Source organism: Aquarana catesbeiana, linkage group LG06 (assembly GCF_042186555.1).
Source record: "Aquarana catesbeiana isolate 2022-GZ linkage group LG06, ASM4218655v1, whole genome shotgun sequence".
NCBI lineage: Eukaryota > Metazoa > Chordata > Amphibia > Anura > Ranidae > Aquarana > Aquarana catesbeiana.
Window position 1 is genome coordinate 145,662,376 of NC_133329.1, and position 288,358 is coordinate 145,950,733.

Consider the following 288,358-nt stretch of genomic DNA (forward strand, 5'->3'; position numbering starts at 1 on the left):
TGTATGGTGGAAAACTAACACTGCACATCACCCTGAATACACCATCTCCACTGTGAAACATGGTGCAGCATCATGTTGTGGGGTTGCTTTTCTTCGACAGGGAAGCTGGTCAGAGTTGATGGGAAGATGAATGGAGCCAAATACAGGACAATCTTGAAAGAAAATCTGTTCTAGTATGCAAAATACTTGAGACTGGGGCGGAGGTTCACCTTCCAGCAGGAAAATAACCCTAAACATATAGCCAGAGCTACAATGGAATGGTTTAGATCAGGGGTAGGCAACCTTTTGAGCACAGTGTGCCGAAAAATGTTTTCAAAGAAATTAAGCGTGATGATTTTATAACAAAAAAATGTCAACATCACACTCTCAATCACGAAAAGGATTTTTAAAGATCTGAATAGGAGTTTTTTTGGGATTTTAAAGGTGCACATTTACAACAAGAATTCATAGAAAAATTATACATTTATTGAAAGACTTTTAAAAAACAAACATCCAAGAATTAATATCTGATCATACAGTACATTAACAGGTGCAGACTGATTCGATCTCTACATGCTTCGCCATAATTAGTGGCTTCCTCAGGAGAATTTATTATCAGGCACTGTACACGCTGAAAATAGAAAACGTTTTTTTTTTGTTTTTTTTTAGAAAAATAACAAAATTTACAGTAATAACACAAAACAATTATTTAAGCATATACAAAATTTTGATTTCCTGGACTGGAAAATAAAAAGTGGCAGATTACACCATGGTCATATAGATTACCTGTATATTCAAAAAGTGTCTAATAAAATGTTTTGAGGCTCCAGAGTCATAGGGATGCAGTGATTTGGGTCATCTGGTGCAACCATAGAAGGAATGTATCTATATGCACACACAATACCCGCTTAATAGTCCAACAGGGGGGAGGAACAAGAACCAATCGACATAGAAATAAAAAACGGTTACCTCAACCATTTCGCTGGTAAAACATAAAAAAAGTCTACCTGTAATCAGATATCCTAGATGATATATTCCGAAAATTCAGATTAATCCCATCACTTCCATTCCAAAAGTATGTAGAAAAACCAAAAGGAATGGAAAGGAGAATTGAACAGAATTTTCTCTAGGATTCCAAAAGTCACAAATGACCCCTAAATCAAGAGACAAATAATCCAGTCAATAAAGATTAAATTGAAAATTAAGAACAAATACCCAAATAATTCAATATGATTGATTACCTTGAACAAGAGGTTCCACAGTATAATTCTCCCCCTCTTCCTGACCTGTGCCTGTGATAGACAAAACGGTGGTCCAATGCAGGAATGCGTTCTGTCTATCCCAGACCCAGGGTCAGGAGGAGGCGGGGCTGTGTCGAGCAAAGCGGAGACAATTGTAATGTAAGCTGTAACAGCGTGCTATCCTGCTTTGTGATCCCGCGGCTCTCCTCTTCCTCCAGTTATGCATTCCTCTGCCCAGGCGAGGCTGCAATAGTGGGCACAGTGTGGCTGCAATGGTGGGCACAGGTGAGGCCGCATTGATAAAGTTGTTAATATTTATTTTTGTAACTTAATTCGGCATAAAACATTTAAGTGTCATTTCATGAGATAATTTATGAGGGCGTGTTTACTGTTTAGCACTGGTGGCGAGTAATCCTTGAGGCCTGGCTAGTAGCTCAGGACTTTTGAGCTGAGCTACTAGCCTAAATTTTGAGCCCTGTGTACAGTATCTCATAAAAGTGAGTACACCCCTCACATTTTTGTAAATATTTTATTATAACTTTTCATGTGACAACACTGAAGAAATGACACTTTGCTACAATGTAAAGTAGTGAGTGTACAGCTTGTATAACAGTGTAAATTTTCTGTCCCCTCAAAATAATTCAACACACAGCCATTAATGTCTAAACCACTGGAAACAAAAGTGAGTACACAGCTAAGTGAAAATGTCCAAATTGAGCCCAATTAGCCATTTTCCCTCCCCGGTGTCATGTCATTCATTAGTATTACAAGGTCTCAGGTGTGAATGGAAAAGAATTGTTGCTCTATAGAAAGATGGCCTAGGCTATAAGAGGATTGCCAAGACCATACAGCGGTTTAACAGGACAGGTTCCACTCCAAATAGGCCTCGCCATGGTCGACCAAAGAAGTTGAGTGCACATGCTCAGCGTAATATCCAGAGGTTGTCTTTGGGAAATAGACGTATGAGTGCTGCCAGCATTGCTGCAGAGGTTGAAGGGGTGGGGGGTCAGCCTGTCAGTTTGCTGAAGACAAGCAGACTAAGGACAGGGATTACTGGAACCATGTCCTGTGGTCTGATGAGACCAAGATAAACTTATTTGGTTCAAAGGGTGTCAAGCGTGTGGCAGCAACCAGGTGAGGAGTACAAAGACAAGTGTGTCTTGCCTACAGTCAAGCATGGTGGTGGGAGTGTCATGGTCTGGGGCTGCATGAGTGCTGCCGGCACTGGGGAGATACAGTTTACTGAGGGAACCATGAATGCCAACATGTACTGTGACATACTGAAGCAGAGCTTGATCCCCTTCGGAGACTGGGCCGCTGGGCAGTATTCCAACATAACGACCCCAAACACACCTCCAAGACAACCACTGCCTTTCTAAAGAAGCTGAAGGTAAAGGTGATGGCCTGGCCAAGCATGTCTCCAGACCTAAACCCTATTGAGCATCTGTGGGGCATCCTCAAATGGAAGGTGGAGGAGTGCAAAGTCTCTAACATCCACCAGCTTTGTGATGTTACCATGGAGCAGTGGAAGCAGACTCCAGTGGCAACCTGTGAAGCTCTGGTGAACTCCATGCCCAAGAGGGTTAGGGCAGTGCTGGAAAATGATGGCCACACAAAATATTGACACTTTGGGCCCAATTTGGACATTTTCACTTAGGGGGGTACTCACTTTTGTTGCCAGCGATTTAAACATTAATGGTTGCGTGTTGAGTTATTTTGAGAGGACAGCAAATTTACACTGTTATACAAGCTGTACACTCACTACTTTGTAGCAAAGTGTAATTTCTTCAGTGTTGTCACATGAAAAGATATAATAAAATTTTACAAAACTGTGAGGGATGTACTCACTTTTGTGAGATACTGTATGTGTGTGTATGTATATGTGTGTATATACACACACACACATGATTCTGTGCAGCGCGGCTGCCCTGTAGCAGTAAATGTGGCAGTCGGCAAGTGGATAAGCAACCTCATTGGGGGTTCAGGACAGTAAGGGCTAATTTACATTTGCGGTTTGGGAGGTGGGTAAAACCCCAATAATTAATTGCGGCCTGTGACCAGTTCCCAATTACTTAAGTGATCTTCTAAAGGTTGAGCACCCCTGTTTTATAAGGTTGTTACTAAATACAAGCTATTCGTTGATGACTGTTTAGTGCTGCAAATGTATCACTGCAGAGCCATCTAGTGTCATTTATCTGGTATGGCTGATTGTTACTGTTCCCTTCAAGGAAACTTGTACAGCAAGTACTTTCATTGCTGCCATCTCTGTGGAAGTTCTAATTGCCTGTGTTTTTGCTGATCCTGTTACTGTACTTTAAGCATGCAGCAACTCAAGAGGCAAATCAGAACTCCTGGTCTGCATTCTTGGTCAGAAACTCAGAAAATAGTTAAAATAAGCATAATAGCCAGGTAACAAGCCTTTTCACAAGGCGTAAGCAATGGCCTACTTTTTTTTTTTTTTTGTATAACCTTCCTTTCCTAAGCACTCACATGTTTTACCACAGACATTGACAACATGCTGTACCCCCAAATGGGCTTAGTTTAATAGCCCTAACAGGAAGATATATACATACATACATTAGGGTCAATTTTGGATGAGGCTGATTAACCTACCAATATGGTTTTGGATTGTGACATTGAAATTAAGCATGCAGAGGAAACCAAGGAGAGCATAAACTATCAAAGCAGATAGTGTTCCCTTTTGATCCAAACACTTGTTCATGCTCCTCACTGAGACTGAGGAAAATCTCTGAACCAACAGATACCCTGTTTCCCCGAAAATAAGACCTAGCGTGATTGTCGGTGATGGCTGCAATATAAGCTCTGCCCCCCAAAATATCCCTAGTTAAAGTCCTTGTAGGTCTTTTTTTCAGGGTAGGGCTTATTTTCGGGGAAACAGGGTAGGGCTTATTTGGGGGGTAAGGCTTATATTGCAGCCATCACTGACACTCACGCTAGGTCTTATTTTCGGGGAAACAGGGTAAGAGGGAAGACCATAGGGTGCAATCTAAGTGTAGCATAAAAAGTACATTTATTAATAAAAAAGACAAATGGCAACTCGCATATATAAAAACAAGAAGCACTTGTCATCTAACCTGAGTCGGGTATAGCTGTCATCCCAGAGATGGTGGTACTAATCCAGACCAGGAAGCAGGAAACACCCACAAAGGACGGGTCTGCCAGAGGGATGCAGAAGGCTCTTCACAGCGTGGGAAAATTGAGTGAATTATGTCACACGCTGGAAGGAGTGAGGGGGTGTGGCTATGCGTTTTGAGATCGTTCAGCCTTTTAGTCAAGCCTGTCTAAAGACTGATCTTTTATGGCTGCTGGGACTACAAGGTTCAGCTCAGGCTGAGACTGCACTAAAAACTACAAAGCTGCCTTAACCTGGCACAGAGGGTATTTTACATGTATTAAAAGGATAAATTACAAACTAAAAAGCTAAAATCACATAATATCTGCAATCACCAACGATTATGTTATTTTAGCTTTCTAGTTTGGACAGGAGGGGCAGGCTTGACAATGAGGCTTGTAGGCCTCAAAATCCTTAGCCACACCCCTCGTTCCTCCCAGTGTGTGATGTCATTCACTTGAATTTCCAATGTTGTCAAGAGCCTTCCACATCCTTGGCAGACCTGGCTTGTGAGAGTTTCCTGCTTCCTGGTCTGGATTATTACTACCTTCTTTGGCATGACAGCTATGCATGATTGAGGTTAGATACCATTTGTCTTTTTTTTATTAAAAAAATTAGCTTTTTATGTTACTTCTAGATCCCCCACCCCCCGTGTTCCCACTTACCGTATTAAGGCTTTCTATAGAGCAGCCTTTTTCAACAAAGGTACCTTCTGGAATCTTTGAAGGTGCCTTGGCAAACTGCCTAAAAATTGCCCAAAAATTGTCAAAAAGCAGATGAGTGGATCAAGCCTGCCTTTTTTGTTACACAAAACCAAAGGTTTTTATTGTGCAACTTTAAAACCTTTGAGCACCGTGCACGCCAGCCACTGGCTTCCTTACAACTGATGTTATCATAGATTGATAAGGAGGATGTCAGGTGCCTGAGGACATCCTTGTTTGCCCCCTTCCCTGCCTTTCTCTGTCACTACCGGGGTCATGTTAGCTAAATGAGGAAGAGAAACACTGGAATACTAGTCAGTACCAGTATGAAAAGGTATATTGCTTTCCATAAATCATCTCAAACTCTAATGTTGTAGAGGCTGCTGCATTATGTAAAACTATTGGTTAAGTTTTTAGGCCCCGAGATATGAATGAATATAGTCCCTTTAGGCCTAAGAATAGATGAACAGTCAGAGGTGATGCTGGTTTAATTCTTGTCATGATCAGCAAAGAAAGGGATTAAAAAAAAAAAAAAAAAAAAAAAACATGCCTTAAGGTGTAACTAAAGGCAAAACTTTTTTTCCCCATTTTAGATAAAGGAAGGGTTATAACCCCTGTCAGTTTTTATTCGGTATATGTGTCCCACATGCGATATTTCCCTTCACTTCCTGCCCTTTTGCAATGAAAGAAAATGAGAGGAAATCCCTGCAAAGTGAGGGAATCCCAGGGTATCACTAAAACTAGTGTACCCATTGGAAGATTTCCCCTCTAATACTATTACTGGTGTCAACCCAAATTTTGGGATTTTCTTTTACTCTCACTGTCGATAACAGTAAACGTGCAAAAACCTCAGCGGGGCTTCCCAGTGATTAGCTGCGGGAGGCAGCCCCATTGAAAGCAATGGGAGGTTGCTGGCTCCCCCAGCTAATGCAGCAATTATCTGCGAGTGATTGGCCCTGGACCCAGATGCAGTGTGCCCCTATTGTCTCTTTGGCATTTCCCTTTTCTTCTGCAGGTTTGATTTAACATATTTTTTGCCTGTTGATCCACTCCTCCCTGTAGTTTCTGCTTCTAGGGTGACAACACTTACATGTGAGTCTATACAGCAGCAGTGTTGTCACACTAATACGTATACTCTCACTGCAGAGTTCCTCCACAGCTTCCTGGCTGGCTATTCTGCAGCTGCCACAATGCTATTTACAGATGTTCACTGAACCCAAGGCTATGAACCAAATTTCCGTCTTTTGACTGTGCTTGTCTTGGATTCCTTTATTATTCATTAAATAATAATAAATTCATTTGTTATTATGCTATGAAATTCATCCAGAAAGACTCAATAACTTTAGTTTATACAGTTGTAAGAATATATAGACCCAAAACATACCCACATCTCAATAAGTGCAAATGTAAATATAGTACGTGTAGATAGGATTGTTAAGGTACCAACAAACATCTTTAGTCATGAATTACATAAAAACAGACAGTTAAAGTATAAAAACTTTGGTACACCCCTGTTCATATCTTATTTAATGCCATGTTGTGGTATAGGTATAATGTGTGAGTCATACTACCTGTGACGGAAGAAGCAGTAAGGACTGTATTGAAGTGAAAAAGCTAGAAGAACTTGACCCTGCTCTATATCTGGATACCCTACTGTCAGTATCTACTATAAGGATCTGGTTATACATTGTGTTTCCACATGAGCTGCAACATATTATTCTAGTAATGCCCCTTTCTTAATCTTAATATAACTGGGATCCCGATCGGATTGAAATGCTTCTTCCTGTATTCCATTCTAGTCTCCTTTCTGCTAATCTCGGGATGGTCCACAGACGGTGGTTACAAATAGGTTATGTTATATCAGTTTTACTGGTCACCAACCATCACTCCTGATGAAGTTGAAATTTTCTCAACGAAACATGTAAAGTTATTGCTCAGTTAGTCGTCCTCCATTGTTGCTATTGTAACATGAATGTATTTTTAACAATATTGTAAGAAGATACCCTAAGCTCTATCTCTACTAATATATGGTATTAAATAGAACATGAGCAGGGTATGCCAAAGTTTTTATACTTTGAAATGTCTGTTTTTATGTATTACATGAATAAAGACATTTTATTTTATGTATAGTATGTATTGACACAACTTTTAGGTACCTCAAAAGCCCCATCTACTATACTTAAATTTATACAGCTAGCAAACTTTTCCAGGTCCACGTGTTTCCTTCATGACAGAAGGGTAGAGTTTCAGTTTTCATGTTTGTTTGTAGCTCTGTAATGCAGGTTGGTGTTAAATATTTTGAGGCTCTGTACAATCAGCAGAACACATTTTTTCAGTCCCATAGGTGGTAATTTAATCATTACTTCACTGTATCTATAGATGGCTGCAAATAAAGCTGACACGTCTATTGCAACAGTCAGTATTTACCATAGTCATACTTGTGACATGTTTAGAATGTGGTCCCCCCTCCCTTAGTAAATGGCGATAATGTGTAAAATAGCTCGGCGGTGCATTTTGTGTAAATTCTTGCTTGTCAGATTCATTTGAGGACAGCTGAAGCTCTTCAGTTGGCAGCTGTTCCCTGAGTGGCATTCCAAGTTCTGTGGTGAAAATCTTCTATGGTCAGGACCTTCCACCCAGACGCTTTCAGCTATTGCCTATTTTGTTCTTTCACTCTGTCACTTTATTTGCAGAAGCTCAAGATAAGAAAATATCAGACTTACAATTTAACTTTTAATAATATGTTTTTAAGGATAATTATGACACTCAACAAGGGCAGCCCATATATTTAGATTTATTTTTAGGGCAATATTCATACTTTTTTAATTTCCAGATTTGTGGTGGTCAGGAGTGGAAGCAACCTTCTGGCTTTTATCTGTCAGGTATTCTAAAAGATACTCTATACCGGCTCCCGCCATTTATATTTGGTTCAGTGTCATGCTGGACTTAAAATGTATCCATTTTCTTTTATAATAGCGTGGCCATGGGCTATTTTTGTGTCCAGGAGAGAGGGTCATTTTTTTCCTCTTGTGCCTCTTCCCCATTCCTTCAATATCCTTTCCTGCAGTAATTTTGGGTTCTGGTTTAAACAAGCTAAAAGGGGAAAAAGAACACCACAGATTTTATAAGCAGATGAGTTTCCTGATTTGGGGGGTATTCCAACTATACAGCAGGGATGAAGGAATGAATCTGGCCCTATTAGTATGGAAGGAGAAGGGTTAATGAGAGGATAGCCTGTGTATATCTTACAAGCATGAGCTTGTGGCCTGTTTTGGCCTTCAGGGGGATTTCCTTCCTTCCATGTCCCTGCACTCGCCCTGGGATATTTTTAGTAGCAGTGCCTCCTGGAACTTGAAAAGATCTAAAATTGTCATCAACTACCCTCCCGAGGAAGTTCATCCAAGAAACGCTGCGTCAGCTACAGATCCCTAGTCCACCACCTAACTAGCCAGCAGCATAAGTAACTTTCAGCTATATAAGTATATAATTCTTTGGAATATAAAGCTTCAGGATACTAGGGGGTGGATGGGATATAGATAACTGAGGCATTATAACAATTGTACTAAGAAGCACAATAATATATATATATACTTAAACTGTGTTATTTTATTTTTTTTAAATTCTACTAATAAAAAATGTTTATTTTTTTCCAACGATGGCTGTAATCTTTGGATACTTGAAAAGCCCGCTAACCTTGCTTTTTTGTTTTGTTGCTATGATTGTGGAATCATTTGGCATGAAGTATCCTCAAATGCTTGGTCTATAACTCATTATTCCTTAGACTGTGATTTTTTTTTTTTTATAGTATGACAATGAAGATATGAAAAAATACCTTGCCTGGTTGAAAAATAACGGCTGGCTTCACATTGCTGAAAAGCAGCTTGTGTGCTGCTAGGATCACCAGACACACACTTCTAGGTATCCTCACCTTTTTGTCCTACTTTGATCTCTAGCCATGCCTTCCTGGCGTCACAAAGTGCAAAGGAACACTTTTACCCAAATGTAACCTAGATGTTTACTCCTAAGTTTAGGGGGTACTAAGTGCAACTCTGCAAAACTCTGAAAATTTGGAGTGAGGTACTTTAGGGTGTCTGCTGTGAAGGGCTGCAGTTAGTTAATGTAAGATTTCACACGGTTACCAAAAATTAGGAACTGTGATATGATTCCATATAAGAAGAATGGATACATTAGATCCCATCTACATCATTGATCTGAGGTTTCAAAAGTCAAAATAATATATTTAGAAGGAGGGTGTGTGGAATCCCATGTCCTCAGTTTACCAAGTGTGCACCAGTCCATAAGGTGAAAAAGCCCAAGAAGATTTTGTGAATTCATAATTCAACCATTTAAAACAGCCAACTTTCTTATGTTTGAACTGTGAATTTTTAAAATCTTCTTGAACTCCTAAAGGTCAGGTGCCCATTTCTGTATGTTTATGTTCAGAAGCATTCTCTGGCACCCATAGAGGGGGGCATTATTGCTTTGGGAATTGCCTCCCCAAATCAGTGAATTTATCTGAAAATATCCTACATTTGATTGTTTGAATAAACATACTGTACGAATCCCATCACCTTTCTTCATGGAGTTTCCCAAATGATGACAAGTTTACAGTATGTCCAGCAATCTAAAGTAAGCCAATAGGATAGAAATATGAAGGCAGTCATTGCGAACTTATTTCTTAAAATGGATGTTCCAGGCCTGTCTTCTTTATGATTCCTTTACTAGAGAGCCACTGATCTCAAATATGCAAACACATATGGGGACATATAAAAGATGGAACAAAAGTGTAGCTTTTGCCTGTACTCCATTACACTCCATATTTTTTTTTTCAGTGAAAGAAAGATTAAAGGCCTCTGTCAGTTGCATCTGACCTTCAGTTGATCTCCATCTTACCTGCATTTGACCTGCAATTCAGCCGCAACCAAAGCATATCAACACAGGCCCTAAACCAGAATGGCTATTAAAGTCAACAGCACCTATATTGCCCCATGCAGGTTCCAACAATCACCTCCTCTAGAAAAGCATTGCCAATTCTCGAACGGCTGTAGGCTCAATGTAGAACCATTCACTAGAATGGAGGCAAAAAGTCAAGATACCTAATGCCCATCTCAGTGCATAATTTACCCTATGTCATTCTTCAATCATTTTACCACACACTATGATGCTCGTAGTCATTCATATTTTTAACATATAAAATTTATATGAATTTCTTAAACAGGGATACAAATATTGCCATAAAACAATCTTATTTTTTCTTCTTTTTGCCTGCTGCGGCAGTCTTTTTTGTACTAGCAGTAGATGGAGGGATGGAAGTGTCATCTTTATTTGTGATTAGGTCTTGTCCACTTTTGTTGTCATCCGTCTGGTCTTTGGAAGTCTGCATATCTTCATTTAAAACACTAGCTCTCTCTATCTCCATCTGCTCAATCTTTTTGGCTTCCTCTTCTGCCTTCAGTGCTTTAAGTCTAAATTAAAAAGACATCCAGCAAAAGAATTTTTATTAGGTTTTGTGTTATTCAGCAAAATTCAGGGAATCCAAATCATCCCTATAGATTTATGATGTTACCTTGCTTCTTCTTCTTCCTTGATCTGCTGCAGTCGTGCCTGTTCTGCTTGTCTCATTTTGTTTTTTGGGATTTCCGCCTTCAGTTTTTCTAAATGTTCGTAGGCCGGGAAGAATACGTTCAAAAAAAATATGTTGATCTGGTGGAACCACTTATCAGTAGCACCTTTCTTCTGCAGTTTTTCTGCAAAAATAATGAATGTTAACAGAGCAGTTAATTCTTGTGTGATTTCTTTTAGCCATCTGTGTCTCATTGGGGAGATTTCTCTTCACTTTCTGACCTGTATATTCTCTAGAGAGAGGATATCTTTACAATATGAAGGATATCCCCTCTTAAACAGTTGTCATGGGATCAAGTATCCCCGTTGGAAGATTTCACCTCTATCTCTGTTCTGGTGACTACCTTTGCTTTTATTCCTACCGACGTCGGTGATTAGGACAATTAGAGAGTAAATCTCTGTAACAAGACACAGAAAGCAAAAAATCTTCACAGTTGTTCTAACCCCTCACCACCCTATCCAAATCAAAAAAGAAGAGGTTTTGCCTTTAGTTATACTATAACCACTTCCCCATGGTGTAACTCATATATGTGTCAGCTTGCTCCACTGTTCTCCACTGTACTCATGACTGCGCTGTCATCGACAGCTCTAAGCCAATAAATTATGATTGGGAGCCGGTGGGATAGGCTCTTGATCATGTAACCCCTATGACACATAATCAGGATTGGAGGTCCCAGCATTCAGAGCTTATGGGGCAGGAAAATATGATGTAAGGCCTGGTTCACACCTATGCAGGTTGCAGTTTTCATAGCCCAGGTGCATTTTGCGGTTTTCAATACACGTTTTTGATCCATTCAAGTCTATGGAAGCAAAAACCAGAAAAAAGTTCCTGGCCCCTTCCATAGATTGCATAGATGTGAACTACGTCCATAGTAAACCATGTTAAATGGACTGTAGTGTGTTTCTGCAAAACTGAAAACGCACTAAAAAAAATGCATAGGTGTGAACCAGGCCTTAGAGTGGAGAATGAAACCAGCAAACCAAGAGCTGTGTTCATGGTTACACAATGGCAACAAGTCTGATCTTGTAATGATCAAAGTGTTCAAATTAAAAGCTTGTGCATGATGGCTATACATAATAGGGAATACTTCTGAAATTGATAATTGGGTGTCATTTCCTACCATACCATATTTGTTACAAAGTTAAAATAAAGTTTTAAAACATAAACTGTAACACAGAGTATAACATTTCAGGGGCCCTGGATTTTTGTGACCTGTGGCACGTAATACAGCAACTTTTACAAGGATTGTTCTAAATACAAAAAAGGAGGCATATGTCCATAGCTCCCAAATGTTCCTGATTTCAAGGGATTGTCCCTGATTTGGAGCAAAGTTCCTCTGTCCCTCTTTCCTCCCTATTTGTCCCTCATTTCGGTCTAATCCAGTGTTTCTCAACTCCAGTCCTCAAGGCGCCCCAACAGGTCATGTTTTCAGGATTTCCCTTAGATGAAACAGCTGTAGTAATTACTAAGGTAGTGAAATTGATCAAATCACCTGTGCAAAATAATGGAAAGCCTGAAAACATGACCTGTTGGGGCGCCTTGAGGCTGGAGTTGAGAAACACTGGTCTAATCAATATAGATGATCTTTCAAAAAGTGTTTCCCAGTGCTACACCTTGCATCCAATTTCTAAATTTCAAAAGCAAGTCAGTATAAAGGAATAATAGTGGTAAAAAAAAGCACATGTGGGTTTAACTAATCATTTTTTTGTATAGTTCTCTTTTAAGGGGGTGTGGCAGGGTGTGTGTCCTATGCCTACATACTTTTACTAATAGGTGCCCCTTGTTCCTATCTCAAAAAGTTGGGAGATATGTATGTCATACTGTGCACCTGGTAGGCTGCTAAAATTCATTAGCATGTATTGTATACATTCATTTTGTGCTATTTATATATGAGCTTAAACACAAAATGTAATATATAGCAGCTTACCAAACCTTAGATATGGTGGCTGCATCAGTTTTCCTTTCTTAAGCTTTTTCCCCTTTGTTTTCACCTGTTGAGCTAGCCTGCAACACAATTTCTGTATTAGAGAGTGTACCCACTCTGGATGAAGGAGCACAGGGGTACCTTTGGACAGCAGCATCGTCAGGCTAGGGGACGGGGAATGAAGTACTAGTAGATTTAAATACGCTAACAAATTGCTGAACTCCAACAAATACTTTATAATCCGTTAAAGCAGTTTTTTTCCTTTTGGGATAAAGGTTGTACATTAATTAAAACTGCTAATTTTAAGCACCCCTGCCAGTGTTAAATGATTTGTCACATATAACTGTAAGAGAGAAAAACAACAGACTTACTGACTGAAATTACCAGATGAAAATAGAAGAAAGAAATCCTAGAAAAAGAAAACTAATACAGCTATCACTAATATAGCTATCGCATCTAAGAGTTGGTAAGCTGCGATATAATAAATGTATGCTTTGGGGTTTAATACTGCTTTCAAGCAATCTTTTCTACTTGTTATGTTTAGTAAAATATAAACCATTCAGTGTATAAACAGCTCACTGGTACATAAGAGAATGAATACTGACATCTGTCCCCTTTCCCCCTCTTGTGACACCTCACCCTTGTCTTGTCCTTAAAGTGGAGTTCTACCCACTTTTACAACTCTTCAGCATCCCTCACTAAACTGTGCACTGTAAACGAATTGGATATATTTTTTTTTTCTCAGCACCTACTGTATATCTGCTGTATGCATTCTTCACTTCCTCCTCCCTGGCCGCGGCCCATCGCATCATTTCCTGTTTGCAATGCCTTCTGGGAAGGGGGGGGCAACTTCCTCTGACACTGCCATTGCTATGAAAACCTGACCTGAAACCTATTACACTGCTTGTGCTGCACTGAGCAGGTGTGAGATCTGCAAGGATGAGATCCAAGGAGAAATACAGTCTGGCTTCAGATGCCCACACTTAAGATGGCCACGACCTGCTGTAAGTTTATAAAATAACAAACTACTGCTATAAACTAACAAAACAGACCTTAGTTTACAGACTAACTTTACTAGAATACATTAAGCTTGTGTATTATAGGGGTGTTTTTATTTAAAAAGTATAATTTCGGCTGGAACACCACTTTAACACAGCATAGCGAAGGTGAAGCCAGTCTGTGATCCACAACGTACATCCTAAAGAGGATCTGAATTGTGGAAGCTGTGCCCCCCCCCCCCAAAAAAAAAAGCAGGCAGAAGGCAAAGACCTGGTCACCAGTATTTCCTGTGGTGTCCCTGCGGCTGATTATCCACCATTATTGACTTACTATTACTTGTTCTGCATTGTTTTGTGTAGAGGTGGCCATCTTGGTAGAGGCAGGGCTTTTGCGTCCCAAAGTCAGAGCCTCCAGCAAGGAGAACAGTGAGCAGCACGGTGGTGACATCACCAAATCTCACTCCAAATATCCTGAGACTAGCAACCAGAGGCAGAAGTACCTTATGTCTCACACTGGCTGTAGTGGGCAGAGGCAGGGCTGGGACAAAGAGGGGGGTGCAGGAGGGGTAGTTGCCCCCAGGTGCTGGTATCATGTAAGATGGGGGTTGCTGCAAGGAGAGTTCCTGCTGCTACAAGCTGACAGGAGTAGTGACAGTAGCATCACTACATCTGTCAGCTTAGCCCTGCCTGGAAAAGACAAGTCACATCTGGAAAGGAAGAAAGAGCCAAGAGGAGGTGCAGGCTGTGCTCTCTCTCCCCTCCAGTTTCACACTCCTGCCACTGCAGTGCTTCTTGATCGGGACTTGTCAGATCAGGACTGGGTAGGGTTTGCTTACCTGCCCCGTCACTTCCCAGCAAAAAGTGTGGGTGGGGGGTGGGTATGCAAACCCTATAAAATTGTGACCTGACTGCCAGTGGTGTTCCCGAGCCATGATCCCATACCCATAAAGAGGCGGCATCTCTCCCCCCTAGCAGCTTGTCAAAAGTGTTAAAAGTCACCTTCCCCTGGGCTCTTCTCCAAATCTTATGTGTCAAGATGAGGAGGAGCCTAGGAGGAAGGACATCCCACAGCCTTCTGCCACATTTCATCTGAGGTTTGTGTGTTGTGGCAAGTAGAGGACTGCACTGGACACATTGGGGTGGAGGAGGGGGTTCACAGTAACAAACATTTGTACTGGGGATGGGAGTATTTGTGCTAGGAGGGGGAGGGAGAAGAGGATTTGTGCTGAAAGAGGGGAAGGGCGGATTTTTGCTGGGAAGGAGAATTTGGGAGGTAACAGGGGTAAGATTTGTTCTAGGAGGGAAAGGGGGGGGGGGGTGCTAGGAGGGATTTGTGCTGGAAATGGGGAAAGGGGGGGGGGGTTGAACTGGGAGGGGAAAATGGATATTTTGGTGGGATTTGTGCTGGAAGAGGGTATTTGGGGGAGCGGATTCGTGCTGTGAGGGGGAATATTGGGGGAATGTGCTAGGAGGAGTGATTTGGGGGATTTGTGCTGGGAGAGGGATAGGGGGAGGGATCTGTACTAGGAGGGGAGATTGGGGGGGATTTGTGATGGGAGAAGGGATCTATGCTGGGGGGGGTAAGATTTGTTCTAGGAGGGGAAATTTGGGGGAGACAAAGGATTTGAGCTGGGAGGGGGATGGTGGGAAAGGGTAGAGATTTGTGCTGGGAGGGGGGATTTGAGAAGGGGGAATTTTTGGCTTGCAAAGGGAATTCATTTTTAGGGGTAAGTGTGCAGATGAGTGCTTGATTTTTTTTTTTTTTTTTTTTTAGGAGGGGAAGGAAGTGATTTTGCTGACACATAATGCTCATACATCTGGTGACCTTGTCATGAAGTGCCACACATACCAGGGAGTGTATTATTTTTCAGGAAGAATTCCATGCAAAAGGTACTTTTTCAGGGTACTGCTTGGTTACAAATAACATTTATAAATGTACCCTAAAACACAACAAATCTTCACTGTGTGTTCAGTTCCATTTTAAAAGTGCCTTTGTCTTTCAATTGGCTGTCCTGTGTCCTCTATATATGTCAGTGACACAGGTGAAGAGGTTAGAGACAGCGAAAAAAAGTCAAAATATACATAACAGCAAAAGTTCTGTGTTGTCTAGTTAGGTTGCATGTTTCTGGGGAAACAAGCAATGTATTTGAAATAGCTGATTCTGAAGGTACTAGTAAGTTTTCATACTTAGGGAATGGATTTTTTTTTTAATTTAAAGTGGGTTAAATCGCTTGCATCAACTGCTTCATAACTTATTTTATTTTACTCCTTGGCATATCTACTACTTGCTGCTTTACATTCAAATGTGGAATTATACTGCCATCTTGTGTTTATAATGATATTGCATGATCTTTAAAGCAATCCTGTACTAAGCATAAAGTAAAGTAATCAAAGTATGCTGAACAGTAGATACCATAACCAACAGGTTGAACGAAAAAAAAAAGAAAAAAAGACCCGATTCCCCCATCCACACATTTGAGGTGGGTGGGGGAAATCACCCCCCCTATGCTAAGTTGAAAGATTCGATTTGTGTACAATCAGGGTGCCCATACATGAAAATGAACCAGCCGAGTTTCAATTCATGTAAGGCTGGCTTAATAGGAGAAATCCCCCACTTTGTAGAGTCCTCCACCCACTTTCTGTTGTGTCTATGGGGCAGGATGTGAAGAGAAATCGCCCTGACACAATGGTGTAAAAAAAAAAAAAAACACACACACATACACAAAAGGATTTTTGATCATTCTCTGCTCTATCCAAAATGAGAAAAGATCTTGATTTTATACTTTATGACCAAGAAGCAGGTTAATGTGGTTAGGGAAACCATAGGTATACATCAAAGGGATTCTTTTGTTTTTTTTTAACTTATGAAAATGATTTTTTTTATTTTTCTAGTTGTACAAAGGGGTAGCCATATTCGTTTTTATAAGCAGAAGGGGCTTCTTTATGTAGTGCTCTGTGCGATAATGTAGTTTTCATCTATTGTAGTAGACATCTATTAGTCTATAATGTTTCTTTACTGCTAGACTGTTATCTCAACAACTCAGCAGGGATGCTGTGTCACCTGTCTAATATGCTATTAGCCACTACAGGAAGACTACAAATTTGTACATGTAATACAAAAATGAACTGGAACAGATAACAAGAACAAACTTCAATGAAACATCAACATGGTTTTAAATGAAAAGTTACACTAAAGATGCATTGATGATATGCTAGTATTGTTTTCATTATACTGATTCACACAAGCAAATCATTTTTCTTGGATTCCGCATTGTAAAAATAGAACCTCACTCTCTCATTACATTTCCGAATGCCAATACTAACTTGTGGACTGGAAAGGAAGAGGGGGGCTCCGTTTCTCCTTTGTTTTTAAGGCATTAATCAGATCCTGCTCTAGCATCACATAATCACTCTTATTCTGTAAATTAAGCATAAAGGAGAATTAGGATTGTAATACACATCATTTATGCTTGTGAAAACAACAAAAATCACAATGTTCCTTATTTACACTAATGGTACAATATTAAAGCTTGTATTAAAGCTCTGTAGTTCTTGTATAGCATTTTTATGTCCGCCTAATGCTGTCATCTTGTCAGACTATGTGAACAGCTTATATATTGGTATGGAGCATATTTCAGATAATTTTGGTTGACACTGGAGACATTTTCCAGTACCAGTCTATCAACATAATTCGTTCTGACATTGAGGTCCAGTTCACACCATAGAAAAGCAGTCCGGATGCGTTCCAGATGCTTTTCTGCATGCCTGTTTTTGATGCGTTTTTGGTGCGTTTTTGTTGCAGTTCAGTGCATTTTTCCCCCCTCTTTTTTTCTTAACTTTAAATAAGAACATGTGTGTTCCAGTGCGTTTTTGGTGAATTTAGGTGTGTTCCTGTGCACTCCAGTGCGTTTTTGATGCTTTTTACAGCGTTCCAGTACAGTCCAGTGCAGGAAAAATGCAGCATGTTCTACTTTTTTTTCTGGAACTGGAACACATGGGAACTGCAAGCTCCGGTGTGAAGTATGCCATTTGAAAACCATATAACCTACTTTCCATGCAGAAAAAACGCCCTGGACTGCATGTGGTGTGAACCAGCCCTAATTCTTTCAAATTTGTCATTTTGTTTTCAACTTTTCCAGTACTGATGTATTATGCCTCTCTATAAAAATAACCCTGAAGAAGTCAGACCCATAAAGAAGCTTATAATGTCCCACTCGCACAAAGGACCAGTTTAACTAAGAGCCAATTTGAGAACTACAGTCTATTTTTAGTAAACACATATTTTAAAATAGTATCGCAATGTTTTACTTTATAGTAGAACTAAAGGCAAAACAGGTAAAGGGAGGGTTATAACCCATGTTCAATAACCCACCTCAATTTTTTTTTTTGCCATCTGTGACCCGTTGGTTGGAGATTTCCCTTTGCTTGCCACAACAGGAAGTGAGGGGAAATCCCTCCAAAGCGAGGGAATCCCTGGTTGTCACCAGGGTCACCAGAACTAATGTTCCCATTTGAAACTCCCCGTCTCTATTTCTGTCCTAAAATGTGGGATGTGGAGTTTTATTTTGCTTTTTACTCAGTGATAATGGTAAACATTACAATTAGGTTGGGTAAATGTCCCTAACGGGGGGGGCACTGACAACAATAAAAACTGGACAGGTGTTCTAATGCTATCTACTCTATCCAAAACTAAAAAAAAAAAAAAAGTTTTGCATTTAGGTATGCTTTAAGTCCCTTTCACACAGATGGTCAGATCATATCTGCCTGTAAGTTTTTCAGGCTGATCTGAACTGAATCTTTATGTTAGGTCTATAGGCAGGCAGACGGCAGGCAGATGTAAATGGACATGCATCTGTTCACATCTGATTATCTCTGAGACCATCTAGGTCCAAAATGAAAAAACAGAAGAGTTCTGTGTCCTTTTCCATTTTTTTTGGGACATAAATGTGATGCATCTGATGTAGTCTGATGTAACTGGTTGCACGTCCGTTCACATCCTGCCTGCCCAGAGACCTAACCTGGGTCCAAGAAGCCCAGATTCCTGCCAGCAGCTGCCCATATAAATCAGCCCGTACTCCCTTGGTACATCATCCTCCATGATGAATGAGCCCAGGGCCATGGTACCGAAAAAAGAGAACTTCACTAACTGGTGAAATTCGGGTCCGTGGTGCAGCAACTTCCAAGAAATTTAATACACAGAGGAGGCAGAATTTTACAGATGTAATTACCATATTTATCGGCATATAACACACACCTTCATTTTAGGGGGGGAAATTTCAAGAAAAAAACTTACATTTTAAATAAAGAACTTTGAAGCAAAATAAGGGTCAGTTTCCATCAATGCAGCCTCACCATTGCCCATCTGCTCCATCCTGATCAATGCCATCTGCAGCCTGATTAATGCCATCTGCAGCCTCACAATTGCCCATCAATGCAGCTTGATCAATACCCATCTGCAGCCTGATAAATGCCCATATGCAGCCTCACCATTGCCATGAATGCAGTCTGATCAATGCTCATTCGCAGCCTCACCTCAGATTACTGCTGCCTCGGAGGGGACAGGGAGGGGTGCTGGACGAGTGCCGTCAGATTACATACAGCGAGAATCTCCTGTTTACTCGGCGGCCTCTTTAATACAAAGTAACGCCTCCTGGACCGGCTTCTATGATAGACAGAACACTGGTCCAATGCCAGCCCAGGAGACGGGACTTCCTATAACAGAGGCCACTGAGTAAACAGGAGATTCTCGCTGTATGTAATCTGACGGCGCTCATCCCGCCCCCTCCCCGTTCCCTCCTAGGCAGCCCATATAGCAGTATTGGCATATAACACGCACACACTATTTCTACCCGATTTTCAGGGTGAAAAAGCACATGTTATACGCCAATAAATACAGTATTCAAGGAATGTGTATGGAAGTGTGTATCTATGCAATGTAATTCAGATTTTAAGTGGGATGTAGTTTTCAGGGCAATTCTGAAACATACACATTTAATATAGTGGATCAGACCTCAAAAGCAAACATACATTCAAATATTCAAGTTTTCCAGGTAGTTTATAATGAGGTAGGCCAAAAAGAATAAGAAAGCCCTCCACTGAATCTGTGTGTGAAGCACAATATTATCTTGTAAAAACAAAACATAACTTCCAACACAAATCCCACAAACAACGGGTTTTATTTCTTATGTTTGCATAGTGGGCAGAGTCATACAAATCATTCCTTTATGTCACTTGCTCATCCAGTACAGTTGGTCAAACAGCATTAAGGAATGAAGAATAAAAGAGCAATGAGGAATGAACCACTGGTCTCTAAAATTGGTGATGGAGGTTACATGGGACATGTAAATACCTTCTGATTAAAGAATTAAAGTGGTTGTAAAGCCTTGGGTTTTTTACTTTAATGCATTCTATGCATGTGTACCCCCTTACCCTCCTTATACTTACCTGAGTCTGATCCTAATCCAGCAAGGTGCATGAGAGCAGCAGCTCTCCCAGCTATGTCTCCCCTCAGTGCACAGATTGCTTGCAGTGGGAGCTGTTGGAACAGGGGCAGGGCCGAGCCATTGGCTCCCACTGCTGTGAATCACTGAGGTAATGACTGAAGTCATGACGAAGTGCTAACATTTGCGCGAAACGCGTCTACCGCTTTGTCCTCTGCTCCATCTGTTAACCACTTGTCATATGAAGCTTCCATAAAAGGATTTTTGGAGGTGCAGCCATCCGGAATTATTTCTTCATGTTACACAGCATGCGAATTGGGCTATCACCTGACTAGTGTGTGTGGGGATTAACCAGAGACTCACTCACCTGGAGTGGATTTTCTTGTTTCATTGCTGTCAATCACTGACAGTGAGCCAATCAGAAGAGGGAGGGGGCAGATACGAGTCACGGCTCTGTGTGTGAATGGGCACGCAGAGCCGCGGCTCAGGAGCAAGCCTGCTTAGGTGCCCCCATAGGCACTTGGCAGGAGGGAGGGGCCAAGAGCGCTGGGGGGGCGAGAAGAGGAGGATCCGGGCTGCTCTGTGCAAAACAACTGCACAGAGCAGGTAAGTATAACATATTTGTTATTTTTGAGAAAAAAAAAAACAAGACTTTAAAATCACTTTAAGTATTATATATCAATAGAGAGATTGAGAGAACAAAAATGTTAAATTTAATACTAACCAGCTGTGGATGATCTAGCACATGATCTGTTACATCTTCTGGGATCTCATCTGTAACAGACAGTTGACTTTGTTCACTTTGAGGAAGTTCACTGAGTGATTGACTTAATAGCTCATCCGTGACATAGGTGATAGCACAGCCAAACAGCGCCTCAAAGAACTCAAGGAATGTAAGCTGGCAAGGAAAAAAACTGGTTAACTATATATATATAAAATACCTTTTAAAATAAATAATATCTCAGAGCTTCTCCTATCAATATAAATTCTGCATTATACTGTTGTGCTAATAGGTTTACATACCCTGGCAGAATTTATGCTTTCTTGGCCATTTTTCAGAGAATATGAATGATAACACAAAAGCTTTTCTTTCACTCATGGTTAGTGTTTGGCTGAAGCAATTTATTATCAATCAACTGCGTTTACTCTTTTTAAATCATAATGGCAACAGAAACTACCCAAATGACCCTGATCAAAAGTTTACATACCCTGGTGATTCGGCCTGATAACATGCACACAAGTTAACACAAAAGGGGTTTGAATGGCTATTAAAGGTAACCATCATCACCTGTGATCTGTTTGCTTGTAATTAATGTATGTGTGTATAAAAGGTCAATGAGTTTCTGGACTCCTGACAGACCCTTGCTGCACTGACATTTCTGGATTCTGAGTCATGGGGAAAGCAGTTGAACTGTATAAAACAGAAAAGGGATATAAAAAGATATCCAAGGAATTGAAAATGCCAATCAGCGGTGTTCAAACTCTAATCAAGAAGACCAACCAAACCACGGTCAGGTAGACCAACTAAATTTCAGCCACAACTGCCAGGAAAATTGTTTGGGATGCAAAGAAAAACCCACAAATAACTTCAGGTGAAATTCAGGACTCTCTGAAAACATGTGGTGTGGCTGTTTCAAGATGCACAATAAGGAGGCACTTGAAGAGAGATGGGCTGCATGGCCGAGTCGCCAGAAGAAAGCCATTACTACGCAAATGACACAAAGTACCCCACTTACAATACGCCAAACAGCACAGAGACAAGCCTCAAACCTTCTGGCACAAAGTCATTTGGAGTGATGAGACCAAAATTGAGCTTTTTGGCCACAAGCATAAACGCTACATTTGGAGAGGAGTCAACAAGGCCTATGATGAAAGGTACACCCTTCCTACTGTGAAACACGGAGGTGGATCGCTGTTGTTTTGGGGATGTGTGAGCTACAAAGGCACAGGAAATTTGGTCAAAATTGATGGCAAGATGAATGCAGTATGTTATCAAAAAATACTGGAGGAACATTTGCAATCATCAGCCAGGAAGCTGCGCATGGGACGTACTTGGACATTCCAACATGACAATGATCCAAAACACAATGCCAAGTTGACCTGTCACTGACTACAGCAGAATAAAGTGAAGGTTCTTGAGTGACCATCTCAGTCTCCTGACCTCAATATCATTGAGCCACTCTGGGGGAGATCTCAACTGTACAGTTTGTGCAAGACAGCCCAAGAATTTACAGGAACTGGAGGCTTTTTGCCAAGAGGAATGGGCAGCTTTACCATCTGAGAAGATAAAGAGCCTCATCCACAAATACCACAAAAGACTTCAAGCTGTCATTGATGTTAAAGGGGGCAATACACAGTATTAAGAATTGGGGTATGTAAACTTTTGATCAGGGTCATTTGGGTAGTTTCTTTTGTAATTATGATTTAAAAAGAGTAAACACAGTTGATTGATAATAAATGGCTTCAGCCAAACACTAACCATTAGTGAAAGGTATGTTTTTGGGTTATTATTCATATTCTCTGAAAAATGGCCAAGAAATCATAAATGCTGCCAGGGTATGTAAACTTATGAGCACAACTGTATACAATTATAGAGAGGCTAACACCTACTGTATGTGAAATCACCAAATACAAAAGATAAGAATATCTATTATATATTGTGCAGTTCTGCGTTAAGAAAATATTTTCCATTTCAAGTGCAAAAATCAAATATTATATTATACTCAAATATTCACTGTAATACAAGTGTCATCATACAAATTCACACCATGCTGTCACTGATACGCGACAAGGCCACTCTCAGCCTCATCCTGCACAAAGACTTTCCAGCTTGCAGACTGAGAGCGATCATCGATGGGTTTGATTAACTACCCCAAATCAATCACTGCCACCAGATACTGTATTTGTCAGAAATATCAATGCTCACAATATTAGTGATAATACTTATGACATAAAATAAAGGTCTGTAGCACACTCTCACCACAGACAGGTACTGTATATCCAGAGAGATCATCATGTATGTTTTGATTTTTTATTAAATTCAAAATAAATGCATTTGATGTTATTTGAAGTTTTGAATATTAATTACACTGTTGGCCTTGTGCTGTTTTCTTTATTATAAGTGTTAATTCAATCTAATCTATAAATCACTGTAGAAAGTGTAGCAACTGTATAGTAAAGCCCACAGCACCATCTACAATCTGCAGGAAAGATCTGCATCTGAAGTATTTCAAAGAAAACCTATCATTAACAACCATTGCTGAACTTTGAGCATGCTTTTTTTCTTGCTGTAACTGGCAACTGGCTTCAGTACTTTCTAAATATTTCAAAACTTGACCTGAAACAAGCATGTGATACAGGGCCGTCTTTAATATTGATTGGACCCTGGGCAAAACTTTTCTTGGGCCCCCCCCATGAAGTTTCGCTCTCCACCTGCTCTGAGACATACAATAAATAGCAGCTAGACTCAAAATCAGTTTACTGAATCAGATCAGGCAGCTATTGCGATTGGTTGCCAGAGGTTACAGTGTATCATTACCGCTCACTGACTGGTTGCTAGAGGTTACAACACACATTACGGCTCACTGATTAGTTGCTAAAGGTTACAGCACACGATTTCTGCTTGTTGATTGGCTGCTAGAGATTACTGTGGATATGACCTCAGGGGGGCATGATATACATATTAATGGTGCCGGCCGCTGCTATTTACATATGAATGCAGCTGCTATTTACATAAGCATGTAAACACAGGGTCTGCAGGTGAGTCATCTTTACACAACAAAAGGGCAGAACTGGGCAGCATTAGTAGCAGCACTTCACACTGAGATATTGGAACACAGCACCGGACTAAAACCTCAAGGGATGAGGGAATTTAAACCAGGATAGTTGGCAAATATGAGGCAGCTGCTTTGGCCCCCACAACAATGACAGGGCCCAGGGCAGCTGCCCCTTTTGCCCTGCCTTAAAAACGGCCCTGATGTGATATCTGTAGTCTGAGTGAAGTCAGAATCTCTGATCTGGGTACTGACAGCAAGGCAACTAGCATTTTCTAAAGGAGAAGTCAGCAATGGCAGTCTTCATATGTTGGCCACATACTCAGATTTGTTTTAGAAGTGTCATGTCAATACACTTTGTCAGCTACTGTTATCTGAAACCATAACCATTCATATTGTGTCCAGTCAGGTAGGCCAAAATGCTAGCCAAACACACATACATTTCTCTTGTTTAGCCCCCAACAAATTGTTGTAGTTGTTTTTTTTTGTCCATCTCTTAATGGCAGTTCCGCATAAAGAAATGAAAGAACCCGAATAATTTGTTGGGAGCAACTTATGGCACTGTAATAATAGCTGGTTTGTGGGCTAGGGGTACAAATAAACTATGGAGGTCTTACAGTATATGAATTGATGAATGTTGACTTGAGAGACCGTTTTATCTATTTAGGTATAATAAAAAGAAGTTTTAATACAAACTGTGTGGTACCAGTGGTACCTCAAAATACAGATTTTCTAATCCGTAGATATATTTGTGGTTTTGCGGATATAGCACCAAATAAGAATGCCTTCATTTATACTATAAATCTGATCTGAATCTAACAGGATGCAGTCATTTTTAGGCCAACAATTTTTCACCTTGTTCCTTCAATTTTTCAGGCAAATTTTAAAGAGCCGCGTGGCACCTATAGGGCCACTGCCAGCTTAAATTAAAGCCAACTCAGCGGAAATTGGACAAAATTCTATGTGTGTGTGTGTGTGTATGGCTAGCATTATACTGTACAGCTGTTCATAAATTGGGGCAAGATCTGATTGTACACGTTACGATCTGACTGTACAATCTTTTTTCGATCTCTAGACCTTTTTCAGATCTATTAACATCTATGTAGAGTAAGAGCCCATCTGATTGGATGCAGACTCAATAAATGGTAGGAGCTCTCACATTACATACATTTGATAAATCTAAAATCTGACTGTCATGTGTGTAGCAAGCATTACATGGAAAAGGAACAATTCATTTATGACTTATATTCACAAGATGAAAGAACAAGAAGAAAGTCTCACCTCTAGTTCAAGATTGATTTCTTTGCCATTATGTACAGCGGGGTCGTCCGCAGCTAAGATTTCCACAATCTTCGTAACAGTAAGATCTTGGTTTTTGATTTTGAAGTCCTGTATACACAGCATAAAATATTTCTCATTGTAATCATTGGGTACACATATAAAGTGTTACTATGATAGGATCATTGTCATATTAAAGTGGACCAATTACAAAAATGACACTTTGCATGAATCAGTACAGCATGTCATTACTACCAAATAACATTACATTTTTAATATAAGTACCTCCTTCTTGCCCTTAATAAAAATGCTTCCCTGACCCCTTATAGCCTAGCATAACAGCGTAACAACATTACCTCTGTCTATCTAGATGCATTGTGGTCATTTAACATAAATAGTGATTGAGGGTAGTCCATTCTTTTCATTAAAGAGCCATACACACGGGCTGAATATCGGACAGTTCAATAGAAACCAGTCGAAAATTTGGCCCCTGTGCATGGCAGCCATTCTGCCAGAAGCCGCCCTAACGTTGGGCTTCTGTCAAAGGAGCATGACCGAAAAAGGTCTGCCAATCGGCATCCGACTTGCCACTGGCTGAAAGCGCTGGCCCGTGTGTTCTGGTAGGGGGTCCATCCCCCTGTCAGGACACAATTGCTCAGCGGGAGAGATCACTGTACTATCATTGGATAGTTAATACAGGATCTCCTCCCGAGCTCTTCAGTTTTCTTTTTTTCGTCCAGCCTGAAAATGATAGTGTGTGCCAGGCTTAAAGCAGACCTTATCAATGATATGAGAATGAACAGAGCCCATATGGTAACAAGCACATGTGGCTGCCCCCTTGTAAGTACCGTATACAACTACAATCTATAGATAAAAACAAGGTTTTTTTTAAAATGGGCACACTTTGATTTAAAGATTTATTTTTATATCTAAATCATTAAAACTGATCTCCAGGCAAACAGCTAAATACACAGATGAGATCAAAATAGGGGAGCTGTGTTACCTGGCAAATGATTTGTATAGCTGCCCTGTCAGTCCTCAGATTTACATAGCTCTGCCACACAGGACAGCTCTATCTAACAGGGCAGGAGACCTGATTTTTATCTGCTGCAGTTAAAGAGGTTCTTCACTCTGGAAAAAAAAAGATTAAAAGTCACCAGCTACAAATCCTGTAACTGCTGACTTTTAATAACAGGACACATACCTGTCCTGGGATCCAGCACTGTCCTCGCCTGGGCTAGTTCTTCATTGGCCTTCGGGTTCCTGGCACTGGCTGTGCTGCTTGTGGCTTCACAACCAGGTGCCCATTGCACATGCACAAGCCACACTGCACTTTGTGAATGGTCTCACAGTCTTCTGGGACTTGACGTGTCCCAGAAAATTGCAGGGAGGGAGGGAGAGAGGAGAACTTTCGCTTGGATCGCCTAGGCTATCCGAGTGGAAGTGGGAGCGGGTACCTGTCAAAACTAGGTACCCGCTCCTGCCCACCAAAAAAAATTGCATGCCCATCAGTGTGTCAGCAAACAAAAGGGTGTTAGTTTAACCACTTAAGGACTAGGATTTGTCCCCTTAATGACCAGGCCATGTTTTGCAATACAGCACTGCGTTGCTTTAACTGACAATTACACGGTCGTGCGACGTTGCACCCAAAAAAAATTGATGTCCTTTTTTCCCCGCAAATAGAGCTTTCTTTTGGTGGTATTTGATCACCTCTGCAGTTTTTATATTTTGTGCTGTAAACAAAAAAAGAGCAACAATTTTGAAAAAAAAAAAATATATATATTTTTTTAATTTTTGCGATAATAAATATCCCAAAATTAAACAAAACAAAACAAATTTCTTCATCAGTTTAGGCCAATATGTATTCTTCTTTATATTTTTGGTAAAAAAATTGCAATAAGCGTATATTGATTGGTTTGCTCAAAAGTTATAGCGTCAACAAAATAGGGGATAGATTTATGGCATTTTCATTATTATTTTTTTTTTTTACTAGTAATGGCGTCGATCTGCAATTTTTAATGGTACTGTGACATTGCGGACAGATCGGACACTTTTGACATATTTTTGGGACCATTGACATTTATACATGAATCGTTGCTATAAAAATGCACTGCTTACTGAGTAAATGTCACTGGCAGGGAAGGGGTTAACACTAGGGGAGATTAAGGGGTTAAATGTGTTCCCTGGGAGGTGTTTCTAACTGGGGAGTTGGGACTGACCGGAGGAGGAGAGAAATCTCTGTTTCTAATCACTAGAAACCGCAGATCTGTCTCTCCTCCCCTGTCAGAACGGGGATCTGTCTGTTTACACTGACAGATCCCCATTCTGGCTCTCTGTGGAGCGATCACAGGTGGCCGGCGGACATTGTGGCGGCCGGTGGGTGCGCACCCCCTATCGCTTTTAAAGCACCCGACGTACGCCTACGCCAATTTGCCCAAGAGAGCCAACCTGCCGCAGTATGACGCCGGCTTGTCCTTAAGCAGTTAAAATCATGAGCTTTTCTTGCTGTAGGTCTTGGAGAACTCTCATCCTGGTATTACCACGTCTTTACCAACTTTTTCTTCTCTTTATTCTAACAATGCTTTTTTTCTGCTATCTTTTCACGTTGCTGTTCTTCTGTCTTCATGAGCCTCAATTTTATGAGCCTCAATAACATTTTTCTCACGATGAGAGCCATGTAAGGACACTTTTTACATTTAGATGAAATTGTTGTGTTTGAGGCAATCAGGAGTGTTGCCTAAAATGTTTGTAAATGTTTTTTTTTTTTTAAAGAACAAACATGCCTTTACTTATCTGTTCTGTGAAAAGGTTTTGCACAGAGCAGCCCCAATCCTCTTCTTCTGGGGCCCTCCGCCACAGCTCCAGGCCCCTCCTCTTAATCGGGTGCCCCCACGAAAAGCCGATTTCCATGGGGGCACCCATGGAGGCTCGCTCCTGAGTCCCGCTGCTACATCTATTGACATAGACATCGGAACTCGGCCCCGGCCTCGCCCTCATGTCACAGCTTTTAATTGACAGCAGTGGGTGTAAACCTGATTCATGAAATCTGACCTGACACATATATATGTAGTGTTTACTTATCTCTCTCCAAAGCCCTGAGTCCTGTGTCTTTCTGCGGTTTCGTTCTTCTGTTATCAGCATGACAAACTTCTGACAAGTTCTCCGAGACGGGAGATAAAACCAGCCTTAAATTTGTGTTGGGATGGGTGCTATAAGTAGATTAGCAGAGAGCTTGTCTTGTCACAGCACAGCTCTGAATATATTTTCATTCTTCTGCCTATGTGGAATGGGGGGGGGGTGTGCCTTTCCTCCAAACAGCTGTCAGACAGTGTAAGCCAAGACTACACTCCTACTGCAGAATGAGGAAGTCCAAATTCTAACATGATGTAAGAATTCTAAAGAATATAGCAAGCTGAAGACAGCAAATATACATGTAAAACTTATGTAGGGAGATTTGTTTCATCTCTGTGTATCATCTGCGGCTGTTCACTTCACTGGGTATAGGAGAGGGTTTACATCCACTTTAAGGCTTTACAACCACTTTAAGCACAGTGCATTTACCTCTGTCAATGCGATGCACTGAAGGGCTGTATCTTCTCTGGGTACCTTTCAGAGTGAATGAAAACACATTGCAATGCATATATGGTGTACTGTGCTTCATGCACATAACAACAAGGGTTAACAACCGAATAAGTGTAAAAGGGAGCCTAAAACACTGGTAAATACAAATTTTAACTAGACAGAGAGTCGATGTTCTGAAAGTGTTCAGGGAAAAGTTATGGATATTTCATACGCTAAAGGACAACTTGGAAACTTTTCAATAAAAAGAGGAATAATTTAGTTACATTCATCATCCAGATGAAACGCCTCATGGTCATAGTGGGTTCATAAGGTGGGGATGTATTTTTCTGGCAGCAACTTTTGTAAATGTCCCAACACTTGTCAATGTAAGACATTGCATACTCAATCTTCTGGGCTTCATGGAATAAAAGCCCTGTAAATGACAAAAGAGACTCAGATTAATGAAACTAAAGCTAAATTTCAGGCAAGTACCTAAATACATAAATTTAATTGTCTACATGTGATCAGTTTTACTTGCCAAGAGATTTGTTACTATATACAGCCAATTTTATAATCCTGGCACTAGATAGCACAGCCAGATCCTTAACAAAAATCCTGTTCCTAGAACTCTACACTGGTAAGAGAAATGCTTATTTAAATCAGTGGTTATTCAACCCTTTCAAGGACAAGACATATTGTATATACTGTATATATAATGCTGTACCTTCACCAACTTTATGTACACAAAATGAATGTTGCTCCTCAAACTTCCCATTTAAAAATTGTACACAAAAAATAATACTGGTCTTCAAACTACTCACTTTATGTATGTGTACATAAAATAATTTTTTTGTTTCTGGTTTTAGATGCATTTTATGAAACCTATAATGTTTCTATTGTGTCCCCGTGGTTAAGATCTGCAAAAAAGTTTACTACATTACTTACATTATATATACTGTATATATATAGCACTGACCTTTCACATTACATGAATTAGGTAATATATTTTGTGCCATAATTTTAGAAAAGCAGTCCACAAGGGAAACCTTCTTCCCTCTGCAAGAAAAAGAAAATATGATGCTTATTAAACAGATACATAAAGTATTAAAGGTATTACTACTGACATGATTCTTAGAACTACTATTACATTGTCAATAAAGGTTAAAAATTAACAGTGTCCAAGTTCAACCTCTAATAACTATTGTCCTCAAAACAGCGACACACAAGAACAGTCCAAGTAGATTTGACCTGCATTTATTTCAGCAAGGCAGCAAACAGATTCATGGCATGCAAGCCTTGTATAGCAAGTCCATAGCATAAAACAAAAAAATGGGCAGACTCGATGGACTACTCTGTCTTTTTCTGCCGTCACTTTTCAGTTTCTAAAACAAAACATCTCCTCTAAGCTACTAACTAAATAACAGGGTGCTCCATAATAGGTTCGCCATCCAACTTTTTAGTGTTCAGCAACGGGCTCTCACAGCAGAGAGAATGAGAGAGCCACAGGCATTAGTCAGCATTAGGCAGCTCACATATACAGTATAAAGCCTGTGCACAGATGAAATAAAATACCAAGGCCTGTCTACCAGGTGTGATGTGGACCTAGAAATGGAGGCTTGATCCCGCACACAGTTCTTTAAAGTCTCCAGACTCCAGAAGCCAGAACAGAACAGAGTTTGTTTTCTTCATGTTTGTCATAAACCCTGTAGCCCCTTTATCATGTATAGGTGAGAAGCCTAAGTGACACATATACATAGTCCACAAACCTGACAATCAGTGCCTCACATACCCTCACCCTCTGGTCAGACCTGTGGGAAGGAACACATCTTGCTAAAATACACATGGACACATTATAGTCCATCAGCTTTTCTTTGTTGGGCAGCTGTCCTATGTTCTACATAAAATAGAGTCTTGCATTGTTCCCCTTATTCTGAGCCATCCACTGTAGTGGAGAATAGTCTGTAATCAAATGGAACTGTCCTCCCAAAAGTCCTCCCTCAATGGCTCCAGTGCCCTTGTTATGGTCAGGCACTCCCTTTCCACTGCTAAATAATTCATCAGTGCAGGGATTAGTTTCCAGCTGAAGTATGCTACTGGATGCTCTTCTCCATTAATTTCCTGGAATATGACTGCACCAAGGCCAACACCAGAGGCATTTGTTTGTACAAGAAATTCTTAACTGAAGTTGGTGATGGTTAACTTTGGTACCTTACACAATTCTGCCTTCAACTCTTGAAAAGCTCTGCCTCTTTGTTTCATTTCACCTTGGTGGACTTGTTCCCTTTGGTAAGCTCAGTAAGTGGAGCTGCTATAGTTGGAAACTTAAGCAAAAACCTCCAGTGGTTTTCTACAATCCCTAGAAAAGCTATAACTTTTTTATACACTGGCTTCGAACAGCTTTTAATTGCTTCCATCTTTGCTTCAATCAATTAGAGGCTTTATGGCCTCCAAGCCCAATGCTGAAGCTCAGATAGTGGGCTTCTTTCATGCTTATTGAGCATTTTTTGTATAGGCTGTTAACCAGACCTTACAAATACAATCTACAACTGCCTGGACCTTCTGTAGATGGGAATTGGTATGAGGCTGTAAGCCCAGCCGGAGATGCAAATGCTGTCTTTTTCTTTGCTCTGCGGCATAGGATAAGCTTGAAATACAAATATTTCATTTAGTTTCCTGAAGGCACTGCAGAACCTCAGGCTGCCATCCATCTTAGGCACGAGCACTATGGGACTTTACTACTCGCTGTTAGATTCCACTACAACCCCAAGAGCTAACTTTTTCTATACCTCTTCTGTAATGGCTTTCCAGTGCCCAAACAAGGTTTAACTTTACTTTAACATGAGGCTCAGTCTGTACAATATTATAGTAAATTATGTTTGTTTAGCATAAAACATCTTCTATCTTTTTTCAAAGAAGGTATTCTCTGATTGAACGAAGTGGAGAGGAGGGACAGTGATGTCATGATCTTCATTTTGTCCAATAAGGTGTTCTGTGAATGACAATGGTTTCCCAGAAGCCCACCAGGTATGAGCTATGGTGGCAAGCTGGACCAATGTAAATATGCAATGCAAATAATACCTTCATGTTCAACAACCATACCCATGGCATTAAACCTTATGGTAGCAAGATGTCTCACATCGGGCACATAATACAGACTAAGCATAATTAAAATGGTTAGCAGTAAAGAATATTTTGTATGCAAAGCATCAGGCCTTTTTAAATGTAATTATATATAAATATTTTAGAGTATATCACAACCATTTTTTGGATTTATTTTTATCCAGGGTTATCATATAATATAATGCTCTGTCCTCCACCCAAGCTGGAAACTTTTTAAATATTTTACAATTTATACATGACATGATTTACTTACGGATTCTCTTCAAGGGTGATGTGATAGCTCAAATAGACAATATATGTCAGGAATGTACGAAGCAGTATTGTAGCATAGGGGGAGTGTACCTCCTCAGGATCATCATTTCCTGATGAATAAGTCAAATCTAAAATAAACTTATACTGCAATATCACAAAGAATGTTACATAAATCAATGATGTGGAATACAGCGGGTATAGAAAAGAATCCCCCCCCTTAAAATAATCACGTTATTGCTTTGCAGCCTGAAATGAAGACGAACACCGTTTTTGTTTTACCCAGCTGTTGTATTTACTAGTGCAACTTCTATCATCCAAATGAAAGATAGAACACCAACATTTTAGAAAAAAAAAAGCAAAAATTCAAAAACAGATACGCTGAGTTGGAAAAAGGATCCCCCCCCCCCCCCCCTTATGTCAGTATTTTGTTGGGCCACCTTTTGCTTTAATTACAGCCTTTAGTCTTTTGGGATATGTGTCTAATAACTTTGCATATCTAGACTTTTGCCCAACATTTGCCCACTCTTCTTTGCAGATCTGCTCAAGTTCTGTTAAATTTGATGGTGACCATTTGTGAACTGCAGTCTTCAAGCCATACTATTAATGGAGTTTAATGGAAGCCATTAATGGAGTTTAAAGAGGAAGTAAACCCTGATGGGTTTTACTCCCTCTTTTTGTTCCCCTGCAAAGTAAAAGCATAATGATATGTGCCACTTACCTGCAATCGAAGCCTGCGCTGTCCCCGCAGGTGGCCGCATCCATCTTCACCCCTCTTCCTTCCAGGGCCGCGGACTCCATCTCTGTGACTTTCCGGAGTCATGTGAAGTCACTCCTGCACATACGCGCGGGAGCCGTCAGTCACGGCTCTTGCTAGTGAAGAAACTGCACAGAGGTCCGTTTCTTCACAGCACATGTGCACTACAAGGTAAACCTCTCCTAAACGGCACACGTTTAGGAGATATTTACAGTACCTATAGGTAAGCCTTATTATAGGCTTACTTATAGGTACAACTTCCGCATGGGGGGTATACAACCACTTTAAAGTGTTACTAAACCCACAACAGTAAAATCAGTTTTGTATATGCAGTAAAACATGGTTGTTATACTCACTGTGAAACCTAAGGGGTTAATCCTCTGCATTGTGTAAAAAGGCTGTTCGATCCTGTCTCCTCTGATCAACGCCTTCTTCCACTGTCTCCGAAAAATAACCTGATAGGTACAGAGCCAGTGGACAGGTTGCATATGCTCAGTTTGGTGTGCTAGTGTGCTTTGGTGTGTTGGGAGAGTGCATGTGATCAGTACAGGGCCAATCTGCACTATCCAGACAGAGGGTCAGGGGCCCTGCATTCTTATTGGGCAATCATGGGAGAATGAAAACTCCTCCTACAAGCTTTAACCAGTCACAAGACTGCTCTAACTGCTGATGAAAAAAGGTATTTAGCAGTTTATATTTACTAATTTCCATGTTTTGTCTACTGTGGGAGATATAATGAATGACAGGGTCCTGAGTTTATTAACACTTAAAGTCTGGGCTCTGACTAGGCCATGCAAGGACATTCACCTTTTTCTCCTTCAACCACTGTGTGGTAATTTTTGCTGTTTGTTTTTGGTCATTGTCATGTTGGAAGGTAAACCTTCTTTTCATTGACAACTTTCTGGGAGAGGGCAGCAGATTTTCCTCAAGATGGTATTTTGCCTCATTCATTTTTCTTCTATCCTGACAAGTGATCCAGTCCCTGCTGCAGAGAAACACCCCATAACAGGATATTACCACCGCCATGCTTTACTGTAGGAATGGTGTTATTTGGTTGGTGAGCTGTATTGGGTTTCCGCCAGAAATATCGTTTGGTGTTGAGGCCAAATAATTCAATTTTTAGTCTCATCTATTAGTGAATTTAAATCAGCTAGTGGATCGCCAGGTGAAGACAGAGTGAAAAAATACCTAAAAAAGAAAACCTAATGCAGCCACTACATCTAATGATTGGTAAGCTACAATATATTACATTTTTAGTTTTGGTTTTGGTTTTAATATCGCTTTAACCTTGACACATTAGTTTAGTAATACACTGAAGGACAAATGTATTATAATGACATTATCGTTAAAATAAAAGGTATTCTTACTCACCAGCCAGGATGCGATCCATTCCAGAAAGTGTAAGGTCATGATGGTGGAACTTGCAGTCTTTTAGAAATCTCCAAAATTGTAATTTTGTCATTAGGAAAGCATTATCAAAGCAGTTCTCATTCCCCAGACTGCTGTAATACCTGTATGTCTTCTTCAGCCATGTAAGGTTCCGCAGGATACCATATTCAACCTACATATAGACCAGAGCAGAATTATTCTAAATGTTCTTAAAGTTAAATTCCCCCATCCCTGACGACAGTCTGCCTTGTGAAATATTCCTTTCCTGCACACAATCTTTACTGTGCGAATCTACCCGGAACACAGCCTTTGCAAATAAATGCCCCTCCATCCTCTTGCTGATTACAGCTGAACTCCAAGATCAACAAATATTGTCTGAATTTCAATTGTTACCTGAATCTTGGTGTACTTTGATTAAATGGAAATGGGATGTAGGTGTGGCGCTGTTCTAATTTGGGATAAGACACGTGTTGTAGTGAACCCATTGTGTTACACCCTCTGCGGTTTTCCGGAACTTGGAGTGGGTGTATAAGGAATTTAATCAGCACAGTACAAAAAAGATATCTAAATACGTTTTCAGCAAAAAGTACCAATATCCATGTGTTACACCCTCTGCAGAGTGTAATACCTTGTGAGGTGTTATTTAAATATATTAGCCTCTAATAGAAGAGGAATTCATGTATAAACTAGTATATGAATTTGAATAGGAGAATACAAAAATGGGTGAAGGCAAACAGCAATAATTTTCCTATTGTTTATTGGTGCTACACCCTCTGCATGTACTCAGTACAGGTACTGTGAACTAGTGTGCATATGTGACTCTATATAATAAAATTATAAAAATAATGTGCTGAAGGCTAACTGCATCAAGATATTAAAAATTCCAGAATGTGTTAACCCTGTAACCTCTGTAACCCGCTGCTCAAAAAAGTGTTAGCAAGCCGGTGTGTAAAGAAAACAAAGTGTATGAATAAAATAGACTAGAAGTGTTCTAGTACAGATAGTGTAATGGGACCAAATGAGTGATGGTACAAAACGGTGTAATTGAAATCTTTGTAGTGTGTTAAACCCTCTGGTAAGTTATAAACAAAATTGGTTATGTGCAATGTATGATAAATAACATATTATAGTAGATAATACATATTCCAATAAAAATGGCTCGAAATTAAATATGCACAAAAAAAATGCACAAAAAAAGTGAAGTGTCCAGTGCTTGTTATAAAACAAAGTGACTTGTGCTCATAAAACGTCCAGTGCTTAAAAGAAGATGATGTTTTTGAAAAACTTCTTATTTAGTTGACAGCTGGTGATCTTTATTCGTGCTCTTATTATGAATGCACTCACCAAAAAGCCTCACCCCCCCCCAGGGGTACTGCGCGGTCACAGTATCTGCCACTGTGTAGCAATCCTTGGTAACCCTGGTCTTTACTTTTAATGTTGTTGGAGACATTTTATTTGTTCACCAGTTCGTGGATGGGTCTTTATCCCAAGGTTTTAACAGTCCTTGATGATTATTTTAGCAGCCCCAGCAAACTCACAGCTCTCCAAGACAGGTGTTCACTCCCTATATAACCCCTCCTCCTACCAGGAGTACCTCAGTTTTTTCGCCAGTGTCTAAGGTGTTGGTCACGAGTGAAGATGTACTCTGAGGAGCTCCACTGGAGGGATCCTTGCTGGATTTAAATAGCCTCCACAGACCGGATCCATCCAAAGTGCCACTAAGGCCAAAGTGGATGGTACCCGGGCCTCGTATAGGAAGAACAAGGTTTTGCCTTTAACACCTCTCCTTGCAAGGCTAGACCCCGGGACCCAGGGCTTTGGTCATGCTCACGTTACCTAAAGTTTTTCCTGGCGGGGTGCTATACAGGTCCAAGGGAGTGGAACCCCGATTAAAAAGGGACCCAGTCCTTGAAGGTTTGCTAACACAGCCCACCGCGATGGGTGAAATTTGGATCTGTCTGTCACAGCAGTATCCTGCAGCGTGGATAAGGTAAGGGAATAAGCCTAGGAACTGTAAAAAGTCCACCTATGGCTTTTCTTCCTTAAGTAAAATGTTGTCATGCCTTAAGTCTCCACTAGAGGGAGTAAATGCACATACCTTGGTACGTTGCCTCTCAGTTCAGCTCAGTGTCCCAGCTAACAGCATATGTGTGGTCTCAGCCAGCAGCATATATCAGGGGGTCCTCATCCAGGAAAAGATTTGCTAAATACAGCATTTTTTCCACTCTGGGGGAACTAAGGGGCTGGGAGGTACAACAGCAGTTTGTACTCCCCCCCTACCCCCCCTGGGGGGTGCGGCTGCTTCCCTATGCTTGATTTTATGTTTCCCCACAGAAAGACCTGAATGCCGTCCGTGCGCATGGACTGCTGGAAGTTTAAACAAAAGGGGGGACATGGCTCAGGCGTGGCGCTGTGTGCGGGATGTAGCGTCCACGAGTACACAAGGCGCAGGACTGGGGACGCCGAGCACAGAAGACAGACTCTCCTCAGCTAATAGCTGGAGAGTAAAGCAGTCTGGTCACACAGAACACAGGAGCGGTGGGGGCACGTAAGGCGCTGCATACAGACATTTCCCAGTAAAAGGAAATACATTTTACTCAGCACCCAGCTGAACTTTATTAGCGGCATTGTATTGCTAGACTATTGCTCAACAAGTAGCGCATTTACTTAGTGCCTCTGCTCTTGTGCTTAGGACTATGTCTGCCAAAATGGACACCACAAAGACCTCAAAAAAGGTACCAAAAAGTTCACCCCCAGGTGCTGGGAACTCCAGTCGTGCCTCCACACTGTCATCTTCTCCTAAAATACCAGGTGTGGCAAGCCAGGGTGAGTCATTGGAACCAATTGGTGGTGCAGCTGCTTCTCTCATCTGTATACGTGACTGTATACGTGACTGAAGATGCCTTTTTCTCCGCCCTGTTGGGGCTAGAGGGAAGATTAGCGGCTTTAATTGCATCCTCCATCCAAAGGGATAGGAAGCGTGGTAGATACCCCTCCCCCACCTTAGACCCTTTACCAAGGGAACAGTGGCTAGAGGATGAGGTGTTACCCTCAGGCGATCAGGAGGAAAGACAAACCGATTACTCCTCTACAGAGGAAACAACAGTGGATGAACCCTTTTCAGCCTCGCAATCTGAGAAATTTCTGGTACAATCTCTTACGGAGATGGTTCGTTCCACTTTCAAGCTACCCGTAACGGAGTCAGCTGAAAGTTCAGTTTCTTCCTTGGGTTCCTTGAAACCTTCACAGCCTTTGCATGCGTTTACTGTCCATGCATTACTAGAACAGCTTATTTATGCTGAATGGGATCACCCGGATAAGCATTTTCTCCCTCCAAAGAGATTCACAGTACTCTATCCCATGGAGGAGAAATTCACCAAAAGATGGAATGTAGCAGCAGTTGATGCTGCTATATCCAGTGTGAATAAAAGTCTAACTTGTCCAGTAGACAATGCACAAATACTTAAGGATCCAACAGATAAAAGGTTGGAATTCCTGTTAAAATCCTCCTTTTCTGTGGCAGGTGCGGTTACTCAGCCTGCAGTTGCTGCAATAGGCATCTGTCAATCCCTAAAGGACCAGTTTAGACAGACCCTTAAGGAGGTTCCTGTACAGCAAGCTCGGGATTTGGCCAAACTACCAAGAGCATTATGTTTTGCCATAGACGCCATTAAAGATTCTATTCACTAGGCGTCCTGCATTGTGCTTGTGCTAGTACACATGCGTAGGATCCTGTGGATAAAAAAATGGTCAGCCAAAGCACCATGCAAAAGGCTCCTGACCGGTTTTCCTTTTTATGGGGATCGGCTATTTGGGGATGATTTGGACAAATACATCCAAAAGATTTCAAGTGGGAAAAGTCCTCTTTTGCCAGTTAAGAGAAGGAATAAACGCCCTTCATTTAAGCTGACTTTTTCTCCTGCGCTAGGGGCATCCGCCTCTAGGCAGTGGCGACGGCCTCCGCCGTCAGAGTCTAGAGGAAAGCCTCAGGGTCAGGCCCAGATACAAAAAAAGTCCGGGGGTGGAAACCTGAAAAACAGAATTCTAAAGCCACATTATGAAGGGGCGCCCCCACTCGCCAGGGTGGGGGAAGACTTCTGCAGTTCTCAGAAGTCTGGCAAGAGAACATTCAGGACAGATGGGTCATCTCCATGGTAACTCTAGGGTACAAACTAGAATTTCGGGAGTTTCCACCATCTCGTTTTCTGAGGTCAAACATTCCCAAAGATCCAGGGAAAAGGCAACCTCTGTTTCGGGCATTAGACTGATTACTGGCTTAGGGGGTGGTCATACAAATCCCCACAGAAGAGCAAGGCTTGGGGTTTTGGTCAAACCTCTTTACGGTGCCAAAACGGAATGGAGATGTCAGACCCATTCTAGAGCTAAAGAATCTAAATCAGTTCCTGAAGATCCGCTCTTTTTGGAGTCGATCAGGTTGTTCTATCCTACAAGGAGGAGAATGTCTGGCGTCTATTGACATCAGGGATGCATATCTGCATGTCCCTATATTTCCTGCTCATCAAAGGTTTCTGCGATTCGAGGTAGAACAGCATCATTTTCAGTCTGTAACCTTGCCCTACAGGCTAGCTACAGCACCCCGGGTGTTTACAAAAGTTCTGGCTCCACCTCTAGCCAGGTTAAGGGCACAGGGCATAACAATCTTGGCGTACCTAGACAATCTATTGCTAATAGACCAGTCGGTGGACCGTTTGGAGCAAAGCGTGCGCATTACAACCAAATACCTGAAGAATCTGAGTTGGATTCTCAACCTCGAAAAATCTTCCTTAAAACTGCTAAAAAGGCTGGAGTACTTGGGTCTGATCATAGACACAGCCTAGAAAAAGGTGTTCTTGCCTCAGGCAAAGATCAACGCCATAAGAGAGCTGGTACACATGGTCAGGTTGGAAAGAGATCCCTCCATTCGCCTTTGCATGAGGTTGTTAGGAAAGATGGTGGCTTCATTTGAAGCGGTTCCCTATGCCCATGTTTACTCAAGACTGTTGCAAAACAGTATCCTGTCTGCTTGGAACAAAACAATTCAAGCTTTAGACTTGCCAATGCGGCTGTCCCCAAGGGTCCCCAGTTGGTGGTTGGTAACCAAAGCCTCAGTTGGTGGTTGGTAACCCAGAATCTGCTGAAAGGAAAATCCTTCAGACCTGTTTTCTGGAAGGTGGTAATGACAGATGCCAGCCTTTCAGGTTGGGGAGCAGTGCTAAAAAAGAGAACTGTCCAGGGACAGTGGTCAAGAACCAAAAAGGACCTTGCTTGCCCATCAACATTCTAGCGATTCGGGCAGTGGTTCTGGCTCTGAAGGCCTGGACATTCAGGTTACGGGGTTGTCCTGTCAGGATCCAATTCGACAATGCCACAGCTGTGGCTTACATTAATCAAGGGGGCACCAAGAGTCTCGCAGCACAGAAGGAGGTGAACCATATCCTAACTTGGGCAGAAAGGAATTTTCCCTGCCTATCAGCAGTTTTCATTCCGGGAGTAGAGAATTGGCAGGCAGACTTCTTGAGCCGCCAGCAGTTGCTCCCGGGGGGAATGGTCTCTTCACCCACACAATTTTCAGGCTGTTTGCCAGAAATGGGGGACTCCGGACGTAGATCTTCTGGTGTCCAGGTTCAACATGAAGTTGGTCAACTTTATGTCCAGGACAAGGGATCCACTCGCATGTGGAACAGATGCGTTGGTGACCCCGTGGGATCAGTTCTCACAGATTTATGCATTCCCCCCTATTCAGTTGCTGCCACAACTTCTTTGCAGGATCAAGCTGGAAAGAAAGCCGGTAATTCTGGTAGCCCCAGCATGGCCCAGAAGGTCCTGGTATGCAGAAATTGTAAAGATGGCGGTGGAGGATCCATGGTCCCTTCCACTACAGCCAGACCTACTCTCACAGGGGCTGATATTCCATCCTACCTTAAAAACTCTAAATTTAACAGCTTGGCTATTGAAACCCACATTCTGAAGAAACATGGGCTATCCGGGTCAGTTATCTCTACCTTGATTAATACAAGGAAGCCAGCTTCCAGACCTATATATTATAGAGCCTGGAGGGTTTATGTTTCCTGGTGTGAGTCCAAGGGTTGGCACCCTCAGAAGTATAAAGGCAGAATTCATGCCTTTCTACAATTAGGGGTAGAGATGAAGCTGGCCTTGAGTTCTATTAAGGGCCAAGTCTCAGCTTTATCGGTCTTATTTCAAAGACCACTTGCTTCGCATTCTTTGGTCCGGGTTTTTATGCAGGGGGTGATGCGGCTTAATCCACCAGTCAGATCACCTTTGAACCCTTGGGAGTTGAACTTATGCCGCGTACACACGATCGGACTTTACGGCATACTTGGTCCGGCATACCAGATTTCGTCGGACAATTCGATCGTGTGTGGGCTCCAGCGGACTTTGTTTTCTCAAAAGTTTGATGGACTTAGATTTGAAACATGTTTAATTTAACTTAGTTTAGTTTAAACAGGTGTAATCCTCGACTCTGACTTGTCATTTCAGCCTCAAATCCAATCGTTGTCAAAAGTTTGTAGAATTCAGCACCATAACATCTCTAAAATTCGCCCCTTTTTAACAAATGAAACCACTCCCTTGTTATCTCTCGCCTTGACTATTGCAACTCCCTTCTCATTGGCTTACCTCTCCATAGGCTATACCCTCTTCAGTCTATCATGAATGCTGCTGCCAGACTTATCCACCTTACCAACCGCTCAGTGTCTGCCAACCCTCTACTCCAATCCCTACACTGGCTCCCAATCACCCAGCGAATTAAATTCAAAAAAATAACCACAACATACAAAGACATACACAACTCTGCCCCAAGCTACATCACTAATCTTGTTTCCAAATATCACCCAAATCGACCTCCCCGCTGTTCTCAAGACCTCCTGCTTTCAAGCCCTCTCATCTCCTCCTCCCATGCTCGTCTCCAGGATTTCTCCAAAGCCTCTCCCATCCTCTGGAACTTGCTACCTCCATCTATCCGGCTATCCCCTACTCTTGCTACCTTCAGGCGATCCCTGAAAACTCATCTCTTCAGGAAAGCCCATCACGTCTCCAACTAATCTCCTACCACTTCCACCAGCTCATTCCCCACAGTTACAAGCTTTTGTACCACCTGCCCCACCCTATTAGATTGTAAGCTCTTCTGAGCAGGGCCCTCTTAATCCTCTTGTATTTTATTGTATTATAACTGTATTGTCTCCCTTTTATATTGTAAAGCGATGCGTAAACTGTTGGCGCTATATAAATCCTGTATAATAATAATAATAAATCTATCCGACGGACTTGAGTCCGGTCGAAAAGTCCGCTCGTCTGTATGCTAGTCCGACAGACAAAAACCGACGCTAGGGCAGCTATTGGCTACTGGCTATGACCTTCCTTGTTTTAGTCCGGTCGTACGTCATCACGTATGAATCCGTCGGACTTTGCTTGATGGTGTGTAGGCAAGTCGGTTTATTCGGAAAGTCTGTCGTAAAGTCCGTCGAAAAGTCCACCAGGCAAAGTATGCCATAAAGTCCGGTTGTGTGTACGCGGCATTAGTTTTGTCAGTGTTACAAAAACAACCATTTGAACCGATACAGCATACTCCCTTAGTCCTTCTGACAAGGAAGTTAGTGTTCTTGGTTGCTAGATCCTCAGCAAAAAGGGTTTTGGAATTGGCTGCTCTTTCTTGTAAAGAGCTTTAATTTGATTATTCACAAGGACAGGGTCATGTTGCGTCCTCATTGAAGTTTTCTGCCTAAAGTGGTCTCTGGTTTTCACCTGAACCAAGATATTGTCCTGCCATCGTTTTTTCCAAAACCATGTTCTAGGGAAGAGAAGTCACTACATTGTCTTGATATGGTGAGAGTGGTCAAAGTCTATTTAAAGACGACTGCTCAGATCCGGAAGACTGATGTCTTATTTGTGTTGCCAGAAAGTCCTAGGAAAGGACAGGCAGTGTCGAAATCCACTGTCGCTAAGTGGATTCAGCAAGTTATAATTCAGGCTTATGGTTTAAAAAGGTAAGATTCCACCTTTTCAAGTCAAAGCACACTCAACCAGAGCAGTTAGTGCTTCTTGGGCAGTGCATCACCAGGCCTCCATGGCTCAGATCTGTAAGACCGCAACTTGGTCTTCAGTACAATCACCAGGTTTTATCAGGTGGATGTAAGAAGGCATGAGGATATCGCCTTTGGGCGTAGTGTGCTGTAGGCAGGAGTATAGGTCCTCAAGTATGGGGGTGCCCTACGGGTTGTGTCTCCCTCCCCTCAAATAGCATTGCTATGGGACATCCCATATAGCTAATAACTATGGCTCTGTGTCCCGTGATGTACGATAAAGAAAATAGGTTTTTTATAACAGCTTACCTGTAAAATCCTTTTCTTGGAATACATCACGGGACACAGAGGTCCCTCCCCTCTTTCTGGGGTTTAGGTATGTTGCTTTGCTACAAAAACTGAGGTACTCCTGGCAGGAGGAGGGGTTATATAGGGAATGAACTTCCTGTACTGGCTATGCCAGTGTCCATCACCTGAAGGTGCCTATATACCCATATAGTTAATAACTATGGCTCTGTGTCCCGTGATGTACTCCAAGAAAAGGATATTACAGGTAAGAGGTTATAAAAATCCTATTTTTTCAATAAAAAGTACAGCAAAAAACTATAGTACCTAAATTATTAGCAGGTGACACTTTAAATGCCTTTACATTTCATTAGTTTAACTGTAACCATAACTAAGCGACCTAGAATTATTTCTCTCTCTCCCTGGTGCATGCGGCAGTACTCAATATGTGTTCTGCAATTGTCGTTTACATACACGTGTGCCCTGCACGTGTGTTCGTGGTCATATTTGTGTGCACAGGGTGGTAGAGTTGCTTTTAAAGCGGAGTTCCACCCAAATTTTGAACAATATCTGTATGTATTCTCTTCCTTGCCTAGATGCTTACATGCATTTAAAAAAAAAAATTTAAATCGCCGTAATCACCTTTTATTTTTCTATTCTTCTTTGCACTTCCTGGTTCTCCTGCCATGGGAGTAGGCATGTTTCTAGCCTCTCCCAGACTCCTGGTAGCTAGTCTCAGGCTTCCCAGGATGCCACTGAGCATGTGCGGGAACGAGCGGTGAATGCTGGGAGCACAGCATTCACCACATCCAGGAAATAAATGCTTCTGGGCTTCAAATGCCCACAATGAAGATGGAAACTGCCTGCAGTGAATAATAGAAGTTATTCTTTCCGACGAAATCTGACACAGGCGGACATATTACACACAATATGTGAGTATGTAATGCTGAGAAGAAAAGTTTGTGAATGAACTAAAAAAACCCCAAAAAAACGATAGATAGGTGGACCCCCCGCTTTAAATGTTGTTTTTATTTATTTTATTATATTTTCGTTTTTTAACACTTTTTTTTTTTACTTAACTTTTTGCTATCACAAGGGGTTAACATGCACAGAAGTTAGATAAAGGTAAGGTAACTGAACTTTCTAATTTTCGCAGTTATGGTGTTCATTGGTAGCTTTAGCACTTTGAAATGTTAGAGCAGCTACTATGCTGTCTACTACTATGCTGTCTACTAGCTCCAGCCCTAACAAACTTACCCTTACTATGCTGTCTACTACTATGCTGTCTACTAGCTCCAGCCCTAACAAACTTACCCTTATTCTCCTGATTGAACATGAAGTGCCTTGAAAAATTATTCATACCCCTTGAAATTTTCCTACATTTTGGCATGCTACAATTAATTGTGAAGTGGAAGGAAAATGATAAATGGTTTTTCAATTTTTTTTACAAATAAAATATCTGAAAAGTGTGGCGTGTATTTGTATTGAGTCCCCTTTACTCTGATACCCCTAACTAAAATCTAGTGGAACCAATTACCTTCAGAAGTCACCTAATTAGTAAATAGAGTCCACCTATGTATAATTAAATCTCAGTATGAATACATCTGTTCTGTGAAGCCCTCAGAGGTTTGTTAGAGAACATTAGTAAACAAACAGCATCACGAAGGCCAAGGAACACACCAGACAGGACAGGGATAAAGTTGTGGAGAATTTTAAAGCAGGGCTAGGTTTCAAAAAATATCCCAAGCTTTGAACATCTCATTAAGCACTGTTCAATCCATCATCCAAAAATGGAAAGATTAAGCCAGCCGTGAGTCAGCCTGATAACTTTTGATAAGCTCTCAGAGGCCCAGAGATGGACCTATGTGTCAGAGGAGGTTGCTATAAATAGATTAGCAGACTGCTGCACAATTCAGAGGCAAGCTCTGCATTTGTGGAGAGGGGGTGTGTGCCTTTCCTCCATTCAGCTGTCTCACAGTGTCTAACAATATTTCACTCCTACAGCATACTTGCCAACTGTCCCAAATTTCCCGGGACATTCCCGGGATTTAGACCCTTTCCCAATTTTATTGTGTCCCTGGAAATCCGTTTTTTCAGATTTTTCGCCGCCGCCGCTATAGGTCCACGTCCGGCGGAGACAATGTCTCTGCCGGCCGCCATTTTTAAGAAAACCAGAAGAAGAACACGGGTGGCTACAATAGAAATTAAGCTGCGGTGCCGCCCACCCCCCGCTCCGCTGCCGGTCCGTCTCTGACCTGTTATGGAAAGGGGCGGGAGTGCCGCAGCTTAATTTCTATTGTAGCCACGTGGCCTCTATTTTGCTCCCCCTCGGGGAACGGGGAAAACGGAATGGCGGCGGAGACACCACTATACCTGATGTAAGGGGGCTCCAATGGGGGGACGGTTGATGTAAGGGGGGCTCCAATGGGGGGGGAAGCCTGATGTAAGGGGGGCTCCAATAGGGGGACGCCTGATTAAGGGGGGCTCCAGTGGGGGAAACACAAGATGTAAGGGGGACATCTGATGTAAGGAGGGACTCCTCATGTAAGGAGGGACTCCTCTGGGGACTCCTGATGTAAGGGGGCACTCCGCTGGGGACGCCTGATGTAAGAAGGGGACTCCGCTGGGGATGCCTGAAGTAAGGAGGGACCCTGCTGGGGATGCCTGATGTAAGGACGGACTCCGCTGGGGACACCTGATGCAAAGACACACTCTGCTGGGGGCACCTGATGCAAAGACACACTCTGCTGGGGGCACCTGATGCAAAGACACACTCTGCTGGGGGCACCTGATGCAAGGACACACTCTGCTGGGGGCACCTGATGCAAGGACAGACTCTGCTGGGGGCACCTGATGCAAGGACAGACTCTGCTGGGGGCACCTGATGCAAGGACAGACTCTGCTGGGGGCACCTGATGCAAGGACAGACTCTGCTGGGGGCACCTGATGCAAAGACACACTCTGCTGGGGGCACCTGATGCAAGGACACACTCTGCTGGGGGCACCTGATGCAAGGACACACTCTGCTGGGGGCACCTGATGCAAGGACAGACTCTGCTGGGGGCACCTGATGCAAGGACAGACTCTGCTGGGGGCACCTGATGCAAGGACAGACTCTGCTGGGGGCACCTGATGCAAGGACAGACTCTGCTGGGGGCACCTGATGCAAGGACAGACTCTGCTGGGGGCACCTGATGCAAGGACAGACTCTGCTGGGGGCACCTGATGCAAGGACAGACTCTGCTGGGGGCACCTGATGCAAGGACAGACTCTGCTGGGGGCACCTGATGCAAGGACAGACTCTGCTGGGGGCACCTGATGCAAGGACAGACTCTGCTGGGGGCACCTGATGCAAGGACAGACTCTGCTGGGGGCACCTGATGCAAGGACGGACTCTGCTGGGGGCACCTGATGCAAGGACGGACTCTGCTGGGGGCACCTGATGCAAGGACGGACTCTGCTGGGGGCACCTGATGGTATCTGGTGGCAGGTGACACGCTCAGGGGTCCCACTGATTATGCAGTATGGTGAGTTGAATGATTTCATTTTATATTACAATGTAATAATAGAAATAATGTGCTTCAATCATCCTGACACCATAACAACCATGGTGCCAGGATGATTGCAGCGCTAACACCAGGTGTTTGGAGTATCTTTAACTATAAAAACGTGAGCAGCGCTACAGAAAGTGAATATAATGTATGAAAATTAGTACAAATAAATGAGGATCAAAAAGTCCATGGTGTACCAAAATTAACAATAATTAACAATATAAGTGCCAAAAAAAAAAGTGACATAAAAATGGTGGTATTAACATAAAAGGTGTCATGAGAAGGTTTACCCGTTGGTGGCGCTATCGGTCTCTTGGATCGCAGTACCAGTGTCCACCAGCGGGTGTTTTCCAACACCTAGGACCTGTAGTAAGAGGACTCACCTGCTGGTGGCACTGTTGCATCCTTGGGCCGTAGTACCGGTGTCCACCAGCGGGTGTACTCCGGCAGTGTGGAGCAGACAGTACCCTCTGCGCTCAGGTGTAACATGAGGTCAATTACTGCAGCCTTATAAATACCTGGCAAGCCCTCACATGCTTGCCTTGGTAACTCTCTCCCTGTGCCCTAATCTTGCTGCCTGTATCGTGTCCTTGAGCCTGCATCTGTCCTGACCTAATCCGATCCCTATCCTGAGCCCATCCTGTTCTGTCCCTCCGGTTTCCTGGTTTCCCTGGATCCCTGCCCTGCAGCCTATCCATCCTCTCCCTGTCCTGTTGGTTCCCCGTCCTTTCCCATCTGACTGACCTCCTTGTGTATGACCTCGGCCCGGCTTTTGTTGCGATTACGGTATTTCCCATCCATTTGTATATACCATTTGTTTGTGGGTCTGTGCTTGGTTTGCACTGTATATATTTCACTTATTTGTACCCATTTAATAATAAACACCCTTATTTTTCACTTACATGTGTTTCTGGTTTCCTCTGTGCAGTCCACACAGTCTGGTCTACTAAATTCCCTGACAGTATACCAAGGCCATCCCTGACCAGACGTGGCTGCATTGTGGAACCATCCAGGTTGTTAGTTCTGTTAATATGGGTTTCAATGAAATCAGTTATTAATCCCTGCTGGCAGAAGATGATGGTGAATATTGTCACCAGATTTTGAAAGGGTGGACTAGTGACCAGCTGATGGAAACTATCCGATCAGCTCATTACCTAGTGGATCAGGGGTATATGTCATTTGAAGATGTTCAGCCCCTGATCCAGTTATGTGCAAAACCAGCCCTGTCATGCATTCCCAAAGGGAGCAATGATTTTTCTCCCCCCTTCAATTATGGCCAAGTCGAATCCCTGGTATAGTTATTAGAAGATGATCCAGCCTTTTTTATAGAACATTATTCCGCTTGTCCACAGCAGGTGTTGTCTGATTGCATCCATTCAGTGCAATCCCTGGTTAGTCAGGCCGGGTGTGAATCAGCATTTGTTCAACCTGTGCTACGGACATGGTCAGATCTCCTGCACTTAGCTAAGCCTCAACATTCCAGCCCTGCTATCAAACACCTGCCTTCCCACAAATCTATCTCCCCGTCACCCATGGCAACCTCAGCTACAGCCCAGTTTTCTCAGCTCCCTACCAAATACTACTACCCAGTCTCCAAGTGCTGCACCTATCCTGCCTTTAATCCACCTGTCTCTTCTCCTCCACCTGTAACAACCCCACAGAACCCTCTTCTAGCCACTGTTCCTTGGTCTTCCTTTTGCCCAGCTATATACTTCTCTTACGACCCTGCACCTACGTACAAAGCTGCAGTGGCTAAACCAAAAAAGAAATGAAAGTTCTTCCCGACCCACATCATCCTGCCAGTAACCCAACCTGCCTCCACACCAATCAACCTGTTCCAGCCTGATGTCTCGATGCCTGTCTTCCAGCCCAAAGTCTCGGTGCCTGCCTTCCAGCCTGATGTGCCTACCTTCCAGTCTGATGCGCCCGCTTCCCAGTCTGATGTCTTGATGCCTGCCTTCCAGCCCAAAGTCTCGGTGCCCACCTTCCAGCCTGATGTGCCTACCTTCCAGTCTGATGTGTCCACTTTCCAGTCTGATGTACCCGCTTTCCAGTCTGATGTCTTGATGCCTGCCTTCCAGCCCAAAGTCTCGGTGCCCGCCTTCCAGCCTGATGTGAATACCTTCTAGTCTGATGTGTCCACTTTCCAGTCTGATGTCCCGATGCCTGCCTTCCAGCCCAAAGTCTCGGTGCCTGCCCTCCAGCCTGATGTGCCTGCCTTCCAGCCTGGTGTGTCTACCTTCCAGTCTGATGTGCCCGCTTCCCAGTCTGATGTCTTGATGCCTGCCTTCCAGCCCAAAGTCTCGGTGCCTGCCTTCCAGCCTGATGAGCCTACCTTGCAGTCAGATGTGTCTGCTTTCCAGTTTGATGTCTTGATGCCTGCCTTCCAGCCCGAAGTCTCGGTGCCTGCCTTCCAGCCTGATGTATCTACCTTCCAGTCTGATGTGCCCGCTTTCCAGCCTGATGTCTCGATGCCTGCCTTTCAATCTGATGTGCCCACTTTCCAGTCGGTGCCCGCTTTCCAGTCTGATGTGCCTGCCTTCCAGCCTGGTGTCTCGGTGCCTGCCTTCCAGCCCGATGTCTCGGTGCCTGCCCTCCAGCCGGATATCTCGGTGCCTGCCTTCCAGCTTGATGTCTCCACTTCCCAGTCTGATGTGCCCGCTTTCCAGTCTGATGTCCTGATGCCTGCCTTCCAGCCCGAAGTCTTGGTGCATGCTTCCCAGTCCGATGTGCCCGCTTCCCAGTCTGATGTACCCGCTTCCCAGTCTGATGTCCTGATGCCTGTCTTCCAGCTCGAAGTCTTGCTGCATGCCTTCCAGTCTGATGTGCCCGCTTCCCAGTCTGATGTCCTGATGCCTGTCTTCCAGCCCGAAGTCTTGGTGCATGTCTTCCAGCCTGATGTGCCCGCTTCCCAGCCTGATGTGCCCACCTTCCTGCTTGATGTGCCCACCTTCCTGCCTGATGTCTCGGTGACTGCCTTCCAGCTTGATGTCTCCACTTCCCCGTCTGATGTGCCCGCTTCTCAGTCTGATGTCTTGGTACCTGCCTTCCAGCCTGGTGTCTTGTTACTTGCCTTCCAGCCAGATGTCTTGATATTGGTGTGTCAGCCTGGAGTTTCGGTGCCTGTGTGTCAGCCTGGAGTTTTGGTGACTTTGACCCAGTCTGCTGAACCGGTGACTTTGACCCAGTCTGCTGAACCGGTGCCCTTGACCCAGTCTGCTGAACCGGAGTCCGTTGAGCCAGTGCCCGTTATTCGGCTTGCCGGACCAGTGCCCGGTGTCCAGCTCGCTGAACCGGGGCCCGTTACCCAGTTTGTTGAGCCGGTGCCTGTGATCCAACCTGCCCTTACGGTGTCACTGTCTGCTCGGATGTGCCCGCTGTCTGCTCGGATGTGCCCGCTGTCTGCTCGGATGTGCCCGCTGTCCAGTTTGATGTACCCGATGGCCAGCCTGATGTGCCCTCATCTGTTGTTCGGTTTGAGGCCATGAACTTTGGACAATTTCATCTTGTTGGAGCGTCTGGAGTTCGCTCCTTTGCGGGGGGGTACTGTCATGAGAAGGTTTACCCGTTGGTGGCGCTATCGGTCTCTTGGATCGCAGTACCAGTGTCCACCAGCGGGTGTCTTCCAACATCTAGTAATCACTTGCACAGCATATACTGCATGTTTTCCTGATGATGGCTCTATTCCTTCTGTTTCAGTTACCTCACCCTGGCTTCGTGATCCACTACCTCCAGGTACAGCAGGGAACTGACAAAATCTTCCTGTGAATTCAGATGGGCACAGGCAGTGATTGTTGGAAGAGCACTGGCCACCATTCATGCAGGGTATTGGGCAAACCACTGTATGCAGGTCTTGTAAATAATTGGGCTAGCAAATTGAATAAAAACTCAAGTAGTTAAGCTATTTAGATCAAGAAGCAACCCCAGCCGGAGGATCAATTGATGACCACAGAGGGTAGATAAAATCGTGTTTTTAACTGATGGAAGAGGTCCTGTAATAAAGGACTGACTTGGAACCAAGGAGTCCAGGGTAAACAAGCTGCTTAGTTCGTGTTCCTTCCAAGGCAGAACCCCAAAAAAAGGGGGGGGGGAGGACAAACAACAAAGCCTGGATCACCTGGTAAATGAGAAAAATGACATCCTCCTCCTCTCAGGCTGGAGTATCTTTATCTGCTGATTTGTTAAACTCTGGAATACACATTTCTATTGTGGTGTAAGATCTGGGCCTGCTGTCCCTCCATCCCTCTTTCTTTCCTTCTCTCTCCCCCCCCTTTCTTTCCTTTCTTCTCTCTCCTTCCCTCCTTTCTCTCTCTCTCTCTCCCTCTTTCTTTCTCCCTCCATCCCTCATTCATTTCAGACTCTAGCCACACCCCCTTTGAGGCACGCCCATTAAAGCCACACCCACCATTTCACGTAAACCACGCCCATTTTTCACATCAGCGCGGCTTTTTTATTTTTGCCATGCCAAGCCTACAAACAGATGCCCTGCCCCTAATAATAATACTCCGCCTACAGCCAAAAAAGTGTCCCTATAATTTTTTTTTACATAGTTGGCAACTATGCTACAGGGGAACGAGGAAGTGAAAATTCTAACAGGTTGTTCACTTTCTAAACAGCATATAAATGTGAAAAAAGCAGATATAGATGTAAAACTTATGTAGGGAGATTTGTTTCATCTCTGTGTATCATCTGAGGCTGTTCACTTCACTGGATATATGTGAGGGTTTACATCCACTTTAAGTTTATGAATGGATACAATTGTTATCAAAGATTGATACTTTTTACTTCACTCATCTTGTGTTTTAATATACAGGAACAGCACTCCCTGTGTTGGAATGTCTTTGTTTCTCATTTGGTCTTGTGAGTTTTGGAGCAGTGGCCAGATCTATACAATTTATAGACATTTTTTTCACAGGCATCCTTGTTCACAATTATGCCCCTGGCTCCTTGATAATCAAAGAGTATGGCACAACTGCAAACCTACCAAGACATGGCCGTCCACCTAAACTGACAGGCCGGGCAAGGAGAGCATTAATCAGAGAAGCAGCCAAGAGACCCATGGTAACTCTGGAGGAGCTGCAGAGATCCACAGCTCAGGTGGGAGAATCTGTCCACAGGACAACTATTAGTCGCGTACTCCACAAATCTGGCCTTTATGGAAGAATGGCAAGAAGAAAGCCATCGTTGAAAGAAACCCATAAGAAGTCCTGTCTGCAGTTTGTGAGAAGCAATGTGGGGGACACAGCAAACATGTGGAAGAAGGTGTTCTGGTAATATATGAGACCAATATTTAACTTTTTGGCCTAAAAGCAAAACGCTATGTGTGGCATAAAACTAACCCTGCACATCACCCTGAACGCATCATGTTGTGGGGATGCATTTTTTTCAGCATGGAAGCTGGTCAGAGTTGATAGGAAGATGGATGGAGCCAAATACAGGGCAATCTTAGAAGAAAACCTCTTATGCCACGTACACACGAGCGGACTTCTCGTCGGACTGAACTCCGAAGGACTTTTCGCCGGAGTTCTGACTAAACGGACTTGCCTACACACGATCCCACCAAAGTCCGATCGTTTCGAACGTGATGACGTATGACCGGATTAAAAAAGGAAGTTCAATAGCCAGTAGCTGCCCTTGCGTCGTTTTCGGTCCATCGGACTAGCATACAGACGAACGTTTTTTCCGATAGGAATCGAGTCCGTCGGAAAGATTTGAAACATGTTCTATTTCTAAGGTCCGTCAGATTTTTCAACAGAAAAGGTCCGATGAAGCCCACACATGATTGGAATGTCCGACGGATTTGTTCCGTCGGACCTTTTCTGCCAGAAAGTTCGGTCGTGTGTACGCGTCATTAGAGTCTGCAAAAGACTTGAGACTGGGATGAAGGTTCACCTTCCAGCAGGACAACGACCCTAAATATACAGCCAGAGCTACAAAGGAATGGTTTAGATCAAAGCATATTCATATGTTAGAATGGCCCAGTCAAAGTCCAGACCTAAATCCAATTGCCAATCTGTGGCAAGACTTGAAAATTGCTGTTCACAGATGCTCTCCATACAATCTGACAGGGCTTGAGCTATTTTGCAAAGAAAAATGGGCAAAAATGTCTCTCTAGGTGTGCAAAGCTGGTAGAGACATCCCCAAAAAGACTTGCAGCTGTAATTGCAGTGAAAGGTGTTCTACAAAGTATTGACTCAGGGGGGGCAGAATACAAATGCACGCCACACTTTTCACATATTTATTTGTAAAAAATTTGAAAACCATTTATCATTTTCCTTTCACTTCACAATTATGTGCCGTTTTGTGTTGGTCTATTACATAAAATCCCAATCAAATACATTTACGTTTTTGGTTGTAACATGACAAAATGTGGAAAATTTCAAGGGGGTATGAATACTTTTTGAAGGCACTGTATAACTTAAGCCCGGTACACGCGATTAGAAAATTGTACGAAAAATATCGCTTTCAAAGCATTCGTACGATAATTGGATTGTTAGTACAGAGCTTTCGAGAGACGATCAGGACATTTCATTCGATAATATTTTATCGGACATGCATGAAATTTTTTTTCGTATGATGCCAGATGGCACAAAAATGCAATACAAATGCATTACAACACATGACATGACTTCCGAATTTTTTTCCTGTCGTACGAGAATTTTCGTGACTTTAGTAAACTCTTCAGATTTGATCTGAGATTAGCATGCAAACAAAAATGGACGATCATTCGTCCAATAATCTCATAGTGTGTACCGGGCATTAGAAGCAGAGCAGTAGGTACTCCACCTGTGTCATTTATTTTTTCGAGTTTAGGTCTGCCCCTGCTAAAACATTTTGAGGGGAATGTTGCCACACACACACAGGAAAAATGTGACATTTCCTGTACACTCTATGACAACATATAGGTGGATTACCTCCACCCCTTAAAATCCATAAATAAAATGTTTGTCCCTTTTTTATTCTTACACCATTAAGATCAGCCACGAATTAATTGTCTAAATCTGCATTTCTTATTTGTACCTCTCCTGAGAGCAGTTTCTGCTGTGTTGACTACCAATGGTATTACTGTTCAGAGGACAGGTTCTACTGTTCTTTAAGAGGTAAAAATATTGTTTATGCTAATGGCAGTAGATTGTGCTGAGGTTACAAATTAGTTTCTGGCAGATTACTTCTTTTATTTTTCACAAGGTGCAAGTAACATCATCCCCTTGTCGTGGGCATAGTTTAACGCTGAACTAATCTGTTTTTTTTTTTCTTTTTTTAGAGCTTTTTGTTTGCCTACTAATTTATTTGCCTGGTTGTACTGGTGTAGTTTCTTCTCATTTCTTGTGATGGAAGGAAAGAAAACTACATAATCTATGGGATGCTTTAGTTTAATAGAAAGCGTCTACAGAAATTTTACATTTTAAAGAAATACTTTAGCGAGCCTTGGCTTTAAAAACTGTGTAATGAGCTGGTGTTTAGGAAAGACAGGTATTTCCCTTATAAAAACAGAAAAAAAATATGCATAGGCTGTCAACAGGAAAAACAGAGGGAGCTGAAATCCCCACCTGGATTCTGAGCCACTAGTTAGGAACTATTGGATTATACAACAGTTTTTTTTTTTTTGGCGTGTGCATTAATGAGGTAACTTACAATCCAAAAGCAATGCCACTAAGCCTCCATTATTATTTATAAAACATTCATAATGTGTTCTTATATAATAGTCTACCTGCTTCAACTCCTCTGATCGTTCATTCTCTGGAAATGTATTCAATAATGATGTTATGTCAAGCTCGATGTAGGACCCTGCTAAACTTGGTATCCCTGAATTTGTTGGTGTGGAGTTTAATATACCTGTCAAATGATTATAAATAACACAATTAAAAAAACAATTCACCTAGATAACATCTCTAAACATCCATGTTTGAATATTTAAATTATGAGAAACGGTGAAGCATTTCCTATAAGGTTATCTATTGTGTCTAATTCCCAGCTTTTCCAAGGTGCATAGACACCTGTAGGTCATTGTTCTTGGCAGCATATTAGGGCTGTTGGTCTAGACTGCCTTGTACGCCATCCCTTTTTTAGTTTGTCTGAGAGTGTCGTGTAAAGCATCAAGCTCCACCTGCTGCCAAAGTGACTGTGTGGTTTTATGGACAAGAATAACAATTCTTGCTTAGATACTCTTGTAGCACCCGCCTAGTTTAGAGTAGGCTGCTAGCTCCTCTGTATTTTACAAAACATGGCCCCATCCATTAGCCCCTCAATACGGCAAAGTCGGCCTGTACCTTTACCAGAGAAAAAGCCCAAAAGCATAATGTTTCTACCTCCGTACTTGACTGTAGGGATGGTGTTCTTAGTGTCATAGTCAGCATTTTTCTTCCTCCAAACACGACGAGTCGAGTTAATGCCAAAGAGCTAAATTTTGGTCTCATCTGACCACAGCACCTTCTCCCAATCCTTCTCTGAATAATTTAGATGTTCATTGGCAAACTTCAGATGGGCCTGAACATGTGTCTTCTTGAGAAGGGGGACCTTGCCGGCACTGCAGGATTTCAACCCATGGCGGCGTAGTGCGTTACCAATGGTTTGTTTGGTGACTGTGGTCCCAATTACCTTGAGATCATTCACAAGCTCCTCCCGTGTAGTTCTGGGCTAATTCCTCACTTTTCTCATGATCATCCTTACCCCATGAGGCAAAATCTTGCATGGAGCTCGAGACTGAGGGCGATTGGTTATTTTGTATTTCTTCCATTTGCGAATAATCGCTCCAATAGTTGTCTCCTCCTCACCAAGCTTTTTGCTGATGGTCCTGTAGCCCATTCCAGCCTTGTGCAGGTCTACAATCTTCTTCCTGATGTCCTTTGACAGCTCTTTGGTCTTGCCCATGATGGTGAGGTTTGAATGGAAGAAAGAGATTCTATGGACAAGTGTCTTTTATACACATAAGGAGTTGTTGTTAGGAGCACCTTCTTAAATTGACAGGACTAATCTGTGTACCACATGAGCACATACTGTAGCCAGTCTATGGGAGCCAGAATTATTGTTGGTTGATAGGGGAGCAAATACTTATTTTACTCACTGAACTGCAACTCAATTTATAACATTTGTATCATGTGTTTTTCTGAAAGTTTGGCTGATATTCTGTCTCTATCATTTAAAATACACCTATGATAACAATTATTGACCCTTCGTTTCTTTGTAAGTGGGCAGACGTACAAAATCTGCAGGGAATCAAATAATTTATTTCGCCACTGTATGCTGCTCTGAGTGAGGGAAAGAGACCCAAATTACTTGTGGCTCCTGTGGGGGTAGCACTAAACTAAGTCCTATATAGCTGTATGATTTTGTTCTTATACTGCTCACCTGCTCCGCCTGGACTCTGGGTACGAATCCCACTCAGATCAGGAGTGTTCACTCTATCATATTTGAAATTTGGGTATTCAGATATTTGATCATTTGCAAATTCACCAACATAGATTCTCCCATTCTTAAAAACAAACTTGCCCTAAAAATCAGAAGGCAAAATTATAAATAATGCTGTGTTGCAAGTCAGTGTATATTGAGAGCAGATACACAGAGCAAACATTTATAAGCAACATACATGAAAAGACTTTTTCTTTCAGAGTGTAGAGAAAAACGTAAAAAAAAAAAAAAAAAAAACCACGTACTACAAAAAAGATACATTTGAACATATTTCTTACTATTGAAAAAGAAAAACACAATACAATGGGGAAACCTTCACATGTCAATGGCTATGATTTTTAGGACTATTTTTTAAGGACTTTTATTATGTGTTGACAAGCCTGAAAATGTTCTAGACTACAATACAACCCCCCTATTTTTCAGTTTAAGTAAATGCCAGCACCATGAAATACCAAATTACCTTTTACTACTTTCAGAAGTCAAGTGGCAAATGTGCTCATCCAATAACCAATCCAATGACCTTAACCTGTCCTGTCTATTATAAGGAAGTGACAGTTTCTTTGTCAACTTTTGAATCTGTTAGCAATAACTCTCGGTGGAGCTGCTGGTTTAAGTGGGCTTGTTACCTTCACTCTCAATACCTCTGTTTCACCGGCACCGGGTCTAGGGTTCCGTTGAGTTTACCTCTGGACGATATAAGCACCAAACACCTGAGTAGGTTTTCGAATGCTTTAATAAAACGAACAAGGGAAGTAGCAGGAAAGAGGTAGTAGGAAAGCTGTAGGGAAGTTCAAATGCCTTTGTTGCATTTCTTCAGAACATTCTTTGTAATTGAACACTTGCAATTGAATAGTCCCCCTTTCGTAGGATTCAATCTTTGCCCGCCTGGATAGACACCTCTCACTTGTCTAGCAGCCAGCACGTAGTACGAACAAAAGTCTCTGCCACAGACTTATTTGGAATAAAACCCGTACGATCCTCTGCCACAGGATGTATTGGTTTGTGATGAATGTCAGATACAGTACTTGAACCTTTAAGCCAACCCGGCAGTACTATACTGTAAGATTACTTCGGAATGCGTCCTCCAACCGAGTCACCAGGCCTCTCTCCAGACCAGCACTCTGCATGATCCTTCCATGACGGGTCCTCCCCTGGGATCTTCCAGCTTCTTCACTCAGGATAGACAGCTCAGGACCATTCCTCCGCTGCTGTGGTAGGCCCCAGACAGGCTTCTGGGCCCACCCACATGCTGCAGCGACGCGGGCCTCCAGTACGGAGGACCGGGGGGGGGGGTATTTCTAGTGCATACCTGTCGGCCAGGAGGGCCAGCAGGTGGCTGAAAACGAACCCTAAAACATGGCGTCTGTCCCATAAATACCCTCTCCCAGAATGCAACTCGGAGGGCCACCTCCACCGAGTTATCTGCGGGACAGAGGAGCACTCATTTGCTTTTCCAACACCTGCCGATGGTGACAACGACACCCACCGGCACAATGTGGAACTGCATGCAACGTCAGCCAAGCTGGAACAGAGGCAAATCTAACTTCCTATAATAAGCGACCCACTAAATTTACCTATCAGCGGTAGATAAAATCTACCAGCGATACAAATCTATTTTACATGCTTATAGCAACATTTTTGCATTTCCTTATATCTAAGACAAATCTTTTTGTGTCTTTTCACAGCAGGGGTTCTTAAACTTTTTATGATTACAGACCCCCTAAAGACTGCCCAATATGTGCCATACCAAGTTCACCAGACTTTCAAAATCATTATCATCACATCTCCTATTGGGTACCAGTATGACTTTAGAATGTGTAAATGGCTTGGTTAGCTCAGTTTTATTTTACATATTGATTACTGGGAACAGAACATCTGGAAAAAAATCATATGGGTTTTATCATATTTAGTAAAGGAATCAAGGTTCAGTTGCTGACACAATTGCCATCTGATATGAAGTTGATTACTGCACTTTGATTTAACGTTCAGTAATGCTGACAATCCTGTTCTAATTATTTTTTTAATTATTCAGAGATCCAGTCCATATCCCCTTCATTTGGTTCCCATAATCCTATGCGGAATGAAACTTTGGTAAGAAACACTCTTCTATCTGGATTATTAAAAATAATGAGTTATGCATGATGATACATTTAATGTCACCTGTTCCATGCTGTGTAGCATACTGCAGAAAGCTGAGAGTGCCTTGACAGACAGTACAGTTACAATACAATTTAATACAGGAGGAATCAGAGGGCCCTGCTCATTAGAGATGGCTGCAGTTATGACAATTGGATATCATCTTGCTGGCTTATTCGAAAAAAAGAAAAATAAGCAGGAGATTTAGCAATGCCCCAGCCCCCACAGCCCACTCAAAACAGCAACTTGTTATGGTCTGAATTGCAGGGACCTTATTGTTGCTTTTATTCCCCCAGCTTGTGGGTTGGCAATTCCCGTCTCACTTGTTTTTGGTCATGTGTACTGTATTAAACTCTAAACCTTTAAAATATAAAATCTGAAAAATAAATATACAAAATGGGTTGCATGCATAATTGTGTCTGAAGGAGGAATACATCTTACTGTCCACGATAACCATATTCTCAATGATATTCTCCCAGAATGTGGTGCAATAACCAAAAGGACAATCTGATCAATGCTATGGGCAAAAAAGAACGGTTATGCCTTCAAACACGTTTATGCATGTGTTTAATTGCTAGGATATCTGATTGCATCACTTACCATGCCATGTTTTTTATTGTTTTGCCAATCTCCATCATACATTGCGCCATTGGCATAGAAATATTGACCATGTCCATGACGTTGACCATTGACAAAGTTCCCAACATATTCATTTCTCAAGGAGTACTGTGATCCAGGTACTCTCTTTAAGAACCAGGTATGGGTCCCATGGCCATTCTGTTTAAAAAGGTAAAAACTTTAGAAAGGCAACTGTTACAGCCATCATTTTTTTTACTTTATGCTAAAAAAGACCTCCACCCAAATGTGCCAAATAACGACCCGTGTATGTGCACAGTACCCATAAATTTGCAGAAGCTACCTTTAAGCTACCTTTAAGTCAGGATAAAATATAGCAGTTGCTATGGCTGACTTAGTATTTAAAGGAGCATCCCAAATGTGACTTCTCTTCTTAGTACATCACTGACTTGGAAAAAGCAGGCAAATGAGTATTTATACTTTTTATACTTGCCTGTCCCAGGTTAGTGACTCAGCAGGCAGTTGAGTTAGGATCAGGATTGCAGCTCCTTCACCTTTACAAATCAAATTGACAGAGGCAGTTCCCCTTACGCGTTGTGTAACATATAGGGGTGCAACGGATCGTCACCGATCCGTGATCCGAACGGTTCAACCTGTTCGGATCGGCACACATGCGCTCCGCGGCGTGCGCCGCTGCCTTAGGAAAGGCCGCGGCTTCGGCCTAGCTCCGGAGCGGTGGCCATCTTGGTACACTTGGCGGGCGTTTACCACGTGATCGCTCCGTCAAATGACAGAGCGATCACTTGTAAAGGTTCCTCTCTCCCCTCTGTGTACTGATCTGTACGGTGGAGGGGAGAGATTGGATGGCAGCAGCGCTGTGGGCTGGATCTGTAGTGCCCACAGTGCTGCTCTGTGATCCATCCATCCATGCTCAGCCATCCCTCCATACTCTGCCAATACTCTGCCATACCCTGCCAATACCCTGCCAACTAGATATTACAGCAGTGGGGGAGATTGTGGATATTACAGTGGGGGAGATTGTGGATATTACAGTGGGGGAGATTTTTTTTTGTTGATCTGAAAATGATCCGAACCGTGACTCCTGATCCGAGGAACGATCCGAACCGTGAGTTTTTTGATCCATTGCACCCCTAGTAACATAGGACACTTCACGCCAGCAGATGAAGAGAATGAAGATGGTAATGACTAAGCGCACGTGAAGTGTGCAAAACGCATCTGTCCAGTATTCTGATGCCTGTAATTTTGGGATGTCCAAATAAAGAGGATTTTGATCTACAGTGGTGTGCGGCCATTTCTTCTAATTTAAGATGAAGAGAAAAAAAATGAAGAGAATAGATGGGGCGAACCTATTTAGATTTAAACAGTGTAGGTCCCAAAGTTACAGAAAACAATTAATGAGTTCTGGTATGTAATTTTAACTTTATCTACAAAACAAAATTGCAAATTGGTGGTTTTGAAATGTGTTTTTTTTTTTTGTTTGAAAACAAAATTTTTAATCAAACTTTGAGTTACTCGTTACTGTGGCTGTGGCCAGTAGTACTGGTATATCTTTCCCTGAATAATAAACCCTGAAATAATAATAATAATAGTTACTGCTAGAAGGGATGGAACAGTGAATATTTTTAAGCAATGAATATGTTAGTACCTGTATGCCATTCTCCCACTGGCCTATGTATTCTTCATTGGAGATAATCCACCTCATCCTCCCGGCTCCATGTAACTTGTTATTCTTCCACTGGCCTTCATAAAGGTTTCCTGACTTAAAACTGTCAAATTTGATCACATTTTTACAGTGTACTGATACAAAATTTTAAGATGACAGATACACAGTATTTAAGGAAGAACTCCAGGAAAAAAAAAAAAAAAAAAAAAAGGTATTTCAAATCTGCTGGCATCCAATGAATTAAGCACAAGGAGGTATATGCCACCTCCTGGATGTCTCTATTTTGTTTACAAATTACTGGTTTACTGAGCGCTGCTAGTATAGCTTTCATTATACTACTCTGAGATAAGAGATAAGACTCTCCTACATAGCAGCTGCTCTGCCCACCCCTCCTTTTCTCTGCCCTTTAACAGAAAGTTCTGGATTTTTTGAAAAGGTTCACAAAATGCAAAGTGCTCTGTGAAAAGCCATGGGGAGAGCAGCTAAAAAAAACTCATGGGTGCTATGTAAGCATACCCCTAGCTGGGATGCCGGAGTGCCGGGCTAATAGTAATAGCTATACTTATGGCACTCAGTAAAACAGTAAATTGTAAAAAAAAAAAAGAACTCAGAGAGCTCTAAGAGGTGGCATACACCTCATTGCACTTAACTCCTTGCATACCAGAAGATTTTAAAAACATTTATTTTCCCTGGGAGTTCTTTATTTACACCAATGCTCAACAAACTATATATAGCCATTAGATTCATTTTTTACAAATTATTGTTGCATAAAAATACATTATCATAGCCGCAAAGCATCACATTTATGCAGAAGAGTATGCAGACACAACTAAGCGATATCCTTTCGGTGGGGAAACTGTTCACTCCAACAATGATTTCTGGGGCTGGTAGATATAATGATCATCACCCAGTCGGGTCAAACTTGGCCTAGCTGTGCAAAAATCAGCTTATGCATATGAGTACTAACTGTAGGTCCAATAGTACTGTGCCACCATCAGAATTGGGCATTACAGACCACAAAAATGATCCTAGTCCATAGGTCAATTTAGAAATCTTGGTTGGTAGGATATGATTCGTTACCTTATTTATGGTTGTTTATGTTAATACAGCTGGAAAAAGAACTCTAATGCCGCATACACACGGTCGGACTTTCTAGAAAGCTAGGTCCGACGTACTTGCCGCCAGACTTCCGGCGGACTACCGCCGGACTTTCTGAACGGCCGGACTTGCCTACACACGGCCGGACTTTCTGGAATCCGGTCTTCCCGACGGACTTCCGCCGGACTTTCAGAATGAACGGACTTTCCCACACACGGACAAGTCCGTTCATTTTGAACGTGACTTGGGTACGACGGGACTAGAAAAGGAATTCAATCTCGCCGCTTTTTTTGGCGAGATTGAAACCTTGCGAGCCCCGTCGCAGGCCCTTAGGTCTGGTATGGAACTTTAAGGGGAACCCCCTACGCCGAAAAACCGGCGTGGGGGTCCCCCCAAAATCCATACCAGACCCCGATCCGAGCACGCAGCCCGGCCGGTCAGGAAAGGGGGTGGGGACGAACGAGCGCCCCCCCCCTCCTGAACCGTACCAGGCCGCATGCCCTCAACATGGGGGGTGCTTTGGGGGAGGGGGCGCCTTGCGGTGCCCCCCCACCACAAAGCACCTTGTCCCCATGTTGATGAGGACAAGGGCCTCTTCCCGACAACCCTGGCCGTTGGTTGTCGGGGTCTGCGGGCGGGGGGCTTATCGGAATCCGGGAGCCCCCTATAATAAGAGGGCCCCCAGATCCCGGCCCCCCCACCCTATGTGAATGAGTATGGGGTACATGGTACCCCTACCCATTCACCTAGGTAAAAAGTGTCAATAATAAAACACAACACAGGTTTTTAAAATAATTTATTAAACAGCTCCGGGGGGGGGTCTTCTTCCGTCTTCGGGGGTCCCTCTGGTACATCTTCTCCCGGCGTCCGGTTGGTTCTTCTCCGCTCTCCGGCCTCTTCTCCCGGTGTCCCAGGTCTTCGGCCGGCCCCTCCGCTGTCTTCAGGTAGCTCTATTGCCAGCGGAGGTCCGGACTTCTTGGCTTCTTGGCTTCTTGTGTTCTCTTCTCTTCTCTTCTCTTCCCCCAGATGTTGACACGACGCTCTCTCCGGCTGGACTGGTCTCTGAGGGCTGCGTTGTGACTTATATAGGCGGAGACCCCTCCCCCATATGATGTCACAGTCCCTGGGCATGCTGGGACTGTGACGTTTTAGGGGGCGTGGTCGACCACGCCCCCTAAAACGTCACAGTCCCAGCATGCCCAGGGACTGTGACATCATATGGGGGCGGGGTCTCCGCCTATATAAGTCACAACGCAGCCCTCAGAGACCAGTCCAGCCGGAGAGAGCGTCGTGTCAACATCTGGGGGAAGAGAAGAGAAGAGAACACAAGAAGCCAAGAAGCCAAGAAGTCCGGACCTCCGCTGGCAATAGAGCTACCTGAAGACAGCGGAGGGGCCGGCCGAAGACCTGGGACACCGGGAGAAGAGGCCGGAGAGTGGAGAAGAACCAACCGGACGCCGGGAGAAGATGAACCAGAGGGACCCCTGAAGACGGAAGAAGACCCCCCCCGGAGCTGTTTAATAAATTATTTTAAAAACCTGTGTTGTGTTTTATTATTGACACTTTTTACCTAGGTGAATGGGTAGGGGTACCATGTACCCCATACTCATTCACATAGGGTGGGGGGGCCGGGATCTGGGGGCCCTCTTATTATAGGGGGCTCCCGGATTCCGATAAGCCCCCCGCCCGCAGACCCCGACAACCAACGGCCAGGGTTGTCGGGAAGAGGCCCTTGTCCTCATCAACATGAGGACAAGGTGCTTTGTGGTGGGGGGGCACCGCAAGGCGCCCCCTCCCCCAAAGCACCCCCCCATGTTGAGGGCATGCGGCCTGGTACGGTTCAGGGGGGGCGCTCGTTCGTCCCCACCCCCTTTCCTGACCGGCCGGGCTGCGTGCTCGGATCGGGGTCTGGTATGGATTTTGGGGGGACCCCCACGCCGGTTTTTCGGCGTAGGGGGTTCTCCTTAAAGTTCCATACCAGACCTAAGGGCCTGGGATGCCCCCCGCGCTCGCCGCAATGGGAAAATTAGTTTTTCCTATTGCAGCGAGCGCGAGATGCAGTAACCTGCTCCTCCGTCGTATCTGGTCCTTCGGACTAGCATACAGACGAACGGGCTTTCCGTCAGGAACTGAGTCCGGCGGAGGTACGACGTAAAGATTTGAAGCAGGCTTCAAATCTAAAGTACGTCGGATTTCCGCCCGAAACGGTCCGTCGGAAGTCCGATGGAGACCACACACGGTCGGATTGTCCGCCGGACTTGGTCCGGCGGCGTCCATCGGACTTTTGCAGGTGAAAAGTCCGACCGTGTGTACGGGGCATAATGCCCCGTACACACGGTCGGATTTTCCGACCGAAAATGTGTGATAGGACCTTGTCGGAAATTCCGACCGTGTGTGGGCTCCATCACACATTTTCCATCGGATTTTCCGACACACAAAGTTTGAGAGCAGGATATAAAATTTTCCGACAACAAAATCCGTTGTCGGAAATTCCGATCGTGTGTACACAAATCTGACGCACAAAGTGCCACGCATGCTCAGAATAAATAAAGAGATGAAAGCTATTGGCCATTGCCCCATTTATAGTCCCGACATACGTGTTTTACGTCACCGCGTTTAGAACGATCGGATTTTCCGACAACTTTGTGTGACCATGTGTATGCAAGACAAGTTTGAGCCAACATCCGTAGGAAAAAATCCTAGGATTTTGTTGTTGGAATGTCCGAACAAAGACCGACCGTGTGTACGGGGCATTAGTGTCCAGCTCACAGGCTAATGTTTGACTTCCTTTTACCATTTATAGCCCGTTTAAAAAAGGACATAAAACCAATAAACTACAAACTCTAAAAACATTCCAAGACATATTAAAGTGTTCAGACATTTATACATTTTCCCTTAATCCTGCAGTGGTTGCCAAAGCATTAGGAGGACTCACAACAAATAATCCTGCTCTTCCTTGGAACTACTGTATAAAGCTAGCCATGCACAGCTCGACAAAAAATGTCACCACTCAATAGTAATAGTTCAAGGATAGACAGATGTCTAATTAAATGTCATTATCAATGATATAGTTGTACATGGCTATTGTAAACCATTCCCCAGGAAGGTATAATCTTTTCAACAGGTATAGAGCTTGTACAGGGGTTTATCCAAGTGACACTAAACAATATTCTTATTCTCAAAAAATAACACTCATCCACTATTTAATGGTCGTGCTATGTTTTTCATTAAATCGTTTCTAAGTCTAGGTTCACACCTATGCGGCTGCGTTTGATGCGTTTTTCAGGCATGTTTTTCCAGTGCATTTTGTGTTTTTAAACCAGCGTTTTTTTATGTGTTTTTGCATGCAGTTTTCATTCATTTTGCATTTTACATTTTTTTTTTTTTTTTAAACGCACTGTAAAACACACTGTATAAAGCTGGTTGCTAAGGAGGGGGCCGGGAAGCTGGCCACTCACATCCTTAGCAACCGACAAGTTATCAGCTGTCAGCGGGGTCCCCCGCTGAAAGCTGAATATAAAGAAAATAATTTGCAGCCAAAAAAAAAAAAAATTGCGAAAAAAATGGCGTTGCACACCCCCCCCCCCCCCCCCCCCAGGTCTATACCAGGCCCTTCAGGTCTAGTATGGACCCCTCACCCCAAAATTTAAAAAAAAAAAAAAAAAAAAAAACTGTGTGAGGGTTTCCCTCAAAATCCATACCAGACCCTTATCCGAGCATGCCGCCCGGCAGGTCAGGAAAGGGAGGGGATGGGTGCTTAGGGGGGGGCAAGGTGCTTTGGGGTGCCCCCCACCCCAAAGCACCTTGCCCCCCAGTTGATGAGGACAAGGACCTCTTCCCGTCAACCCTAGCCGGTGGTTGTCGGGGTCTGCAGACAGGGGGGCTTATCAGAATCTGGAAGCCCCCATTTTGGTGAATGGGCAGGGGTACGCTGTACCCGATAACCATTCACATAGGGTGGGGGTCCGGGATCTGGGGGTCCCCTTGTTAAAGGGGGCTTCCAGATTCCGATAAGCTCCCTGCCCACAGACCCCGACAACCACCGGCTAGGATTGTCGGGAAGAGGCCCTTGTTCTCATCAACATGGGGCCCCCCTGCCCCAAAGCACCCATCCCCCCCATGTTGAGGGCATGCAGTCTGTTATGGTTTAGGAGGGGGGGAGCTCTCTCATCCCCATGTGTCTGGTTTTCAGCCCGCCTGAAACCCAGACACATGATTCAAAACCCGAACTGTCCGGGTGAATCCCGGACAGGTGGCAACCCTACTGAGAACAGCAGAATGTGCTTTTTGAGTTAGGAATACATACTTGAATATATATTTTTTTTTAAACCAGAGTTTAGTGTCACTTTAATGTACTTGTTACAGCTTCATAAAGGGTATAGATTTACGCTGCCCAAACTACCCCAGCAGGCACCTCTTGTAGAAGTAGCAGCTCTTCCCTCATGATGCTTCTATACCTCCCATCCTGTCACTCCTAAAAAGCCCAAGAAAACAGGGCCTATTGTATTTGAGATTTTGTTCTTTTGGTCATTATTAATATATAAGAAAAGCTACTAATTAAGAATTAAGAGTAAAAACGTTATCACCACATGTGTTTATTTTTATATAGAAACCAATCGATGAACATACATACCACTGTACACCCCAGCCTTCTTTGTTATTGTGCACCCAATCCCCTTCATACCAGGATGTTTCCTCTGAATCATAATACATCACACCCTGCAATAAAAGGCTTATGATTGTCAAGATTATTATTATTATTATTATAATACAGGATTTATATAGCGCCAACAGTTTGTGCAGCGCTTTACAACATTAGGGCAGACAGTACAATTACAATTCAATACAGGGGGGAATCAGTTCACTTTGCCTGCCATTTTATCTGCTACTCATGACTTAACCACTTAAGGACCAGCCTCGTTTTGAGATTTTGGTGTTTACATGCTTAAAACAGTTTTTTTTGCTAGAAAATTACCTAGAACCCCCAAACATTATATATTGTTTTTTTTTTCTAACACCCTAGAGAATAAAATGGCGGTCATTGCAATACTTTTTTCCACACCGTATTTGTGTAGCGGTCTTACAAGCGCACTTTTTTTGGAAAAAAATCACTTTTTTGAATAAAAAAAATAAGACAACAGTAAATTTTTTTTTATATTGTGAAAGATAATGTTAAGCAGAGTAAATTGATACCCAACATGTCACGCTTCAAAATTGCGCCCGCTCGTGGAATGGCGACAAACTTTTACCCTTAAAAATCTCCATAGGTGACTTTTAAAAAATTCTACAGGTTCCATGTTTTAAGTTACAGAGGAGGTCTAGAGCTAGAATTATTGCTCTCGCTCTACCGATCCTGGTGATACCTCACATGTGTGGTTTGAACACCGTTTTCATATGCGGGCGCTACTCACGTATGCGTTCACTTCTGCACGCAAGCTCGTCGGGATGGGGCGCGTTTAAAAAAAACATTTTTATTATTAGTTATTTTACCTTTTATTTTTGCACTGTTTAAAGAAAAAATCGTCACTTTTATTCCTATTACAAGGAATGTAAATATCCCTTGTAATAGAAAAAAGCATGACAGGACCTCTTCAATGTGAGATCTGGGGTCAAAAAGACCTCAGATCTCATATTTAGACTAAAATGCAATATAAAGAAATAAAAAAATTTGTCGTTTAAAAAAATTACTTAAATAAAATGGCCCTTTAAGAGCTGTGGGTGGAAGTGACGTTTTGACGTCGCTTCTGCCCAGCAATTGTATGGAGACGGGTGGGGGCCATATTCCCCTCACTCGTCTCCATACCTGACAGGAGACAGGAGGCGATCGCCTCCGCCGCTGCCGACGGCTCCGGTAAGCGGCAAAGGGCACTGGATCGCGGCGGGAGGGGGGCCCCTCTCCCGCCACCAATAAAAGTGATCTTGCGGCGAATTTGCCGCAGAGACCACTTTTATCCTGTAGCGGACTGCCCGCTGAAGACGAAGATACTGGGGTTATGGCAGCTAGCTGCTGCCATAACAACGATATCCTCCTTCAAACAGCCGCCGTAAAATTGCAGCGGGCGGTCCGTAAGTGGTTAAAGTGGATGTAAACCCTCACATATACTCAGTGAAGTGAACAGCCTCAGATGATACACAGGGATTAAACAAATCCTCTTACATAAGTTTTACATGTATATCTTCTGCCTTCACCATTATATACTGTTTAGAAAGTGCACAATCTGTTAGATTTTTCACTTCCTAATTCAGCACTACCAGTGTAGCGTTGGATTACATTGGGAGACAGCTGATTGGAGGAAAGGCACACACCCCCTCTCCATATAGGCAAATACTTGCAGGGCTCTCCTGTGAATCATGCAGCAGTCTGCTAATCTATTTAAACCGCTTTCACACTGCGATACTTGAAAGTCGCGCGATTTCAGGGAATGCCTGAGTAAACTTGAGGTCTATGGACCTCAACTCGCATCAAAGTCAGACCAAAGTAGTACAGGGACTACTTGAAGTCGCACAGATATGAATGGTACTCATTGGAAATCATGGGGTACAACTTGTGCGACTTTGAAGTCCCAAGTCGCACAAGTGTGAAAGGGGCATTATAGCAACCTCCCACGACACAAACTTCAGGCTCCTATCACAGAGAACTTGTCAGAAGTTAGGCTGATAACAGAGCAACCAAAAACAGCACAAACACAGGGGACATAGTGCTTTGAAGAGAGATAACAAAACACTACAGATATATGTGCCCAGTTCAAATTTCATGAATCAGGTTTACATCCACTTTAATGTGGTCTGAAAACATTGGCAGGTGTGTATAAGGGCTCATGTTGACAGGCATTGTCTTCAAACACTGTATGAATTGGAATGGGAATTGCAGAATTTGACAAGAATAGACTCTATTTGTCCTGCTTTGTCTGCCGTTCAATCTCACCCTAAAGTGTTTGCTACCCCAACATTTCATATTCCTGGTATGTGTATGCTGTGCTATGTACTTGTGTTAAAAAGTCTCTTGTTATCTTTGTATTGCTTAATTTGTGTGAAATAACTGGTGATCCTACCAGTGCCCTGCTTTCATAGTTCAAACTGACCAAGCCAGGCATGGTAGCACATCCTTCCCAGTATGATCAGTTTTCTGGCTGTGCTGGGAACACATCCTGCCTGTCCTTTAATAGCCAGGACTTGTGCTGACAAGTCCAACTGCGCAAATCAATTTACAGTGGAACCTTGGTTTACAAGTAACGCGGTTGGTTAACGAGCGTTTTGAAAGACGAGAAACTTTCTTTTAAATCCTGACTCGGTTTGCGAGTGTTGTCTCGCAAAACGAACAGGATTCAAGCCAATGGGGTGTGCAGTACCGCATCTGGCCAGAGGTGCGGGGGCACCGGTGGCCCTCGGAACGGTTCAGAGCCATTTGGAAATACTCAGTCACTCGGAAACACTCCGTTCCCAAGTGTTTCCGAGCCTTTCCGAGTTCACTCGAGCTGTGCCAGAATATTTGCGCTCTCTGGCGCCCCCCACCTTTCGCAACATGCGGTATTGCATGCGATAGAAGTCAATGCGGAACTAATTATCTTTGTTTCCATTGGCTTCTATGGGGAAACTCACTTTGATATGCGAGTGCTTTGGATTACAAGCATTCTCCTTTAACGGATTATGCTCCTAATCCAAGGTTTCACTGTATTGCTTTTTTTCTCTGCCTCTTGCTGACACCCCCCTTCCCCCCCGGCAGTCTCCACTCCCACCTCTCTAAGCCCCTTATGCAGAGGAGAACAGAGGTCATGTGATTACTTAAAAGAAAAAAAAAAAAAAAAAAAAAGGTATACACACACACACACACACACGTCTTGGCTTGTATTTCTTTTTAAAACTGAATTAATTGTTTAAACAGGTAGGGGTTCACATATAATTTAATAAGACACGCTGTGTCCAAAGAACACAAAAGTAGGTCAAACGCAGCCTCTGAACCGCTATTTGTACCGCTCAATTATAGTCAGTAGCATTTTGTCAAATGCAGGAAAACAATGCCTATCGACATGAATCCGAAAGGTGTCAGAAATACTAACAGTCCTTGTTGCAAAAGTAACAAATCAAATGCTCTTTTTTATCCTACCATGCTTCACTGGAAACAAAAAAAAGAAGAGTTTAATTAGCTGTACAACAGGAACTGCTGTTCTTTCAGACACTTTTCTGCTTGAGGCCCACTGTGTTTTATTGATATGTACAGCTTACCTTGCCATGGCGTTTGCCCATGTACCATTCACCAACATATGAGAACTGCTGATCACTAGATATGTAAATGCCAGTCCCATGTCTGATGCCCTTGTTCACCTGTCCTTCATAACGACTGCCATTAGGCCACTTATATATGCCATGTCCCATTGGTTTGTTCTTACAGAACTGACCCTGGAGCAAAAAAAGAATTAACACCAATTAATGTAAAATAATAATAGTTTGTGCACTTTGTGAAGTAGCCTAATGCATGGATGAGGCTGGAGTGGGAAATTGTGAATAATGGCATTATATAGTGTGAAGCTATCATATACGTATTTTATATGTGTTTCTGGTACATTCATTTTTATTGTAATAAGTATAACATCTTGTCAAACATTCACCCGCGCAGGGGTTTAAATGTGTTTCTAGCTGTTGATTGCAGCTTTGAATTAAAGGAAATCTGTCATGAGAGAAATATGGAGGCTGCTATTTTTTAACTCAATTGAATTTGCCAGTAGCATGGCTGTCATACTAATCCTTTTGCTTGAAAACTCGCTAATTTAGTAGCTAAGAACTTCTGATTTTTTTAATGTATTTTCTTATCTGTTTTGTGAGAGTGAGAGCCCCTGTCTCGGTGAAAATGAGTGTAAAATGGACACAGGACTCTCAAAGAGGCAGTTTGAGAAGTTCCAGCAGAAGATTGGTGAGCAGAGAAAACTATGCTTTAAGTCTTCTCTGGATTTTGTAAGTCTGGATTGGGTCTGGAAACTTGAAGACTTCAAAGAGCATTGAGAGGGATGGAGTCTTCAGTCTTGTGTCCGGGCTTTCCAGAAGTTCTGCAGGTTGTGTGTGTGTCCAGGTGTACACACTCATTATAAGGCAGATCTGAGCATAACTCAGGAGAGTTGGTGTTGGAGCAGTTTCTGCAGCCAGGAGGGAGGTGTGCTACCGTTTATGAACCCAGGCAATATCCTTGAGATGGCACTCCATGTGGGAGAGGTTCCAGGTCAGTGAACTGAGAGTTGGGCCAGCTGAGAGAGTCGGGGAGACCATATCTGAGACAACTGGAAGAGAGGGTCCTGGGGACCATGAGTCTTGGAGGAGTGTGAAAGCCTGGAGTGTCAGGAGAATCCCTTCCTAGAGGCCAGGAGTGGGCCTGCGCAGCTTTGTACTGCGACCAGGGCTGAGAGAGCCTTGAGAGCCAGGTGGCTTGGAATTTTTGTTTGTGTTGTCATTTTTGGGAGAAGAACACCTGTGTGGGCAACCCATGCATGTATGAACTTTCATTTTTGTTACTTTCAATAAAAGTGGGCTACCACGCCCTTAAACTGAAGTTCCTGTTGGCTGAGAACTACTAATGCATCTACCACTGAGCTAGACATCCCCCAATATCGTAGTGTACTTGTTCCAGATGAGCGACTTACTGTAGTATAGAATCAGAATAACAGTCGGAAAGCATTTCAATATCATGGTTTTTATCTGAAGGCCTCAGGATCAGGGTGGGATGTACTGGCAGAAGGAACAGATTAAAATGATAGTTTTCTCTTACCTCATATTGTACTCCGTCTGCCCATGTATATATTCCTTTGCCATGCATAAGCCCCTCAGAGAATGAGCCCTGCAAATGGAGAAATATATTACTTACTTTTTCAGGTAAATACCAGTGTTAAAGTGGTTGTTGCCACTATCTCATCTTTATATCATCCCCCTCTGTCAGATAAAAAGCTGCATTCTAGTGCCTGTGCTTTATATAATAAATGATTTCTACCTGTTTTAACAGTGTCTTCCAGTGATCACATGGCTCCAGGCTCTCGGCTCTCCTGGTGTGATATCTCTAGGGGGCGGGGCGTCAGACGTCAGCCAGGGAGGAGAGGGGCAAAGAGCCTGGAGTCATGTAATCGCTGGAAGACACTGTTAAAACAGGTAGAAATCGTGTGGGTTTTTTTTTTTTTTAATTAAATAAAGCACAGGCACTAGGACACAGCTTTTTATCTTTTTATGTGACAGAGGGGATGATAGACAGATCAGTTTGTTTTGAAGCAGTGGGGAGAGGAGCAGATCAGCGGAGGCACGTACACTGACAATGGTGTCAGGGCTCAGCAGCCCTGATAAATCGTGGTCAGTGTACAAAGGGGAGGGTAGAAACTGGCAGGATCAGCCAGGTATTTCAGATGATACAGGGGGCCAAATTTATACAGCACAAGCACTGTGCTGTATAACATCCTTAAAAAGAACAAGATCTTTATTTTTTGGGGGGGTTAACAAATGCTTTAATTTTGGCAGCAAATTTCGATTTAGTTTTAGTCTTAGGACTAAAATGCCATTTTAGTTTTAGTCCCATTTTAGTCTTCTGCAAGTGTTTTAGTTTTAGTCTTTGACTAAAATGCCATTTTAGTTTTAGTCCCATTTTAGTCATCATATTTTAGTCGACTAAAATCTCCAGTACATTTTAGTCGATTAAAATAATTTTAGTCAACTAAAATCGAATGTGTTTAGTTAAATTGTAATGCATTATTTAAAGGATATGTAAACGTTTGTGGTTTTTTTTTTTTTTTTTTTTATAAACAAAAAGTCATACTTACCTCTTCTGTGCAGTTTGTTTTGCACAGAGTGGCCCCGATCCTCCTATTCTGGGGTACCTCAGCGGCGCTCCTGGCTCCTCCTCTTCTCGAGTGCCCCGTCGGAGAAGCACTATCCCACGGGATACCTGTGCGGGCGTGCTTCCGTGTCCTGCTGCGTCCATTGACACAGACAGCAGGACTTGGCTCCAGCCCACTGATCCCACGTCATTGGATTTGATTGACAACAGTGGGAGCCAATGGCTGTGCTGCTATCAATCTATCCAATCAGGACCCGAGACACCGGCTGGAGCAGGTGTGCTCATCCCCGGCGCAAGAACATAATGCATATAATGCATTGAGGTGAAAAAACGCAAAACCCTTTAAGCATTTCCCTAGAATTTCAAAACGCATTATATACTCTTGAAGTAAAAAAATCGAATATGTTACTATTTATGGTATTAAGGTTTGAACAAACTCAGATACAGAATTAGCTGCTCTGGACGGTCTAAGGAAGCCTGTAATACTGCACAGTGCTCTGGACGGTGGTCTGAGCAGACCTGTAATGCTGCAGAGTGCTGGATGGTAGTCTCAGGTCTGAGGGATTGCCTGTAATACACAGTGCAGTAGATGCCACCATGCCGGTGGTCACTGGTCAGAGTAGGACTGTAATGCTGCACAGTGCTGGATGGTGGTCTGAGGGATAGCCTGTAATGCACAGTGCCCTGGATGCAACTGCCAGTGGTCAGAGGAGGCCTGTAATGCACAGTTGCACACTGTGCTCTGGACAAATAGTGGTCTGAGGGGAGGGGAGGCCTCAGGCCTGCTGTAATTGTAATGTACCACAATTACTGTACAGTGTACACTCAGTCTAGTCTGTTCTGTGCGTCCGTCTCGTCAGGAGTCTCGGGACTCTGAGTCGGGAGGCCTCAGCCTGGCTGGCCTGCAATGCACAGTGCTACTCACTCTCAGGTCTCTGGCATTGGCAGTCGTCACGACTCTCGCCACGGTGGTATGGTGCTTGCTGGGAGCGGATTGCAGAAAGCAGAGCTCCATGAAAAAAAAACGGAAGTTAGTTCATGAGGGTAAACGTCCCTCCTTGCCATATTTGTCCCGTTTTCATTCGTTAACCAAAAAAAAAAAAAAACTGATCTGATTTTCGTCAGTGGACGAAAATGTGCTGTACTTTTCGTTTAGCTCGCGTCACGGTAAAAATGCCGCTGATGAAATCTTTGACGAAAAAATTTTTCGTTTACAAAATTAACACTGGTAAATACACTGAATGAAAGCAAATTGCATACACAAGAACTCACTCTGTAAACATTTCCATCTTTGTAATAAGCAACTCCTTCTCCTTCATACAGTCCATGCACCAACTCCCCTTCATACCTGTTAAGAAAGGATGAGAAGATGGAAAATATAGTGTATTTTGTGTACAACAGAATTGTACATTTCTTAAAATACACAATTTGAATATTTCATGGTTACCCTGATCCTCCTTATGCCCCGTACACACGATCGGATTTTCCGACAACAAATGTTGGATGCGAGCTTGTTGGCTGAAAGTCCGACTGTGTGTATGCTCCATCGAACATTTGTTGTCGGACGTTCTGCCAACAAATGTTGGCTAGCAGGTTCTCAAATTTTCTGCCAACAAATGTTTGTTAATAATAAAACAGATCTTGCGAGCCAACAATGGAACAGTACTATAAAAGTGAGCGCGTATCGTAACCAAGCTGCAAACGCTAAACACGTTTCATACTCGTGTAGGTACACTCATGAATTAAAATAAAGTTGCATTTGCGCTAGGAAAACAAAAAAAAAAAAAATTATACATATATATATATATATATATATATATATATATATATATATATATATATATATATATATATATATATATATATATTAATATAAAGTGCTTAACTATCAAAAGGGAATATGTTCAGAAATCTATTATAATCCGTGTAACATTAATATTGTGATACAACTCATAAAGTGCAACATTTGAAAAATATTAAAAATACAGGTGCAAATTTAGGATAAAATGTCCACTCCTTCACCAGATTAATTATGTTTCCTGACAGACTCCATGGCAGCCTACGTGTGGGTTAACCCCGCCTCCTCTCCAATGCTATAGGACCCCATTCCCATAAAAGAGTACTCACCACTAGCTACTGCGTTCCTTTTTTGTCCTCCTCCAATGGACCTATTCAAGTTGTTCACGTCCGGTCGGACGGATCCAGGATTATGGCATACCTCTTGCGGTGCAGCTCAGGGCCCAGCCACGGGCGGGCGAGTAGCGTTTGAGGCTGAAGATTTTCCCCTTGTGGTGGAGGGATGGTTGCCTCTGTATGCTGAAAACTTCTGGACGTACCAAACGGCTGGCAAGGTCGGAAGCATGTTTGTCTCCATGGCAGTGTTTTCTATGTATCCTGTCTTTCCCCAGGTATCTCCGGTCTCTATATCAGCGAGACCGGTCGTTTTGGGTCCTTTTCCGCCCCTCATGGCGGCTGGAGCGCTGGTGCGTTCCAGCCTGCTTCACTACTTCCGGGTACGGCGTTCTCGCTGTTCGCGCATGCGCAATAGCCTCCTCGAGACCGAGGCTTGGCTCGCGCATGCGCAGTACGGCATAATGCCCTGGAACCACGCGTGCGCGGTACGATCGCTGACCCATGGCGCAGGCGCGTTATGGGCGGTGACGTCACGGGCGGGGAGCTTTAAATGCCGCTCTGAGACTCCCTCACAGTGGGATTTCCCTCGCAGTGAACGGGAGTGCAGCGGTCTTCCCCATGCCCAGCACTGGTCAACTTTAGGTGAGTGTTTTGAGCACTTTGGTATACTTTGTGCGTGGAAATGTAAAAATGCATATACTTGTAAAAAAAAAAAAAAAAAAAAAAAAAAAAAAAAAAAAAAAACAAATATATATATTTTATATTCAAAGTTTAAAAAAAAAAAAAAAAAGGAAATAATATAATATAAAATAAATTAAAAAAAAAAAAAAAAAAGAAAAAATATATAATATATATAAATAAATTTTCTCCTTGATATATGATGAGATGTTGTGACTCTTTAGGGGCAACGGACTCCTTACTGGTTTGTTGGCCCATCTAGGCCATTTTTTCTCTTTTTTGCAGACCAGCTGCATTGTATCGCACTTCTTATAGAAGAAGCAAATTATGGATAGTTCACCGCCTTTAAGTGGCCAGCCCTCTCGCACAAGGTATGTGCTTAAGAGGGGAGGGGTGGAAGGTCAGTCGCATGGTATATGCGTCTTCTGATGACGGTCCCATCATTTTCCCTTCCCTATTGTGCTTTTTTTTTTTTCCAGCCCTTCTAGATCGGACCCTCAGATTCCGGTCCAGAATGTTAAAGACCTTGCCAGGCCACAACGCCAGTCTCCTTCAAGATCCAGACGAGACTCTGCTTCTGGAGACCACCACCAGAGGAGACGATCTCATTCCTCCTCCAGACACCGCTCCCACCGCCATGACAGCCGCTCTGATCGTAGAGCCTGCTGGGGATGTGGAACAAGAGTTCCGGAGGGCAAATCACTATGTGACCGGTGCTATGCCCGGGCGGTCAGGGAAAAGGAAACAGAGACCCAGCATTTGGAATCTCTAGTTAAACGTGTGGTACAGCAATCCCTGAAAGAGTTGGATTCACCCCACACGCTGAGCCAGTCTACGGTACTGTCTGGCCCCCCGGCTGATGAGGCCCGTGAAGACCCGGGCACGTCCCAGCCTTATGCGGCCTCTCTTGATTCCTCAGATGATGATCTTCGGGAGGAAGAGGAAATCGGAGGCTTTGACTTCAACATGGTGTCACCTTTAATTAAAGCAATCAAAGAGGCCCTTAAATGGGAGGATCCCGCTACTCCCCCGGCCAAGCAGAAGAAATTCTTCAAACACCTCGGAAAAGAACGTTCAAACTTTCCGCTCCTTTCAGAGCTGAAAGATATTATAGATGAGGAATGGAGCAAAACGGAGAGGAAATCCTCTATGGTTAACAAAACCTCCAGATTGTACCCCTTCAAGTCAGAAGAGGTGAAATACCTAGAGAATGCTCCCCTTGTAGACGCTGCCCTGATGCGGCTGGCTAAACATGTCACTCTTCCCCTGGAGGATACGGTATCCTTCAAGGATGGTCTCGAGAGAAGGATTGACCAGGATCTGAAGAGAATCTATGGGTTGGCAGGCACGGCCTGTAAACCAGCGTTTGCTCTGGCAGCCATGTCAAAAGCCATGGAGGCTTGGGCGGAAAATGTGGATTCCTTCCTTAAGGGAATTTCGGAAGAACTGGCGGGAAGTTCAGCGGCCGCAGAATTAAAGCTAGCGGCAGTCTTCTTGGGGGAGGCATCCATTGATTTGATACGCCTGTTGGCGCGAGTTATGCTATCGTCAGTCACGGCCAAACGGGCATTATGGTTACGTCCTTGGCTTGCTGACCCTATTTCCAAACAGGCCTGGTGTAAAATTCCCTTCGAGGGATCCTCACTGTTTGGCAATAAACTCGATGATGCCATATCACGTGCTACGGGTGGCAAGTCGGGCTTCCTTCCCCAGGATAGACGCCTTCTTGGGCGGAAGAAACCTCAGTTTAGAAGACGTTCCCCAGAGCGCTCCAGGGAAGCTCGCTCTTACAAGCCCGGCAGGGACTTCAGGAAGAACTGGAGCAGAGGTCAAGCTTCCTTTCGCAAGTCCGCTAAAGGCCAGACATCCAGTGGTCGTGAGCAGGCAAAGTCCTTTTGAGATTACGCCCGCCCAGGCGGGTCGGGTAGGGGCACGGCTAAGCCTCTTCCGGCACGTCTGGGTGGCCTCGATCTCGGACTTTTGGGTGATAAGAACAGTTTCAACAGGTCACAGATGGACCTTTTCCAATATTCCTCCCCCCAGATTTGTCTCCACTCTTCTTCCCCGGTCGGAAGATCAAAGGAAAGCTCTTCTGTCCTATGTGGACCTTCTGAAGTCTCAAGGAGCAGTTGTACATGTCCCCAGGGACGAATGGTTTCAGGGGGTATATTCTCCCCTTTTCTTAGTTCGAAAAAAGAGTGGCTCTTGGCGCCCGGTCATAGACCTGACCTACCTGAACGAGTTTATAGAGCAAGGAAAGTTCAAGATGGAATCTCTGTCGACCATTCAGCAAGCCATTCAGCCAAACGATTGGATGATTTCAATCGATTTGAAGGACGCTTACTTCCACGTCCCAGTAGAGGAGCGGCTTCACAAGTACCTACGTTTCCAAGTAGGGCAGGAGCATCTGCAGTTTATTTGCCTCCCCTTCGGGTTGACAACCTCCCCCCGGGTCTTCTCAAAGATCCTCTTAGCCACGGTGGCCCTCATAAGGTTAAAGGGGGTGCGGCTCTACCACTACCTCGACGACCTCCTGGTTCTATCTCAAAGCAGGGATCGGCTGCTGGCCCACCAGGAGCAGGTGATCTCCGCTCTATCCAGCTTCGGGTGGCTTCTGAATCTTGCAAAGAGCCACCTAATTCCGACTCAACGCCTAATATATCTGGGAGCACAGTTCGACACTGTAAGAAGCACTATTTCCCAAGGCGTCTTTCAGGACAGCACCTGAGAGATAGCGACTCCACCCACCGGAAACAGGAAACACCTTCTTCCTCCAAACTTTAAAGGGAGGCGCCTCCCTACCATACCTCAGTTTTTGTTTCCTCCGGCCCGGAGGGAACATCTTTTTGAAGGGGAGTCAAGGTCTCTCAGATGCCTGGGAGACAGGGCTTCCTTTTCATTTTTTCCTCCTTTTGGAGACCCGCTGTCCTCCCGGCCTACCCAAGCCTTGGCAGCGGTAGCAATCGGGCTCCTCTTCCCCTCCTGGTGCTCGGGGAGAGCCGTAGACCCGGTGATCCGCGCGGTCATAGGAGCGGCGGTGCGCGTGCGCCGCCGCCATGTTTTTTTGGCCGGCAGGCGCGGCGGAAGTGACAAGGCGGGTCACTGGGTCAGCAGAAGCGTCATTTCCGGCGTGGATGCGAGAGGGGAGGAGGGAGGACAGGAACTGGCGCCTACTTCCGCTTCCGGTCCGGTGCAGATGCACTATGGGAGTCCGGAAGCGGCATATGAAGCCACAGGTGGAGAGCTGCACACCAGAGATGGAGGACTCAGCGTCTGCAGCGGTGGGGACAGGCACAGGCGCCAGTAAAGCTCAGGTAGGAGCAGCAGTTTAAGTCTGCCTTTCTTCCTTTTCCTGGGTTTGGTCTATTTTCTTTTTTCTTACCCCTTGGTGGCAAGGGGCCTGTCTGGGCACTGGAGGCTGACTGGTTTCTTCTTAGTGCACCTGTGGGTGATTCTTGTGTAGCTGAGACCGGGTCTCACAAAAAGGTCCCCTGGTTTTTTTCCCTTTTTTGTTTTTTCTCTCACAGGCTAAAAGCTCTGACCCAAAAAAGAGATGTCCTTCTTGCAGGGCCAAAATGGGAGAAAATTGGAAAAAAGTCTTATGCAGTACATGCATCACTTCTTTAGTTAAGGAGGAATCAGCTTCGGTTTGTGATGATCTGGTTACCTCTGTAAAGAAGGAACTATACGCCACGATTCAGACCTTTCGTGACTCTTTAGTTAATCCAGCTGCTAGTCAGCCATCCACTTCTGAGGCTTCCCAGGGTTCTATTTCTTTCCCCATGGTAGAAGTTTTACCTGAAGGCCCCCCTATCAGGGAAGAGCAGTCCCCTACTCCTTCCGTTAAAGATTCGGAGGAGGAGGGTGAGGAAGCGGAGGTGGCTCCTTCCAAATTTAAGCTTTCCCTAGAGGAGGTAGACGGACTCCTTAAGGCTATCCAGGTTACACTTGGCTTAAGTGAGGAAAAGAAGGAGTTATCTCTTCATGACCGCATGTATGCAGGGTTAAATGAGCCTAAGGGGCGAACATTTCCAGTTCATTCGGTCATTTCTGACGCCATTACTAAAGAATGGCAAGATCCAGAGAAAAAGCCCTTTTTTTCCAGAGCCCACAAAAGGCGCTTCCCTTTTGAGGAGGACCCTTCTGCGGTGTGGAATAAGGTGCCCAGGTTGGATGCGGCCTTTTCACAGGTCTCAAGATCCACAGACCTGTCTTTTGAAGACATGGGTGTTCTAAGGGATCCAATGGACAAACGCATGGATCTTTTGCTCAAAAGATCATGGCAATCAATCATGAGCAATTTAAAACCAGCAATGGCCACAACCTGTGTAGCCAGGAATCTGGAATACTGGGTGAACCAACTTAGATCTCATATAGTGGCAGATTCCCCCAAGCAGGAGATCTTAGATTCCTTTCCTACCCTGATTTCTGCGGTTGCTTATATTGCTGAAGCTATCAAAATGTCAGCTAGGTCTGCAGCTTTAGCAAATGCTGCGAGAAGAGCTTTATGGCTAAAAACCTGGCCAGGAGATACAGCTTCAAAGAGTAAACTTTGTGGTATCCCCTTTTCAGGTGACCTTCTTTTTGGCCCAGATCTAGATAATATCCTAGACAGAACTGCCGATAAGAAGAAGTCCTTTCCGGTCAAAAAGAAAAAGCAGACCCCAAAACGTCTTTTTCGACCTCAAAAAACTCAGCAGCAACAGCAGGAAAGTAAGTTTCAGGGCAGGAGGAAAAATTGGTCTGCGCAAAAGGCGAAGGGCAAAGGTGGAATTCTCTTCCGTTCTCCTTCACAGGCCGAAAACTCACAATGACTCATCTCTGCGGGTCGGCGGAAGATTACGAGAGTTTCTTCCGCAGTGGTCAGTGATAACTACAAATCAGTTTATTCTGACCACTCTCTCGCAGGGTTATACTCTCGAGTTCTCCAGAAGCCCCCCAAGAAGGTTTCTGGTAACAAATGCTCCCCGAGATCCAATGAGGGCCCTGGCCATGAAATCCTCTCTGGAGGAACTAATGCAACAGGGTGTAGTAATCCCAGTGCCACCAGAGGAATGGCACGAGGGCTTCTATTCACAGGTCTTCCTGGTAAAAAAACCAACAGGAAGATTTCGTTTAATTCTAAATTTAAAGCCACTAAACAGAGCCATCAAATACAGAAGGTTCAGGATGGACTCAATTTTCACCGCCAGAAATATTCTGACTCCAGGTTGGTTCATGGCGTCAGTGGATCTAAAGGATGCATACCTGCATATTCCAATCTCATCCCAGTCCCAGGGGTTTCTCAGGTTGGCGGTAAGGTTGGAAGGCAGAATTCAGCATCTGCAATTCAGAGCCCTACCCTTCGGGCTATCATCCGTACCCCGAATTTTTACCAAAGTAATGGCAGAGGCCCTAGCTCCGCTGCGTCTTCAGGGAATCGCAGTAATTCCTTACTTAGACGATCTGCTATTTTTCGCCCCCTCAAGAGAGGAGTTGAGGAGCAATTTAAGCAGAGCATGCAGCCATTTGGAGTCTCTAGGTTGGATCCTAAATCTCCAAAAATCTTCCCTGGAACCATCTCAGGAGATTCGGTTTCTAGGGTATATAATAAATTCGGTAAGGGGGCTTCAGGCCCAGCATGTTCAAATACTAACAGACAATGCCACGGCAGTGGCTTACATAAACAGGCAGGGAGGTACAAGGAGCAAATCGCTGCAAGTACTAGCCATGAGCATTCTCCGTTGGGCAGAAGGACACTTGCTGTCGTTATCAGCAGTCCATCTAAAGGGATCCCTGAACGGAGTGGCGGATTTCCTGAGCAGAAACCCCATTCGGGAAGCAGAATGGTCGCTGAACCCAGAGGTTTTCGCCATGATTGTCGAGAAGTGGGGGCTGCCAGAGGTGGACCTGTTCGCCTCAAAGGAGAATGCCTTGGTTCCGCAATTTTTTTCCCTAAGCAATCACGACGGGTCACTAGGAACAGATGCCTTGGCGTATCCATGGAGATTCCATCTCTGCTACGCTTTCCCCCCATTTCAGTTAATTCCCTTAGTATTAAGAAAAATTCAAAGGGAAACGGTACCGGTTGTCCTAATCACGCCCTTTTGGCCGAGAAGGGTTTGGTTTTCAACCGTTCTGAAAATGGCGGTCAGGCCTTATTGGCATCTGCCCCTCAGGCACGATTTACTATTTCAGGGACCAGTAAATCACCCAGAGGTAGCCACTTTGGCGCTCACTGCTTGGTATCTGAAGAGCAGCTCTTAAGGAGCAAAGGTTTTTCCAACCGGTTAATCTCAACGCTATTATCCAGTAGGAAAAGGGTGACTAGAAATATCTATTCCAAGGTCTGGAAGGTTTACAATACGTGGTGTAATTCATCTGACCAGGACCCAGGGAGTCTTGTTACCATTCTGGAATTTTTACAGGTTGGTGCTGACAAGGGACTAGCAGTTAGTACCTTGAAGGTACAGGTGGCTGCGCTAGCAGTGTTCCTAGAAAGATCTGTGGCCTCAGATCCATTGGTAACCAGATTTTTCAGATCCCTTACGAGATCCAGACCAGCACCACTTAAGTTGTTTCCCAAATGGGATCTGTCGATAGTCCTCCAGGCTCTAACAAGGAGTCCCTTTGAACCTTTGGAAGAAGCGCCACTCAGATATCTTACTTTTAAGTCTGTGTTTCTGATTGCCATGGTCTCTGCACGCAGGATCAGTGAGCTTAATGCTTTATCAGTTAAGGAACCCTATTTATCTATCTTCCCAGATAGGGTTATACTTAGAACAGATCAGAAATTCTTACCAAAGGTAGCTTCAGTACAAAATCGTGTTCAGGACATTGTACTTCCGACCTTCTGCCCCAACCCAGTAGGGGAGAAGGAGACTTGTTTTCACATGTTGGATGTTAGAAGAGTTTTGTTATGTTACCTGGAAAGGACAAAGCTCTTTAGACGTTCAGATTCTCTGTTTGTGTTATTTTCAGGCAACAGGAAAGGTTGCCAGGCTTCTAAAATCTCTTTAGCAAGGTGGCTGAAGCTAGCCATTTCAGAGGCTTATTCGCATGCAGGCGTGTCTCCTCCTGCAGGAATTTCTGCACACTCAACAAGAGCATTAGCGGCCACTTGGGCAGAGAGAGCTGGTGCCACCCCTGAACAAATCTGCAAGGCGGCAACTTGGTCAAGTTTTCACACATTCGTGAAACATTACAGGCTGGACCTCACATCTGCTAATGATCAGGCGTTTGGCAGAAAGGTCCTGCAAGCTGTTGTCCCGCCCTAAGGGGGTAAGTCTCTGTTATCCTCTCAGGTGCTGTCCTGAAAGACGCCTTGGGAAAAACCAAGTTAGACTTACCGGTAACTTGTTTTCCAGAAGTCTTTCAGGACAGCAACATCCCGCCCTATTGTATTGTATATACTATGCTGTGACTAACGTATGTGTTTATGTGTTCCAGCCGGGGCCGGAGGTCTTCTCTACTACAACTGAGGTATGGTAGGGAGGCGCCTCCCTTTAAAGTTTGGAGGAAGAAGGTGTTTCCTGTTTCCGGTGGGTGGAGTCGCTATCTCTCAGGTGCTGTCCTGAAAGACTTCTGGAAAACAAGTTACCGGTAAGTCTAACTTGGTTTTTCTCTTCCACTACAAAAAGTTCCGGTGGTCCGGGACAGAATTGCTCGGGCTCTACATGCCTCACACCTGAAGGCCTCTCAGTGTCTAATAATCATCGGCACGATGGTCTCCACGACTCCCATGGTCAAATGGGCCTTGTGGAGATTACGTCCCTTCCAGTCAGGGTTCCTGCAGCAATGGGAAACAGGGGACAAGAATCAGGTCATCCGGGTGACATCATCAATGAGAAACAGCCTCTTCTGGTGGCTCCAACGCAAGAACTTACTGACATGTCATTCTATTGCTCCCATCGCCTGGATCACGGTTACGACCGATGCCAGCGGGACGGGCTGGGGAGCCCTCTGCGGTTCGAACCTTGCACAGGGCAAATGGGATCCATGCCTGCCAGTCCCGGGTTCGAACGTCCTAGAGCTCAGAGCGGCCTGGTGTGCACTGCAGTCCTTCTCTCACCTACTGAAAGGGAACTCAGTATTGCTAAGAATGGACAACACAACGGCAGTCGCCTATGTGAAGAGGCAGGGGGATACCCGGAGCCTCAATCTCCTTCGGGAAGTCGAGCCCATCCTTTCCTGGGCACAGAAGAACCTATGCAATATCTCGGCAGTGTTTGTCCCAGGGGTCCAAAATACCCAAGCAGACTTCCTTTCTCGCACCAAGCTGGACAACAACGAGTGGTCCCTGAATATGGAGACATTCAGATGGGTCTCATCACTGGGGATCGAACCCGAGGTGGATCTATTCGCCTCACGCCACAACTGCAAGTTGAAGAAATATTATGCCAGAGGTCATTGCAGCCAGGCTCTCGGGTCGGACGCACTGACGGATCTCTGGAGATTCAACAAGGCCTATGCCTTTCCACCGCTTCCAGTCATCCTGAGGTTCCTGCAGAGGCTCAGTTCGGAAACAGCCGAAGTGTTGATGATAGCTCCATACTGGCCGAACAGGCCATGGTTCCCTCTCCTTGTCCAGCTCAGCTTCAGGGACCCGGTGCCTCTCCCTCTCAGGCCGGACCTTCTTTCTCAGGGGTCAGTTCTGCACCCATGTCCGGCAGTACTGAGACTGATGGTCTGGTTCTTGAGAGGGAGAGGCTAATCTCGCTTGGTTGCGCTCCCTCAGTGATCTCAACTCTTATGAGCTCAAGAAGATCTAGCACGAATAAAGTCTACAGTAGGATCTGGTCCAAGTTTGTGGATTTCTGCTCTTCTAACGGCAGGTCTTGTAGACACCTGGAGGTGCAAGACGTCCTCAGCTTCCTTCAAACAGGTTTAGACCTACCATTATCCATCAGCTCGCTTAGAGTCCAGGTATCTGCACTGTCTGCCTTCTCAGGGTCCTCTTGGGCAAATAATCCGTTAATCCGGCAATTCTTTCGTGGCGCTTCAAGGCTTAAGCCCCAAAGAAAATCCAGGTTCCCCAAATGGGATCTGCCACTAGTTCTGGATTCAATCTCGGGACTCAGTACTAGCGGGCCTTCCCCGCTCTCTATTAAGGACTTCTCGGCAAAGGTGGTCTTTTTAGTAGCCGTCACATCGGCAAAAAGGGTCTCTGAGATTGGCTCTCTGGGTTGTGAAGAACCCTTCCTGACGTTCTTCCCAGACCGGGTAGTACTCGTCCCTATGCTGGGTTTAAATCCAAAAGTGTCCTCAGTGTTCCATGATAATCAAGAAATAGTCCTTCCCACGTTTAAGTCTCCAGGATCTTCTGAAATTCATCCTCTGGATGTAGGGGAAGCAATTAAAGAATACCTGAGAATAACTTCTCCCTTCAGACGTTCTGACCATTTATTTATTTTACACTCAGGAAGCAATAAAGGGAAAAAAGCTTCGATTAGGACACTCGCTACTTGGATTGTTCAGACTATTCAACAAGCATACAGGGCGAAGGGCTTGGCTCCTCCACAGGCGGTGACAGCTCACTCCACCAGGGGAATGGCGGCTTCATGGGCGGCAGCTCGACACGTGGCCCCGGACACCATATGCAAGGCGGCCTCGTGGGCCTCTATCAATACTTTCATGTCTCACTATTGTATTGAGCCTGCTTCATTGTCCTCTGTAAACTTTGCTTTGAGAATCCTATCGGTTGATAGGGCAAATTAAAATTTTTGGTTTGACTCAACATACCCACCCGTGTGGTCGGCTAGTTATTTCCCACACGTAGGCTGCCATGGAGTCTGTCAGGAAAAAGGAAAATTTATTATCAAATACTTACCGTAATTTTCCTTTCCTGATGGACTCCATGGCAGACGGAGTTCCCACCCATTGGTCATAGAGTAGGCTAGTTACGGAACGCAGTAGCTAGTGGTGAGTACTCTTTTATGGGAATGGGGTCCTATAGCATTGGAGAGGAGGCGGGGTTAACCCACACGTAGGCTGCCATGGAGTCCATCAGGAAAGGAAAATTACGGTAAGTATTTGATAATAAATTTTCCTTTTTGTTGTCGGACTTTCCAATCGTGTGTACAAAAGTCCACTCATGCTCGGAATCAAGTACGAGCCAGAGATATAACTAGCATTCGTTCGTAATGGAGACATCACGTACGTCTTGTACGTCACTACAATCGTAATTGTTGGCCAACATTTGTGTGACCGTGTGTATGCAAGACAAGTTGGAGCCAACATCCTTTGAATAAAAATCCACGGTTTTGTTGTCGGAAAGTCCGACCGTGTGTATGGGGCATAAGACTTGCCTTACTACAGCCAAAAGTTAGCTCCTCTGGTAGGGTTTTATTGCCATCTGTGTCCCTATTGCGGAAGGTCTCCCTCACTTATTGTCAGAATTGTCTTCATTAGGGATGCAGACAAAATCAAAAACACATTTTAAGTTGAGTAAAGTTGCAGCCCCTAGACTTCTTTTGGGGCTGCCTGAGGTAAATTATGCAGATGAGCTGGAACCAGCCGAGATTCGACCTGTTAATGGACAGGCTGAATGTACCAAGTTGATCAATCAACTTGGGTACAACCAGCCTGCCAGATTCTCTTGTGATTATCGCTAGCGGCTGCTGTAGCCACTAGCGATAATCAGTCTTCTCCCAGCGGGGACAGCTTTCCCCGCCCGCCCTCGCCAGGAGAAGACAATTGCTGATTCCCCTGTCAACACTGTCTGTCTTAATGAGGAAATCGTGCAAATTTCTTTCTTTCTCTGTGGTTGCAGAAAATAAGCATGCGCCATGTATGGCCGACCTAAGGTTACTTTGTCTGAAAGTGACATGTGACCCATATCATTTCTCATCTAACAGTAACTGTGTACAGAGTCTGTTGTAGGTTCTTTATTGCTCCTGCTCTTATGTCACAGCTCTCTAGAAATCTCTAGATAACAGTTGTGAAAACTCTGCACAACAACATAAAATTGATAACTAATGCTGCGTACACACGAGTGGAATGTCCGTCAGAAAAAGTCAGACGGAAGCTTTTCATCGGACATTCCGATCGTGTGTGTGCCTCATCTGACTTTTTTGGGGAAAATTCTGATGGACCTAGAAATAGAACACGTTTTAAATCTTTCTGACGGAATCAGTTCCTATCGGGAAAACCGCTAGTCTGTATGCTGTTCTGACGGACCAAAAACGACGCATGCTCGGAAGCAAGTACGAGACGGCCACTATTGGCTACTCGCTATTGAACTTCCTTTTTCTAGTCCCGTCGTACGTCACCGTGTTCTAGACGGTCGGACTTTGGTGTGATTGTGTGTAGGCCAGACAGTTTCAGCAGAACTCCGTCGGAAAAACCTTCAGAGTTTATTCCGACGGAAAAACCGGTCGTGTGTACGCGGTACTAGAAAAAAAATTGGCTTACAATTGAGGTATAAGAAAATAACACAGATGCAGGTAAGTGCTTTCACAAAGTATTTTAGAATAAAACAATAAGGATGAACTTACTTTTCTATAATAACCTGAGTTAGAACAGATTCCTCATACAGCGTTGGAGAAGGGACAATGGTAGGCACAGTGGTGGGGGATTCCTCAGTCTTTGCAGGCTGCTCCTCAGAAACAACTTTAGGGGAAGGAGGAGGAAGTTCTTCAGTTGGGGAAGCAGATACAGATGAGATCTTGGAGTTTGAATCTTCAGAGGTATCCACTGACAACTTGTCTGCCTTTTTCTCATTCTTTTTCTTAATTTTCCCCATATTCTAAATTCTTAATCGCCATCAATCACTAAAAAATGCAGAGCACACAAATGTTTTACAAATCACTATTAGTATTGACAGTAAAATAAATTATAACCTGTCTCTAATTTCTCAGGCTACTGGAAATGTCCTGATTTATTGGTAATAGCAAACTGCACAGTGGAAAACTTAAATCTGCTGCTTTATAAATGAGCCTCTTATCTAAAAAAAGATTTCATGAGGCATATGTCTTAGCATTAGGAAAAAACTATCCTGAAGGAAATATATTGGCTGCCATTGCTGACCATTTCTGAAAAGGTTTGATGCTTCTCTTGTGAAGTCAGAATTCCTAATGTGTGCTCTGATAATGATTAAAGTGGTGTTCCACCCTAAAAAATAAAAATCCATGACTGTGCCTAAATAAAAAAAAAAATTTGGAATTTTTTTACTTACCTCTAAATGCCTGTTGCTAGGGGGTCCCTCGTAGTCGGCCTCTTTCAGTGCCTGGGCTGGTGACATCACTTCCCCCTCGGCACAGGAAGGACTTGGCTCTGCTCCCTCCCTCTTGTCAATCATCTGGGACCCATTACAGGTCCCAGGTGACTGAGCGGCCAATCACGGCGCGCGGCGCCGCTTGCGCATGTGGGTGCCAGGCTGTGAAGCCACAGCCTGGCGCCCACAATTGCAATGCTGGCGCCGCCGAACGGAGGGGGAGATGAGCGGGGCTTCGATCCCACGCATCGCTGGACCCTGGGACAGGTAAGTGTCCAATTAAAAGTCAGCAGCTGCAGTATCTGTAGCTGCTGACTTTTAATTTTTTTTTTTTTTTTTTTTTTTCATGGGCCCTCCTCTTTAACCACTTCAGCTCCAGTAGGTTTTACCCCCTTCATGACCAGGACATTTTATCCTATTTAGGACTGCTCTGCTTTAACTGGTAATTGCGTCGTCATGCAATGTTGTACGCAAACAACATTTATATCCTTTTTTTCACACAAATAGAGCTTTCTTTGGATGGTATTTGATCACCACTGTTTTTTATTTTTATTATATAAACTAGAAAAGACTGTCCTTGGTCTAAATACTCTCTAGATCTCAAACAGCATCCACTTTTTTGGGACAACCCTAAAAATCTTCCACAATCTTGCCCTGACAGCCACATTTCCAGGGCCGCTTACACCGCTCTTCAACAACCCAGATTTTCCCCCAGGCATGGGTTCGAAAGCTTTTACCACAAAAGCTGCTGGCCCCCTACTAGACTCGCAGTGTGCTGACGCAGACAGGATTTTAACATATGAAAAGATGCTGAGTGACCTCTCACCTTTTGGTCTTTGCACATTGGAACTATAGACAACTACACCATTACCGTCTCTCACTTGATAAGAAAGGCAACCTAACTAGGGATCTTACACACTTTGAATCTGTTTGCCGGGCTGGCGAACAGATTCAAAAAGCCACCTTCCTAATGTACTCACATCTCCAACAGGCTGACACTAAGGATTCGGCCAGGTTCAGAAGCCAATGGGAGTCAGTTCTTCGAACACACTTTACAGATTCTCAATGGGAAAACGCATGCATTTTAGCACATAAATGCTCAATTAGCAATGGTACCTGTTGGCTTTGGATCTGTGCTGGAGATGTGCTTCATATTTGGTGGGATTGCCCTAAAATAGCCTCTTACTGGAGCAAAATCTGTGACTGGATCCTCTGCATCACAGATACTAAGATTAAACTTGCACCCGCATGTTGTCTTTTACATATTTCTAATTTCCCTTTGGGTAGGTACAAACGATCCCTGACCAAACACCTTCTGATTGCCGCAAAATCTTTGATCCCCAAATACTGGAAAATGTCGATAACCCCTTCCCTAAGAAAATGGGCCCACACAGTAAACCACATTTTGGAAATGGAAGAAACACTCGCTATAGCAAATGAAACTTCTGTCAAGTTCCATAAAACATGGTCTGCCTGGTTCCAGTTCAAATATTCTGTAGCGTTTGATGAATGAATGTATCGATCGGAAATTTGACCACTGTATATCTGTTCGTTATGTACCTGTGATACCCCCAAGGGGTACTTTTGACCCTTACTTGTGTACTTATTTATTTTTAAGTGTTCTTGCATAGCAAGACCACTTACTGTTATCTCACATATATTCTATTCTTATTATAGCCAAATTTACCACCCTATCTTCTCCCACAGCTTTTACACTACATAGACAGTAATATACCGACACGTGCAGATTGTTCCCAATTGGTGTGCTATTACTTTGTGGAACGTTTCGCCAAATGGTTCACGAAATATCGTCGTCTTTGCGGCGAAATTGGTCCCATAGGAATGAATGGCGAAATGTTCAAAACTAGAGTGGGAGGTGACCAAAAGCTGAAAAATCAGGACATGATTTCTAAACTGCCACCACTGCCTCATTTTCAAGCCCACCTACACAAATCTTATATCAAAACGTTCAGCTATCCCTGCTGCCACTAAACATGTCCACGGCTAAGCCATAGTCCTGATAGTTTTCACAATATGACCATTTGTTTGCAACTCACGCCGTATATTGACATTCATTGAAACTCCACTCTAGCCCCTTCAAATTTGAAGGGCAATATCTAAACTGCGACTGTGCCTTCATTTTTAATATTTCAGAGACATACTATGCATCAAAATCTAGGTCTGGGTCTTGTGATTCTCACAATATAAAGCTCTTCACTGTAGGATTAATAGTTTTTAAAAATACGACTGAAGTACTGCACAGTTATTACAGCTATCATGATCCTGTGTATTGTGTTTTGAGCAGTGGTTGTGAAGCATAAACAGGGCATGAGCGTTGCCAGGAAACAGTGAATGTAAACACTGATTATCATCAAACAGATAGCACACCTTCACCTCCATTCTACGTCAAGATGCTGAGACCCCCCAAATGTATGTGGTCATACCTTCATCTGCTAGGCTTGATAATGCTGCTAATGTTTTTATAAATGTATGTTTTAATGTAACTGTGAAGCACTTTGGGCAACAACGTTGCAATTAAATGTGCTATACAAATAAAAGTTGAAATGCATTTCTCACTCTATGAAGCTTGTCATGTGCACTTTTTAAATTTGATCAATCAATTGGTTAGTGTAATGTTTACTATCTTTACTCACTCCAAACACTCCACACAGTTACTCTGCCCACTCCAACCTTTCCACAGTTACTCCAACCACACAACAGTTACTCAAGCCACTCCTCCCAGTTACTCCGCCCACTCCAGTTGTAGACTACTGGTGGAGGCAAGAACACTTCACACAATTTCCCCCGAAATTGTAGCTTTTCTAGTTTTCTTTTATTATTTAGATCTCATACTGCCTATTTTTTCAGTTTTCTTTTCTTTACGTCCTAATGAAGTCCTCTGATTCTTACAATGCTTCTGTGAAGTGAAGGGCTTCATCATAGTTAACAAAGATTCCTGATGCTCAATCATAAATGCAACAGTTGTTGAATATGTTAATTTAATGATACATTTTTATGTAACCAGTTTACCTGAGGTGACTCTATGTTGTAAACGGCTGCATTACTTCATATGTTTTCTAACTTTGCTCAATAAAAATCTTTATTGGAAAAAAAAAAAAAATTAGACTCCGATGCCTCAATAAAGAGAACCTGTGACAGCCAAATGCTTTCACATGGGGGCTTTAGGCCCCCTGTGATAGCAATAAACTTAACTGTAAAAAAATAAGTAATGCCTATGGACAATTTTGGGTAATTTTTTTGGCTTGACAATTTTTTGGGCATCTATTTACTCATAGCAACATCTTTTATATTTAGGCTCCATGCACACTGGACGTTAAAATAATGTTATAAAAATGCCAGTAGCTTTGCAGTGAGTCTTTCAATGTTTTTTTAACGTTTTTGCAAAAGCGTTTATTAACGTTTTTTAGTGGGTTTTTTTTTCAATGGATCAAAAATGTTAAACGCTGGTGAGCCACGTTTTTGAGCATTTATCGACGTGTATCAGCGTTTATGAGTGTTTGGCGTTTTTTGTGGTCAGAAAAATTACTCCTGAGCACGATTTTATGGCGTTCCAAAGACAGCCCATAAACTCCACTGCTGATAAGCATCCAAAAATGTGCATGGACACATAGGATAACAGAGGGGAGTTTATGGGCTGTTAAAAAAAAAAAACTCCCAAAAACGGCCGTTTATGAGCTCAGTGTGCATGGAGCCTTAGCATAAAAAAAAAAAATGTTTAGTTTCTGTGCATTAACCTTAGTGGTGCAGTTTGCTGTTAGTCAAATACAGAATGTGTATATAACCACCACCAAACAACAAAAAGAATTTTTTTTTTTTTAATTTATTTATTTTTTTAACTTTACTTTTTTTTTTATACTTGAATTCTCTTTCTTTTTTTTTACTAGTAATGGCGTGTATAGTGCTGTGATAGTCCCACTACAATCTGACACTTACTGACACTAGGTGGGAACTAACTGACACTGATATCACCAGTGACACTAATACAGTGATCAATGATAACGCTATAAACTGTCACTGTACTAATGACATTAGCTGGGAAGAGGTTAACATCTTGGGGTAAACAAGGGATTACGTATGTGCCTAACAAGTGTAATGTGTGTATTATGTACTGCTTTTAACTAAAAATCTTTGTTCCTTCTCCCTGCTTTAGGCTGGGTTCACACTGGTGCGACACGACAGCCGTCCTACTTTGGATCCGACTTTGCCCTGCGACATGAAGCCGGCATGTGTCCGACTTTCAATGAACGGGGATCCGACTTGGATCCCCGCCAATGCCGGCACTGTGTTTGGTATGAATCTTTAGGGGGGAACTCCGCGCCAAATTTTAAATAAAAAACCGGCATGGGTTCCCCCTCCAGAGGCATACCAGGCCCTTGGGTCTGGTATGGACCTTGAGGGGAACCCCCTACGCCGAAAAAACGGCGTGGGGGGTCGCCCCCAATCCATACCAGACCCTTATCTGAGCACGCAGCCCAGCCGGACAGGAATGGGGGTGGGGACGAGCGAGCGCCCCCCCCCCTCCTGAACCGTACCAGGCCGCATGCCCTCAACATGGGGGGTGGTGCCTTGGGGGAGGGGGCGCGCTGCGGCCCCCCCCACCCCAAAGCACCTTGTCCCCATGTTGATGAGGACAAGGGCCTCTTCCCGACAACCCTGGCCGTTGGTTGTCGGGGTCTGCGGGCGGGGGGCTTATCGGAATCCAGGAGCCCCCTTTAATAAGGGAGCCCCCAGATCCCGGCCCCCCACCCTATGTGAATGAGTATGGGGTACAGCGTACCCCTACCCATTCACCTAGGAAAAAAGTGTCAATTTAAAAAAAAACACTACACAGATTTTTAAAGCATTTTATTAGACAGCTCCGGGGGTCTTCTTCCGACTTCGGGGGTCTCTCCAGTTCTTCTCCACGTTCTCCGGATCTTCTGCCGGGCTCCTCCGCTCTCTTCTGCTCTTTTGCCGCTCTTTTGCTAAAGCGGAGGAGCCTGGTCTTCAATCTTCTGCCTTCTGCCTTCTGCCCTCTTCTCCTGATGTTGACACGACGCTCTCTGGGGCTAGAATGCTCTCTGTGCGCTCTGCTCTGACTTATATAGGCGGTGACCCCGCCCCCTTATGCCGTCACAGTCCCTGGGCATGCTGGGACTATGACGGCATAAGGGGGCGTGGTCATCGGGTGATGACCACGCCCCCTAAAACGTCACAGTCCCAGCATGCCCAGGGACTGTGACGGCATAAGGGGGCGGGGTCACCGCCTATATAAGTCAGAGCAGAGCGCACAGAGAGCATTCTAGCCCCAGAGAGCGTCGTGTCAACATCAGGAGAAGAGGGCAGAAGGCAGAAGGCAGAAGATTGAAGACCAGGCTCCTCCGCTTTAGCAAAAGAGCGGCAAAAGAGCAGAAGAGAGCGGAGGAGCCCGGCAGAAGATCCGGAGAACGTGGAGAAGAACCGGAGAGACCCCCGAAGTCGGAAGAAGACCCCCGGAGCTGTCTAATAAAATGCTTTAAAAATCTGTGTAGTGTTTTTTTTTAAATTGACACTTTTTTCCTAGGTGAATGGGTAGGGGTACGCTGTACCCCATACTCATTCACATAGGGTGGGGGGCCGGGATCTGGGGGCTCCCTTATTAAAGGGGGCTCCCGGATTCCGATAAGCCCCCCGCCCGCAGACCCCGACAACCAACGGCCAGGGTTGTCGGGAAGAGGCCCTTGTCCTCATCAACATGGGGACAAGGTGCTTTGGGGTGGGGGGGCCGCAGCGCGCCCCCCTCCCCCAAGGCAACAACCCCCCCATGTTGAGGGCATGCGGCCTGGTACGGTTCAGGAGGGGGGGGGGGGCGCTCGCTCGTCCCCACCCCCATTCCTGTCCGGCCGGGCTGCGTGCTCGGATAAGGGTCTGGTATGGATTGGGGGGACCCCCCCACGCCGCTTTTTCGGCGTAGGGGGTTCCCCTCAAGGTCCATACCAGACCCAAGGGCCTGGTATGCTCTTGGAGGGGGAACCCATGCCGGATTTTTATCTAAAATTTGGCGCGGAGTTCCCCCTCAAGATGATCTGAGCACAAGTCGCGTGCCGAAGTCGGATCATGCGAGACGGCAATCCGACTTTGATCCGACTTCAATGATAGTCAATAGGCTGAAGTAGGATCAAAGTCGGACCAAAGTAGTACAGGGAGCATTTCTAAAGTCGGAACGACTTGTGTCGGACCAGTTAGGACGGCTCCCATAGGGAAACATTAAATTTCACACGTCATGCGACATGAGCTCCCAATGTCGGAGCGTTTGTCGGACCAGTGTGAACCCAGCCTTACTGTACACAGTTTGGCAACACAGGGCTCTGGGTATGATTGGACACAGCTGATCAGCAGGTCCCACCCATTATTTGCCGGGACCTGCTATCAGAATCCCGCTGTGTCTAATTACAGCGGGAGATGGCGGGGGGGGGGGGGGGGGGGGTGTGCTTCTGCACCCTGTACCCGAAAGAGGCCAGCGACGTACAGATACACCATTGTGCCTGCAGGAGCTACCCCGTCTGCAGTACAATGTAGGTGGTCCGGAAGATGTTATGAAAGTATTGAAACCATTAGATTGGCATGTCATTCAAGCAAAGAACATTTTTATAAATAAGTCTGGAATGGCAGCCTTTGTACTTCTCTTGGCTCAGGTTTCCTGCCATTGTGCTATATGCTGGGTGTCCAGTGTGCCCTTGTGCCCTTAAGGAGGACTGGGCTACCTCCAGGCCCACCTGCCCCCTATCTATCCATCAGAATGCATGTGCTCCCACTGTTGGCGACTCTCATAATTTTTACAAGGGTTAGGACTGCAGGTAATACTGGGATGCTGTGAAGGGGGAGGGCAGACTGAGAGGATTTGAGCCCGCCCACCTGTCATCATCACCCAGCTGAGAGATGTTCTGTTTGGAGCCGCCACCATTTTGCTACTTCTGTAAGCAGCTGTTGCTTACGTTTTAGCCTAAAGCCTGACACCTGTACTTCCATCAAGAACTCTTCTTTAACTAGGCACATGCTTTCAGAGCTCAGCGGCCTCACAATGATCCTATGAAGGTCTATATGAGTTTATGACAAGCCTTAACCCACTTTTAACTAGTGAGTCATTTATACTTTTTTTTTTAAAATCACAATGCTGACCAGCACATGACGATATATGTTGGCACGGCTCGGCAAATGGGTGTACAGGTATGTTCCCTTTAAGAAGCGGCATTGTGCGCACGCGTGCTCATTGACCGCGGGTCCCGTGAACTCAAGGTCCGCTGGTTGCCCGTGATCGTGTCACTGAGCGGAAGAACGGGGAGATGCCTTTGTAAACAAGGCATTTCCCTGTTCTGCCTAGTGACATGACAGGGATCTACTGCTCCCTGTCATCAGGAGCAGTGATCGCTGTCATGTCAGTGGTAGCCCATCCCCCACAGTTAGAATCACTCCCTAGGACACACTTAAACCCTTGATCGGCCCCTAGTGTTTAACCCCTTCACTGCCAGTGTAATTTACACAGTAATCAGTGCATTTTTATAGCACTGATCGCTGTATAAATGACAATGGTCCCAAAATGGTGTCAAAAGTGTCTGATGTTTCTGCCATAATGTCGCAGTCACGATAAAAATCGCAGGTTGCAGCCATTACTAATAAAAAAGAAAAAATAATAATAAAAATGCCATAAAACTATCCCCTATTTTGTAGACACTATAACTTTTGCGCAAACCAATCAATATGCGCTTATTGCGATTTTATTTTTTTTTTACCAAAAATATGTAGAAGAATACATATTGGCCTAAACTGAGCAAAAATTAGTTTTATATTTTTGGGGGATATTTATTATAGCAAAAAGTTAAAAATGTTATTTTTTTCAAAATTGTCGCTCCTTTTTTGTTTATAGTGCAAAAAATAAAAACCACAGAGGTGATCAAATACCACCAAAAAAAAGCTCTATTTGTGGGGAAAAAAGGACGTCAATTTAGTTTGGGAACAACGTCGCACGACCGCGCAATTGTCAGTTAAAGCAACGCAGTGCCAAATCGCAAAAAGTGCTCTGGTCAGGAAGGGGGTAAATTCTTTCGGGACTGAAGTGGTTATTAAATCACTACACCTAGATGGAGGCGCCCTATTGTGTTTATATTTTCTTTTTTTTTTTTTTTTTTTTTTTCAATCTTTTTTATTATATAATCAATAATTGTTATACAGAAGGTTGACAGTATACACATTTCTATTGTAGTCATTACATGGCAGATACAACTTATACATTGGTGTTATCTGTATAACCAATCTGAGTAATTGATTAGCATCTGTTCGTGGCGCCCGTGGTACGGGTCCGACGGCCGGCGCGGCACTCAAGATCCTTCATATTGGTCCCCCCGTACTCGCCAGTCGCCCCCCGCCCCTCCAAGCATCGAAAACACAAAGTGTTGTTGAATTCTGTAAATTCTTAACAAACAAGAACTGTTTGGATTCAATATAGCGTTTTAGATAACTTTTTTCTATGTTAACTTATTAGAAAAGTAGAAATAAAAAGGAAAGGAAAAGAACAGATAAAATATAAAATAATAAAATAAGACTAAGTGTACAGTCAGCATATGTATTGGTACCTCAGTATATTTTACCATTATCATTTTGTGAAACCATTAAACCATATATCTGCTGGTATACCATTTTTGCCATGGGGCCCATGTTTTGGAGACCCATTCGAACCTCCCTCTCACGGAGTGGTGTAACATCTCATATGTTCCATGTGTGTTAACACTTGTTATTACCTCTGAGATCTTTGGTATTTCTGTATCTTCCCAGTGTCTGAGGATAATAAGTCTGGTAGCTAGGATAATGTGGGATACTAACATTTTGGAGTGTGGCGGTATGGATTCTAATTCTAGTGAAAGAATGGCCATTCCTGGTGAGAGCGAGAGGCCCGTCTGGGTGACATTTCTTATTATCTGTTCTGTTTGGTTCCAAATCTTAGTTAGTTTTGGGCAACTCCATAGCATGTGTTTATATTTTCTGAATTGCGCCCATGCTGAGCAGCAAAGCTCCTGTGTTCACAATGCAACAGGCCAGCCACTCAACACAGATCACTGGAGTAGCGTGTCTACAGTGATTTTCAGCTTCCAAGGGCAATGGCCAGGTATGGTATATACATATACATACACTGATCCAAGCTGGAATAATGCAATTATGTATAAAATATCCATAGTTGGATTTCTTCATTAGGCTACGTTCACATATGTGCAGGTTGGTAATGCATGCATAATCACACAAAAATGTGCTGCGCTTTATCAGATGCGTGGGGAGAAATTCATTCCTAATGGCACCCCCACGCATTAGCACGTGTGGCGCCTTTTTAAAAAAGGGTTGGGGACTTCTTTCCCCAAATTTCTCGCTGGTGCAGCAAACCATTCAAATGCATAAACTGCTCCACCCATGAGGTGCGTGAGCAAACCTCAACTTACATATATTTAAAGCAGAACTTTAGTCATTAAATTAGGTCCTGGATCACTTCAGGCTGACCCCTTTTGCAGGTATAGTTATGTAAAACATTGAAAATAAGTTTGTATACTATTTAAAATCCAGTAATACTGTCTCACCCTGCTATGAACATGCTCAGTTGCTCTCCATTTTTAGGCACTCTCGAGTTTGCAGAGGCTAATTTGCTAACAGCCTTAAAGTGGAATTAAACCCTCCTATCCTATACATCCAAGGAAGCTGCTTCTGTTTGATCTGCAACTGTCATGGTGCTGCACATGTGATCAGTTATGACACCAGCCATTTGATGGTTGACAGTTTGGTTAAGGACACAAGCAAATGTGACAGTTATCAATCCTGGCATTCCAGGAATGTAACTTTTTTTTTTAAACTGTTAAATTGATGGGTTTAGTTCTGATTTATGATTTATGGCTGTTCAGGGGCTCTAGATTTCAGCAAAATGGCAGCCTTGGGCAACAAGAATCAGGAGCAATGCTGGAGGCAGTTTACAGCACACACTAATTTTGGGAGCATAATTATTAGGTTGGAATATATGTTGCTTGCTAAAGAACATTATTTTTTAATAAGTTATTATAAGTAAAGTTCTGCTTTAATCTGGTTGAAAAAAGACACAAGTCCATCCAGTTTAACCACCAGAGGGAAAAAAGAAAACAACACCACAAAAATCCAAAACCTCCGTATTCACTATCCTATAGTTGATCCAGAGGAAGGCAAAAAAGACCCAACAAAACACGAGCCAATTTGCTCCAGCGGAGGAAAAAAAAATCCTTCCTGATCCCTCAAGAGGCAATCCGATATTTCCTGGATCAACCCCACCTATATTAGTATCCAGTTATAATATGTGCATTTACGAAAAAACGTGAAACTATTTAGTTTTTGGTTCCTAGCTTAAAGCGGAACTTTCCCCATAACAACTTGATAAAAAAATAATGTTCTTTAGCAAGGAACATAAATTTGCATTTCTCCTGCTTCTTCTTGCTGGAGGCTGCCATTTTGCTGAAGTCTAGAGCCCCTGAACAGCAGTAAATCATAAGGTGGAACTAAACCCATTGATTTAACTGTTTCAAAAAAAGTTATATTCCCGGAATGCCCAGATTGCTAATGGTCACATTTGCTTGTACCCTCAACCAACCAAAATGGCTGGTGTCATAACTGATCACATTGGCAGCACCATGGCAGTTGCAGATCAAACAGAAGCAGCTTCCTTGGCTGTAAAGAATAGGAGGGTTTAATTCCACTTTAAGGCTGTCAGCAAAAATCTCTGCAGTGCCTAAAAAATGGAGAACAACTGAGCATGTGCAGAGCAATGTGAGTCAGAATATTACTGGATTATAAATAGAATAGACACTTTTTTTTAATGTTTTACATAGCTATACCTGCTAAAGGGTTCATCATGAAGAATAGCTACCAACTGTCCCTGATTTCAAGGGACTGTCCCTGATTTGGAGCAGTGTACCTCTTTCCTCCTCATTTGTCCCTCATTTTGGTCTGATCTATATAGTTACAGATAAAATTCACTTTTTATCCTTGAAAAAAGATTTTCCCAGTGCTGACATTTCTAAATTGCTGCATTTGTAAATGTCAAAAGCCAGTATAAAGGAATAGTAGTGGTTAAAAAGAATTCTCCTTTAAGGGGGCGTGGCAGGGGGTGTGTCCTATGTCTACATACTTTTGATAAGTGTCCCTCATTCCCATCTCAAAAACGTTGGGAGGTATGCTGAAATGATCTAGCAGGACAGAATTTTCTGCCTAAAGTTCTGCTATAAGAAGATTCTGCTGCATTGTCATTTTATATAAATATTTTTAAAGGAAAACAAATCAATGGCAGTGTCGGTTGTCTCGGTGCTTCCAAACCCATATTGTTCCATAAGTTTTCCTGTGTATTTCGCATTCCTTCTATATTTTACCCCCCATTGTACTCTTTCCCCTTGTATTGCTTATTTACCAACGCCAAATGACGGTGATAATAATAAAATGTACACGATCTTACCCAAATATTGACCAGATGATATCTTTCTGGAGCGTCACGGAAGTGTCTTTATCTCCATGGAAACGTCTACCATGTGACTCCTTTCGGCCAATGGAACCTCCTGCCACCATGTTGTGGTTGGCACATTGGAAAGCCCTTCCAGAAAATCAGTGCTGCCGCTTCATATACCTTCTTCTCGTGCACAGTCATGTCTCCGTATTGGATTCTCTGATGTTCTGAAGATGTGAGGAGATGTTACACAGCTTAGGTTCAGAATCTCCTCATGTGTCCTCAGACTTCCGCTTGCAGTGCCAACCAGAGGCGGAAGTCTTGGGCGATCTAGCCTGCTCCTTGCGGTGTCTATGGTGAAGTGTGGAATTTGCTGGAGAGGAGCGGAGTGTGCGCTTTGTAGTGTATGGGAATGGTCGGTGTGTGGTAGGAGCCGGGAATCCAGGAATGGGGGAGAGCACGGTACCACGCTCCTCTGCTCAGGTGGTGGGGATCCCGGTGTTCCAATACCCGGAGGAGGGGGATCTGGATCTGGACGGTGAGTGTTGGGCTGATGTAAGAAGAAGCCATGTAGAGGGTGACAGCTGTGCCAGGACGAGGACAGACCACTCACTGCCACTCACAACTCCCACTAGTCTGGGGATTTCCTCTTCACATTTCTTCATAACAATCGGGAAACAAATTTATTGATAGTAAAGCCACACCTCCCAACATTTTCAGATGGGAATGAGGGACACCTACTAACAAATGGATGTAGGCATAGGACACGCCCCCTTAAAGGAGCATTAACCAAAAAAAGGTTTAATAAATCCACAAGGACTTTTTTTTTACCACTACTATTTCTTTATATTGGCTTTTAAAATGTACACATGCAGCAATTTAGAGATTGGATGAAAGGTCTAGCACTGGGAAACACTTTTTTTAACCACTTGCCAACCAGCCGCCGCTGCGGCAGAATGGCACGGCTGGGCAAAATGTCATTTTGTAAGGTCGCTTTGCCCCGTGGCCACTGCGCGCACGCCCCCTGCTCGTCCACGGAGCCGATGCAAGTGCCCGGCAGTCGTGATCACCGCCGGGCTCCCGCGATCGCTCGGGGCACACCAAGAACCTGGATCTGTGTGTGTAAACGCAGTTTCCGTTTCTCTGAGGGGAGAAGAGACAGATCGTCTGTTCATACAAAGTATGAACAGCGATCTGTCATCTCCCCTGCACAGTCCCCTCCCCCCTTCAGTTAGAACACACACTAGGGAACACAGTTAACCCCTTGATCGCTTCCTAGTGTTAACCCCTTCCCTGCCAGTGACATTTTTGCAGTAATCAATACATTTTTCTAACACTGATCGCTGCATAGATGCCAATGGTCCCAAAAATGTGTCAAAATTGGCCGATGTGTTTGCCATAATGTCGCAGTCCCGATAAAAATCGCAGATCGCCGCCATTACTAGTAAAAAAATAATAATAAAAATGCCATAAAACTATCCCCTATTTTGTAGACGCTATAACTTTTGCGCAAACCAATCAATATACACTTATTGCGATTTTTTTTTTTTTTTTTTTTTTTTTTTTTTTTTTTTACCAAAAATATGTAGAAGAATACGTATCAGCCTAAACTGAGGAAAAAAATGTTTTTTATATATTTTTGGGTAATATTTATTATAGCAAAAAGTAAAAAATACTGAGTTTTTTTAGAAATTGTTGCTTTTATTTGTTTATAGCGCAAAAAATAAAAACCACAGAGGTGATCAAATACCACCAAAAGAAAGCTCTATTTGTGGGAAAAAAAGGACGTCGATTTTGTTTGGGTGCAACGTCGCACGACCGCGCAATTGTCAGTTAAAGCGACGCAGTGCTGAATCGTTCCTATAGACTTCTACGGGAGTGCCTGGAAAAACGTGTGATTTCTTTTTAGGCATTACTTTCCATTGGCTAAAACAGAAATGCAAAAGTCTGAAAACGCATGTATAGATGAACATATGGTACACTTATGGGGGCTCAAGTGTGAGCCTAGCCTGAAGCCCCATCCGCACTATAATCCCAGGCGTTGTGGGCATGCTTTTATTTTTTTTTTTTTGCGCTACGCATGACATACAATGGACCTATGAAAGGCCATTATTGCCAGACCAACCTTTTAACCACTTGAAGACCGACCTTTTCTGGCACTTCTTGTTTTCAAGTTTAAATCAGTATTTTTGCATGAAAATTACTTATAACCCCCAAACTGTATATATATTTTTTTTTAGCAGAGACCATAGGGAATCAATTAGTGATCTTTGCAATTTTTTATATCATACAGTATGTGCGCAGCGGTTTTTCAAATGCAATTTTTTGGAAAAAAGACTATTTTATTGAATTAAAAAAAAAACAAAACAAAACACAATACATACCCTGTTTTTTTTTTTTTTGTATAATATGAAAGATGTTACGCCTAGTAAATAGATTCCTAACATGTCGTGCTTTAAATTGCGCACACTTGTGGAATGGCGACTACCGTACTTTAAAGCGTCGCCTATGGAGATTTTTAACAACTTTACAGGTTACTTATTTCGAGTTACAGAGGAGGTCTAGCGCTGAATTTATTGCTTTTACATTCACAGTGACACCTTACGCGTGGTGCGAACACGTTTACATATATGCATGCACGAATTGGGTATGTGTGCGCGTGCGAACATAGAGGGATGGGGGCGAAACACAACACACAAAAATGAACGAGACCGTGCCGCATCTGCACTGAACTGAAGCTAACATCTAATGTACGCAACTGCAGCACAGCATAGAGGTTTTTCAGTAGGTAAAACAGGTGTCCAGAAGGCAACATGCCTGTCAACTGCCCTCTAAAAACGGTGCACTTTCAGATGGCACCACAAGTGTAAGGCTGGGTTCACACTGCCGCAGGGAGCGGCTCACAGCAGGGTTCTGGTGCGTCACTCTTCACTGTTTCAGGTCTGATTTCGGTCCGAATATTTGTCTGAATTGGGACCTGAAACGGAGTCAAAGACGCACAGGACTCCTGTGTAGGGCTGAAACAACTAATCGATTATGAAATTAATCGATTACTATTTTCATAATCGATTAATCGGTCAGTAACATAATGGGGTTAAGAAAAACTAAAATGAGCCCTTTATAGTACAAAAAGAGCAAATAATCACTACTGTAACTATTACTTTCACAGTTCTACAGTAAAAAAATGAACCCCTTGCAGTAGTGATTATCTGCTTTTTTTTGTACTATAAAGAGCTAATTTTAGTTTTTTTTTTTTTAACCCCATTATGCTACTAAACGTCTTTAGACCTGGTTGCCCTTCAGTTCATTTACATGGTTTCCTATGGAACGCGTTCACATCTATGCTTTTTTTTAGCCGCTGCGTATTTGGAAAGGGTCAGGGACTTTTTTTTAACGCAAAATGGTGCTTTTTTGGTTCAATATACTTCAATGGAGAAGCTGCAGAAAAGCATGTAATGTGTTTTTGCAGAAATTTGTGTTTTTTAATCTGCCCAACAACAAGTTGGCCAAAAAAAATGCAAAAACGCAAATCGCCGCAAAATCATGTGTGCAAAAATCAAAATGCACAGCAAAAAGCACTGCAGAAATAGATCAAAAGCAAACTGCATAGGTGTGTACTGAGCCTTATGCTGGCCACACCAATCAATTTTCAGATGAGAATATTCAGACAAAAAATCTTTGTACATTCGCTGAATGAAAGAATGTTTGAAATTTTCACTTGTTTTTAACATTCTGTTTTTAAAATGAAGGAAAACCATATACACCGTCTGAAAATTCCTTTGACCAAGAAGTTTTCTATTATTTCCAAATTGTCACCATGGTTGAAAATGAATGTTGATTTGACCCCACTAACAATTAGAAAATTGAACTAACGTTCTTAAAATGCCATTTTTTTTTTTGAAGGTGGACATTGTTTGTTTTTTAAATAAAAAAAATTGGATCTTTGACTCTGATGATATTTACCAGATTCACCATTTAATAGTATATATCCTCCAATAGCATATACAGTATATCTCTCCTCTAATAGTATATAGAGTACATCTCCTCTAATAGTATATCTCTTCTGTCTGTTATTCTCAGAGTGGATTAGATATTTTGCTCCCTAACCATATAGTTATTTATATTTACCACTACATAGAGATATTTAAGAATAAATTGCCTTTTTTTTAAAACTTTACATATTAACTAAATTATACATCACACTTTTTTTTTTTTTTTTTTAAGCTTATTAACTGATTAATCGAAACAATCGGCCAACTAATCGATTATGAAAATAATCGTTAGTTGCAGCCCTACTCCTGTGCAATTCGCTCCAGAGCCGCTCCAAAGATGCGTGAACCGGCTCCATTGCAAGCCGGTCACAATCTCCTGACATGATTATTGGATGCGAGGAAACCCACATCCAATTCTTAATAGTGTGAACCCAGCCTGAATGAAGTCTTAAGCCGGCCATAAATGGAGCAATTTTCTTTCCTTCCACCAATCTTTCAATTCCCCCATCAACACAGTCAGTTTCGATGGGGTAATCCCTCCCTTGGAGCCATTGTGTTCTCTCCCGGCGAGGAAGAGCCAGGAGAACACACAGTGATCATTGTTAGCGGCTATATATACCCAAGTTGATCGAGTTGGTACATTCAGCTTGCCCATACATGGTTTTAATCTCTGGCATTCCCTGCTGAACCAGCGGAGATTTGAACTTTGTATGGCCAGCTTTATTCTCTTCAGGAAATACTGTAGCAGTATCATAGGGGTAACTACAAGGTTTGAAAGTCTTCATGCCAAAGGGGTGTGCTAGTCAAATGCCACCTTTTTCTGTTCAAACACATGCAGCTGCATTTGAATGTAAAATGCGTAGTTTGCCAAGAATAAGCTGCATCTGAACCACCTTGCCAGCAGTTCAAATGTACTTTAATAGGTCACTCTGGGGTGAATTCACAAAACTGGAGCCCCCAGAATCAGGAGCAGTTGTGCATAGTAACCAACCAGCTTTCAACCTCAGCTTGTTCAGTTAAGCTTTGAAAATGGATATCTACCAAAAAATCAATGCTTCTCCCAAGAAAATGGTCTTCTCCCTCCTCGCTAAGTTCACACCTGAGCGATTTTCACTTTAAAACTTGTAGCTCTAGGGCTGCATTCACACCTGAGCGTAGCGCCTTTGGGCATTTTTATGCGTGTTTTTATGTGTGACTTGCACATGTTTTTGAGCTTTGAGCATTTTTTTTTTATTAGCCAATAGAGAAAAGTATCATTTGTTCCATCATTTGTTGCTAGGTATTTCAGTTTTTTAGCTTTTCGCTAAGCTTTTATTTATTTTTTAATTTTAATTTGTTTTTGTTAGGGTAAGGGGTTAGAGTTATGGTTAGAGTTGGGGCTAGGATTAGGGGTTAGGGTGTCTCGTACCTTGGTTGGAAGTCGAGTTGCCAAGAGGACTTCCCTTGCGGCTCTGGTCTGAGCATCCCTGAATGTGTTGACAGAAGTACTAGGCTCAAAGAAGCAGGGGTGCCAGTAGCGTGATAGCAGGTGACTACTGCCACAGTTAGGGACATAGTCAAGGTGAGCCGGGGTCATACACAGCAAGACAGCAGGGTGGTCAGGAGACGCCTATGTGTCAGTGCACACTGGATATTAGCCGCTCATCTGTGTGCTTGTGCATGAGCATTAGCTGTATGGGAATTTGCATTAGCTGTGTGAGAATTAGTATTCGCTGAACTAGCTTCCTGACATAGGGTGATTTTTTTGTTTGTTAGGGTGTTAATAACTACTGCTATTACTACTAATAATAAATAAATGTAAAATAAATACACATAAAAATAATCATAAATGTAATACAGTACTAAGTAATGGTAACTGGTAATAATAAATAAATTACCCCTAACCTTAACCCCTGTATTTATTAGACACGTGCAATTTGTTTAGTTAACAAATTAGTTTTCGGATGAAATTCGGCATATTCGTTCATTTGGAAGCATCCGAATACATGCTGTTGACGAATGCAAACGAAAATGAATTGTCCGAAAGAACGAAAATCCAAAATCAGAAAGAACGCAAAACAATTCAACCTACGAGTTTAACTGAATCGATTACATTCGGGTAATTTAATTTTTTGTATTTTCTATTATAATTCAATTATTAACTATTATTATGGTTTTTATTATTATTTATTATAAACTATTAAATTATAGGTAAAATAGCTGAAGTCAGTATGTCTGCTACTCAGGTCTCTGTGCCATAGCAGCTAATTTGGGATAGATTAGATTTACATTTTTATTGGAATTTCCTTTCAAATTTGGCTAAAGTAACTGTTAGTGAACATAACGAATATGAATTAAAGAATGCCTCATCTAAAAGAATGGAATGAATACAAATGCATCCGAAGTTACAAATGATCCGAAGTAACGAATGCTGATCGTAACGTATGATCCGTAAAACGAAACTAAGCATTTTTTCCGGTAGTGCACGTCTAGTATGTATTTTTTTGTTAGTGGTTTCGTGTGATTTAAAGCGGGGTTCCACCCAAATTTTGAACAATATCTGTATGTATTCTCTTTCTTGCCTAGATGCTGACATGCCATTTAAAAAAATTTAAATCGCCGTAATTACCTTTTATTTTTCTATTCTTCTTTGCACTTCCTGGTTCTCCTCCCGTGGGAGTAGGCGTGTTTCTAGCCTCTCCCAGACTCCTGGGAGCTAGTCTCAGGCTTCCCAGGATGCCACTGAGCATGTGCGGGAACGAGCGGTGAATGCTGGGAGCACAGCATTCACCACATCCAGGAAATAAATGCTTGTGGGCTTCAAATGCCCACAATGAAGATGGAAACCGCCTGCAGTGAATAATATAAGTTATTCTTTCCGACGAAATCTGACACAGGCGGACATATTACACACAATATGTGAGTATGTAATGCTGAGAAGAAAAGTTTGTGAATGAACTAAAAAAAAAAAAAAAACGATAGATAGGTGGAACCCCGCTTTAATTGTGTCTCAAAGTTGTTTTGTGTTATCTTTATCAATAAGAAGCATCTTTAGAAAACATAGAAAAGAGATCATGTTTTTCCTGGAAGCATGAAAAAAAAAATAGCTAAAGTGTGGAAACATATTAGATTTAATATAAATAAATGTTGATTTCTGAGTTGCTTATCTGCAGTGCCAGTCAACCTGGAACTATACGATTCTTCTATTGGTTTGATAACATGTAGAATATAAAACTTAACTCTGCTAACTTCTGCTTCTCCGCTGACACACCATGCAGGGTGCAGATAACCACTATCTGTATAGTATAGCTTCATGGTTACTCCCACATGGCAATTATAAGGACATTCCTGGGAGAGAAAGCACATCGTTTATGTTGATAAACCACACCAAAAGCAACATTTTGTGTCAGAAAACTTTTAGAACCAATTATACAAGCAGATCATGTGTCTACTTCATGTTGTGCTCATTGACTGTACTTCAGTCAAGACATTACAACAGTTACAAGACATTACATCATGCAACGGTTGTAGAGTCAGAGTCAAGGGTATGCTTGGGCCCAGTTCCCTGCTTGCATTAAACTGATGAAAAACTTTTACATTTAAAAAGCAAGAGGTGATTTTTATAGGATAGTGTGTGTTCAGTGGGTGTGAATTAACCACTTCAGTACAGGGCACCTTCCTGCCCAGGCCAATTTTCAGCGTTCAGTGCTGTCACTTTTTAAGTGACAGTTGCGCTGTCATGCTACACTGTACCCAAACTAAATTTTTTATCATTTTGTTCCCACAAATAGAGCTTTCTTTTGGTGGTATTTGATCACCTCCTGTGGTTTTTATTTTTTGCTAAATAAATAAAAAAAAGACCGAAAATTTTGAAAAAAAAAAAAGTTTTTCTTTGTTTTTGTTATAAAATTTTGTAAATAAGTAAGTTTTCTCCTTCACTGATGGGCACTAATAAGGCAGCACCGATGAGGTGGCACCAGTGAGATGGCACTCATAGGTGGCACTGGTGGGCACTGAAAGGCTGCACTGGTGGGTACTTATGGGTGGCACTGATGGGCTTTGATGGACACTGATGGCTGGCACTGATTTCACTCATAGGCATCACTGGTGGCACTGGCAGGCATTTTTCATTGGTACTGATTGGCAGCTGCCTGGGCACTGATTGGCATTTGCCTGGTGGTCTAGGGTGGCATACCTGGTGGTCCAGTGAGGTGGCCATCCCTGGTGATCCTGGCGGCATCCTGGTGGTCCTGGGCGGGCTGCACCGATAAACAATGAGGAAAAGCTGATCAACGGCTCTTCCTGTTTACATCGTGATCAGCTGTAATTGGACATGGCTGATCACGTGGTAAAGAGTCTCTGTCTAAGACTCTTTATCTAGATCGGAGCTGCGTCGTGTCAGACTGACAAGCCGCAACAACAATCGCCGTGATGCGCGCCCCTGGGGGCGTGCAGCGGCTTGATATCCTGACAATGTCATATGACGTCTGGTCAGGATATCGCAACCACTTTGACGGGCGGCAAGTGGTTAATATTATGTTTGTTTTTATTTTTATTATTTTCAGTAAACAAGTACAATACACAAAATAAAACATTAAGAACCGCCAACCACAATACGCTCAGCTGTCCCAAAGAATAAGACACAATAAAACACAAAAAAGAAGTGCATTACATTGCAACATTAAAAATACCTGTGAAACTTGCCATTTCGGCCCATACTGCTTCCACAAAAGATACACAACCCTCCCCACACACAACCGACCAAAATATAAAAAACCATGTGAGAGAACAACCCACATTCTAATATTATGTTTACCTAAAAGCAGTGTTTGAGATGGCTTTTTTTTTATGTGCTTCTAGTTCCATGTTTTCATTATTATTATTATTATTATTATTATTATTATTATTATAATTTTTATATAAAGCAAGAATAGACCCAAATAAAGTAGGGATGTCTTTTTCCTAGTATTGCATATGAATATAGCTATTTAAACTAGGGATGCACCGAATGGGTTTTTTGGTGCCGAAACCGATACCGAAAATAAATCTTCCTTGATCCCAAAAACCGAAAATGATCCCGAAACAACACCGATACTGAAAGTGACTGTTTTTAAAAATATTTTTATACAGGAGATGGTCAGCGACTGCAGAGATGGTAGAGGAGATGATCAGTGACTGAGGAGATGGTACAGGAGATGATCAGAGACTGCAGACATGGTACAGGAGATGATCAGAGACTGCAGACATGGTACAGGAGATGATCAGAGACTGCAGACATGGTACAGGAGATGATCAGAGACTGCGGACATGGTACAGGAGATGGTCAGAGACTGGGGACATGGTACAGGAGATGGTCAGAGACTGGGGACATGGTACAGGAGATGGTCAGAGACTGGGGACATGGTACAGGAGATGGTCAGAGACTGGGGACATGGTACAGGAGATGGTCAGAGACTGGGGACATGGTACAGGAGATGGTCAGAGACTGGGGACATGGTACAGGAGATGGTCAGAGACTGGGGACATGGTACAGGAGATGGTCAGAGACTGGGGACATGGTACAGGAGATGGTCAGAGACTGGGGACATGGTACAGGAGATGGTCAGAGACTGGGGACATGGTACAGGAGATGGTCAGAGACTGGGGACATGGTACAGGAGATGGTCAGAGACTGGGGACATGGTACAGGAGATGGTCAGAGACTGGGGACATGGTACAGGAGATGGTCAGAGACTGGGGACATGGTACAGGAGATGGTCAGAGACTGGGGACATGGTACAGGAGATGGTCAGAGACTGGGGACATGGTACAGGAGATGGTCAGACTGGGGACATGGTACAGGAGATGGTCAGAGACTGGGGACATGGTACAGGAGATGGTCAGAGACTGGGGACATGGTACAGGAGATGGTCAGAGACTGGGGACATGGTACAGGAGATGGTCAGAGACTGGGGACATGGTACAGGAGATGGTCAGAGACTGGGGACATGGTACAGGAGATGGTCAGAGACTGGGGACATGGTACAGGAGATGGTCAGAGACTGGGGACATCATGCAAGAGATCAGTGCAGCCTTACCAGTGCCCGTCGGATGCAGCCAGCCTGTGTCCCCATTGCAGCCAGTGTCCCCAGTGAAGGGAGAGAGCCGCTGCCTCCTGTTTGATTACAGTGCAGGGAATATCAAAGCTTTCATTTCAATAGCTGTGTGTTCCCCGCTGCGCGCCGTCAGAACACACAGCTATTGAAATGAAAGCTGTGATGTTCCCGGGGCTGTAATCAAACAGGCAGCGGCCCCCCTGATAGGCGGCACCAGGGGCAGGGGCGGAGCCCTGCCCAGGCCCCACCCCGTTCGGTATCGGTAAAAATTCTCTTTCGGCTTTCTGCCGAAAGGGCCATTTTCGGCTGATATGTTTCTGCGGCCGAAATTTCGGTGAATCCCTAATTTAAACTCTTTCCAAAACTACATCGCCTTTAATCATATATATCATGGGACAGACGTATTCTAACAAATATTTAAAACATTCCCTTTGGGGCATGCTTCTTTAGCTCTTGCTGCAATTGTAATACAATAATCCTGTCTATCGAGGTGTAATGGTCAATGGCCTATTTATTTGCCAGTCCATTGAGAGAGAGAGAGCTGTTATTAACTATTGAGGCACTGAGGAAGTGGATCGTTGGTGGGTAGGGCTTAATTTAGTAGTCCATTACGTTAAGTCATTTATAAAATGGCAAAACCTGCTACAGAGGTGTGCGCGTTTTGAAGCGTTTTTGGCTAGCAAATTTAATGGCAGGCATCTTTCAGAGCAGGGATATGTAATTAGTGGACCTCAAGCTGTTGCAAAACTACAAGTCCCATCATGGCTCTGCCTCTGGGTGTCATGTTTGTGGCTGTCAGAGACTTGCTATGCCTCATGGGACTTGTAGTTCTGCAACAGCTGGAGGTCCGCTAATTGCATATCCCTGTTTTAGAATCTGATTTGAGACAGAACATTTAAAATGATTGACAGAAGGATACAGTCTGGCATGTTTCTGTTATTAATACAACTTTCTTGATTAAGGGCCCTTTCACACTGGGGAGGTTTGCAGGCGCTATTGCGCTTATAATAGCGCCTGCAAACCGTCCCGAAAGTGCCGCTGCTTTGATTCCAGTGTGAAAGCCCCGAGGGCTTTCACACTGGAGCGGTGCACTGGCAGGATGGGAAAAAAAGTCCTGCCAGCAGCATCTTCGGAGCGGTGAAGGAGCGGAGTATATACCGCTCCTGCCCATTGAAATCAATGGGACAGCGCGGCTATACCGCCGGCAAAGCGCCTCTGCAGAGGCGCTTTGCGGTGGTTTTTAACTCTTTCTCGGCCGCTACCGGCCGAATACCGACGGTAAAGCGCCGCTTACAATAGCGGCGCTTTACCGCTGACGACGCCCCTGCCCCAGTGTGAAAGGAGACTAAGGGCTGGTTCACACCAGATGAAGTCCATTGCATTTTTACTCTGTATGATAAACTAATGGATAGTGTTTAAAGTGATTGTAAAGGATCGTTTTTAAATAAAAAACATGTCATACTTACCTCCACTGTGCAGCTCATTTTGCACAGAGTGGCCCCGAACATCCTCTTCTGGGGTCCCCCGGCGGCTCTCGCGGCTCCTCCCCACATCAGATAACCCCCTAGGAGAAGCGCTCTCCTGAGGGGGTTACCTTGTGGGTGCGCTCCCATGTCCAGCATTTGCGTCCATAGACATGAATGCCAGACTTGACTCCCCCCCCACATCATTGGATTTGATTGACAGTAGCGGGAGCCAATGGCTGCGCTGCTATCAAGCTAGCCAATCAGGACACAAGACACCGGATAGAGCTGGTGTGCTCGTCCCCGTAGCAAGAAAGTGAGGGTTCAGGTAAGTAAAACGGGGGCACTGGGGGGCTGCTGCACTGCAAAAGGTTTTTCAACTCGATGCATAGAATACATTGAAGTGAAAAACCACGAAGGTTTACAATCCCTTTAACATGGATTCCAATGGCCCTAGTTTACACCAGTACAGTCAACAGAAGTAGAGTATATTGCATTTTTTTCTGTATGGAATACATCTGAACCATGACAAAAAGGTATCAAAAATGCACTGGAACTCGCATACTGTATCCTCAGTTGTGATGATGTAAAAAAAAGAGGGGAAAAAATGCACTGGAGAGCATCAAAAACGCACATGCAGAAACGCTCCAGAATGCAGAAATTGTGGTGTCAACCAACCCTCAAATTAAGAAGGTAATTATATTATGTATGTTCTAATTTTGTTAGTTGAATAGTTTCTCTGTTTTCGCTTGTAGAATCTGATTCACCATCTGACCTGCAGTTGGTGAAAAGAAGATGGCAATTCCCAAACGTTACAACAGTCCCCAACCAGCTCCTGCTGGTTTCTCTGGTAGAGCATTTATGTCATGTCCATGAACAGAACCCCAACCGAACTAAACAACTTTTTAGATGTAAGTATTCTTTTTTTGTCACTTTTTCATTTTTTTTTTTATTGGAATATTTGACAGAATTTGTGACCAGTGTTTTGTATATTACTACATATAGTTTTTCAAGAACTCAGTTTGGGGAGCTCACTTGGAAGAACAAGTGGTCCAGTTATTAGTCCCTTAAAGTGGATGTAAACCCAATGTCATCCTTTCTAAACTACTGCCATAGGGGTTATCTATAAGGATATACATGCCTCCTGCATGTATCTTTACCTGTCAAATGTCTCCCCTCTGTCTGTTATTAGACCCGAAAAACTGCAGATTCTGTGGGTGGGTCTGTTGTCTGGAGTTCGGTGGGTGGAGTCCTGATGTCAGTAGACTCCCCGCCCACCTCTACACTCCCCTTGTCAATATGCATTTTCTCCTGTGTATTTCTAACTGAACTTCTGCTATGATCTCTAACATCCAGTGAAAAGACAGGAAAGTAATCACATGACTTCAGCATGCCAAATCACCCTGAGGTGTGGAACAGCCAATCCTTGCAGAGCTGCTGAAGAAAGGAGTGGGGGAGGGAATTAAAAAATCACGCTTGTGTCTTAGGCTAGTGCACGAGATGTAAATCACCTGTCACAGCAAGGGGGAGGATTTGACAAAGTTTTTCTCTGTTTGTCAAGATTTATCTCACTGAACAATAAAAGAGGATTGCTCAGAGATGGATTAACTCTGTGTGGCAAGACTGGGCTCAAATGATAGGAAATATTATACTTTACAGTATGATAAAAAAAAAATTGGGTTTACATCCACTTTAAGATGGTTAAAAAAAGTCTTTAAACTGGGGAGAGTTGTGGGGCATTTGGGAGGCCTCCTTCAGGTGCATCTTGGGAGCATGCCTGGACAAAGTGAGGGGAGATCCTAAGTGCTGACACAGACAGCAAAAAATTCCACTACAGGTTCTAATGCTACCCATTTTGTTTAATGGAAAAGCTTTTAGGCTGCAGTTGACCAATTTATTTTTATTTATACATTATGAATCTATATATGTAGGCCAAGCACTGTGAGCAATCACACATAGACAAACAAAACAAACATTTCTATGCACTGTATACTATTTAATAAAATCTGTATATTCAAGATATAAATGGAAGCCGACCCGGTGTGCATAGAATGTAAATAAAGAATTATACTCGTGACCGCATAAATAGCTAGGGCAATCCACAGTTTAAAAAAAAAAATGTTTTAATGTTATGAATATGCAGCTTTTTTTTTTTTTTTTTTTTTTTTACTATGGGCAAATTTAGGTCACACATATGTTTCAAGCTTAAAAGAGGGGATAGCAGTGTTGAAGTAGAGAGGAAGGGGAAACTCTAGCCAGTAAATATTGCTGCTGATCTGGCAGTTTTATTATCAGTATTTTGTATTGCCTTTTAAATGCACATTTATCAGTTAAAAAGAAAACAGCTATTACAGCATAGGCTGGTCTGCTTCCAAAAGCTTTACTATACTGCGAGAGCCTAAATGTTTGCTTTTTACTAACTTGGAAAAAGTTATGGTAGTCTCTTATCAACTGTCTATAAATGCTGTAGGAAAGACTTCTTGGTCAGGTGTATTTGTGTAAATCTCAACTGAAGTCACAGAAATGGATAATGGTCAGATAGGCATTGTGCTAAAACATTCATTTCATAGACTTTACTTTTTTCTGCCATTCACAAAAAAAAAATTACAAAGTGAACAATAGTTCCCATTTTAAATCTTGCATAATTTTTTTATATTAGATCAACAATTTTTTAAATGATAGATACTAGCACTGACGCAGGTTGCAAGTCCAGGGCAGAATTACAATTCTGCTCAGTGTCCAAACTTATTGTTTGAACTCCAGCATATGATGTTTTTGTACCTTTTGCACTGTTAATTAAAAACTTGCTGTAAAGTTTAAGTGGAGTAATTTTTTTTCTTTTTTTTAATATTTAAAGAGGAACCTCACCCTTCCTAGATATACAGTATCCTACGAAAGCGAGTACACCCCTCATTTTTGTAAATATTTTATTATATCTTTTCATGTGACAACACTGAAGATATGACACTTTGCTACAATGTAAAGTAGTGAGTGTACAGCTTGTATAACAATGTAAATTTGCTGTCCCCTCAAAATAATTCAACACACAGCCATTAATGTCTAAACCGCTGGCAACAAAAGGGAGTACACCCCTAAGTGAAAATGTCCAAATTGGGCCCAAAGTTTCAATATTTTGTGTGGCCACCATTATTTTCCAGCACTGCCTTAACCTCTTGGGCATGGAGTTCACCAGAGCTTCACAGGTTGCAACTGGAGTCCTCTGCCACTCCTCCATGACGACATCACAGAGCTGGTCGATGTTAGAGACCATGCCCTCCTCCACCTTCCGTTTGAGGATGCCCCTCAGATGCTAAATAGGGTTTAGGTCTGGAGACATGCACGGAGAGTCCATCACCTTTACACTCAGCTTCTTTAGCAAGGCAGTGGTTGTCTTGGAGGTGTGTTTGGGGTCGTTATCACGTTGGAATACTGCCCTGCGGCCCAGTCTCCGAAGGGAGGGGAATCATGCTCTGCTTCAGTATGTCACAGTACATGTTGGCATTCATGGTTCCCTCAATGAACTGTAGCTTCCCAGTTCTGGCAGCACCCATGCGGCCCCAGACCATGACACTCCCACCACCATGCTTGACTAGGCAAGACACACTTGTCTTTGTACTCATCACCTGGTTGCTGCCACACGCTTGACACCATCTGAACCAAATAAGTTTATCTTGGTCTCATCAGACCACAGGACATGGTTCCAGTAATCCATGTCCTTAGTCTGCTTGTCTTCAGCAAACAGTTTGCAGGCTTTCTTGTGCATCATCTTTCTAAGAGGCTTCCTTCTGGGACAACCATGCAGACCAGTTTGATGCAGTGTGCGGCGTATAGTCTGAGCACTGACAGGCTGACGCTCCATCCCTTCAACCTCTGCAGATATGCTGGCAGCACTCATACGTCTATTTCCCAAAGACAACCTCTGGATATGACGCTGAGCACGTGCACTCAACTTCTTTGGTCAACCATGGCGAGGCCTGTTCTAAATGGAACATGTCCTCTTAAATTGCTGTATGGTCTTGGCCACCGTGCTGCAGCTCAGTTTCAGGGTCTTGGCAATCTTCTTATAGCCTAGGCCATCTTTCTGTAGAGCAGCACTTCTTTTTTTCAGATCCTCAGAGAGTTCTTTGCCATGAGGTGCCATGTTGAACTTCCATTGACCAGTATGAGAGAGTGAGAGCGATAACACCAAATTTAACAAACCTGCTCAACCATTTACATCTGAGACCTTGTAACACTAACGAGTCACATGACACCGTGGAGGGAAAATTGCTAATTGGGCCCAATTTGGATATTTTCACTTAGGGGTGTACTCACTTTTGTTGCCAGCGGTTTAGACATTAATGGCTGTATGTTGAATTATTTTCAGGGGACAGCAAATTTACACTGTTATACAAGCTGTACACTCACTACTTTACATTGTAGCAAAGTGCAATTTCTTCAGTGTTGTCACATGAAAATATGTGATTAAATATTTACAAAAATGTGAGGGGTGCCCAACTGCCTGCTTTTATCATCCCCTGGTCACCCATGTGAACAAGCTCTTGGAGTGCACTGAAATTGATTCTAGTATTCGATTGAGACTTTTTGTTTATGTGCTTGTTATGCAGAAACCACGTATAAAAAGTTGTTTTTATTTTTGTTTATATATTTGCGACCTGTGTAAATATTGATTATTGGAAATAAGTAATAGGTATTGTAAATACGTTTTCTTCCACTTTGATTTCATACAGGTATGTTGTATTTACATGCTACATTTGGGATTAAAGGTACACTTCAGTGAAAATTAAAACTGAGACTTTAAAGGATAAATTCACCTTTACAAAAAAAAATAATATATGCACATTTTATTGCAGTTAAAAAAATGTACATTTACTATTTATTATTTTCTTGGGAGCCAGTGTAAAGCATTACACCTACCATCAGCAGATCATGGGTGCAGACTTACATTGCCTTGCAAAAGTATTCACCCCCTTGGCATTTTTCGTGTTTTTGTTGCCTCACAACTTGGAATTAACAGGATTGTTTGAGGATTTACGTAATTTAATTTACAGAAGATGTTTTTTTGTTTTTATTATTGTGAAGCAAACAAATAGGACAAAATAACAGAAAAAGTCAATGGGCATAACTATTCACCCCCTTAAGTCAATACTTTGTAGAGCCACCTTTTGAGGCTATCACAGCTCCAAGTCGCTTTGGATAAGTCTCTATGAGCTTTCCACATCTTACCACTGGGAGTTTTACCCATTCCTCCTTGCAAAACTGCTCCAGCTCCTTCAAGTTGGATGGTTTGCGCTTGTGAACAGCAATCTTTTAAGTCTGACAACAGATTTTCTATTGGATTGAGGTCTGGGCTTTGACTAGACCTTTCCAACACATTTACATATTTCCCTTTAAACCACTCAAGTGTTGCTTTAGCAGTGTGTTTGGGGTCATTGTCCTGCTGGAAGGTGAACCTCCGTCCTAGCCTCAAATCACACACAGAGTGGTACAGGTTTTTCTCAAGAATATCCCTGTATTTAGCAACATCCATCTTTCCCTCAACTCTGACCAGTTTCCCAGTCCCAACTGCTGAAAAACATCCCCACAGCATGATGGTGCCACCACCATGTTTCACTGTGGGGATGGTGTTCTTTGAATGATGTGTTGGGTTTGCGCCAGACATACTGTTTTCTTTGAGTTCAATTTTAGTCTCATCAGACCAGAGCACCTTCCTCCATACATTTTTGGAGTCTCCCATGTGCCTTTTCGCAAACTCAAAACGTGCCATTTTGTTTTTTGCCGAAAGTAACGGCTTTCTTCGGGCCACTCTGCCATAAAGCCCAACTCTATGGAGCGTACGGCTTATTGTCATCCTATGTACAGATACTCCAGTCTCTGCTGTGGAACTCTGCAGCTCCTCCAGGGTTACCTTAGGTCTCTGTGCTGCCTCTATGATTAATGCCCTCCTTGCCCTGTCTGTGAGTTTTGGTTTGTGGCAGTCTCTTAGCAGGTTTGCTGTTGTGCCATGTTCTTTCCATTTGGTTATGATGGATTTGATGGTGCTCCTAGGGATCATCAAAGATTTGGATATTTTTTTTATAACCTAACCCTGACTTGTACTTCTCAACAACATTTTCCCTTACTTGTTTGTAGAGTTCCATAGTCTTCATGGCAGTTTTTGGTTAGTGGTGCCTCTTGCTTAGGTATTGCAGCCTCTGGGGTCTTTCAAAAAGGTATGTATATGTAATGATAGATCATGTGACACTTAGTTTGCACACAGGTGGACATAATTTTACTAATTATGTGACTTCTGAAGGTAATTGGTTGCACCAGAGCTTTTTATGAGCTTCATAACAAAGGGGTTGAATACATACGCACATGCTAATTACCAGTGTTTTATTACTGAAAAATAGTTTTATGTATATATTTTTCTAATTTTACTTCACCAACTTAGACGATTGTGTTCTGATCCATCACATATAATTAAGATTAAAAAAAACATTGAACTAAAGGCTGTAATGTAACAAAATAGGTAAAAAGCCAAGAAGGGTGAATACTTTTGCAAGGCACTGTAGCAGTCTGCCCACACCTCCAATAGTAGCATGCAGTTATTTCAGTCCAGGAAGAATCAATGAACTACATGGATGCCCACCAGCGTACTCATAGTTCCTTGAGAAGTGCAAGCCATCAACCGCAAAGACTGTTGGTACTTGTAGTCTTCATTCACAGAACTGTGTGAATGAATGACGCGGCCATGTGGGCAGGGCTTTTTTCAATTTGTGACAGTGGGTGCGGGAAGAAGATCCCCAGCCCACTGTCACAGGGAGGGAGGGATCGGGGGTAGCTGCAGGAGAGGGAACCTGTAACATGTTCCCAAAGATCACAGCTTTGGTTTTCATCCGTACATCGCTATAATGCACCTGTAAAAAAATGTGTCACATTACTGTGCTATAAACTTGAATTGGCTGTACCTGTACTACAGGAGCAACATTCCATTGAAGTTTATGGGGTGTGAAGGCACAGCAAGACAGGTGCTGTATCTACCTTTTTTAAAAAAAAAAAAAAAAAAAAAAGACTCCTGCTGCAGGAGAGGTACTTCTGAACAAACCCACTGAAGATTCTTTTCTGGGTCTCGTATCCATAGTCTGTAGACTTTGTTTATATCTTGAGGTCTGTCTCTAGGGTTGTGTTAAAGTGAAATTTAAAGTCCTTGTTTGTTATTAAAAAAAAAAAAAAATGTTAGCTGTGCAATGGTTTTACACAGAGAAACTCAGACCCTCCTTGGGTCCCTTGCTGGCCCCTCCCTCCTGCAGTGTGCACCCGAGCCGAGACGCTGATATGTGTGTCTATTCAGACACGGATTGGCCCGCCCCCCTGTCTCCTCATTGGCTCCCACTGCTGTCAAAGTCGGTGAACCAATCAGGAGGCAGAGCACTGGACCGCTGAGGCTCTCGTGCAACATCGCTGGATAGAGATGGGGCTCGGGTAAATATTAGGGGGGCTGCTGGACACTGAATGCATTCTATGCATTAAAGTGGAGTTCCACCCAAAAGTGGAACTTCCGCTCGTTGTACTCCTTCCCCCCTCCGGTGCCACATTTGGCACCTTTCGGGAGGGAGGGGGGACAGGATACCTGTCTTTCACAGGTATCCTGTCCCCACTTCCGGGAGCCTCAACCGCGGGTATTTGCGTCATCGCTGGGGCTCCCTCCTCCTTCCCTGGCCATCGGGCCAGTAGGAGAGAGGAGCAGAGCCTCGTGCATGTGCAGCAGGGTTCCCTGCGTGAAGCAGTAAGGATACACTGCCGGGTTCCCTTACCCGCAATGGAGGCGGCAGCACCCGACAGCTGATGGAAACATCAGCTGCGATGCCAACCTCTCTGGACTCCAGGACAGGTAAGTGTCCGATTTATTAAAAGTTAGCAGCTGCAGTATATGCAACTGCTGGCTTTTTATTTTTGTAGCAGTGGGCAGAACTCCGCTTTAAGATTTAAAAAAAAAAAAAAAATCTTCTGCCTTTAGAACCACTTTCAGGCTCCATGCACTCTAGCATTTTTTTTAAGCTCCTAGAAGCTGTTAACATTTTTTTCTGCTCCTCAAAGCTAAATAGTGTTATCCTATGTGTCCATGCACACTACATTAGGCTTTTAGCATCTTTTGAGCTTCAGTGTCTAGGAGCAGAAAAAAATAAATATTTGTAGAGTTTTTTTGGAGTGTTTTTCCAGCAGAAAAAACACTGAATGCTACAAAAACAGCTATTTTTTTTTTAATGCACTGTAAAAATGCTAATAAAATGCTAATGCTCCTAAATGGTTCTAAAACATTCTTTATCATATATCACCAGACACAGAGCAACCATAATAATGACTATATGGGTTATACGCCGCCATGGACACTGACAGATAGTCAAACAGAAAGTCCACCCCTATATAACCCCTCCTACACAGGAAGGACCTCAGTTTTTTTCGCCAGTGTCTGTAAGGTGGAATGGTCACTGATGTGATACATGTGCTCTTGGAGGTCTGGGCGGTTCTATTTATAATCATGGACTTCATTCGGATCTATTCGAAAAATCGATCTGCCAAAATGTATGGTACCCGAGCCTCATTGGAAGGAGAGAAGATTCCTAGAGGTTTGCCTGTAATGCAGCCTTACGGCACTGGACCCTGCGTAATGGAACCCTGTACATCGTTTGTTCTGACCAAGGTGCTTTCCTGCAGGGTGCTATACAGGTCCAGGGGAGTGGACCCCACATTAAGGGGGGCCCAGTCCCATAAGGTCTTTTATGACATAGCTCGCCATGATGGGTGAAAATTGGACTCCTGTTATGTTTGTTGAGTCCTGCAGCGGGAAAGGTAAGTCTGCATTTTTTGCAGTTTCTCTTTTTGAAAAAAAAAAAAGAGAGATCTGACTGTCTGTTTTCCCAGTGGCCACGCGGACTGTTTAATCATGCTGTGCACTTCTTAATTGTGTGGACTGCTGTTTCTCCTCCAGCCACTAGAGGGTGCAGGCTCGCTCAGTATGGCCTATTTTTATATAGGCAGGAAGTGGAAGGGCGACCATGCCATGTGGCAACTGGTTCAGCAGGCCTCTGGAGACATAACACCAGCCCATGGATACTAAAACTGTGAGTACTTACTATGGGAGAAATGTGTGGCCAGACAAGTCATGAATATATACTGCATACTTACTACTTAATCCGGGGGGCCTGTAAGACTGTAAGTCAATACACCCCTAGCAATGCACTTTAAAGTGTTGGGTCTCCAGAATACTGTGCATTTGGCACAAAAATAGCATGGGGCCTGGTGCAGTTGAACAGGTGCATACTGGCAAACTTCAGAATAATGTGCATTTGGTCTGCAGGACCTTACTTTTAGGCTGAAGCAGGAAAAGCCTGCATGGCATGCATATGTACTAAACCAGTAAAAACTATTATGGGGCCAAGTGCAGCATAGTATACATGCTTGCAAGATTGTTGCCTAAACGCATGCTTGAATAAACACATGTTTTGCATAGATGTTGCATACATACATGTGACATAAGCACGTGTTTGGAAGACCATAGGCATCAGTGCACTTGAAGGAGTTGTCTTCAGAATAGTATGCATTGGGTCTGCAGTAGCTTTTCACACTTGTGCGATTTGAAAGTCGTGCATTTTGGCCGCAACTTTGTTGCACTTTTGCAGCGACGTGAAGCAGTGCCTGTGTAATTTTGAGGTCTATGGACCTTAAGTCGTGCCAAGGTCGGACCGGTGTGGTGCAGGGGCTGCTTTGACGTTGCTGTGACTTAAAGACACACGGATGTAAAGGGTACTCATTGGAAATCATGGGGTGCGACTTGTCGGGCGACTTTGCAGTCCCAAGTTGCAGGACAGGTCGCACAGGTGTGGAAGAATGCTTAAGCTGTTGAAACAGCATAGAGGCTGCATTGAATGACTCTGTACTTGGCTAAGCCTGACTATAACTAGTATGGGCCCAGGTGCAATGAGCACGTGCAGCATAGTATACATGTTTGCTTACTTGCATAGAACACAAGCCTGCATAGGCACATGTTCGCAGAGGGCCCCACCCTGCGGACCCACGCCCAACAAGCGGGCGGTGCCCAGCATGCAACCCCCCAAGTCTGGCCGTGTCTGCAAGGATCCATGTTGCATAAACGCAGGTTTTTATAAGCATATGTTTGTATAGATGTGTGGGCATAAGTGTGTATGCATGTTGACATAGACACATGTTTGCATAGATGCGTGCTGCGTAATACATGTTGCATAAACGCGTTTCATAAATGCTTGCTTCCTTATTCTGTAAATGCATGTCTCCATGTTTTGCCTAAATGCATATTTGCTTAAGCACATGCTTCTATAAATGCATATTGCTTAAACGCATGCTAGCATGTTTTCATTTGTACTGCATACATATATGCTTAGTTTGAACTGTATACTTATGTGTTTATTTTTCCTAGGACTACATACATATAATTTTTTTTTTGCCTAGGACTATATACATATGTGTTTATTTGTCTAGGGATACATACATAAGTTCTTATTGCCTTAAGCTGCATAAATAGATGCATGAATGGCAAGGATACTTGTATACCTGCATGTTTGCATACCTGGGTACCTGCATACTTGCATACCTACAGGGTTGTATAGCAGTAGACCAACATTATCTAGGCCTGCATCCTTGTGGAACTGCATATTAGTTTGTCTAATACAGTTACTTTATTATGTATCTGTTATACTAGCTAATTGACTTAGGTGAGGCATGTACACTGCCCTCAGGTTCAGTGGTCTGGCAATGTTCACGTCTCCTGTTGGAGCAATGGCATCAGGGGGTCTGAGCCACTGTGGTGCCTGATCTCGGATCAAGCCTGGTTAGTAATTGAATGGGAGACTTCCCAGGTTTCCCTCCTAAGTGCGTGAGGCATGTGAGGTTGCTGTGTTTGAGAGTATCTCAGACCATAAGATTTTAGAGCAGTCTCTGAGGTGGTTCGCTCCTTCCTTAGTCGGGTCAGTCTTGGCCTTGCGTTGGGTCTTGGAGAAAAAGTTATGGGCTCATTATTGTAAAACAATTAGTAGCAGCTTCAAAACTGAATAAGGACATGAGGTCTGTCTTAAGATCTCAATCCGCTAGTCATCCTTCTGTTTCAGAATGGCTTGGTCTGTTCAGTGATGACCTCTCTGCAAGAGGTAGTTTACGGGGCCCATAATCATCAGGAAACACACAGCTGAGTTGTTTCCAGCCTCATCAAAGATTTCTGTAATTGCAGTGGAAAGTCTCTGCTCCTAGCTCCGGTGCTGGACTTGCTAAAGACGCAGGGTGGAGGGTCAATCTCAGCATACCTCAATAACCTTTGCTCAGGAAGCAGTTGGTCCAGATTTTCCTTCAATACATTTTGAAGTACGAAGCTGTATCTAGGTCGAAGCACGTTCCTTTTCTACAGTCCTACTCCAGGTCTTGGTAAAGGATCATTCTCTCTGTCGGGAACTTGAATATCCAGGCATTGGAGTGGCAGAGGGCTCTGTTCTCGGGTGTTGCACAGCTAAGGATTGGTGGTTGATGGTTCGGAATCTAGAATGGTGGAATTCTTCCTTTCAGGTATTGGAAGATAACAACCGCTGAGGCCGGTTTCTCTGTTTGGTTTGAGGGTGGCTACAGTTCAGTGGACTTGGTCTCCACAGGGGAGTATACTGCCCATAAATATCTTGGAGCTTTTGGCCAGTACGCCTTGCTCTTGATTATGGTACAAACCAGTTGTAGGTTCATCTGGAAAAGCCTCTGCAGGGGAATATATATCAACCACCAGGGCAGCACCAAGAGTCATGCGGCTTAGGAGGGTGAGCCACATTCTGTCTGGGACAGCACAAGTGCTGTCTCTATTGTCAGTGCATATTCCAGGTATAGAATAGTGGCAGGGGGAACTCTGCAGGTGAAGCTACTAGATTCCAAGTTCTACAGCAGGTTGGAACAGGTTGTGTTTGGGATGAGGGTCCCACTGGCAATAGGGGTAGATGCATTGGTAGCACCTTAGGGACCAGTTCTCCCTTATTTGACGCTTTCCCTTTGTTTTGACTTCTGCCACATCTTTTGCGAAGAATCCAGAAGGGGGTAACACTGATAATAATGTTAGTTGAATTAGCCCAGGAGGGCTTGGTGTACACTGACATAGCAAGACTTGTGGGGGTCGCTCCTGTGACACTCCCAGTCCAGCGGGACCTAATGGTCTTGAGTCCTGTATCTCAGCACTGTTGAGCCCCTTACATTTACAGGATTTGGAAATATTTTTTTTTTGCCTGGGGCGAAGCCAGGAAGTGGCACCGACAGAAATATGTGAGTGGGAGATTTTCTCTTTCTTTCTTTCTTCAATCGGTAGGGGAAAGGAGATTGACCTTAAGTACCGTTAGCAGTCCGGGTTCGTTCCTATACATTTTTTTTTTTTTTTTTTTCCCCCAGGGGCTGTTGTTTCTCACTCCTTGATTCATACAGCATGTAACATAGACAGTCCTGCCTGTCAGGCCATTCTTGTGTCCTTGGGACTTAAATTTGATTTTGACTATCCTTGCAGAGGCAAATTGGGGAATTCTGTTGGTCCTCTATCTTGGAAAGTGGCTTCTTTGGCTATCACTTCTCTAAGTTGAGTGTCAGAGTTTCCGTCTCTTTTTTTTTTTTTTTTTTTTTTTTTTTAAATCAGAAAGGTTTTTATTAAGCAAATTCACATAGCTTCCATTGTACAAGCATCATGCAACAACATACATTCATGTAAATATTGCATAGTACATTCCACTTATCATTTGTTACTGGAAATCTTGTAACATTTCAATGCTCTACTACTTTACGGTCAGCAATCATTTACAAAGCCTCATGAGCCCCCCGGGGGCACTGCAACAGTCTGGACAATACCAGCTCCCTAGGACTTAGTCCAGGGGTATCTAACCATGGTGCCCAAATCTTCTCAAATCTATTGGAACTGCCTCTATGTTGATAGATATATTTCTATGTTGATAGATATATTAGAGTTTCCGTCTCTTTAATGCAAGGAGCCATTCTTGGTCTCTCATCAAGATAAGGTGATGTTGCATCCTCATCCATTTTTTGCCTAGAATGGCCTTTTTTCTGATCCTCGTTTGGCAGGAGTTAGATCACTGCATACTCTGGAGGTAGTTCTGGCGGTCAGAATTACTGATTTGTCGGTACAGGTCAGGAATCTTGGTTTGTGCTGCTAGTAGAACCCAGGATGGGCAGGAGGCATCCAAGTTCTCTATTTTCATTGAATTTGCCAGTTTAATTATTCGAGCCTATTGCTTGAAAGGACAAGGTCCCCCACCTCTTTTTTGGTAAAAACGTTTGCTACCAAGTGTGTGAGGGCATCTTGGGCCATCTGCCATCAGGTGTCAGTGGCTCAGGATTTAAGACCATTACATGGTCTTTTGTTCATATATTCACAGAATTTTACCAGACAGATATCAAAGCCATGGAGGATACTGCTTTGGGCGGCAGAAGGAGTCCTTCTCAGGTGGCAGTTTCTGTGATTTGTGTCTCCCTCCCCTGAAGGGCATTGCTTTAGGACATCCCATATAGTCATTATTATGGTTGCTCTGTGTCCTGTGATGTACGATAAAGAAATTAGGATTTTTCAATGCTTACCTGTAAAATCCTTTTCTTGGAGTACATCATGGGACACAGAGGTCCCGCCCATCTTTTTTGGGCTATTCATTGCTTTGCTACAAAACTGAGGTCCTTCTTGTGTAGGAGGGGTTATATAGGGGTGAACTTCCTATTTGACTATCTGCCAGTGTCCATCCACCTGTAGGTAGCGTATAACCCATATAGTCATTTTTATGGTTGCTCTGTGTCCCGTGATGTACTCCAAGAAAAGGATTTTACAGGTATGTATGACGGAAAAATCCTAATTTATTTATTTTTTATTTATGTACTGTAAAGACGCTAATAAAATGCTAATGCTCCTAAATGGTTCTAAAACGCTACTACAAGCCGGCACAAAAATGCTATCGGCATATAAAAAAATGCTGCTGTGCATGGAGCCTAAGTATGAAGTTAAATCCCTCTTTGTTTTTGAAAAAAATATATATAATTTCAGAAAAATAAAGATCTATAATACAGTATGTTGGGATAAACTGCAAATGTTAAATGTTATTAAATAGCAAAATTGACACATCTCTGAAATGAAAATAAAAATAGGATGAGGAGGGGGGATAGTTGGAGAAAAAAAAAAACAGACGGCCAGGGTTGTAATGGTTGGATTGCAAAGAGATGTAAATGGATGTTAGGGATCCCTCTCCTGTACAGTAACATAGAAAGTTATGAGCTCCTCTTTAACACAATTTGTTTGGTGATAATCCTTCTGTTTCCTAGTGCTTTGCCAAACCTTTACAAGAATGGGCCTTCTGACTCCATTTGCCTTCAGTGATGAGTTCAGCTCAGTGAGATTGCAGCACAGCACAGCTATCACAGAACTACTAAAGGCTGCTAAACGGCACATGCACAAAGAGGTATTTTGAATATTATGTAATTCCATTTCAATATTATATTGTGATCCAAATCTACTGGCTCACTTCTTTGACTATAAGTCTGATTAACACAATCACTTGTCTCTGTGTCATGAATTAAAGGGCAATCAAAAGCAATTGAAACCAGTATTCAGGAATGATGTCTTTTAGCCCCAAAGACTTTTGAAGTGATGCACAGTCTTGTGATCCGGACAGTGCTTTGTGTGTAGCGGCACAACTTATGATGAATATTTTAGGACAAAAATATGAAAGCTGCAATTTGTTATTAGTATTTAAAAGGTACATGCTCTAGAATCATCATTTTCTTTGCTTTTCTCTATGGTCGCCTACAAATCCTAAACGAGCAATGCAGCCAATAAAGTCAGAGTTCACTATCTGCATACTACTGCTTGCCACCATACCATTTCCTTTCTTTTATTTGGACTATCAGTAAACCTAAATGGAACACTGGTAAACAAAAATGTATTATATTGCAGCTTACCAATTCTGTTGGTGGCTGTGTCCACTGGGCACTTAAACCCTCTTCCTAACCAGACCAATTTTCATCTTTCAGTGCTCTCACATTTTGAATGACAATTACTCAGCCATGCAACACTGTACCCATATGAAATTTTTGTCCTTTTTTTTTTTCCACACAAATAGAGTTCCTCTCCTCACACGCTTTACCAATCGGTGAGGGGAGGAGCTGAATCAGACATGCTCTGGTTTGTTGACAACTGATTGCTCCGTCATTGGACGGAGCGATCATGTGGTAAAAGGCCGCTGTCATTGGCCCTTTACCGCGATCCATGACGCGCCGGGTCCGGTAAATCTGGAGCGGGAGCGCGATTCTGGGAGGACGTCATATGACTGCCTCCCAGAGTTATCCGACCGCGCTGTAGCTGTCATTCGGCTATGGCCCGGTAGGTAAGTGGTTAAGAGACTAAGCTGTCTAGCAAAAGTGGCAGTTAGAGGATTGAGGCAAACCATTTAACACTGATGGATGGTGCTTACAGTGATCATTTATTCATTGGGGTTGATTTACTAAAGGGAAATCCACTTTGCACTACAAGTGCTCTGCGAGTGCACTTGGAAGTGCAGTCAATGTAGATATGAGAGGAAGATCGAAATGAGGGGAAGCTCTGCTGATTTCTACCATCCAATCATGTGCAAGTAAAAATGCTGTTTGAATGCCTGGCAGCCTCTCCTGTCACTATTTCTCACTGGCTTCCGGGGAGACCTCTCTGGGTTGGGGTCTTTTCTTCCTCGTTATGGCACTCTCCACTGGGGGATTGGTACCACGTTCGTTATGGCACTCTCCGCTGGGATGATGTTGCCTCGTAATTGCTCCATCATCAGGTGCCTGTGTGTCAGGTTTACAGGTGGTTGTCTGTGCAAACTTTTGCCATCCTTTTGCAAAGTTGATGTACTTGCATCTTCAAATGTTAGTTTTGGCTGCAAGGTTGTAGGCCGCTGTTTACCCACCCCTCTTTCAGAATGACAGTGCTGCTGTCCAAGGGGGGTGTCTGTTGTTTCTCCATCCAGTGTGGAGACACCCTAGGACAGGAAGTATGTTACTGGCTGGATCATCAGGTGGAAATAATAGATAAAAAGGCCTAAAAAAGAAAAATTATGCAAACACCACATCAAAGAATTGGTAAGATGTAATATAATATTACATTTTTGCTTTTAGTTTTAATGCTGCTTTAACTACTTGCCGCCATCCCACAGCAAATTTATAGTGTCTCTAATCCACTGCCACTGTACTGGTGACAGTTTTGTAAAAAAAAAAAAACTTGTGGAAAAAAAACCCCAAATTTTATTCTTAATTTTTCAACTCGCCATGCCTATTACTCGTCATGCTATTCCTACTAGCCTTGGACTGTTTATCCCCCAAAAATGAGTCACTTGTACTGTCCTTTTAGGGCCTCAAGAAATGAGATAGGCCATCAGTACATCAGGATTGATATATTTTTAAATATACAGTTGTGCTCATAAGTTTACATACCCTGGCAGAATTTATGATTTCTTGGCCATTTTTCAGAAAATTTGAATGATAACACAAAACATTTCTTTCACTCATGGTCAGTGTTTAGCTGAAGCCATTTATTATCAATCAACTGTGTTTACTCTTTTTAAATCGTAATGGAAACAGAAACTACCCAGATGACCTTGATTAAAAGTTTACATACCCTGGTGATTTTGGCCTGATAACATGCACACAAGTAGACACAAAGGTGTTTGAATGGCTATTAAAGGTAAGCATCCTCACCTGTGATCTGTTTGCTTGTAATTAGTGTGTGTGTATAAAGGTCAATGCGTTTCTGGAATCCTGACAGACCCTTGAATCTGTCATCCAGTGCTACACTAACATTTCTGGAATCATGAATTGTGAATGCCAATCAGCAGTGTTCAAACTCTAATCAAGAAGTGGTAAATGAGGGGTTCTGTTGAAACCAAACTATGGTCAGGTAGACAACTAAAATTTCAGCCACAACTGCCAGGAAAATAGTTTGGGATGCAAAGAAAAACCCACAAATAGCTTTAGGTGAAATTCAGGACTCTCTGAAAACATGTGGTGTTGCTGTTTCAAGATGCACAATAAGGAGGAACTTGAAGAAAGATGGGCTGCATGGTCGAGTCGCCAGAAGAAAGCCATTACTACGCAAATGGCACAAAATATCCCACAGAGATGAGCTTCAAACCTTCTGGCACAAAGTCATTTGGAGTGATGAGACCAAAATTGAGCTTTTTGGCCACAACCATGCACACTACATTTGGAGAGGAGTCAACAAGGCCTATGATGAAAGGTACAAAGGTGGATCGCTGATATTTTGGGGATGTGTGAGCTATAAAGGCACAGGAAATTTGATCAAAATTGTTGGCAAGATGAATGCAGTATGTTATCAAAAAATACTGGAGGAACATTTGCATTCATCAGCCATGGGACATACTTGGACATTCCAACATGACAATGATCCAAAAAATAAGGCCAAGTCAACCTGTCATTGGCTACAGCAGAATAAAGTTAGGGATGCGCCGACACTTATTGGCTGAAAATGGTGTTTTTGGCGCATTGCCGAAAGGAAAATCTTGACGAAAATGGGGCAGGGCCTGGGCGGGCCCCCGCCCTCTGCTGCTGCCCATTGCGGGGTCGTTTTCCTGGCGTGCCCCAGTCCTCCCTCCTCCTCTCCTCCCTCCCCACAGAGTGGCGATCTCTGTGTGTCACAGAGCTGTGAATTGAATTGCCCAGGTGGCTGCAGTAACAATGTCCCGCCTCCTGTGACAGACGGCACACTGATCCAATGGCAGGACATTGAATCAGCGTGATGTGATTACAGGAGGCGGGACATTGTTACTGCAGCCGCCCGGGCAATTCAATTCATAGCTCCGTGACACATGGGGATTGCCGCTCTGATATTTTCTGATTAAAAGCATCAGAGCACGTCCATGCATAGGAAGCACATTTTGTTCTTTTAGCCTCAAAGGAGTCTTGCTAGGTATACTCCACCCGCTCCTCCTTCTGATTACTGGATTACATTCATGGTGTCATCAGGGGGTCTAGGAACAGGAAGTGCTGTTACAAAGATACTGACCAATTGATGAAAAAGAAGGTCTAGGCAAAAGAGCAGCTAAAGAATGCCTACGATAAGTAAAACTGTATACATCATCATCATCATCATCATTATTCATCTCCATCATATCCATCATCATCCAGTATAACATGGATGAAGAAATCTGCCCATAGGCTGAACGAAAAACATCTAAGAATGTACAACCAGCTTACAAATTACCAACAAACTTCTCTTATTTGCTTCTTTTTTGCATGTTAAATGAGCCACTGAAAGTATTTTGTTATATTTTCTCAAAAAGTCCATCTGAGGGGAACTGGCATGCTACATCTGAGGGGCACTGGTGAGGCTGCATTGATCTCTTGTATCACGTCTGCAGTCTCTGACCATCTCCTGCTGTATGTCCCCAGTCTCTGACCATCTCCTGTACCATGTCCCCAGTCTCTGACCATCTCCTGTACCATGTCCCCAGTCTCTGACCATCACCTATTAAAACATTTTTTAAAAGCAGTCATTTTCGGTATCAGTCTTTTTCGGTATCGGTTTCGGTTTTCGGCCTAGTGTATTTTTTATTTTCGCTATCAGTTTCGGCACCAAAAAACCCATTCGGTGCACCCCTAGAATAAAGTGAAGGTTCTGGAGTGGCCATCTCAGTCTCCTGACCTCAATATCATTGAGCCACTCTGGGGAGATCTCACATGTGCAGTTCATGCAAGACAGCTTTACCATCTGAGAAGATAAAGAGCCTCATCCACAAATACCACAAAAGCCTTCAAGCTGTCATTTATGTTAAAGGGGGCAATACACGGTATTAAGAACTGGGGTATGTAAACTTTTAAACAGGGTCTTTTGGGTAGTTTCTGTTGCCATTATGATTTAAACACAGTTAATTAATAATAAACTGCTTCAGCCAAACACTAACCATGAGTGAAAGAAAAGTTTTTGTGTTTATCATTCATATTCTCTGAAAGATGGACAAGAAATCATAAATTCTGTCAGGGTATGTAAGCCTATGAGCACAACTGTATATACCATAGTTTGTAGACTCTAACTTTAACACAGACTAAATAATATATACTGATTTGGGTTATTTTTACCAAGAAATGTAGCAGAATACATTTGGCCTACATTTTGGATTAATTGCAAAATTTCTATAGCAAAAAAAATACAAAACCCAGTGGTGATTAAATACCACCAAAAGAAAGAAATGGTTTATTATCTCTTGAAGACCTATAGATAAGAGTTTGATAGCTTACATAGTAAACATGTAAAAGATGAGTCCACAGGGTATCTATTTTCCTTAAGTCACTTTGATACATGAAAGCCAATGTTTTCACTAGTTCTTAACGTGTGTTATTATTTGTAGGACATAACCAATGGTGACCTAAATCTACATTTGAACAGGTAAGGAACCTATATTCAGTAGCAGATCTGGAACTTCTCATGACCTCCATTAACTAATTGGATACGTTTTTTTTGTTTTGTTTTTTTTAGGGCAAAGGATGTGCTTGCCGAGGCACAGACTTCTCGTTACTTGAATGAGTTTGAGGAAATTGCTCAGCTTGGGAAAGGTGGATATGGAAAAGTCTACAAGGTACAGCTAGTATATCTGTAATTTCTCTTTTTATTTCATTTTAAAGATTGGTCACCCTGTAAAATGAAGCTCAAACAATTCGCTTGTCCCATCCTGGTCCATTCCTCCTCTGCTGTCATATTCAGGATAGAGAATGAATGCTCTTCTAGAGATGATGATGATGGGATGGACTTCCTGCATCCTCTTATTTCTTGGTTGTTGTTACCAATTCGAGTTAATTGCCAAGGAAGCCTGTGTCTGCCTGTTGGATTATCATTTAATTCACAACAGGAGGCACAATTGGTGACCCTAGCAAAAAAATTCTGCTGCAGGAATGCCCAAGATGTATGAAGTAGTGGGTGGGTCTACCGTGTATCCACCCTTAACTCTTATATTAGTTTTTAAATGAATGAGCCTTTATTAGGCCTTAAAGGATAAGTTCACCTTTTTGGGCGGAATTTCATTTTTCATAATAAAGAGAAGCGTTTTCCAATGCCATTTCTGGCCCAGCCATCCCTATATGCTTTTCCTCTCATGTTATTCACAGGAGGTTTAGAATCTTGTCAGTTTACTTGCATCTTTGAATAGATTTTCAGATTCCATCACTCCCTGTAGCTTGTATCGGCATTCACTTCCTGTTAGGTCATCTCCCAGAAGCTTTCACTTCCTTGTTGCATCACAGAAAAGGGGGCGTGTTCACCACTCTGGACCACACCTCCCTCATTACAATACCACCTTCCACCTATTCCCTGTACAATCTCCTTTAGAGATCTGAGAAACTGATTTTAACTTGTAAACACGAAGTCTGAAAAATAGGCCCCTTCTTTAACCGCTTCAGCCCTGGAAGATTTTACCCCCTTCCTGACCAGAGCACTTTTTGCGATTCGGCACTACGTCGCTTTATCTGACAATTGCGCGGTCGTGCGAAGTTGCACCCAAACAAATTTGACGTCCTTTTTTTCCCACAAATAGAACTTTCTTTTGGTGGTATTTGATCACTTCTGCGGTTTTTATTTTTTGAATAATAATAATAATTTTGAAAAAAAACGCAATATTTTTTACTTTTTGCTATAATAAATATCCCCCAAAAATATATAAAAAAACACAAATTTTTTCCTCAGTTTAGGCCGATATGTATTCTTCTACATATTTTTGGTAAAAAAAAATCACAATAAGCATATATTGATTGGTTTGCGCAAAAGTTATAGTGTCTACAAAATAGGGAATAGTTTTATGGCATTTTTATTATTTTTTTTTTTTTTATTAGTAATGGCGGCTAGGTAAAGTCAAAAACTCCATGGTAAATGATTTTGAATTTCAGCATACTCATATTACTGATTTTATTTTGTTTTCAAACAAATGGCTTGAGTCTTGTATAGATGATGTCTCAAACCAAAAACTCTCCAAGTGTGAGATCCTCTGACAGCAAATTCAACACTGCACCTGCTAGAATGATGTTATGTAACTATACTTAGAATTTATTTTTTGTAGGTCCGTAACAAGCTGGATGGCCAGTTTTATGCAATAAAAAAAATACTGATTAAGAAGGTGTCACGCAGAGATTGTAAAAAGGTATGTTTCATAGGTCAGGGTGTGGTAATGGTGGATAAGGCAATGAGACTGTGAACTAGAGGACCGCACACTTTAAGTAAATTAGACATTACTGTGTATATGTGTGTGTGTGTGTGTGTGTATATAATAAACATACACACACATATACCCACATATACCCCTTGAAATTTTCCACATTTTGTCATGTTACATCCTCAAAAAATGTAAATCTTAGGATTTTATGTGATAGACCAACACAAAGTGGCACATAATTGTGAAGTGGAAATAAAATGATAAATGGTTCTCTAACAAACCTCTGAGGACTTCATAGAGCAGATGTATTTATACTGAGATTAAATTACACATAGGTTGACTATACTTGCTAATTAGGTGACTTCTGAAGAAAATTGGTTCCACTAGATTTTAGTTAGGGGTATCAGAGTAAAGGGGACTGAATACAAATGCACACCACACTTTTTTCACAGTTTTTTTGTAAACAATCTTGAAAACCATTTTTCTTTCTCGAACATCACGGGACACAGAGCCACAGTAATTACTGATGGGTTATATAGGTATCACTGGTGATTGGACACTGGCACACCCTATCAGGAAGTTCAACCCCCTATATAATCCCTCCCCCTTGCAGGGATACCTCAGTTTTTACGCCAGTGTCTTAGGTGATGGACGTGTAAAGATGTCCTGTGCTGAGCTCCAAAGGGAATATCCTAAGATCCTATACTGGGGCAAGCCAGGCGAACCGGATCCATTCAAAGTGTCTTTTCATGGCCGAATTGAATGGTACCCGGGCCTCGTGTCCGAAGAAACGAGGTTTTACCCGTAATGCTTCTCTTTTTAGAGAGCTGGACCCCGCAGATCAGAAAATGGCTTTAAACTTCCTAATTTCTGGCGAGGTGCTTTACGGTCCCAGAACTGTTGGATCCCCCTACTGATGGGGGCCCCAGTCTCTGACGGTTTTTTCAAACGGAGCCCACCGTGAGAGGTGAAGATTGGGTCTGTGTAAACAGCACCCTGCGGCTGGATAAGGTAAGAGGAGATTCCACAGAATTTTTGAGTTCTAGTGGCTTTTCTCCTTTAAGGTAAATGCATGCTATGCCTATTGTGACCACCGGGGGCTGCCAAGAGCACAAACCTACACATGCTGACTGACTGTCTCAGGTGTTCAGTGCTGATTATGTCCCAGCATCTCAAAGCAGGCTGCAAGCAGGTAAGGTGGAAAGGGGGATTTCTCATGTTTGAATGTTCCCCCCAGGCTAGAGAGGGGCCACAGGGGTCTAGAAAGTGGTTATACCACCCGGGCTCTGCGGCCTTATGGCCACCATCTCTGAAGATAGCCGTTCAGGCAGATCTTGTTACCAGTCTCCCTCCTCCCCCCCCCCCCCCCCATCCCCAGCCTTTTCTCCAGAAGCATGACAGGAGAGTCGGCAGTGCGGGAAGCGCTCGTTTTTTTCAAAACTCGAGGGGGGGCGGTAGAGGAGGGGGCGGGATGTCAGCACAGAGTGTTTAGACTCCCACTCAGGCCAGCTGCAGGCTATTAAAGGCACTCTGTACAGGTGCACTCAGCCTTCTGAGAGACACAGAGCTGACGGTCGCATGTAAGGTGGGACACAGGCATTCTCCTAGGCAGCATTTACTGAAGTAACACCAGACTGAGCATTGGGTAGCAAGGCTTTTAGCCAGACTACATCGCTCAGCGGGCAGTGTTCATTTGTATACCTCACACCTTGTTGCTTTGCACTATGGGTAGAAGAGGTTCAAGCACCCCAGGAACCAGAGACACTAGGGGATCTCGTTCAGGTTCTGAGGGCCCCCTGTCGGCAGCATCCTCCCCCCCTAAAGATGGGCCAGGGACGGCTAGCCAGGGAGAGCCATCGGGGTCAGGGGCTACGCCTGCTTCTGGCACTTCAGCCCCTGTTTATTATTATTATTATTATTATTATTATTATTATTATTATTCAGGATTTATATAGCGCCAACAGTTTACGCAGCGCTTTACAATATAAAAGGGAGACAATACAGTTATAATACAATACAATAGGATTAAGAGGGCCCTGCTCAGAAGAGCTTACAATCTAATAGGGTGGGGCAGGTGGTACAAAAGGTTGTAACTGTGGGGAATGAGCTGGTGGAAGTGGTAGGAGATTAGTTGGAGACGTGATAGGCTTTCCTGAAGAGATGAGTTTTCAGGGATTGCCTGAAGGTAGCAAGAGTAGGGGATAGCCGGATAGATGGAGGTAGCGAGTTCCAGAGGATGGGAGAGGCTCTGGAGAAATCCTGGAGACGAGCATGGGAGGAGGAGATGAGAGAGCTTGAAAGCAGGAGGTCTTGAGAAGAGCGGAGAGGTCGATTTGGGTGATATTTGGAGACAAGATTAGTGATGTAGCTTGGGGCAGAGTTGTGAATGGCTTTGTATGTTGTGGTTAGAATTTTGAATTTAATTCGCTGGGTGATTGGGAGCCAGTGTAGGGATTGAAGTAGAGGGTTGGCAGACACTGAGCGGTTGGTAAGGTGGATAAGTCTGGCAGCAGCATTCATGATAGACTGAAGAGGGGATAGCCTATGGAGCGGTAGGCCAATGAGAAGGGAGTTGCAATAGTCAAGGCGAGAGATAACAAGGGAGTGAATGAGGAGCTTGGTGGTTTCATTTGTTAAAAAAGGGCGAATTTTAGAGATGTTACGGAGGTGAATTCTACAAACTTTTGACAGCGATTGGATTTGAGGCTGAAATGACAAGTCAGAATCTAGGATTACACCTAGTACCCTGGCGTGAGGGGAGGGACTGATGGTTGCATTGTTGATTTTGATGGAAAAGTCATGGAGGGGGGCACGGGCGGGGGGGAATATTAATAGCTCAGTTTTAGAGAGATTTAGTTTAAGGAAGTGGTGCGACATCCATGCTGATATGTCAGTTAGTAAGTTAGTAATGCGAGAGGAGACTGAAGGAGTGAGGTGAGGAGTAGACAGATAGATTTGGGTGTCATCAGCGTATAAGTGGTATTGGAAGCCATGGGCAGTTATTAGGTGACCAAGGGAGGAGGTGTAGATAGAGAAGAGAAGGGGTCCAAGAACCGAGCCTTGGGGGACCCCCACAGAAAGGGGCAATGGAGAGGAGGAGACAGAGTTGTAGGTGACACTGAAGGAGCGCTGTGATAAATAGCCAGAGAACCAGGATAGAGCAGAATCTCGGAGGCCAAGGGAATGTAGTTTATTGAGAAGGAGCGGGTGGTCAACAGTATCAAAGGCCGCAGAGAGGTCAAGTAGTAGGAGTATGGAGTACTGGCTGTTGGTTTTAGCAGTTAGTAAATCGTTAGTGAGTTTTAGTAAGGTAGTTTCCGTGGAGTGCTGCGAGCGAAAGCCAGACTGTAAGGGGTCAAGAAGGTTATTTTCATTGAGGTAGGAGCTAAGACGGTTGTAGACTAAGCGTTCTAGAAGTTTAGAGGTGAATGGGAGTAGTGAGATGGGTCTTAAGTTGTTCAGGTCAGTAGGGTCCAGTGAGGGCTTTTTAAGAATGGGAGTGATCTGTGCATGCTTTAGAGGAGAGGGGAAAATGCCACTAGAAAGGGAGAGATTGAAGATGTGGGTGAGGGAGCATAGGATAGAAGAAGAGGGTGACCGTAGTAGTTGTGAGGGAACAGGATTCAAGGGACAATTGGTTAGGTGGGCATCCGAGAAAATTTTTGTAACCTCTTCCGTAGTAGCCAATTCAAAAGAGGAGAGGGTTGAATGTGCTGCTGGGCAAGGTATGATGGGTGGGGAAGACATACGCACAGTGGAGATGTCCTCACGAATTGCATCGATCTTGTCTTTGAAGTGATTGGCAATCTCTTGGGCAGTGAGTGAGTTAGTGGGTAGAGGGAGTGGTGGACGAAGCAGAGAGTTAAAGGTTGAGAAGAGCCGACGGGGACTGGATGACAAGGAATTAATAAGAGAGACAAAGTAGGCTTGTTTGGCAGCATGGAGGCATGAATTGTATTTTAGAAGGGCAGATTTATATAGGGTGAAGTCTTGCAGGCATTTGGTTTTACGCCACAGTCGTTCAAGAGCACGGCAATGTCTCTTGAGATTTCTAGTGTTGTCAGTTTGCCAGGGTTGTAACGGTCGGGGCCTAATTCTGTGTGTGGTTAGAGGAGCAAGTGCATCTAGTGATGATGAGAGTGAACTGTTGTAGACAGAAGTGGCCAGGTCAGGACAGGACAGGGGAGAGATTATGTCATATAGGTTGTCAGTAGCAGAATAGAGAAGAGAAGGGTTAAAGTGGCGAAGGTTTCTACAAGTAATTGTTTGCTGCTTGGAGGGATGGGTGGTTGGAGGCAAGGATACAGTGAAAGTAATGAGGTTGTGATCAGATAGAGGAAAGGGGGTGTTGGTGAGGTTGCCAGGGTTGCAGAGATGGGAGAATACAAGGTCAAGGGTATTACCATTGGAGTGAGTGGAAGTATGTGTTTATATTACACAAGAGGTTTTTTCCTCAACCATTAATGGTCTAGAGGAAAGATTAATGGCCGTGATTACGTCTTCACTCAGTGGAAGAAAACGCACTAGGCTTTCCTCTGTTCCCCAAGACCCTCAGACAGAGGAGCTCTGGGATAAAGGAGATGAATCCCTTTCAGAGGATCGGGATGGGATGGATGATTCCTCTTCGGAGGATTCAGGTGGAGAGGGACCCTCTGCGACTTCCCAAGAGGAGAAAGTCTTAGTGCAGATCCTCACTGGATTGGTCCGCTCCACATTTAAGTTGCCCATACCTGAAACTGCTAAAGAATCCTCTTCTGCTTTGGGGTCACTGAAACCTTTCCAAGCAGCACATGCTTTTCCTGTTCACACTTTACTTGAAAAGCTTATTTATTCTGAGTGGGATCACCCAGACAAACGTTTTTTTTCCGCCGAGAAAGTTTTCAACACTTTATCCGATGGAAGAAAAGTTTATTAAAATGTGGGGAATACCGGCTATTGATGCCGCCATTTCCTCCGTAAATAATAGCCTGACTTGTCCTGTAGACAATGCTCAGATGCTCAGGGATCCTGTAGATAAAAGGATGGAATCCCTATTGAAGGATGTTTTCTCCTTAGCAGGATCAGTGGCCCAACCTGCAGTAGCAGCGATTGGAGTCTGTCAATACTTAAGAGACCATGTTAAGCAGGTCATCAAAGTATTACCTGAACAGCAGGCCCCGGGGTTTGCTAACCTTCCAGCGGCCTTATGCTTTGTGGTTGACGCCATTAGAGATTCTATCGTGCAAACCTCCCGTCTTTCACTGGGGTTGGTGCATATACGTAGAATCCTATGGTTGAAAAATTGGTCAGCCGAAGCACCATGTAAGAAGCTACTGGCTGGGTTTCCATTTCGTGGTGCAAGGTTGTTTGGAGAGGACTTGGATAACTATATCAAGAGAATCTCTTGTGGGAAAAGCACTCTCTTACCTGTCAAGAAGAAGAGTAAGCGTCCCTCTTTCAAACGGACTCTTTCCCCAGCGCCGGGGGCTTCAGCCTCCAGGCAGTCTCGACGGCCGCCTCCATCGGGGTCCAGAGACAAGAGTCAACCCCAGGGACAAAGAAGTCCTGGGGAAAGAAGCCTACTAGGCAAAACTCTAAGACCTCTGCATGAGGGGGCGCCCCCGCTCACTCGAGTGGGGGGAAGACTGCGACAGTTCTCAGAGCTCTGGCACGAGGACTTCCAGGACAGATGGGTAGTCTCCACGGTAACCTTAGGGTACAAGCGGGAGTTTCAGGAATTCCCCTCTCCTCGGTTCCTCAGATCAAATGTTCCCAGAGACCCAGAGAAGAAGCAGTCGCTCCTTCTAGCGTTAGAGCGACTTTTGTCGCAGGAGGTCATTATGATAGTTCCCGCAAAGGACCAGGGATTGGGCTTCTATTCCAACATTTTTACGGTCCAAAAGCCAAATGGGGATGTCAGGCCCATTTTGGACTTAAGGGATCTGAACCGATTCCTAAGGATTCAATCCTTCCGCATGGAATCAATTCGAACAGTAGTTCCCACCCTGCAGGGAGGAGAATTTCTGGCATCAATAGACATCAGAGATGCATATCTGCATGTGCCCATTTTTCCTGCTCATCAGAAGTTTCTGCGCTTCGAGGTAGGAGGGCGCCATTTCCAGTTTGTGGCTCTGCCTTTTGGGATAGCCACTGCACCTCGAGTGTTCACAAAGATCTTGGCTCCTCCTCTGGCCAGATTAAGGGCTCAGGGTATAGCTGTCATAGCATACCTAGACGACCTGCTCTTGATAGACCGGTCGGTAGCCTCTTTGAATGGAAACTTGAGGACCACGGTCAGGTATCTAGAACACCTGGGTTGGATCCTCAACTTAGAAAAGTCTTTCCTAAAACCAGTAAGAAGACTGGAGTATTTAGGTCTGATTATAGATACAAGCCAGGAGAAAATATTTCTACCCCAGGCAAAGATCACTGCTTTGAGAGAGCTGATTCTGACAGTAAGGACCAAGAAGGGTCCCTCAGTCCGCCTTTTTATGAGGCTACTAGGGAAGATGGTGTCTTCATTCGAAGCAGTTCCCTATGCTCAGTTTCACTCAAGAATGCTGCAACACAGTATTCTGTCGACCTGGAACAAGAAGGTTCAGGCATTAGACTTTCCGATGCACCTGTCGCATGCGGTGCGTCAGAGCCTCAATTGGTGGCTCATACCCGAAAACCTGCAGAAGGGGAAATCCTTTCTACCGGTTACCTGGACGGTGGTAACAACAGATGCCAGTCTGTCAGGTTGGGGAGCAGTTCTGGAACAGGCTGCGGTCCAAGGGGTATGGTCCAAGACAGAGAGGACCTTACCCATCATCATTCTGGAGATCCGGGCGATACATCTAGCTCTAAAAGCCTGGACTATCAGGCTACAGGGTTGTCCGGTCAGGATCCAGTCCGACAATGCCACAGCAGTGGCTTATGTCAATCATCAGGGAGGCACCCGGAGTCGAGCTGCTCAAAAAGAGGTGAACCAGATCTTAGTCTGGGCAGAGATGCATGTGCCATGCATATCGGCAGTTTTCATCCCGGGAATAGAGAATTGGCAGGCGGACTATCTAAGTCGCCAGCAGTTACTTCCAGGGGAATGGTCTCTGCATCCCGACGTCTTTTGGGCCATATGCCAAAGATGGGGGGGTTCCAGATGTAGATCTCTTTGCATCCCGATTCAACAAAAAGATAGACAGATTTGTGGCAAGGACAAAAGATCCTCTTGCATGCGGGACGGATGCGTTGGTGATTCCGTGGCATCGGTTCTCACTGATTTACGCATTCCCGCCTATTCTGCTACTACCACGACTCCTTCGCAGGATCAGGCAGGAAAGGAAGTCGGTACTTCTGGTGGCCCCCGCTTGGCCCAGAAGGACTTGGTATGCAGAAATAGTAAGGATGACGGTGGGTTCCCCGTGGACCCTACCGGTACGCCCAGACCTGTTATCTCAAGGTCCAGTGTTCCATCCTGCCTTACAAATGCTAAATTTGACGGTTTGGCTATTGAAACCCACGTTCTGAAGAGTCGTGGGCTGTCAGGTCCTGTCATATCTACCTTGATTAATGCAAGGAAGCCAGCTTCCAGGATGATTTATCATAGAGTCTGGAAGGCTTATATAACCTGGTGTGAATCCAGAGGTTGGCATCCCAGGAAATATGTCATAGGTAGAATCCTTGATTTTCTACAGATGGGATTAGAGATGAAGCTGGCCTTGAGTACCATCAAGGGCCAGGTTTCTGCTTTATCAGTATTATTTCAGCGGCCACTTGCTTCGCATTCTTTGGTCCGAAACTTTATGCAGGGGGTGATGCGTCTTAATCCTCCGGTTAAAGCGCCCCTAAACCCCTGGGACTTGAATTTGGTCCTGGCTGTGTTACAGAAACAGCCTTTTGAACCAATAAGTCAGATTCCTTTGGTCTTGTTGACAAGGAAATTAATTTTTCTGGTGGCCATCTCTTCTGCTAGAAGAGTATCAGAATTAGCAGCTCTTTCCTGTAAGGAGCCTTATTTGATTATACACAAGGATAGAGTGGTACTACACCCTCATCCTAGTTTTTTACCGAAGGTGGTTTCTGATTTTCATTTAAACCAAGACATTGTTCTGCCTTCCTTTTTTTCAGATCCCTGTTCTCTGGAAGAGAGATCTCTACATTCGTTGGATGTAGTAAGTGCAGTTAAGGCCTATCTAGGGGCAACTACTCAGATCTGCAAGACGGATGTTTTGTTTGTGCTGCCAGAGGGTCCCAACAGAGGACAGGCAGCGTCAAAAGCTACCATTTCTAAATGGATTCGACAGTTGATCATTCAAGCTTACGGTTTGAAACAGAAGATTCCTCCGTTTCAGATCAGGGCACATTCCACAAGGGCTATTGGTGCTTCTTGGGCAGTGCATCACCAGGCCTCTATGGCTCAAATCTGCAAGGCCGCAACCTGGTCTTCAGTTCATACATTCACCAGATTCTATCAGGTGGATGTGAGAAGGCATGAGGATATCGCCTTTGGGCGTAGTGTGCTGCAGGCAGCGGTACAGGGTCCTCAGGTCTGATTGCACCCTACTTGGTCGTGGTTCCCCCCCCTCAGGTAGCATTGCTCTGGGACATCCCATCAGTAATTACTGTGGCTCTGTGTCCCGTGATGTTCGAGAAAGAAAATAGGATTTTTTCAAACAGCTTACCTGTAAAATCCTTTTCTTTCGAAGGACATCACGGGACACAGAGGTCCCGCCCCTCTTCTAATACACTATATTGCTTGGCTACAAAACTGAGATATCCCTGCAAGGGGGAGGGATTATATAGGGGGTTGAACTTCCTGATAGGGTGTGCCAGTGTCCAATCACCAGTGATACCTATATAACCCATCAGTAATTACTGTGGCTCTTTGTCCCGTGATGTCCTTAGAAAGAAAAGGATTTTACAGGTAAGCTGTTTTAAAAAATCCTATTATCATTTCCCTTCACAATTATGTGGCACTTTGTGTTGGTCTATCACATAAAATCCCAATAAAATGTATATGTGTGTATATGTGTGTGTGTGTATGTATGTATGTATGTATGTGTATATATATATATATATATATATATATATATATATATATATATATATATATATATATTAGCGAGAGAGAAATTGTATCATAAATAGATTAGTAATGGGTGCAGTACCCGGTGATGGTGGGAAGATGGGATGGTTGAGTATTTTATGTTATCTTTTGTTTAGATCTTTATTTGTATATACTAATTTGTCCTGCACACATCTCTGCGGTATGGAAAATCCAGGTGCTTTGCCTATGGTGGCACCATCAACAGCTTGAAAATGTGAAGAATGGCCAGCACACCAATGCAGTACCATAAAATAAAGAATTAATTGCAATCATGAGTCATCAAGTTTCAACATGTAGCGACATGCAGGAACCCATTCTTCCAGTGAAGTGGCTCTATACTATAGTGCCCTGTGTAACCAGCCTACCTATTGGACAGTAAATTAGCAGTGTGATGAAGTGAAATGCCTTCAGGGCTGCACCCCTATCTGGTGGTGAAGATAATATGCATTGTTGGATGTGAGTACTAGAGTTGAGCAGTAGACTGTTGGCTTTAGCTAAAACTTTCAAGCAGGCCCATAGCCTTTTCAGCAGATGACAGTGTCTGGAAACTGGAGACCTGCTATCTGTCAGGTACTTGGGTGTCTGCTTCTACTGCTATTGGTGAGTTAAATAAGCTAACCTCAAGACAGTTGTATCAGTGTATGTGCCAGTTCTGTAGGAGGTTGTTGTGCTTACCCAAATTTAGGGTGTGCAGTCGAGACCTTTGATAACCCTTACCCACGGTCAATTACTGGTGTCTACTAAATTAAAGATTTAGTGGTACAAATAATGGGAATAATCAAACATATGACACATAATCAGTGCATAAGGATGAATATAAAACAAAAAACACCAATTACTTGCAAGCGAGGAATCAGATAGGTACTTTAAAATGGGAACCATTAATGAAAATGCTTTAGTGTAGTCCCTTTCACAGAAATCGCGAGCATGTATTCATTTGATCATTAGGCCCAGCATTGCAGGCTCACCCAGCCACTCAGGAATACACCAAGTAATCGGGTTCAAAGAGACAAAGAAGGAACAGAGTGCTCTCTGCAATAGATTTATTATAATAAAAATAACAGTATGCTCACATGAATGTAAAGAAGAGAAATGCCTCACATAATGCAAAGCATGTGGCAGAGCAGTGCTGTCTGACTACAATAACCTGTAGCAGTATCTGAATTCCTCCAGCCTGCAAACAACCAGCTTACTCCAGTATCGCTAAGCTCTACCTAAGCACTTAGTTCATTCAATGGTTTAATTAGCACAGCACTTATATACCCATATTTTGAAAGGTGACTTAAGCTTCTTACACACGATCTGATTTTCCGACGGGAAATGTGTGATGACAGGCTGTTGGCGGAAAATCCAACCGTTTGTACGCTCCATCGGACAATTGTCAGATTTTTCGCGGAAAAATGTTGGATGGCGGGTCTTAAAATTTTCCGCGGACAACTTTGTCTGTTGTTGGATTTTCCGAGCGTGTGTACACAAGTCCATCGAACAAAAGTCCAAAATACAAACACACATTCTCGGAAGCAAGGACGAGCCAGAAGTAGTCTGTCTTGTAAACTAGCTTTCATAATGGAGAATTAACATTCGTGAAGTGGCAAATTATAAAATCTCGAAATGCAGCGCACATTCTCTTCTTCACTAATGGGATAATAATGAAGCTGCTTTGCTGGTGATACTGATGGAGTTATTGCAAAGGAATTTTCAAAGGCTTTTTTTTTCTAGTGATATCAAGAATAATATTATTATGCTTTTTGGGCAAGTTACCACAACACCATTATCCCATAGTTTTTAAGAACAAAGATAAAACTATGTTGGTGTTCCTTGTCAATTTTACATTGTATTTTTTTAAATGTAACTGCCTACTCCCAAACTGTCATTTGAAGTAGAACACATAGCCAAGTATTATTCTCCACAATATTTTTATTGTACATTAAAAAAGAAAACATAATTAGACATGCTATCTGCCAATAGAACTTAACCAAAAAGTGCATTCTATGCATCCAAAAATATAGAAAATATAACAAATCAAATCATTATTATTCAACCAAAAAATAAAATAAAAGCCTCATGCATGTGTCCTGCTTCTTAATATAGGGGGTCAACAATGCCAATAGTTGGTGAATGCAGGGGTCCGTCATCCGGTGATAATTCCGAAAATCATCTGGATTATTCCCCTGGAGCTCCCGCAGCAAAGGCATATGACCTAATTGGTCACGATTAATAAAGCAACCAATTTTGGTCCAAGAATTCCTCTTCCTCCTGTTCCTGGACTGGACTTGGGTCAAAGCAATAACTCCAAAGCCAATAATAAATAACATGTTATCTCCTCCGATTCTGCAACATGTCTGGTTGATGAACGGCCGTTCAGAAACGAAATGAAAAGTGTGAATCGACACTCGCCAAACTTCTACTAACAAGAAATTAGCAGAAAGAGCCCAAAGGGTGGCGCTAAAGAGCTGAAAAACCACGTAGTACGTCACTACGTTCATGTTAGTTGGTCGACAATTTTTTGCTGTTTTGTATGCAAGACAAAATCCGGGCACGCCTTCGGACAAAAGTCTGAGGTTTTGTGTGCGGAAAATCTGATCGTGTGTACGAGGCTTTAGTCACATCGTGCTTGCAGCTTTGATTTTTAGGCTGTTGTGTGAATTTATTCACTTATAAACTGAAGACTATCACTACTACTACTACTACTACTACTACTTATCTAGCAAACAGATATTCACTAAATCCTGAAGTCCTCATACCTAAATTGGTCCTTTTCCCAAGTCTCTATTTTTTTCTTTTAAACTTGCTACATACAGCTGGGGGATAGATGGATAGTTAGAGAGCTAGCATTGATCAGAGTCTGGAATAAAACTGTCCTTTAAAAAAATATATAGTGTTGTAAGTCTTGCTGCAGTTTGCTGATGGATAGCCTTTATCTGTAACAGGTTCTTCGAGAAGTTAAGGTGTTGGCTGGCCTGCAGCATCCCAATATTGTTGGCTACAATACAGCTTGGATGGAACATGTTAAGCCGCCACAGTCAAAATGTAAGTGATATTAACGTTTTTAGTAATTCCTTACAATAAGAGACTCTGTTTCTGATCTGAAAAAAACAAGGCCCAAACACGTTCTAAAAGAAGATTGGTTAAAGGAGTTGTAAAGGCAGAAGGTTTTTTATCTGCCTTTACAACTCCTTTGCATTAAGATAAAAAAAAAAAACTATGTAGCAGCCTCCCCAGCACCCCCTAATTACTTACCTTAGCCCCATCTCTCTCCAGTGATGTCCACGAATGTCTAAGTCGTCCAGGACACTCCTGATTGGCTGAGACACAGCAGCGGCGCCATTGGCTCCCACGGCTGTCAAAGTTAGTCAGCCAATCTGGGGAGAGAGGGTCAAGGCCGGGTCAGGGTTCCGTGTCTGAATGGATACACAGAGCTGTGACTCTGCTCCAGTGCCCCCGTAGGAAGCTGCTGACTGTGGGGGCACTCGATAGAGAGGGGCCAGGAGCAGCAAAGAGGGACCTGAGAAGAGGTGGATCGGGGCCGCTCTGTGCAAAACCAACTGCACAGAGGAGGTAAGTATAACATGTTTTTTTAAAAAAAAAAACAAGCCTTTACAATCACTTTAAGTTGACCATAGACAGTTTTTTGTTTTTTTCCGTTGAGCCCAAAAAACTAACAGATTCTTTCATCTGCACAAACAAGGTAGATGGAGGAATCGACCCTGCCCGGGGCATTTTATTATGACAGAGGCTCCTACTGCTGTCAGAATACACTGATTGAAATTCGTCTAGTCCCTGCTGAACCGGCCGAAGTTTAAACCAGCTTTATACTAACCTATCCTACAGACAGCGACTACCAACTTTGCTGAGATCAAGGGCTACGGCTGTTGCTGCCATCTGACACCAAGTGTGTCATATGACTATTCCCCTGCTGAGTGCCTTGTTTCTATGTGCTGGATGCTACCTTACTATGTGTCCTGTAATAAGGATTTAAATTTAATTAAAAGATATTCTCATATGGAGCACCTTTTTCTTCTGTAGAGAGGGGACTTCCTACCCAGTGGATTTAAAGTTTTTAAAGAGAACACGTGGCCAGGCTTTGGGCATTTAACTATTTTATTTATTCTTAACTAACAGAAATTAGCGTCTAAACTAGCTCTCATTGGCCTCAGTGGCTGCAGACACTGTGGAGCCATTCCTCCTTAAAGTTCACAGCAAAGTCATTAGCAGATCAGTTTTGCAGCGGGCTGTTAGCGTGAACATTGTTTCTGAATGACATTTTCGCAGTGTAGTTTCAAAAGGACAGTAATATTTTCTGTGAAGACAAAATAACTTTTAAGGTAGCCTTATAGTTTAATTTATATATTTATTTTTATTTTATTATCTATCTGTATTCTATAGGGATTTGATTTTCTGTGTGTGGCCACACTTTCACAACATGTCATAGTAGGCCCCTCTGTTTCTGCTCCTGTTGGTCAGGATGACGTGATGGGAGGGTGTGGCTCCATACATAGTTCTATAGAGTTTCTGACACTGGAATGCCTTTTGCATCTCTCCTATTGCAAGATCTTAAGCTAAAAGTGTTTGTATTATTCTCAACTCCTTATTATAGAACATTATTCTGTTTTTCTAGTTGACCAGAATTGTTTAAATTATGCTGTTTTCCAATTTTTTTTTTAAATGTGTCTCTGTTTGTATTGTGATTTTGTTAGGCAAAGCTTTCCCCACATTAAAAGCTATTAGAGGTTCTTCCAACCAAAATTCTCAGGAGTAAGTATTGCTTCACTTTTTTTTTCTTTTATCTCTTGCTACTTTCTTCATGACTATAGTTTATACAGTGGGGTAAAAAAATATTTGATCCCCTGCAGATTTTGTAAATTTGAACACTTACAAAGAAATTAAGGGTCTATAATTTTTTTTCATAGCTGTATTTTAAATGATAGAGACAGAATATCAACCGCAAATCCAGAAAAACATGGCACAAATGTTATAAATTGAGTTGCAGTTCAGTGAGTAAAAGAAGTATTTGATCTCCTACCAACCAACAATAATTTTGGCTCCCACAGACTGGCTACAGTATGCGCTCATGTGGTACACAGATTAGTCCTGTCAGTTTAACACTGTGCTCCCAACCCCAACTTGTTATGTATATAAAATACACATGTTCACAGAATTTCTTTCTTCCATTCAAACTCACCATCATGGGCAAGACCAAAGATCTGTCAAAGCACGTCAGGAACAAGATTGTAGACCTGCACAAGGTTGGAATGGGCTACAAGACCATCATTAAGAAGCTTGGTGAGACAACTGCTGGAGCGATTATTCGCAAATGGAAGAAATACAAAAAAAAAAAAAATCAATCGTCCACAGTCTGTAGCTCCATGCAACATTTTGCCTCATGGGGTAAGCATAATCATGAGAAAAGTAAGGGATCAGCCCAGAACTACATGGGAGGAGCTTGTGAATGATATTGAGGCATTTTGGGACCACAGTCGTCAAACCATTGGTAACGAAATATGCCGCCATGGATAGAACTCCTGCAGCACCTGCAAGGTCCCCCTCCTCAAGAAGGCACATGTACAGGCCCATCTGAAGCTTGCTAATGAACATCTAAATAATTCAGAGGAGGATTGGGAGAAAGTGCTGTGGTCAGATGAGACCAAAATTGAGCTCTTTGGCATTAATTCGACTTGCCGTGTTTGGAGGAAGAAAAATGCAGACTATGACCCTAAGAACACCATCCCTACAATCAAGCACGGAGGTGGAAGCGTTATGCTTTGGAGCTGTTTCTCTGCTAAAGGTACAGGCTTGCTTTGCTGCATTGAGGGGCCAATGGACGGGGCCAGGACAATGAAGATGGGTCATAGACGGGTCTTCCAGCATGACAATGACCCAAAACATACCGCCAAGGCAACAAGGGGTGGCTCAAGAAAAAGCACATTAAGGTCATGGAGTGGCCTAGCCAGTCTCCAGACCTTAATCCTATAAAAAATGTATGGAGGGAGCTGAAACTTCGCAATACCATGCAACAGCTAAGAAACCTTAAAGGCGTTGTAAAATCAGAAGGTTTTTATTATCTTAATGCATTCTATGCATTAAGATTAAAAAAAACTTTTGTGTGTAGCAGCCTCCCCAGCACCCCCCTAATTACTTGCCTGAGACCCTTCTCTGTCCAGCGATGTCCACAAATGTCTAAGCTTTTCGGGACACTCCTCCTGATTGACTGAGACACAGCAGCTGCACCATTGGCTCCCACGGCTGTCAAAGTCAGTTAGCCTTTCAGGGAAGAAAAGGGGGACCAGGTCGGGGGCCCATGTCTGAATGGATACATGGAGCTCTGACTCACCCCCGGGTGCCCCCATAGCAAGCTGCTGACTGAGGAGGCACTCGTTAGGAGGGAGGGGCCAGGAGCGGAGGATCCAGGCTGCTCTGTACAAAACCAACTGCACAGAGGCAAGTATGGCGCGTATTTTATAATAATAATAAAAAAAAAAAACAAGCCTTTATAATAAAGAAAAAAGAAGCCTTTATAATCACTTTAAGGATTTAGGGAAGATCTGCAAAGAAGAGTGGACCAAAATCCATCCTGAGATGTGTGCAAACCTGGTAACCAACTACAAGAAACGTCTTACCCCTGTGCTTGCCAACAAGGGTTTCTCCACCAAGTCCAAGTCATGTTTTGCTTGGGGATCAAATACTTATTTTACTCACTGAACTGCAATTCAATTTATAACATTTGTATCGTGTTTTTTGTCTGGATTTTTGGTTGATATTCTGATCTCTATCATTTAAAATACACCTATGATGATAATTATAGACCCTTCATTTTTTTGTAACTGGGCAAACTTACAAAGTCTGCAGGGGATCAAATAATCAAATATTTTCCCCACTGTATATTCCTCTAGTAGGTTAAAGCGGAGTTCCAGTCCTCCAAACACAGCAGCTATCGAACACCAGCAAATAGGATGGGGTCAGGGCGGGCTGCTACGTGTATGCAGCTCCGCCACCTTTCTTAAGAAGCCAAATAATTGGCTGGTATTCGATAGCTGCTTGGTCCTGCCCACCCCCGACATCTCCGATGAATTCCGACAGCTCCGCTCTCTCCCTGCTAATAGTATATTGCATTGTGTGTGACCTGTTCAAACAAAACAGGATCCTCGAGACTGTTAAACTGAAAAAATATGGCCATTGTGAAAACTATGAGCTAAAGGCATGCAGCACAGCCAAAGAGAAAAAAAAGGGGCGGAACTCTGCTTTAAATTACTTATCCCTTCATGCCCATTTGCACTGTTAAGTTCTTTGACTTGCTGGTCTACTTGTCTTTCTGTAAAGTGCCCGAAACTGGAAATTCAGCCAAATTTTTTTTTCTAGTATTTAACACAGTATGGAGCATTTAGAACCTAACTAATCCCAACACCCCCCCCCCCCTCTATGCTGGCTAAACTGTGTAAGAAAGATGTACAATACATACTTGCCTATTTTCAGTCTGGTCGCATGATCCCCTGTGCGGTGGCTGCAGGGGAGAGGAGAAAGCACTCAGCAAAGGCTAGTAAAGCCTAGAGTGGTTCCTATGTCCTATACATTGTCAGCACTCCCTCCTCTCCCCTGAAAACTGAAGCGGGAGAGCTGGATCACATGACCGGATTAGGATTGTGAATATGGGGGATTTCTGTTCCTTTTCTTTCTATCGGTTGAACTACATAGACTTGTGTCTTTTTCAGCCCGACTAACTATACAGATATGTAACCTGAAATAATTCACCTCTGAGCACTTCCAGGTTCATAGCTGTCCAAATCCTGGCTGAAAAGCTGGGTAAAAAGCAGATCAAGCATAGTCTGTGCTTGATTGGGTGGAGCAGAGGGCAGTGATGACTTTAGAGGTCTAATAGACCCCTGATGCCCCCATAAAGAGTACCACTTGTTCAGTGCTATCACATATGGGGTTTATTGGCTTCCTTGTGATAGCAAGTGTTAAAAAAACAAAAAAAAAATGTATAAAAGAAAAATAATGAAAAAAATGAAAAGCACACTCTGTCGTCCAATTTGCGCGCACACACACAATTACAAATGTGCACAAGGGTGTGCATATGTATGTAAATGATTGGGCATTGATGTGTACATTGGCGGTAAACAAATAATTCAATGTCCCTCAGTTACTTTTTTCTGTAAACTGTAAAATGGCATTTAAAGCATTGCCTCTTGATAATTTGGGGTTCTTTCCTTTTTTGCCCTTTTACGGGTGTGTGCAGTTTATTGTGGTACATAGTAAGGTTGAGTAAAGACACCAGTCCATCCAGTTCAACCTGAGTGAGTGTGGATGCGTGTCTACAATTATCTCTATTTATTTAAGGTACCCATATAGCGCTGTCAATTTACGCAGCACTCCACACATACATCACACACTCACATCGGTCCCTACCCTCATATAGTAGGGCCAATTTTGGACAGAAGCCAATTAACCTACCAGCATGTCTTTGGAGTGTGGGAGGAAACCGGAGTACCCGGAGGAAACCCACGCAGGCACAGGGAGAACATGCAAACTCCAGGCAGGTAGTGTCATGGTTGGGAAACGAACCAGCGACCCTTTTTACTGCTAGGTGAGAGTGCTACCCACTACACCACTGTGCTGCCCATATTGGCACAGCATCCTTCTTTTTTTTTTTTTTTTTTTTTTTATGTAAGAAAAAATGGGGGTTCTATTATGTTTGTGCGCACCAAAACTGACTTTAGTGAGCTTTTATGCTTTCAGAAAATTATATAATGTTTTGGAGGTTTGAGGTCAATTCTAGTCTAAAAGGCTGATTTTACCATGTGCGAAAAAAAAAAAAAGGTAAAATGCTTAAAGGACAACTGTACTAGAGGTACAGCTGTCCTTTAACTTTTCCCTTCCAAAATGCCCTGTGCTTTGAAAACTAGGGGTACCAAGCATGAGGTCTATTTTCCTACCCCCTCCTACAGAGCATTTTTCTTGCTACTATGTTACATGCTGCTTTAAAAACACTCACAGCAGTGCAAACTATTAGGAATGTAAACAGATATCCAATACTGCAGTGATTTTCGATTTACTTATATTCTACACAATGCAGGTATGTTGTAGAGCCCTTGTTTTCCTTTTTTGATGTATACCATATTATCTTGTTAGAGTTTTTGGCACTCTTTTTTTTTTTTTTTCTTTTTTTGCAGACCCTTTAAAGATATCCAGAGCACAGAGATCAGCAATGGTTCCATTGTGTTTGCTGACTCAGGAGAGGGGAATCCCTCACAGAATATTAGCATGATGTCTGTAAATAGAAATACGTGCTCTCCTGAAAGCAAGATGCGAAACTTTACTGTGTCCGATGTTTACCACTGTGGAAAAGACTCTAATGCCAATGTCCACCCAGTGTCCAGTGTATATAAAAAGCTTGACACATCTCAGGATCTATGCCGAAGAGACCGGTGTCCATTCAGCTCTGAGGATGATGTGGATGATGGAAGTGACACTTCTTGTGATGAAGAAGACTGTCCTCAAAAGGAATTTTGCTTACATCAATACTTTGAAGTATGTAAAAACTTTTTTTATTTGTGTACCCTTTATTTATTTTTTACAGGGCCCAGCAAAGCATTTCACCTGTGATCAGTGGCTTGCCAGTGAAATGTCAAACCTACAAACTTCTCCTCTAGCTCTGTGCCTGTACTTCTGTATGGATTGGCAGTTGGCAGGCTGGAGAAAGATTTATTGGGGCAGTGTGATGGTGGAGGGGGAGGCATTTGCATGTTACACCCTAAATATGGGTGTAACATGGTGCAAAAGGTGAACTTAGCCTTTCGTATCACTTTAAATTGTTTTTTTGGGCCGAACTAACCCAAACAAACTGCCTGCATTCTAAAATGATGCAGCCACTGCGTGTGCTGCAATATTTTGTAGTAGCATTAGCTACATTCCTGCCTGCATTCCCAGAAATGCGTGAAAAATGAGCATCGCAATGCCATTATTTCTTAATGAGACCCAAAACAGAAGTAGTAGTTGCGCATTTTGTAATATGTCAAGACACACTTGGCTCACTGCCAAAAAGGCTGCAGGAGCTACCTTGGTGTGTTTGTTATAAATAGAACAGCCCATTCAAGTGAATAGGCTGCCCTATGTTATGAAGACACAAAAAGCATAGGGAAAAAACCCCCCAAAAAACTTGAAGTGGTGCTGTTTTCTGTCTGCTGCCGGAATTAGAGTTGGGCTGAGTCCAATCAGGGAAGACCTACGAATACTAGGTCTTCCCTGTTTGGCTGAGGTGGAGAGGCAAGCGGATGATATCACTATTTCCACCTTGGCCAATCAGAGGTAGCCTTTTATTTACTGATATTATGATCTTGAAAATACAAGGCCTCTCCTAAATGTCAGAGAAGCTCTCAGCCTAACGTTTTAATTCTGGCAGCAGACAGGAAGTTGGCACACAGCTCAACTTGCTGTATGTAGCTGTACAGCATACACATTGTCTGCTTCATTCTAAAATGGAAATCATTTGTTTAAAGGGGTTGTAAAGTCTCAGGGTTTTTCACCTTAATGCATTCTATGCATTAAGGTGAAAAAACTTTTGTGGTGCAGCTGCCTCCCAGAGCCCCCCTTTTACTTACCTGAACCCAATCTTTCCAGCGATGAGAACATCAGCTCCAGCCACTGTCTCGGTTATTCATTGTATAGATTGATAGCAGCAGGAGCTATTGGCTTTTGCTGCTGTCAATCAAATCCAGCAGCAGCAGGACTCGGGAGCACGCCCGCATGAAAGCCCCCATGGAATGTGGCTCTCCATGGGGGCACTCGATGCGGGGAGGAGCCAGGAGCGCCGCTGAGGGACCCCAGAAGAGGAGGATCGGGGTCACTGTGCAAAACTCTTGCACAGAGGAGGTAAGTATAACATGTTTGTAAAGGTTCATTTTTTAAAAAAGAACAGTCACTTTAAGGCAGCCGGGCCCAAACAATTTATTTTACCTCTTTGACTGCGCTATAGCTGAATGACGGCTACAGCGCGGTCTCACATTTCCTGGAGGGTGTTTATTGATGTCTTCCCTTGATCGCGCTAATGCAACGTCATATGCTAATTTAGTGGAAGATGGGGTAATGAGCATATTATAGAAGGTGGAGATTGGTTTTTGAGGGTCTGTGCTTTTAACTAGTTCCGTGATAGGATTGGGGGCAGACTGTGGGTGGGACTGAGGGAACTGGGATTGTATGACATGGCGTACCTGTGGGAATTCTAAAAAACACAAAGTTTGGGAGCATAAATTCACTGCGAAGGGTATTTGAAGTGCTTCAGTTATCCGTCCAAGAGTAGGTGGTGCAGATAATAAACTCCTCGGGTGCCCCAGATCCCTGGGTCCGGACTCAGAGTAACCCATTGTGCCAAAGAGGGGTGAAGTAATTTAATTGAGGAATCCCTAGTTTATTAGAGGCGATGTCCCATATGCGTCTGTAATGATACAGTAGGGTCTTGCTATCTCCAAGTCTTGTTCCCCCAGAACCCACTGCAATTCGCATAGAGGGTTTGAGGTCCGTTTTGCCCAATGTGCCGAATCTCTCTCTGTCTGTCTTATCTATGTGGTACAGTTGGGATAACTGGGAGGCAATATAGTAGAAATTGAAATCTGGGAGGGCCGTGCCACCCAGATCAGTGGGATTCTTGAGAATTTGCCAGGCAAGTTTGTCTATTAGTTCCCCAGACAAATGGTTTGAGAAGAGCCTCCAGGGACTTAAAATATTTCAGGCGTAAATAGACCGGGGTATGCCAAAGAAAATATATAACATTTTAGGGAATAGTACCATTTTTATTAGATTAATGCGACCCGAGACACCCAATGGTAGGCGAGCCCATGTTTGTATTTTGGATTTAATTGGGGTAAAGAGAGGTTCTGCATTAAGGTAGATGTAATCAGCTGGGACCCTCAGATACATATACTGCCAGATATTTAATGAGAGACGCTCGTTGTAATGGGAGACGGCCTGGACCTCAGATGGTGGGAAGCTATCAAGAGGCAGGATTTGTGACTTTTCCCAGTTGATCTTAAGCCCAGAGAATGATCCAAACTGTTCTATTGTCTGTAATGCATTCTGGAGAGAGGGACCCGAGTCAGCCAAATACAACAAGGTGTCATCTGCATAGTTATTGTTTTTTTTTTTTTTTTTCAGTCAAGTCACCTCAGCGAAAGGTCCCGCTGCCAGTGCATATAGCAATGGGGATAACGAACAGCCCTGTCTCGTACCTCTTGCAAGGCTAAACGCCGCAAAGTGGTGACTAACGGATGGCCCTTTGGCCCACGGGTCCTGATAAGCAGTACTTTGATCCATTTGATAATCTTATGCCAAAATCCGTAGCTCTCCAAGCATTTCCACAAATATCTCCACTCCACCGAGTCAAATGCTTTGGCTGTATCTAGAGTCACCACCACCCGTGAACCCCCTCATGTAGAGCTAGTAAATTAATGTACAATCTTCTTAGATTAAATGAGGTGTTACGCCCTGGCATGAAACCTGCTTGGTCTGCATGTATCAGGGTCAAAATAACTTGGTTGAGGCAGAGAGCAAGAACCTTAGCTAAGAACTTGATATCAACCTGTAAAAGGGAAATAGGGCGGTAGGATGCGGGTTGCCCCGGGTCCTTTCTTGGCTTGGTTATCACAACAATAATCTCCTCTCTCATAGAGGGAGTTAACTCAAAATATTCAAAGGCGTAGTTATAAAGAGCTAGTAATTTAGGGGTAAGTATCTCACTGTACTGTAAATTAAAATTCTACGGGTAAGCCATCTGAGCCCGGAGACTTGGATCCGGCAAAGCTAGCTATTGCAGTCGTAATTTTGTCTGTTGCAAGAGGGGCCTCTAGCATTGCTATTTGATCGGCTGCAAGGTAAGGGAGGGTAATTCCTTCAAGACAGAGATTACTCGAATCCCCATAGTCTGTGGTTGTACATGTGTATAACTCTTCAAAGAAATCTCTGAATTTAGCAGTTACCCTGGGAGGGTCAGTGATCTGCTCTCCCCCATCACCGTGAAGTGATGTGACAACCGGTGGTCTATCTTCACTTTAGACTAAATATGCTAGTAATTTGCCCGCTCGCCATGCTCAAAAAAGTTTTTGTTTTAGAGAAAAAGATTTTTTGCCTAGCCATCTCATACTGTAACTGGTTCACTACTTTAGTTTGCAACTTGAGCAAGTCAGCCTGGGCTGGTGTGTGATCACATGCATATAACTGTTCAGTGGAGAATAACTCCGCTACCGCTCCGTTAGCGGCAGCAGCAGAGTCAGCCTTCAACATAATAATGTGAGAGATCCGGGTGGTGTGAACATGTACCTTAAAAGATTCCCACACCGCAGATGGAGAGGCAGTCTGATCATTTTCCGTGAAGAATAGTTTCCAGTTATTCATGAGCTCGCCATCTTCCGGCAACAGTGATAGCCAGAATGGGTTTAAGCACCAGGAGCAGGGAGGTTTATCGACCGGGATGGTCAGGGTAGTCCAGTAAGGGCTTTGATCAGAGAGAAGCCTGGGGCAAAAGGCTGCTTCCTTTAACTGTGAAGCAAGTATATGAGCTAGCAGAGTGAAATCTATATGGGATAAAGTATTATGGGTGGAAGAAGAACATGAATAGGCTCGGGCGAGTGGGTACTTATGTCGCCACGTGTCAATTAAATTAAAAGTAGACATTAATTTAGAGAATCTGGTTTCATGCGCAGCCCCTGGGCATCATTGGTCGGGATCTATCTAGACTGGGATTCAGTGTGGTATTAAAGTCACCCATCCAAATGGCCTGTACCGAAGGATAGTGAGCCATGAATGCAAACCCTTCTGTGAGAACAGCAGTACAAAATGGTGGGGAATGTAGCAAGCCAACACTAGAAAGGGTTCCCCATTGATTTGGCTATAATAACTGAAACTCCCCGTGCATGGGACGTGTGGGTTGAATGAAAAGCCCACCCAACCCATTGACACCAGAGAGCCAGTTGCAGCCGGCCCTCCACATGGGTCTCAACCAGCATCACTACATCTGCATGTTGTTTCTTAAGGAAGGAGAGGGTTGCTGATCGTTTAACCTTATCTCGCAAGCCCCTCAAGTTCCAGGTAAGACATTTTATAGACGCCATGTCAAAAAAAATCACATCTAATAGCATATCATTACACCACCACCACCCTGACATTTGCTGGTTAAAGCGGAGTTCCAATTATATAAAAATAAATAAAAGTCATCAGCTACAAATACTGCAGCTGCTGACTTTTAATAATTGAACACTTACCTGTCCCAGGGTCCAGCGATGTGAGGGAACGAAGCCCCGCTTGTCTCTCCATCCTCTCTGCGGCGCCGGCATTGTCACTGTGGGCGCATGCACGAGCTGCGCTGCGCATTGTGACTGGCCGGGCAATCCTCTGGGACCTGTGACGTGTCCCAGATGATTGCCCAGAGGGAGGGGGGAGAGGTGATCTGGCGCCATGGGTGCACCAGGAGGAAATGGGAGCTGGAACCCTCTAAAAAGAGGGTTTATGCCCCCCCCCCCCCCCCAAAAATGACATGCCAAATGTGGCATGATAGGGGGTCACCTTCCCTTAAAGCGGAAGTTCCATTTTTGGGTGGAACTTTGCTTTAGGGGGTTTCTGCATTGGTTACTAGGTGTTATCAGCAGAAAGATTGGAATTATTGAGCTTAAAGCAATTAACTCATGTCCACATAACATCTGAAACTGTATTGTGCTGTCTGAATTGCCATCCATTAAAAGAGTAATAATCCCCACCCCCCACCCTGCCCTGCACCCACCCCAACTGGTGCAGGCATATTCCTAAAACGTGGTAAAACAATCAACTAGGAAAAATAACAATGATCCAGGAGTAAAAAAACTAAAGTAGTATGGACAAAGAGAGCATATGAAATTGCTGGTTGGAGTTCCTCAGGAATAAAGCAACCCTTCTCAGTGTCCCATACACAACGTGGGACTTGCAGAGGCTGATAAACAGAGTCCAGCAACCATCCTTGTCATCATAACTGTATTCCTTATTTGAGGGGGGGAGCAAAAGTTCGCTGCACGTTACATGCGATTTGTAGGACTACTTTGGCTCCGGAAAGAATAGCATCCGTGTTATGTGCGAAGAAAACAAAAAGATATGAAAAGGAGGATGAAAAAAAAAACAGGAGGAAGAGCGTCATGTTATGGGAATGGGACTCCTCTGAGCAAAGCTCAACCCTTGCGGGTCAAGCTGGAAGGAGTTTGTTCAAACAGCAGCATACCAGCATAACAGAACCTCCTCAAATAACGAAATTTAAAATAAATAATTTTGCGCTACTCTAAATAACAAGCAGCTAACACTCCAAATTGGATAAATGGCAAAAGAACACATGAATAAAAGTGTAGCGCTATAAAGAAGTGGGTTAAAAACCCGAAACCATCAATAATGTAAATGAAATTATTACGAACTAACACCGTGAATAAATATAAAGAATAGTGTCCATGTATAAATGGTACATGTGAAATTATTGATAATGATATCACATAACAAAAAAATTCAAGTGTATAAGGTCCAAGTCTATAAAGATAAAATAGTGGAGTCTAACACCAAAGAGTTCCAATCGGAAAACGTGTCAATCCATGGGAAAATTAGTGACTGTGATCAAACCACCACCATGAGTAGAGGAGGCTTACCAGAATGTTTGAACACGCCAGGGCATACGCTCTGCGTGTCAAACAGGCTTGTATTGCGGTGGGTGGATTCTGATGGTTAACTGGTTTCTGTAGACCGAAGATACCCTGTTCACAATCCAGTGAAAACGCGTGGGAAATGATCTCTCAGAAATCCATAGGGGCAAAGGTGTCAGAGGAGAAAGCAAAAAGGGACCAAATAGCGTAATTCCGTAACATACAATAAAATTTATTAAAATTGAAAAACACTCACATGATACTGGATAAAAAAGCGCTTGTACAAAGTCAATAGGCAGCAGTGGGGACCTTCCCGACGCGTTTCGTTTCCAAGGACATCGTCTGGGGTGTCCCTCCACTGCTGCACTTCACGAATATATAGGCAATATGACCCCCATCCTGAAAATCGAGTCTACGAGCGTTGGGCAGCCTATTACCTAGAGTACTCAAAAATATTTCAAAAAGTTTCAAAATGGCGTCGCCACGTGCGTTCCACGGCTTGTGATAGCCAAAATGGAGGTGCGTTTCAGGCTGCGTCTCTATTATTGGAGAAGGACCTGAGTGCAAAGGCAAAGGGGCCGGCCGAACGTCCACGTCCACTCATGACCTCTAATGTAGACATGCCAAAGAGTGCTAGGCAACGTCACTTGTCAAGAGAGACAGGTGGGCGGGTGCGTCAGCGGGGAGGGACGATCTAGATCAAACACCGCTGAGTGCGGTCCACGCACCCAGCCGGTGTGCGTTCCACACAGTACGGCAGACATACTGGGCTCACGTCTATGCGTTGGTGCACATGCGCAGTGATGCCCGTACGGAAAGTGTACGCACTATGGGGACGGAAAAGGAAATCTTGGAATTGCCAATCTTATAGCAGGAGGACAACTGATCATGACCTAAATATAAAAAAGGGAAATTAAAAAACATATTAATACTAAGGAGAGGGGAGAAAAGGACAACACATGTGTTCTCTCCCATCTCCTCCAGTGGACAAAAAACACAAAGATATGACGTATTATATTGGTACACTGGTGACACCAGATAGTTGTCAAAGCCACATATACACAACAAAGTCACCACTTCAATGGCTTCTGAGTGGAAAAAAGGAATAAAAACTATAATGACACACTGAAAAATAAAAATGGTGAGTGAAAAAAGGAGAAATCATATCCAGCCACTCATAAACTAGATCTTCATATGGAGGCATATATACAGATAATAAATCAGAAATACAGATTGCATTAAAAACAAGAAAGAGAGAGAATTATACAATGTAAGTTGACGTTTCTGATAGGTACGTAATGTCAACCTTTACTGATAAAGGAATTAATGTCCCAGTCTATGTTCATGCCGTAAGGCGAATAGGAACGCAATTCATATATCCAATATGTCTCAAGTTGTGAGACCCCCCTAGTTCTGGCTCCTCCTCCCCTCCAAGGGGCAGTGTACCTATCGATAATCAAAAAGGAGGTTCCCTTAGGGTCACGGTTGTGATGTGCCCTGTAGTGTCTAGGCACAGTGTGTTTTGTATTCCCACTTTTGATTAGGGCAATATGTTCTGCAACTCTTACCGAAAAAGTACAGATAGTGCGGCCCACATATTGCATCCCGCATGGGCAGGTAATTAAATACACTATGTAGTGGGTTGCACAGGTGCAGAAATGTTTAATCGTATATTGTTTGCTGGTGACAGTAGATGTAAAATCAACTACTCTACGTCCAACTCCTGAGTTGTGTTGGCATACCGTGCACTTCCTGCATGGAAAGAAGCCAGTCAGTTCTTGGAAGAACGAAGGCCGTGAAGGGTGAACAGGGTATCTTCGGTCTACAGAAACCAGTCAACCACCAGAATCCACCCACGCAATACAAGCCTGTTTGACACGCAGAGCGTATACCCTGGCATGTTCAAACATTCTGGTAAGCCTCCTCTACTCATGGTGGTGGTTTGATCACAGTCACTAATTTTCCCATGGATTGACACGTTTTCCGATTGGAACTCTTTGGTGTTAGACTCCACTATTTTATCTTTATAGACTTGGACCTTATACATTTGAATTTTTTTGTTATGTGATATCATTATCAATAATTTCACATGTACCATTTATACATGGACACTATTCTTTATATTTATTCATTGTGTTAGTTCGTAATAATTTCATTTACATTATTGATGGTTTCAGGTTTTTAACCCACTTCTTTATAGCGCTACACTTTTATTTATGTGTTCTTTTGCCTTTTATCCATTTTGGTGTGTTAGCTGCTTGTTATTTAGAGTAGCGCAAAATTATTTATTTTAAATTTTGTGTTTCCTCTTTGAACATATTTCGCTGCAACTCCATCTATTATATACACCTAGCCCGATATGGATGTTTTTGATTATAGGGCATCTCGCACTGTTAACACAGAGGGTGTTTTTATTTCTACAGATAACAATACAGAAATAGGAGGTCTTTTCTTGAGTCTTAAAAATGTTATGACCTCAGAATTACATCTACTATGGGACATAGCATTTTTAGAACAATACATCTCGGACCGTATGGTCCCTAGAAGCTTAAGGTGGGATGTACAACCCCAACAAGGAGACTCTGATATTGATTCTTGGTTTAAGTACTTTAATGAAACCGGAATCTCCTTCCTTAGTGTTCTTATTACCAAGAAAAAGAACAAGTTAACACTATTAGATAGGGAAATCAAAGAACTTAAAGATAAATTAATGTCACATAAAAATTCCCCTGAATATAATTTACTCTCCTCTAATCTCCAAAGTTTTTTGGAGAAAGAGGATAGAGATCAAAAGAACAAGAAGCAGAAAAAATATACCAGGGATGTTGGCGATTACAAGAATGGAATGGTTTTTGGTTGGCAAAAACTATTGGCTTCCAGTACAATCACAGATACTAACTCCCTTGCCCCTCCACCAGCTTCGAGGACTATACCTTACACATCAGATATACCTGAAACCAGAGTCCCGTCGTCTGTCCACCCTGTGTGTATGGACAACAGGGGCTCACGTGGGGGCAACAAATCTCTGCAAACTAGAGCATGCTACCATAGTCCCCATATGCCTACCAACCCTAGAAGGGGTAGGAGTCATAATAGGGGTGGAAGAGGAGGAAGAAACCAATGGGGTGCCAATCCCTATAATGCCTACCATTCTAATTACCCCTATGAGCACTACAATCATAATGGAGAGCCTTCTCCTACTGGCCGTAGAGAATACTCTAACTCATATCATTCTAACCCTCGCCATTATGGGCAACCATCAGTGGCTACTTATAATAGGTTCTCCCCCCTCATGAACACACGTGAATGTTCCTCTAATCGAAGAGATATTCACGAACAATCACCTTATAGATACAATCAGATCAACCCCAATACACATGGTCAGGTTTTTCACAGGGATCCATTCACAAGCACAATGGACCCAAATCCAAGAGAGGTACAAGAGGGGGGAGGAGAATACAGAGGAGAAAAAAGAAAGTGGATTTGATGGGACAAGGCGTATTCAATCTTAGTTCCAAAACATTTACTAAAGATGAATTATCTGTTTTAGATAAGGGTCTTAGATTTGCCCCACCTAAACCATTGGACAAATTTAATACTTTCATAGATGTACAAAAATATGTACGCAAGCTACACATACAACGTTATCTTATTTCTAACCCATATAGGAATGACGGCAGCGCCACTACCTCTGGGACTGTTCATTCAGAATTGGCAAATCCATCACTGTTTAATCCACCTGTCCCGGTTGCTCCGGCTATTACTTTCTTCAGAGATCTTGTATTAAAGGAATTGGCAGATCTACTTATCAAACGGACTCGCCACCAACCTATATCAAATATTGGTTTAAAGTCCCTTTGCCAACAGAAGGACTTGATAATCCGCCCTGCAGACAAGGGAGGTGGGATAGTTGTTTTAGACAAATCCAACTACGAACAAGAGATGTATAGAATTCTAAATGAGCCTAATACATATAAAGAATTGCCTAGTAATCCCACTCATACATATAAGAAAGAACTTTTGAAGATAGTTACTAAGGGTTTTGACAACAATGTCCTGAACAAGAAAGAGAGAATTTTTAGTTCCTTTAGCCCCCAGAATACCAACTATTTATTACTTACCCAAAATCCACAAGGATCCCCTCCACCCTCCCGGGCTGACCTATCGTGAGCGGCATTAACTCTATCACGTCACGTGTAGGCCAGTATACAGATTATTACTTACAGCCCCCTGTGAGACAAATGCCATCGTATCTCAAAGATACTGGGGCCACTATTAGACTACTAGAGGGTTTGGATATACAGGGGGACTACATCATGGCCACGGCAGATGTGGCCTCCCTCTATACCTGCATACCACATGTGAGGGGAAGTGAAGTAGTTAAATATTTTTTTAGATAAAGAACCATCCCTTGCTCCCTTTCCGTGTGAATTCATCATGGAGTTATTACAATTCGCCACTACTCATAATTATTTTTGGTTTAACCAACAATTTTATTTACAACTCCGTGGGGTGGCCATGGGGGGCAAAATTTCCCTCAGCCCGGCCAATTTATTTATGGCCAAGTGGGAGGAGGATGTCGTCTATGCCCTAGGGAATCCGTCGTTGGTCCTGTGGGCGCGTAACATAGACGACATCCTCCTCCTATGGAGTGGCACTGCTGATTCGTTACAATCATTTTTCGATCTACTTAACTCTAATGATAAGGGTATTTCTTTGACTTACAATTCAAGTACAGATATGATTAACTTTTTAGATCTTCAAATTCGGATTGTCAACAGACAATTCAAATTTCAAACCTTTTTCAAATCAACAGACAAACGGTTTTATCCCCGTGGATAATTGCCACCATCCATCGTGGCTCCGATCCATCCCACAGAGCCAGTTTCTACAATTACGTAGAAACTGTACCCGTATAGAGTCCTTTAGAGTATAAGCAGATACACTCAAAGATCGGTTACTTGACAAAGGATATAACTCTGCGGATGTCGACCGAGAACTCTCACGCGTCATGGAAACAGATAGGGAATCCCTACTAGCCATTAAGCCCAAATGTGACACTGACAATACTTTTAAGGGGTCCTTGATGACTTATTTTTCCACTCAATACCATCAGATCAAGGCTATTTTTGCCAGATATTGGAACATTCTTAAAAAATGATCGCATTCTAGGTCCATCCCTACCAGATCAAGCTAGAGTTGTCTTCAGAGGGGCGCCCACTCTACAAAGTAAAATAGCTCCTAATTATAAACCCCCCTTCACGGCCTTCGTTCTTCCATGAACTGACTGGCTTCTTTCCGTGCAGGAAGTGCACGGTATGCAAACATAACTCAGGAGTTGGACGTAGAGTAGTTGATTTTACATCTACTGTCACCAGCAAACAATATACGATTAAACATTTCTGCACCTGTGCAACCCACTACATAATGTATTTAATGACCTGCCCATGCGGGATGCAATATGTGGGCCGCACTATCTGTACTTTTTCGGTAAGAGTTGCAGAACTTATTGCCCTAATCAAAAGTGGGGATACAAAACACACTGTGCCTAGACACTACAGGGCACATCACAACCGTGACCCTAAGGGAACCTCCTTTTTGATTATCGATAGGTACACTGCCCCTTGGAGGGGAGGAGGAGCCAGAACTAGGGGGGTCTCACAACTTGAGACATATTGGATATATGAATTGCGTTCCTATTCACCTTACGGCATGAACATAGACTGGGATATTAATTCCTTTATCAGTAAAGCTTGACATTACGTATCTATTAGAAACGTCAACTTACATTGTATAATTCTCTCTCTTTCTTGTTTTTAATGCAATCTGTATTTCTGATTTATTATCTGTATATATGCCTCCATATGAAGATCTACTTTAAGTGGCTGGATATGATTTCTCCTTTTTTCACTCGCCATTTTTATTTTTCAGTGTGTCATTATAGTTTTTATTCCCTTTTTCCACTCCGAAGCCATTGAAGTGGTGGCTTTGTTGTGTATATGTAGCTTTGACAACTATCTGGTGTCACCAGTGTACCAATATAATACGTCATATCTTTGTGTTTTTTTGTCCACTGGAGGAGATGGTAGAGAACACTCATGTGTTGTCCTTTTCTCCCCTCTCCTTAGTATTGACATGTTTTTTAATTTCCCTTTTTTATATTTAGGTCATGATCAGTTGTCCCCCTGCTATAAGATTGGCATTTCCAAGATTTCCTTTTCCGTCCCCATATTCCGTCCACTTTCCATACGGGCATCACTGCGCATGTGCACCAACGCATAGACGTGAGCCCAGTACGTCTGACGTACTGTGTGGAACGCACACCGGCTGGGTGCGTGGACCGCACTCAGCGGTGTTTGATCTAGATCGTCCCTCCCTGCTGACGCACACGTCCACCTGTCTCTCTGGACAAGTGGCGTTGCCTAGCACTCTTTGGCATGTCTACATTAGCGGTGATGAGTGGACGTGGCCGTTCGGCCGGCCCCTTTGCCTTTGCACTCAGGTCCCTCTCCAATAATAGAGATGGAGCCTGAAACGCACCTCCATATTGGCTATCACAAGCCGTGGAACGCACGCGGTGACGCCATTTTGAAACACCGGAAGTACTCTAAGTAATAGGCTGCCCAACACTCGTAGATGCGATTTTCAGGATGGGGGTCATATTGCCTATATATTCGTGAAGTGCTGCAGTGGAGGGACACCCCAGACAATGTCCTTGGAGACGAAACGCGTCTGGAAGGTCCCCACTGCTGCCTATTGACTTTGTACAAGCGCTTTTTTATCCAGTATCATGTGAGTGTTTTTCAATTTTAATAAATTTTATTGTATGTTACGGAATTACGCTATGTGGTCCCTATTTGCTTTCTCCTCTGACACCTTTGGTCCTATGGATTTCTGAGAGATCATTTCCCACGCGTTCTCATTGGATTGTGAACAGGGTATCTTCGGTCTACAGAAACCAGTCAACCATCAGAATCCACCCACCGCAATACAAGCCTGTTTGACACGTAGAGTGTATGCCCTGGCGTGTTCAAACATTCTGGTAAGCCTCCTCTACTCATGGTGGTGGTTTGATCACAGTCACTAATTTTCCCAAGGATTGACACGTTTTCCGATTGGAACTCTTTGGTGTTAGACTCCACTATTTTATCTTTATAGCCTTGGACCTTATACACTTGAATTTTTTTGTTATGTGATATCATTATCAATAATTTCACATGTACAATTTTTATACATGGACACTATTCTTTATATTTATTCACTGTGTTAGTTCATAATAATTTCATTTACATTATTGATGGTTTCGGGTTTTTAACCCACTTCTTTATAGCGCTACACTTTTATTTATGATATCTCCTCAAATAACGAGAAGTGGACCGGGGGCAATGCCCAGCCAGATCTCAGTACATAGATATTAGGCAGTATTAGTCAGGGAAAGAAAGCTAGTACAGTGCAATCATACAAAGCAGGTGGTATGGCTTGGAGGCATAGTTTGGAATGCAGGTAAGTTGGAAAGCTAGAAACATATGTCAGCCATTTAATCCACTGCCCGTTCAGAACCTTTGCGCCGCTCCAGCCAGGCAACAAGTTCCTCAGGATCTTCGAAGAAGAGGACTCGACCAGTATTCTCCACTCTGAGACAAGTAGGGAACAACATGGAGTATTTAAGATGCTTGATTCTTGTGTGTCGTTCAGCTTCCATGAAGTTCTGGTGGCGACACTGGACCTCCATGGAGAAGTCTGGAAAAATGGCTTCTTTGATATTCCTGAGCGGTATATTGCCCTTCTCCCTAGCAAGTCTCAGGGCCACATCCCAATCCTTATGGTTGAGAAACTTGGCTATGAACGTGCGGGGGGGGGCTCCCTGGGGAGGGGGGGTCTGGCAGGCATGCAGTGTGCTCTCTCCACTGCAAGGGTTGGGGGTTGGGGAGAAGGCCTCTCGGCCATAAGTAGTAACGAGCAACTGCTCCAGGAATGTGGTTGGGTCCTTACCTTCTGCCCCCTCAGGGAGACCGATAAATCGGAGATTGCACCTCCTGAGTCTGTTTTCCATGTCATTCTGCTTTGTGAGTAGCTGGTTAATCTGCAGTTGCATGCGATCAGACCCTGTCAGCAACGGCGGGATGGCATCCTCCACAGCACTCAGGCGATTCTCAGCCGTTTTGACTCGATCAGGAAACTTCTGCAAATCCTGCCAGATTAGTGAGATATCCACCTTCACCTCCTCGATTTGAGCAGTAAAGTTCACTGACAAAAGGCCCCTGAAACGTGTTTCTTTTTTTTTTTTTCTTCTAGATACAGTATCACTTGATGTTACATATACAAATGAAACTATGTGAAAAGTCTTTGTGGGATTGGATTGAAGAGAGGAATGAATGTTACAGGAGAGGAGATTCTTCAAGTAAGTCTAAACAATATTAAAAAGATCTGTTTGTTTTTATGAGCTTATTTGTTTTTTGCTGCTTCTCTTTACATAATTACATAGTAGGTTAGGTTGAAAAAAGACACAAGTCCATCAAGTCCAACCTATGTGTGTGATTATATGTCAGTATTACATTGTATATCCCTGTATGTTGCGGTCGTTCAGGTGCTTATCTAATAGTTTCTTGAAACTATTGATGCCCCCCTGCTGAGTCCACCGCCTGTGGAAGGGAATTCCACATCCTTGCCACTTTTACAGTAAAGAACCCTCTACGTAGTTTAAGGTTAAACCTCTTTTCATCTAATTTTAATGAGTGGCCACAAGTCTTGTTAAACTCCCTTCTGTGAAAAAGTTTCCTCCCTATTGTGGGGTCACCAGTATGGTATTTGTATATTGAAATCATATCCCCTCTCAAGTGTCTCTTCTCCAGAGTGATTAAGTTCAGTGCTCGCAACCTTTCCTCATAACTAATACCCTCCAGACCCTTTTATTAGCTTTTTGCCCTTCTTTGTGCTCGCTCCATTTCCAGTACATCCTTCCTGAGGGCTGATGCCCAGAACTGGAGAGCATACTCTAGGTGCGGCCGGACCAGAGTCTTGTAGAGCGGGAGAATTATCGTTTTATCATTGGAATCTATCCCCTTTTTAAAGCATGCCAATATTCTGTTTGCTTTGTTAGCAGCAGCTTGGCATTGCATGCCATTGCTGAGCCTATCCTCTACTAGGACCCCCAGGTCCTTTTCCCTCCTAGATTCCCTCAGTACTTTTGGCAAAATTATGGGCATAATCTAAGCACATCCATAGGCAGGTGTATCACACCACTATCTGCTGGTGGCAGTCCATATTGACAATTTTGCATTTGCTAATACAATCCATTATAAGCCAAATAATCCAGGAAAGTCAAGATATGATTCCAGTTTGTTTGGCGTAATTTTGTGAAACTGAAAATGCCCTTTCTTTATCGTACATCATGGGACACAGAGCCTAAGTAATTACTTAATGAGTTATGGGCCACCTTCAGGTGTTGACACTGGTATACCCAATCAAGGAAGTTCACTCCCTATATACAGTGGGGACGGAAAGTATTCAGACCCCCTTAAATTTTTCACTCTTTGTTATATTGCAGCCATTTGCTAAAATCATTTAAGTTCATTTTTTTCCTCATTAATGTTCACACAGCACCCCTTATTGACAGAAACACACAGAATTAATTACATTTTTGCAGATTTATTAAAAAAGAAAAACTGAAATATCACATGGGTCTTAGTATTCAGACCCTTTGCTTTTGATACTCATGTATTTAACTCAGGTGCTGTCCATTTCTTCTGATCATCCTTGAGATGGTTCTACATCTTCATTTGAGTCCAGCTGTGTTTGATTATACTGATTGGACTTGATTAGGAAAGCCACACACCTGTCTATATAAGACCTTAGAGCTCACAGTGCATGTCAGAGCAAATGAGAATCATGAGGTCAAAGGAACTGCCTGAAAAGCTCAGAGACAGAATTGTGGCAAGGCACAGATCTGGCCAAGGTTACCAAAAAATGTCTGCTGCACTTAAGGTTCCTAAGAGCACAGTGACCTCCATAATCCTTAAATGGAAGACATTTGGGACGACCAGAACCCTTCCTAGACCTGGCCGTCAAGCCAAACTGAGCTATCGGGGGAGAAGAGCCTCGGTGAGAGAGGTAAAGAAGAACCCAAAGATCACTGTGGCTGAGCTCCAGAGATGCAGTCGGGAGATGGGAGAAAGTTGTAGAAAGTCAACCATCACTGCAGCCCTCCACCAGTCAGGGCTTTATGGCGGAGTGGCCCGACGGAAGCCTCTCCTCAGTGCAAGACACATGAAAGCCTGTAAAAAGTCCACCTATGCCTTTCTTCCATATATTAAAAATTGTAATTAATTAAAATCTCCTCTAGAGGAAGTAAAGATACACATACCTTATTACGTTGTTTCTCAGCAGCTCTGTCCAGCTACAACAGCTTGTGTTGTCCCAGTTGCATGAGGGGGTTTGAATTGAACAAAATGTCCCCCCCCCCAAATTGGAGAAACTAAGGGGCTGGGGGTACAGCAATGTAAAAGCTGTACTACATCATTTTGGGTAGTATTGCATATTTGGCAATGTGTCAGCGCTAAACTGATTTACACTTAATGAGAATATAAGTTTCGACAGCTAAATAAATAAATATATATAATCTCCCCCCCCCCCCCCCTCAAGGGGTGCGGCACAGCTTTTTTTTATACATCAAGCAGACCTTTGTTCTGGTTTGGGAGGTTTAGCAGCAGCAGTTTAATAACATTTTATTATGTTTTACTTGCCTGTTTAAAGCTTGTTGCGCCCATACAGTGAAACTGCCAGGAGCGCCAGATGGCGGCAGCCTCCTCCTTCGGGTCTGCATTACAGTCCCAAATGCGTGCCACGCACGAGGGCTAAAGTTAATTTGAAAGGAGGAGGTCAGATCACTGAAAGGGGACGTGGTCTAAGACAGGTGCACATACTGGGAAGTAATAATCAGGCTCACACCTGAAGTCTCTCATATAAAGCTGACTCTCTTGTGACAGAAAGTCTCTATCAAGAGCAGCTGAAGTGAAGAGGCTATGACACAAGAGCGCTGGGTCAAGTAAACGGTGTAAACAGGCATTTCCAGTACAGGAAATACAATTGTTATTCAGCATCAGAAATTGATCTGTATGGTGACATTATTGCTAGACTATTGCTCAGCAAATAGTATATTTGTCTTAAAGTGCCTTTGCTTTTGTGCTTAGCATTGTGACTTTGTGATCAGAGCTACCACAAGGGTGCCAAAATGGTGCCAAAAATACCACCCCCTGGGAACTCCATTCATGCCTTCACAGTGTTATCCTCTCTGGAGATACCAGATATGGTAAGCCAGGGTGAGTCATTGGAACCTATTGGTGGTGCAGCTGCTTCTCAAACTTCAGCCCCTGTATACATGACTGAAGATGCATCTTCCTCTGCCCTGCAGGGATTAGAAAGAAGATTAGTGGCTTTAATTGCATCCTCCATCCAAGGGGATAGGAAGCGTGCTAGATCCCCCTTCCCCACCTCAAACTCTTTACCAAGGGAACAGTGGGAAGAGGATGAGGTATTACCCTCAGGCGATCACGTAAAAAAACAAGACGATTTTTTCCTCTGCTGAGGAAACACCATTTGATGAACCTTATGCAACCTCGCAATCTGAGAGATTGGTGGTACAAACTCTTATGGAGATGGTTCGTTCCACTTTCATGCTACCCCTAAAGGACCAGTTCCTAGTGGCCCTTAGGGAGGTCCCTGCACAACAGGCCCGTGAGTTAGTCGAACTACCAAAGGCGCAATGTTTTGCCATAGACACCATAAAAGACTCTATCCACAAAGCATCCCGCCTTGCGCTTGTGCTAAAACACATGTGTAGGACCCTGTGGTTAAAAAGTTGGTCAGCCGAAGCATCTTGCAAAAAAGCTTCTGACTAGTTTCCCTTTTCATGGGGAGCGACTATTTGGGGAGGATTTGGTCAAATACATCCAAATGATTTCTAGCAGGAATGGTACTCTTTTGCCCAAAAGAAGGTATAAACGTTATTTTATTTAAACGGACTCCTTCCCCTGTGCCAGTGGCAGCTGCCTCTAGGCAGTGGCGACGGCTTCCACCGTCAGACTCTAGAGGAGAAAACATTCAGCCCCTGTATACATGATTGAAAATGCGTTTTTTCTTACGCCCTGAAGGGCCTAGAAGGAAAATTATCGATTTTAACCGCATCCATCTCCAAAAGGATAGGAAACGTGTTAGATCCCCCTCCCCCAGCTTAGACCCCTTATTAAGGGAACAATGGGTAGAGGATGAGGGGTTACCCTCAGGTAAACAGGAAGAAAGGCAAACCGATGTCTCCTCTGCGGAGGAGACAACTGGAGTTGAACCTTTTTTTCAGCCTCGCAATCTGAGAGATTGCTGGTACAAATCTCTTACAGAGATGGTTCGTGCCTCTTACAAGTTACCTCTAGTAGAGTCAGCTGATAGCTCTGTTTCTTCTTAGGTTCCTTAAAACCTTCACTGCCTTTTTCATGCATTTCCTGTACATGTACAGATCCACGCAGAAATTCAACAGATCCAGTCTAGATCTAAAAGAATCCAAATCAGTTCCTGAAGATCCGCTCCTTTCTATGGAGTCGATCAGGTCAGTAGTTTCTATCCTACAAGGAGGAAAACTTCTGGCATCTATCAGCATCAGGGATGCATATCTGCATGACCATATATTTCCTGCTCACCAGAGGTTTCTGCGGTTCGAAGTAGAACAACAGCATTCCAGTTTGTAGCATTGCCCTTCGGGCCAGCTACAGCACCCCGAGCGTTCAAAAAGTGCTAGCCCCACCTCTAGCTTGGTTAAGGGCACAGGGCATAAATAGTCTTGGCATACCTAGATGATCTATTACTAATAGACCAATCGGTGTTCGGAGTAAGGTGTATGCGTTACCTGGAAATGTCTGGGTTGCGTTACCTGGAAATGTCTGGGTTGCGTTCTCAACCTAGAGAAGTCTTCCTTAAGACCGCTAAAAAAGCTGGAGTATTTTGGGTCTGATCATAGATACAGCCCAGAAAAAGGTGTTCTTGCCCAGGCAATAATCAACTCCATAAGAAAGTTGATGCGGATGGTCAGGTCAAAAGGAGATCCCTCCATTCGCCTTTGTATGAGGTTGTTAGGAAAGATGGTGGCTTCATTCGAAGCAGTTCCCTATGCCCAGTTCCATTCAAGACTGTTGCAAAACAGTATTCTATTTGCTTGGAACAAAACAATCCAAGCTTTGGACTTGCCAATGCGGCTGTCCCCAAGGGTGTCCCAAAGCCTCAACTGGTGGTTACTAAAGAATCTGCTAAAAGGTAAATCCTTCAGACCAGTTATCTGGAAAGTGGTAACGACAGAGAAGACAACTGTCCAAGGACAGTGTTCAAGAACCGAAAGAGCCTTGCCCATCAACATCCTAGAGATTCGGGCAGTGCGTCTGGCTCTGAAAGCCTGGACTTCCAGGTTACGAGATTGTCCTGTCAGGGTCCAATCCGTCAATGCCACGGCTGTGGCCTATATCAATCACCAAAGGGGGCACCAAGAGTCTCTCAGTGCAGAGAGAGGTGAACCATAGAAAGAAATATTCCGTGCCTATCAGCAGTCTTCATTCCAGGAATAGAGAATTGGCATGCGGACTACTTAAGTCGCCAGCAGATTATTTCCAGGTGAATGGTTTCTTCACCCCGACATATTTTCGGGCTGTTTGTCAAAGATGGGGGACTCCGGACATAGATCTTCTAGTGTCCAATTCAACATAAAGTTAGTCACCTTTGTGTCCAGAACAAAGGATCCATTCACATGCAGAACAGATGCATTGGCGATACCGTGCGATCAGTTCTCACTGATCTATGCATTTCCCCCTATTCGATTGCTGCCTCGACTTCTTTGCAGGATCAAGCCGGTAAGATAACCGGTAATTCTGGCAGCACCAGCATGGCCCAGAAGGTCATGGTATGCAGAAATCGTAAAGATGGCAGTGGAGGGTCCGTGGTCCCTTCCACTAAAGCCAGACCTGTTCTCACAGGGGCCGATATTCCATCCTACTTTATGAATGCTACATTTAACGACCTGGTTATTGAAACCCACATTCTGAAGAAACGTGGGCTTTCCAGGTCAGTTATCTCTACTTTGATATTATACAAGGAAACCAGCTTCCAGAACTATACATTATAGAGTCTGGAAGGCTTATGTTTCCTGGTGCGAATCCAAGGGTTGGCACCCTCGGAAATATATCATAGGCAGAATTCTTGCCTTTCTACAATTAGGCGTAGAGATGAAGTTGGCCTTGAGTACTATTAAGGGCCAAGTCTCAGCCTTATGAATTTTATTTCAAAGACCGCTTGCTACGCATTCTTAGTCCGGGGTTTTATGCAACGGATGATGCAGATTAATCCGCCAGTTAAATCACCTTTAAGCCCTTGGGACTTGAACTTAGTTTTGTCAGTGTTACAAAACCAGCCATCTGAACCAATACAGCATATTCCCTTAGTCCTTCTGACAAAGAAGCTGGTATTTTTGGTTGCTATATCCTCAGCAAGGTGGGTTTCGGAATTGGCTGCTCTCTCTTGTAAAGAGCCATATTTGATTATTCACGAGGACAGAGTGGTGTTACGCCCTCGTCCAGGAAAAAAGTGGTTTCAGGTTTTCACCTGAACCAAGATATTGTCCTGCCATCGTTTTTTTCTAAAACCATGTTCCAGGGAAGAAAAGTCACTACATTGTCTTGATGTTGTGCGAGCAGTGAGAATCTATTTAAAGACAACTGCTCAGATTCTTAAGACTGATGTCTTATTTATTCTGCCAGAGGGTCCTAAGGACAGGCAGCGACGAAATCCACTGTCGCTAAGTGGATTCGGCAAGTTATAATTCAAACTTATAATTAAGGAGTAAGATTCCCCCTTTTCAAGTTAAGGCACGCTCTACCAGGGCGGTTAGTGCTGCTTGGGCATTGCGTCACCAGGCCTCCATGGCTCAGATGTGTAAGGCCGCAACTTAGTCTTCAGTGCATACATTCACAAAAAGTTTATCAGGTGGATGTAAAGAGGTATGAGGATATCGCCTTTGGGCGCAGTGGTATAAGTCCTCAAGTCTGGGGGTACCCTGCTGATTGTCTCTCCCTCCCCTCAAGTAGCATTGCTATGGGACGTCCCATTAAGTATTTACTTAGGCTCTGTGTCCCATGATGTACGATAAAGAAAATAGGATTTTTATTACAGATTACCTGTAAAATACTTTTCTTGGCGTACATCATGGGACACTTCCCTCTTTTGGGATTTAAGAATATTGCTTTGCTACAAAAACCGATGTGCTCCTGGAAGGAGGAGGGGTTATATAGGGAGTGAACTTCCTTGATTGGGTATACCAGTGTCAACACCTGAAGATGGCCCATAACCCATTAAGTAATTACTTGGGCTCTGTGTCCCATGATGTACTCCAAGAAAATGATTTTACAGGTAAGCTGTAATAAAAATCCTATTTTCTTACAAGCCAGCAAGGCTTTCTGACAGTTTTGTCTTTTTATCCTGAGTGAGTTTTATTGAAAAAGTTAAATTTCACAGGTACATATCGAGGAAAGGATATGATTAAGCATGCAACAGTGTGCCATTAGACTGCAAAATCATAGAGATTTGAATACAAGATCTACAGTATCCAAAAATCTATTGCAGTAAACTTTGGTTCTGTGAAGTGGTATGGTCATGTATCTGACTGTTTTTTAAAGATGAACTCCGCCTTTCTTTTCACTAGAACTGAATAGAATGATCAGTCCCAGCAATAACACCTCAGTACCATGTTACTCTATTGTCTACAGATCCCCTGATATTCTGGGTTTAGTTGTGGCTTTGTATAATGTGGCTGTATATGCATCTGATAGACTCTGTCCCTTCCACAGCAACTTCCTGCAGCAGCTATGCACTCCCCTTTGTAGTCTTTCAGATTATGTAATTTCCCTCACAGCTCTGATGGTGGGTGGAAGTGAATACATCCTAATTGACCCAGTCACTCTTACAGGAAGAGTCCAAACCTCCCAAGTCCAACCTCACAGATCACAGCATTATTCAAGAAGAAAACCCCTTCATACACAGCCTGTTCTAAAAAAAAACAGTTGTGTTGCTGCTGGGCAGGGTTGAATGGATCACAATTAGAATTCAATCCTGCCCAGTTAAATATGCCAACCTGTGTGAACAGGGAGAGCCCCACCCCTCATATCCCACCCTCCCAGAGCCCTGCTCTCTGTGAAGTGATTCCTTTACATATGAATGAAACCCCTTCATAATAACCTCCCATAGCCCTTCTTCTGTAGTCTTGCAGTAAGCCATTATTCTTTGACATGCTGCAAGACCGGATTGACACAGGAGGACATATGACACATTTACACCTTTCACCAGCCACATGAAGGCCCAGAAACACCTACAGTAACCCTGGTACTCGCCCACATCAATACCCAGAACATGGATCATGGAAGATGTGTTATCCAGAATGGAAATGGCAGGAAACGGAAGTCAGGGAACTTTGAAATTCAGCCAGGAGGAGGAGTGACATCAGACACAGAAACCAGCTGTATACAGCTAAAGAAGGGAAGTTACACACAGACTGACAGTGTGGCTGGGGTTCACTCACATACACAATGCATCTGTTGTTTTGGGGAGGGAAAGCTGGAGTTCTTCCTTAACCACTTGACCTTTCAGAAGGTTTTACCTCTTTCTTGACCATAGCATTTTTTCTATACAGCACTCTGCTGCTATAACTGGCAATTGCGTGGTCAAGCAAAAACACTCTCTGCAAATCACATTTTATAATTTTTTTTCACACAAATAGAGCTAAATCCCAATAAGTGTGTATTAATTGTTTTGTGCAAAAGTTATAGTCTACAAACTATGGTGTGTGTGTGTGTATATATTCTGAAATTTACGCAGGTATAGATGCTGTAATGTAATTGTGGTTATCGGCAACTTATAGTGTGACTGTGATAGGGTGTGAGGCAATCTGGCACTGACATCACTAGTGACATTTACAGTGATCACTGATAATACTGTACACAAACTGTACTAATGACACTGGCTGTGAAGAGGATACCATATGGGGCAGTCAAGGGGTTAAACATGTGCCTAACAATGCGTAATGTGTGCTGCTTTTACTTTTCTGTCTGGCTGTTTTTTCTTCTTGCTTTGCATGGAAGTGAAACATCCAGATCACTGATCAATAGTGTACAGAGCTCTGTGATTGAACACAGGCGATCTGCATGTATCAGCCATGAATCATTGGGCGGGACATGCTGACAAACTAGCGTTGTGTCCAACCACAGCACGTAGTTCACAGGTATATGGGAATTTGTCCATGTAGACCAAATTTTTTTTTATTTTATTTTTTTTATTCAAATTTGCTAGGACATCTAGTTTCATATTTGTAAGTCTAAGTTCAGTCAAAATGATTAGATCATGTATAGACTTTGTTTTTACTTTCTCAGTCCACCAAACCAGGACTTCCTCTCTCTGATCTACCAAATTCTGTAGAAAGAAACCTACCAGAATTCTCCTCCCTTTATCTAAAATAGGAACAGGAACTAGGTGTGCCAGCTGACTAAATGGATTGGGTCAAGATACTAGCTCTAGCTCATAAGACTTCTATATTATTACATGCCCAATAATGAAATTATAGAATATTGTGCAGATGGTAGCGCTGCCCCGTTATCCTGCACAAAATTGATCCATCCATTCCTGATACCTGTTGCAGGTTTTTACAGGCCCCCGGTTCCATGGCTTACATCTGGGGTACTTGTCCACATATCATCCTCTTTTTGGAGAAGATACTACAGCTGTACGAAACACTAGTAAGTGACAAATTTTCAAATGTGCCACAAATCACAGTTTTGTCTGCTACCGGGGCCCTGTAAACAAATCAAAAGAAGACTATTGAGGCATGCATTGTGATTGCCAGACATTGGTGAAACCTGGAACCTCCTTGGAGGTTCAGTGCAGACCTATTTCCACTACTTTTATAATTTTGAAACTTTAATTTCTCAAAAAGTTTGGCGTGATGACTGCCCTGGGAATTGCTCATGCTGGTTGCCCTGTTGGTCAAGTCTTTACTTTGGATATCTTTGTTTTTGTAACCACCAAGTCTTGGATTATACAATACTTTCATCCCTCTTATCTGTTCTTTTATGTAAACTTTATTAGTGAATATGTGACAGTGTATTCTCTATTCTGTTAAAGATTTGAAGGATATGGACAAAGACCTCTAATCTGTTATTGTATGACTTGGATGCTGTCTCTTTATTACGATTTTGTATTCTTTTGTAATCCCTTGAAAGAAAAAAAAATGAATAAAGAGATTAAACATAAATTCAGTCAAAATAAAATAAAACTAAAAATCAGAACAAGGAACATGTACTGTAGGTTGTGTCTCTTGTACTGCTTTGCTCCTCTATTAGCTAAAATCTTCCCCCATAGATTCCCCCGCCCCTCTCACCATGACCACCATCATCATATTCTGGTGCAGCAGGGGGTTAGTAGAACTGAGGTAGCTGTCACAGGCGCTCATCAATAGTTCCCAGCTATACCCACCCTTTTGGCTCAGCTTCCTTATTCATTCTATGAATGGAGGATGGGTGGAAAATTAAAAGGTCTGCCTCCTGCATTCATCATTTTTCATTCATAGAAGAATGCTGTATGACTACAGAAGCTGTTGTAGTGCTTCTATGAATGGAGGAGCTGGGTGGAAAGGGTGGACATAGTTGGGCACTCTTGATGAGTGCCTGCCACAGCTTCCTCAGTTTTATCACCCTGCGTGTGTGTGTGTGTGTGTGTGTGTGTGTGTGTGTGTGTGTGTGTGTGATCTATGAAAAAGCATTTCAGCTCACAGAGGAAAAAGTGGCCTAAGCGATACTTCCTACTGACTAGTAGTTATATCCCTTGTGCTGATTTTTTATTTTTTTTTGTTAACTAAATGTAGATTTTACTCTATGAAACGAAAAGATGTTTTTTTTTTTTTTTTTTTCAAATTAAAAAAAAAAATATTTACATGGATGAATACCTGTGAACTATAGCCTCTTATATAATGTACTAGCTTATATTTCTATCTGTGTTATTTATGAGTTCTCCATGTGCTTTAAGTTATAAAAATTATAAAAGGAACTAGTTGGTTGACTGAAATGTCTTTATTAATGAGCAGTCCACACATTATTATTAAAAAAATCAGTAAAGTGTCCAATTCATTACTATGGTTTTCTTAGCATAAAAAAAAAAAAAACTTTTTTGCAGTATCCATTTCTATATCTCCTAATATTCTTAAAAAACCTTGCAGGGTTGCATTCTGAGAGTTGCTAAAGGCAAAGTGCACCTTTTTGTAAATAAAAAAAATTAACATCTTTTTGCAGGTAGAAAAATGTGCATTTATTATTTTTTTGACATTGCATCCGCAATCAGAAGATCGCGGGTGCAATGCCAGGATCCTGCAGACTCTCAGTACACTGTCTTCCCATATCTCTGATATGGGAAGGCAGTTATTGAATGGCAAAAGAATCAATGAACTACGAGAGTGCTCACCAGTTCCCTCCCCGTTCATTGAGAACTACAAGCCTTCAGCCACAATGGCTGATGGCACTTGTAGTCTACTCATTTACTGGAAATTGTGGAGCAAATACCCTGTCCACTGTCAGAGCGGGAAGCCAGTGCGTGCGCTCGCGTGGGGGGGGGGGGGGGGGTTATGGGAGAATGTTACATATGGGTGTAACATGCTCCTAAAGGTGAACTTATCCTTTAATGATTGCTTTGGTGTTCTACCATTGACTGGGTTTAACTTTTCCACAGGATGCTTTGGGTTTGTGGATGTGTCTAGCTCACTCAGAATATTCTACCAACTGTTGCAGGGAGTGCGATATATCCATTCCATGGGAGTCCTTCATAGAGATCTGAAGGTATGGTGTTTTCATGACTATTAATGTGCGATTGTTCCATACAAGAAGTATATTTTTTATTGAACATTATAAATGTAAAGATCAACTCTGGGAAATTTAAAAATGATCCCTTTTAGTGGGACTGCAGGGACTGGTCAGACAATGCGGAGGATTGGGTAAGTAGATCTTCTTTTCTATGTCCCCTAGAACTAAACTGGCAGTTAACCCTACAGTGTGGGCACAGCTCACTGCAAGGTATCATTTTTACATTTCCCAGAGTTGGCCCTTAATTGCAACCTTGGGTAGTCTTCTACACATTTTTTTACATTGAGTCATTTTTAAGATGCGCTGGTATATTTTTGCCCATGCACTTTATTTTTATGGTCCACTTATGGTAGATCTGATTTCTGGTGAGGTGGGACTTAATGGACCACAGTGTAGATTTTTTTTTTTTTTTTTCACTTATTGTCCACTTGTACTAAGTCAAGTGTATACGTAACTTGATTTGTGTTGTATAAGGGTCTAGGAGTCAAATACACAAAGCAAAAATAAGAAGTATATGAGGCAAACTTTTTATTCAACCGAAGTGCAATCTGTGTGGGGAGAAAAATGAGAGAGATTTTTTTTTTTCTATTTTTGGCTTTAGAGTGCTCTGCCCCTTACTGTCTGCGATAGAGAGATATTTCCTGCTTAGTTGTACCTAGGTACTTTGAAGTTGATGGCGAAAAAAAAAATTATGACTAGATTCTCTACAGTCACATAGGCACCCAGTCATGGAGAGGTTAATGTATTGCATACTGGTATTTGGAGACAGAAGGAAAGAAAAACAAGTATTGAGCAGTGTTTCACTGGTAGGACGTTGAAGGGCCCAGGAATCGATTAACCATGCATTTCCTCTAGTGTGAGCTTCCAGTGGCAGATACCACAGGGAGTGGAGTGGACCACCAAGTTTTATGGGTTCATCTTTGTTCATTGCACACTTGGAGAAGACTAGGTCCTGACTGGTTGCTGTCAATATGGATGGAAGACAGCAGTGCGAGGTGTAGTCCTTTTCAATAGCACAGTTGGAACTGATTGCAGTGCTTAAGATGGTGGCCTTTCACGTTTGGCACAAAATTATTTTTTGGGGGGGAGCGGGCAGCTGGTTTTGACAGGTTCCACCCGCTCGCCCACTTCCCGTCCAATCATCGTGGTTATAAGAGCGAAGTTTCGCCTCCCGTCTTGCCCTGCCTTCCTCCACAGACTTATGGGACACAACACAGGTCCCAGAAAGTTGCAGGATCAATCCGCAAGCAGTCACAGCCGGCTGTTCAGTTAGTGTGCTGGGAACTGAAGCCTGTTGAAGAAAACTGGCAGGTGAGAGTGCTGGAACTTGCAATAGGTGAGTGTCTGCTTATTATAAGTCAGCAGCTACCGCTTTTGTAGCTGCCAAGTTTTAATTTTTCAATATACGACTTAACCACTTTAAACTAAATGTTTCCTAAGAAAAAAAATGGGCGCTGCCATTGTTGACCAGAACGTAGTAGTTGGCTATTATGCTGACCCTCTAGTTTCAATACATTCTAAGTCCCTAATCTGGAACAAGAATACAGATCAGGAAAGTCAGAGTAAAATCAAAGCCCTTACCAGCATACTTCTTCTGTGGTAATGATTCAAAGTATTGAAGCCAGAAGGGCAGCATGAAAGCCAAATGAACAATTACAGAATGAGCAGTCAGCATTGGTAGTTTGCTATTTTCTCAGAGAAAAGGCTTTCTTTTAATTTAATATAGCTATCCTAAGTCATCTCTTTTAGGCACAGAGTTATGTGTGCCTAGCTATTACAATAAGCTTAGCTCACCCCTTGTTTGTTGCACTAAAATGTTTGTATGACTTTTTTGAGCAGCCAAGAAATATTTTCTTGCACGGACCAGACCTGCATGTACGCATTGGGGATTTTGGGCTCGCTTGCAGAGATATTTTACAACATTCAGACCACTGGTTAAAGAAAGAAGGGACCAATGGTGAGTGTGTTGCATTTGTATGTTGACTTGTACAAAAACCTATAAATTGGCTTGTGTGTATGTCTGTCAGAGTGTAATTATGGTACACAGCTTTGAGCTTCTTTATTGCAAAAAAATACTCCACTACCCTGCCAACCTGGTTTTAACCAATGCGTGCAACCAGATTAATAAAAGCTAAGTTCTGATGGTTTTCCATAGGACACATTAATATCATATAGTTTTTTTATAGTACCTGGCAGCTGGTAATACCATCTGCCAACACATAGTATTTCTCTTGATTTCCCTTCTACATGCTGCTTGGCGCACTACAGCATCTGAAACTTCCTAAATGCACACCCTTGTCAATAACCAGAATCTTTGCCAAGGCTGCAGCAGGAATCAGGAGTGCGAGTAAGTAAAGGCACCGGAGGGGAAGTTCTAGACACTAGAGGAATTTTTTTTCTTTTTGCCATGGGTATGCATTAATGGCTTTCCTATTCAGACAAGCCTTTTCTCCTAAAGTGTAACTAAACTCCCATTTAAAATAAAAACAAAACAAATCTGACCCTGAAGTCACTGACCTAGTACTGCTTCCTCCCCCACCATCTTTTATGGTGCTTATCTATTCCCATTCTTTTTACTGTCTCCAGCCTTTACACTTCTACATTGTAGGTTTAAAGTGATACTAAACACACACTTTTTAATTTACAGTGCCTTGCAAAAGTATTCACCTCCCTTGGCATTTTTTTTATGTTTTGTTGCCTCACAACCTGGAATTAACATGGATTGTTTGAGGATTTGCATCATTTAATTTACAGAACATGCCCACAACTTTGAAGATTTTTATATTTTTTTATTGTGAAGCAAACAACAAATAGGACAAAATAACAGAAAAAGTCAATGTGCATAACTATTCACCCCCCTAAGGTCGATACTTTGTAGAGCCACCTTTTGCGGCTATCACAGCTCCTTGTCGCTTTGGATAAGTCTCTATGAGCTTGCCACATCTTACCACTGGAATTTTTGCCCATTCCTCCTTGCAAAACTGCTCCAGCTCCTTCAAGTTGGGATGGTTTGCACTTGTGAACAGCAATCTTTAAGGCTGACCACAGATTTTCTATTGGATTGAGGTCTGGGCGTTGACTAGGCCATTCCAACACATTTACATGTTTCCCCTTAAACCACTCAAGTGTAGCTTTAGCAGTGTGATTGGGGTCATTGTCCTGCTGGAAGGTGAACCTCCGTCCTAGCCTCAAATCACACACAGAGTGGTACAAGTTTTGCTCAAGAATATCCCTGTATTTAGCACCATCCATCTTTCCCTTAACTCTGACCAGTTTCCCAGTCCTGACTGCTGGAAAACATCCCCACAGCATGATGCTGCCACCACCATGTTTTACTGTGGGGATGGTGTTCTTTGGGTGATGTGATGTGTTGGGTTTGCGCCAGACATAGTGTTTTCTTTGATGGCCAAAAAGTTCAATTTTAGTCTCATCAGACCAGAGCACCTTCCTTCATACATTTTGGGAGTCTCCCACATGCCTTTTCGCAAATTTAAAATGTGCCATTTTGTTTTTTTTCTGAAAGTAATGGCTTTCTTCTGGCCACTCTGCCATAAAGCCCAGCTTTATGGAGAGTACGGCTTATTGTTATCCTATGTACAGATACTCCAGTCTCTGCTATGGAACTCTGCAGCTCCTCCAGGGTTACCTTAGGCCTCTGTGCTGCCTCTCTGATTAATGCCCTCCTTGACCAGTCCATGAGTTTTGGTTTGCGGCCGTCTCTTGGCAGGTTTTCTGTTGTGCCATGTTCTTTCCATTTAGTTATGATAGATTTGATGGTGCTCCTAGGGATCATCAAAGATTTGGATATTTTTTTTATAACCTAGCCTTGACTTGTACTTCTCAACAACATTGTCCCTTACTTGTTTGGAGAGTTCCTTGGTCTTCATGGCAGTTTTTGGTTAGTGGTGCCTCTTGCTTAGGTGTTGCAGCCTCTGGGGCCTTTTAAAAAGGTGTGTATATGTAATGACAGATCATGTGATACTTAGATTGCACACAGGTGGACATCATTTCACTAATTATGTGACTTCTGAAGGTAATTGGTTGCACCAGAGCTTTTTATGGGCTTCATAACAAAGGGGGGGGGGGGGTGAATACACGCACATGGCAATTATCATTTTTTCATTTCTGAAAAATAGTTTTATGTATATATTTTTGTAATTTTACTTCACCAACTTAGACTATTGTGTTCTAATCCATCACATATAATTCAGATTAAAAAAAAAAATTGAACTAAAGGCTGTAATGTAACAAAATAGGTAAAAAGCCAAGGGGGTAAATACTTTTGCAAAGCACTGTATATTATCCCTTCTCTTTCTGTATGTGGATGATGGCACTGTAATTATTTGATTTTTTTTCCTAATCGATATACAGCTGTCACATGACCCAGCTCTTTCCCAGCCTGTCTGTAGGGAAACGATGACAAGAGGAGCTTCTAGTCCTCTGCTGCTGGTCACATGTTCAAAATAAAAAACTTTGGGATACAGAGTAAAAATAAATATCAATAAACCATTTTAAATACAAATACATTATTCAAATATATATTTTAAATCAAATCTTTATTAATTAGAGGGAGGTGTAGCACCCATCTGTCAAAACCCGATGACCCCCTCCATTGTGTTTAGCTGGTTAGTGGACACGGAGGAGGTGGGAGGGAGTGGGCTGTCATTTACCAGAGTGTATATGCTCACATATATGACTCTATATTCACATGGGCTGCTCAGATGTGATAGGGAGGAACTGCTCAGCATAGAAACTCACTGAAAACTGAGTATGTGAACTAGCTGCCAAAACTGCTTTTGCAAAATCCCCAACTGCAATGGGGACAAGAACAGAAGTGGGAGATAGAGAACAGCAGCATTAACCAGGTTTTTTGCAGAATACAAAAACAAATTCCATAGTTTCTGAGTGAATATGAACAGCATGTAATACACCATTTATTGATGGTTTTTAATGATGTGGGTTTAACCGCTTCAGCCCCGGAAGATTTTACCCCCTTCCTGACCAGAGAACTTTTTGCGATTCGGCACTGCTTTGCTTTAACTGACAATTGTGCGGTCGTGCGACGTTGCACCCAAACAAAATTGACGTCCTTTTTTTTCCCCACAAATAGAGCTTTTTTTTGGTGGTATTTGATCACCCCTGTGATTTTTATTTTTTGCGCTATAAACAAAAAATATATATGAAACGAAAAAAAGCAATATTTTTTACTTTTTTGCTATAATAATTATCCCCCAAAAATATATAAAAAAAATATTTTTTTTCTCAGTTTAGGCCGATATGTATTCTTCTACATATTTTTGGTAAAAAAAATCGCAATAAGCGTATATTGATTGGTTTGCGCAAAAGCTATAGCGTCTACAAAATAGGGGAGTTTTATGGCATTTTTATTATTTTTTTTTATTTACTAGTAATGGCGGCGATCTGTGATTTTTATCGGGACTGCGACATGGCGGATACGTCGGACAATTTTGACACATTTTTGGGACCATTGGCATTTATACAGCAATCAGTGCTATAAAAATGCATTGATTACTGTAAAAATGTCACTGGCAGTGAAGAGGTTAACACTAGGGGGCGATCAAGAGGTTAATTGTGTTCCCTAGTGTGTGTTCTAACTGAAGCAGGGAGGGGACTGTGTAGGAGAAATGACAGATCGCTGTTCATACTCTGTATGAACAGATGATCAGTCACTTCTCCCCTCAGAGAACCGGAAACTGTGTTTACACACAGAACCTGGTTCTCCTTGTGCCCCGATCGATCGCGGGAGCTCGGCGGTGATCGCGACCGCCGGGCACTCGCATAGGCTCCATGGGCGAGCAGGGGGCACCCGCTCCAATGGAGGCGCGCACGCCCCTAGTGGCCACAGGGTGAAGCGACGTTACAGAACGTTGTTTCGCCCAGCCGTGCCATTCTGCCGCAGTAAATCTGCGGCAGCTGGTCGACAATTGGTTAATGACACATTAACTGTGTAGGCCTCTATGGTATTTGTATGGTATTACCTTTACTACCTTCCCTTGTTATACTGATTACATTGTACAGTGCCACAAAGAGTAGTTAAGTTAACCCCCCACCCCTGTGCCCTTGCTTTTCAGTCGTTTCCTATAATTATGCACTAAATTACTGTGTGTTCATTCTGTACTATACTTAAGTATATTTAATTTTATGTAAACCTGACACAAACACAGGCATATAATATACATACATAATATATGTTCTATAATACATAATTAGAGGGACTGTGTGAAGTGAAAACCACATATCAAAAACATCAATAGCTTTAGAGTATGTTACTATTGTATATGCAAATCTTTGCTTTACCTGTAAATTTTAAACATCTTGCCTCCAGATACTCCGTATTTGTCCTTCAATGTGATTGACAACCTCTGTAACATACTGGAAGGCTTAGGAATTTGAAGGGGTGGAACCAAGCTGGACTTTCAAAGAAATATTTTTGCCTCGCTACAGGCAGACAGAAAAAAAAAACGAATCCATCCCCCCCATATTTCTATTTATTTTTTCCAAGAGGATGATCTAACCACAGGGGTAGGCAACCTTTTGAGCACAGTGTGCCGAAAAATGTTTTCAAAGAAACTGAGCGTGCTGATTTTATAACAAAAAATGTCAACTTCACACACAATCACGAAAAGGATTTTTTATAAAGTAAATGCTGCAAACTACTTTAGTAGTGAGAAATTAACATCCTGCACTCTCACGCCTCAGATCGGCCCTAATTCATGCACCTTCACACCTCAGACCACTGTACCCCCTGCACATCTGTCGCCCCACTGCTCTACCCCCTGCTTATCTGGCCCACCACTGAACCCCCCTGCTTATCTGGCCCACCACTGAACCCCCCTGCTTATCTGGCCCACCACTGAACCCCCCTGCTTATCTGGCCCACCGCTGAACCCCCCTGCTCATCTGGCCCACCGCTGAACCCCCCTGCTCATCTGGCCCACCGCTGAACCCCCCTGCTCATCTGGCCCACCGCTGAACCCCCCTGCTCATCTGGCCCACCGCTGAAGCCCCCCCCCCTGTTCATCTGGCCCACCGCTGAAGCCCCCCCCCCCTGTTCATCTGGCCCACCGCTGAAGCCCCCCCCCCTGTTCATCTGGCCCACCGCTGAAGCCCCCCCCCCTGTTCATCTGGCCCACCGCTGAAGCCCCCCCCTGTTCATCTGGCCCACCGCTGAAGCCCCCCCCCTGTTCATCTGGCCCACCGCTGAACCCGCCCCTGCTCATTTGGACCACCGCTGAACCCCCCCCCCTGCTCATCTGGCCCACCTCTGTGCCCCCCTGCTCATCTGGCCCACCTCTGTGCCCCCCTGCTCATCTGGCCCACCTCTGTGCCCCCCTGCTCATCTGGCCCACCTCTGTGCCCCCCTGCTCATCTTTCCCACCTCTGTGCCCTCCTGCTTATCTGCCCCACCTCTGTGCCCTCCTGCTTATCTGCCCCACCTCTGTGCCCTCCTGCTCATCTGTCCCACCTCTGTGCCCTCCTGCTCATCTGTCCCACCTCTGTGCCCTTCTGCTCATCTGTCCCACCTCTGTGCCCTTCTGCTCATCTGTCCCACCTCTGTGCCCTTCTGCTCATCTGTCCCACCTCTGTGCCCTTCTGCTCATCTGTCCCACCTCTGTGCCCTTCTGCTCATCTGTCCCACCTCTGTGCCCTTCTGCTCATCTGTCCCACCTCTGTGCCCTTCTGCTCATCTGTCCCACCTCTGTGCCCTTCTGCTCATCTGTCCCACCTCTGTGCCCTTCTGCTCATCTGTCCCACCTCTGTGCCCTTCTGCTCATCTGTCCCACCTCTGTGCCCTTCTGCTCATCTGTCCCACCTCTGTGCCCTTCTGCTCATCTGTCCCACCTCTGTGCCCTTCTGCTCATCTGTCCCACCTCTGTGCCCTTCTGCTCATCTGTCCCACCTCTGTGCCATTCTGCTCATCTGTCCCACCTCTGTGCCCTCCTGCTCATCTGTGCCCTCCTTGCTTCACAACAAGTCGTGGGCATGTTCTGTAAATTAAATGCCATTCTGCTCATCTGTCCCACCTCTGTGCCATTCTGCTCATCTGTCCCACCTCTGTGCCATTCTGCTCATCTGTCTCACCTCTGTGCCATTCTGCTCATCTGTCCCACCTCTGTGCCATTCTGCTCATCTGTCCCACCTCTGTGCCATTCTGCTCATCTGTGCCCTCCTTGCTTCACAACAAGTCGTGGGCATGTTCTGTAAATTAAATGATGCAAATCCTCAAACAATCCATGTTAATTCCAGGTTGTGAGGCAACAAAACACGAAAAATGTCAAGGGGGGTGAATACTTTTGGAAGGCACTTTACATGATGTATGTGATGTCACATACAAGTATCTGGAATGGATGCACAATAATGAGCTCAGGTCAGGGGCATTTTCTGAAAGCAGTTGGTCTGTGTGCAGGATCATAAGTTGGGCCCCCCACATCTGAGAAAAAATGCGGCGCTCTGCACCACAGGAAAAGTTGGGTGTGATTTTCATTGTGCTGAATACTGGCTGTGGCTTAAAGGGACACAGAGTGCAGGGGGTCAGTAGTAAGTGACACAAAGGTTCAGGAATCATTTCAACAAAGTTCCCAGAAGCTCAACAGTAATTCCATAAACTGTCACCCGATTTGTAGTTTTCTCAATCACAGTGAAATCCCTTCTTTCTGAGATTGGTAGTGGCAACCAAGCGAGTCATCTTCCTCCAGATGGTGGACGGGGCTTGCAGGACTGTGTTTGGCTTTAGCAGTGGCCAATGACAGTCCTCCTCCTGGAAGCAGGGACCGCCCATCACAAAAGCTGACGATCACAGCTACAGCAAAGTTAGAGAACCAAACAATGTTTCCCATCTTTTACATTGTGTGGGTGCACAGTGCCTCCCCCTCAGTGCAGGTGCCGCGTGGGGAATTTTGAAATTGGAATGCATTAGTGTCTCACTGACACTTCCTGCGCTGCTCAGCTGATGGGGAAGGAGTTGAGTACTGGCAAAAGAGGCTTTGCATCACTAGTGACGGGGGTTGCCTACCCCTTATCTAACACATGGTAAATTTTACTTTAATCCGTGGCTCTGAAGCCTTCCTTCATGCTAAATTTGGTGGAGGACCAATAACACAAAGCCACTCTTCTTGTCAATGCCGTCCTTTCTGACATTATCATATACAATGCACCAGCAATCACCACCATTTTTATCATTTATTTACATATACAATGTGTTTTGTATTATTTGCTCAGTTTATATTCTGCAGGTATGCAGCAGACTTATTTTCATGTCTTTGTAACTGTAAAAAATGTTAAGACATGGGTAATGCCTATATACTCTCTAATTGCTGTAAAGCCATTTCTTCTTAATATGATGTCTTCAAACATTTGAGTTCTAACAGTGCCATGTAATTGTCACATGCAGAGTCAACGCATACTTCAGGAGTTGGCACCTGTTTATATGCTGCTCAAGAACAGTTGAAAGGATCACACTATGATTTTAAGGTACAGTAATTCTTCTAATGTTGCTCTACGCAAAGAGTAATAAATACATTGTATGTGTATATTCTTTCTGAAGGTGTCAACATGTAACAACAAATTTCATCAGTTTTACTATTCATTTTTACTTGTATATATTTCCAGTGGGTTGTGCTGCTCTCATTTTAAACCATAACGTTGTGTCTTGCAGTCTGATATGTACAGTGTGGGCGTTATATTGCTGGAACTCTTCCACCCATTCTGGACTGAGATGGAGAGAAATGACATTTTAACATCTCTGAGCAAAGGCATTATTCCAAAATCCTTTGAAATTCACTGGCCATTGCAAAGCAAATACATTAAGCTACTGACCAGTGCAGAATGTGGACTGCGACCATCTGCTGATCAAATGCTGAAATGTGAACTCTTTCATGAAAAGGAAAATGTAAGTATTAATGTAAGGGTAATGTTTGCTGTAATGGCAGTCCCCTTTGTCCTTTTTTTCCACTGTTAAAGTGATTGTAAAGGATTTTTAAATAGCAAACAATTTATAACTTGCCTGCTTTGTGCAAAATTGCATAGAGTGGCCCCGAAACACCTTTTTTCGGGTACCCCGTCTGCATTCCTGGCTCCTCCTTTTCTTGGTGTGCCACCATAGGAAGCCGCTTGCTATAATGACTTGATCCTGAGCTGCGTGCCTGTGTCTATAGAGACAGAGGCTTGGTCAAGCCCCCTGCTCCCTCGTCACAGGATTGAGGGGAAATTTTCCAAAATGTACACAGAGGGTTGTAGAAACCTGACAGAGGCTCTTTAAAGGAAAATTACTTGGTTTATGGTCAGTTTAATTTTAATTTAATTTAAAGATTGCAACAATTTTTTTCTTGAAGTAGAGATTTGTACTGTCCTGGCGTTTTTGGGCCTCAAGAAATGAGACTGAGGCTGTCAGTACATCAGGATTGGTCGATTTTCGTATATGCAGTTGTGCTCATAAGTTTACATACCCTGGCAGAATTTATGATTTCTTGGCTATTTTTCAGAGAATATGAATAACACAAAAACTTTTCTTTTACTCATGGTTAGACCCCATACACACTATTAGATTTTCTGCAGATTTTTGTCTTCAGATTTACCAAAACCAAATAATATGAGGTCAAACCTTAAGAGTTTCAATTTGTATGCAATCAGGCAGGCCCTTGCACCACATGGTTTTGGTAAATCTGAAGACAAAAATCTGCAGAAAATCTAATAGTGTGTATGGGGTCTTAGTGTTTGGCTGAAGCCATTTATTATCAATCAACTGTGTTTACACTTTTTAAATCCATAATGGCAACAGAAACTACCCAAATGACCCTGATCAAAAGTTTACATACCCTGGTGATTTTGGCTTGATAACATGCACACAAGTTGACACAAAGGGGTTTGAATGGCTATTAAAGGTACGCATCCTCACCTGTGATCTGTTTGCTTGTAATTAGTGTGTGTGTGTGTGTGTGTGTGTGTGTATATAAAAGGTCAATGAAATTTCTGGACTCCTGACAGACCCCTTGCATCTTTCATCCAGTGCTGCACTGACGCTTCTGGATTCTGAGTCATGGGAAAAGCAAAAGATTTGTCAAAAGATCTGTGGAAAAAGGTAGTTGAACTGTATAAAACAGGTAGGGGATATAAAAAGATACCCAAGGAATTGAGAATGCCAATCAGCAGTGTTTAAACTCTAATCAAGAAGTGGAAAATGAGGGGTTCTGTTGAAACCAAACCACATTTAGGTAGACCAACTAAAATTTCAGCCACAACTGCCAGGAAAATTGTTCGGGATGCAAAGAAAAACCCACAAATAACTTTAGGTGAAATGCAGGACTCTGGAAACATGTGGTGTGGCTGTTTCAAGATGCACAATAAGGAGGCACCTGAAGAAAGATGGGCTGCATGGTCGAGTCGCCAGAAGAAAGCCATTACTACACAAATGCCACAAAATATCCCACTTACAATACGCCAAACAGCACAGAGACAAGTCTCAAACCTTCTGGCACAAAGTCATTTGCAGTAATGAGCCCAAAATTGAGCTTTTTGGCCACAACTATAAACTCTACATTTGGAGAGGAATCAACAAGGCCTATGATGAAAGGTACACCATTCCCACTGTGAAACACAGAGGTGGATCGCTGATGTTTTGGAGATGTGTGAGCTACAAAGGCACAGGAAATTTGGTCAAAGATGATGGCAAGATGAATGCAGTATGTTATCAAAAAATAGTGGGGGAACATTTTGCATTCATCAGCCAGGAAGCTGCGCATGGGACGCACTTGGACATTCCAACATGACAATGATCCAAAACACAAGGCCAAGTCGACCTGTCATTGGCTACAGCAGAATAAAGTGAAGGTTCTGGAGTGGCCATCTCAGTCTCCTGTCCTCAATATCATTGAGCCACTCTGGGAGAGAGCTCAAACGTGCAGTTCATGCAAGATAGCCCAAGAATTTACAGGAACTGGAGGCTTTTTGCCAAGAGGAATGGGCAGCTTTATAAATACCACAAAAGACTTCCAGCTGTCATTTGATGTTAAGGGGTAAATACACGGTATTAAGAACAGGGGTATGTAAACTTTTGATCAGGGTCATTTGAGTAGTTTCTGTTGCCATTATGATTTAAAAAGAGTAAACACAGTTGATTGATAATAAATGGCTTTAGCCAAACACAAACCATGAGTGAAAAAAGTTTTTGTGTTTAGCATTCTTATTCTACAGACTAAATAATAAGTTTAGCCTAAATTTCTGAAGAAAGATTATTTATTCACCAAATTTTATTTAATTTTTATTTATGTTTATTTAGCAAAAAATAAAAAACCCAGTAATGATTAAATACCACTAAAAAGTTCTATTTGTGTGAATTTTTTTTTTTTTTTTTTTATAAATTTCACATGGCTGCAGTGTTGCATGACCACGCAAATGCTATATAAGGTGCGACGGCACTGAAAATTGGCCTGGGAGAAGGGGGTGAAAGTACCTGGTGTTGAAGCGGTTAAGAAATTAGGATTTTTGCTTTGCCTGTAAAATCCTTTTTTTGGAGTTTTTTACATGACCCAGAGATGCCTCCCCTATTACTTGCTACAAAACTGGGCTTGGCTAGTCCATTCACCTAAAGATGGCAACATAACCAAATAGTTGTGAATATTAACTCCCTCCGTGTCCTATGTTGTACTGCAAGGAAAAGGATTTTACACGTTAACCAAATTCTTTTTTTTCCCCCTCTGATGGTTCATTTGAGTCTAGTAAAAGGCTTCTTTAAGAACAGCTGAAAAGCAATTGTGCTAATTATGTAGAAAGAATAATTCAGCTCCACTTGCTGGCTGGATAAAACACTACATTATTTTAAAATGCAATGCATTTTTTTTTTCTCACTCCTGACCAATAAAAAAAATGAAATATGCACCTATAAGCTACTATATATTCCTTAAACGCACACTCCACTAGGCCAATAGCTATGTCTTGAACATATTTGCAGTGTAGTCCTGCTGTCACACCTATCAAGTGTTACAATCTGGATCTATTTGAAAATCTATATTCAGGCACTTTTCACTTTATCCCCACTTTGCAAGTTTATGTGCTGTGTTTCAACTAGCTGTTGTGGAGAAAGCAAAAGATTTCACTTACTGGTTAGAGTTCCACAACAGGCTAGTGATCTCAACCAAACCAGTTACAAAGTCTTGAGAGAGAGAAGGGTATTGCCACAAAAGTTAGCTAGAGGTATTAAATCACCGAGTACCATCATCCTACATTGATATGTTGAATGGGGAATGGGAGGAAAACAGCAAGGGCTACTCCAAACGAGCCCTGCCTTCCCATAAAATAATTATTGGACTATAGCGGTACCCAATTAAGACATGGAACATAAATAAAATTTCAATTTATTAAGTTACAAAGTAATAAAATATATACAGTGTACAACAAAACAACTTGGGAGTTGTTGCAACAAGAAACCTACATTAAAGTAACAGTGAATACAGCCCACGTGTATGATTGAAGGCATATTGATGTATTAAAGGACGTTTGACCTCAACAGTTTTGCGGCCTACGCTGCTTCTTCAGGAGGCGTCCAAATATATCATCTAAGAAGATAAATAATCACAATTATATTTAAGGACAACAGAGTATAGTGGTACATTGTAATACAGCATAGTATTGGAGTGATTACATGTTATATGAACACACTCACCAACAACTGCCCCAACAGGCGATCTGGGCGTCTCACTATTGCCGCTCCCTGCCTGTTGGGGCAGTTGTTGATGAGTGTGTTCATATAACATGTAATCACTCCAATACTATGCTGTATTACAATGTACCACTATACTCTGTTGTCCTTAAATATAATTGTGATTATTTATCTTCTTAGATGTTATATTTGGACGCCTCCTGAAGAAGCAGCGTAGGCCGCAAAACTGTTGAGGTCAAACGTCCTTTAATACATCAATGTGCCTTCAATCATACACGTGAGCTGTATTCACTGTTACTTTAATGTATGTTTCTTGTTGCAACAACTCCCAAGTTGTTTTGTTGTACACTGTATATATTTTATTACTTTGTAACTTAATAAATTGAAATTTTATTTATTCCATGTCTTAATTGGGTACCGCTATAGTCCAATAATTCCTTTATGGGAAGGTAGGGCTCGTTTGGAGTAGCCCTTGCTGTTTTCCTCCCATTCCCCCTTCGACATAACAAAGTCTTATAACCCTCCCTATCTGCTTCCTGTTGTGTGGAGTCCGAAAAATTTAATAATTCCAAATCAGAAGAAGACCTAAGCAATGACAGCCTCCATATTTTTCTCTGGAAATGTTTATTTACTTTTAAAGGATAGCCGTACAGTTGCTATAAAGTGTTTGTAGGATTTTTACTGGCCCTACACCCCTTTGGCTGTGAACCCCATAGCAGCTTCTTGAGCTACAGCCATAGTCTAGATAGTTTTTAAAGCTGACCTTTCATAAGTGAAATTTGTAAGCTTTCATTGGTAACTGACTAATGCTAATCCTGTGGCTTCAGTACGTGATTCAGTGACCTTTTTGTAAAGTCAGAACTTCTGATCCTTATAGTTATTCCGGGTCATTGACTCAAAAACGAAATCAGATTGACAGCCAGGCAATTGGCATAATGCATATTTGCTTAATTTTTTCTCCTCTGGTTACTAGGTGATCCAGGATCTCCAGCAAAAAGTTATCGATTTAGAGAAAGAAAACGAGAGACTAAAAAAGAGCTTGGAGCTGTTAGAAGAACAAATGTCAAGCAGAACGGGAATAGAATCCCCAGTATAAATGCCTCTTCACCTCATGCCAACTTGTCCCCTACCTTTTAGTACATAAACTTGTACGTTGTAAAATAAAATAACTTTATATATGCATGACTCTTTTTGTGGAGTTTTTACCTGTGAAATGATAAACTTGGAAAGCTGTATTAATAGTTCAGTTTATTGTAAACAAATTTTTATAAAGTTACTGTAGATTATGAAATCTGAGCATAATTTTGGCATTCAATTTCTACTGTTCTGCACAAACTGTGCTGTCATGAGGGACCATTCACCATTGGATTGTGATACCGTTCGTTACTGCAACATGAGTGCTGTGGTGCTTTGTCGTGCTATTAATTGTGAATTGCACCCCAGTGTACTATGCATCAACGGCCAATGCAAATCTACAACAGAGCATCATAGCACATTCAGTGTACTGTATTGTAAAGTTTTCCCAAAAAGGGGATCAAGTGCATTTTTCGATCCATTGCTTTGACAGCCCAGTCCTAATGAATTCTTAACTGTACACAAATTAATGCACAGCAATACACATGTTAACACAATGCAATAGACTGCTACAGTGAATGAACCCTTTCCTCCAACTTACCCACCTGAAGTGACAGTCCAAATGCAAAGTATTCAGCCTCAGGTGGCAGTTTCAGTTCCATTTTTCTGAAATTGTTATTTATAGATTAATGGTGCTGGTAAAAACTTTAAGGCGTTTGTTACCTAACCATTCCTCTTCCTGATATGTGGCTGCTGTAACATGTACTTGTATGAAGTCTCCTGTTCTTTGTGTTGCTTCCTTTGTGTGAAATCCCTGGTGTTCCTGTCAGTCCCTCTGCTTTCCTACTGAAAACAGACCACACTAAGCAGAAGAGCTCACCATGGTCAGTTCTCTAGCTGTGCCGGGAATCTAGCCTGCTCTCCTCAAATGATCACACTTGTCCTGACACGCCCCCGCTGCACAGACATTCTGGGAAGATCGGTGTGCTGCTGCTTCTCCCCTCAGCTCATAAGCAGCTGAGAACAGAGGGAATGTGATCACTTATAAAAAAGGGAATTTTTCTTTTTTTTTTTATATCTACATACAAATGTTTTGCCTTTTCATTTCTATTTTAAACGGAATGGGTTGTTTTACAAGGTAATTGTTAACAATCACTTTAAGTCATTTAAATTTTTTGGGGGGATTTTTGTGGATATATAAAGTGAAACTAAAGCCACAAGTACGTACCTCTCCTCCGGCAAAGGAGCGTCTTTGCCTAATCTCCTGGGTTTGGCATCTTCAGCAATCTAAATTAGCCAGAATAATGCAACTCCTGTGCAGGTGCACTGGAGTTGACGTGACAAACAATTATCCTATTTTCAAAAATAATATATAAACATCCAGCACTCAATGACCTTGTAATCTATTTTTCTTGAAATCATTTCTTACTGTGCTGCCTCTGTGTAATGCCCTCTGTGAGCTCCAAAACCTCCCTCTTTGGTCTTCTGTTGTGTGCTGTCATTCCTCCCCCAGCCCCTACAACACAAGAAATCCTAAACTGATATCAGAGGAGCTGTAACAGTGCTGTGCATGATATCTGTATGAGGAGTGGACAATTTTATTCCATGGATCACTTTAAACCTGTACTCTCAAATATGTGGTAAATCCTGTATGCAGCATTTTGAGTGTGCTTTACAAGAACTGGATTGCTATGCACTCCCTTACAAAACACAAATTGCACTTTGAAGACCACAAAAGCTGTTGCAGTGCATCAGTGTGCATTCCAAATGTTGATGCAATGCATTAAGGTAGCCCATCCATTTTAATGGGCTGCCTAAAGCACCAAACAAGTTGAATCCACTATTTTTTTTAAACATAAAACAGAGGACTTGGAAACCAAACACGAAGATTTGTTACATGCTATGCAGCAGCTTAAAGGATTTGTAAAGTCAGAAGGTTTTTTTATTTTAATGCCTTAAGATCAAAAGCCGTCTGTGTGCAGCAGCCCCCCTAATACTTACCTGAGCTCCATCTCTGTCCAGTGCTTGCAATGAATGTTTTGGCCGTTCGCGACTCTCCCTCCTGATTGGCTGGGACACAGCAGTGGTGCCATTGGCTCCCACTGCTGTCAAAGTTAACCAATCAGAGAGACGGGGCGGGCAGCTGTGCAAATCCACTGCAACAGAGGAGGTAAGTATAACAACATGATTGTTTTTTTTTTTTTTTTTTCTCAATAAAGATAACAGACTTTACAATCACTTTAATGATAAAGCAAACATTCAAGAGAGACAGATTGCTGCTTTTGCCTCCCAAATAGATGATCAGGATAATAGAAGTTGCTGAGCCAATATTAGAATTAGGGGTATCCCAGAGACTATCAAATTTTCTGATCTCATACAGAAACTCGGTTATCTTTAACCAAGCTTTGGAAAGGGAGGAGGCTTTACCGATTTTGATTGATCGTGCACTTTGGGCATCCGGGGTACTACCAGATAATCCTACTAAACCAAGGGATGTAGTTTGAAAATTGCATAAATAGTCTTAAGGAAGCTATTATGGGGAAGATGTGTACAAAGCCTTATCTGGATTATAGTGGGGTGCATTTATATTTTTTTACCCCCATCTCTCTGGTGAAAAGATGATTTTTACGCCCTGTTTTGGATGCCCTTCACCAGGCATATATGTTACTAAGGGTGGGGGTTTTCCTTTGGATTGTTTGAACAGAAAGGGGACATTACAGCTGTTTATAGAAAATACAGAGACTTGCCAGGCTTTTTGGAGACCTTCGGTCTCCAGGAGCTAACCCTCCCAGAAGATATGTTTTCAAATGCTGTGGCAATTCCCTGCCTTTCAATCCTTGGAGTGTATACTCTTCTAGATCAAGTGGGTGAAGAGCAGCTTGATCTACCAAGAAAGGCACTTAGCCATCTTAGAGACTTTGGGGTTGGTTTGCTGGAGCTGGGATGTGCAGGGTCTGATGCAGCTGTGTGTGTGGTGGCCATTTTGGCTTTTAACTTCAGCTTGCTTAATTTGGCTTTGACAAATAGACCTGGAAGCTGATTGGTTTCTATGTAGGGATGTGTCAGATTTTGCACTCTCCAGTTTTGGTGAATCAACCCCTTTATGTCTGAAATAATATTACCATGCTTGAATGTCTAGATACAGCCCCATCTCTGTCCAGCGCTTGCCATGAATGTCTCCGTCCGAGACTCTTCCTCCTGATTGACTGAGACACAGCAGTGGCGCCATTGGCTCCCACTGCTGTCAATCAAAGTAAACCAATCAGGAGAGAGACGGGGTGGGCAGTTGTGCAAATCCACTGCAACAGAGGAGGTAAGCATAACAGGTTTGTTATTTTTATTGAAAAAAAAAACTCTTCTCCCACTTGATCTAGAAGCGTATACTCTCCAAGAATTGAAAGGCAGTGAAGTGCCACAGCATTTGAAAACATACCTTCTGAGAATGTTAGCTCCTGGAGACCTAAGGTCTCCAAAAAGCCTGGCAAGTCTGCATTCTCCATAAACAGCTGTCATGTCCCCATTCTGTTCAAAAAGTTTTGGTGGATCAACCCCTTTATGTCTGAAATAATAACATGAACATGCTTGAATGTCTAGATAGATTTTTGTTTTGGTAGTTTTTCCCCTTCCTGTCTCCTCTTCCTTCTCTCACGCTCGTTTATATCTGGAGGGGGAGTTGGTAGGGGACCAGGGGTGGAGGGTGGAAAGATTGCTGTTTGGAGGAATCCTTTGATGCAGGGTGGACTTGATGCGTATACAGTCCACCTTGAAGTAAAATGAGCCATTAGCCTTGAGATTTGGACATTTCTCTTCAAGATAGATTTTATACCTGGCCCAGTAAAGGGGACTGTTATTCTCCCTTTATGGCTACACGGATATCCCCAATAGGGGAGACTCCATCTATTGGAGATTTGTCCATGGTGGACCTTCATGGAGGGCTAGAGAGTTGGATAGTTGGTCTCCCATACCGCAGCATTACCTGAGCTTGTAGGGTTGAGGGCTGAGTTTGTATGTTACTAAACCCACAACCCCAAAATCAGTCTGTATATGTAGCAAAGCATGCTTGTTATACTTACTGTGCAACCTAAGGGGTTAAAGTGATTGTAAAGGCTTGTTTTTATTTTAAATAACAAACATGTCATACTTACCTCCACTGTGCAGCTTATTTTGTACAGAGTGGCCCCAATTCTCGATTTCTGGGGTCCCTCTGCGGCTCCTCTCCACATCACATCCCAGGGAGTTACCTTGCGGGGGCGCTCCCGAGTCCAGCATTTGTGTCCATAAACATGACCGCTGGACTTGGCCCTGCTCCTGTATCATTGGATTTGATTGACAGCAGCGGGAGCCAATGGCTGCGCTGCTATCAATCTATCCACTCAAGAGCTGGGACCCCCATGCAGAGAAAGACAGCGTGTCTCTGCCGAGTGAATTCCAGGGCTGAGATAAGTAAAATAGGGGGGGGGGGGGGGGCAGGCAGCAGCTAGCTGCCATAACCCCGGTATCCCCGTTTTCGTTCGGTGGCCGGCTTTCAGATAAAAGTGGTCCCTGAGGCGGATTCGCCGCAAGATCACTTTTATCGGTGGCGAGAGAGGGGCCCCCCCTCCCGCCGCGATCTGGTGCCCTCCGCCGCTTACCGGAGCCGTCGGTAGCAGCGGAGGCGATCGCATCTGTCTCTGTCCTGTGCCTGGAGACGAGTGAGGCTAAGATGGCGCCCACTCGTCTCCATGACACTGCTGGGCGAAAGCGACGTCAAAACGTCACTTCCGTCCACGCCTCTTTAAAGGCACATTTTTTCAAATGTAATTTTTTTAAATTAATTTTTTTTTTTTATTATTGCATTTTAGTGTAAATATGAGATCTGAGGTCTTTTTGACCGAAGATCTCATATTTAAGAGGTCCTGTCATGCTTTTTTCTATTACAAGGGATGTTTACATTCCTTGTAATAGGAATAAAAGTGACACATATATTTTTTTTTTTTTTTAAACAGTGTAAAAATAATGTAAAATAAATAATAAAAATATATATATATATATATATATATATATATATATATATATATATATATATATATATTTTTTTAAAATCCCCCATCCCCACGAGCTCGCGCGCAGAAGCGAACGCATACGCGAGTAGCGCCCGCATATGAAAACGGTGGTCAAACCACACATGTGAGGTATCGCCGCAATCGGTAGAGCGAGAGCAATAATTCTAGCCCTAGACCTCCTCTGTACCGCAAACTATGCAACCTGTAGAATTTTTTTAACGTCGCCTATTTAGATTTTTGAGGGTAAAAGTTTGACGCCATTCCACGAGCGGGCGCAATTTTCAACCGCGACATGTTAGGTATCAATTTACTTCGCGTAACATTATATTTCACAATATAAAAAAAAATTGGGCTAACTTTACTGTTGTCTTATTTTTTTTATTCAAAAAAGTGAATTTTTTCCAAAAAAAGTGCGCTTTTAAGACCGCTGCGCAAATACGGTGCAAAAAAAGTATTGCAACGACCGCCATTTTATTCTCTAGGGTGTTAGAAAAAAAACCATATATAATCTTTGGGGGTTCTAAGTAATTTTCTAGCAAAAAAAACTGTTTTAAACATGTAAACACCTAAAATCCAAAACGAGGCTGGTCCTTAAGTGGTTAATGCATAGGATGCATTAAGGTGAAAAAACACAAGGGTTTACAACCCCTTTAATCCTCTGCATTGTGTAAACAGGCTGTTTGATCTGGTCTTCTCTGATCCTCCCCTTTTTCCATTGTCCCCAATCCATCTTCTGATAGTACAGAGCTTTGGGGGCATTGTCCACATGCTCAATTTCTGGTGAGTATTAAAATGATTAAGCCTGCAGATTATGTAACAAAAGACCCATTTTACGTCTACCTTCACTCCTATTCTTCCGCAACATATGTATAACCAATGTTTTCTGAGTACATCACCAGTATCTAAAGCTTGTGTAGTAGCTATTGCAAGTCATAAAAGTTGCCCTTTCTTGGTGTTTGAGTCCCAGTTAGATGTGGAAGGTCGTTTATGTTTTTGTTAAAGGTTATTTACAGGGACAAGGTTATACTTTTGCATCTGTCTGTTCCTAATACTGGTCAAATATCATTTGTAGATGGGATTTTGAATAAACTGACCATATATAATAAGGCTGAAGTCCTGCTGGTAGGTGTTGACTTTAATTTGACCCCAGATGCAAAGCTAGATTCCTAGCCTTGGCTTTGGCAGGCCTAAACCCATGCAGTCTCCATTTGGCTGACTGTTGGTGGGTGTTTTATGCCTCTTACCAGAACTACAGTCATAACTCAAGTGTACACAAATCCATTCTCTCGAATGGATATTCATGTGCCAATTTTACTTGCATATGAGGCTTCTATAGAGCAGATAACAGTGTTGGATCATGCCCTGGTGTCCATTATGGTACAGCCTTTCAATAAAGTTGATGGAGGGTGGAACTGGTTTATGAACGATAACATTTTAGATGATCCTGAGGCTCTGGAGAAGGTAATGCATGCCATTAAAACATATTTTGAGTTAAAGTGGATGTAAACCCACTCTCATCATTTCTAAATTACTTCCATAGTGCTGATCTATAAGGATATACATGCCTCCTGCATGTATCCTTACCTGTCAAATATCTCCCTTTTAGCTGTTTGGAGCCCTGTAATACTCCGGATTCTGTGGGCAGGTCTGTTGTCCAGGGCACTATGGGTGGAGTTGTGATGGCAGTAGACTCCCCAACCACCTCTACACTCCCCTTGGCAAGGCATCGATATTTCTTACATCGAACTTCTGCTGGTCTCGTGGATTATGCCCCATGATCACTAATATCCAGTCAAAACATGACTTCAGCATGCCCAATCATGCTGAGGTGTGTAGCAGCCAATCCTGGGAGAGCTGGAGAAGAAAGGAGTGAGGATGTGAAGTACACAGAATGCCTCTCTCACACTCATGCATAACCTGTCACTCACAGCAAGGGGGAAGAATAGACACCTATTTCTCCCTGTGTGTGTTTTTTTCTTACTGAAGAAAGATAAGAGGATTGTTCAAAGCTGGATTAACTCTTTGTGGCAAGACTGGGCACAGATGAAATGAAATCCTCTGCTGTAACAGATATGAGTCTTAATTAAAACATTTTTGGGGGTTTACATCCACTTTAACCACTTGCTTACTGGGCACTTAAACCCCCCTCCTGTCCAGACCAATTTTCAGCGCTGATGCACTTTGAATGACAATTGCGCGGTCATACAACACTGTACCGAAATCGAATGTTTATCATTTTTTTGCCCATGAATAGAGCTGTCTTTTGGTGGCATTTGATCACCTCTGCAGTTGTTATCTTTTGTTAAAAAAATTAAATTTGTTAAAAAAAAAAAAGAGAATTTAAAAAAAAAAAAATTATATTTTGTTATAAAATTTTGCAAACAGGTAATTTTTCTCCCTCATTGATGTACGCTGATGAGGCGGCACCGATAGGTGGCAGTGATGGGTGGCAATAATGGGCACTGATTGGTTACACTGATAGGCAGCACTGATTGGCACCACTGGTGGGCATTGATAGGTGGCACTGGTGGGCACAGATGAGGCAGAATTGTCCCTTCCTCTTTGGGACCGATGTCCCTTGCACATAAGCCGGTGATCGGCTTTTTTTTCTCCTCACGCTGTGAGCGTGAGGAGAAAAAAAAAACGATTACTGAGCTTTTGTTTACATCATGTGATCAGCTGTCATTGGCTGACAGCTGATCGCGTGGTAAGGGGCCTGGATCGGCCCCTTACTCGGATTTGTGATCACCCGAGTCTTAGTGACTCGTGATCACAGGGAGCGTGCAAAGGGGAGGCCATCCTGGAAATTCAGGTCCCCGCTGTGGCCGTCATTTGGCTATAGCGTGGACGCCATGTGGTTAAAAAATACCAAGGAGGTATTCCCGGGGAATGCTATGGGAAGGGCATAAGGGGGTGATTAGAGGGATTTTAATTTTCCAAGGAATTCAACTGAAAAGACAAAGATCTAAGAAAACATAGCAACTGTTAGTGGAGATCCAATGTCGAGAAAATAAACAAAAGGTTGCGAATTTTGGAGTATGAAGAAAGGTTGGAGACTCTGAGAAGCCAACTATCCATCTATGAGACCAGCAGATCCAGAAAAAAATGTTAATATTGGGCTTGTAAATTTTAAGAAAATGCTAGCCAGGGCCTTCCGGAAAAAGAAACCTGTCACATGCAGAAATTGCTGTCGGAGGTGGGCCAACTGATTTTTCAGTCAACTCAGATTGCAAAACAATTCCATGACTTTTATCGTAAACTTTATACACTTTCAGGTGATAGAAAGTCTCAGGAGATTGCAAAACAGAGGAAGAATATCCAGAAAAATCTATGTTTCTATAGTCAAAGCTATCCCCGGAGATAGTTGTTTCTTTAGAGCAGGGATATGCAATTAGCGGACCTCCAGCTGTTTCAGAACTACATGAGGCATAGCAAGACTCTGACAGCCATAAGCATGACACCCAGAGGCAGAGCATGATGGGACTTGTAGTTTTGCAACAGCTGGAGTTCCGCTAATTGCATTTACCTGCTTTAGAGAGACCGATAATACAGAATGAAATACAATTTATCGTTAAGGGCCTTTTGGGAAATAGCCAGGGACCAGATGGTTATAATAGCACTTATTATCGTAAATGTTTGCCACTCCTCACCCTGCATTTATGCAATAATTTTAACTCTGATTTACCTACAGAATCCCTTTTGGCTTATATTACGGTTATCCCGACTTAACACATTGTGTAAACTACCATCCGATATCTCTTTTAAACCTGGACATAAGATCCTAGAAAAGTTGGTAGCGGCTAGGTTACAATACTTGCTTTCAGAAGGGGTTCATCAAGGGACAACGTGACACGGGTGCTCCATCTCACTTATTGGGTCTCTACTCAACAGCCGCGTCCATACAATCTACTCATCAGGTAATTCTGAAAAGGAGTTTGAGAGGATTTTTCTTAGGCCCCTTTCACACTGGGGCGGTAGGGGGCGTCGGCGGTAAAACAGCGCTATTTTTAGCGCTGTTTTACCGCGGTATTCGGCCGCTGGCGGTTTTAACCCCCCGCTGGCGGCCGAAAAAGGGTTAAAACTACTATTGCCGCGGTATAGCCGCGCTGTCCCATTGATTTCAATGGGCAGGAGCGGTGAATACACCGCTCCAAAGATGCGGCTCGCAGGAGATTTTTTCTTCTCCTGCCAGCGCACCGCTTCAGTGTGAAAGCCCTCGGGCTTTCACACTGAACAAACAGCGGAGGCTGTTTAGGGGCGGTTTGCAGGCGGTATTTTTAGCGCAATAACGCCTGCAAACCGCCCCAGTGTGAAAGGGGTCTTAAAGAAACACTGAGAGCCCTAGGATTAGGAAGTAACGTGTTACAATTGACTTTTTATTATATAGAGCCCCCTCCACAAGGATCAAAGTTAATGGTACAATTTTTCAGCCTTTATCTCTTTCTTAGTACTAAGAAACGGATTAAGCAGGGGTGTCCCCTGTCACCTTTATTGTTTATATTACTCTATAGAGGCATTGCTCAATAAGATTAGAAAGAACCCAAACATCCACAGTCTTAAATTAGGTTCTAGTGAGCATAAACTGTCTGCTTATGCAGATGATATTGTTTCAGAACCAGTGGGTACTTTACCTAATTTGATGGCGGATCTAAAAGAATTTGGATCCTTGTCAAATTATAAAATTAATTTTTCTATATCTGAAATTTTACCACTAATCCTACCTTTGGAGATGTTAGCTCCCATAAACAATAATTTCCTTTTTAATGGAATTTGAAAGCTATTACAATTCTGGGCATACATTTAACTCCAGATCCAACAGGACTTAAAGCGGAGGTCCGCCCACCGCTGCAAAAATTAAAAGCCAGCAGTTGCTGACTTTCAATAATTGGACTCTTTACCTGTCCTGGAGTCCAGCAATGTCGGCACCGCAGCTGATGTTTTCATCAGCTTTCGGGTGCACGCCGCTTCCACTGTGAGTAAGGGAACCCGACAGTGTAGCCTTTCGGCTTCACGCCGGGAACCCTACTGCGCATGCACGAGGCTCCGCTCCTCTCTCCTCCTGTGGCTGACGCTCCCGGAAATGAGGAAAGCATACTGTGAAAGACAGGTATGCTATCCCCCCTGAAAGGTGCCAAATGAGGCCCCGGAGGGGGGAGGAGTACAATGAGCAGAAGTTCCACTTTAATTTGAAAATTATATCCCCTTGCTCCAGAAGATAAAGAAAGAACTAGAATACTGGGATAAATCAACTTTCACATAGTTAGCTAAAGGTAATATTTAAAACGTGAATACAGTGGGGACGGAAAGTATTCAGACCCCCTTACATTTTTCACTCTTCATTTGTTATATTGCAGCCATTTGCTAAAATCATTTAAGTTCATTTTTTTTCCTCATTAATGTACACACAGCACCCCATATTGACAGAAAAACACAGAATTGTTGACACTTTTGCAGAGTTATTAAAAAAGAAAAACTGAAATATCACATGGTCCTAAGTATTCAGACCCTTTGCTCAGTATTTAGTAGAAGTACCCTTTTGATCTAATACAGCCATGAGTCTTTTGGGGAAAGATGCAACAAGTTTTTCACACCTGGATTTGGGGATTCTCTGCCATTCCTCCTTGCAGATCCTCTCCAGTTCTGTCAGGTTGGATGGTAAACGTTGGTGGACAGCCATTTTTAGGTCTCTCCGGAGATGCTCAATTGTGTTTAAGTCAGGGCTCTGGCTGGGCCCTTCAAGAACAGTCACGGAGTTGTTGTGAAACCACTCCTCTGTTATTTTAGCTGTGTGCTTAGGGTCATTGTCTTGTTGGTCGTCCTGTCCCTGCAGCTGAAAAAAACCCCCACAGCATGATGCTGCCACCACCATGCTTCATTGTTGGGACTGTATTGGACAGGTGATGAGCAGTGCCTGATTTTCTTCACACATACCGCTTAGAATTGAGGCCAAAAAGTTCTACCTTGGTCTCATCAGACCAAATAATCTTATTTCTCACCATCTTGGAGTCCTTCAGGTGTTTTTTTAAGCAAACTCCATGCGGGCTCTCATGTGTCTTGCACTGAGGCTTCCGTCGGGGCACTCAGCCACAAAGCCCCGACTTGTGGAGGGCTGCAGTTATGGTTGACTTTCTACAACTTTCTCCCATCTCCCGACTGCATCTCTGGAGCTCAGCCACAGTGATCTTTGGGTTCTTCTTTACCTCTCTCACCAAGGCTCTTCTCCCCAGATAGCTCAGTTTGGCCAGACGGCCAGCTCTAGGAAGGGTTCTGGTCTTCCCAAACGTCTTCCATTTTAGGATTATGGAGGCCACTGTGCTCTAAGTGCAGCAGAAATTTTTATGTAACCCTGGCCAGATCTGTGCCTTGCCACAATTCTGTCTGTGAGCTCTTCAGGCAGTTCCTTTGACCTCATGATTCTCATTTGCTCTGATATGCACTGTGAGCTGTAAGGTCTTATATAGACAGGTGTGTGGCTTTCCTAATCAAGTCCAATCAGTATAATCAAAACACAGCTGGACTCGAAGGTGAAGAACCATCTCAAGGATGATCACAAGAAATGGACAGCACCTACTTAGGACCATGTGATATTTCAGTTTTTCTTTTTTAATAAATCTGCAAAAATTTCAACAATTCTGTGTTTTTCTGTCAATATGGGGTGCTCGGTGTACATTAATGAGGAAAAAAATGAACTTAAATGATTTAAGCAAATGGCTGCAATGAAACAAAGTGTGAAAAATTTAAGGAGGTCTGAATATTTTCCATCCCCACTGTATATTAATTCGGATTCTATTCCTTTTTCAGATGGTGCCTATTGCACTTCCCAAGACTTTTTTTTCTTATACAGAATGCCTCTACAGCAATTGTATGGAATAAGGCCTAACTCAGACTAGCATATCAAATTCTTATGGGGGCTAAATTGGAAGGTGAACTAGACCTCCCAAATAAAAAACAAAAAACTACTATAGGGCAGTAGCCTTGTCTAGGATTCTCAACTAGAGACATCATTTAGATCTGAAAGTTTGGGGAAACGATGCCAGGGCCTAACATAGCATGTGCCCCTTTGGGTCCCACCTTTATATAGAGGATTCTCTAAAACCACCTTCCTGCTTGCAAAGCAAAGCCTGGGATATTACTAATAAACAGGGAATACGCTCTCCAGCAATATACCCCTTATGTCCACTGGGGAGTCCCTTACTTTCTTTAAGAAGTTAGCAGTAGATGGAAATACTGGCTTTCTTAAATTGATGAAGGATGGGAAACTACGCCTGTTAAGAGAACTTAGGCGTATTTACAATTTCCCCTAGATGCTTGGCGTTATTAACAGCTACAACATTTTGTTGTTTACAAGATTTCAATCCCTTTGGCTTAAGTTGCCAACTGAGAGGGGATTGTTGTCTATCTCCTATAAGTTGTTGAATCACTGTAGATCGTATGAAGGTCTTGGATTCTTTATGGAATGGGAGACAGAGCTGGGATGTCTATTGTCTGAGTCACAAAGATGTGCAATACTGAAACTGACCCACTCCTCTATCTGTTCAAAGGCACAGGAGACTAATTCTAAAATTTTAATGAGACTGTATAGGGCCCCAAATATGGTAGCCAAGATGTTCCCATGTGTATCAGATCGGTGTTGGAGGGGTTGTGGCCAGCAGGATTTGTGCATCCATATACTATACAGAGGGAATGTGCCAAGCTGAGACCGTTTTGGACAGATAAGAACATTGATTTCAGATATTGCCTTGGTACAAATTAGTGATGATCTGGTACATTGTCTGTTAATTGAGATGTCCATCCCAAATAAGAAATATAAGAAAAGTATTGTTCTCCTCTACTAAATGGCAAAAGCTTGATCTCTCTGTATTGGAAACGTACAAACGAAAAAGGAAAAGTACAAACCCCTTCAATTGAAGACTGCATTAAACAAGTTAATCTTGTTATGGAAGCTGGAAGAATAGGTGCATGTTTGTCAGGACAGATTTGAGAATTTTAACCAAAAATTCAAGTTAGACTTACCGGTAACTTGTTTTCCTTGAGTCTTTCAGGACAGGAGAGTGACTCCTCCCCTTGCAAACAGGAAACACCTCTTCCACCAAACTTTAAAAGGAGGCTCCTTTCCACACATTGTCAGTAGTAGTAGAGAACCTCCGGACCCAAACTGGAACACATAATCGCGATATGATTAGTCACAGTATATATATATATATATATATATATATATATATATATATATATAAAAACAATAGGGCGGGATGCTGCTGTCCTGAAAGACTCAAGGAAAACAAGTTACCGGTAAGTCTAACTTGAATTTTCCCTTATCGTCTTTCAGGACAGCACTTGAGAGGATAATAGAGACTTACCTCCCTAGGGAGGGACCACAGCCTGCAGAACCTTTCTGCCAAAAGCCTGATCCCCTGCTGATAGGAGATCCAGTCTGTAATGACGGACAAACGTTAAGTAGCTTGACCACGTAGCCGCCTTACAAATCTGATCTGGGGTGGCACCAGTTCTTTCTGCCCATGTAGTGGCCTGGGCTCTCGTTGAATGAGCCCTAATTCCCAGCGTGGAAGATAAACCCATTTGAGAATAGGCTACAGAAATAGCTGTCTTAAGCCATCTAGCCAATGATGCTTTTGATGCTTGTTGGCCTTTTTTGTTTCCAGAAAAAAGAACAAATAATGAATCTGAAACTCTAAACCCTCCTGTTACTTCCAAATAATGTAAAAGGATACGTCTAACGTCTAAATTGTGAAACTGCTCTTCCTTTGCACCCGAAGGGTTAGCACAAAAGGTTGGTAGAGTAATCTCCTGAAACCTGTTACTAAAGCTTGCCACTTTTGGCAAAAACCCTGGATCTACTTTAAGGACAACTCTATCAGGAAAAACTGACAAAAAGGGCTCATTTACTGATAGGGCGTGCAGTTCACTAATCCTTCTTGCTGAAGTAAGTGCGACCAGAAAAATAGTCTTCAAAGTTAAATTCTTTAGGGATATGGCCTGTAAAGGCTCAAATGGTTATTTTGCCAGAGCTTGCAGAACCACCGAAAGATCCCAATTTGGGAAATGCCTCACCGGGACCGGTCTAGACCTGGAAAGTGCTTTGAAAAATCTCATGATCAGAGTTTCTGAAGATAAGGATCTCTCCAGATAAACTCCCAAGGCGGCCACCTGCACCATAAGAGTAAAAAACAGCATGGAAAGCCGGCCGGCTAGCACGAACACCCGTCCTACAGACAGTGGATACGGCACGTCAGCACGCCCATGGGCGTGCTGACGTGCTGACATGCCGTATCCACCGTCTGTAGGACGGGTGTTCGTGCTAGCCGGCTGGCTTTCCATGCTGTTTTTTACTCTACACACTGTAAGTGTATTTTTAATGTCTTTTAAATAAATATCCATCCAGGATTACGCTATGTTGCTCTTCCTTCTTTTTTGGGGCATTGTTTGTGAGAACAACTCTAGGTTATGGGCATAGCCCTCTCTGCATCCTGGGCTCTTTTTGTGGAAGATAGTGAGCTATCTACGGTCTGAGGAAGTGTCTAAACGGTGTTCCCATCTCACTAAAGGCCCCGACCGGGTTAAGGTCACAAGCTTTTTAAGCTTGCCATTTGGTAAGCGCCCATTTTATTCGTAACACTGTGGTGTGGTGAAGGTCCATCCAGCCCCATCTGTGTTTGCCTATAAGGGACTTAGTTGTCCGGTTTATCCATTGCACCTTTGAAGATTTTCTTCCATTTATTGGACTTTATTTTGTCACTTGATTGTTTATGAGTTTTATTTATCACTATTCACTACTTGAGATTCTACCTATATTATTTAAATCATAGCGCTGCTTCTTTTGGTTTATTTACTGTATAGTGTGTGTATCTCACATATAAGCGGCTGCTCTTTTTTCAATTGCCTGTCAATTATTTATTTGCTTGATTGTTCTTTTTTGTATAGATCATATAGCGCGGTGGTTTCCTCTTTTATTTGCACCATAAGAGTGCTGACCGCCAGATTCTTGTCTGCACCTTTTTGCAAAAACTCCAGCACTGAAACTAGATCTTTAACCTTCCTATGTTCAGAATGACAGAAAGAAACATAGACTTTCCATACTTTGGCATAAATATCCCTAGTTACCTTTTTCCTACTGGAAAGCAACGTAGAAGTTAAACGTTCTGAAAAGCCTTTGCTTCTCATTAACTGCTCCTCAGATACCAAGCAGTGAGATTTAACTTGCCCACATCTGGGTGATGCACTGGCCCCTGAATCAACAGATCCTGACTGAGCGGAAGATGCCAACATGGTTTGATTGCCAACTGAAGAATTGTGGAAAACCAAGCTCTCTTTGGCCAATATGGAGTAATCAAAATTATTGATACTCTCTCTCTCAGAATTTTTCTTAACACTAGAGGGATTAACCTGAATGGAGGAAAAGCATACCCTAGGTGAAAATCCCACGGATGTGCCAGAGCATCTATCCCCTGAGAGCAATTGTTTCTCTGAAAGGGAGAAAAAATTTGGGAGCTGCGAGTTTTGTTTTGAAGCAAACAGGTCTACCTGCGGAAGGCCCCAAACACTGGTGATTAATGCAAACACCTTCGTGTTCAGACTCCACTCTGATTCCTGAACTTTCTGTCTGCTCAGATAATCCGCTACTTTGTTTAATGTGCCTTTTAGATGGACTGCGGATAGAGATAGTAAGTGGTTCTCTGCCCACTCCAGAATCTCTACTGAGAGTAAGTGAAGAGCCCTGCTTCTTGTGCCTCCCTGTTTGTTCAGGTAGGCTATTGTAGTGGCAACCTATGAGGTTTTGAGAGAAGAAAGCTAATGCTAGAGCAACCGCTTTCAGCTCTCTCCAATTTGAGGATTTTTGGGCCTCGAACTGGGACCATGTTCCCTGTGCTAAGGTCTGACCCATGTGGGCCCCCCATCCCTGAAAACTGGCGTCTGTTGTGACCACTTTTCCGGTCGGAAAAGACCAAAGAAGACCTCTTTGCAGTACCACCTGACTTTTCCACCACCAAAGTAAACGTTTGACTCTGGTGGGGATCTTTATTTTTGCATCCAAACTCTCTGTCCTGTGGTTCCATGTCCTTAGAAGGAACCTCTGGAGAGTCCTGAAATGCAGCCTTGCCCATTGGATGGCTGGCATGGAAGAGGTTAATGTCCCCAGAGCCGACATAACCTTTCGGACTGAAATCAGTTGATTTGTTTGTAGTGCCGTTATTACACTTTGGACCTTGATCTTTTTCTCTTCTGGGAGAAAAATCTTTTGCTCCACCGAATCTATCAAATAACCCAGAAACAGTACTTGCTGAGCTGAGATAAAATTTGATTTTTGAACATTCACTATCCACCCTAGTGACTCCAAATGACTGCAGGCTATGTTCAAATCCTCCTGCAACTTTTCCCTGGATGGGGCAAAAAAGAGGAGGTCGTCCAGATATGGAATTAGCGCAATCCCCTGGAGTCAAAGAGGGGCAAGAGCTTCCGCCATTATCTTCGTAAAAATACGAGGAGCTGACGACAGGCCGAAGGGAAGGGCCCTGAACTGAAGATGTATAATCTCTTTTCCCTTATTCACCGCAAACCTCAGGAACTTCTGGGACTGAGGTGCTACAGGAATATGAAGATAAGCATCTCTCAGATCGATTGATGCCATAAAACAATCTTTTGTCAGAATGTTCCTGACAGTGAAAATTGAGTCCATACAAAACTTTTTGTATAGGACTGACTTGTTCAGGGGTTTTAGGTTGAGGATAAGACGGAAGTTTCCGGATGGTTTTCTTATCAAAAAGATGTGTGAATAGAAACCCTGACCCTGTTCTTCTGGGGATACTGGTATCACTACCCTCTGGTGCCTCAGATCCTTTAAAAGGTTCTTCATGGCCAGAGCCTTTGTTAGATCCCTTGGTAGGTTTGTTACAAAGAATCTTTCTGGCGGGCGATCCGAAAACTCTGTCCTGTAACCTTGGGACAGCATGTCCAAAATATATAGACTTTTTGTCATGCTGGCCCAAAGGGGAAGGAAACTTTGTAGCCTTCCCCCCACTGGTACGCACAAGTCATTGCGTTTTACCAGAGGCTGCAGGAGGATGGAGAAGGACATTTCCTTTGCCTTTACCTTTCTGCGATGCCCAATTTTTTCTTTTCTCCTGGGGTTTGGTTTGTTCCTGAGCCCTTTGGGAACGAAAAAAAACATTTAACTGGCTGCTTTTTCTTTTTGATGGGAAAAGACTTCTTTTTATCAGCTGTTCTGTCTAGAACCGCATCTAAGTCAGGTCCAAAAAGCAAGTCACCCAGGAACGGTATCCCACACAGCTTGTTTTTGGATGCCGCGTCCCCCGGCCAAGTTTTCAACCACAGAGCCCTTCTGGCTGAGTTGGCTAGGGCAGCAGATCTAGCTGTCATTTTAATTGATTCTGCTGATGCATCAGATATAAATGCGACAGCGGCAGACAGAGTTGAGAATGAGTCCAAAATTTTCTTGTTTTGGTGAGTCTGCTGAGATATGGGCCTTAAGTTGCTCTAACCAGAACTCCATATTCCTGGATACCACCGTAGTCGCCATAGCAGGTTTAAGATTTCCCATGATGGATTGCCAAGCCCTTTTTAGTAGCTGGTCCATCCTTTTATCCATGGGATCTCTCAACACCCCCATGTCCTCGAATGCCAAATCTGTTGACCTCGAGACTTGGGAAAACGCGGCATCTAGTTTGGGGTTTTTGTTCCAAACCGCCGCTGGATCTTCATCAAAAGGAAAACGCCTTTTTAAGGCTTTGGGAAAGAAAGACTTTCTCTCTGGCTCTGTCCACTCTTTCTTAATAGCTTCAGAAATAACAGAGTGTACTGGGAAATTGCGATTTTTGTGTTCGCTAAGCCCTGCATACATTTTATCATGCAGAGATAACTCCTTTCTTTCCTCCTCCAGACCCAGTGTGGTATAGATTGCTTTTAACAGGCCATCTACCTGTTCTAAAGACAATTTAAATTTTGAAGGTAAATTTTCTCCTTCCTCCCCCTCATCAGAATCCTCAGATTGAGAGGGGGAATGTCCCTCTGGGGTAGGAGATGCCTCAGTCTCCACCGCCGGGACTATAAGTGAGCCTTGAGAGGACTGTGAGGTAGTAGGCTGACTCAGGGATGGGTTTGCTAGTGAAGAGCGAAATGATTGGATAGTCGCATCAAGTTCTTTTTTAACAGATGCAATCAAGTCGCTTCTTCTTTAACTAGCAAATCAATACAAGCTTGACATAACGTCTTCTTCCATCCTTCAGGTAGCTTGGATTTACATGAAGGGCACTTCCTTTTTGCCACTGGATCAGAGCTCTTGGCCTGCCATGAGACATAAGAAGAAACCATCCCAGTGAGACAACCTGTCCTGTTCCCAAGGATGCTCACCACAGGTGCACAGTAAGAACTAACTGCCTTATGTGCCCAGACAGGCCCCTGCCACCGGGGGGGGGGGGGGGGGGGAAGAGAGAGAGACCCCACAGTACAAGGACAGTATACAACTGCCCCTTACCTGGGCCTTGCTAGTGCCTGTCCCACTCGCTGCCGCCATCGATTCCATCGAGGAGCGCTTGCTGTGTTGTGTGGCTAAAACGCCGGTTCCGGACTCCAATAGCGCCAGTCCGGAACCGCTAAATAAGCACCAGCCCCATTCCTCCCCTCTCCCTCTGCGATTTCCGGTGGAAATTACGCCACACGCCTGTTCCGTGGGCGCCGCCCCCTTTCCGGATGCCTCACTTCTGGCGGATGGAGCCCCGCTGCCATCCCCAAGATTGCCGCCGCCTAGGAGCGAAGCCCACGACAGTCAGACTCACCCTGAGCCCAGATGAAGAGGGAGAGGGAGCCCAGCCAGCAGCACCTAACATCAGCTGTGGAATGGGAGGAACAGCTCTCATGAGGTAAAAACAGCATTTTGGTGAAAAATACAGGAAACCTGAGCTCCCAGGACAGCACCTGAGAGCCCTGACTTCCCCACGAAGTGTTCCCTCCGGAGGAAACACAAAAACTGACAATGTGTGGAAAGGAGCCATCTTTTAAAGTTTGGTGGAAGAGGTGTTTCCTGTTTGCAAGGGGAGGAGTCACTCTCTCAAGTGCTGTCCTGAAAGACGATAAGGGAAAAATAGGCAAGTTGGAAGAACTTTATATCCTCTAGAAGGGGAAGGCCATGACTGGCAGATTGCCCTAACAAGGATAAAAACCAATATAAGTGGGAAGATCTCAATGTGATGGATGTCATCTTTTGATAGTTTCCTGAGCGCTCTCTCTCCTTTTGATTGTTCTGTTTAAAGTCTGTTTATGTACAAGCACTAATAAGGGTGCATTTACCTATAAGAAGTGTTTCTGAGCAAGAGGTGGGTAGGGTAACCCTGTTTTGGTCTAAGATTGTGTATTTTGGTTATGTGTGGTTTTATTGTATATGTGTAATGGAAAATAAAAGATTATTAAAAATAAAAATGAATGGCACTATAAACAAAGAATGACCGACAATTTTGAAAAAAATATAATAATTTTTTACTTTCTCCTATAAATAATATCCAATAAAAAAATTTCTTTACCAATTAAGGCCAATATGTATTCTGCTACATGAGAGAGGGGTAGAGAAGGAAGCGCCACCTGAGTGTAGTATTAACAAATGATGTTTAATGACACCAGGTAAAAACACACTTACAGGATAAATACATATAAAAGGCTCATCTGTATGAGTATGTGGTCCTCAGTGTTCCCTCTGATCCTGTGGTGGTGACGCTGCAGGGATGCTGGGCTGCAGAAGGTGGATTACCAGCCGGGAGCTCCTTCTGTGGCCATCAGGAAGAGACTAGGGGCCGGCGTGGAGCGCACGTGAAGCGTGCATGACGTCACAGGTCCTCCGTCTACTGCTCTTAACCTCTCTGCTAGCCCTCCTCCCTGGACGATCCCTCCCCTGGATACCGAACCCAGAAGTAGACGGAGGACCTGTGACGTCATGCACGCTTCACGTGCGCTCCACGCCGGCCCCTAGTCTCTTCCTGATGGCCACAGAAGGAGCTCCCGGCTGGTAATCCACCTTCTGCAGCCCAGCATCCCTGCAGCGTCACCACCACAGGATCAGAGGGAACACTGAGGACTACATACTCATACAGATGAGCCTTTTATATGTTTTTATCCTGTAAGTGTGTTTTTACCTGGTGTCATTAAACATCATTTGTTAATACTACACTCAGGTGGCGCTTCCTTCTCTACCCCTCTCTCATCCATCACAGAGCCAGCTCTCTGAGGAAACAGCAGCCGCCTAGCCTACCAGCCTACTTTAACCATTGCATTACCGGTTACCACTTAACCCTTGAACTTCCAGCCTGTCCCCTATGGACTAAGTTGCCCAGCCCCTTATATCTCCTGTTATATATGGACTTGTGTGTTTGCGCTTACAGTTACCAATACTCTGTATTCTGCTACATATTTTTGGTAAAAAAAACAAAAAAAAAAAACAAAAAAAACAAAAAAAACCAATAAAGCGTATATTGATTGCTTTCTGCAAAAATTATAGCATCTACAAACTTTGGGATATATATATTTTTTTAACTAGTAATGGCGGGGAGCAGCGATTTATAGTGTGACTGTGACATACATTCTGACACGAATACAGTGAACAGTGCTAAAAATATGCACAGTCACGGTACCAATGACACTGGATGGGAAGGGGTTAACTGCGTGCCTAACCAGTGTTTTACTTAACTGTGGGAGGTGCTTTTACTAGGGGAAGATGTGGAACCATGCCTTCCCTCCTGTCAGAATGGCAATCTGCCTTGTTTACATAGGCAGATTGCAGTTCTGTCTCACTGGCTGATGATCGGCGGGTGCCGGCAGACATTGAGCCTGCGATATATAGATACGTGATCCTGCGCAGACCTGCCGCAGTAAAACTGCTATAGGGCGGTCACTAAGTGGTTAACAAAAGCTGATCTTTTGCTAGCCTATGTTAAACCCTATGGTATTTTTTTCCTTGCTGAATTCATTCAAAACTCATGAAACAGTGGGCACTCTTTTCTGCTATTCAAACTAAGAGGAAGCACCACCTGGATCTCCAGTCTCATTCCAGTGCCCATCTACAGTAACTTGTCACTTCCACACACGGTATGATTGTTGGCCAACCGAGGGTGTGATTTTTGTCAAAAGTCCGTGTGCCAGGATTTTGTCTTGCATACTAACGGTACATAATTGTCACGCAACAAACACGAACATAGTGACGTACTACGAAGAATTTCAGCTCTTGAGCGCCACCCTCTGCTAATTTCGTCTTTGGTAAGCACTGATTCCGAGCATGCGTGTTTGTACTTTCGACTTTTGTGTGACGGATTTGTGTACTGACCATACGAAAATCTGACGTCAAACCATTGTCCGCCAAAAATTTACTAGCCTGTCATCCAACATTTGTTGGCGGAAAATTGGACAAAAATTGTCAAAAGGAGCATACTAATGGTAAGATTTTAGGATAACATTCTGTCAGACAATCCCCTGCCAACAATCGTACAATGTGTACAAGGCTTTAGGCACCATGCACACTGGGCTTAAAAACACACCAGTTCCCTTGGCAGGAAAAAAAACCAAAAAAAAAACCAAAAAAAAAAAAAAAAACAAAACAAAAAACCACACACACACACACACACACACACACACACAACAAAAAACACTCATATAGAGCATTTTTTTGTACAGCGTTTAGTTGAGTTTAAAGAGAGTTTTGCATTTTTTCTGTCAGAAAGCTCCAACTAGAAGGGTTTTTTTTTCCTGACTCTAAACGTTGAGCTTAAAATATGCCTTTAATTGTCCTAATGTGCATGGACATATAGGATAACACTGAGCTGCTTCTACAGGCAGAACACACAACTCCTGTAAAAGCAGCAATTTTTAAGCCAGTGTGCATGGAGCCTAAAGGGTTTTTCCAAACCCGATTAATGCAGTTTGTACTACCTTGCATCTAGATTGTGCCATTACGGGTATAAGGTCCTTTAAAGCGCCTTCAGCTGCAAAGCTATTCTGGCTACACTAATAATGCAGTGAATAATATGGAATTCACATGAGGGTGAACCTTCTTATTTTAGCATATTTTCTGTGTTTAATGGAGTGCTTTCACTTGCTGCCTGAAACTGCTCTTTAAGCATTCTTTCCTTCCAGAGTATTTTTGAGTAACCCTCTGATTCAGGTTAATATTTTAGAGGAATTAGACAAAAAACAAAGTTGTAAAATTATTTTTTTATTATTTTTCTGGCGAACCATTTTGTATAAAATGGCAATTTTCATGGTGCCCTTAAATAGGTGACATGCACTTAGGAAGGAACTCCATAGAATATTACCCATTAATGGTTTGCATGTTTATTATTAGGGACCTGCTCTAACTCACTGTGCTTACCCAGAAAACTTTTGCTAGGCTTATTACTTTAATAACTTCAGCACTGAATGGAAGGATGTGAGGTTTTCACAAGATTTCATCCATTTCTCCACATTTGCTGGAATGGCAGCTGAGTTACCAGACTGCTGAATGGCACACCAACTGACGATGTCTGCAATGGTCAGTTCATTTCCGACCAGCCAGGGAGCCTTGCCTAATGCAGAGTTCAAGGCCCGGAAAACAGCTGCTTTCTCTTTACTGCTGCCTTCTCTGAGTTGGAAGATGGCGGTGTCCACCCAGCTGTCAATTAGTGTAGCTGTGACAGCATTATAAGAGTTGCCTAAGAGGGAGAACAGGAAACGAGCTATGTTGCCTTCTCCTTCAATAGGACACATATTTTGAATGCTGAATTTCATCTGTGGTTTGGGCACTAGAGAAAAAAAAGGCAACATTTTAATTGCAATTATAGGCAGCAAAATCATTACATAACTATACAAAACTCATTCTGTGATTTGAATCAAAACACAATGGCTTCTATCACCCAAATCTACTTGAGCAGTAGCAGTCAGGTAGTAAGACTGGAACTGACTTAATGTAATGTAATCTACTAACTGCAACACTGAAGTACAAATAACTCCTAATAAATTATAGAATCTATCAAGTACAGTGTAATTTTGTTGCTGGTCATATATTACTGTACTTAAAAGCTGAACTCCAGCTTTTGATACACTTGCCATATTTCTATGTCCCTCACTAACATGTGAGGCCGCTGGATGTGCTGAATAAACTGTATGTAGCTGAGGCTTCAAACAGCATACCGTGCTGTGCTCCAGGTTCGAGCCTAGACTTCCTGTCTCTCACCCGAAACACAAGAGTGTCTATCTCAGGGATATGCAATTAGCGGACCTCCAGCTGTTGCAGAACTACAAGTCCCATGAGGCATAGCAAGACTCTGACAGCCACAAGCATGACACCGAGGCAGAGGCATGATGGGACTTGTAGTTTTGCAACAGCTGGAGGTCCGCTAATTGCATATTCCTGGTCTATCTGATCGGTGCTCAGCCATTCAGAGAAAGCAATATATTCTAGCAATGAATACAAAACTTTCTCTGAATTGCTGAGCACCGATCAGATAGAGACTCTTGTGTTCCGGGTATGAGACAGCCTCAGCTACATACAGTTTATACAGCACATGCAGCGGCCTCAAATGTTAGTGGGGGGACATTGAACTCCGAACTTTTGATACACTTTACACAGTTCTGCTTTAAAGCAGAACTAAATCCTCCTATCCTTTACAGCCAAGTAACCTGCCACCTTAGCCTCTATTTTATCTGCAGTTGCCATGGTGTTGCATGCAGGTAGAGTCTTCACATAAAGATAAGGTGCTGCAACTCAATCCAACAGTTCCAAGGCTAGGGCATTGATTGGCATCCCTGGTCTGCAATGATAATCAATGTGCCGATTATCACCGCAGACCCCCCCGTCAGGAAAACAGCCGATCGGCTCTCCTCTACTCATGCCTTGTCAGCACGAGTAAAGGCAAAGTGGATCAATGGCACTTCCTAGTTACCATGTGATCAGCTGATCACATGGTAAAGAGCCAAAGTCAGGCTCGTTACAGGTTTCGGAGATGGTGTGTTAGACTAACACACCACACTGCCCTTGCGGGCAAGAGCAAGCGGCTTATCCTGCTGGACGTCATAGGACGCCCAGTCAGGATAATGACACCACTTTCCGGCCGTCATTTTGCTACATGACAGGCGGGAAGTGGTTAAATCTAAAACTGAATTGTATGCACTTTATATGCACTTTTAAGATGGCATGAATTGCATTTATATTGAGGTCAAGCATATCACAAATCTGATCTCATATGTGCACCATTTTTCATTAAAAGCATGCTATGGTTGATAGTATTCTGTGTCTGATGGCTGTGTACACTAACCAAACTGCTCTGAGCTCATATATAGCAGGCTTTAATTAAAGTGGTTGTAATAGCAGAAGATTTTTTTATCCTAATCAATCCATCCAGAGCAAATGCACCTAAAAATGAATACTCCATTTCATCCCTCACTTTCAGAGGATTGAAACATAGTTTGGGGTTGCTGAGGGCAACAGCTTCAATTTTCTTTGCTTTACATGAATCACAAGTACTGTAGCTTGTTACAGCTTACCATCTTTCCAAATGAGAGTGAAGCCAAGCTGATATTCCTGGCGATACTTTTTATTCACTTGATCCCCAAAGCATTTCAGAAGAGGTTCTGGGATGTTTGTGACAGATGAATGTGTGTGTACTGCTGACAGCACCTGGTAGCGTTCACACAGCAGACTGTGCAGGATCAGCAGGGAAAGTGGAGGCACAGCAGGATTTGCATTGATGACAATATCTCTCAAAGCACCATAATCCTGGGTTAAGAAATAAAATATTTATAGAAATTAGAAAATTGTTATAACTCAAAAATTAGAGATTCATAAAGGCTCGGGTGGGTTCCAAACACCGCTGATGCTACTGCAGCTCCACAAAGGCTTTATGAATTGATTTAACACTTTCACATTTTGTTTTCTATTTAAAATGGTATTAAATCCATAAGCAAACATTTATTATACTGCAGCTTACCAATTCTTAAAAGTGTGATGACTATATTAGTTTTCTCTTTTAGGTTCCCTTTCCTTTATTTCCACCTGGTGATCCTGCCTGTAAGTCTGTTTTTTTAACAGAACAGGCGGTCATGCAGCTGCAGCAATAAAGAGGTTTGAGATAAACAATCAAACACGTACAAGGTTACTTATGGTCAGCTTTTATTTAGGTAAAACCTTTATCCCAAAAAGTAAAAAAAAAAAAAGTTGCTGTAACTGCTTATAAAGCATTAGCTGAAGTTTAGGTTCAATTTATTTGTGTATTTAAATCGGCTAGGACATCTAACACTCCCCTCCCCCCAGATTAAGATTTTTGCTGTCCAAAAGGAGCCCCTGTGCTTCTTAATCCAGAGTGGAGGCACTTCAAGTCCCCATTCACATGAAGGGTCCAAACAGGTCCACTTATGAGTTTTTATTAGGTGGACCTGATTGGATGGTTCATTCACTCCTATGGACCCGTGGTTGTAAATGGACTTGTGCCTACCTCTAATCTGATCTGTCAGCCAACAGAGCAGAGCCGCCTCTGTCCATGTCCACTCTGCAGAAATTGAGCGGACATGGACCGGTCATCGGCCCGCTCTGCTCTGATCAGCAGGGGATCCGTGGACAGATTTCCTGCTGATCAAAACTCCCCTTGTGAAAGGGGCCTAAATATAGGTGTGTTACTGGTCAGATCACCAGGTGAAAATAGAGGGCAAAAAGCCTAAAAAACAAAAAAAAAAAACACTAATGAGCAACCACATTTAATGATTATTAAGCTGCAATATATAACATTTTTGGTTTAATATTGCTTTAACCTTTATTTGCAATTTTTACTGGCGTCTCAAGCATATGTCTACTATTTACAAGATCTTTAACATTATAATATAGAGTTTATCTCCTGTAGACCACGATACTCTATTTTATCTTTAGAATATCACTTCTTAATTGTTAATCACATTCTGCAATATCTAATACAATATCCATTTCTGTATTATCAATGCTCTCGAGAAAGATCTGAGGGTGCATACCGTGGTTGGACTGAAGAACCTAACTAGATCTATGTTTCTAACCTCAGTTCACACAGGTTTTATGTTTGTACATTCCAGACCGAAGAAAAACGTTGTACAGCAAGCTTCACACAGCACCCCTCAGGTAAGTATTGGGGGGCTGCTGCACACAGAAGGTTTTATTATCTTAATGCATTAAGATAAAAAAAACCTTCTGCCTTTACAACCACTATAATCTGAACTGAATCGGTCTGTCTGGAAATCCTAGCTAATAGTTAAGGCACATGAGCTTTATCCAGCACTACCCATAATAACCTTTACTCTAATTGCAGGGCCCACATATCCTGATCATATCAGTTTCCCAGCATCCCTTGGCTTCTATTCAAAATCTCGTAGTAGTGTTGGCTCTTAGATGAACACCAACACTGGTTGGTTGATATAAGTTAACGCTGTGCACTACCAACACTCAGCAGTAATAACATACTTTTCCAAGTATAGCATCAAGATCTGCTGTCTGAGCGGCCGGAGCTGCAGTCGAATCTGCCTGAATAATGTCGGTCACATCAAGATCTGCATCTGGAGTCTGGATCATCTTTGAAAGGCCATCAACAGCAGCTTTCAGCTCATAGAGGCGCTTCAAGATGTCTTCTTGCCTGGACTCCAGGGCTTGAATAGCTGGATCAGCTTGCTCCTTAGGATATAACAAACAACATAAGTCAGAAAAAAAATGACAGAAGAGCTGTCGCTTAAGAAATGTAAAGGTCTGCAAACAGAAACCAGTAATTAACTAAATTGTTCAATATCACAATCCGTTAAGGGGCTGCCATTGCTGACCTCCTTCTGAAAAATCAAGTTTTGCTTACTAATAGTTTCTTACCATATGAACACTGAAGAACAAATACATACTGACACATACTTCAGTAATAAAACCCTTTTCAGATGTGAGGACAATCAGCAAAGCTCATCTTCTCCTTTGCCTGAAGGCAAGATTGTTACATATTTAGATCACCTAAAGTAGGAGTGTTAAACTACATTCCAGTTCATACAAATGTTTTTTGTTTTTTTAAATAAAAGACACTAAAAATGTACTGAAGGAGAAAAACAATATATAAAATGATTTCCCTTTTGCCAAAGTGTGGAAGATATATTGCTAAAAATTACGGAAGTCCTTCCTTCTCCAGATCCCATACAATACCTCCCTGGCATTACTCTCTCTTAAGTAATGTGTGTACTGACGCTGAACCAGGGCCAGATTAACATTGGGGCTATTGGAGCTGCAGCTCCAGGCCCCCCAAACTTAATATAGACCCAAAAAGAACAGGCCATGCAGGGAAAGCAATGGGCTGACAGGAAGAGATCTCCCCCGCATGCCCAGCCTAGCCAGGGCCAGATGCAGTTCCAGTTCTGATGACTCTGCCACTGCCCACTGTCCAATTATTCATTGCTAGAACAGCATGGCATCTAGCAACCAGTGACATATATGCCCCAGCATTCAGAGTGGAGGAGGATGTAACTTGCTCCTCTGCCTCCTAGTGGTCAGTTCCAAACACTTCCTCCAGCTTCTGCGGCCCTTTGCTGACAAGGGAACTGAGTCTAAGGTGAGGCCAGGTAACCTGTTGGGCTGTCTGTGAGTGAGGGAGCTGGGCAGAGATGGAGAGACAGAGGATGACAGCCGCTGCTGGAGGACAGATGACGGAGGGAGGGGTGGAGAGGGGGAGGAGGAGTAGGCGGCCCAAGCAGGGGAGGCTGTTGAAGGGAGCAGTTGAGAGGACAAGGACATAGCTGGGACTTTGATGGAGAGGGGGAGTGGGGAGGGGAATGGTGGTGTGTGGCAGGGAGTGAGAGTATGGAGAAAGGCTGACAGGCTGTAGTGACCCCAGTGGTGGACAGCTCCCTCATGATATGTGCTCAGCTGAGGAATGGGAGCCTGCTATGCTGGATATGTAGTATCATAGAGAGTGTCTCTCTCCTCTATCTCCCTCTCTCTGCTCCCAATGATAGGAATTATTATTGAAGAAACTGGCTTTAATGCTGGGGGTTGTTACATAAGCTGGCACCAATGCTGGGGGTTATTATTCGAGGTGCACCAAATGGATATTTTTGTATCAAAAGCGAAAATTCAGGATTCACTTGACCGAAACTGACATATTATATATATATATATATATATATATATATATATATATATATATATTTGTATTATATTCAACTTTTTAAATAAATATCATGAATTTAAATATGAATCTACTGTCAGCCATTATCGGAAAAGTTAGCACAAGAAAAGCTCAAGAAAAACGCATCCCTTTAAATTCTATGTATGTCTCCATTAGAGATGCACTGAAACATATCAGCTGAAAATGTTGTTTTCGGCATTTTGCAGATAGAGAAAAATGTGCTGATAATGGTGCCGAAAACGCACGCTATTTTGATTTTACTGTGCTTATGGTGCGTTTTTCATAGGTCATGTGACTCAAAAAACGCATGAAAAACGTAACCGGTGCTGTTTCATGCGTTTTTGCTGCATTTTCAATGTGTTTTAACGTGGAGGTCAAACATAGCATGCAGCGTGGCTCGCGCATGCACAGTGCGTGCATGGCTGTGAAGCCACAACCGGGCGCCCACAGTCACAATGCCAGCGCCGAGTAGAGGAGGGGGAGAGGAATGGGGCTTTGTACGCCCGCATCGCTGGACCGTGGGACAGGCGAGTGTCCGATTATTAAAAGTCAGCAGCTACACTTTTTGTAGATGCTGACTTTTATATGGGGGGAACTCCGCTTTAAACTACCATCTATGCTGGGGGGGGGGGTATATTGCAGAAACTGGCACCGATGTGAGGGGTATTGTTGCTGCTACTCACAGCAATGCTGGGGTTTACTTTTGCATAAATTGGCACCAATTAACTTTTCCAGCAATTTGAGCTACAATAGTTCCTCTATTGGATCGGACTACACTGGCCTGCCTTCGCTCCCCACATGCAGCAAAGAGGCTTGGCATCCCATGATCCTGTCATTGGTTTCCTTCCTTGGACCACTTTTGGTAGGTCCTGACCACTGCAGACCAGAAACATACCACAAGATCTGCTGTTTTGGAGATGCTCTGATCCAATTCTCTAGCCATTACAATTTGGCCCTTGTCAAAGCTGCTCAAATCCTTACGCTTGCCCAGGTGTAATCCTGGACTTTGAATTATCCTATCACTGTCCAAATCTGGCTGCCTCAACCTCCGCAACATCTCCAAGATACGCCCCTTCCTAACCAATAACACCACAAAGCTTCTAATCCACTTCCTGGTCATTTCTCGCTTCGACTACTGCAACTCCCGCCTCATTGGCTTACCTTTAGACTATCCCCCCTTCAGCCCATCATGCTGCTGCCAGGCTCATCCACCTTACAAACCGCTCAGCATCTACCACCCTTCTCTGCCAATCCCTCCAATGGCTTCCATTCACATAACAAATTAAATTCAATATACTAACAAAAACTTACAAAGCCTTCCACAACTTGGCCCCCAGCTACAAAACTAACCTTGTCTCCAAATACCAACCAAATTGCGTTCTTTCTTCCTCCATCCTGCTCTCTAGCTCCCATGTCACCTCATCCCATACCCACTCCAGGACTTCTCCAGAGCCTCTCCCATCCTCTGGAACTCCCTACCTCAATCTGTCTGACTATCTCCTACTCTATCCACTTTCAGACGATCCCTGCAAACTCATCTCTTCGACGAAGCCTATCTGAACCCCTCTTAACAACTGTACATTTATTTTCTCCAACAACCCATCCCCCACAGTTATTACATCTTGCATCTCTTGATCCTCCCTCTTCAATTGTGAGATCTAACGAGGCGGGCCCTCTGATTCTTACTGTATTCGATTGTAACTGTACTGTCTGCCCTCATATCGCAAACTGTTGGCGCTATATAAATCCTGTATAATAAATAATATTTTTTTCTGATTTTACCACGATGCGCGTGGCCGGCGGTTGCGATGTCCGCTGGCCACCCGCGATCGTGGGAACGAGAGCCAGAATGGGGATCTGTCAATGTAAACAGATCCCTGTTCCGACGGGGGGAGAGAGAGAGAAAGTGAGAGAGATCTGCTGTTCCTAGTGATTAGGAACAGCGATCTGTCTCCTCCTCTAGTCAGCCCAGCCCCCATACAATTAGAAACACCCCCCAGGGAACACACTTAACCCCTTGATCACCCCCTAGTGTTAACGCCTTTCCTGCCAGTGACATTTATACAGTAATCAGTGGCTGTTTTTTTTAACTTCGATCGCTGTGTCAATGGTCCCAAAAAAGCGTCAAAAGTGTCCGATCTGTCCGCCGCAATGTCGCAGTCCTGATAAAAATCACAGATCACCGCCATTACTGGTAAAAAAAAAAAATAATAATAATAAATGCCATAAAAATATCCCCTATTTTGTAGATGCTATAACTTTTGTGCAAACCAATCAATATATACGTATTGCGATTTTTTTTACCAAAAATATGTAGATCTGTGTGTATGGACAATGTTGGCAGAGAAGCTGATTGGGAGGCACACGTCTCACCCCGGAAGGAAGGCTGGATGTGACATTTACCTGCTCATGGTGTCCAGTGATGGGCTGGTGGAGGTTGGGGAGCCTGTACATGCAGCTGGGCAGATCTACCTGGATGTCCCCGCTGTTGTATTGCTGTACTCTGTACATGGGCATGTCTGCGGCACTCACACTGCAGCACGCTGCGTTCCCCGACTCTCCGCTGATGACGTCACCGGCTCCCGGGGACACTGGGTACACTCTGGCGCAGCCTCGCTATCAGGAAACGGATGCAACCCATGCCGCCGCCATATTTACTAATGGCAGAGCTGCCTTCGTAACAGAATAACTTCCATTACCCTATCTATCTTAACGTGTGTCTGTCCTAGGATCAGCGTGCAGCTACGGCAATGTAAAATTTGTATACAATGGTATTGTAAGGGCATGTAAAACAAAACTCAAACGTATGACTTCGTTTTAAAAAATAGCGCGGTTAATCTAAAGTAGGATAAGATTGGCTCTCGAGGACTTAGAGACGGAAATAACTTAGAATAATTAAAACGTCTAGTTGAGTCATTTTATGGAGCCCTCATTAAATATGGCGGTCTCCGATTTACTCTGGGTCACGTGTGGCTTGACTTCATTCTAGCTCGCCGATTGGCTACAGGCTGAGGCACGTGAGTGAGTGTCATGTGTCAGTGAGAAGAGGATGTGAGGAGGAGGTGGCGGGAGTGTACACATGGATAGTGTATAGTACTCTATGGGAACGCTGTACACATAGCACCATGGAGCAACCTTGGTGAGTTCACTTCTATGAAGTCTTACAATAAACTCTGCAGCCCCATAATAGCTCTGTGTTTCCAAAGAAACTACACTGATAATTGTATATTAAAAGGGAGGGGGTCGTGCGGATATCAGCATTACAAAGGTAACACAGTGGGGGAGATTTACTAAAACTGCTGCACACAGAATCTGGTGCATGGTAACCAATCAGCTTTCAGGTTTTATTGCCAAAGCTTGAGTGAACAAGCTGAAGTTAGAAGCTGATTGGTTGCCATGCACAGCTGCACCAGATTTTGTGTGAACCTTTTTTAGTAAACCCCCCCCCATTGGCATTAAAACAAAAAACCTTGCACAAGTGATCTAAAAATCTAGGCAAAGATCATGTGGTTTGTGGCTACCAGGAGACCGGTGTTATCCAATACAGCAGAACGTGGATCAGTAGCCTGCGTGTTTAAGGAAATATATCTGCTCCGTGTACTTATAGAATAATACACTAAATCTAAAAAGTTTAATACCCGAACAAACATAAAAAATGCTAATGGCATTAACCACTTGCCCACCGGGCACTTACACCCCCCTTCCTGCCCAAGCCATTTTTCAGCTTTCAGCGCTGTCGTACTTTGAATGACAATTGCACGGTCATGCTATACTGTACTCAAACAAATTTTTTTCATTTTCTTCACACAAATGGAGCATTCTTTTGGTGGTATTTAATCACTGTTGGGTTTTTTAATTTTTCCAAAAAAAAAGACCAAACATTTTTTTCTGTCAGTAAATTTTGTAACTAAGTAATTTTTCGCCTTCACTGATGGGCACTGATAGGCTAAACTGGTGGGCATTCATGAGGTGGCACTGATGAGGAGGCACGAATATGCCGCACTGATAGTCAGCACGGATAGGCGGTACTGATGGGCATTGATGGGTGGCACTGGGCGACACTGTTGGGCATTGATTAACAGCAGTGATGGGCAGCACTGATAGGCAGCGCTGATTGCCAGCACTGACTGGCATCGCTAATGGGCACTGATTGGTGGGCACCGATTGCTGCCACTGGTGGGCACTGATTGGTGACACTATATTGCTATATTGTAATCGGGGCACTGATGATCAGTGCCCTGATTGCATTTCTAGATATCTCCCTGCGTGGAGATGCTGCTGATTGGCGCTCCTTGCCACACACTCTGTCAGTGTGAGGTGAGGAGAGCCGATTACCGCCATCTCCGTGTTTACATGTGACCGGCTGTGATTGGACACAGCCGATCACTTGGTTAAAGAGCCGCGGAAACGGCTCTTTATGGAGATCGGGGTTGCGCCGTGTCCTAGCAACACGGCGCGGCCGCGAATGCCGCTCTGTGCACCCTGCGAGAGGGGCCGGTCTGGGACGCCGTCATATGATGGCGTCCCAGAACGAGAGCCGCACCGCCCGGCCGTCATTTGACGGTGGGCGGGCAGCAAGCAGTTAAAGTATTAAAACAGCCAATAAGGTATGAGCAGGAAGCAGAGAAACTGCAGTACACTTTTTTTTTTCTGTGACCAGCTGGGCAGGGTTGTGTCAGCAGCAGACAGGCAATCCCACAGTACACTGATCCTGTCAATGAAAAGCTGTGCAGGGAGGCATATCAGCACAAGTCTGACCACTGGGGGACAGGCAGACTCTGATCCCCAGTACATAGCTCCCAACTGTCCCTGATTTTGAGGGACTTTCCCTTATTTGGAACAAAGTCCCTCTTTCCTCCTCATTTGTCCCTAATTTTGGTCTGATATATATAGTTGTGTATAAAATGCACTTTTTATCTTTCAAAAAGTGCTAAACCTTTCATCTAAATTGCTGCATTTGTAAATTTCAAAAGCCAATATAAAAGGCATAGTAGTGCTAAAAAAAAAAAAAGAAAGCACTTGTGGGTTCAACCGCTTGCCGACCGGCTCACGCCGATATACATCGGCAGAAGGGCACGCACAGGCAGATTAACGTACCTGTACGTTGCCCTTTCAGAAGCAGTTTGCGGGCGCTCACGCGTCGCGACTTCCGTGAGTGTGATCGCGGGTCCCGCGGACCCGATGTCTGCGGGGATACCCGCGATCGTCTCACGGAGAGGAAGAACGGGGAAATGCTTGTGTAAACAAGCATTTCCCCGTTCTGCCTAGTGACAGGACACTGATCACCGCTCCCTGTAATCAGGAGCGGTGATCAGTGTTGTGTCACACATAGCCACGCCCCCCCACAGTTAGAATCACTCCCTAGAACACAATTAACCCCTTCACTGCCCCCTAGTGGTTAACCCCTTCACTGCCAGTCACATTTACACAGTAATCGATGCATTTTTAATTGCACTGATCTCTGTGTAAATGTGAATGGTCCCAAAATTGCACCAAAAGTGTCCGATGTGTCCGCCATAATGTCGCAGTCATGATAAAAATCGCTGATCGCCACCATTACTAGTGAAAAAAAAAATTAATAAAAATGCCATAAAACTATCCCCTATTTTGTATACGCTATAACTTTTGCGCAAACCAATCAATAAATGCTTATTGCTATTTTTTTCTTTTTTTTTTTTTTTAAGATGAAAAAACCTTTTGCCTTTACAACTCCTTCAACTAATCCATTTTTTTCCCGTATATTTGTCCTTTTTAAGGGGGTGTGTCCTATGCCTTTTGAAAATAGGTGTCCCTCATTCCCATCTTAAAAAGTTGGGAGCTATGTCAGTATCATGCAAAGAAGTAAATTGATCACACTGGGATGGATGTGCATCCATGACATGACATGGTCCATTAGAAATAAAAAAGCAGAGGGACTAGCAGGATCACCAGGTATTTCACACAAAAAAAGAAATGCAAAAAAAAAAAAAACAAATCGGATACATTTTTCAAACAAGTACATGGTATCACAGACACATATGAGACATATGAAATATAATTTAATATGCTTTAAGGCCTTATGCACACTGGACATTTAGCCCAGGTGCATAAGGCTCCAGTATTTAAAGCGGGGGTCCACCTATCTATCGTTTTTTTTTTTTTGGAGTTCATTCACAAACTTTTCTTCTCATGATTATCTACTCACATGTTCTGTGTAATAAAACCGCCTGTGTCCGATTTCGTTGTAAAGAATAACTTATAAAATTCACTGAAGGCGGTTTCCATCTTCATTGTGGGCATTTGAAGCCCACAAGCATGTATTTCCTGGATGCGGTGAATGCTGTGCTCCCAGAATTCACCGAGAGGTTGTGATGACGCTGTTGCACAATGCATCCTGGGAAGCCTGAGACTAGCTCCCAGGGGACTGTGGGAGGTCTGGGAGAGGCTAGAAACATGCCTACTCCCATGGGAGGAAAACCAGGAAGTGCTAAGAAGATTAGAAAAAAAAAGGTAATTACGGCGATTTAAATTTTTTTACACAGCATGTCAGCATCTAGGCAAGGAAGAGAATGCATAGAGATAATGTTCAAAATTTGGGTGGAACCCCGCTTTAAGTGCGGGTGGATGGTACCGGTTCACCTTACAGCCCCATTGCCAGGAGCCTGTCAAACTGTAAGAGAGACTTACAGCTCCTATGGCTGGATGGTGCACCCAGCAGTACTTCTGTTTTGTGTAGTATGCACCCAGGAACAAATGCCCAGAATGCAGACTACTTACATTCTAAACATTTGTCCCTATGTGCCCTGCTCACACCATACATATATAGTGGTGTGCAAAAAAACGCAGCTCAACAGACTTAATGTGAAAAAGTCCCAAACCTCAGCTTCAACCAAAACTCCTCATGACCATCTTTCAGGACTTTGTTACTGTTTTTGTTCCTGTTAGGGAGATTCCTGTCCCATTGAAGGGGTTCAGAGGTGGACAATATTTTCAATAAAGACAGAAGAAAAACCACTTATTTTGTAGAGTGGAAGAAGGTTACATAAAATAGTGTTGAGCTGTTTATTAATCTAAATATTCATTTACAGTACTGAACCAGCAAAAGAAATCAAGCCAATCGACCGCAAGTCTGTCCATCAGATTTGTTCTGGTCAGGTAGTGCTGAGTCTTGCAACTGCAGTGAAAGAACTTCTGGAGAACAGTGTAGATGCTGGTGCAACTTGCATAGGTAAGCTCTTTGAGACATTTTAAAATGATATGTTGTTTGTTTGAAAAGTACTTTTAAATTATTAGTACACATTCAACTAAAAAAAATCCTAAGTTGGCCCACCTCTCAAAAAAACATACGCAAATGGAGACCTCGGATCAAACAGTTACATAGTAGTAAGCAGTGCAGCCTACTCCAGGATAGACATAATTTCAATGGCCTTGGAGCTGGCCACCCATGCAGTACTGTGCTGGTGTCCCATTGTCTACCTGTCCCTATTGGCTACCCACAGACTATATAGTAAAACTGACGTGTATGTGTAAATTGATTTCATTATTGATCTATGTGCAGTGAATTTATTATCAGCACCCATAGATTTATTTGATCATGTATTGATATTAGGACTGATTTCATTATTTGTGGCACTGGAATTTATTTACGTACTTATTGGGATTGTATATAGCAAATCCTTTGTTAGCTGCCCTACCTCTCCATTTAGTGTTTGGTTTAAGCTGGTACCTCTGTACAATGCCTACATGCGTGTATGTATGTATATATATATATATATATATATATATATATATATATATATATATATATATATATATATATATATATATATATATATATAGACCATCAGGCTTGGGAGCCTAGGAGCACAAAAAAAAATCTGGTAACTTAAAGTGGATGTAAACCCAATGTCATCCTTTCTAAACTACTGCCATAGGGGTTATCTATAAGGATATACATGTCTCCTGCATGTATCTCTACCTGTCAAATGTCTCCCCTCTGTCTGTTATTAGACCCGAAAAACTTCAGATTCTGTGGGTGGGTCTGTTGTCTGGAGCTCGGAGGGTGGAGTTGTGATGTCAGTAGACTCCCCGCCCACCTCTACACTCCCCTTGTCAATATGCTTCAGCATGCCAAATCATGCTGAGGTGTGGAACAGCCAATCCTTGCAGAGCTGCTGAAGAAAGGAGTGGGGGTGGGAATTAAAAAATAATGCATGTCTTAAGCTAGTGCACAAGATATGTAAATCACCTGTCACTCACAGCAAGGGGGAGGATTTGACAAAGTTTTTCTCTGTTTGTCAAGTTTTATCTCACTGAACAATAAAAGAGGATTGCTCGGAGCTGGATTAACTCTTTGTGGCAAGACTGGGCTCAAATGATAGGAAATCGTATACTCTACATTATGACATCAAAAAAAAAAAAAAAAAAAAAACATTTGGGTTTACATTCACTTTAAAGTGGATGTAAACCCTTACATTCACCCAGTGAAGTTAATATCCTCAGATGATACACAGAGATGGAACAAATCCTCCTTTTTAGTTTTACTTGTTTATCTGCAGTCTTCCCCTTTCTACACCCTTTGAGAAGTGCAGATTTGTTACAAATCTTTCTTTATCTTTCAGCAGCACATAGGGGTGGGTCAACATGACTTACACTGTGTGAGAGCTGATTGGAGGAAAGGGACACGCCCCCACTCCACCTAGGCAGAGGAACATAGGAACATGCAGAGCTGTATTCTGAATAGGCCAGCTCCCTGATTATCTCCCTCTAAGCTCCCTCCCTGACACAAATTTTTAGCTCATGTTATCTCAAGTGTCGGAGAACTTGTCAGAAGTGACCCTGCTGGTAACAGAGGAACGAAGCACCAGAGGGAAAAACAACACTTAGAGCTTTGGAGAGAGACAAGTAAACACTACAGATATATGTGCTTAGTTCAAATTTCATGACTTGGGTTTACAACCACTTTAAGCCTTATCCAAAAATAGCCACACACCTGAGGATACAGAATGGAGGGTTGCTTTCCTAGAAAAACTTACTGGCAATGGGGGATTGGCTTTCTAATTGTGGGGGTGGCCTTATAAGGGGGTGTGATTTGTGTGTCCTGGCAGTAGGGCCTAAGTACAGTAAAATTCTACATTGGTTACAGTGAACTTGAGCTTTCTGTAAATTGAACCTGTACCTTGTACACGCAAGGCAAAGCAACAGTTTCACTTTAACGCTGCCTCACCTTTCCCTTTTACTTGTACCTACCTTCTCTTTGCTGTCAGACAGCTTGACATTTGACACATGTTAACCATTGGGCAGTTATGTACCCAGAGCTATCATGTACGTGTGGAATGAAAAATCTCAGCTCCCCAGGAACGAGTGGCTGGGAGAGAAAAGGGATGGTAAGTTTAAGTAGATAGAGAGGGGGGTATTAAAGCAAACCTGTTGCTTTTCACTACTTGGACAAAGCAAAAGTTCACTTTGAATAATCTGTAAAATGTTTGGTGTTAAAAGGCAAATATCTGTTATAAGTATAATTCTACATTCCAAGGCACCTGTCCTCATCTAAATTGGAGTAGGAAAGAAACCATGCCATCATCACTGGTAGTGGTGACTCTTGTCTGCACTGCTGCTTACACAATTTTGCTGGCTGTAGGCAGGGAGACTAATGCCTCGTACACACGATCAGATAATTCTATGACTTATCATTCGCATTTTGTTGCATAATACTAATATCAAATTCAACAGTGCATTTTGCGCTCTACAAAATGTACGATTTTTTTCGTACAATTCTGGAAAGCGTTCCCTGTGTCTGCCACGACTTTTGGGTATTTCCGTTCGTATTGTTCTCCCATCTCCTTCTGGGTTATTTTCGTGTTTCCGATCATGCGTGGTGTTCGGCTATCGATTTTTAGCGGACGCGTACTATACTGATTAAACGATTGTTGTTCGCTGGGCTATTGTCTGAGCAAAGTTTTTTTGTTTGTCCCTTCAGATATTGTTGGACGAACTGTCGTGATCGGCTGTCAAAAGCTGTGTACCAACGATCAGACTATTGTGCGATCAATCAGAAAGCGTTTTTTTTTTTCATCCGATTATCTGATCGTGTGTACGAGGCATAAAGCTGGATACACACTATACAATTTTCTTTAGATTTTTTTCCTTTAGATTTACCAAAACCATATAATATGAGGTCAAACCTAAACATTTTCAATTTGTATGCAATCGGGCAGGCCCTTGTACTACATAGGTGAAGGTAAATCTAAAGGAAATCTACCAACAAAAGTTGTATAGTGTGTATCCAGCTTTAAGCTGGATACACACCATACAACTTTTGTTGGTAGATTTCCTTTGGATGTACCTTCAACTATGTAGTGCAAGGGCCTGCCTGATTGCATACAAATTTAAACTCTTAAGCCTCGTTCACACGGTACAATTGTTGGCAGGGGATTGTCTGTTGACAGACTGTTGTCCTAAAATCTTACTCCTTTTGACAATTGTTGTCCAACTTTCGGCCAACAAATGTTAGATGGCAGGCTAGTAAATTTTCAGCGGACAACGGTTTGACGTCAGATTTTCGTATGGTCAGTACACAAATCCGTCAGACAAAAGTCGAAAGTACAAACACGCATGCTCGGAATCAATGCTCATCAAACACAAAATTAGCAGAAGGGGCCCAAAGGGTGGCGCTCAAGAGCTGAAATTCCTTGTAGTATGTTGCTACTTTCGTGTTTGTTGCACAACAATTGTGTACCGTTAGTATGCAAGACAAGATCCTGGCACACACCCTTAAGACAAAAATCAGACACTCGATTGTTGGCCAATCATACAGTGTGCGCGAGGCTTTAGGCAGGCCATACATGGATCGAATTTCAAAAGATTTTTCTTTCGAAAATCCTATCTAAAAATTTTCGTTAGAATTTCCCACCATTAGTGGGCTGCAGCAGCAGCCGATTTTCGTGCAGCCATCGAATATGAGTAATCGGGCATGTTGGAAATGTTTGGAAAAACAAACGATTTTCTAATCAATGATGGGAGAATCATGCGAGAAATGTAATCAAAAAAGAAATGCGCATGAGCAAGAAAAAAAAAAGTCCCGGAAAGAAAAGAAGATTCCCAGCCATGAAAATTCTTTTCTGTAGCAACATGAGGTGAAATTGAAGGCTTGGTTGGTCAAATTTTGAAATCAATGGTGGCATCATCGGATCACAAAACACACAAATTTTCTGATTTTCAAAAGAAAATTCTTTCGAAATTCGACCATGCCAGCCTTAGGCCTTGTACACACGGTTTGATTGTTGTATGACCAAGCGTCTGATTTTTGTCAAAAGCGCATGTGCAGGATTATGTCTAGCATACTAACTTTCCGCGAATTGTCGTTCCACAAACATGAACGTAGTGACGTACTATTGTACACTACTGTACACACGGTCGGCTATTGATCGGACATTCCGACAACAAAATCCATGGATTTTTTCCGACGGATGTTGGCTCAAAATTGTCTTGCATACACACGGTCACACAAAGTTTTGGAAAATTTGATCGTTCTGAACACGGTGACGTAAAACACGTACGTCGGGACTATAAACAGGGCAGTAGCCAATAACCTTCATCTCTTAATTTATTCTGAGCATGCGTGGCTATCGGAATTTCTGACAACGGATTTTGTTGTTGGAAAATTTTATAGCAAGCTATCAAACTTTGTGTGTCGGAAATTCCTGTGGAAAGTGTGTGATGGAGCCCACACACGGTCGGAATTTCCGACAACAAGGTCCTATCACACATTTTCCATCGGAAAATCCTATCATGTGTACAGGGCATATTGCTAATTTCATGTTAGTAGAAGTTTGGTGAGCGTTGATTCGCACTTTTTTTGTTAAGTTATTTTTATTTGGATGGCAGACAGCATCTCTAATTTAATTTGTGGTGTTTTTTTTCTGCACAATAAAAACCATAACAACCATAATATTACTATTATTTATATCACTACAAAACCAAATGCCTTTTAAAAAACGTTTGGCATAACTACATCAGTATCACGGGCAAAGCAGCTTTAATATCCCATTAAAGAAGATGAGACTGTGCGCTTTTCATTAATTGCCGCATCAGGAATGTTAATTCTAGATTATGAACAGTAGTTTACAAGACCGAACTATTCCCGGTCGTTCCTTGATTCCGATCATGCGTGTTTGTACTTTTGACTTGTGTGACGATTTCTGTACTGACCATCCGAAAATCAGACGTTGAGTTCACATCCGACAAAAATGTTATAGTCTGCACATCCAGCTTTTGTCTGACAAAAAAGTCAAATCGGCTGTCTAAAGCACCGTACTAACGATCCGAAAATCCCCAGACAGCTCGTCTTACGAATTTTCCCATCTGATTTTCGTATCGTGTGTATGAGGCCTTAAGGTTTGACCTCATATTATATGGTTTTTGTAAATCTGAAGACAAAAATCTGCAGAAAATCCAATATTGTGTATGGGGTTATACAATTTTCCAATTCAACTTCCTTTTAGATTTTTAGAATGTAGTGCAAGTGCCTGCCTGATTACATACAAATTGAAAATGTTCAGGTTTGACCTTTTATATTATATGGTTTTGGTAAGTCTAAAGGAAAATTGTAGAACAAAATTGTATTAGGTATGGCTAGCCTAAAGGCCCGTACACACTATACGAAAATCGGTTGGCAAAATTCATTAGACGAGCTGTCTGCCGATTTTCAGATCGTTATTACGGTGCTTTCGATAGCCGATTTCTCTTTTTTGTCAGATAAAAGCTGGATGTGCAGACTATAAAATTTTTGTCGGATGTGAACTCAACGTCTGATTTTCGTTTAATTAGTATGGTTTTCGTACGAAAGACTACGCATGCTCAGAAACAAAAGAATACACACAACACTATTCAACACATTACGTCACTTCTGATGTTGTATTCTGTCGTACGAAAATTTTCGTATTGTCATTAACCTCTTCACTTTCGACATGAGACTCTTCAGCACCTGTATTTTGCACATGTTGAAGCAACAAAAAACGGACGTTCTGTCGTCCGAAAATCTAAGCGTGTGTATGAGGCTTTAGAGTGAAGTTTCTGGCTGATTCTATAAGCAGCATTAGTGTCTGTCTGTCAGAAACCATGAAATCAGGCTGAGACGGAAGTTAAGTTAAATCACACTTGTTTAACAATAAAAGTAAAAAGAACAAACGTATTCAAAAAATAGCCAAAGTTCAGTAACTGCAACAAATAGTCAGCCAAACCAGAAGTCAGGGATCAATGTAGTGGAACAGCAAGCAGGATCTGGAGCCAGAAGGGATGTCAGCAAGGCCTGTCTTTAGACTGGTACACAGGCGATAGTTTCTTGTGATGTGACCAAGGCGAAGGCAGAGCTCCTCTGGACTGGACGGCTTAAATAGGCAGGACTGACGAGCAGGATCATCAACAGCTGAGTAACTGGAGAGAGATGGGAACTGGCAATTAGCCGACAGCTGAGCAGCCAGCTCAGAGAAGGAAGGGCTGAGCCCAGCCACTGACACTGTCTTTAGGGTGCAGACAATACTTCTACACACTCAGGGTCGGTTCACACTGGGACGACTTGAGATCCGACTTGTACGCCCTCAAGTCGCCCCAGAAAGAGATTCACATTTAAGTGAATGGGGGCGTCTTAATAGACACTACTGAAGTCGCTCCGACTTCAGAGCGTACTCCCTGTACTACTTTGATCCGACTTTGATACGACTTCAGCCTATTGACTATCATTGAAGTCGGATCAAAGTCGGATCGCCGTCTCGCATGATCCGACTTCAGCATGCGACTTGTGCTCAGATGATCTTGAGGGGGAACTCCGCGCCAAATTTTAAATAAAAATCCGGCATGGGTTCCCCCTCCAAGAGCATACCAGGCCCTTGGGTCTGGTATGGACCTTGAGGGGAACCCCCTACGCCGAAAAAGCGGCATGGGGGGTCCCCCAATCCATACCAGACCCTTATCCGAGCACGCAGCCCGGCCGGACAGGAATGGGGGTGGGGGACGAGCCAGCGCCCCCCCATCCTGAACCGTACCAGGCCGCATGCCCTCAACATGGGGGGGTTGGTGCCTTGGGGAAGGGGGGCGCGCTGCGGCCCCCCCCACCCCAAAGCACCTTGTCCCCATGTTGATGAGGACAAGGGCCTCTTCCCGACAACCCTGGCCGTTGGTTGTCGGGGTCTGTGGGCTTATCGGAATCCGGGAGCCCCCTTTAATAAGAGGGCCCCCAGATCCCGGCCCCCCACCCTATGTGAATGAGTATGGGGTACATCGAACCCCTACCCATTCACCTAGGGAAAGTGTCAATTTAAAAAAAAACACTACACAGATTTTTAAAGTAATTTATTAGACAGCTCCGGGGGTCTTCTTCCGACTTCGGGGTCTCTCCGGTTCTTCTCCGCGCTCTCCGGGTCTTCTGCCGGGCTCCTCCGCTATTTTCTGCTCTTTTGCCGCTCTTTTGCTATAGCGGAGGAGCCCGGTCTGCTGCCTTCTTCTCTTCGGGGGTCTCTCCGGTTCTTCTCCGCGCTCTCCGGATCTTCTGCCGGGCTCCTCCGCTATTTTCTGCTCTTTTGCCGCTCTTTTGCTATAGCGAAGGAGCCCGGTCTTCAATCTTCTGCCTTCTGCCCTCCTCTCCTGATGTTGACACGACGCTCTCTGGGGCTGGAATGCACTCTGAGCGCTCCGCTCTGACTTATATAGGTGGTGACCACGCCCCCTTATGCCGTCACAGTCCCTGGGCATGCTGGGACTGTGACGTTTTAGGGGGCGTGGTCATCACCCAATGACCACGCCCCCTTATGCAGTCATAGTCCCAGCATGCCCAGGGACTGTGACGGCATAAGGGGGCGGGGTCACCGCCTATATAAGTCAGAGCGGAGCGCACAGAGAGCATTCTAGCCGGAGAGAGCGTCGTGTCAACATCAGAAGAAGAGGAGAGGGCAGAAGACGGAAGACCGGGCTCCTCCGCTTTAGCAAAAGAGCGGCAGAAGAGAGCGGAGGAGCCCGGAGGAAGATCCGGAGAGCGTGGAGAAGAACCGGAGAGACCCCCGAAGTCGGAAGAAGACCCCCGGAGCTGTCTAATAAAATACTTTAAAAATCTATGTAGTGTTTTTTTTTAAATTGTCACTTTTTCCCTAGGTGAATGGGTAGGGGTACGATGTACCCCATACTCATTCACATAGGGTGGGGGGCCGGGATCTGGGGGCCCCCTTATTAAAGGGGGCTCCCGGATTCTGATAAGCCCTCCGCCCGCAGACCCCGACAACCAACGGCCAGGGTTGTCGGGAAGAGGCCCTTGTCCTCATCAACATGGGGACAAGGTGCCTTGGGGGGGGGGGGCCCACAACGCGCCCCCTCCCCCAAAGCACCAACCCCCCATGTTGAGGGCATGCGGCCTGGTACGGTTCAGGAGGGGGGGGGGGCGCTCGCTCGTCCCCACTCCCATTCCTGTCCGGCCGGGCTGCGTGCTCGGATAAGGGTCTGGTATGGATTGGGGGGGACCCCCCACGCCGTTTTTTCGGCGTAGGGGGTTCCCTTCAAGGTCCATACCAGACCCAAGGGCCTGGTATGCTCCTGGAGGGGGAACCCATGCCGGTTTTTTATTTAAAATTTGGCGCAGAGTTCCCCCTAAAGATTCATACCAAACACAGTGGCGGGGATCCAAGTCGGATCCCCGTTCATTGAAAGTCGGACACATGTCGCAGGGCAAAGTCGGATCCACAAGTCGCGTTGAAGTCGTGTTGCCCCTGTGTGAATCGAGCCTCAGAGTTTGATTCACTGCATTGGCTCAGGTGCTTGCTATAGGCAGTGGAACTTTGGCTGCCAGTACCCAGCAAATGGTGACTCTGCAGTCCCAGAAGTCGGAGACACAGAATGTAGGAGATTCACTGTATTTGGTTGGCTGGCTCTATTGTCAACTCTGGCTGATTCAGTCTGTAGCACTTAAAATGATCCCAGTCTCTGTCTTGTTTTTAATAAGAAAAATAAATGCTATGTGATTTTTGACCATACTGTATATGCCTTTTCTATGTCAGATAGATGTTATCATTTATTGTTCGGTTTAAAATCAAAAGGAGATTATGTACTATCCGGAATAAAAGCTGTTTCTATTTGAGGGCCCATGGGGTTTTGCAGACTTTTAAACAACTCTACACAATTTATGATTCTATGATTTTTTTAGTGTTGTGCGCCTTTTCAATGTAACTTGCACTGTTGTCTCTTCAGCACCTATATTTTGCAAATGTTAGAGCAACTTATTTGCATCATCCTAATGAATGCACCTACTTTCATTTTTTTAACTGCATTCATGTATTTTAGATATAAAACTGAAGGAGTATGGAGCAGAACTCATAGAAGTCTCAGATAATGGCTACGGAGTTGAAGAACATAATTTTGAAGCCCTGAGTAAGTAAAATGTTGTGAAAAAATGTGATTAAAGCAGAACACTGCGTGACTTTGGGATGTAAAGTGCTGTGCAACAGTTTTAGACAGGCATTGAAAAATTCTGTAAATTAGAAATACTTTCAGAAATAGAAATATTAAAAGTAAATTTTTTTCACTTTTGTTAATTGATAAAAATAAACAGAAGAGAAAGCCAAGTCAAATCAATATTTAGTGTGGCCACCCTTTACCTTCAAAAACAGCATTCATTCTTCTAGGTACACTTGCACACAGTTTAAGGAACTCGGTGGTTGCTCAAAACATATTAAAGAACTAACTACAGATCTTCTGTGGATGTAGGCTGCCTCAAATTCTTCTGTATCTTCATGTCATCCAACAATGTTGATATCAGGGCTCTGTAGGGGCCAAACCATCACTTCCAGGATTCCTTGTTCTGTATGCCATTGATCCTGACCAAATCTCCAACTCCATTTGTAGGAGTGCAGCCCCAAACGTGCAAGGAACCTCCACCATGCTTCATTGTTGCCTGCAGACACTCATCATTGTACCACTCTCCAACCCTTCAGCAAAGGAACTGCCTCCTGCTACAGTCAAATATTTAAATTTTGACTCATCAGTCCAAAGCACCTGCTGCCATTTTTCTGCACCCCATTTCCTATGTTTTCATGTGTAGTGTGTGGAAACAAGGCTACAGTAAGTGACTCAACTGTGCACAAGCTCATAGGAACTATGGTACAGAAAAATGGCAGCAGGTGCTCTGGACTGATGAGTCAAAATTTTAAATATTTGGCTGTTGCAAGAGGTAGTTTGTTTACAAAGGGCTATAGACCGATACAATAATGAGTGTCCACAGGCAGCAGTGAAGCATGGTTCCTTGCAAATTTAGGGCTGCATTTCTACATTTTTTTTTTTTTTTGAGATTTTGTCATGATCAGTGGTGTCCTCAATGCTGAGAAATACAGGAAGGTACTTTTGCCTCATGCCATACGATCAGGGAGGTGTGTGATTGGCCCCAAATTTATTCAGCAGCAGGACAACAGCCCTAAACATACAGCCAATGTCATTAAGAACTATTTTCAGCAAAAAGAAGAACAAGGAGTCCTGGAAGTGATGGTGTGCCCCCCACCCGAGCCCTGATCTTAACATCATTAAGTCATTCTGGGATTACAAGAAGAGACAGAAGGATTTGAGACAGCCTACCTCCAAAGATCTGTAGTTATGCCGCGTACACACGGTCGGACTTTTCGTCTACAAAAGTCCGACAGCCTGTCCGACATACTTCCGACGTACCTTCGGCGGACTTGCGGCAGACTTTCTTACGAACGGACTTGCCTACACACGACCACACAAAAGTCCGACGGATTCGTACGTGATGACGTACACCGGACTAAAATAAGGAAGTTCATAGCCAGTAGCCAATAGCTGCCCTAGCGTGGGTTTTTGTCCGTCGGACTAGCACACAGACGAGCGGATTTCGGGGTCCGTCGTACTTACGACGTAAAGATTTGAAGCATGTTTCAAATCTAAAGTCCGTCGGATTTGAGGCTAAAAAAGTCAGTTGAAAGTCCGGAGAAGCCCACACACGATCGGATTACCAGCCAGCTTTAGTCCGTCAGCGTCCGTTGGACTTTTGTAGACGAAAAGTCCGACCGTGTGTACGCGGCATTACTTCTCCAATATGTTTTGATCAACCTACCTGCTGAGTTCCTTCAAAAACTGTGTGCAAGTCTATCTAGGAGAATTGATGGTGTTTTGAAGGCAAAGGGTAGTCACACCAAACCTGGATTTAATTTGTATTTCTCTTCAGTTTAGTTCCCTTATGCCCTATTTGTTCAGTTCACACCAGTATGTTGCAGTACTTTTTTCACTGCAGCGTGTTGCAACGCACTATGCCACAACACAACATGCTGCAGTTAATAAACATGAAAAGACAAAAAATAAACAGTGTGATGCCAATGCAGCTGCTGTTGTGAAACAGCATTCAAAGTACATTCCTTGCTTCTGTGCTTTCCCGCAAGCTCCAAATTGTGATCTTAAAGCCTAATTGCATGTTGACTTTTGTGAATATGGAATTCTGGTTTAAGGCCATAGTTTGGAATTTGGCCCTGTCCCTATGGGCTTTATTTACTAAAGCTGGAGAGTGCAAAATCAGGCTCACTTCTGCATAGAAACAAATCAGACCAAGGCCAGTGGTATCCAAATTGAGGGAGCCACCAATCACCCAATGGAGACTTTTATGACTTAAACTAAATTTCTTAAACATTATGAAGCGATTTAAGACTTTTTTTATTTTTTACTTTTGTTTAGCTTTGAAACATCACACATCCAAGCTTCAAGATTTCTCTGATTTGATTAATGTGGAAACATTTGGCTTTCGAGGAGAAGCTCTAAGCTCACTGTGTGCATTAAGGTAAAAATAATAATATAGTCATTTTTGCTACTAAGACACCTTAAAGCAGAGTTCCACACAAAAATGGAACTTCCGCTTTTCGGAATCCTCCCCTCCTCCGGTGTCACATTTGACACCTTTCAGGGGGGAGCAGATACCTGTCTAATCCAGGTATTTGCTCCTACTTGCGGGCATAGATAGCCGCAGTATCCGTGGATATCTATGCCATGTCCGGCGCCTCCTCCATCCCCCGCGCTGTCTCCTGGGAGACACACAGGTCCAACAAGACAGCAGGAACCAGGGGGATCACGCAGCCTGACTTGCACATGCGCAGTAGGGAACCAGGCTGTGAAGCCGCAAGGAAGATGGCGGCACCTCCAACCGAGAGCCGAGGGACAGATGGGCTTCGGGTGCCGACATCGCGGGCGCCCTGGACAGGTAAGTGTCCATATTTTAAAAGTCAGCAGCTGCAGTAGCTGCTGACTCTTAAAAAAAAAAAAAAAATGGCAGAACTCCGCTTTAACACTTTAATTATAAAAATCAATATCTTTACTAGGCATGATTCTGACATAATATCCAGCAGCTGTACATGGTACAGTCTCCTACACTGTGAGATTAGCATATTGAGAAAATCTTGTCATAAGTCTCCTGTAGGCATTTTCTTAGACTTCCCTTCCAAGTTGATCCTTTGTTCAGCATGGTGTTCGAGCAGGTCACGTGGTAAAAGATAACCTGTGTATGACTGATTGATGTTTACACTGGTAAGTCATACAGGATACAGTGGGGACAGAAAGTATTCAGACCCCCTTACATTTTTCACTCTTTGTTATATTGCAGCCATTTGCTAAAATCATTTAAGTTCATTTTTTTTCCTCATTAATGTACACACAGCATCCCATATTGACAGAAAAACACAGAATTGTTGACATTTTTGCAGATTTATTAAAAAAGAAAAACTGAAATAACACATGGTCCTAAGTATTCAGACCCTTTACTCAGTAATTAGTAAAAGCACCCTTTTGATCTAATATAGCCATGAGTCTTTTTGGGAAAGATGCAACAAGTTTTTTCACACCTGGATTTGGGGATCCTCTGCCATTCCTCCTTGCAGATCCTCTCCAGTTCTGTCAGGTTGGATGGTAAACGTTGGTGGACAGCCATTTTTAGGTCTCTCCAGAGATGCTCAATTGGGTTTAAGTCAGGGCTCGGGCTGGGCCATTCAAGAACAGTCACGGAGTTGTTGTGAAGCCATGCCTTCATTATTTTAGCTGTGTGCTTTGGGTCATTGTCTTGTTGGAAGGTAAACCTTCGGTCCAACCTGAGGTCCTGAGCACTCTGGAGAAGGTTTTCGTCCAGGATATCCCTGTACTTGGCCGCATTCATCTTTCCCTCGATTGCAACCAGTCGTCCTGTCCCTGCAGCTGAAAAACACCTCCACAGCATGATGCTGCCACCACCATTGCTTCACTGTTGGGACTGTATTGGACAGGTGATGAGCAGTGCCTGGTTTTCTCCACACATACCGCTTAGAATTAAGGCCAAAAAGTTCTATCTTGGTCTCATCAGACCAGAGAATCTTATTTCTCACCATCTTGGAGTCCTTCAGGTGTTTTTTTTTAGCAAACTCCATGCGGGCTTTCATGTGTCTTGCACTGAGGAGAGGCTTCCGTCGGGCCACTCTGCCATAAAGCCCCGACTGGTGGAGGGCTGCAGTGATGGTTGACTTTCTACAACTTTTTCCCATCTCTCGACTGCATCTCTGGAGCTCAGCCACAGTGATCTTTGGGTTCTTCTTTACCTCTGTCACCAAGGCTCTTCTCCCCCGATAGCTCAGTTTGGCTAGACGGCCAGCTCTAGGAAGGGTTCTGGTCATCCCAAACGTCTTCCATTTAAGGATTATGGAGGCCACTGTGCTCTTAGGAACCTTAAGTGCAGCAGAAATTTTTTTGTAACCTTAGCCAGATCTGTGCCTTGCCACAATTCTGTCTGTGAGCTCTTCAGGCAGTTCCTTTGACCTCATGATTCTCATTTGCTCTGATATGCACTGTGAGCTGTAAGGTCTTATATAGACAGGTGTGTGGCTTTCCTAATCAAGTCCAATCAGTATAATCAAGCACAGCTGGACTCAAATGAAGGTGTAGAACCATCTCAACGATGATCAGAAGAAATGGACAGCACCTGAGTTAGATATATGAGTGTCACAGCAAAGGGTCTGAATACTTAGGACCATGTGATATTTCAGTTTTTCTTTTTTAATAAATCTGCAAAAATGTTAACAATTCTGTGTTTTTCTGTCAATATGGGGTGTTGTGTGTACATTGAGGAAAAAAATGAACTTAAATGATTTAAGCAAATGGCTGCAATATAACAGAGTGAAAAATTTAACCACTTGCCGACCGCTTAATGACGATATACGTCGGCAGAATGGCACGGGCAGGCAAAATCACGTACCTGGTACGTGATTGCCTTCCCGCGGGCGGGAGGTCCGATCGGACCCCCCCCCCCCGGTGCCCGAGGCTGTCGGCTTTGATCTGGCAGCGATCAGAGATGAGGGGGAGACCATCCATTCGTGGCCCCCCCTCGTGATTGCTCCCAGCCAATCGGAATCTTCCCCTGCCTCTGTGTAGTACACAGAGGCAGAGGAAATGATGTCATCTCTCCTCGGCTCGGCAGTTTCCGTTCCGGCGCCGAGGAGAGAAGACTGTAATGTGAGTGCACAACACACACACACATCACAGTGGAACATGACAGGCACACTTTAAACCCCCCGATCACCCCCCCTGTCACACTGACACCAAGCAGTTTTTTTTGGTTTTTTTTTTTTCTGATTACTGCATGGTGTCAGTTTGTGACAATTAGTGTGGTAGGGCAGTTAGTGTTAGCCCCCTTTAGGTCTAGGGTACCCCCCTAACCCCCCCAATAAAGTTTTAACCCCTTGATCACCCCCCGTCGCCAGTGTCACTAAACGATCATTTTTCTGATCGCTGTATTAGTGTCACTGGTGACGCTAGTTAGGGAGGTAAATATTTAGGTTTGCCGTCAGCGTTTTATAGCGACAGGGACCCCCATATACTACCTAATAAATGTTTTAACCCCTTGATTGCCCCCTAGTTAACCCTTTCACCACTGATCACCGTATAACTGTTACGGGTGACGCTGGTTAGTTCGTTTATTTTTTATAGTGTCAGGGCACCCGCCGTTTTTTACCGAATAAAAGTTTAGCCCCCTGATCGCCCCCGGCGGTGATACGCGTCGCCCCAGGCAGGGTCAGATTAGCGCCAGTACCGCTAACACCCACGCACGCACTGTACACCTCCCTTAGTGGTATAGTATCTGAACAGATCAATATCTGATCCGATCAGATCTATACTAGAGTCCCCAGCAGTTTAGGGTTCCCAAAAACGCTGTGTTAGCGGGATCAGCCCAGATACCTGCTAGAACTTGCGTTTTGCCCCTCCGCCCGGCCCAGCCCACCCAAGTGCAGTATCGATCGATCACTGACACTTACAAAACACTAAACGCATAACTGCAGCGTTCGCAGAGTCAGGCCTGATCCCTGTGATCGCTAACAGTTTTTTTGGTAGCGTTTTGGTGAACTGGCAAGCACCAGCCCCAGGCAGCGTCAGGTTAGTGCCAGTACCGCTAACACCCACGCACGTACCGTACACCTCCCTTAGTGGTATAGTATCTGAATGGATCAATATCTGATCCGATCAGATCTATACTAGCGTCCCCAGCAGTTTAGGATTCCCAAAAACGTAGTGTTAGCGGGATCAGCCCAGATACCTGCTAGCACCCGCGTTTTGCCCCTTCGCCCAGCCCACCCAAGTGCAGTATCGATCGATCACTGTCACAAAACACTAAACGCATAACTGCAGCGTTTGCAAAGTCAGGGCTGATCCCTGCGATCGCTAACAGTTCTTTTGGTAGCGTTTTGGTGAACTGGCAAGCACCAGCGGCCTAGTACACCCCGGTCGTAGTCAAACCAGCACTGCAGTAACACTTGGTGACGTGGCGAGTCCCATAAGTGCAGTTCAAGCTGGTGAGGTGGCAAGCACAAGTAATGTCCCGCTGCCACCAAGAAGAAGACAAACAGGCCCGTCGTGCCCATAGTGCCCTTCCTGCTGCATTCGCCAATCCTAATTGGGAACCCACCACTTCTGCAGCGCCCGTACTTCCCCCATTCACATCCCCAACCAAATGCAGTCGGCTGCATGAGAGGCATTTTCTTTATGTCCTCCCGAGTACCCCTACCCAACGAACCCCCCCAAAAAAGATGTCGTGTCTGCAGCAAGCGTGGATATAGGCGTGACAATCGCTATTATTTTCCCCCCTGTCCTGACAATCCTGGTCTTTGCATTGGTGAATGTTTTGAACGCTACCATGCACTAGTTGAGTATTAGCGTAGGGTACAGCATTGCACAGACTAGGCACACTTTCACAGGGTCTCCCAAGATGCCATCGCATTTTGAGAGACCCGAACCTGGAACTGGTTACAGTTATAAAAGTTACAGTTACAAAAAAAAGTGTAAAAAACAAAAACAAAAAACAAAAAAATATATAAAATAAAAAAAAATAGTTGTTGTTTTATTGTTCTCTCTCTCTCTATTCTCTCTCTATTGTTCTGCTCTTTTTTACTGTATTCTATTCTGCAGTTTTATTGTTATTCTGTTTTATCATGTTTGCTTTTCAGGTATGCAATTTTTTATACTTTACCGTTTACTGTGTTTTATTGTTAACCATTTTTTTGTCTTCAGGTACGCCATTCACGACTTTGAATGGTTATATCAGAATGATGCCTGCAGGTTTAGGTATCATCTTGGTATCATTCTTTTCAGCCAGCGGTCGGCTTTCATGTAAAAGCAATCCTAGTGGCTAATTAGCCTCTAGACTGCTTTTACAAGCAGTGGGAGGGAATGCCCCCCACCGTCTTCTGTGTTTTTCTCTGGCTCTCCTGTCTCAACAGGGAACCTGAGAATGCAGCCGGTGATTCAGCCAGCTGACCATAGAGCTGATCAGAGACCAGAGTGGCTCCAAACATCTCTATGGCCTAAGAAACCGGAAGCTACGAGCATTTTATGACTTAGATTTTGCCGGATGTATACAGCGCCATTGGGAAATTGGGAAAGCATTTTATCACACCGATCTTGGTGTGGTCAGATGCTTTGAGGGCAGAGGAGAGATCTAGGGTCTAATAGACCCCAATTTTTTCAAAAAAGAGTACCTGTCACTACCTATTGCTATCATAGGGGATATTTACATTCCCTGAGATAACAATAAAAATGATTTTAAAAAAAAAATGAAAGGAACAGTTTAAAAATAAGATAAAAAAGCAAAAAAATAATAAAGAGGAAAAAAAAAAAAAGCACCCCTGTCCCCCCCTGCTCTCGCGCTAAGGCGAACGCACGCGTCGGTCTGGCGTCAAATGTAAACGGCAATTGCACCATGCATGTGAGGTATCACCGCGAAGGTCAGATCGAGGGCAGTAATTTTAGCAGTAGACCTCCTCTGTAAATCTAAAGTGGTAACCTGCAAAGGCTTTTAAAGGCTTTTAAAAATGTATTTATTTTGTTGCCACTGTACGTTTGTGCGCAATTTTAAAGCATGTCATGTTTGGTATCCATGTACTCGGCCTAAGATCATCTTTTTTATTTCATCAAACATTTGGGCAATATAGTGTGATTTAGTGCATTAAAATTGAAAAAAGTGTGTTTTTTTTCCCCAAAAAAATGCGTTTGAAAAATCGCTGTGCAAATACTGTGTGAAAAAAAAAAAAAATGAAACAACCACCATTTTAATCTGTAGGGCATTTGCTTTAAAAAAAATATATAATGTTTGGGGGTTCAAAGTAATTTTCTTGCAAAAAAAAATAATTTTTTCATGTAAACAAAAAGTGCCAGAAAGGGCTTTGTCTTCAAGTGGTTAGAAGAGTGGGTGATGTGTGACATAAGCTTCTAAATGTTGTGCATAAAATGCCAGGACAGTTCAAAACCCCCCCAAATGACCCCATTTTCGAAAGTAGACACCCCAAGCTATTTGCTGAGAGGCATGTCGAGTCCATGGAATATTTTATATTGTGACACAAGTTGCGGGAAAGAGACAAATTTTTTTTTTTTTTTTTGCACAAAGTTGTCACCAAATGATATAATGCTCAAACATGCCATGGGAATATGTGACATTACACCCCAAAATAAATTCTGCTGCTTCTCCTGAGTACGGGGATACCACATGTGTGAGACTTTTTGGGAGCCTAGCCGCGTACGGGACCCGGAAAACCAAGCACCGCCTTCAGGCTTTCTAAGGGCGTAAATTTTTGATTTCACTCTTCACTGCCTATCACAGTTTCGGAGGCCATGGAATGCCCAGGTGGCACAAACCCCCCCCCAAATGACCCCATTTTGGAAAGTAGACACCCCAAGCTATTTGCTGAGAGGTATAGTGAGTATTTTGCAGACCTCACTTTTTGTCACAAAGTTTTGAAAAAAGAAAAAAAAAGTTTTTTCTTGTCTTTCTTCATTTTCAAAAACAAATGAGAGCAGCAAAATACTTACCATGCCTCTCAACAAATAGCTTGGGGTGTCTAGTTTCCAAAATGGGGTCATTTGGGGGGGGGGGGGGGGGGGGTTTGTGCCACCTGGGCATTCCATGCCCTCCGAAACTGTGATAGGCAGTGAAGAGTGAAATCAAAAATTTACACCCTTAGAAATCCTGAAGGCAGTGATTGGTTTTCGGGGCCCCGTACGCGGCTAGGCTCACAAAAAAGTCCCACACGTGGTATCCCCATACTCAGGAGAAGCAGCTAAATGTATTTTGGGGTGCAATTCCACATATGCCCATGGCCTGTGTGAGCAATATTTCATTTAGTGACAACTTTGTGCAAAAAAAAAAAAAAATTGTCACTTTCCCGCAACTTGTGTCAAAATATAAAATATTCCATGGACTCAACATGCCTCAAAGCAAATAGCTTGGGGTGTCTACTTTCCAAAATGGGGTCATTTGGGGGGGTTTTGTGCCACCTGGGCATTTTATGGCCTTCAAAACTGTGATAGTGAGGAGTAAAATCAAAAATTTACGCCCTTAGAAATCCTGAAGGCAGGGATTGGTTTTCGGGGCCCTCTCACACATGTGGTATCCCCGTACTCAGGAGAAGCAGCTGAATATATTTTGGGGTGCAATTCCACATATGCCCATGGCCTGTGTGAGCAATATATCTATTTAGTGACAACTTTTTGTAATTTTTTTTTGTCATTATTCAATCACTTGGGACAAAAAAAAATAATATTCAATGGGCTCAACATGCCTCTCAGCAATTTCCTTGGGGTGTCTACTTTCCAAAATGGGGTCATTTGGGGGGGGTTTGTACTGCCCTGCCATTTTAGCACCTCAAGAAATGACATAGGCAGTCATAAACTAAAAGCTGTGTAAATTCCAGAAAATGTACCCTAGTTTGTAGACGCTATGACTTTTGCGGAAACCAATAAATATACGCTTATTGACATTTTTTTTTACCAAAGACATGTGGCTGAATAGAGAGTTTATTGGATTTTTTTTATAACAAAAAGTAGAAATTATAATTTTTTTTCAAAATTTTCGGTCTTTTTCCGTTTATAGCACACCCCTATTTATTACTTAGTATGCAAGCACGTTAAGCGATACAAAACCCTCCTATCCTTTTCAGCTAAGGAAGCTGCCATCTTAGCCTATGTTTGATTTGCAACTGCCATGATTCTGCACATGGAAAAAATTGCAAGTGTATAGCCTGGATCCACCGCTTAAACTGACAATCAGTATGCATTCACTTAAATAAATTAAATTAATCTCAACCAATCACCACATAGACAATGAAAATATGGTGCAGTCCACGTGACCATAACACGCATAAACAAAAGGGAGGAGACCTGCCAAGAAGGTCACATCAGTGAAATACCACGGTTGAATAAAAATATTTAGTTGTAGAAAAAAAGCACCATAAAAATCACAATCATCAAAAATTCAGTGAATGACCTTCCAAAACAATGTTGAAAAGACAACGTTGTCATGATTGGGGAAATCGCAGCTGTGCATGCACCCATTTATTCAATCTATCACACTTCTTCTCGGTCTAATAATCTTGGAATGTAGATGATTGGACTTCTTGTACATTGATGAAATGACATAACCGTCCAAAAGTTCCTTTAGGACCAAAAGAGGGAGTGTGTGATAGATACACATGTATCATTACGGGTACTGGCTTGCAGGTTCAATCCTCTTTGAGCAGCCCAGTAAAAGGTAATCAATCACAGTACATCAGTTGACTCCCAACTATAATGAACTGGGGCTATGCTCACTGAGGCGTGATAAATTGCTAGCTGATATGGACCAAATATCTCTAAAATCAGTCTGGGGAAATCACTCACACTTGGCTGGATTACTAGGAGAAAGTGTAGGATGATGAGTAGGGAGAAAATTGAAAGCAGGGGGGAGAAAGCTGTGCCGCCGGTACAGCACTATCAGCTTCTAATGGTGTCCTATAGATATAGACCAGAGCATTGAAAGATCTCACCACCTCCGCTGTACCTCCAAATCTCACTCCTAGCTCCGCTTTGCAGGCCTCCAAATGCACTGCACTGTGTACCGCGGTTTCACTGGTTCCAGTTTTGTCTCCAGGAGTCACTTTACCTCCGCCTCACAAACCACACTTGCCGTGGGCTGAGATCCCATAGACATCACGCTAGTGCGTTTCAATCACCCCTAACTTCTTCAGAGCAAGGAGGAGTCAATTGGAGGTTACTTTAAGTGATTGTAAAGCTTTGTTTATTTTTTTTATTAAATAACAAACATGTCATACTTTACTCCACTGTGTAGCTCATTTTGCACAGAGTGGCCCCGAACACCGTCTTTTGGGATCCCTCGGCGGCCCTTGCGTCACATCAGATAACCCCCTAGGAGAAGCGATCTCCCTGGGGGTTAATTGCGGGTGCGCTCCTGAGTCCATCATTCGGCGTCCATAGCCGCAGAGTGTATGACTCTCCCCCCCCCCGGCAGCCACGTCATTGGATTTGATTGATAATGGCTGCGCTGCTATCAATCTATCCAATCAAGAGCCGAGAACCCTGGGCAGAGGAAGAGTGCGCCCCCGCCGGATGAAGTTCCAGGGCTCAGGTAAGTAAAGCTGGGGGGCTGGTCACTGCCAGGTGTTTTTTCACCTTAATGCATTAAGGTGAAAAAACACAAGGGCTTACAACCCCTTTAAATAACTGGTAAAGCTGCAATACCATGTCCTAACCACTAGAGTTCTCACAGTCATTCCCCTCCTTAGATCATTCAGCACGCTGAAAATAATCAACTAAAAGTACCATTGAGTGCACTTATCTGCCGCCTATCTCTCTCCAACACATGGAACATTGGATCATTTTAAAATGTTTAACAAGGCATTTACCATTCCCAATTTTAAGAGGACAGAGGGATTAGGGAAAAAGTATAAAATAAAGCAATTTTTTAACTGTTCTTCAACGAGAGTAATATACATGCTCTGCTGTCCATATAATAATAATAATATACATAGGAAAAACTAAAAGACAACTTCATAAAATAATTGGTGAGCACATTACAAGTATAAAGAAAAAAGGATGACGATTGTCCTCTGGCGTTAAATTCCACTCAGTTCCACAAAGGCAACCCAAAGGGGTTAATGGTGAAAGGTGTCTATGTCCTGAATCTTCTGATGAGAATGGGTGATTTTGACACCATCCTTTTACAGAAGGAGAAAAAGTGGATTTATAACTTGGGTTCTTTAATTCCACAAGGCCTGAACAACGAATGTAATTTACAAACATTTTTGGAAGTATAGTATACTAGACATTTGTCAAGTTGTTATCTGATGGCTAGTAATATTGAGGGTCATTATGTCCTATTGACTGGTCTTAATATAATTGTCTTCTACTATTACTTCCAATGTAAACATAAAAATATTCCTTATTTAAATTTTCCCTAAACCCCCTGTCCTCTTACAAATCAGGAGGACAGAGTGTTTGAAATATCTAAACATTTTAAAATTATCCCCTGTTCCATGTGTTGGAGAGAGATAGGCGGCAGCCAAGTGCACTCAATGGTACTTTTAATTGATTATTTTCAGCGTGCTGAATGATCTAAGGAGCATGATTGATTGTGAGACCTCTAATGGTTAGGGAATGGTATTGCAGCTTTTCCACAGATATTCAAGTCACCTCAAATTGACTCCTCCTTGTTAGCGGTGATTGGCTAACGAAATGCGTCAGCATGACGTCTATGGTATTGCAGCCCGTGGCAAGTACGGTTTGTGAGGTGGAGGTGAAGTGACCCCTGGAGGCAAAACTGGAACCAGTGACACAGCGGTACACAGCGCAGTGCATTTGGAGGCCCGCAAAGCGGAGCTAGGTGAGAATTGGAGGTACAGCGGAGGTGGTGAGATCTTTCAATACTCTGGTCTATATCTATAGGACACTAGTAAAAGCTGATAGTGCTGTACAGGTGGTGCGGCTTTCTCCCCCCTGCTTTCAATTTTCTCCCTCAACAGATGAAATTTCTCCCAGTAATCCAGCCAAGTGTGGGTGACTTCCCCCAGACTGATTTTAGACATATTTAGTCTGTATTAGCAAGCAGTTTATCACGTCTCAGTGAGCATAGCCCCAGCTCATTATAGTTGGGAGTCAACTGATGTACTGTGATTGAATACCTTTTACTGGGCTGCTCAAAGAAGATTGAACCTGCAAGCCAGTACCCGTAATGATACATATGTATCGAACACACACTCCCTCTTTTGGTCCTAAAGGAACTTTTGGACTGTTATGTCATTTCGTTTATGTACAAGAAGTCCAATCATCTACATTCCAAGATTATTAGACCAATAAGAAGTGTGATAGATTGAATGGGTGCGTGCGCAGCTGCGATTTCCCCAATTATGACAATGTTGTCTTTTTAACATTGTTTTTCAAGGTTATTCACTGAATTTTTGTTGTTTGTGATTCTTATGGTGCTTTTTACTACAATTAAATATTTTTATTCCACCGTGTATAATCTGTGATTGGTCACCAGTGATCACATGATAGCTGGGCCAATCACAGCACCCTGTACCACCTGTGCTATCACAGCATCACAATAGTAAACAATGAGTCATGAATGAAAAGCCATTCATGACAGTTCAAATGGTTGCTGTTACAGTGATCATGACTGTAACAAGCAATCACCTTGTAAAACAAAAATGGAAAAAATTGTTGATCACCCCCTAGAGTAGTACAGTGTCTGTATTGTGACAATGAACTACTCTGACGGTATGTAAAAATAGGAAAGATAATATTTTAAAAAATTCAATAAAAATGATTTAAATTGTTTTTCCTGACATACTCCATGGCAGCATAGATTTGGGTAGCTCGTCCCTCACACCTAACCCATAAAACCCCACTGCCATAAATTTAGAGACTGAGCCAGAGGCCCTGTTCCTTTTTGTCTTCCTTATATCATAGGACCAATTTTCTATGAAGATTTCCTATCATTTGGAAGTATCAGCGGCCAGGTGTCGTGCGGATACTAGGAGCGTCCTGTTGCTTCCAGAAGTCTACCAGCCTTCCGTGTTGGCTGGAGTGGTTACTGAGTCAGACCCCAGCTATGAGCAGGGTGGTGTTGGCACACTTTTTCAGAGGATTGATGCAGGGCATTCGTTGCATTGGTCAGATGCCCTCTTATCAGCGGGTGGCCGTCAGGTGTGCCCAGTATGGTTTCTGCAGCTGTTCTCCTGCTCTGGGAACTGGGTCACATGAGTACTGTGTTCCCTTCATTTGTCCCTGTGACGGGACCATCCAGCACCCAGCTTGGGTGCGTCTGTAAAGATTTAGCTTCCTCCAGTCTGGATCCAGAAACCGGGTATTGTAGCTGAGCACCCAAGACTATACAACACTAGCTTTGATGCAAGCTGGAATTCTTTATTGTAAACTAGCTCAGAATTTATATACCACACTAAAAGAGCTTGTTCACGTTTATGCAAACAGTAAGCAGATAAGTATAACATGATTGTTATTTAAAAAAAAACAAAAAAACAAGGCTTTAATATCGCTTTAATCACCTCTCCAAGAGATGATCAGACAAACAATAGGTGACTCCATTAACAATGAAAATGCACACCTAGGAGGCACACAATGGAACAAAGACAGACATAACAAACAGTGATCCCACCCCACCTCAGAAAAAGTCTACAACAGTCTATGAGATAAACTCATACAATGTTCCAGTAGTCTGAAAAGGTGGAATTAATTTATCTTCATAGATTTCTTGAGGGATATTGTTGATAAATATTTCTGTCCCAAGTGAATGAGCCTCTCCAACCCAGTCTGCAGGGGGACCACCATATTCCACTGATGGTTAATCTGTACAAGATTAATTTTACACCTTTCCATCCACTCCAGAAGGAAAGCTGTATTCTCCTTATTCAGAGAATGAGTCCAAGCCTCACTCTAAGCATCTATCACATTGTTGTCCATCATTAGAAAATGATCTGCTCTCTCCATGGGCCATAATCATTGGGTACGAGGCTTGGCCCTAGTCTCCTCCAAAGGCCTCTGTCCCAGTCTGGCCTGTCACAGTCCCTCTGATAATTTGCTTTATAATGTGTTTTTTCTTTGGCTCTAGGGGTATTCAGCCTCTCGGGGCAACTGGAGTGCATCTGCGTCCCATGCCACTGCTTCCGGGTCCGATAATGTGGCCAGAGCTTTGCAGATCATTTCGCCCATGCACGGGGTCTCGGGCAAAGCCGAGGCTTGGTTCTTCTTTTCGGGACTTGGCGCATACACAGTGGAACGGGCAGTGATGTCATCCCAGCGGGAAACTTATATTTGACAGGTGCCCTGCTATTTTGGGATTCCTTTTGCATGCTGCTGGTTTTCCCTGAGTATGGCTTCTGTTGCTGGACTGTGTTTTGGCCTTTTCTTTCTGGATGTACAGTAGTTTGCTGCTGCCGTCCTGTGGTAAGCTATGGATGTGTTAACGCCCTCCTGCTGTCAGCGCTTGCGTAGGGATTTAGGGTTTCTCCTCTTTTCCTCCTCTAGTGGGTCTTCCAGCAGTTAATATTTTTTTATTTTTGAAAAAAAGTGGAAAGAAATAAAACTAGGCTCACTTATCTCCTTCCAACCCAGCGCAATGAGTTTCCAAACAACAGATTAACACATGTTGGCACTGTGATTAGTCACAATATAAGAGAAATATATAATCTGGCTGCCACTTAAACTAAAAGGTAAATGAATATGAGATACAACAGTCTGTCGCATTTAGTCTGTCATTCACATTGACCATTTAAGTTAAATGGTTTTATGGCATTTTTGGGCAACAAATGGTGGAGCTCTGTACTCATGCATGCTGGATGCTTATGTGGTCATTGTTTGCAGTGGGAGATCGTGAATGCTTATTATCTGCAACTTTGTGGCGAGTTTGAACCCCAGAGGGGCGTATGGAGCACGAGTTTGAATACGGTGATTGGTGCACTATCCGACCATCTCCACTTCTTTATTCACTTATGAAGCTAGCCACGAACTTTACCTTCACGTTTATCCACTTGTCAGATCTGCGATTTACTGTTTAGCGATTACACGTGTATTTACCTTATATGCAATTGTGTCAATTCTCAGCAATTTGACAGGAGGGCCGCTTTGATATTATGTGCCTTTTCACATTTGTTTAATGTGACAGACTGTTGTATCTCATATTCATTTTTTTATTTTTGTTTGTGCATCGCTCTTCTATGTCTATGATCATCAACTTTTATCACCGGAGGCAAGGGACCTTCCTAGGTCGCAAAGACATAGGTGCCCCTCGAGATCAAGACGTCACGGATCTTTGTCAAGGTCTAGGCATCATAAGAAAAGCTCAAGATCCTCTTCTAGGCACCACATCCACCACCAACCCGGTTGCTCCAAGCCTGGAGCTTGTCGGGGTGTGGATCTCAGGCCCCAGTGGGCAAAGTTGCTGTATGATACATGCTTTAGCCCAGGCGTTGGGCGAAAGGAAAAGCGACAATCAGATGGTATTGCTGGTCAAGTGAGTGGTGTAGGAGTCACTGAAAGACTGGAAAGCTGGTTAGACACAAAATGTGGCTGGCAGGTCAGCAAGTTCCACTCCTTGTGCTAGCCACAAGGATCTGGAAACACCCCAGCCTAGCCATCCCTCATCAAGGTCATTGGATAGCGAAGACATTGGCAATGATGATATACAGTATATGTGAGTTTTGATTTTTCGCTAGTGGCCCCTCTGAGTTAAAGAGGCTCTAAATTGGGAAAGCCCAGTGGAGTCTCCATCAAAAGTAGAGGAAGTATTTTAAACATCTTAAGAGGCAGCATGTTAAAGGAGCTCAAGGATGTAATTAATGATGAATAGAGCAAGATGGAGAGGTAAATGTCCGTGCAGTGGGCTAACAAAACTTTATCTTTTTAAAGCAGAGGATGTCCAGCATCTAGAATCAGCCCACTTGGTAGATGTGACCAAACATGAGGCTGACCAATCTGCCATTGCAGACACGGTCTCATTTAAGAGTGACCTGGAGCAAATTCTTCATTCAGGAATATCTCGGAGGGGGGAGCCAAGGGCTCGGCTATTCAAGAGCTGAAGATGGCAGCAGTGTTCCTGGGTGAGGCCTCGCTCGATATTATCCAATCTGTAGCTTGTGTTATCCTCTGGTCCATTACAGACAAACGTGCCTTGTGGTTGCGGCCTTGGCTGGTGGATTCTGCCTCTAAGCAGGCCTGGTGCAAGTTCCCCTTTGAGGTATCCCCGCTTTTCGGTAATAAGCTGGACAGTTCAATGGCCCAGGCGGTAAATCGAGGCAGAGTTCAGATCGTTCAGGAGAGGCACGCTCTTACAGGCCCCGGCAAGAGTTTAGTAAGAGCTGGAAGAGAGGCCAGTCGTCCAAGAGAGTAGCTTCAGGAGGCCGTGAGGCTTCAAAGCCATTTTGAGATTGGGCCCACGTAGCCATGTCCCGTGGAGGCTCACTTGCTTCACTTCCGACATGTTTGGACGATCTTGGAACGTCAGGACGGTCATTCAGGGCTTGCGTGGATCTTTAGAAGTCCCCCCCCCCCCGCTAAGATTTGTACCTAAAGAGCTTCCCCGCTCAAGCAAAAAAAATCAAATACGGTACTTCTGTCTTTCGTCAAGTCCTTGGTGACCCAAGGTGCCGGGTTCCAGTTCTGGTGCTCAAGGGCATGTATTCGACTCTATTCCTGGTGAAGAAGAGGGTCTGGATCATGGAGACCCTGATGGACTGCATAGTAACAGCAGTACCCTCCCAGTGTCATTAATAGGCTAGTTACGGAACGCGGCCTTTCTCTAAATTTATGGAAGTGGGGTCCTACTTGATACTTCCAAAAGGTAGGAAATCTTCATAGAAAATTGGTCCTATGACTAAGGAGGACAAAAAGGAACAGGGCCTCTGGCTCAGTCTCTAAATTTATGGCAGTGGGGTTTTATGGGTTAGGAGTGAGGGAGGAGCTACCCAAACGTATGCGGCCATGGAGTCCATCAGGAAAGGAAAATTACGGTAAGTATTTGATAGGAAATTTTCTGGTTTTTTTTGTTTTTTTTTTTTAATTCTGTCACCAGTCAGTATCCCTGATCACCTCCACACCGTACTGCACTGGTGACAGTATGTGAAAAATAATTGTTTCCAAAAAAAGTGAGCAAAAAATTAAAACTTCAACAGAACTCACCATGCCTTTTACTAAATACCTTGGACTGTCTACTTTCAAAAAAGGGCAATTTGGATGGTATTGGTACTGTCCTGGCCTCCTCAAGAAATTAGACAGTCAGAATTGATCAATTTTCAAATTTATATATATATATATATATATATATATATATATATATACACACCATAGTTTGTAGACTCTAACTTTCAAACAGATTAAATAATATACACTGATTTGGGCTATTTTTACTAAAGAAATGTGGCAGACTACATTTTGGCCTAAATTTATGAAGAAAGTTTATTTGTTAGCAAAATTTTATAACAGAAACTACTAATTACTTTTTTTTTCAAAACATTCAGCATTTTTTCATCTATATAAACAATAAAAAAAACCCAGTGGTGATTAAATGCCACCAAAAGAAAGCTCTATTTGGGTGAAAAAATTATATAAATTTCATTTGAGTACAGTGTTGCATGACCGAGCAAATGGCAATTAAAGTAGCATAGTGCTGAATGTCAAAAAATGCCCCGGTCATAAAGGGGGTAAAACCTTCTGGAGGTCAAGTGAATAAACATATTGTATTCCTCTTTTTCAACAGTGATTTATCAATTTTCACCTGCCATAAATCAGCAAAAGTTGGAACCCGTTTGGTTTTTGATCAGAATGGAAAAATTGTCCAGAAATCTCCTCTCCCTCGACAGCAGGGGACTACAGTCACTATACAACAGCTTTTCTATACCCTGCCAGTGCGCCACAAAGAATTTCAGCGGAACATTAAAAAGGTATGTGGTTCTGAAATTCCACCCTCTAAAGAAAGGAAAATCCATAGGATAGTGTAACCACCAAGAACGAACAATATAAGTATATCCTAGAATATTTGCTAAACAGGACTGTATATCAGTTTAGTAATATGCTTGCTAGGAGCATGAAAGCATACCCCAGGACCATAAAGAGAAAGTGCTCTGTCTGTCTCTTTGGCTGTAGACTTTGATCAGTGTTAGACAAGTTATGGAGAGGTGCAATGTTTGTTCGGAGAGGGCTGCCTGTTCCAGAGAGACCATTTATTATTGTAGCTGTTTAGCAATCGTTATTTCTAAATCACTTGGACACAAAGGGGTTTATTTTTTAAAGCTGGAGAGTGCAAAATGAGGCTCACGTCTGCATAGAATCAGCTTGCAGGTCTTATTGCTAAAGCGTAACCACTTCAATACAGGGCACTTATACACCTTCCTGCCCAGACCAATTTTCAGCTTTCAGCGCTGTCACAGTTTGAATGACAATTGCGCGGTCATCCATCACCGTACCCAAACTAAATTTTTATCATTTTGTTCCCACAAATATAGCTTTCTTTTGGTGGTATTTGATCACCTCTGCGGTTTTTATTTTTTGCGAAACAAATAAAAAAAAGCGGAAAATTTTGAAAAAAGTAAGTTTTGCTTTTGTTTCTGTTAAAAAATGTTGTAAATAATTAATTAAGTTTTCTCTTTCACTGATGGGCACTGATAAGGCGGCACTGACAGGCACTGACAAGGCGGCACCAATGAGGTGGCACCAATGAGCGGGCACTGATGATGGGCACTGATATGCAGCACTGATGGGCATTGATAGGCGGCACTGATGTGCACTCATGGGTGGCACTGATAGGCGACACTGGTCACTGAAAGGCTGCAAAGATGGGTTCTTATGGGTGGCACTGTTGGGCACTGATAGGCAGCACTGCTGGGCACTGATAGGCGGCACTGATAGGCAGCACTGATGTGCACTGATACGTGGCACTGATGGGCACTGATACGCGGGACTGATATGTGGCACTGATAGGTATCCCTGGTGGCACTGGAAGTGGTAGGCATTGTGAGTGGGCACTGATTGGCAGCTGCCTGGGCACAGATTAGTATTTCCCTGGGGGTCTAGGGGGCATATTGCCTGGTGGTCCAGTGTGGATGGCTTCCCTGGTGGTCCTGGGCGGCTTCCCTGGTGGTCCTGGTTGGGATCCGAGGGGGGGGCTGTGCTGATAAACAATCAGCACAGATCCCACCTGTCAGGAGAGCAGCCGATCGGCTCTCCTCTACTCGCGTCTGTCAGACGCGAGTGAGGAAAAGCCGATCGCCGGCTCTTCCTATTTACATCGTGATCAGCCGTGATTGGACACGGCTGATCACTTGGTAAAGAGTATCCGTCAGAGACTCTTTACCTTGATCTGCCATTTCTAAGTGCCGGTTCACACAGGGGCAACACGACTTGCAGGTCGACTCACCGAGGCGACCTGCACACGACTTCAGCAGCGACTTGCAAAACGACTTCTGTATAGAAGTCAATGCAAGTCGCCTGAAGTCGCCCCAAAAATACTACAGGAACCTTTTTCTAAGTCGGCGCGACTTGCGTCCTATTAGAACGGTTCCGTAGTACAAAACGGGACGCGGCTTGTCAGGCGGCTAAGTCGCCTGACAAGTCGCCCCTGTGTGAACCGGGGCTAAATCTTATCAGATCACTACTTTGCTCAATCACAGTACATTCCTATGGGAATTCATAGGTCTTCCAGCATTTTTAAGACCTTAAAAAGGAAAGCTCATGCATAAAACCAGATTTATGCTGCATTTGGCTCAGTTTATCACATTCTGAAAAATGAAAATACATTTAAAAGTTTTAAATTCCAATGAAAATGTGTAGGAAAGGAATGTGAAAAAACATACTAATGTCATATTGTTATAAAAAAAAAACCTGTTCAAGAACATCAAAGAATCATACCAAAACTACGTAGTCATAAGTATGCATGTGACCTTATGGTTGTCTCAAAATTCATACTCCTCCTCTTTCTCTTTTAAGGAGTATGCAAAAATGGTACAAGTTTTACAAGCATACTGTATTATTTCAACTGGTGTTCGTATAAACTGCACAAATCAGGTAGGCCAAGGGAAGAGAGTGCCTGTGGTGTGTTCTAGTGGTACATCAAGCAGCATGAAAGAAAACATTGGAGCTGTGTTTGGACAGAAACAGGTAATATTCTCTAAAAGCAGTCTTTTACATTTCTTTATCTAACATGTATCGCTAAACACTTGACCACCTGTTGCCAGCTTGTTTAAACTTCACACTTGCTTCCTGTAAAAGTAAAATATAATCTTCCAATTTTATATGAATAAACAAGGCTCTAAAAATGGATCTGACTGAATATAATCAAGGGTGGTGTGTGTGAGTTAAATATTCCTCAGTTTCTTTTTTTTTTTTTTCTTCTGTTCACTGTTCTCCCTTAAAGTAAGCTACCTCGGAGAGACGCATGGGTGCTACTACCAATGATGGCCTCTTTTTCTGAAAATGCTAGTTGTCTGGCTTGGATTGCTGCAATACTTTGACTCCCTGACCCAGAACAATAATACCTGTAATAACTCCCCCTCCCTGTTTTTCCCCTCTATTACTTCTTGTCCTATTTATCTTTCCATCCTTTTCTATTTTTATTTCTATATACATATTTCTCTGAGCTGTTTTATTTCTTTGTAATAAAAATTCCTTCTTGATCCCCCAAGGATCAAAAATCTCTTCTGTCATTACCTATAACATTTTAATCCCTTCATGAACAAGGTAAAACAAATCCTAAGGCCAGTGCCTTGAAACCAGTATAGCAACTTTGTCATGTGTTAGTAAAACTGTACATATCCTCAGAACTACTTAGTGCATCCAAGTAAACTCTACCTTGTTTTTTCATTAAACAGTAGGCCTTCATTTAATGGTAAATGTTAATTGATTAATTGATTTCTCTATGATCAAAGGAAAGTGGCCCAAAATAGTAAAAAAAAGTCTTTAAATTTAGCTTTATATTTCTTGCCATTACCATGACCTACCACCAAAGCAGCAAGTGTGTGTGTGTGTATATGTATGTATTTGTGTGTGTATATATATATATATATATATATATATAATTTTCTACCCAAAACACACTCTAACTGATACTAAATAAGAAATGTTATGTTTTTTTTTTAAATCTTACCTGAAATATAATGACCATGCCTTTTGACCCTGGCACTGACCTACAGTGGATATAAAACGTCTACACGCCCCTGTTAAAATGTCAAGTTTATGTGATGTAAAAAAATGTGACAAAGATAAATCCTTTCAGAACTTTCTCCATTCTTCTAATGTGACCTATAAACTGCACTGTATAACTGTAAACTGTATAAACTGTCTATTAGCATGGTACATCTTGACTTGGCAATATTTGCCCACTCTTCTTTGCAAAAACACTCCAAATCTGTCAGATTGTGAGGGCATCTCCTGTGCACAGCCCTCTTCAGATCACTCCACAGTTTTTCAATCAGATTCAGGTCTGGGCTCTGACTGGGCCATTCCAAAACTTTATTCTTCTTCTGGTGAAGCCATTCCTTTGTTGATTTGGATGTATGCTTTGGGTCGTTGTCATGCTGAAAGATGAAGTTCCTCTTCATGTTCAGCTTTCTAGAAGCCTGAAGGTTTTGTGCCAATATTGACTGGTATTTGGAACTGTTCATAATTGAGTCTACCTTGACGAAAATGAGAATCGCAATATTTTTTTTTTTTTAACTTAAAAGATAGATCACGATTCTCACAGTGTAACATCATCTTTCACATTAAACCAAAAAAATTGGGCTAACTTTCTGTTTCGTTTTTTTTTGTTCATTGAAGTGTATTTTTCCCAAAAAATTGCGTTTGAAAGACCACTGTGCAAATACAGTGTGACATAAAATATTGCAACAATCGCCATTTTATTCCCTAGGGCCTCTGCTAAAAAAATATATTTAATGTTTGGGGGTTCCAAGTAATTTTCTAGCTTAAAAATCTGATTTTAACTGTAAGAAACAAGTGTCAGAAAAAGGTTTAGACTTTAAGTGGTTACGCCTCCTGCATATTCACACAGAAGTTTTATCCCTTTGATTTAAGCAAGAAGAGTTACAATGTTGTTAAAAACTTGGCAGACTGCCCGGTTTGGCAGACTGCCAGAGTGAGCAGAGAACTCTCTATACTTGTTACATGAAAGAATCGGGAAACACTGCAATACAGATCGTCAGAGGGGGTGAATCGAGATCGCAATCTTTTAACGATTAATTGTGCATGCTTTTGGGAGACTTCAAATGTGTTTTTGCAAAATTTAGCCAGGCTTGGATGCTTTTCTTTGTAAGAAAAGGCTTACGTATTGCCACTCTACCCCATAGCCCAGCCATATGAAGAATACAGGAGATTGTTGTCACGTGTACCAAACAGCCAGTACTTGCCAGATAATCCTGCAGCTCCTTTAATGTTTCTGTAGGCCTCTTGGAAGCCTTCCTGTTTTCTCCTCATCTTTTCATTTAATTTTGTAGGGACGTTCTTGGTAATGTCACTGCTGTGCCATATTTGCTCTATTGTCTTCATTGTGTTTCATGGTATAGCTAATGCCTTGGAAATTCTTTTGTAGCCTTCTCCTGACTGATACTTTTTAACAATGAGATCCCTCTGATGCTTTGGAAGCTCTCTGCGGACCATGGCTTTTGCTGTGCGATGCAACTAAAAAAATGTCAGGAAAGACCTACTAGAACAGCTGAACTTTATTAGGAGTTAATCGGAGGCACTTTAAACGATGACTAGGGCTGCAACTAACAATTATTTTCATAATTGATTAGTTGGCCGATTTATTGCTTCGAATAATCGTATAATAACCTTAAAAAAAGTGTGGTGTATAATTTAGTTAATATATAAAGTTTAAAAAAAGGCAATTTATTTCTAAATTTCAATATGCAGTGGTAAATATAAATAACAAACTATATGGTTAAGGAGCAAAATCTCCTATCCACCTAGAGAATAACAGACAGAAGAGATATACTGTATATACTGTTAGAGGTTGAATCTGGTAAATATCATCAGACTCAGAGATTGTTATTTTTTCTTTTAAATAAAAAATTATTAAAGACTGTTTTGCCAATTTTCAGACAGAATCATTATATATTATGTATGACAGACTTCCTTGTCATAGGCAGGTGGCTTGATAAAAGCTTCCTTTTGCACTGTTTTAGCATGGATATCACATGTTTTTTGTGTCACAGCTTTTCCTCATAGGAATAATATTTCTTCATTACTTACTAGTAGCGCGGTATATGCACCTTTTACAACACTTGATAAAAGCTACCTGCACCTGCTGTCACATATGCTGGCCATACAAAAACAATGTCTTCCTTCAAAAAAAATTTCATTTTAACCACTTCAGCCCCGGAAGGATTTACCCCCCTTAATGACCAGGCCATTTTTTTTTGCGATATGACACTCCATCGATTTAACTGACAATTGCACGGTCATGCGAGATGTACACAAACAAAATGTATGTCCTTTTTTTTCCCACAAATAGAGCTTTCTTTTGGTGGTATTTGATCACCTCTGCGGTTTTTATTTTTTGCACTATAAGCAAAAAAAGACCAACAATTTTGAAAAAAAAAAAAAAAACAATATTTTTTCCTTTTTGCTATAATAAATATCCCAAAAATTAAAAAAAAAAAAAACACATTTCTTCATCAGTTTAGGCCAATATGTATTCTACATTGCAGCGGACAGATCAGACACTTTTGACACTTTTTTTTGGGACCAGTGATTACTGTATAAATTACACTGACAGGGAAGGGGTTAACACTAGGGGGCGATCAAGGGGTTAAGTGCTCCCTAGGGAGGTGTTTCTAACTGTTGGGGAAAGGACTGACTGGAGGAGGAGAGAGATTGCTGTTCCTGATCACTAGGAACAGACAATCTCTCTCTATTTCTCTGTCAGAACGGGAATCTGTTTGTTTACATTGACAGATCCCCGTTCTGGCTCTCTGTGGAGTGATCGCGGGTGGCCGGCGGACATCGCAGCCTCCGGCCACACGCATCGGCTCTGGCGTAGCACTGCGGACGCACACTTGCTATTGCTCTTAAAGCGGCCGACGTACACCTACGGCGAATTTGCGCAGCTGTGCCAACCTGCCACAGTTTATTGATGTCGGCTGGTCAGGCAAGCGGTTAAGAATGTTCGTTAGATTTTCGAATCGTTAGTGGCGTCAAATCGACTTTTTTGTTTTTAACCACAGTGACGGGAAAATTTGAAGGAGCATAAAAAACTTTTTTGGTCAAATGAATTTTCAGAGTGTGTGTGGTTTTTCGTTCAGAAATTTTCAAACGATATTCTTTCATTCAGCAAATGTACAAAGTTTTTTTGTATGAATATTCTCGTCTGAAAATCGATATGTGTATAGCCAGCATAAGGCTCGGGTCACACCTATGCAGTTTGCTTTTGATCTGTTTCTAGAAAAAGGAGGACTATATCCAGAGTGATTCTTCAAAGAGAAACAGCCGGTATTATCAAAAATACAATTTATTTATTTGAAAAAAGCCACACAGAACAATTAAGATAAATAGAACCTCCACCACATTTATAAATAAAATTTGACAATGTTGTCAAGACTCGGGTACCACAGACAATCAACCTTGACACTCATACAGTAACTAGATAAAGTGGGCCAGCTCCAGTTTGGAATAAATGCACAGTACTGACAGTGGCTGTCCGCTCAGTGAATAGTCTGTATGATGTCTCCTCTAAAGGGTATTGGCAATTTCACATTAGTATACAGAGTGTCATCCAATCATTGACATCCATAGCTTTACTAAGAAAGATGATGAACGCCCTCTAGCGATCCATTTCATCAACTTCCACAGGGGTGACCCCAAGGAACTTTTGGTTAAAGGCATTTATAGAATGAAGCTGCCCCAGAGGAGAGGAAACTTCTACAAAATTTTATTTCAGAAATAAAAAATGTGGATTTTTAATTAAAATACCTTGCAGCCACAGGGGCTGAACACAGAGTGTAATCTTTCAGTCTTTTTGGAACCATAGACCCTATTTAACAGTTTTCTGGATGGCTCTTTTGGTATAAGTCCCTAGTCTAATTCTATCGACTAAGGCTTGTGGTACATTTTGAGATTTTTTTTCCTAAAGGTGGTGGTAGGGGTGCGTGTTGAATTTTCTGGGGGCTTATCTCGGGGGATTATTTCACTTGCATCATAGAGATATTTGATGGTTTTTGTTGCAGCTATTTTTTTATTTTTTTCTGTGTTGCACTTTAGCGTGGTATAAACCTGTTTTCTACCATTATCTTGTTGTGATATCGCTATACCTGCTGCTGGAATATTTTCTGTATATATACAGTCTTAGTATTTTCTCTAGTCACTTAGGGTTAACTCTCACTTTTTCTAATTTAGTTTTTAAGCACACCATACCTTTAGTCACTTAAGGGTTGGTAGTGACTTTTGACGATGGATGTTTTTGAGTATCGATCCTCACGGGTCATTAAAAAAGATGGAGTTTTTGAGGCTAACAGTGAACCAGAGGGTGATTTGGGAGATCTCTTTATGAGATTAAAAAACTTAATAGTCTCAGAGATACCCCACCCAATGGGATATAACCTTTCTAGAGCAATATGTTGCAGACTCCATGGTCCCTAGAACCCTAAGGTGGGACGTGAGTCCCCAAAAAGGCGAGTTGGAACTAGAAGACTGGTTCAAGTACTTCAATGTAGCAGAAGTTAAATTCCTGGAATTTTTAATCCAAAGGAAGAATAGTAAACTAGCACGTTTGGATGGAGAGATTAAGCTTATTAAAGATAAGCTTACCTCCCATACTAATATTGAGGAATATAGAGAACATTCTGTTAACCTTAAAAAAACTGCTTAAAAAGGAAGAAATCGAACAAAAAAAGAAAGAAAATTAACAGGGATGTTGGTGACTATAAGAATGAATTAGTCTTCGATTGGCAGAGTAAAATCTTAGCTAATGAAGCTGAGCCTACAGTCCATCCTGATGTGCCCCCTCCCCCTCGCCGCGTAGTTACAAATCAAACAGAGAGGACAGGTAGTCATCCATATAGACCTTTACCTACCCAAAGTCAGTATCCCATGAGTTCTAGACAAGTTTCTTATCGGTCACCTGAAAAACACTATAAACCACCTCCGTCTAGACCTAAGACACCAGGTTACCCACCTAAAGGTTTCCCCCATAAATCCCCCAACCAGAAATCAAAGAACGGAAAACCCTCTAATTATACTCAAACAATATGGTCCCCCTAGAGGAGCTTATATGGATGACCATCATCCAAACTATTACGGCCCACCTAGAAAAGTGTATGGAGATGATCAACATTCCAACTATACTGTTCCCACTCAAAACAGATTTCAACCTCTAAGAGATGTAGATCACTATTATGACAATCATGATCACACAAATGGGGAGGACCAATACACTTAATACTGCACTCCGAATAGAGGAATACGAACGGATAGGCCTCCTTGGTACCAAACACCCCACTCACAGAGAGGGGAATCCGACTGAAGATTTGCTAAATGTAACCCGCCGTGATGGGTGAAAGTTGGATTCTCTGTTAATTCAGCAAAATCTTGCGGCGAGGACAAGGTAAGGGAAGAAGACCTAGATATTAAAAACATCTATGCATTTTCTTTCATTTAAGGAAAATATGTTGTCATGCCTTAAACTCTCCACTAGATGGAGTCTATGCACATACCTTACTCTGTTGTCTCACTGTTTGCTCAGTTCCGTGTCTGGCTGCTCAGCGTGTGGAAGGAGATTTTTGCAAGGTAAAAAATCTGCAAAAAATGTCTTTTTATTCTTCCCCTGACGGGACCAGGGGGTTAGGGGGACAGCAGCGCTGCACCTCACTTACATTACCCCCCCGCCGTGGGGGATGCGGAAGGTCTCGCTGTTTTACCGCTGAAGTCTGTTACTGTGGCTATATTTTTTCACATGTCTGTTCCTCACTGCAGGAGGCTCTGTCGCACCCCCCCCCCCATGTTGGGTCTGGGACCTGAAAAACGCTGCGCTCATGCGCCGGAAACAATCTAAATATAAAAAGGGGCGGAATTTTTTCCGGAGGGCCTAACACAGGTGCCGTGAAACGTCCACGAGGACGCACGGCAGGCTAATAGCAGATAAATACAGCTGTGTCAGTCTCTCCTCTGCTGATGAGGAGGAAACAAGCTGCCTGCACACAGGGACACACGAGCCGTGGGACACGTATGGGTTGCAAAACTGGAATTCCTGATACAGGAAGAACACTCTTTTTCCAGCACTAGGCTGAACTTTATAGCACCTTTAAAAAGTCATGACTATTTTCAGAGATTTAGTGGTCTAATGCGGTTTAATGTGTATAGCGCCTCTGTTTTTGTACTTAGGACTATGCCTGCCAAAAGAGTAAAGGTTTCACCCCCAGGCATTGGGATTTCCAGTTGTATTTCCATGCTGTCCTCCTCGCCTGAATTACCAATTATGGCAACTCGGGGTGAGCCATTGGAGCAAATTGATGGTGCAGCTGCCTCTCACATCTCAGCACCTGTATACGTGACTAAAGATGCCCTTTCCAACTCCCTTCAGGATCTGGAAGAAAGATTAGCGGCTTTAATCGCATCCTCCAGTCAAATGGATAGGAAGCGTACTAGGTCCCCCTCCCCCAGCTTCAGTCTTGCAAGGGGAACAGTGGGCACACAATGAGATTATACCCTCAATCGATCAGGAAGAGAAACAAACTGATGATTCTTCTGCTGAGGAAGCAATGGTAGATGAACCTTTTTCAGCTTCTCAATCCGAAACATTACTGATACAATCTCTTACAGAAATGGTTTGTTCCACTTTCATGCTGCCTCTAACAGAGGCTCATGAAACTCTGCTTCTTCCTTAGGTTCTTTAAAACCTTCCCATCCTTTGCCTGCGTTTCCTGCACATGCATTACTTGAACAGCTTATTTTTTCGGAAAGGGATAAACCAGATAAACATTTTCTCCCTCCTAAGAGGTTTTCAATTCTCTGTCCTCTCAAGGAGAAGTTCTCCAAAAGATGGAAATTACCAGCAATTGAGGCTGCAATTTCCAATGTGAATAATAAATTAACTTGCCTTGTAGACAATGCACAGATGCTTAAGGATCCAACCGATAAGAAGTTGGAATTCCTGCTAAAATCTGCTTTTTCCATAGCAAGTGCCGTCACGCAGCCCGCCGTCGCTGCGATAGGCATCTGCCAATCCCTAAAGGACCAATTTAAACAGGCCCATAGAGAGCTTCCTACACAACAAGCTCAGGATTTGGCTAAACTACCTAAGGCATTATGTTTTGCCATAGATGCCATTAAAGAGACTATTCACCAGGAATCCCGCCTTACGCTTATGCTTGTACATATGCGCAGAATCCTGTGGTTGAAAAATTGGTCAGCTGAAACACCATGTAAAAACCTCCTAACTGGGTTCCCCTTTCATGGGGAGCGACTGTTTAGAGAGGACATGGATAAATATATCAAGACAATTTCTGCTGGGAAAAGTACTTTTTTACCAGTCAAAAGAAAATATAATTGCCCTTCATTTAAACAGGCTCTTCCCCCTGCGCCAGAGGCTTACGTCTCTAGACAGTGGCGACGGCCTTTGCCGTCAGACTCTAGAGGAAAACCTCAGGGTCAGACCCAGGCTCAAAAGAAGCCCTGGGGTAGGAAATTTGCAAAACAGAATCCTAAAGCCTCATCATGAAGAGGCAGCCCCCTCACCAAGGTGGAGGGAAGACTTCTGCAATTTTCAGAAGTCTGGAAAAAGGAAATTCGGGACAGATGGGTCATCTCCACGGTAACGCTGCGGTATATGCTGAAATTTCGGTACTTTCCACCATCTCGTTTCCTGATATCAAGCGTTCCCAAAGATCCAGAGGAAAAACAATCTGTTTCAGGCACTAGACCGATTAATATCTCAAGGGGTGATCATACAGATACCCACAAAAGAGCAAGGTCGGGGGTTTTATTCAAATGTTTTTATGGTACCAAAACCAAATGGAGACGTCAGACCCGTTCTAGATCTAAGAAAGCTAAATCGATTCCTGAAGATCCGCTCCTTTCACATGGAGACAGGTCGGTAGTTTCTATCCTTCTTCTAGAAAGAGAACTTCTGGCATCAATCGACATCAGGGATGCATATCTGCTTGTCCCTATATTTCCTGCTCATCAATAGTTTCTGAGGTTCGAGTTAGAACAGCAGCATTTCCAGTTTGTAGAGCTGGCCCACCTCTAGCCAGGTTAAGGGCACAGGGCATAACAGACGTAGCGTGCCTAGACGATCCATTAGTTATAGATCAATCGATGACTCGTTTGGACCAAAGCGTACGCACAACAACCAACTATCTGAAAAGTTTGGGTTGGATTCTCAACCTAGAGAAATCTTCCTTAAAAATCTTCCGCTAAAGAGGCTGGAGTACTTGGGTCTGATCAAAGACAAAGCCCAGGAAAGGGTGTTCTTGCCTCAAGCAAAAATCAATTCCATAAGAATGCGGCTGTCCCCAAGAGTGGCCCAAAGCCTCACTTGGTGGTCATTAACCCAGAATCTGCTGAAAGGAAAATCCTTCAGACCATTCATCTGGAAATTGGTAACGATGGATGCCAGCCTTTCAGGCTGGGGAGCAGTACTAGAAAAGACAACTGTCCAAGGACAGTGGTCAAGAACCGAAAGAATCTTGCCCATCAATATCCTAGAGATTCGGGCAGTACGTCTGGCTGTAAAGGCCTGGACTTTCAGTCCTAGAGATTCGGGCAGTACGTCTGGCTCTAAAGGCCTGGACTTTCAGGTTACGGGATTGTCCTGTCAGGATTCAATCCGACAATGCTACAGCTGTGGCCTTTATCAATCACCAAGGGGGCACCAAAAGTCTCTCAGCACAGAGAGAGGTTAACCATATTCTAACTTGGGCAGAAAGGAATGTTCCATGCCTTTCTGCAATCTTCATTCCGGGAGTAGAGAATTGGTAGGCGGACTACTTAAGTCGCCAGTAGTTATTCTCAGGGGAATGGTCTCTTCACCCCGACCCCGGGCTGTTTGTCAAAGATGGGGGACTCTGGGCGTGGATCTTCTAGTACCCAGGTTCAACACGAAGTTGGTCAACTTTGTGACCAGAACAAGGGATCCATTCGCATGCGGAACGGATGTGTTAGTGATCCCATGGTATCAGTTTTCACTGATCCCTATTCAGTTGCTGCCTCGACTTCTTTGCAGGATCAAGCTGGAAAGAAAGCCGATAATTCTGGTGGCACCAGCATGGCCCAGAAGGTCATGGCACACAGAAATCGTAAAGATGGCAGTGGAGGGCCCATGGTCCCTCCCACTACGGCCAGATCTGCTCTCTCAGGGACCGATATTCCATCCTTCCTTACGATCTCTAAATTTAACGGCTTGGCTATTGAAACCCACATTCTAAAGGGCATTTATCTCTACCCTGATTAATGCTAGGAAGCCAGCTTCCTGATCTATATATTAGAGTCTGGAAGGCATAAGTAATATTAAAGGCCAAGTCTCAGCTTTATCGGTCTTATTTCAAAGACCACTTGCTACTCATTCTTAGTCCGGGGCTTTATACAAGGGGTGACGTGGCTTAATCTGCCCGTCAAACCTCCCTTGAACCCTTGGGACATGAACTTAGTTTTGTCTGTGTTACAAAAACAGCCGTTTGAACCAAGACAACAGATTCCCCTATCTTATTAGTCTCTTTATTTTTTGCGCTATAAACAAAAATAGCGACAATTAAAAAAAAAAAAAACACAATATTTTGTACTTTTTTGCTATAATAAATATCCCCAATTTTTTTTTTTTTTTTTTTAAACAAGCAAATTTTTTCCTCAGTTTAGGTCGATATGTATTCTTCTACATATTTTTGGTAATAAAAAGCGCAATAAGCGTATATAGATTGGTTTGCGCATAAGTTATAGCATCTACAAAATAGGGGATATATTTATGGCATTTTTATTTATTTATTTTACTAGTAATGGTGGCGATCTGCGATTTTTATCAGGACTGCGACATTATGGCGGACACATCGAACACTTTTGACACATTTCTGGGACGATTGACAATTATACAGAGATCAGTGCTATAAACATGCACTGATTTAATGTGTAAATGTCACTGGCAGGGAAGGGGTTAACACTAGGGGGCGATCAAGGGGTTAACTGTGCTCTCTAGTGTGTTTTCTAACTGTGGGGGGAGAGGACTGACTATAGGAGATGACAGATCGTGGTTCCTTGCTATTAGGAACTCACGATCTGCCTCTCCTACTCACAGAACGGGGATTTGTGTTTACACATACACATCCCTGTTCTGCCTCTCGTGCCTGCAGGTGGCTGGTGGTCATGAGCATCGGCACCCCTGCAGTGCCACAGGAGCGCCTGCTATCCCGCTCAAAGGAGCCGACGTACAGCTACGACGGCTCGCCGTATAATGACAGCGGCTGGTCGGCAAGCAGTTAAGAGTCTCAAAGGTAGTATGAGCTTCAGCGGACCACTGGAATTTGATGCCTTGCCTGATTAGTTGCCTGATTAGTTGCCTGATTAGTTGCATGATAGGGGAGATGATAGCGGAAAATCCCCTAATGAATTTTCGGTAAAAATTTGCAAATCCCACAAAGGGCTGAACATCCTTCTTATCTGCGGGAGCTGGCCAGTCTAGAATGGCAGCAACCTTTTGGGATCTATCTTCACACCTTCATTGGATATATTTAGTCCCAGGAATTGAATACTTTGGTGTTCAAATTCACATTTCACGGGCTTGGCATATAGGCCATGCTCCCGAAGCCAGCCCAAAACGATCTTTACGTGTCTGCGATGATTGTCCAGGGATGAAGAAAAGATTAATATACCGTCCAGAAAGACTATGACAAACAGATCCAAAAAGTCACGGAAGGCATCGTTAATGAAGTGCTGGAATGTAGCAGGGGCATTGCATAATCCAAAAGACATCACGAGATTTTCAAAATGCCCGAATCAGGTGTGGAAAGCTGTCTTCCAATCTTCCCCCTCCCTTATGCGAACCAGATTATAGGCACCTCGGAGATCTAGCTTTGTGAAAATTGTTACAGCTACAAGCCTTTGGAATAATTAGGGCACCAAGGGGAGAGGATAGCGGTTCTTGATAGTGATTTTATTGAGTTCCCGATAATCCACACAGGGCTGTAGTGAATGATCTTTCTTCTCTACAAAGAAGATGCCAGCTCCAGCCGGGGAAGTAGAGGGGCGAATGAAACCCTTCTTTAAAGGGGTTGTAAACCCTCAAGGTTTTTCACCTTAATACATTCTATGCATTAAGGTGAAAAATCTTCTGTCTCTCAGCAGCCCCCCCCCCCCCCCCCCCCGAGCCCCCGTTATACTTACCTGAACCCTGTGTTTCCCATGACAGGAACGAGCACACAAGCTCCGGCCGGTGTCTCTTGTCCTGATTGGATAGATTGATAGCAGCGCAGACATTGGCTCCCGCTGCTGTCAATCAAATCCAATGACGCGTGGGGGGGCAGGGCCGTGTCCTGCAAAAGCAGGACACGGGAGCGCGCCCGCAGGGGTGTCCCAAAGGAGAACGCTTCTCCAGGGTATTTGAGAAGAGTAGGAACTGCACAGCGGAGGTAAGTAGGACATGTTTGTGGTTTTTTTTTTTTTTTTAAACCTGAACCTTTACAACCCTTTTTAAGTTGTCATTGAGATAGTCTTTTAATGCCACAAGCTCTAGCTCAGTTAACCTCTTCCTGTCCGCGCTATAGCCGAATGACGACTACAGTGCGGACCTACTTTGCCGGGAGGCCGTCAATAGACGTCCTCCCCTTTCCTCGCTCCCCGCGCGGCCCCTGTGATCACCGAGTCAATGAGACTCGGGTGATCACAGATCGGCCCCTTATCACATGATCAGCTGTCAGCCAATGACAGCTGATCATGTGATATAAACAGAAGCTTGGTAATTTTTTTTTTTTTTCTCCTCACAAAAAAAAAAGCTGATCGCCGGCTTCTATTGAAGGGACATTGGTCCCAAAGAGGAAGAGGCATAGCTGCCGCATCTGTGCCAACCCGTAACGCCTGCCAGTGCCATGAATCGGTGCCCACCAGTTAATATCTGTGCCACCAATCAGTGCTGCCTATCAGTGTCACCAGTGCCCATCAGTGTCACCTATCAATGCCCATCTGTGCCACCTTTTAGTGCCCACCAGTGCTGCCTTATCAGTGCCCATCCGTGCCGCATATTAGTGCCCATCAGTGCACATCAATGAAGGAGAGAAATTACCTGTTTGCAAAATTTTATAACAAAATATAAAACCGTTTTGTTTTTGTTTTCAAAATTTTCGGTCTTTTTTCATTTTTTTAACAAAAAATAAAAAATCCAGGGGTGATCAAATACCACCAAAAGAAATCTCTATTTGTGGGAGAAAAATGATAAAAATTTAATTTGGGTACAGTGTTACATGACCGCGCAATTGTTATTCAAAGAGTGAGAGCAATGAAAGCTGAAAATTGGTCTGGTCAGGGGGGAGGAATTTTAAGTGCCCAGAAAGCGAGTGGTTAAAGGAAAAATTCTTCCAAAAGGAAAAATTCTTCCAAAAGGAAAAATTCTTCCAAAAGGAAAAATTCTTCCAAAAGGAACTTCGGCCCCGGGAAGAAGTTCTATTGGGCAGTCATAGGGCTGTTGAGGGGGGGGTGTCTCCGCTCCATTTTTGCTAAACGCATCCAAGAACTCGTATACTGCTGGTACAGATTGTTAAACTTCAGAATCAGAGTCCAGCCATAGCAGGGACACTGAATCATGTGAGCTTGCTGATAAGCAGTGCTGGAGGCAGTAGGGAGAGTAAAACTCAATTTACCCTGTGGCCCAATTGATATGCGGATTATGGGCTTGGAGCCATGGCATGCCAAGGATTACTAGAAACAGAGGTGAAGCAATGGCACCCAAGCGTAGCAGTTCTTGGGGATTTTTGGCAATGGTGGCAGATAATTGAACTGTCTCTTGTGTGACTGGCCCGGACTTGATAATGGATCCCATCAGCCAGATGTACTGAAAGCCCCTGGCCTTGGGTTGCAATGGGATCTGATGTTCTGTAGCAAAGGATAAGTCCATAAAGCAGCTGCAGGCCCCGGGATTGATTATGGCGGAAACTGGAATAGTCTTTCCTGGCAGCTGCAACAGAATGGGAAGAGCAAGATGAGATCAGCTGCCTGGAAAGACTGGTGTAAGGTCAGAAGACATTGAGAGACACTTCTGGAATTGGGCCGGGCATGATCTCACATAGTGTCCAGGTTCCCCGCAGTATAGGCAGAGGTTCTTCTGGCGCCGGCATTGGCGCTCTTTAGCAGTGAGTGAAGGGCGGAGCTAGGACATGGAATTGAAGAAAGTGGCCAGGTCTTTTAGAGCTGCGACCCTTTGTTCCAGTAGATGGTGAGCCCAGGATTGTGGCTCACCCTGCAGCAGGGAAATGACAAAGCCAACCTTGGTAGGTTCCAGGGAGAAGGTGCGTGGCTGCAAAGAAAAATGGTGTTCGCAAGTGTTCACAAGCATTGCCAAGTGCTCTGAATGTATTGCATTCTACGGAAAATCTTTCAGGGGTTGGAACCCTGGGTTCAGGGGGTAGCACCATTACTGAGGTCCCTGAGCAGCAGAAGAAGACAGAGCCTGCACACGTCCTTCCAAACGTGAGGCCTGATAGATGTTGGCAAAGTCCATCCATATGAGACTCAGATTTGGACATGGCTGTCTGGTACTGTCACGTACCTGGTAGTAGAGTCTGTTATGCAGAGGAAGGCCTCTCTTACACCTCTGACTCAAGGCCCCTGATAGAGCAGACAGGAGGCGCGGGAGTGCAGAGTTGCACGAGTGCCTGGCACAGTTGCTAGCAGTGAAGCTGAACCAGAACTGAAGGCAGAGCTGTGGAGGAACACCGACACAGCAGGACGACCAGGAACAGCTGACCGGCTGGAGACTGGAGAAGGCTGGTACTTGGGTGCCACTGACTGGAGCGTAGGTAGGACAGCCACTGTCAGTATTGTGCATTTAGGGCCAGTTAACACTGCAGCATGGTGCAAGTTTGCATGTGATTCGCACCCTACTGCAGTGCAAATCGCATACGAAGTCCGTGCGATGCAAATTCAGCCATACAGATTGTATGGCTGAATTTGCATCGCATTCAGACCAAACTCGCACAGGACCCTTTTTTTGGTCTGCAGCAGAATCGGAACACCCATGCGATCCGATTCCTGTCCGAATTTGCAGATCGCACTGCAATATGCAAACTGATTTGAGGGTGTCATTAACTTTTAATTAACATTCCCAGCAGTTCACATAGGGCAGTGTGAAGTGCCGCCGGGAGACATGCGATGCGGGAACCCACAGTGGATTTGCAGGGTTGCTACATCGCGACAGTGTGAACTGGCCCACTTTATCTAGTTACTGTATGATTGTCACGGTTCATTGTCTGTGGTAGCTACCTGTGTCTTGACAACGTTGTCAAATTTTATTTATGAATGTGGTGGAGGTTCTATTTATCATAATTGTTCTATGTGGAATTTTTCAAATAAAGAAATTGTATTTTTGATAATACCGGCTGTTTTTCCTTGAAGAATCATCACTTTGGACATAGTCCTCCTTTTTCTATATTTTGTTTTTGATTGGACAACACACCTTGTCTCCCTCTTGAAGTACTTGAGGTGACGTTACTTATTACTTGGTTGAGGAATTGTAATCTATATTCTTCTTCTCCCCAGTAATTTTACTACTCAGGTGTAGCTGTAGTGACTGTTTTATTTTTGTTATGTGTTTTGATCCGTTTTTGCACTGCTTTTTGCTTTGCCTTTTGTGTTTTTGCACATGCGGTTTTGCTGTGATTTGCATTTATTATGCTTTTTTTTTTTTGGCCAATTTGTCGGGCAGATCAAAAAAAGGAAATTGCGGCAAAAACGTACTACATGCTTTTCTGCAGCTTTTCCATTGAAGTCTATTGAACGAAAAAAGCAAAAAAAGCATTGTTTTGCGTTTAGAAAAAAGTTGACCCTTTCCAAATACGCAGCGGCTGAAAGAAGCATAGATGGTGAATGTATGTAAACCATGTGCAATGAACTGTAGTGCGTTTCTGCAAAAAGCACCAAAAATGCATAGGTGTGAACCAGGCCTAAGGCGTTTAGTAGCAGCAGCATGCTTTTTTTTTTTTTTTTTTTTTGTATCATCTGTCATAATGGGGTTAAAGAAACTAAAATTAGCCCTTTATAGTACAAAAAGAGCAGATAATCGCTTTTACCTATTTTGTTACATTATAGCCTTTAGTTCAATGTTTTTTTAAATCTGAATTATATGTGATGGATCAGAACACAACAGTCTAAGTTGGTGAAGTAAAATTAAAAAAATATATACATAAAACTATTTTTCAGAAATAAAAAACTGATAATTGGCACGTGCGTATGTATTCACCCCCTTTGAAGCCCATAAAAAGCTCTGGTGCAACCAATTGCCTTCAAAAGTCACAAAATTAGTGAAATGATGTCCACCTGTGTGCAATCTAAGTGTCACATGATCTGTCATTACATATACACACCTTTTTAGAAAGGCCCCAGAGAATGCAACACCTAAGCAAGAGGCACCACTAACCAAACACTGCCATGAAGACCAAGGAACTCTCCAAACAAGTAAGGGACAATGTTGTTGAGAAGTACAAGTCAAGGTTAGGTTATAAAAAAATATCCAAATCTTTGATGATCTCTAGGAGCACCATCAAATCTATCATAACCAAATGGAAAGAACAGGGCACAACAGCAAACCTGCCACGAGACGGCCGCACACCAAAACTCACAGCCTGGGCAAGGAGGGCATTAATCAGAGAGGCAGCACAGAGACCTAATGTAACCCTGGAGGAGCTGCAGAGTTCCACAGCAGAGACTGGAGTATCTGTACATAGGATGAAAATAAGCCGTACGCTCCATAGAGTTGGGCTTTATGGCAGAATGGCCTAGAAGAAAGCCATTACTTTCCGCAAAAAACAAATTGGCACATTTTGAGTTTGCGAAAAGACATGTGGGAGGCTCCCAAAATGTATGGAGGAAGGTGCTCTGGTCTGATGAGACTAAAATTTAACTTTTTGGTCATCAAAGAAAACGCTATGCCTGGCACAAACCCAACACATCACATCACACAAAGAACACCATCCCCACAGTGAAACATGGTGGTGGCAGCATCATGCTGTGGGGATGTTTTTCAGCAGTCAGGACTGGGAAACTGGTCGGAGTTGAGGGAAAGATGGATGGTGCTAAATACAGGGATATTCTTGAGCAAAACCTGTACCACTCTGTGGCTAGGACGGAGGTTCACCTTCCAGCAGGACAATGACCCCAAACACACTGCTAAAACTACACTTGAGTGGTTTAAGGGGAAACATCTAAATGTGTTGGAATGGCCTAGTCAAAGCCCAGACCTCAAACCAATAGCAAATCTGTGGTCAGACTTAAAGATTTCTGTTCACAAGCGCAAACCATCCAACTTGAAGGAGCTGTAGCAGTTTTGCAAGGAGGAATGGGCAAAACTCCCAGTGGTAACATGTGGCAAGCTCATAGAGACTTATCCAAGGCGACTTGGAGCTGTGATAGCTGTAAAAGGTGGCTCTACAAAGTATTGACTTTAGGGGGGTGAATAGTTATGCACATTGACTTTTTCTGTTATTTTGTTGTTTGCTTCACAGTAAAAAAAAAAAAAAAATCTTCAGAGTTGTGGGCATGATTTTTAAATTAAATGATGCAAATCCTCAAACAATCCATGTTAATTCCAGGTTGTGAGGCAACAAAACACTCTTGCAAGGCACTGTGTGTGTGTGTGTGTGTATGTGTGTATATATATATATATATATATATATATATATATATATATATATAAAATAAAAAATATATATATATATTATATAGGATATGGGCATTTTTAACTTGGAGTCAGACATGAAGCTATATAAAGGATGGAAGGGAGATATAAATCTTTTATATTAACTGCTTCCTGACCAACTGCCGTCATTATACTGCGGCAGGTTGGCTCCTCTGGGCAAGCCGTCTTAGTTGTACGTCGGCTGCTTTAAGACCACTAGGGGGCACGATGACCGCCGGGTATCCACGATTGCTCCTGAGAGAGACAGAACAGAAGTCTGACTGTAAACAGACAGATCTCTGTTCTGTCAGGGGAGAGGAGACATATCTGTTGTTCATACTATGTATGAGCAACGATCGGTCTCCTCCTCCAGGCAGTCCCATCCCCTACAGTTAGAATCACTCTCTAGGACACACATTTAACCCCTTAATCACCCCCTAGTGTTAACCCCTTCCCTGCCAATGACATTTATACAGTAATCAGTGTCTATATTTATCTCTAATCGCTGTATAGATGTCAGTGGTCCCAAAAAAGTGACAAAAGTTTCCGATCTGTCCACCGCAATGTCGCAGTCCTGATAAAAAATCTCCGCCATTGCTAGTAAAAAAAAATAATAATAAAAATGCCATAAATATGTCCCCTATTTTGTAGACGCTATAACTTTAGCGCAAACCAATCAATATACACTTGTTGTGATTATTTTTTTATTTTTTTTTTTTACCAAAAATATGTAGAAGAATACATAATGGCCTAAACTGAGGAAGATTTTTTTTTTTTCAATTTGGGGGATATTTATTATAGCAAAAAGTAAAAAATATTGTTTTTTTTGTTTTTTTTTCAAAATTGTCACTCTTTTTTTTTGTTTATAGCGCAAAAAATAAAAATCACAGGGGTGATCAAATACTACCAAAAGCTGTATTTGTGGGGGAAAAAAAGATGTCAATTTTTGACCATGCAATTGTCAGTTAAAACGACGCAGTGCCGAATCGCAAAAAATGGCCTGGTCATTAAGGGGTCAAATATTCCGGGACTGAAGTGGTTAAAGTAGTACTTAAAGCTGAGACTTTTGTTTTCATGGATATGATTATTTTAAATATAATGCACAATAGGGGTGAAAGTGTAATTTTAAATGTAATTGTAATGCCTTATATTACCTCCAGGTTATCAGCCTCCACCTTCTCTGGGTTCAGATGCTGATCTTCCCTGCACAGTGTCTTTAACCACTTCAGCTCCAGCTTATTCCAATAAGTGTATGTTGATTAGTTTGCGCAAAAGTTTTATAGCGTCCAAAAACTATGGGATAGATTTAGGGACTTTTTTATTTTCTTTTACGGTTTTTACTAGTAATGGCGGCAATCTGCGGTTTTTAGTGGAACTGCGACATTGCAGCGTACAAATTGGACACTAAGTGACACTTTTTAGGGACCAATGACACCAATACAGTGATAAGTGCTAAAAAAAAATGTACTGATCAATGTATAAATGACACTGGCAGAGAAGGGGTTAACACCAGGGGCAATTGAGGGGTTAAGTGTGTGCCTGGGAGGTGTTTTCTAACTGTGGTGGGGGGTGGGGGGTGGACAGACTGGAGGAAAATAGAGAAATAGAGAAAATAAAGATCTCTCCTTTGCTCCCTGACAGATCAGCGGTTTGCCTTGTTTACATAGGCACATCACTGATCCGTATCTCCACAGAACATCAGCGGGTCATGGCTGCAGGCACGCCCCCCTGCACTACATCACAAACAGGTATGTGATTTTGCACAGCCAGGCGGTCCTGCCACGGTATATGTATGGTGGGAGGTCCAGAAGCGGTTAAAGTGATTTTTTTTTTTTTTTAAACAACAAACATGTTATGCTTACCTGCTCTGTGTAATGGTTTTGCACAGAGCAGCCCTGATTCTCCTCTTCTGGGGTTCCCCGCCAATGCTTCTGGTGGCTCCTGCCTTCAGAGTGTCCCAATAGTAAGCTGTAAAGTATAGTATAGAGCTCCCCTATAGCAAGGTAAAAAAAACTTCTACTTTTAGAACCACTCACTTCCTGGCATTGCTCCTCACACATTCACAAGTTCTCAGGCACTCACTGACATGTATGGATGGTGTACTGAGCTGTATGTGTGCTGCACTGTATTTCCTGCTATGTACACAAATAATGCGTTCTGTATGCAGGCCAACTAATCGATTATGAAAATAGTTGACCACTATTTTCATAATCGATTAGTTGACGATTAATCGATTTGTTGTTTCAGCCTTAGTGTGTACTGACTCCTATTTAACATGAGTTTGAATGTGATTGCTTAATTCTGAACACAGCTACATCCCCATTTATAAGAGGGTGTGCACACTTATGCAACCACATTATTTTAGTTTTTTCATTTTTACCCCCTAAAAGATTTCAGTTTGTTTTTCAATTCAGTTGTACAGTTTATAGGTCACATTAAAGGTGGAAAAAGTTCTGAAATGATTTATCTTGCCAAAATTTTTTTTACATCACAGAAACCTGACATTTTAACAGGAGTGTGTAGACTTTTTATATCCACTGTAGCTCAAACCTTGATCTAGCTATTTTATCTTTGCTTTATTTTACACAGCTTTTTTGTTTAAAATCTTCTCCTCTGGCAAAAAGAAAAAGATACAATCTTTTTATCCATTCAAGAGGTGAAAGGATACAGGGGCATTCTGTTCTTTGACTGATCACTGTTAAAGCCAATCACAGGCTATCACAGCAAACATGTGATCGAAAACTGGTCCTCCAGGCTCATGATCATTAGTGTGAGACCTGGAGCTGTCAGTTATGCCGCGTACACATGACCGGACATTACGGCAGACTTTGCCCGGCGGACTTTTCGACTGACTTTATGACGGACTTTCCGAATGAACAGACTTGCCTACACACAATCCACCAAAGTCCGATGGATTCGTATGTGATGACGTACGACCGGACTAAAACAAGGAAGTTCATAGCCAATAGCTGCCCTAGCATGGCTTTTTGTCCGTCGAACTAGCATACAGACGAGCAGACTTTTCGACCGGACTCGATTTCGACGGATTGATTTAAAACATGTTTCAAATCTAAGTCCGTCCAACTTTTGAGAAAACAAAGTCTGCTGGAGCCCACACACGATCGAATTGTCCGACGAAATCCCGTCCGCCGGGCAAAGTCTGCCGTAAAGTCCGCTCGTGTGTACGCGGCATAAGACAGCTGGGTCTCTGTGCTAGTCACACTCCCAGCCCAAACACGGGTATGCATGTATGTGGCGCCGTGGAAGAAGACCCACTTTAGTGAGGCCACATATGTGCGCATGCTCAAGTAATATCCACTGTATTGTAATTTTGTTAGCTGTTTACTAACCGCATTTTATAAACAAGCAAAATGAAGTCCATGTTGTTGTGAAGATGATAAAATGACACACAAAAAATGATCAGCCTGTAGTTATATTTTTTCTCCTTTTTGTAGTTGCAGAGTTTGATTCCTTTTATTCAGCTACCGCTAAGTGAAAGTGTTTGTGAAGAGTATGGACTAAAACATACAGAGATACCTGATGGTTTCTACAAGTGAGTTTAGTCAAATTGGTGACCCAATTTAAAGCAGTTTTATTATCTTTTCACGGATTAAATTATACAAGTGAAAGTGATCAATTTAAAGCTCATCTAAACCCTAAAACAAAAATGTAATATAGTGCAGCTTACCGGTCCTTCGATGTGGTGGCTGCATTTGTTTCCTTTTTTCAGTTATTGTTTTACCTGTTGATCCTGCCAGTAACACACTTGCCCTACTAGAGTAACTCACTCACTGCACTATTTTTTTTTTCATTGCAGCTCTGTTGTCATCCTAGGCTGCTCTTCCAATTTAGACGTTAGACACCTTCCCTCACCTTTTCTCCATTTCATAGGGAGTTGGTGTCCTGTAGTTCACAGAAAATTGTGGAGGAGGCTAAGACTGTTTAGTATTTCAGTTCAGTGCCTGATATTTTTCTTGCAGAAAATGTACTTGGCCTATTGCTGCCTCATATCTAAGGACATGTCTGCTACAATTTAATAAATGTTTATTCTTGGGTTGATAGGTATACTATAATGTAATTCATCCCAACAATGTTGTTAATGCAAAATATTTTCTGCCTGAAACTACAAACAGATTCCCCCCTTAAAAGGGTACCTATAGCCTTTTTAAAGTGTGTGGTGCGTTTTTGATTAAGGGAATTACTTTAGACTATTTGAGAAGTATGGATTGTTTAAGCCCTTACAATGCAAATGTGGCCTACCCTGTACAAGAGGTTTTTATTTTCAACTTTTTATGACCCAAAACTAGGTTTTGTGAACCAAAATATAGCTAATGCAACAACAAGTGTACAACCAATCAAAAAATTAGAGTTAAGCAATTTTGGGTGTGCTGACCATTTTTGCTATTTTAGGTTTGTATTGCTGTCTGTATCCTGCTAGGGAAATTTATCTTTTCTATTATCCCGATGATCATTGTCACAGAGACAATATGTGATGGGAAATCTTGCAATGGGGACCATTGACAACTGTCTTAAGAGGGAAATTTACCCTACTTTGTAGAACTTTCCTACTGTTTTATGTTTTTTCTGAAAAAGGAAGTGAAGAGAATTTCCTAAATGGGACACCGACAGCAGAAAATAAACTGACTGGGGCTTTAACCCTTCCCTATGCTATAAAAACCTAAAAAAAAAAAACATTTTGCTATTCTTACACTGTAGGATGTAGAGAAATTTCATTCAGCTGTGAGAGCTTTTATTTACTATACAGTGCATTCTGAAAGCATCATTGTTGGCATTTTGTTTTAGTATTACAGGATACTTATCTCAATGTGATCACGGTGTGGGAAGAAGTGCAACAGACAGACAATATTTCTTCATCAACCAGCGGCCGTGTGATCCCGCTAAGGTAACCTGCTCTTGATTGGCTTGCACATAGGCATTACATCTTACATCTCATTGGCTTTTTATTACATCAGCTGTATAAGGAGTACTTAATTTATATATAATACATACATTTTAATCATACATTTTTATAAAATGTATTTATTTCTTCTTATGAATTTATCTCTTTTCTACAAGTCCAACAAAATACCTGCCAAAAATTCAGTTTGCTTTTAACTTCCTGTGTAATAAACTATACAATCTTAGAAAATGTTACTAGCTTTCACCAGTTCTCATTTTGGAAGTACAGAACACCTCTCACCTGTGTTATGGAGAGCGAAGGTGTTTGTGACCCAAATTAGGAGAGCTGCTTAGAATCACAATGCTGTTCTTCCATAGATACATTACAAGGAGTGAGCATTTGTAATCCTGAGACAGAAAGTAAACACTTTTTTAGATGCATTTTAACTTCTCGTTTGTGTCCCTTTGCTTTCTTCCTTCAGGTTTCAAAGGTAGTGAATGAGGTTTATCATATGTTCAACAGACATCAGTATCCATGTGTTGTTCTCAACATAAGCGTCAATTCCGGTGAGATGCTTTCTTGCTCTGTAATACATCCACTTGCTTTAGCAATACAGAATCTCTTGATCATTTACTCTAAATGCTGCCCCCACATTCCTCAGTTATTTTTGGAAAGCCTGGTTTATTTACAAATAGGGATCTTTATCTCTCCGAAAAAAAAAAATTTAGTTAGAAAACAGAAAATCCCCACTGAAGCTCAAAATAATTGCTTTTCAGGGTGAAACATGGCCAAGGTGGCCCCTTGCTGCTTTGCTGCATCCCAGTGTGTGCTCTTTTTATTTTTTGTTTCGTCAAAGTAATTTGCTTGTCGCTTGCAATGAATGGACTTTACTAAACAAAAACCACATGCAATGTTTGAAATTCTGTCTTTTGAGAAAAAATTTCCATCCTGCTCCCTCAAGTTTTCTCGTCATTGACATTGACATCCACTTTTGTGCTATTAGCTTATGAACCTGAAATAGGCTTAAAGTAATAAATAAAAATCTTGCGTGCTACCAATAATATATTAGGCTGAAAGCCTTGAAAGAAGCATCCTGTTGATGCAAGGAAATGTAATAATGCCTTGCAGCTGCTGACACAAGTCAGACTTCCATATGTTGTGTTTAAATCAAACAATTATATATAAATATTGTGCTGCGCTATGTAAATATCTCTACATAATACTAGAAACTAAATATTCAAACCTGCTATCAATCCATAAAGTGCAAGTGCAAAAATAAATGTTATGTCACACTACGTAAATTAATCTGCTACATTATAACACAATGAATATAAAACAATTCCAATTCATATGGTGCAAATACAAAAGAACATATAAAAATATAGAATATTTAATATGTGCTCTAAATATTCCAGTGCAATAAATCGATGTGAACAAATTTTACTCATAAAAAAAAATGAAATCCTTAAACGATTGATCTATATATATATAGTGCTTCCAAAGAAAATTTCTCAGTGACTTGTGATCAGAATTAAACTCTTCGCGACTTTTCACACGTGCTCCCCCTGTGTGATTGTGCTCACCTCAGGGGATGCGACCACACAGTTAAGTTTGGTCAGACAAGCAGTAAAACCGTCATTGGGCTCAAGGTTAATGGACTCTGTGTCTCCTCAGGCGCTTCCATATGGTTGTCCCCGGATCATATATATAAAAAATAGTAGGTTAGATAGTGTGATGTTTTAACTCCAAATTTATTGTATAAAATATGTTAATGTACTCACATGCTGTAGGTGTTACCAGCGCACCACTTTATATATAGCGTGAACAAAAACGAATCTCCCAATCCAGGAGGTGAAAGGTTCTGTGTCTCTAGGCTAGAGATATGAAACATTTGTCTCCTAGATTTGGAGATTAGTTTTTGTTCACGCTATATATAGACCTATGTAAGATAAATAATTGGGTTAGTTTTTGCATAGGGGATAAGGAGACCAAGGGTACTGTTGACAATGCCACTGGTCATCTGATATAGGCCCGACGTCTCATACCCATTGTATCCTTGCTGGGAATATCCACCGATTCTTGAAACTTATTGTAAAGAACGCAATATAGTCGAGATATAACACCCTGCTTATCGTTTCTTTTCACCAACAGTAGAATTATTGTAGATTGGCTAAGTTTTATTTCATGGTAGTGGGCCTATGCCTGTATAGCATTCCTGAGTTGAAAAAAATCTTTGGTTTTACAGATGTTAATGCAAGTCGCACAGAAATAGTGCAGAAACCTTTTTCAAAGTTGTTGCGATTTAAGTTGCAGCAATTTGAACATTCTATTGTGGCAAATAGGGTGTGACTTGTGATGCGACTTTGAACTGTCCATTCGCATGACAAGTCACACTGGTGTGAACCAGGGCTAAGTCATATAAATTTATGGAATACCTTTTAAAACTTTGGACTTTTAAGTTAACTGATTTATGCAAACAGGTCTGTGCTGCTATTTTGTGTTTGCCAAAAGCAGCATTAAAAGTAGTCAAGAGTTACATGTGGCGTCTGACCTACTGATAAGATAATCTTATAGATTTGCTGTGTTCATTTGGATTTTGCTAGTGCTGCTTTGTTTGCAATTTTTGAAAATTGGTCTGTTTTTAAATTTCACTTTTACCTTTTTTTTATCTACAGAATGTGTTGATATCAATGTCACCCCAGACAAAAGGCAAATTCTCCTGCAGGAAGAAAAGCTTTTACTAGCAATATTAAAGACCTCTCTTCTGGCTATGTATAGTGGGAGTGTGAATAAACTAAATTTAAATAATTCGCTGGTGGATGCCACAGGTTTGTGACTCATGTCATTTGTAGAATATGCAAATCATTTGCTGCTAGTTTTATAAAGCCACTAAAACTAATGTATTATGTTTAAAGAGTAACTCCACTTTTGTTAAGAAAAAAGCATTCCCCACTGGGTGATCTATGTACATTGCAAGGGTTTAAACAAACTTTGTTGCAGATTCCTACCTTTTTTGTTATGCGTTATGTTATGTCTTTGTCTGTGTCCATGTGGTAAATTAATCTAATGGGAGTGGTTACATAATTATCAATCAGCTGCTGCACCTGCAGGGCTCTAATGAGGATAATTACATAGACATGATTTCCTATTGGGAGTTTCTCACCAAAGAGGACATTTTTGTTACAGGGGATGCCTGATATCTGATTTATATTTTAGTGCAAACTTCTGGGGCAATCAGTGAGTCAATCACACAAGCAGGAAATGTTTCTGGGGGGCATTCTGTGTACAGAACACCTCCTGGTAGCCATATTGCATTACATTTTTACAGCACTGCAGGTTAAAAAGGAAAGGTAATTTTTAATAACATTTAATTACAATTTGACTTGAGTCGCAATTGTATATCTTATATATTTTTTTAATTTTCTTTTTTTTTTTTCCCCCCACGAAAGTGTAGTTACCCTTTAAAGTTGGTAATGAAAATAATTTAATAATCTGTGAATCCTACAATGCAAAAAAAAAAATCTGCTATGCTAAAGTTCAATTAACTCAAAAAAAACCCGAAAATTATATGAGCAAGAGCCCAGGTTTAATTTCTAGCACCACATCCCGAGAAAGAATATTTAGGACCAAGAAGAGTGGGGATTTTTAGGGTGCACATCAAATGAATAGATATCAAATATTTTTGTATAAAAAGATTTTTACTTTATTGAGAAAATATAATAAAAATATATTTTTTTCTTCACACACTGCCGCCGGGTCCTAAGGCCCGGGAAGCAGGACAAGACGGGGAGCTCCCTCTGGTGGTCAATGGGAGAAATCTCAGGTCTTAAAGGACACAGTGAGATAAAGAAGCCAGGATAGCAGACACATGTCAGCACAGTGAGACGGGTGCCCTGCTGAGGGAACAGAGACACCCTGGGTGTCCATACGGTCACCCAATGATGCGCAGGAGAGCCCCAATGGGCGAAAACATCCCCCCCCCCCATGAAAAAGTATGACATGGCGAACCAATAATAGGATGTAACTGGGCCCCGGAAAGCAACGCATAAGACAGGAGGATGCACATGCATTTACATAGAGAAAAAGAAGTTTTTAAATATATATTACCATACAGCAACAATACAATAGCTCAAAAAAATGAATAGAATAAAACAGACAAAGTCACAAAATATTAGATATAGCAGCAAATGTAAAAACTAAAACTGCATGTATTTCAACTTGGCTATAATCATCATGTGTATTGTCTTGAGTATTAGTGCCAGGAAGCTAGCTGTTAGGTAATTTGGACAGGGTAAAATCCCCAAATCCTCACTAAATTTAATAGGTACGATGCCCGGCGGGTGTGGAGAGGCGACTCTTTGTACATCTTGCCGCATGTATGCGTTCCTTGATCATCAGATCGAGGGCGAATACTGCTGTGCAAAATGTAAGCACATTGTTTCCCTGGAAGCCCAGGTTCTGAATCTGGGGAAGCAACTGTCAGCACTGAGGAGTCCCTCCATACTAAAGGAGAGCCAGGAACGTACACGGCAGGTGCCGGCAGGGGCCAGCACAGAGGCGGGTGGAGACAAAGAGGTGCTGGCACTAGCAAAGAGTAGATGGGTGACAGTCAGGAGGGGTAGAGGGGGAAAAGCCAGGGAGGCCGATCCAGGACTGGAGCATCCCAATAAGTACGCTACTTTGAGTGTCATTGGTGAAACCAGTCAGGGACCAGCACTGCTGGAGATGAGGGACTCTCCTAGCTGCCGGGGGAAGAACTCCTCCAGTGAGAGTGGGGGGGCAGCAAAGGGAAAGGAAAGACAGATTCTGGTGGTAGGGGACTCAATTCTTAGAAGGACAGAGAGGGCAATCTGTAACCAAGACCTGAAGCGCCGAACAGTATGTTGTCTACCGGGCGCTCGGGTTCGGCACATCACGGATCTTGTGGACAGATTACTGGGAGGGGCTGGGGAAGACCCGGCTGTCATGGTGCACGTTGGCACCAATGACAAAGTCAGAGGCAGATGGAGTGTCCTAAAGAACGATTTTAGGGACTTAGGAGCTAAATTGAGGAAAAGGACCTCCAAGGTAGTATTCTCAGGAATACTACCGGTACATCGAGCCACACCAGAAAGGAAGAGGGAGATTAGGGAAGTAAACAAGTGGCTGAAGAGCTGGTGTAGTAAGGAGGGGTTTGGGTTCCTGGAGGACTGGGCCGACTTCTCAGTTGGTAACCGGTACTATAGAAGGGACGGACTGCACCTAAATGAGGAGGGTGCAGATCTGCTGGGAAGGAAGATGGCCAAAAAGTTAGAGGGGTTTTTAAACTAGGCGATGGGGGGGAGGGTCCAGAGACAGTGATAGCCAGCGCGGAAGATATTCCAGAGGCTAGTATTGGGGGCATTAGTGGTAGGTTAACCAAAGCACAAAAACACAAGGTGAGTATAGTAGCAAGTCCTAGTTGCAATCTCGAAACACCCAATACGAGGACAATATGCGACCGGTCTAAACTATGTGGCATGTTCACCAATGCCAGGAGCATGGCGGACAAGATGGGTGAACTAGAGATACTGTTGTACGAGGAGGATTTGGATTTTGTGGGAATTTCAGAGACCTGGTTCAACAGCTCTCATGATTGGCTGGCAAACATTCAAGGGTATACCCTATACCGCAAGGATAGAGAGGGTAAAAAAGGGGGAGGGGTATGCCTATATATCAAGAATAATGTACAAGTGAATGTGAGAGATGACATCACTGAGGGAGCTAGAGAGGAGGTGGAATCCTTATGGGTAGAGCTCCAAAGGGATAAAGCTAAGGGGAAAATAATACTGGGAGTATGCTATAGGCCCCCAAACCTGAGGGAGGAAGTGGAGACGGATCTCCTATTACAAATTGGATTAGCAGCAAGAATGGGAAGTGTTATCATAATGGGGGATTTTAATTATCCAGACATAGACTGGGCGGAGGGAACCGCACATTCATTTAAGGCTCGCCAGTTCCTTAATGTCTTGCAGGACAATTTTATGGGTCAGATGGTAGACGCACCAACTAGAAATAAAACATTACTGGATCTACTGATTACCAACAATACAGACCTGATCACGGATGTGGAAATGCGGGGCAATTTAGGTAACAGTGATCACAGGTCAATTAGTTTCAGTATAAATCACACAAATAGGAAACATAAAGGGAATACAAAGACACTGAATTTCAAAAGAGCCAACTTCCCTAAACTACAAACCTTGCTAAAAGGCATAAACTGGGATAAAATATTAGAAACAAAGAATACGGAGGAGAGATGGGTTTGCTTTAAGAGCATATTAAATAAGGGCATTAGCCAATGTATCCCATTGGGTAATAAATTTAAAAGAGCGAACAAAAGTCCTGGATGGCTTAACTCCAATGTAAAAATGCATATAAAAGCAAAGGAGAAGGCCTTCAAAAAATACAAGGTTGAGGGATCATCCTCAGCATTCAGACTTTATAAAGAATGCAATAAGAAATGTAAGCGTGCAATTAGGACAGCTAAGATAGAACATGAAAGACACATAGCGGAGGAGAGCAAAAAAAATCCCAAGAAATTCTTTAAGTATGTAAACAGTAAAAAAGGGAGGACAGACCATATTGGCCCCATAAAGAATGAGGAAGGACATCTGGTTACAAAGGATGGGGAGATGGCGAAGGTATTGAATTTATTCTTCTCCTCAGTCTTCACGAGTGAATCGGGGGGCTTCAGTAACCAAAACTGCAGTGTTTATCCTCATGACACAACACAGGAAGCACCTACATGGTTAACAGAGGACGGAATTAAAATTAGACTTGAGAAACTTAACATTAATAAATCACCGGGACCAGATGGCTTGCATCCGAGGGTACTTAGGGAACTCAGTCAAGTGATTGCCAGACCGTTGTTCCTAATTTTTACAGATAGTCTACTGACTGGAATGGTACCAGCTGATTGGAGAAAAGCCAATGTAGCACCTATATTTAAAAAGGGCCCAAAATACATCCCTGGGAATTACAGACCAGTTAGCCTAACATCGATAGTATGTAAACTCTTGGAGGGGATGATAAGGGACTATATACAGGATTTTAGTAATACGTACGATATCATTAGCAGTAATCAGCATGGATTCATGAAGAATCGTTCTTGCCAAACCAATCTATTAACCTTCTATGAGGAGGTGAGTTGCCATCTAGATAAAGGAAGGCCTGTAGACGTGGTGTATCTGGATTTTGCAAAAGCATTTGACACAGTTCCCCATAAACGTTTACTGTACAAAATAAGGTCTGTTGGCATGGACCATAGGGTGAGTACATGGATTGAAAACTGGCTACAAGGGCGAGTTCAGAGGGTGGTGATAAATGGGGAGTACTCAGAATGGTCAGGGGTGGGTAGTGGGGTGCCCCAGGGTTCTGTGCTGGGACCAATCCTATTTAATTTGTTCATAAACGATCTGGAGGATGGGATAAACAGTTCAATCTCTGTATTTGCAGACGATACTAAGCTAAGCAGGGCAATAACTTCTCCGCAGGACGTGGAAACCTTGCAAAAAGACCTGAACAAATTAATGGGGTGGGCGACTACATGGCAAATGAGGTTCAATGTAGAAAAATGTAAAATAATGCATTTGGGTGGCAAAAATATGAATGCATTCTATACGCTGGGGGTAGAACCTCTGGGGGAATCTAGGATGGAAAAGGACCTGGGGGTCCTAGTGGATGATAGGCTCAGCAATGGCAGGCAATGCCAAGCTGCTGCTAACAAAGCAAACAGAATATTGGCATGCATTAAAAGGGGGATCAACTCCAGAGATAAAACGATAATTCTCCCGCTCTACAAGACTCTGGTCCGGCCGCACCTAGAGTATGCGGTCCAGTTCTGGGCACCAGTCCTCAGGAAGGATGTACTGGAAATGGAGCGAGTTCAAAGAAGGGCAACAAAGCTAATAAAGGGTCTGGAGGATCTTAGTTATGAGGAAAGGTTGCGAGCACTGAACTTATTCTCTCTGGAGAAGAGACGCTTGAGAGGGGATATGATTTCAATTTACAAATACCGGACTGGTGACCCCTCAATAGGGATAAAACTTTTTCGCAGAAGAGAGTTTACCAAGACTCGTGGCCACTCATTAAAATTAGAAGAAAAGAGGTTTAATCTTAAACTACGTAGAGGGTTCTTTACTGTAAGAGCGGCAAGGATGTGGAATTCCCTTCCACAGGCGGTGGTCTCAGCGGGGAGCATTGATAGCTTCAAGAAACTATTAGATAAGCACCTGAATGACCACAACATACAGGGATATACAATGCAATACTGACACATAATCACACACATAGGTTGGACTTGATGGACTTGTGTCTTTTTTCAACCTCACCTACTATGTAACTATGTAACTATCATTCAACATGATGGCTTTACCAAAACAATTGCTCTCAAAGATATTTTTAACACAGTTAAAAATGACCAATTTGTTTTAAGCCATCTGCAACTAAATACATGTGGCACTTCTATATATAAATCTCCTTTTTACATTTTTATGTGTGCAAAAAAATATATTTTTATTATATTTTCTCAATAAAGTAAAAATCTTTTTATACAAAAATATTTGATATCTATTCATTTGATGTGCACCCTAAAAATCCCCACTCTTCTTGGTCCTAAATATTCAGTTAACTCATTGTTACAACATATTTATCAGTGAACTTTGCAAACACTGTTTGCAGGCTTCTTCTACAGAGATGGGCCTCTGTCTATCCATTATAATGCATGTGCTTCTACTGTGGAGGCTCTCAAAATTTTGAGTTAGGACTGCAGATTATACTGGGGTGCTGTGAAGTGGCTCTGCAGCTTTCCCATGTGTTTGCAAATGTGTGCAAACTAAACTCCTGTTTTTAACGCATGCTGTTAGACAGGATAATTCAGTTGGTGCAGGCTGTTCGGTAAGTTGAGCTAAGAATTTTCCTTGGTTTTTGTTTGACATGTGTCGCCCTTCCATGTGCTCCTTGGATACATTTTTTTTTTTTTTTAGGGGTTCCTCAAGAAATTAACATACAGAGCTGATCTTATTTTAAGCTAAGAAATTGGGATTTCCTGGTCCGCATAATTACAGGCTTGAAATGCAAACTTTCAGAGGACCTGAACATAAAAAAAAAAAGACTACAGTGGATATAAATACACACCCCTGTTAAAATGTCAGGTTTCTGTGATGTAAAAGAATGAGTCAAAGATAAATAATTGAAGAACTTTTTCCACCTTTAATCTGATCTAGAAACTGTACAACTAAGTTGAACAACAAACAGAAAGCTTTTAGTTGGAGAGAACTAAAAATAAAATAATATGGTTGCATAAGTGTGCAAACCCTTAAAATAATACTTTGTTAAAGCACCTTTTGATTTTATTACAGCACTCAGTATTTTTTGGGTATGAGTCTATCAGCATTGCACATCTTGACTTGGCAATACTTGCCCACTCTTCTGTGCAAAAACACTCCAAATCTGTCAGATTGCAAGGGCATCCGCTGTGCACAGCCCTCCTCAGATCACCCCACAGATTTTCAATCGGATTCAGGTCTGGGCGCTGGCTGGGCCATTCGAAAACTTTAATCTTCTTCTGGCGAAGACATTCCTTTGTTGATGTGGATGAATGCTTTTGTTTCGTTGTCATGCTGAAAGATGAAGTTCCTCTTCATGTTCAGCTTTCTAGCAGAAGCCTGAAGGTTTTGTGCCAATATTGGATTTGGAACTGTTCATAATTCCCTCTATCTTGACTAAGCCCCCTGTTCCAGGTGAA

General features: G+C 43.0%; 4 protein-coding genes across 5 annotated transcripts in view; 2 read left to right on the top strand and 2 right to left on the bottom strand.

Moving 5' to 3' along the window:
* Positions 1-10,232: 10,232 nt before the first annotated feature.
* RSPH10B (radial spoke head 10 homolog B) lies at positions 10,233-98,922 on the bottom strand. The gene is made up of 19 exons (XM_073591012.1): positions 98,243-98,922; positions 86,036-86,311; positions 73,023-73,098; positions 70,701-70,769; positions 69,170-69,343; positions 65,580-65,665; positions 59,831-59,951; positions 58,189-58,365; positions 55,393-55,534; positions 53,756-53,880; positions 34,149-34,338; positions 32,025-32,133; positions 29,628-29,707; positions 28,936-29,084; positions 25,094-25,201; positions 20,764-20,937; positions 16,924-17,017; positions 10,621-10,801; positions 10,233-10,519 (listed from the first exon to the last, which is right to left on the bottom strand). The coding sequence occupies exons 2-19, from the start codon at positions 86,281-86,283 to the stop codon at positions 10,300-10,302; spliced, it is 2,523 nt and encodes an 840-aa protein (XP_073447113.1). The 5' UTR covers positions 86,284-86,311; positions 98,243-98,922; the 3' UTR covers positions 10,233-10,299.
* EIF2AK1 (eukaryotic translation initiation factor 2 alpha kinase 1) lies at positions 98,537-190,448 on the top strand. The gene is made up of 15 exons (XM_073591013.1): positions 98,537-98,768; positions 110,515-110,670; positions 124,106-124,242; positions 129,178-129,215; positions 129,306-129,405; positions 130,876-130,956; positions 142,966-143,065; positions 144,733-144,790; positions 149,203-149,560; positions 163,966-164,071; positions 175,465-175,571; positions 177,435-177,552; positions 185,008-185,087; positions 185,272-185,505; positions 190,244-190,448. The coding sequence occupies exons 1-15, from the start codon at positions 98,678-98,680 to the stop codon at positions 190,364-190,366; spliced, it is 1,887 nt and encodes a 628-aa protein (XP_073447114.1). The 5' UTR covers positions 98,537-98,677; the 3' UTR covers positions 190,367-190,448.
* Positions 190,449-212,591: 22,143 nt separating this feature from the next.
* On the bottom strand, positions 212,592-221,155 carry AIMP2 (aminoacyl tRNA synthetase complex interacting multifunctional protein 2). Its single transcript, XM_073591016.1, has 4 exons — positions 220,946-221,155; positions 216,853-217,059; positions 214,917-215,148; positions 212,592-213,175 (listed from the first exon to the last, which is right to left on the bottom strand). The coding sequence occupies exons 1-4, from the start codon at positions 221,057-221,059 to the stop codon at positions 212,790-212,792; spliced, it is 939 nt and encodes a 312-aa protein (XP_073447117.1). The 5' UTR covers positions 221,060-221,155; the 3' UTR covers positions 212,592-212,789.
* Positions 221,156-221,533: 378 nt separating this feature from the next.
* Positions 221,534-288,358, top strand: part of PMS2 (PMS1 homolog 2, mismatch repair system component) — a 134,644-nt gene continuing 67,819 nt past the window's right edge. For both annotated transcript variants that reach the window (XM_073591014.1, XM_073591015.1), the window contains exons 1-10: positions 221,534-221,681; positions 225,610-225,749; positions 234,845-234,931; positions 237,236-237,338; positions 253,599-253,782; positions 255,824-255,994; positions 277,148-277,245; positions 278,496-278,595; positions 279,074-279,158; positions 281,268-281,420. In XM_073591014.1, the coding sequence (XP_073447115.1) occupies positions 221,668-221,681; positions 225,610-225,749; positions 234,845-234,931; positions 237,236-237,338; positions 253,599-253,782; positions 255,824-255,994; positions 277,148-277,245; positions 278,496-278,595; positions 279,074-279,158; positions 281,268-281,420 (1,135 nt within the window). In that variant the 5' untranslated portion in view covers positions 221,534-221,667. The remainder of the gene's footprint in view (positions 221,682-225,609; positions 225,750-234,844; positions 234,932-237,235; positions 237,339-253,598; positions 253,783-255,823; positions 255,995-277,147; positions 277,246-278,495; positions 278,596-279,073; positions 279,159-281,267; positions 281,421-288,358) is intronic.

Excerpts from the sequence above, each read along its gene's own strand:
- RSPH10B (XM_073591012.1), bottom strand. The coding sequence starts at position 86,283 with ATGGGGAAAATTAAGAAAAAGAATGAGAAAAAGGCAGACAAGTTGTCA. Across the intron at positions 59,952-65,579 it reads GAAGGCTGGGGTGTACAGTG|TTTTAAGTCAGGAAACCTTT; the intron begins GTATGTATGTTC and ends CAAATTTGACAG. Across the intron at positions 10,802-16,923 it reads TCTTCCTTTCCAGTCCACAA|AAAAACTGCAGAAGAAAGGT; the intron begins GTTAGTATTGGC and ends TTATTTTTGCAG.
- EIF2AK1 (XM_073591013.1), top strand. The coding sequence starts at position 98,678 with ATGGGGGAGAGCACGGTACCACGCTCCTCTGCTCAGGTGGTGGGGATC. Across the intron at positions 129,406-130,875 it reads GATATGGAAAAGTCTACAAG|GTCCGTAACAAGCTGGATGG; the intron begins GTACAGCTAGTA and ends TATTTTTTGTAG. Across the intron at positions 177,553-185,007 it reads AAAGAAAGAAGGGACCAATG|AGTCAACGCATACTTCAGGA; the intron begins GTGAGTGTGTTG and ends TGTCACATGCAG.
- AIMP2 (XM_073591016.1), bottom strand. The coding sequence starts at position 221,059 with ATGCCCATGTACAGAGTACAGCAATACAACAGCGGGGACATCCAGGTA. Across the intron at positions 217,060-220,945 it reads TCACTGGACACCATGAGCAG|GAGCAAGCTGATCCAGCTAT; the intron begins GTAAATGTCACA and ends TTATATCCTAAG. Across the intron at positions 213,176-214,916 it reads CACTCTCATTTGGAAAGATG|TGCCCAAACCACAGATGAAA; the intron begins GTAAGCTGTAAC and ends TTTTTTCTCTAG.